This window comes from Notolabrus celidotus, chromosome 1 (genome assembly GCF_009762535.1).
Source record: "Notolabrus celidotus isolate fNotCel1 chromosome 1, fNotCel1.pri, whole genome shotgun sequence".
In the NCBI taxonomy this organism is placed as follows: domain Eukaryota; kingdom Metazoa; phylum Chordata; class Actinopteri; order Labriformes; family Labridae; genus Notolabrus; species Notolabrus celidotus.
The window spans coordinates 37,783,210-37,990,073 of record NC_048272.1 but is presented as its reverse complement, the minus strand read 5'-3'; the positions used below and the strand labels follow the sequence as shown (position 1 = coordinate 37,990,073).

The 206,864-nt window shown below is 40.1% G+C and overlaps 4 protein-coding genes, 1 long non-coding RNA gene and 1 other non-coding gene across 10 annotated transcripts; 4 read left to right on the top strand and 2 right to left on the bottom strand.

The window, feature by feature from the left end:
* The first annotated feature begins 4,055 nt into the window (after positions 1–4,055).
* On the top strand, positions 4,056–14,499 carry cstf1 (cleavage stimulation factor, 3' pre-RNA, subunit 1). The gene is made up of 6 exons (XM_034689271.1): positions 4,056–4,345; positions 4,471–4,680; positions 7,158–7,435; positions 7,519–7,716; positions 7,835–8,225; positions 13,839–14,499. The coding sequence occupies exons 2-6, from the start codon at positions 4,512–4,514 to the stop codon at positions 14,096–14,098; spliced, it is 1,296 nt and encodes a 431-aa protein (XP_034545162.1). The 5' UTR covers positions 4,056–4,345; positions 4,471–4,511; the 3' UTR covers positions 14,099–14,499.
* Positions 14,500–18,497: 3,998 nt separating this feature from the next.
* cass4 (Cas scaffold protein family member 4) lies at positions 18,498–40,982 on the top strand. The gene is made up of 6 exons (XM_034699241.1): positions 18,498–18,639; positions 35,031–35,432; positions 36,070–36,153; positions 36,277–36,393; positions 37,516–38,808; positions 39,979–40,982. The coding sequence occupies exons 1-6, from the start codon at positions 18,637–18,639 to the stop codon at positions 40,396–40,398; spliced, it is 2,319 nt and encodes a 772-aa protein (XP_034555132.1). The 5' UTR covers positions 18,498–18,636; the 3' UTR covers positions 40,399–40,982.
* Positions 40,983–47,333: 6,351 nt separating this feature from the next.
* On the top strand, positions 47,334–76,375 carry LOC117815868 (constitutive coactivator of PPAR-gamma-like protein 1 homolog). Of its 4 annotated transcripts, XM_034687859.1 has the most exons (17): positions 50,851–51,598; positions 54,532–54,778; positions 54,869–54,951; positions 57,578–57,706; positions 58,622–58,712; positions 60,635–60,723; positions 60,825–61,069; positions 63,732–63,825; positions 63,904–64,125; positions 64,311–64,482; positions 67,786–68,035; positions 68,201–68,315; positions 68,988–69,197; positions 72,728–72,926; positions 73,014–73,152; positions 73,243–73,339; positions 74,849–76,375. In XM_034687859.1, exons 1-17 carry the CDS (start codon positions 51,125–51,127, stop codon positions 75,167–75,169), a joined length of 3,177 nt encoding a protein of 1,058 aa, XP_034543750.1. In that variant the 5' UTR covers positions 50,851–51,124; the 3' UTR covers positions 75,170–76,375. The 4 variants fall into 4 exon arrangements, with proteins under 4 accessions (XP_034543769.1, XP_034543760.1, XP_034543741.1 ...); XM_034687878.1 differs by lacking the exon at positions 50,851–51,598 and adding an exon at positions 47,334–47,477 and having other exon boundaries at positions 72,728–73,152; XM_034687869.1 differs by lacking the exon at positions 50,851–51,598 and adding an exon at positions 47,334–47,492 and having other exon boundaries at positions 72,728–73,152.
* Positions 76,376–79,510: 3,135 nt separating this feature from the next.
* On the top strand, positions 79,511–130,364 carry phf2 (PHD finger protein 2). Of its 2 annotated transcripts, none has more exons than XM_034695412.1 (22): positions 79,511–80,000; positions 105,422–105,507; positions 105,812–105,926; positions 106,302–106,462; positions 109,173–109,314; positions 109,420–109,606; positions 109,740–109,902; positions 111,135–111,222; positions 111,484–111,590; positions 114,149–114,240; positions 114,333–114,422; positions 115,063–115,416; positions 116,935–117,051; positions 119,642–119,757; positions 119,976–120,154; positions 120,358–120,425; positions 122,037–122,215; positions 123,732–124,051; positions 124,885–124,980; positions 125,068–125,177; positions 125,262–125,580; positions 128,037–130,364. In XM_034695412.1, the coding sequence occupies exons 1-22, from the start codon at positions 79,903–79,905 to the stop codon at positions 128,123–128,125; spliced, it is 3,276 nt and encodes a 1,091-aa protein (XP_034551303.1). In that variant the 5' UTR covers positions 79,511–79,902; the 3' UTR covers positions 128,126–130,364. The 2 variants fall into 2 exon arrangements, with proteins under 2 accessions (XP_034551303.1, XP_034551305.1); XM_034695414.1 differs by having other exon boundaries at positions 79,613–80,000; positions 123,753–124,051.
* Positions 130,365–167,085: 36,721 nt separating this feature from the next.
* On the bottom strand, positions 167,086–168,264 carry LOC117816241. The gene is made up of 3 exons (XR_004631915.1): positions 168,154–168,264; positions 167,954–168,013; positions 167,086–167,831 (listed from the first exon to the last, which is right to left on the bottom strand). It is a non-coding gene; the product is annotated as an uncharacterized LOC117816241 (long non-coding RNA).
* A 9,505-nt stretch (positions 168,265–177,769) lies between these two features.
* Positions 177,770–177,841, bottom strand: trnae-uuc. The gene has a single exon. It is a non-coding gene; the product is annotated as a tRNA-Glu (tRNA).
* Between the last annotated feature and the right edge of the window lie 29,023 nt (positions 177,842–206,864).

Here is a 206,864-nt window from a genome sequence, read left to right as displayed (position 1 = left end):
TTTTAAAATATCTCTAAACAGATTTTCACAAAGCATGAGTGCAGTCAAGAATACATGAGTGTACATTCTGTTACAGGTTTATTTAAAAACAATTACTTGAAATCTCTAAATACTATACCATGGAATAAAAATAGAAACTAAGTTAATCCAAGCACAGAAAACCTAGTTTGAAATGTTCATCTGGAATGAAACAGTTATGTACAGGGTGTAAAATTAACACCTGCCAAGTGCCATTGGCAGGTAAAAAATTAGTTTGGCGTGTAAAACATAACACACACCTGCCAGTGGACTTTCGCCCATTTCTGTCAATTGTCAGGCTATTTTGACCCTTATGGTGCACTGTACTAATAAAGTGAAATCATAGTAAAAAAGTACGATTAACACAGGAAAACAAAATCTACCAACAGATAAAGTAACCTTTAACCTTGTTATTTGACTTTCAAATGGAGTAAAAGTAATAAGTTCCCCAAATAATAATAATACTCAAGTAAAGTACAGATACTGAAAAACTGTACTTAACTACATTTACTTTATTACTGTCCACCACTGAATTAAAGTAAGCGAAACACAGAAAAACACTCAACAGTAAGAGAGGGCTAACAAACACTTGTACAGATCCCAAAGTAGAAAGAAAGTAGTGTGAGCAGTGAGATGAAAAGAGGAGTTAAGGTTGTCATTGACTGTCTGATGTAGCAGCAGATAGATAAAGCTTTGAAAGTCATCGTCGTTTTGGGGGGGAACTTATTACTTTTACTCCATTTGAAAGACAAATATACTTTTGACTCCTCTACACTTATACCCCAGGAACTACACATTAACACTTTATTGCAATCCAATAAGGTCACACAGGTAAGAATCAATGAAGGCAGATACAGGTTTTCAAAAATAAAACAAAAGTTTAGCAAGTCAAAGGAAAAAAAAGGAAAAACTTGATAGTTTAGCTGAGAGGAAAGAAAAGGAATAGTTAAACAAGTCAATGAAAAATATTTAATGGAGGTTTAAAAGTGCTTTATTCTTACACCATTTAAAATAGGCCTACTACAAGAGTTAAGAGAAATATCTTCAAACACTACAATGAACCCCCAACATAAACAAACAAAATCTCTCTCTCTCTCACTCTCTCTCTCTCTCTCTCTCTCTCTCTCTCTCTCTCTCTCTCTTTCTCTCTCTCTCTCTCTCTCTCTCTCTCTCTCTCTCTCTCTCTCTCTCTCTCTCTCTCTCTCTTTCCCTCTCTCTCTCTGCCTGATTAGAGGAGGGAGCAGCATTCAAGAGCAGCACTAAACTACAGGTGCTGCCTGCCACATCTACTTACTCAGTACTTTATCTTTGAAGTCAGCTGGTGAATCTTCTTTTCTGAAATCAGATCCCAAAGACTGTAAACTGTTGGTGTACTTGTGTTTGGTTTGTCTCAGTGGTGTAGCCGTACCTCGGTTGAGCGTAGATCAAACGTTCTTCAGATCAGTCCGTTCATTAAGTCGTGGTGATGATGGTGATGGGGATGATGATTCTCTACCTGAGCACCACAGCCATATTTTTAACCCATGTTTGAGGTTTTGAAATAAAGAATGATTGTTTGTATTGTTGTAAATCTCTGATCTGTTTACCACACAAACTTCATCACAGCCTACAAAACATCAGCATCTAACCTGAGAAAGCATGTGGAGGTCTGGAGCTAACATACTGCTTTGATTCCAGATGAACATTTGAAACTTGTCTGTGCTTGTAGTAACTTAGTTTATATTTCATGGTGTACTTGATACATGGTATATATCAGGCCCCTCTCCTTTGGAATCATCTACCAGTCACGGTCCGGGAGGTGGACACCCTCTCTACTTTTAAGAGTAGGCTTCAAACTTTTATTTTGATAAAGCTTATAGTTAGAGCTTGCTCAGGCTTGGACCAGCTCTAAAGGTGTATTTCCAGCAAGTGTTCCGGGGTCTTTTGGCCCCCAGAACTACTTTACCCTGAACTAAAAGGTTCCTGTGCCCCCATTGTTGTCTGCGTTTCGACAGTGGGCTGATGTCCTGGGTAGATTGTACAAATCAGGTCAGTGATGTATGGAGGGGGAAACAAAGTAAATGCATTAAACCACCAGACCAGTAGAGGGCAGTAAACAAAGACGAATCCCATTCATCACAGATGACACCATAGAAGCAGACGGACAGGCAGGTATCATTATGAGCAACACAACAGTTAGCCTGTTAGCATGAAGAGACTCAGCTGTTTTAGATGGTGCTATATTTCATCACAGATGGATTCACTGAATCAACATGTGAGAGGAGATAAGCCCGAGTAGCAAAGACGTGTCAACACGGCTTTTAAATCCTTTTGAACTCAAAAAGCCATGGCAGAGATCGACCAGTGTTTTGGTTTAAACAGCGACCCTGTTAATTGGAGGCTTTCAGCCGGATGCATCCCTCATAAACGTCTTTAGAAGATCATTAAATATCTGATGAGGATATTTTGAAATCTTACTAAACTAGTTTGCATTCCCAGGAACTCCCTCTGTGTTTCAACAGCTGTGTAAACTCCACAAACACTGACACATTCAGCTGACGGTCTCCAGTTTACAGGGTCACTTTTAAAACCGTAACAGCAGGAGAGACGCATTCACGATGGGCTGAGAGAAGACTACTGTTACAAGCTGCTAAATCAAGAGAATCACAGCTTCTTCTTTTGAAAAGATAGAACAAATTAAAACTAATGAAAGAAAGAGAAATCAAGTGAATCACAGATGTGTGTGATGATACTGTGGATGGCGGATGGAATAAAAACCCTGCGGTTAATTTGCCAATCAGACACATTCAGCTTTGCAGGCCCTGCCCCCCGAAAGCGCTGGGACCTTTGAAAAGTACTACCCCCTAGCAGGGGCTTTTCAGAGGGGAGATTAACTACCCCTGAACTAAATTGAGACCCTGGGTCCTTTGGTCGAAATGCACGTAGTTCTGGGGTAAGGTTCCTCTGGTCAAAAAACGCCTTTAGATATGCTGCAATAAGCTAGACTGCCGGGGGAACTGACAAACTGGGATCCTATCTCACCCCCTTCCCCCAACCCAATCACTTACTTTAACTCCTCCTGTCCCATTAAAGTTACTAACCATAGACCTTTCTGGAGTCCCTGAGCTCCCTTGTCTTGTAGGTTCCTCTGAGCTGCCGTAACGTCCTCCTGTTTTGGACGTTCCAGACTCCAGCTGATATGGACGTGCTGGATTCCAGCGGCAACAGCTACTGCTACTCGTCTCATCACTATCACCGCTCCCTCTATCTCTTATTCTCCTCTATCCCTTTTTCCAGACCCAACTCGGTCGAGGAAGACGTGTGTCTAACATGAGTCTGGTTCTGCTCAAGGTTTCTGCCTGTTAAAGGAAGTTTGTCCTTGCCGCTGTAACTAGCTAAATACTACGAGGTGCAAAGCTCATGGTGGATTAAGAAGGGGTTAGAGTCTTACCTTGTCTTGGTGTTTGGTCTCTGTTCATAATTTGACATAGAGTGGTCTAGACCTGCTATATTTTCTAAAAGCGTCTTGAGATAATGTTTGTTGTGATTTGGTGCTATACAAATATTGATTGGTTGATTGATTGATTGATAGATAGATAGATTGATTGATTGATTGATTGATTGATTGATTGATTGATTGATTGATTGATTAATTGATTGATTGATTGATTAATTGATTGATTGATTGATTGATACTTTTTAGATATGAAATCATGTTTTCTAGATAAACAGAACGGAGCAGAATGTTCACCCATGCATTCTTGACTGCACTCATGCTTTGTTAAAATACGTTTAGAGATATTTTAAAAATTACTCTGAATACTTCGGTATTTTTTAAAGCAAGTACTCCAGGACTTTAACTTAAGTCATAATCTGACTGAACAACTTTCACTTGTAGTGGAGTAATATTTGACCAGGATGATCTATACTCTGACTTCAGTCATGAAGACGTGGACTTTGGATCTGTAAATATTGTGCATTTTGAACTGAATTGGTCCAGTAGGTGGCGGTAATGCGGCTGTTATGGCTGCAAGTCGCTGGTGGCTGAAAATCCCCGAAGAAGGCTGTGACGTCAGACGCAATTACGTGAAACGTCACGCACGCTTTGGTCAAGAAGCGCCATTGAAAGTTTACAGAGGGTTAACTTTGTATATTTGCACCATTTAAAAAGCCATAGTGAAGAATAATACGTCTCCGTTTCATCTGACGTGCATTGCTCGGTATGTTCTGCTTTCCGGTGATTTAATCAGCGTTTAATTACGGTTATATTTAACTCTTTATCAACCAGAGCAACCAAGCTAACGTTAGCAACCCGCTAGTTCCATTCATTCCCTGCAGAAGGTCTCAGGTAAGGTGAACACAAGTTATCACAGGTAACAGACTAGCTGTTTGCTGTAGTACTCATACAATAACCTTTGTCATCTTGTGAAAAGGACATTTCTTCACAATACTACATCGTGCCTTCCTTTACAGTGAAGTCAGGAGTCAGTGTTCACGGCTCAGCCTGACCCACCATGTTCCGTCCCAAACCGACCCTGAAGGACCGGCAGCACCTGTACCGGCTCATCATCAGCCAGCTCCTCTATGATGGGTACACCAGCATCGCCAACAGTCTCATCAGTGAGGTCAAACCCCCGACTGTAGTGTCCCCCTCTGAGCAGCTCATGCAGCTGGCAAAGATAGGTGAGTCCTGTTCCTGCTTTCAAAGCAATTCCTCAAGAATTTGACTTTCTGACAAAAAGTATAATGGCACATCAGACTATCCAACTGCAACTGGCTCCACTTTCAATCCAAGGCAATTTAATCTGGGATACAAAGTGTAATAATTCCTCTATAAGAAAATAATTCCCAGGACAGCCAAAGAAAAATGACATATTTCATACGTTTGATGAAAATTCTGTCGGGTAAGATCCTTGTATCTCAAAGAACTTCTTAGACTGTGTTTCAATATCGATGACAATGTTTGTTCATTTTGCAAAAACAACATAGAAACCACGGACCATGTATTTTTCTAAAGCGTTTTGGGTTGGAATCCACAAATGGATTACAAAGATAGTCTCATCCCTTCTATCTCCAGATATGATGTGACGTTTGGTATAACCTTAAACAACAAAAATGATGAACTCTGCATTAATGTGATTCTGTGTCTAGCAGAATTCTTTATACCCAAAAGTAGACTTTAAATGAATTTAAATTATACCTCAAGTCCTTAAAATTAGGAAAAATAGCACAAACAGTTCATGATGTTTTGAAGAAACATTCCCTATGAATTAGAAACTGAAAACTGATATGCCCTTATATTTTTTGATTCATTGTTTTTTTTTCTTTCATTCTTTCTTTCTTTATTTTTCCTATGTTAAGCCACAACCTAATTAACTGCACTTTAAAACATAGTCATTCATTTCAATATTTCAAAATGATGTACTGTTAATTATTGGCATGGCAGCTGTTTCCCTTGGCAATTCTATACTGAATGTAACCATATATATACAGTCGTATGAAAAAGTTTGGGCACCCCTCTGAGGCTGCATAATAATTTACTCTGTCTTCACAGAAAATGATCAAAGTGGCATGTCATTCATTTTCTAATCAAAACTGAGCACTGTGGTGTTTTCAAGACAAAAACTTTAAGTGTAGAAATATTAAATTGTATGAAAATAAATCAGATGTCAAAAGTAGGCTGTGCAAAAATTTGGGCACCCTTGTCATTGTATTGTTTTGAGTACCTGTAACTACCTAACCCTGATTTATTGGAACACAAAATTGCTTTGATGAGCTAATTTAGCATTGAACTTCATAGACAGGTGCATCCAATCATGAGAAAAGGTATTTAAGGTGGCTAATTTCAAGTTGTTCTTCTCTTTGACTCTCCTCTGAAGAGTCGCGACATGGGGGCCTCAAAACAACTCTCAAATGACCTGAAAACAAAGATTGTTGAGCATTATGGTTTAGGGCAAGGCTACAAAAAGCTATCTCAGAGATTTCAGCTGTCAGTTTCCACTGTGAGGAACATAGTGAGGAAATGGAAGGCTACAGGCACAGTTCTTGTTAAGGCCAGAAGAGGCAGGCCAAGAGAAATATTGGAGAGGCACAGGCGAAGGATGGTGAAAATGGTCAAAAACAACCCACAGACCACCTCCAAAGACCTACAGGATCATCTTGTAGCAGATGGTGTTAATGTTCATCCTTGAACAATTCAGCGCACTTTGCACAAGGAAAAGCTGTTTGGTAGAGTGATGCGTAAGAAGCCTTTTCTGAGCACACGCCAAAAACAGAGTCGCTTGAGGTATGCAAAAGCACATTTGGACAATCTGGCTTCATTTTGGAATAAGGTGCTGTGGACGGATGAAACAGAGATTGAGTTATTTGGGCATAACAAGCGCAGTTATGGATGGCGGTGAAAGAACACAGCATTCAAAGAAAAACACTTTCTACCCACAGTAAAATTTGGTGGAGGTTCCACAATGCTGTGGGGCTGGATATTTCAACAAGACAACGACCCAAAACACTGCTCAAAATGTTCTCAGGCATTAATGCAGAGGAACAAGTACAATGTTCTAGAATGGCCATCCCAGTCCCCAGACTGGAATATCATTGAAAATCTGTGAGATGACTTGAAGTGGGCTGTCCATGCTCGGAAACCATCAAGCCTAACTAAACTGGAGATGTTTTGTAAGAAAGAATGGTCCAAAATAACTTCAACCAGAATCCAGACACTCATTACAGGCCTGAGGAAGCGTCTAGTGGCTGCAAAAGGAGTCATTACTAAATATTGATGTGATTTTTCTGTTGGAGTGCCCAAATTCATGCACTTGTCTAATTTTGCTTTGATGTATATTGCACTTTCACCGTTAATCCAAAAAACATAATTTCACCACTGAAATATTACTGTACCCATTGGTTACTTGATAGATCAAAATGAAGTTGCTGATAAAAACACCCAATGATTTATAAATGAAATATAACAGAAATTGTCAGGGTTGCCCAAACCTTTTCATACAACTGTATATATATATATATATTTTTTTTTTTTCCTTACATTTGCAAGAAATGTTTAATAAAATAAGATAAAATAAAATAAATAGATGAAAGGTGTTGCTCCCGCTTCCTGCTCACCTGTGTGCAAGGTTTTAAATGACCCATGTCCCACCTTCTTCCAGGGATGGAGAATGATGACAGTGCAGTCCAGTACGCTATTGGGCGTTCAGACACAGTGGCCCCTGGTGTCGGTATAGATCTGGAATTTGACGCAGATGTCCAGACCATGTCCCCAGAGGCATCAGAGTATGAAACCTGCTATGTGACATCCCATAAGGGTCCGTGCCGCGTCGCCTCATACAGCCGTGATGGCCAGCTGATCGCCACCGGTTCTGCTGATGCTTCCATCAAGATCCTGGATACCGAGCGCATGCTGGCCAAGAGTGCCATGCCTATTGAGGTGAGGCCGGTTTGAGACCTGAGTGCTCTGTTGTTTAGTCCTGCAGGATTGTGAAGACTGTGTTTGTGCTTTGTAATCGTCAGGTGATGATGAACGAGACGGCACAGCAGAACATGGAGAACCACCCTGTGATTCGAACGCTGTATGACCACGTAGATGAAGTCACCTGCCTCGCCTTCCATCCAACTGAACAGATCCTAGCGTCTGGCTCCAGAGATTACACCCTCAAACTCTTTGACTACTCCAAGCCTTCAGCAAAGAGAGCTTTTAAATATGTACAGGTACGTGTATGTCCCTGCGCTGTTTATCACCTGTAATAGTGTACTTCAATCTGACCCTGTGTTAATAATGTTTATCTGTAAATCTGTAGCTCAATCCTCTCCATCTGTCTTCTTCCAGGAAGCAGAAATGCTGCGCTCCATCTCCTTTCATCCATCAGGTGACTTCTTGCTCGTAGGGACGCAGCACCCCACTCTCCGCCTCTACGACGTCAACACCTTCCAGTGCTTCGTGTCCTGCAACCCCCTGGACCAGCACACGGACACAATCAGCGGCGTCAGCTACAACCCCTCTGCTAACAGCTACGTCAGCTGCAGCAAAGACGGCAGCATCAAGCTATGGGATGGCGTCTCCAACCGCTGCGTGACCTCATTCGATAAGGCCCACGATGGGGCGGAGGTCTGCTCCGCCATCTTCTCCAAGAACTCCAAGTATATCCTCTCCAGTGGGAAGGACTCTGTGGTCAAGCTGTGGGAGATCTCAACGGGCCGGACGCTCGTCAAGTACACAGGTAAGGAGAGAACGACAAGAACCACAACACAGGTTCATGTGGGACTCCAACTGTCCCTGTACACCCTGCTGAGCTTGACTCTAGTCTGGCATTGTGACAAAACATGAGGGGTGTAGAATAAATCCTGGTTTTGTACGAGGGATGTCAATTTTAAGCAATCTCTGTGATCGATCTTTGGAAATGTTAACAAACAATTATTGATTAATCCTTTAAAAAATCATAGACGTTTTCCGTCAAAAGCAAAGCCGAATGCGTTTCTACTCCTAAATCAAATGTTCCTTATGGACACAATGTATATAACTGACAGTATTGAATAGCTACGGTTCCTATTGAGGCGTACAAAATGTTAAACACGCTGAATATCAACGTGTGGAGCAGGCTCATAATCTCTGTGGACATACAGTCATAAAAAAGAACTGAACAGAAACATATTTCAGACTCACAGGGTCCAGTTTTCTGTCTATTCGGTCATTTTGAGAAAAATAAGCATATGAACGCGGTCATGTGTCAGCCGGGAGCGCAACCGGGACATAATCAGTCCGGCGGCAGAGAGAAAAAGCGCTCGTGGAGACCTGTCACTCAGCCGCATCACCCAGATGATGGCAAAATTCCACCAGATCCGTGTCCGATCCGTCACGACACCAGATCTGATAGGTTTCTATTCAAGTCAATGTGTTAACTTCCACTGGATCCGCTCCGTTGCGTTCCAGCTGTGTCTCTGATCCGGCAGGTCAGAGCCCTCCGGATCAGATACACAAGACTTCTATTTTTGCCGTATGCCGGAGCACGACGCATCAATCTCAACAGAGCAGAAGGAGCGGGACAGGAAGTCAGGCACCAAAACAAAATGAAAACATCCAGTTAATTTTCAGAATAAAACACTCTGTGTGATCACCAGATCGTATTTCACTTAACTACAACAACAAACCGTCATGATGAGCGTAGCCAGGCCTGGAGTCAACAGGTCAGAGGTTTTCAGAGGACCAGAAAGACAACATGGATGAGGAGAGGAGGAGGAGAATCCTTGATTCAGTGACTACAGCGGGAAAACCTCGGTCACATGACTCCTGCTGTCCAGTGGTCCTGTTTCGTGCTGAGTTCTGAAAACACAACCTGTGGGTGTTGACGGAGGAGAGAGCTGTGCGCAACACCTTTAGTCAGCTGACTCACATCGAAACATGCTTTAATCTTAAAACACCTCCCTGATAGCTGAATGAAATATGAGACCACATGATGTTTGTTCCACATGATAGAAAACCAGAAACAAAAACAACGTGTCCGAGTTAAGATCCGTTAGATCCCTAGTTTGTACCCCTGCATTGAATCGTAGCCTACACTATATGTCCTCATAGCCCTGTTTCAACGCAGAAGCCTGTGCACTTAGCCTGACGTGCACCTCCTCCAAAATGTTTCTACGCGGCAAAACCCACACGGACTGCAAGCCCTGTGATTGGTCTGCTGAGCAGCATGGCATTTCTTGCATACATTGGCCTTACTCTCCATCTTCTCCTCTCTGCTCCTCTTTGTAATAATGACTGTATCATCAACAGCAACATGTATCAGCTCCAATATGACATAATCCACTCAGAGTCACCGAGTTCACTGTGGACAACATGAAGAAAACATAGTGGGTGAGAGAACAGGCGATCTGACTACCGTAGAAATCACACCTCCTACATGTGATCCTCTACTCGTCAAGAATTAAAGACACAGGTAGCACCAGGCTCCATCACCAAAGCGGAGGTATACAGACTGAAAGACAAAGTATTGTCGAGGACGACCACACTTGAATCACTTCTCCTTCTATTACTGCCTCATTATAACACATCGCAGAGAAAATCTCATACTAAGAAGAGGGGACGTGACCGGGCCTAGAGTAGCTTTCATAACATTAGAGTAACGTCTTCAAGGCTCACATTCCCCTAAATGATTGTGTCACATTCTGCAGCGTCTCCATGCAGACTGTGACGTGGAGGCTTTTCTTTGTCAATATTTAGGTAAGACGAAAATGATGCAATTAGTGTTGTAAACGGTCTTCTTACGAAAACACTCAGCAACAGTTCCCACACACTGGTTACGTGTTCAGAGAGATGGAGCGGTTAGCTTGTGATGAGCAGTGACGCTGAGGCACAGCTTTGTTGATCTAAGATAGAAACGGTCCCTAACAACTAAAATCCACATTGTGTAGTCCGGTTTTACAGACAGAGAGGCTGAAGAGACTTTATCAAAGCCAAATGAAGGCTTTAAACACTTTCTTCATTATGAACATGTGAGGCACACTGGACAAGCCAACATTAAACTGATCCTGATTAGTATGGATCAGAACTTTTGGATCCCATCCCTCCAAAGAATGTGCGATGTTATTCTCTGAGAGTGAGTGGAGTCTCGGTTTGCACAGCAGGTTTGCAGAATCTTACTCACCTCTGCAGCCTAACATGTGTAGTGACTATTCTGGCCTGATTTTAGTCCCTGTCTGGGTGCGGGTCGAGGGAGTGAGGTGTTTTTGACGCACGTCTAAAAGAGTCCAGTGTCCAATCCGAGGTTATCGTTGCGTTACTTCTTGCCATTTGTTGATCCAAATGAAAAACAGGTACAGACATCTTACTTTGAAGGTGATATGTGTGATGAGGGTAACAGTGATGTCTATAATTAGCAGTGAAAACATAGACTGCATAAAATATGGACGTAGTATCCGTGACGTCACCCATCTGTTTCTGAAGAACTGTTTTGAGACCAATCGGCGGCGGCAGCCATATTGCTTCTGTCGAGCCAGTGTGACGTAAAGAGGCGGAGTTTGAGCCTCCTAGCCAACAGCTACAGCGTTCCCCCAGTCAGCTGTGCCTCTCATTGGAAGACTTGTAATCTCAATATCTTTTGAAATTGCAGCGTTAGAAAAAACTCACCCCCCTCACAGTGAGAGGACATCAAGAAATGAGCTATCCAGACTCCACTCGTCTTTTGTCCCAGGCTGTAAACATGTTTATGTCTGCTGTAAAGATCATCTTTTTCCCATTCATGTGTATGCCACTTCTGGTACTTCCGGAGCCAGCCTCAAGCGGATCCTCGATGAACTGCAGCTTTTATTGGACTCATATTTTTAGACTGGAGGTCGCTGCTTGGATGAAAACCGTCTGCTCTTCCCGTTCCCAAGATCACAGCTTCACCTGTGCCCCTTCTGTAGAATGTACCTGCCCAATTACCTGAAGCGCCCCTTGTGGTGATTGTGCGAGTGACAAAAACAAAAAAAACAAAGCAGCATAGATAAAATGGCTCATACAATGTCTATTAAATTACTTGAAAAGTTACATTTCCTGACATCTAGTTAGTTATTCCTATTTTCTTACTCAGCTTCAGTTCTGCCTGATTCTTCATCTTGTTTTTCTATAAGGGGTGTGACGGTCCACAAAAGTGTTGGTACAGGTTGGAAAATATATATTCCTTTATAAGGAACTTAAAGAATTTTTACACACGGTCTAAAGTGCAGCATCAGTTCCCCGATGATCACAGGTAACCACTGTTTAAGTTCACTGCACAAGCTGAGCTCAGGTGATACAAACTCAGGATGTTTTGAGGTGATTTCTTCAGAGAGTCTCCGCCCTGAAACCAAAGTTTCATTAGCGTATGTGATGTGGGGCACAAGCTGTGTGGTACGTTTCTGTTTTCAGTCAGTGGTGGTACCTTGGATTTGCATTACCTTCAGGACTGCGTGAAGACGCTGTACCGAAACAGTTTGGGTACGAATACAAATACTTTTATACCCCAATTATCTATTACTCAAGGCTGATTTATACTTCTTGATGCGGACATGAGCACCACATACTTGTGTGTCGATGTGTCCGTGACCATAGACTGTAAATAAAAATGGACAGCGTTGCTCCGCCTCTTCCCGTTGTACAGTTCTGAAGCCAAAAAATCCCTCTCCTGGGCGCAGCCATTGTGCAGCCAGAGTCTGTGAAGCCACTGTAATAAGCTCCGCCCTGTAGCGTAACGTCACAAGACGCTGTGTGTCCTTTGAAGTTTCGTTCTACGGCGGCTGTCAATCAAAGGAAACCCGGAAGTAAAACCCCGTTTTTTAAACTCTGATAACTAACGAAAAAGAAACTTTTCAGAAAAAAGAGGCCTTGGACACAAAACAGTCAAATACTAACTACATATAACCACAGCATACGGATGTGAGAAACATTCGTACGACGTGTATTTATTTTTTAAAGTTTGACTGCTCCCCCATTCAAATGAATGGGGGAGACGGATTTTTGACCTATACTGCAGCCAGCCACCAGGGGGCAGTCACACTGCTGAAAGCTTCACCACCAGGGCCGTACCTGGCACGCTTGTCTGTGACGCGCAGCAATTCTCCAATATCTACACATGATACATGTTGCTGTTTATCATACAGACATGATTACATGAAGAATAGAGAGGAGGAGATGAAATACAATGCCAATCACACAATGGACCAATCACATGGCTTGCGTTCCGCGTCCATTCTACGTATAGTTACATTTTGGAGGGGGTGCACGTCAGCCATGTGTGTAGGCCTCTGCGTAGGTACGGGAGCTACATGGACCTCCGGTGTAGGCTACGCAGACGATTCAATGCATAGCTTTCTTCAGCTTCAGTTCTACCCATAGACTGTATAAAATATGGACGTAGTATCCGTGACGTCACCCATCTGTTCCTGAGAGCTGTTCTGAAGCAAATACATGGCGGCAGCCATATTGGAAATGCAGAACTCAACCAGGCAGAGTGTGACGTAGTGTGAGCCTCCTAGCCAACAGCTATGTGTTCCCGACCGGGAGTCATGTCAGTCATGTCCTTATTTGGGCAAAACTCGTAATCTTAATATCTTCTGAACCGTCACGTTAGAAAAAAATTCACCCCCCGTACAGTGTGTGCCATTAGAGAGATTAGCTTTGTAGGGCTGTTTTTTGAACCAGGCTGTAAACATGTTTATTAATGCTGCAAAGATCGTCTTTTTCCCATTCATGTCTATGTGGTTTCCGGTGTTTCTGCAGCCAGCCTCAAGCGGATTCTCGATGTATTGCAGTTTATATCACTTCAGCATGGGCTTCATCGTTTGAGACCGGAGGTTGCCGCTTGGTTCTACCTGATTCTTCATCTTGTTTATCTATTAGGGGTGTAACGGTACACAAAAACTTTGATACTGTTGCGCACACAATTTAAAGCACAGTTTGGGAAACACTGCTCTAAATGAACCATTAGCTCTTTAGGCTGCTGACCCTTCTATGTATCATGTAGCCACAAGTCTTGAGCCTGCTCTCGTGATTTTATCAAACCTGATCAGATGCATGTTTGAAATTTCTTCAGATGGCTTTAGTTTAAAAACGAGTAAAGCTTTAAACATTACAAATCAGCGAGAGAGGGAATATTGAAGCAGCTCATGGAGATTTAGTTGTTTTCATTCATCAATGATCTGTGATGATGCAAACTTTGAGAGGCTGCAGTTTTGCAATAACAGAAATCTTGATAGTGTAATGACAGAAATGTGGGCGGGGTTAGCGCACGGTCAGCTGAATAAAACTGAACATGTGTGCATTGCCTCTTGGTCCTGAACCCTCTGATTGGCTCGTTCTTCCTGTGTGTGTGTTACAGGCGCAGGGCTGAGCGGCCGACAGATGCACCGCACACAGGGCGTCTTCAACCACACGGAGGACTACGTTCTGCTGCCAGACGAGCGCACCATCAGCCTGTGCTGCTGGGACTCCCGCACGGCCGAGAGGAAAAACCTGCTGTCTCTGGGACACAACAACATCGTCCGCTGCATCGTCCACTCGCCCACGAACCCCGGTTTCATGACCTGCAGCGACGACTTCAGGGCCCGCTTTTGGTACCGCCGCACCACCACAGACTGAAACACACCACGCCCCCCCCATGATCCCACTCTCTCTTTGACAGGATGCTGGACTTTGCTGTCCCCATGTCTTCAGTCAACTTGCTGTTCATACTGAATGTTTTTCATCATCTGTGTGTGTGGAACTCATGTGATACTTCTTCTGTCCCCCCCTGCTTCATGTTCAGAGTCAAGAGTCAGGACGATACTTCTAAACACTTTGTGAAAGAGAAACTTTTGTCTTCTTCAGCCGATCGTCTGGCCTCTGAAACGTCTTTCACTGCTTAGAAACTTCATTTCTATCTTTCCTCATGTCTCACATTTCATAGATTTATGTTCTTAGTGACAGCAAAGTTCTCTTTTTCACTTTTATATTTGTGTTCTTTGATGTCATTCAGATTTTTATTAAACAATTAACAGGAACAAACTTTTCAAATGTGTTCTCTAAAGAAAGTCCTGTCATAACCACAACGACAATAACATGCTGCGGTTATTTTAAGACCACAGTTGGTGCTGCAAAAACTGAGCAACCTGCACACAAGCATGCACACACGCATGCACACACACATATATACACACACGTATATACACACATATACATACACATACATACATACAGTGCTGTGAAAAAGTATTTGACCCCTTCCTGATTTCTCACATTATTGCAAATTTTTCACACTTAAATGTTTCAGATCATCAAACTAATTTTAATATTAGACAAAGATAACCAGAGTAAAAATTGTATGCAGTTTTTAAATGATGATTTTATTTATTAAGGGAAAAAAGTGATCCAAACCCACCTGACCCTGTGTGAAAAAGTATTTGCCCTCCCCTTGTTAAATCACAAATGAACTGTGATAAACCTGAATCAAGAAATCACTTAAATACAACCTCTCTGACAAATCGAAGTGGGCTAAAAGATCTCAAAAAGCAACACATCATGCCATGATCCAAATAAATCCCAGAACAGATGAGAAACAAAGTCATTGACATCTATCAGTCTGGAAATGGTTACAAAGCCATTTCTAAGGCTTTGGGACTCCAGAGAACCACAGTGAGAGCCATTATCCACAAATGGAGAAGGCTTGGAACAGTGGTGAACCTTCCCAGGAGTGACCGGCCTACCATAATTACTCCAAGAGCACAGCCCAGACTCATCCAGGTCACAAAAGAACCCAGAACCACTTCTAAAGAACTGCAGGCCTCACTTGCCTCAGTTAAGGGTAAGTGTCCATGATTCCACCATAAGACAGAGATCGGGCAGAAACAGTATCCATGGGAGAGTTCCAAGGCAAAAACCCCTGCTGACCAAAGAGAACACAAAGGCTCATCTCACATTCACCAGAAAACATCCTGATGATCCCAGAGACTTCTGGGAAAACATTCTGTGGACTGACGAGGCAAAAGTTGAACTTTTTGGAAGGTGTGTGTCTTGTTACATCTGGTGTAAAACCAACACAGCGTTTGATAAAAGAACATCATACCAACAGTCAAACATGGTGGTGGTAGAGTGATATTCTGGGGCTGCTTTGCTGCTTCTGGACCTGGACGACTTGCTGTGATTGATAGAACCATGAATTCTGCTCTCTACCAGAAAATCCTGAAGGAGAATGTCCGGACATCAGTTAGAGACCTTAAGCTTAAGAGCACTTTGGTTATGGAGCAGGACAATGATCCAAAACACACCACGAAGTCCACCTCTGAATGGCTTAAAAAAAAACAAAATGAAGGTTTTGGAGTGGTCTGGTCAAAGTCCGGACTTGAATCCGATTGAGATGCTGTGGTATGACTTTAAACGGGCTGTTCATGCTCGAAAACCCTCCAGTGAGGCTGAATTAAAACAATCCTGTAAAGAAGAGTCGGCCAAAACTCCTCCAGAGAGATGTAAAAGACTCATTGCCAGTTATCACAAACACAGTTATTGCCTCCAAGGGTGGCCACCAGTTATAAGGTTTAGGGGGCAAACACTTTTTCACAAAGGGTCAGGCGGGTTTGGATAACTTTTTTCCTTATTTTTCCTTCCTCCAATAAATAAAATCATCATTTAAAAACTGCATTTAATGTTTACTCTAGTTATCTTTGTCTAATATTAAATGTTTCTTGATGATCTGAAACAATAAAGAGTGAAAAATGTATAAAAATATAAGAAATCAGGAAGGGGGCGAATACATTTTCACAACACTGTACACACACACACACACACACACACACATACACATTCACACTCATATATACATACACACACATACATACAAATACATACACATACATACACACATACACATACAAAGAAACAAATACACACAAAAACACATACATACAAACATACACATACATCAGACGAAAGCACATACACACACATATGCACATACACACACACACAAACATACATACACACATACAAACATAAACACACGTGCACACATACAAAGAAACACACACACATACAAACATACATACATACACACAAACATACACACCCATACACACACATACATACACAAATACAGAAACACGTACACATACATGCATAAGCACAAATACACACAAACATACACACTTACATACACAAATACAAACAAACACACAAATACATACACAAATACACATACATACACACATACATTCACACATACATACATCCAGACACATACATACATCCATACACACACATGCACATACACACGCACAAACACACACATACACACATACAGACACAAACATACACACACACATATATACACACACACATGCACATACATACACACACATACATACACACATGCACAAACACACATACATACACAAACATACACACACACACATATATACACACATACACGCACACACAATGCTTTATTCATTGCAGGACTGTTTACTCTTCCTGCTTTTTGTTTCTTTTTGTCACTTGAATATATCAGAAGAAAACTGATCCTGAGGTCTTAAAAACATCCTCATTTTGTAATAATAATAATAATAACTTTATTCATACAGCACCTTTAAAAAAATTAGCTTTAAAAAAGTGCTTTGACAAACAAAGCATGTTTCAAATAACAAAGTAAACCTTTTGAGAGACAGGAAGGAGGAATTTTAACAATGCAAAAAAGAATACACATAAATCAAACAGAATGAAGTAGTGTGACAGTAGACCAATAAATCATTGTTTGAGAGGTTTTTCAAAAATAAATAAATTAAACAAATAAATAAAATAGATAAGTAAATAAAAGCAGTAAAGGGGAAATAAAAGAGGTTTTCAAAATAAGAGGACGACTTCACATCAGGAAAATTAGAAAAAGTGAAAAGGATAAATTAGGACCATTAAAATAATACATAACAAAAATAAATAAATACAAATAAATTAAAAAAATAAATAATCAAAAATTAAAATGATAAATTTAAAGAAATTACAAATAAAATAAAACAATAAATAATCAAATCAAATTGTAACAATTAATTATTTGGATAAAAGCTAAAAAGAATAATAAAATAGAAGTAAAAGCAGTCAGAAGGGTAAAGTCACATAAAAGTAAGTCTGTAAAAACAGGTTTAAGAAGAGATTTAAAAGACGTCACAGACTCTGCAAGCCTTATCTCCTCAGGGAGGTAGTTCCAAAGTCGAGGGGCTTGATCCCCTTTGCATTTTAGCCCTGACTTTGGAATGACCAAAAATGTCCCACTTGAGGATCTAAGACCGCAAGATGGCTCATATGGTGTCAACATTTCTGCAATGTAGTTCGGGGTGAGACCCAGGCGAGCTTAAAAAGTGGTCAGTCAAATCTAAAAAACTAAAACCCAGAGGAAGCCAGAGGAGAGAAGAGAGGACAGGAGTGATGTGAGGTCGTCTGTCGAAACCAGGTAGAAGCAGAGCTGCTGATACAAGTTTAATTTGCTCAGCGACCTTTTGAAAAGTCAGAGAGGTCACAGAAAGAGAACAGAGAAACTTGGCTCTGGCGTGCACCCCCAGATCAGAAGGTCACCCTACCTCATCACCCCTGCATTCCCCAACCCCCAACACAGCTCTCCCAGACGCTGCTGTCTGTTGTCAAGACAGCAACAAGTAGAGCAGAAAGAATTTCTGCTTCAAAAACCCCCCAACTCACCCAACCTAGCATTCTTATAAACAGTGAAACGAAGAAAGCTTCAGATTTACATGAAAAGAGGAAGCAAAAAAAAATTCAATGACAAAAACACCCTCAGTTAGTTTGAAAAGTTAGCCAGCAAGAAGGTTTGTACTTCTGCTTTAGCAGGAAGATGAGTGCAAAGAGAGGAGCTGAAAGGATGCAGCGTTGGGGTTGGCAGCTGCAGAGAAGGGGGGTTGATTCTACAGCCAATGAGGCCGCAGTTCAGGAGCTCTGTCAGTGACATGGAGCTCCATGTCCCCGCCCAGGGTGTAGAACAGTCTGGCTCTCAGTGACAGCTCAGACAATATGCTGGTGAGACACAGAGGAGGAGTAAACCCCCAAGAGTTTTCACGCACACTCATTGTTGAGATGGTTCACTGAGAGTGGCGCTCTGTGGACGGACTTATTTCCCTGACACTGAACACAACTGTAGAACCAACATGGTGAGTACTGCAGCTGCTGCACTGCCTTTATTAAAGAATCTAGATATACATCTACATTTTAATCAGCATGGATTATAACACAGGCAACTTTCTTTAATGATATGTAATCTCACTTTTACTGTCACTGATTCTATTTGTGTTACCGCGGCCCATCCAGGAAAATGTCCCCATGGACAACCTGCTTATACTTCACATTAAGTTGCGGTGTCAGCTACCGCCTATTTCTACACACAGACCCTCTGACCTGCTCCACTGTGGGCTGTAACCTGAGAGGGCTGATCCTGAGCCAGACCTGAGAGTGAAACTTTATGAGCCTCATTAACACAAGCCTTTAGGAGTCAGATTATAAACTGTGTTTTTAAATATAAGGTTTAATCTGGATCATTTAACATTTATGTTTCATTAAGGAAAGCACATGTGAATAGACTCTGTGCATTCAAGTAGCTGACACATTTAGCAGAATGTGTGACCACTGAAACCTTTAAAAAGGTCTTGCTCTGATCTGTGTTGAGATTGTTTGAGGGATCTGCTGAGTGGACTTCTTGTGCTTGGTTTGGTTTCTGTATCTACCTCCATATCCTCTGTCCATCTTGAGCCTGATTTTGTGAATACTGTCTGCAGACTGACCATGAAATGATCAGGAGATGCATTTATCTGCACCACTGAAGGATCTCTGCATGGTAGTCAACAGTAGAGAGGAAAAAAACATGAACGTGTGCAAAAACAGAATCGGAGAGTTGCTGCATTTCCACCTCAAATGACGAGGAACCGTCTGTCTTCAGAGGAACTCTGTGCTGTTACTGTGAGGGTAGTGAGAGGCTTACATTTTAGAATATTTGTGATTTATCAAAAGCAACACCTTCATAGAAAACATGTTATACCTCTTTTTGACCAACCCGAACTGAGTTGCATTTCCGGGTCTGGTGCTCGCGCTGGTTTAGAGCTGGTTGAAATCGTGAACCAATACGGCACCCGTTTGTTTTTCCGCCCGCTTGAGCCTGTTGAAGAGGCACATCATGACGTCAGATTTACGTGACCACTTTTCCCAGCAGCGCTGGCAGAAACTTTCAATCGCAACAACATAGATGGCGGACAATGGCAGCTTGTCTTTTCGGCCGACCACTGCTTTGCCTTTGAATCCATTAGTCTCTTTTAGTTTTTCGCTGCAGGACAATGGCGGAAACATGTTTGGTTTGTGTTTTTGATCACGGCAACCCCGCCCCTCGCCCCTGATGTAAGAGGTTCGCAGTTCGTGGTTCCAGACCAGCAAAGAGTTGGAGCCGCTCTGTAACCTGTTTTACCGGCCGGGAGCCGGTTCACTCGCAGTCGAAACATGAAAAACGGTTCTCAATGGAGTGCTGGCTCAGAACCGGCCTTGAAACTGCCTCGGTCGTAAAGGATTATTAGTCCCTAAAAGAAGTAGTTCCAGGAACCGAAAAAGGTGCTTGGGGTGGAAACGTGTCTAATGTCTAATTCTTTGGTAGTTTCAAACCTTTGTTAGGACTCGCTGTAGTTGAATCTCTTACATTTGATTCAGTATTATTGATGGAAACGTGCAGAATAATCACAAAAAAGAAAGAGAAGTAGTTACAATCTGTTCATGTTTCTCTCATTCGGGGGTCAACCAGCCCAGTCCTTAGTTTGGGAGTCTTCAGCTTTAAGATGAGTAATGTGAATTGCAAAGCCCAATCTTCCCAGGTCCTATCAGTCGGTCACAGCGAAGAGAGGATATGAATCACCATGAAATTTTCCCATGCACCGCAAATATGCAGCTGAGCTCCTCTTTTTTATTGCTTCTTTAAAAACACTGACCAGTCCAGTGGATGACTGTCACTTTGACTTCCGTTCTGTGTCGTTGTTTCATAAACGAATATCTTCCTTTTATAGTTCCCAGAGAGCTATTTTGGGCGTCCTCCTCCTCGTGTGCTGTGTTGTTGTCAGTCTTTATCATCTAAGAGCAAGAGTCAGTGGACAGTCATGAGAGCTTACACAGCAGGAGGCCGGCAGGGAGAAGTCGCAGCATCCTCTTGGAGTCTCAGTCAAAGAAGTGGAAAGTATTTTTTGGGTCTCAGTCAGCATCTGCTTTTTATATCATCCAGCCATTAATGTGCTTACCTGCTCAGGATTATTCATTTACCCCGTCCTTTATCCTGTCAGGCAAAAATGTGAAGGATGTCTGCTCACTGAACCAAAATACTCCTCTGAGAATGTAAACAAAATAACTAACATGGTGGCCAAAGAATGTAGACTCAGGACCTGGATGGAGCGATCTGAAACATCATAATGAAAAGATGAACACATGTATTACACATGAAGCATTGCATCAACACTGGGACTTTCCACAAGCATTCTATGAATGACCATGTTGAAGAAGTGGGTTTCAGGTTTGGTTAACCTGAGAAGACGGGCTGAATTTCATGTGACAGCTTCCCTATTAATGTTAACTCTCATGTGTTAACCCTAAAAGGAAGTGATAGAACAGAAAACACTTGAAACATATTTGTTGTGTTCATAAGCACACAGAGAATAAACACTTAGATTTAGATGACATCCAAACTACAGCTTGATTTTCATTTATCCCATCACACAACAGAAACTGAATCTCTCTGAATACATGATGTTTAGATTTGTAAAGCCATCTCTAAGACACTCTGGGAGGTCCTCTTGTAAAGAGACTTACATTACATCGTGCTCACCCTTGTGACATATCTCAAGTTATTTCATTTCAGCAACATTCAAAGAGAAGAATGAAGAAGAGTGAACGATTATTCTCGACCTCACAGATCTTCGATCAAACTCAAGCTTAAGTCATTTGAACTTTGATTAATTTAAAGGCTGTTTGGAAGAAAACAGGCGATGAAGCCGGGTGAACTTTAAGGAGTGTTTTATTATCTTACTGATAGACGGTGGGCTGAGAAGTTAGTATTAATGTTGACTCACATCACAGTATTTGTTTACCCTTCTCCTTGTTGTCACTCACCTTACACCAGCTACATCCTCTAATATAAATATAATCTATATGGTGCTGTAAAAACACATCACGATGACGGCTAAAATGCCAAACTCAAGGCTTTAAGATCATGATGAAGAAAGTGAAGGGTGACATCACAGAGACTACGTCTTCCTCAGATTTAAAGCAGCGTTTAACAGGTTTGGTCGAGCCTGTGACATGTGTTTGATGATTTATTGTCAGCCTTGTAATATCTTGAAACCCTTTTCACAGCTTTGGCTGCTGGACACAATGTCACAGTTACATCCTGATTCTGTAGTTTTAGCTGAACGCAACATCTTAACTCAGGGTCTGACTTTTACTGCGTCTCCTTTTCATCATCAGAAAGTTGTTTCCATCTCTCTGCTCTGATTTCAGATCTGCAAACAAAAACAGTGCTTCGTGGCAGCAGTAGTTATAAGAACTTTAGACAGGGTGCATTGGAGGATAACAAACTTCATTTAGAAACATTTTAAGCCCAAAGTTACAATGTGCTTTGAATTAAGAACCGTGCAATACACTGTGTAACATCCCTGCAACTTTAACATCCTTGTATATATCTCCTTCATTCACAGCGCTTTTGTGAATTGGTCTTTCTAACTATTCTGCGCTTCTGTTTGTACTTCAGCATTATTTTTTTATTTTATTCTATTTTATTCTATTTGATCTTTGTTTTATGTTATTGTATTCATATTTATATCTTATTTCATTCCTTCTTTCTATTAATATTTCAACTTTCTTACATACTGTTCATAAGAGCTCTGTGATGACTGCATAAAGTGTTTCTGATTCTGAAAATATCAAGACAAAGATAAAAACTGAATGGATAAAAAAAAGCAGACACTCAGGAATTAAGTGACGGATTACATACAACACATCACACATCATCCAGTCAGGTTAACAGAGATTGTGTATGTCAAATTATCTGAAAGACATATTTTAAAGGTTGATCTTTAAGATTTTTTTAAAACAAACAGCAGATTCAGCAGATTGGGAATCCAGTCATTACGGTTGCTCTTTACACAATAAGTTATACAAATACAAAAATAAGCTCTATAGAAAATAAATATGGTTGAAGTCCCCGGAGATCAGGAAGAGGGCACTCTGGGGGTCTTTCTGGAGTCTGGCTATGGCAGCATTCAGAACGTTGGACACCGAAGTTGGGTTGGCAGAGGGGGGATGTAAACAGCTACCAGTATGACATGTGAGATCTCCCTGTGCAGATGATATGGAAAAGCAGTCAGCTTATCTTTAATATTTGTGGAGTGGTATCACGGGGAGATTCTGTTGGATGACCGGAGAGGTCATGCTGTGTGTAGGAGGTTTAAAGTTGAGTAATAAAAACAATGGCTAAGCAATGTAATGCTTTCAAAGAAATCAAAAGTATTCCAATATATAGAAGTTTGAAGTTTTTATTTTATTATTGTGTCATACATACATTCATATGCCCAGCCCACATGGGTTTACAAGACACCATGAATTCATACAGTCCAGGATCAGAGCGCAGCATGATCATTCCTTGTAAGGAAACTGAGGGAGAAAATTATAACAGAATAAAAGAAAATAATTCAAATAAAAATACACACTACTTAAAAAGATTATCTTGTCTTCTTTTCCAGGCTTCTAATACGAAATTATCAAGTTTAAACACGTCAGAATTAAACCACCAATTTAGTTTTTGCACATCTGTCCACCACAATATTTCAGGATTTTTACAGGCAATTTCTTGAAACAACATTTCTCTGAGGTCATCATAATTTGTACAATACAAAAGAAAATTTAAAAAATGGGACTTTGTTGAAATCACACATCTCACAGAGAGTGTTTTCTTCTGGGATATTTTTGAATCGACCAACCTCTATGGCCAGAGGAAGAATACCAGATCTTAACTGCGCAACCAAAGATCTTTGTCTTCTGGATAAACTAGACTTTACATATAACTTGGGGATGAAAATGTACCTTAATTTAATTGGCAGCCTGTATAATGAAGATTAGATTGCTGTATACTGTGGATTCTTTGATTTGAGCCAGTTTTAAGTCTGGCTTCTGCCTTTAATTCATGCTGCAGACTCTGCAGAGCAGATTGTATGAGGAAGGAGATGATGAACATGATCTGACTTTTGTCATATTTTTCAACTGGAAAAAAAAAGCAAGCTTTATACGTGAACAATTTTAGAGGAAGGTCAAACAAAATGCAAAGATGTCATGAAAAGGCTGCAACAAACATGGAGAGTGTAGAGAGCAGAGTGCACACTGCAGAACGTTTGGGTTGGTTTGGGTTCACAGAGACATCAAATTGAGAGCTGTCATTTAAGCATCAACATGTACTGCATGTCTGAGCATGTTGCACTTGAAAGCAGTTTATATGATGGCATGAAATGACATTTTTTAAGCATAATTCAAATAATACATTATGACACCATACAGAATGAAACTAGAGTATAGGAAGGTTGGCATGAGAGTATAATGTAGCACACTTTAGTCAAACACAACCTCAACACCAGTCACGCTCTTTAAATTGAAACCATCAGAGCTGCAAGTAAAGCCACAGTGACCACAGAGCATGAATGTGGAGTGTGAAAAAAAGACAGAGGATGAGATCTGAGGAAGTGTGAGTAAAAATAAAAGCAGAGTGTGAGGGGTGAGATAAGTTCCTGCCTCAGAGAAACCAGCCTGTTATCTGCTGCTGTTCACACAGTCCCGCTTGTCAGCCATAGTCACAGCTACACCTCTGGGAAATGACGACTGAAACAACTGCATCTGTACTCCTTCTTATTCTGAGGATTGTTAGGTTGAGCTCAACAATTTAAAACATTTGTTATTAAACAGTCTGACGCAGAATGAAGCTGAATCCTGGACTCATGTTCTTGTAGTGGAGATACAGCCGCCTCATTTGAGGTTGTCTGATGCAAAGTGGAGACTGTTAAAATGAAAAACAGACCCACTGGTCCACTGGTCGATTATTTGTTTGTACACTACCATCAAAAGTTTGGACACACCTTCTCATTCAAGGGTTTTATTTATTTTGATTATTTTCAACATTGTAGATTAATACTGAAGACATCAAAACTATGAAATAATCTGGTTTTGCCATAATCTTGATTAACACTGTAGTCAAATAGGTCTATCCATTGTGTACTAACCCTACCTCTGAACAACACAACTGATGGTCTCAAACACATTAAGAAGGCAAGTCATTCTACAAATGAACTCTTGACAAGGCTCATGTTAATTAGAAACCATTCCAGGAGACCACTTCATGAAGCAGACTGAGAGAATACCAAGAGTGTGCAAAGCTGTCATGAAGGAAAAAGGGGGCTACTTTACAGAATCTAAAATATAAAACATATTCTGCTTGTTTAACACTTTTTTGTTCATTCAATAATTCCATATATGTTCTTTCATCGTTTTGATGTCTTCAGTATTAATCTACAATGTTTCAAATAATTAAAATAAATACAAACCCTTGAATGAGAAGGTGTTTCCAAACTTTTGACTGGTACTGTATGTAAAAGAAGTTTTTAGTCCAGCTTTGTTTGACATAAAATTTAATAACTGTTCTTTATCTTTATTTTTTATTCAAAGTAAAATGTTTGGGACCATGTGCGGGTCCTTGAGAATATCATGTTTGAAAAAAACTGGAAGGGTGAAGGAGGACCCAAGCGCAGATTAAAAATAAAAAAAGGATTTAATAAACAAAAGCAATAAATCAAGTCACATTTATTCATAAAGCACATTTAGAAACACAGCAGAAACTGACCAAAGTGCTGTACAATGCATAGAAAACAAAGTGAGACCAAACCAAACAATTATTAAGAAAAAGGGACAAACAACAAGGAAAGCACAGCATTTGGAATGCAATCCTATTCAGGACTAGAGGACTCAAATGCTGAAATAAAAAAGAGGGTTTTTTGAGGCGAGTATTAAAAGAGTCAACAGAGGGGGCGGCCCTGATTGAGGAGGGGAGGCTGTTCCAAAGACGCGGGGCCTTTACACTAAAAGCGCGGTCGCCCTTCAGTTTATTTTTCAACCGGGGAACTGCCAGGAGACCCGTGTTAGAGGATCTCAGCAGCCTGGAGGTTTTGTAACGGCTCAGGAGGTCAGTCATATAGTGAGGGGCCTGAGCATTCAGAGCTTTAAAAACAAAAAGCAAAATCTTAAAATCAATTCTGACTTGAATTGGAAGCTTAGACTGTATAAATAATGAAGTCACCCATCTGTTTCTGAAGTGCTGTTTTAAAGCCAATCGGCGGCGGCAGCCATATTGGAAATGCTGAACTCATCCAAAAGAGTGTGACGTAAAGAGGCGGGCTTTGAGCCTCCTAGACAACAGCTATGTGTTCCTGCCTGTCAGTCAAGACAGTCATGTCCCTATTTGGGCAAAACTGGTAATCTCAGTATCTTCTGAACTATCACGTTAAAAAAAGATTCACCCCATGTACAGTGTGTGTAGAGAAATGAGCTATCCAGACAACACTCGTTTTTGCACATGTTTATTTCTTCTGTAAAGATCTTCTATGAATGGGTTTCTGGAGCCAGCCTCAAGCGGATCCTCGATGAACTGCAGTTTGTAGCACTTCCGCATTGGCCTCATATTTTTAGACCGGAGATTGCCGCTTGATTGGAAACCAAAACGTACTCAAAACAAAGTCCACAAAATCCTCAAAAGAATACACAAAGATATCACAAGGAAACAAACATTACATATCACACACAAGGATGACTAAGGAACACAAGGATGACAACACAAGATAAGGTATAAAGAGACACACAGAGGACTAAAGGACCTTACAAAATACAACACAAAAACAAAAGCAACTCATGGCAAAGAAGTGTTAAACTTCTGTCATGTTTGTCTAAAGACATTAAATTACTCATGTTATCATTAACATCACAAGCTCCTGTCATGACAGATATGAAAAGTGATGTTTTGTGATCTTAGTTTACTTTTTAATTGCAAAGGTAAAATTTAGTTTATCGCTCATTTAAAAAGTCCCAAATCTCACCTTAGAGATCACCTAACGCCTCCAAACAGACACATTTACAGATTTAAAAATTTATTGTGTGAAAGTTTCAACTCAAACTCCATGAACAACCTGCCTCATCTTTAGTCTCATCATGTCACTTCCTTTGTCACGCATTCATAAACAATGCCGACCCTTATTTTCTTCAGATCTACATTCAACAAGAACAAAACACTGTGATGGAGATAGCATGTTCAACTGTATTTCATGTTTCTTTCTCTGCTCTAGTTTTGAACTCTATCTGCTGTTTCTTCATTTCATATATTATGAGAACACTCTCTGTGAAATGTTGATTGTCCACTTAAAGGTCCTTGGAAGTCTTCATCAGGTTCGTGTCTGAGAATTTGACATAGTTCTCACCAGTTTCCTGTCCAGGAAATACCAGGGCAGCTGTGAGTCAGTGTCACTGCCACAGAGCCGGAGTCAGTCTCCATGCTTCTTGAGTCTGTTTTGGTTTAAGAGGCGATTTTCCATCGAGCACGTCTGAGGATCCGTTCAAATGATAAAACTCATCCAACAGAAACAAATTTGGAAAATGTCAGAAGATAATTTTCAAGGATGCCAAATCAGCGTGTTTCTCTGTGTTTGCCTGCTGCTGTCTGTCCTCCCTGTCTTCTCCCTGACCCCGTCTCGGTATCAAAGATACTGTGGGAAAGTCTAATATATCATCTGTACAGGCTGACTTCCTGTCTCAATTCAAGAACGCAGATTAACTCGGCTGTGGCCTCTGTCTCATCTTGAACGAAGCTCCCACCACTCTGTCTGGGAAAATAAACTGTTTTCTAATTTTGGTGACCTTTGAGTCCTGCTGCTCAAGGACTCTAACATACAGGCTCATTACAGCAAATCAGGAGGAGGAAATGTGGAACCCTTAGAGAACATGTATCCATACATTTATTGGCTGTTGTTTCTTTAAGATCTTGTATTTATGCCAAATGATCTCATACCCCCAAAGTTGCAAATGCACAAGACAAATTTAGAAATAAGCTTAACTTCAGTCGTTACTGTGGACAGTGTCAGCATGGCATGTCATGGTGTGGTCTATCACAGTGACCTGCTTACTGCTGTGTTTTCTAGATCGGCAGAAAATGACCCCGTTATCACGAGAAAACAAGCTTTGGGATCGGGGAACCAGCTTTATTATCCAGATACAGGGTGTAAAATTAACTCTTTACTTCATCTGCCATTGGCTAGTGACCTCCAAAAATGAAAATTACATAAGAAAATCATGCAAGGTTTTTAAGCAGTCACTGTGGCATTTAGACTTTTCATGGTCCCTAATACTGTCCAATTTCATGTTTGTTGTACCAACAATGAATGGGTTTTGCTTCTGTTTATCCCTCATGTGTTTGCGGCATAGGCTGCAGCTCGTGGTGTGGTTTGTCGGGTCGTAAATCAACCAGGACCACGGTTGGCCAGCCTCGTCAATGTTCCAGTTTTCTTTGATACGTCGTACAGTGACATTACTCCGTTTAGCTGTCTGTTCCTCTTCTTGATTGTCTCCTGCCTCTTTGTTTGTGGTGGCTTCACGCCGGGAATGTGTCGCCACATCTGCCTCGAAACGCTCTTCTAGCCGTGCTTCTTCAAGCAAAGAATAGAACTCCAGTAGCTGTTGTTCCCAACGTACCAAATCACAACACAAGTACAGCGCGCCGTGAGGGTCAAAATAGCCTGACAGTCAGCAGAATTAGGCGAAATTATGAAAACAAAGCAATGCAAAACACCCAAAAAATGTTTTACCTGCCATTGGCTCTTGGCGGGTATTCATTTTATGTCCTGTCCAGATACCTCGAAAATGAAGTCATAATCTCTATAAAACAACTGAAATGAACGAGGGCCGTATTGAAAATCAATAAACCCAGTGATCTCTGATGACCAGCTCCACCCTCCAAGACAACAACAGAAAGCGTCTGCCAGAGATCAAGCTTTAAAACGTGTGTCCACATACTGTTAGCTGACACCACAGTGGTTAGTACTTCTTTCATATGGTCAGTGGTTTTGTGTTAGAGATTTGTTCCCCAGCACTGTGGGTGTCTAGCTGGGTCCGGCATGTGTCTGAATGTATAATGGATGAGGGTCTGACCTGACCTGGAGGTCGTGGCCTGGCTGTCAAGGGTCAGAGGTCACGGTGGACTAAAGGTGTCATTCCCACACTCTTCCTGGCACTGGTTCCTGTGGCTCTCTGGGACTGGTTGCTCTTATTGTGATGATTCAGAAGTGTGTCCTGGAGCTTTTGATCACCCAGCACTAGAGACTGGGACCTACACTACCAATCACAAGTTTGGAAACAACTTCTAATTCAATGGTTTCTTTTTATTTTAATTATTTTCGACAATGTAGATTAATAACAAAGACATCAAAACTATGAAAGAACATATGGAATTATTTAATCTTGGTATTCTCTCAGTCTGCTTCATGAAGTGGTCTCCTGGAATGGTTTCTAATTAACATGAGCCTTGTCAAGAGTTCATTTGTTGAATGACTTGCCTTCTTAATGTGTTTGAGACCATGAGTTGTGTTGTTCAGAGGTAGGGTTAGTACACAATGGATAGCCCTATTTGACTACTGTTGTAATCCAGATTATGGAAAAATTGGATCATTTCATAGTTTTGATGTCTTCAGTATTAATCTACAATGTTGAAAATAATCAAAATAAATAAAAAACATTGAATGAGAAGGTGTGTCCAAACTTTTGACTGGTAGTTTAGTTTCCACTATTGTCTCCAGGTATTATACGAACAAATTTTTGTTAACACAACAAACATAAAGGGATCTATTTGTTGATTGTCATCATACCACATAGACGGCAAATTGTAACAATAAATGTCTGTAAAAAGACCAAAAACATCTCGAAGCTGGACAAAAAGCATAAGGATTTTGAAATGAGCAGAATCTTAAAAGTCTATTTGACTTGAGAAAGACTCAAAACAACAGAGATGAGGTAGAGATTTAGAAACTTTAAAAGGACAAATATGATACGCTTACTGTCATGTTTTGGGGTGAAAGTTTGACAAAGAAAGTGATTAAAAGATGTATTTTTGGGGACTCTGAAATAGCTCATTTTTCCTGTTTATTTAATGTTTTAAAGACTTGCTGTAACATTTTTCAGTAACAGAAGTTATGGGACACTTGAGCTCTACTTGAGTGTTTGGTTGGAGAATAAAAGTTTGGCATCATGTTGCATTTTTTAAAGTAAAGGTTTGTATTGATTTAAGACATCACAGTAAGCCTGAAGTAGCTTATTTTGGCTTGAGGTAGCTTATAGCCTGAGAGAAGTTCCTATCTAGGACTGCGTCTCATGGGCCGATGTTAATTTGTGAACAGGATGGAGCGGGGAGACGGGAGAGGCGAGGGAGAGGCAGAGACAGCTGTGTGGTTAAAGGGCTGAAGACCAGCTGTCAGTGGGGCTGATCTGCACAAGCAGGCGTGTGCAGGAATCCAAAAGAGTCGCAGCTGAATCCGACTTTGTTACTGTACTAAGTGATCCCCATGCAGGCTCTGAATTACCAGTAAACAGGAGGCGGCAGGACTCTGCTGAGAATAAGTGACCTGAAGTCTGAAAGGTTTGTTGAGCTGAGGTTTGGAAACAGAGGCAGATATTAACCCATGAGGTCGCACCGTGGTTGACCCATTTATTTAATTATAAGCACTAAAGTTCAGCAGAATTTTCACACACACAAGTTGTCATGATGCAGGAGAGTGACACAGGCAGAGTTTGAACATGTGAGTTCATGATATCATCCTAGGATCGGACACACAGACGAGTCCAGAGAGAAAGTACGACAGCATAAATCTTGGGACGGTGGCAGACTGTCATCTGACCCTATGTATATCACTCGCATGTCTGTAGCATGACCCACGGGATTAAGTAGGGAGTTTGCTGAGGCTTGGTCTGTGTGTGTGTGTGTGTGTGTGTGTGTGTGTGCGCTGAGGGGGATGCATAGTCTGCTGTGGCCAGAGTGCTCCGCAGGCCTGCATCCCAACAGGTGCTGAGCGTGTCAGGCTGTGTTGGTGAATGGGCTCTTTGTTGCAGAGGACTCACCCTTGGGGAGAGGGCAGAGCCTGCAGAAGCACCCTCCGACACACACACTTATCAGCTGAGGGTGGCGTGAGGGTGTGTTTGTTTTGCTGAAGTCTGTCTGAATCATCTCGTAGTGTCTCTGCACTCTCATAGATTTCAGGGCTATAACTCAGTGCCTTAACTCAGGAACTTTAATTGTGTCATTGTTACACTTTCTGTTTATCTTATAAATATAAAGCATTACTCCAGCTTAATAATTGACAATTACACCATTAAACTGTGAATAAAAAAGCTCTCTTTAGCTCAAATACAGCAAGAGCACTAAGTTCTGATCATTATGGGGCGCCGTTTGTAAAGTTGTGCACACCGAAAATAACAGCAACATTTCTCCACATTTAGCTCCAAAACGTCATAAAAATGTAGTGAATTTTTAAAAGTCACTTTTTTATCACATGTAGAGGAACATATGTGATCCTCTTCACATTTAATTTTTTTGTGAAAAATATATTAAGTTAAAATCACTGTTAAATCTAAATGCTTAATATATATCTAAATGTTAAATCTAAATGTTAAATCTAAATCTAAATGTTAAATGTTGCTCTGCGATCTTAAATATTTAGCTGATATGCATTTCACACTGCCGCCTAGCGGAAATACCAAAATAAAAGCTTCATAAAGCGATACAGACTTATCAGTAGCAACTTAGCTTGTCCGTTCCATTGACTGGGTCAGTTCTGTCTCTGAGTCTCTGAGTCCGGCTATAACCATAGACTGTAAATAAAAATGGACAGCGTTGCTCCGTCTCTTCCCGTTGTACAGTTCTGAAGCCAAAAAATCCCTCTCCTGGGCGCAGCCATTGTGCAGCCAGAGCCTGTGAAGCCTTTGTAATAAGCTCCGCCCTACAGCGTAACGTCACAAGACGCTGTGTGCCCTTTGAAGTTTCGTTCTACGGCGGCTGTGAATCAAAGGAAACCCGGAAGTAAAACCCTGTTTTTTAAACTCTAATAACTAACGAAAAATAAACTTTTCAGAAAAAAGAGGCCTTGGACACAAAACAGTCAAATACTAACTACATATCACCACAGCATACGGATGTGAGAAACATTCGTACCACGTGTATTTATTTTTTAAAGTTTGACTGCTCCCCCATTCAAATGAATGGGGGAGACGGATTTTTTGACCTATACTGCAGCCAGCCACCAGGGGGCAGACACACTGCTGAAAGCCTCACCACCAGGGCCGTATCCGGCACGCTTGGCTATAACCCGTAGGAGTCAGCTCTGACAGACTATGGCTAGGATATCTGTATCGCTTTATGAAGCTTTTATTTTGGTACTTCCGCTAGGCAGCAGTGTGAATTTGTATTGGGCGCCGTTACCAAAATAAAAGCATCATAAAGCGATACAGATATCCCAATCATAACCTACGAGACAGGGGAGCTCAGGGACTCCAAAAAGGCTATTGGTTAGTAACTTTAATGGAAACAGAAAAAAGTGCAACAAAAGTTTTCATTAACTCCACTCTGAATTAGTTTCGTGTGAAATAAAATCATTTCACACTTTAATGGTCTCCTGTTGGTTTTACTGCAACAGTTAGTGTGGGAAAAAATGATTTTACATACTAACTTGTGGGTCAAATCGTACTTTTCTAACCCGGTCCCCTCAAGTTAAAAGAAAGAACTCAGTCAGGACTTCAGGTACATTTTAAATGAAGTACTTTTTAATTTGATGTACTTGTTCCACTCTTGTGTATAAGGTTCAAGGCTCAAGGTTACTTTATTTGTACTCGTAGGTAGATTTTGTTTGCAGTGAGTCACCCTCCTTTTAACATCAACCAACAAACAGCACAGGACAAAACACAGCAAACAAAGTGACACGGTGCTCAATACTAAAAAGAAACCCTCAATAAAAAACAAGAAATAAGCAATCAATAAGAACAAAGTCAATAAAAACAAGATAGAAATAAAATCAACCATTAGTCAATAAATACATGAAAAATAAAAACAAGTTCCATCAGTAAAAAACAAGATAAAGGAAAACAAGATAAAAGGACCCGTAAATAATCCATGAATTGTCAAGAATTTGTTTGTACGATATAGATGTTTAACACTGATAAACTGGTCATCAGTGGGACCTTTGAAGCCAGCTTTTAAAGAAAAAATTGTTCCACTTGCGTCTTCTTAAGATAGATGGATGTGAATGTCTTAGGCCTGGTTTTTACTTCTGAGTTGAATCGACAGCGTAGCTCTTTTTTTCAACACAGAAGCCTACAAGCGTAGCCTGTCGTGCACCTCCTCTAAAACGAACACATCGACTTATAAGTATGTTGTGCTCACATCTGTGACGGCCAATGCTGCAGAGAGTCAAAGCAGAAGTATAAACCAGGCTTTACTTGGACTCAAACCTAAAATCTGGTGTCCCTTGAATGATTGTTGCATCTTCCCTCCGGAAAATCTGATTAACGGGACAAGACCAAATCAAAGACCAAAGCCATGATTTCTACACATTCCAAAGAGATAGTGTTTTTGTTTGTTAGGACCTCTGCTCCTGAGTTGTTTTATCTCTATATTCAGTGAAGCGGTGCCAACGTAGAACTTGTTTCCTGAATAAGAAGTTTCAAATAAAAACAGTTGGGCTGTGCTTGGTTGGAGCACAGGGTTTTAGTGGGTTTAATGGGTTGGTCAGTGAGCTGTTAGTCATGTAGTGTTCAGATGTGTGAATAAAGAGTAGATAGAAAAGAGGAAATCAAACCAGGGTAGTGTCCTTATATTGACAACGAAACGGTCATTGTGTGGCATTGCATTCTGTTGATATAGCTTTATGAGGTGCACAACATATTTGTAGACTGGAGATGTTTTGGTTCAAGCAATATGATTGGATTATAAACATATATTCTTCTGGGGAAGGTTAAAATAGATGAGATAAGTGTGAACAGTCATGTTTCGGTGCAGCAGGTCAAACCACAAGCTGCAGGCTGTAAATGAAGCCCTCTTTATGTGTTTTTTTTAGAGGTATTTTTCTCATAAAGACAGCCTTCAAAAGGAAGGCCACAAAAGTAAAAATCAAGTTTAAGCACATTAGTGTGTGTTCTCACTGCATGTAACCTGATCTGATTTGTCACATACAGCAAGAGCAGAGCAGCTGATCAGCTGTGCAGTATGATTCAAAACACCACAACATAAGGCAGGAACTTCACAGAGACGCATGCAAAGAGCAACCATGCATAGAAAAAAGTTACCATTCTTTGGTTGCAGAGTGAAAATTCAGAATACGTAGAGTGAAGTGTTGTTTCTTTTGTACTGCTCAATTTATTTATAGAATGATGACATATGAAGCCCACAGGAGGAAGCTTTGTCCACACTTGTTTTCCATTTATCTCTGTCAAAAGCACAAATAGGAAGTGAAACAGCAACATAAAGAAGTATGCCATCCAAAATGAAAAGGCTCGACTGTAGTATTGTATAGTTTTTCCACAATCACTGCATCAATAAGAGCAGATAACATTGAATCTGGGTCAGCCAGTTTAGATAGACATGACTTATAAACTGGCTTGTGCAATTTTCCTTGTGAACCTGAAGATGAGTCACACGACTGTTTGCAACATTTTGCAAGAGGAAATGTCGTCACCCTACAGCAGCAAGAACATCATCACTTTACACTGAGGACCTGCAGAAAGGATCTTATTCAATAATAGAACAAGTCCCAAGTATTTCTATACTGTGTGTAAAATACAACAGGTATCTGTTACACAGGATCAAGCGGCAACCTCCGGTCTAAAAATATGAGTTCAATGCGGCAGTGCTAAAAACTGCAGTTCATCCAGAATCCGCTTGACGCTGGCTCTGGAAGTACCGGAAACCACATACACACCAATTCAAAAAAGCTGATCTTTATAGCAGAAATAAACATGTTTACAGCCTGGTACAAAAGAGGAGTGTAGTCTGGATAGCTCATTTCTCGATCGGCACAAACTGTACAGGGGTTAATTTTTTCATAACGCAGTAATTTAAAAGATATTGAGATTACGAGTCTTCCAATGAGAGGCCGAGCTGACTAGATTGGCAGGTGGGAACACTGTAGCTCATAGTGAAGAGGCTCAAAGCCCGCTCCTTTACGTCACACTCGCTCAACAGCAGTTATGTTGAGTTCTGCATTTTCAATATGGCTGCCGCCGCTGATTGGCCTCAAAACAGCGCTTCAGAAACAGATGGGTGACGTCACAGATACTAGTCCATTATTTATACAGTCTATGCATAGGACATTCTTAGAGGTTGTCTTTTGTCATTCAACATGTGACACACACCACTTTAACCCCCTGATCTTGAATCTATGTCAATGTTATCTCTTCTTTACCACAGAAAAAGCTTGCAAAGGCTCTGTATGACAACACTGCAGAATGTGCAGATGAGCTGGCCTTCAGAAAGGGGGACATCGTCACAGTGATGGATCAAAATGTGGCTGGTACCAGTGGATGGTGGATGTGTTCCCTCTACGGACGGCAGGGCCTGGCCCCTGCAAATAGACTGCAGATTTTACCACAACAAACTGGAACTTGTGCAGGTCCACCGGGTCATGAGAAAACCAAGCTAACGGATGCTGAAGCCGATCAAAGGGCGCAAAATATCTACCAAATCCCAAGCGTTCCCCGGCCCTCCAGCAGCCCAGCTTATGAACGCATGGACATGATCTACAAGGTGCCTTCCACTCCTTTGTCTGCTTCGGTCCCATCAGCACTTAAACACAGCCCAGAAGGACCTGAGGTAAACACACACACATTTCACTTTTACTTAAGAATGACTGAAAGCACAAAACTTTAAATGTGGATGTTAGTCTGTCTAATTCTCTGAGGTCAACCTGGTCCTATTCTTTGGGAAGTGTTCACTCATGATTAGAGAGGCAGAAATGCAATGCTGCAAACCCCCTGCCGGCAAAAGAGCTTGCAGATGGGGACCAGGGGCCTCTCCATGGGGACAGGCATGCAGCACTGGGGTCTTTATGGGCCAGTAAAAGACAAACAGACACAGACTTCAGACACTTTTAACCACAAACAGCAGCCCATGCCGCCAGAAACTCCAGAAAGTCAGAGGTGTGTGTATAGGTGCCTATGCAGCAGAAGGTGGGGAGAAATATACCCACATGTTCACCATTTCCTCTCCTGCTGCAGGGGAGTCCTTTTCTCCTCTGCAGTAGCCACCTAATATTCAATGAGCAGCATGGTTTCTATTATGGAGCTGGGTTAATTGGCAGTGTGAATGCATAATGGGGTTCTCAGCAGTCTTCAGAGCAAACACTGTCCCCATAAACATGTTCACGTAGAGGTCAGTGAGGTAGATGTAGCTTTGATCAAAGTGTTGCAAGTCAAACTCCAATGTTACATCCTGTCTGTCTCGTCTGCAGGCTCCATTTTTCAGCATGGTGTCCAGTCCAAGAGGGGAGGTTTACGATGTCCCGAACCAAGCAAGACGCACTTCTCTTTTCTCTGTGAGTTCCCAAAAATCTACACAACTAAAATCCTCAAAAGTAGAGAGTGCTTGTAGAGATTCCTGCACTTGAGTGACTTGATACTTGTCTTATTGTCTTAACTGTTGATGTGTTCTTTTGCAGGCATCAACAACTCCAAGACACATGCCACGAACAAGCTCATTGCTCCCCATTTCAGAGCTGGAGAAAAGATTGGACTCTCTGGAGAGTTCAAGGTGCAGCAGTCCAGGAGACACTTATGTAAGCTTCACTCAACCTTGGTACAAATGACTTAACCCTAGGCTTGAAATGAACTCATTCATGTCCCATTCAATGAACCTTTGTTTAAACAGGCAAGTCTTGAAAATGTTACAAAGTTGCATCACACTGTCCCTGAAGCCTTGCATGATTTTTTGCATAGACAGAGATGACTATCTTTCATGATGTGGTATTCAGTCGTAGCCAATCAGAATCCTCAGTATTTAAAAAAACTGAAAGAAGTGCAAAACTGCAGTTCCTTGAGTGTCTACTTGGGGCTGGCTCCAACAGCTGAGGAAAACCCTGTTTGAGCTCAGATTAAAACAACCTTTTTTACACCAGAATTCAACATGTTTGTAGCCTGACACCAATAACCCTCTATACCTGATTTCATTATTCTTAACAACTTAACAGAGGTTGAGTTTTTTCTATAACTCACCCAGTTTGATTATGTGAGGAGTTCTGCATATTGGGGCAAAATTAGCAGTGTGCCTGGTAGCATTGCCAGAAGGCCTCTTTGCTGGTATCTCGATTAGCCTAAACTTGGTTCCAGTCAGGATTTCCAATACAGCAACCCAGATCTTTGGGCCTGTTAAAGCTTCTTCAGAAACCATTGGATGGCATCACTGAGACTACATCCATGTTGTGTTAAGCCTATGTTATATTTCTGCGTTGACCTGTACCTTTGCTGAAGCTTACACACATTATCTGACGTGCACCTCCTCAAAATGTAACTACCTGAACTGATGCAGACTGCAAGCCCTGTGATTGGTCCACTGGGTAGCATTCTGGATTTGCCATACAGTAATTGCAGCATGATCTACTGCTGCTCAACATTTATCAGCTCCAGTCACAGCGCTTGCAGTCTGCATTGTTTCAGCTTGTAGTTACATTCTTGGGGAGGTGCACGTCGGGGTATACGTGTAGGCTTCTGGGTCGGCGCAGGGCTATGACGACCTTCAGTGTAGCTATGGCGTACAGTCTACTCAGAGGGATAAACCAGGCTTAAATAATGAAAAGAGAGAGGCTGAGAGACATGTTAAAATGCCCTCATACTCAGCTTCATCTCTGAGAGTCCTTCTTTCTGCACAACAATGATATTCACATGTTTGTCCCTGCACACAGGTGTATGCAGTCCCACCACCTTTACATCAGGATCCAAACTATGACATCCCTGTTCCCTCTGCAACAGAAGCACAGAAAACGGTTGGTGGATACAGCACCCTTCCAAATCCCCGCAAGCCTGAGTGGATTTATGATGTGCCAGTGGGTCCTGAGAAACAGAGTCCACCTCGAAGCCCCTATGACACCATGCCATGCAGGCAGCTGTATGACACTCTCCCAGCACTTGCTTGGCCCATCCAAAGAGCCGGTCCAGCTCCGTTGCTTTATGACATACCAAAGCCCTGTACTCTTGACAGTCCTCCTAAAGTGCTGCCAAGGATTCGGGTTTACAACAAGCCTCCAGCTCAGAGGCTTACAGAGGACTTAGTATATGCAGTTCCCCCCCAGGTAGAACCTCACACCAGAGCTCTAAATGATCCCCCTCGGGATCATATACCCTTAGAGTGCAGGGGTGACTCAAGGAACGCTCATGAAGTCAAAAGAGTGCGTCTGCAGAGAATGAGGAACTTCCTTGCCTGCACATCTTTCCATGACCTTCCAGGAAGTGGGGACTCACTGGTGCAGGACGATGACGAGCAGGGAAGAACCCTACGTCTCTCTGCAGCAGAAAGTCAACGAATCAGCACGGCCTCCAGCTCCTCCACCAGCTCCTGTGACTCTCTGGCTCTGAGCTCGTCCTCTCCGGAGCCCCTGCGTGAAGTGACACTTAGCCAAGACGAGGCCTGCCTCAGACTTCGAGAGCTGCAAGACTGTGTTTGCAAGGCTGTGCCCTGTCTCATGGACTTTGTCAGCAGTCACTGGAGAAGCAGAGACCATCTGGAGAAACACTTGAAGGAGATCAAAGAAGCAGCAGAGGGGATTGCAACCTCTCTGGCATGCTTTCTGAACTTTGCCCTAGACGTTAAGGGCAATGCCCGACGTCTGACAGACTCAAACCTCCAGACGAGGCTCTACAAACAGCTATCAATCATAGACGACTCGGGTGTCATCCTACAGCAAACAGTGAGTGCTCTGAACATGGCTGGCTGGCCTCTCAACATGCTCTGTCAGGACCCGGGGCAGGTCCAGACACCAGACCAACTAGAGCGCTTTGTCATGGTGGCACGGACTGTTCCAGAAGATGTCAAGCGCCTGGTGTCCATCATCACTGCCAATGGCAAACTTTTGTTCAGACCCCCACAAAGAGACCCGGAGCATCTCAGCACTCAAATTCAGCCAGACACAAAGAAGAGTCCTGATGTGAGCGAGCAAGGACAGAACCTGGTGGATGATGATGACTATGTGGAGCTACAGGTAAAAGCTTTTCGTCTTCTGCATCATGATTTATGAAATATGTGTGGCCAAGCTAAAAAATGTTAAAGTTAAAAGCAGTGATTATCATAAAGTTTGCCAACAACGCCACCTAGGGTTTAAAATGGTGAGCCTAGGACTCGTTAAAATACACAGGTTATAAAATCAGGGGGAGCAGAGTTAAAAACCAGACAGGAAAGTAAAATGAACAATGATCTAATTCATTAACATAAAAAGTTAATAAAAAGAATTTAAAACAGGCGACATGTGTAAAAGCGACAATAAAATACTATTTAATAAAGGAAAATAAAAGTCCAAGTCTGAAGTGGAACGTTCCTTCCACGTCTCTGAACTCCTGATGCTCCTCAACATGGCCGCCTCACGTCGACTCTTCAAAAAGCCCTAAGGGGACAGAACAACCTGGACAGGTACTCTGTTCTATTTAATCTGGTAGAAATTGGTGTCTCTCCAGCTCTGTCATATGTCCCGGTGTCACCTACAATCTGATGAGGATACTCCCAGTCGGAGTTTGCCTACTACCGACCCAGGCTTGCGTGAAATGGCGTTGGCGGACACTCGCTGCTCTGTTGACACTCGCTGCTCTGTGACACTCCTTGATGCGGGATCCCTCGTCACAGTGCTGCGTCACAGTGCACCCGTTGCTTCTCGTCCTTCTTCCAGTCTACACTGTCTCTCATTATATAGCGTCCTGTTTCCCTGCCCTGCGGCTGAGTGGGGGCTCCAGCCTACTGATTAAAACAACATCGAAAACTAATGAAATCAGTCAATAGACAAACTACACAATACACAAAAACAAAGCAATCATTAAAACTATTAATAAAACATACATGCAAATAAAAAGTAAGTAAAAACACACACAAACAAAGAATTCCCTATTTCTGACTGTGTCACGTGTTACCTGAATAACTAAATTATAACCTTTCATTGTAGGAAAATCTAAAAAAGACAAACTGCATTGTAATCATTTTCAAATTAGAAACTACAACCTTACTACACCTACAGAATGTAACATTCCCATATGCCCATCATCAATCTAGTTATTTGGATTTAAGGCTTTAGGCATTGTTGTTAAAGGAAGCTAACATCCTAGAAAAGTTGGGAAGACACGTTGTGAGGCCATTTTCACATTCTGTTGTTCTATCTTCCACTCAGGCTGAAAACACTCACTCCTCTGAGTCCAGCAGTGAAGCAGAAGAACAGCAACCATCCCCTCTGTTGGACCACTGCCGTATACGGCTGTACTTTGGCGCCCTTCAAAAGGCCATCAAGGGATTTGTAAGCAGCCTTCAGGATGGCCAGCCTCCAGAGAGATTCATCTCACAGAGTAAGCTGGTCATCATGGTGGGCCAGAGATTGGTGGACAACCTGTGTAAGGAGGCCCATCGTGAAGGGCCCAACCAGAGACTGCTGAGTATGAGCAACCACCTGTGTGCTCTCCTGAAGCAGCTGGCTGTGGCCACCAAGAAGGCGGCGCTGCACTTTCCTGATACCGTAGCTCTGAATGAGGCTCAAGAGTTTGCGAAGGAACTCGCCCAGAGAGCACAGCACTTTAGGATATCACTCGACCTGTGAGAGCGTACGCAGCAGGCATTCTGTTTGTTCGTACTGCTTGAGACATTTGTTCTTTGGAATCAGTGATTTAGCTTTAGGTTTCATTTTTCTTTCATGTGATATTCAGGCTTCACCAGCCAAAAGGGACTGTGTGCTGACTGTTGTTATTATAATAAAATCAGGTGCTGGTTTAAATGTAAAGGAAATACGAAAACTTGCTGGGACAAGCAGAAGAATCGGAATATGGAGTTGTGTTTTTACTAAATAAAAAAATTCAACAAAGTGGAGTTTTATAAATAATTGCACATTCAGGATACTGTACTCAAGCTTAAAATGCAGTTTTAATATGTAACTTTTTTTTTTTACATTATTCTATACACTTTAAATGCTGTTTGTTATATAAGTGCTGTATGTATTTTATTAAAAAATATTGCATTAGAGTTTTTCTCCTTAGGGTAGCGGTTTGATCAGCTCCACTTTTTGTTGATATCTCTGTAAATATTCTTTAAATGTGTTATCATTCCTGAACTTTTCTTCACAAAGGTCTGAGTGTAAACATTGCTGTTATGACGCCCTAATATTAAAATAAAAAATGGGAAACTCTATTTGTTTTAGTATGTCTTCTGGCACTATGCAGTTTCTCAGTGTTGTACTTGGGGAGGTATCCTCATGTCTAAAGAAGACACGTCAGAAGGGCCCTCTTGGATGCCCCACGTTGTAGATAAAACATTATTAAGTGCCCACTCTGGTGCTCCTTCAGTAGGAAACACATGAAAGATGCTCTCAGAACTGCCCTTCCACTGGATAAAACATAATAAAAGTTCCCTCTGGATGGCCTTCCAATGGATGTGAGGAGATAAGGTGCCCTATTGGTAACTTAACCTTGTAATATATCTTAATCTTTATTTATAAAGCACCAAATCCCAACAAATGTTATCCTCAGACTCTTTCCAAACAGAGCCGGTCTAGACCACACTCTATGTTCTATTATTAACAAAGACCCAACATCAAGACCGGATAAGATCCAGTCCCATCTTACAGACAGGACTGAGTCTGATTTCATCTTAATCCACCATGAGCAGAGCACTTTGCAGCATTTAGCAAGTTACAGTGGCAAGGACAAACTTCCTTTAACAGGCAGAAACCTCCAGCAGGACCAGACTCATGTTAGACACACATCTACTGAGACCGTGTTGGAGAGAGGGATAGAGGGAGACGAAGACAGAGAGAGAGAGATGATGGCACGGATAGTAGTAATTGTAGTAGCTGTTGTCACTGGAGTCCGTCAAGTTCTTAGCAGCAGGCTGTCTACGGCAGCCACTCTGGTTAAATCCTCAGAAAACAGACTGAGGGAGAACTCTCATTTGCAATGGTGCCAAGATTCAGACAACAATAGAACACATACAATGTCAAGCAGATAAGAATAAGCAGGATTTCTAAAAAGAAAGCTGAGTTATTGTATCAGCTTTAGTAAAAGATTGCCTCTGTGCGTTTTAAATAAGTGCCCCCATATAGTAGTGGCATCTGTGACATCACCCATCTGTTCCTTAGCGCTGTTTTGAAGCCAATCGGCGGGAGCCATATTGGAAATGCTGAACACAACCAAACTTAGTGTGAGGTAAAGAGGTGGGGTTTGAGCCTCCTAGCCAACAGCTATGTGTTTCTGCCATAGACAGTATAAAGTATGGACGTAGTAGCCGTGACGTCACCCATCTGTTCCTGAGAGCTGTGTGCACCCAGCTGTTCCTGTGTGCTGATAGAGAGATTAGCTTCGTAGGGCCAAGCCGTTTTTTGAACCAGGCTGTAAACATGTTTATTAATGCTGCAAAGATTGTCTTTTTCCCATTCATGTCTATGTGGTTTCCGGTGTTTCTGCAGCCAGCCTCAAGCGGATTCTCAATGTATTGCAGTTTATAACACTTCAGCATGGGCTTGATCGTTTGAGACCGGAGGTTGCCGCTTGATCTCGACACACTGAAGCCTGTCTGAGAGGTAATTTTGAAACCACAAAAGAGCTGCGCAGTATTTTTAATTATCTAAAGCTAAGATCATTTCATTAACGAACAGAGGAGTGGCAGTGGATTGAAATGGAGTTAATATGGAATGAGTAAATTAAAATGAAATTGATTAAAATTAAATTGCTGTTTTAAAATGGTTGTGAAAAATAAAAGATCAGATCTTATTAGAACTTGAGCTTCATGCAGAAAGTAGACTTAATTGTGTTAACAATGTAATAACAGGTTTGTGTTTTCCTTTCACATATTTAAATTACTCAACATTTAGTCTCATAAATATTCAGCAGGATGCAGATAATTAAATGTTAGACAAGCATGTAACACTTCTTATTGTTCCTGAAATAGGTTAAGTGAACCCTATGTTTTGGGGTATTTGGGGTTTGAAAACTATTCACATGCATGAACGTCCAGGCTACCTATGGCTTAGTTGGCCCAGCTGAAATTTTTACCAGCCCTTGTTTCTGACAGACCACAACCGAGCCTGTTGTGCAACTATCTTATGATTACAAAATGCCCGGTGTAGACAGAGAAGTGAAGAGCTTACCAAATGTTTTTTCAAAATGCTGCCAAGGCCAAGTGGTAACCTCCGATCTAAAAATATGAGTCCAATGTAGAAGTGCTAAAAGCTGCAGCAGAGAATCCACTTGAGGCTGGCTCCGGAAGTACCGTAAGTCACAAACATATAAATGGGAAGAAGACGTTCTTTACATCAGAAATAAACATATTTACAGCCTGGTACAAAAGACGAGTGTAGTCTGGATAGCTCATTTCTTGATGTGCTCGATATTGCTGCTATCGATATCGATATTGCATGTCTTCCAATGAGAGGCACAGCTGCCTGCGGGAACACTGTAGCTGCTGGCTAGGAGGCTCACAGCCCGCCTCTTTACTTCACACTCACTCCACAGCAGCAATATGGCTGTAGCTAACAATTGGCCTCAAATCAACTCTTCAGAAACAGATGGGTGACGTCACGGATACTACGTCCATATTTTATACAGTCTATGGCTGAGGCAGATCTTTGTTATAAACAACTCTTTGTTCTGCCATGGTACACAGACAGTGCCCTTTATTTTGCCACTATGCACATATATGTTTGTAATTGTTGGATGTTATTATTAAGTGAAACAAATAAGTGATTGAGTGATTCAAATAAGATAAGATAATATAAGATAGTCCTTTATACGTCCCACATACGGGGAAATTTAAGTGTCACAGCAGCATTGTAGACAGTGCAAAAGACTATAAAGCAAACAAGAACCATAAAATATCAATTATTAAAAAAGTTATTAGTAATTAAAATTAAAGAGGTAAAAATAAGCATATCTTACAGCATATGGCAAGCCGTTCAGGAAATAATATATGGAATGAAGTCTGAATATATTGAATGAAAGCTAAAATAAGTACTCTGACTACTTCACTTATAATCGTATTGTGTCATTGTCATCAAAGAGACCTCATCCTTTATTTATTTCTCTCCGAAAATAACCTTTTGCACTTCTTTTTAGTGTTTCTGAGGGGACACATTTCCTCTACCTCTGTTATCTGTGGTTATTTGGTCGTACTTTTTCATTACACTCACTCACTGTCAAGTGATGCACACAGGTATGAGCTCCACATTGAACAGGATACTACAGTCATGGCCAAAAGTTTTGAGAATGACACAAATATTACGTTTTCACAAAGTCTTCTGCTTCAGGGTTTTTAGGTGTTTTTGTCAGATGTTTCTATGGTATAATGAAATACAATTAGAAGCATTTCATAAGAATCAAAAGCGTTTATTGAGAATTACACAGAATTCATGCAATAAGTCAATATTTGCAGTGTTGACCCTTCTTTTTCAAGACCTCTGCAATTCTCCCTGGCATGCTGTCAATAAACTTCGGGACCAAATCCTGACTGATGGCAGTCCATTCTTGCATAATCAATGCTTGCAGTTTGTCAGAATTTGTGGGTTTTTGATTGTCCACCTGCCTCTTGAGGATTGACCACAAGTTCTCAATGGGATTAAGATCTGGGGAGTTTCCTGGCAAAGGGCTTGCTGGACTTTCTTGGGCGCCCTGGAGCCTGTTTGGGAACAATTGAACCTCTCTCCTTGAAGTTCTTGATAATTGGATAGACGGTTGACTGAGGTGCAATCTTACTCGCTGCTATAAACTTCCCTGTTAGGCCCTTTTAGTGCAATGCAATGATGGCTGCACGTGTTTCCTTGCAGGTAACCATGGCTAACAGATGAGGAACAATGGTGTCATGCACCATCTTTTAAAGTGTCCAGTCACTCAATCATGACAGATTGATCGCCAGCCTTGTCCTCATCAACACCCACACCTGTGTTAATGTGTGTGACACCTGTGTGTCATTGAAATTATGTTAGCTGGTCCTTTTGTGGCAGGGCTGAAATGCAGTGGAAATGTGTTTTTGGTGATAAAGTTCATTTTCAAGGCAAAGAGGGACTTTGAAATTAATTGCAGTTGAGCTGATCACTCCTCATAACATTCTGGAGTATAATTGCCATATAATTATAATTGTAATTGCCATTATAAAAACTGAAACAGCAGACTTTGTGAAAATTAATAGTTGTGTCATTCTCAAAACTTTTGGCCATGACTGTACATTATCACAAGTCATAACAAAAGTTAGCTAGCGAGCTAGAGGACTGAACCACCTGAATAAAGAAGGGGCACATACTGTTTTCCGGTTAGACGTAGCTTTTAGTAATACAACCATGAGGGAGGCACGAGATGTTTTCGCTGTAATTTTATTTAAAGAAGGGGTTATCAACCCCTTGAGTAATGCATGTGCTGTTTAGTCAATCTGTTTAGGAAAATGAAACCCACCTCTCCTCTCTATTAAGTTGGTTTCATCCAAAAGTGAAAGGGACATACTTTATTTTTAAGAAGTCCTCTGTAACTGAACACATGTGAGGTCCTATTGTTTGTCGGTTTATGGGAAATGAAGGATCAAGGTTTTTTATAATGCTACCTCTCTAAGATCTTGACCCCGACCGCACCTTACAGTAAGGTCAGAGGTCAGTGCATAACAAAAAAGGAAGCCTTTTAAGTGTGTTGCTAAACTCTCCACACAATCTCTTACTGCCCACTTCTTCTTAACACGAGCAACCATCATGGGAACTTGTGCCAGCTTGTGCTATGCAGATCTCCACGTATACAAGTCTACAGTGGTACACAGTTGTAGCAAATATACACTGCGTATCAAGAATTCTCCTACCTTGATTCCCTGTGTCAGTCAAACCATAAAATAAAACTTTTATAGTTTTATGTTTGCTTTTTGGATTATAAGCAAAAAGAAAAATTTGTGTGCTTGTGGAGTGTGTTAAAATATGGGACAAAATGGGGGACAACTTTAGTCCAGTTTTTTTTATTATTATTTGGATTACAATTATTTTACATGCATGAGCATACCTTCATATTCATTCAAGCTTTTCTCTGATTGTGGTCCATGGGTTATCCAGTTTGGTGTGCTCACTGAGAGTTGAGGCTGCACTCTCAATCAATAACAATTCTAAAAAGTCTGCAAGCCAGTTCTGTATGTTGTAGCAGTCTGGTTTGTGAATTATCCAGTTCATTAGTACTGTTCTTTTTTTCAGACAGAAAAGCCAAAACAACAATGCGTTGGGCCGCTCTTGGCTGTATAGTGTCTATCATATTTCCTAGTATGCATACATGAGGGCGTCGAGGAATATGAACATTCATTATGTAAGGGATAATGTATGGGAAGCAGGTAGTTATGGGAAAAAGAACACAGACAGGGTGAGACAAGACCCTGACGCGAAGTGGAGGCTTATTACCCAGCTACTAACTTAAGATACAAACACGTTGGTAAGAAACATTGATTAAAGATTATTTTATTGATCTAAAATGATTTATGTTTACAGTTTTTAAAAATAGTCCCAGTGATTCCACGTCAGTTATTGTTCCATGGTGATGGATTCTTCTCTGCCTGTTGCGGTGGATTGAACATGAAACTGTCCTCATTCAGCTCTCCTTCTTCTCTGAGCTCTGCGGTTCACACACCTTTAAAAAGAAACTAATGTCACAACTTTGAACCCTGCTGCTATCATCACCACCGCTCATGGTTTAAGTTTCTTTGTAGAGGCCACTTACCTAAAGTTTCTCTCACCTGCTCTACTCCTTGATCATATTGATGGACAGGATCCAATATGTAAACATCCGTAGCCTGCTGATTAAGCATGCTAACCGAAGCTAACGTTTTAGCCACATTGTTTACCAATATGATGCTAACGGAGGATAACGGTTTCCCCTCACCTCACTGTCAACAAGCAGAAGCTAAATGTGTCTGAACTCTTTTCCGCGGATTGATTTGACATGACGTGAGATCAGTTTGTCTCTGGTGTTGCTCATGTTATTTAAAGTTAATAACCATTGTCAAGGGGTTTTGACCAATCAGAATCAAGCTTCTTACACAACTGGAAGGTCAGTAGGAAAGCCGGGTAATAAAAGCTGTATAATATTAATTACCTGGGTTCAGAAACTAAAATCCTTTAATAACAATAATAATAATAATAATAATTAATAATAATTATTAATAATTAATATTAATAATTAATATTAATAATTAATTAATAATAAATTAATAATAATAATTATTATTATAATAATCAATATTATTTATATAGCACCTTTCAAAACACAGTTACAAAGTGCTTTACACCAAGGGTACAAATACACACGCAGATTAAAATAACATTAAAAGCATGGAAAAACATTAGGTGTAGGACCTGAACTGTTAAAAGTGCGGGATCGATACAGTCAGGTTGCACTGAAATTACAGTGAGTAAAACAATTGAGCCAATAAAACAGTAAAACTGGATTCAAAATAAAACAAACTAAAAACAAATTAAAATCTAAACAAACATTAAAATTAAAACAGGCAATCAGCAAGTTTACTCTAAAAATGCCTTTCTATGAAAGTAGGTTTTGAGGAGTGATTTAAAGCATGGTACTGAGTGAGCCGACCTCACTTCTTCAGTTAGGGCGTTCCATAACTGCGAGGCCTGATCGAAAACGACTGATGGAACAGAGAGGAGAGATCGACCTGAAGAGTGTAAGCAGCGGCTGGGTTCGTAAAGTGTTAGTAGTTTCTGTGGGTCTATGTAGAGCTTTGAAAGTGATGAGTAGAAGTTTAAAATCAATCCTATACCTAACCGGTAGCACAGTGAAGGGATGTGAGAATGGGGTCTTGTCTTGGTCTTGTCTCTTGGTGTTGGTTAATAGTCTGGCTGCTGAGGTTTGGATGAGCTGTAGGTGAGAAATTGATTTTTGACTGAGACCAGAAAGCAAGTAATTGAAAGGTACATATTAAAGGTATGAGAATGTAAGATGATGTTAAAAAATACATCATTGGGGATTCATTTTATCATTTACCTTAGAAATACATTGTGTTATGTACTGATGTCCTGCACCTGTTTTAATGATTGATTCTCAAGTCCACAAAACATTTCTGAGTCATAAAGTCCCAAAAAGTCTTTAGTTGTTCATGAGCCAAGTATTGGCCGCAGACGGACAACAGGCCCCTTATTTCATGCTGCCCCCTAGCAGTCATGTGAGGTTATGACTTCATTTGTGTTCTTGCTGTTGAAGAGGTCTAGACATTTGGCAGAGGACATTTGGGAATGGTACATAAACAAGCTTTTTATTTTCTTCAACATAAAACTGTGACACATTATGAAAGTTATGAGGAAAAATGATAAAAAGCATTGATAGTGAAACCGGTGAATAAATAATGTCATGTGTTAAGTTCACAAACCTACACAGAGTTATTTATCCATCCTATTTAATAACCATCCAACGTTTTTGGCAATAACTGGTTTGATAACGTCAAATTAAAACTGACTTTTGGTTATAACACGGACACATATTGTATAATGTTAACCCCAGGGTTCTAAAGTGCTGAATGCATCACATGCCTCCAGTTGTTAGTGTTACTATCTTACAATCACATTATCTAGTATTCGTCAATCAATCAATCAGTCAGACTTTATTTGTACAGCACTTTTCATACAAAGTGCTGTATATGATATATAAAATAACAATAATAATAACAATAATAAGAATAAGAATAATAGTAATAATAATAACAATATTAAGAATAATGATAAACAAACAAATAAATTAATAAATAAGAAGTTGCTGACTAACTGTGGAAATGCTGTCATGATATCTTAATAAGGAAACATTGGGGGGAAAATAAAATGTTAAAAACAATACAGGAAATTAAACTCACCAAAATAAAATAAATTAATAAAATAATACAACACAAAAAGATTAAACTAGGAAAAGAAATTCAGATGCTACACTAAAAGTAAATACAGCAAAATAAAACAGAATAAAAAATGAATATGCTGAGTGGTAATCTGTAAGAAGAATTGTAAGACTATAAGATCTAATTAATAACTACATAAATAATTAAATAATCCACAATAAATTAAAAAATAAATACACATTAAGAAATTAATGTAATGCATAATATATATGTATCTATAATAATGTAAAATAAGACAGTATATACTTAAACATTTAATACAATTTGAACTAGATAATTAATAAAGTAAGATGAATTAAGACTCGTAATCAGATGGTGGAGTCACAATTATCACTAAAAGGTCTTAAACTTCTATAAAGTGTGATAGTTCCAGTATGATTTTTTTGCTTGATGAGAAAGAATATAGTGATGAGATAAAAACATTTTGAAACAGTGATCATAAAGAAGTAATGATTAAAATGAGCTTTATGTTTTTCAACAGGTTTAAACAAAACTTCAAGCTTCAAAGTTCAAGCACTTAATTTCACAACATTTAGGGAAATGAAAGTATCAGCACACAAGGAACAGAACATTTCCTCTTACAATACTTAAGAATGATCTATTTATAGTAATAACTTCATCCTAAATGGAAAAACATATTTCCATTCTGCAAAATATCTGGCTTCAAACATCCTTCTAATGTCTCTCTAGAATGTTTAAGCACATAAACCACAAAACTAACCAACTGTGGTTTATGTGCTTAACTATGTCATTCCAAGAAATGCATTAATGATGCTGGCAGTCAAAGTTGGGGGGCCAGTTAGTAAATCATCGTGCTGACCTGAGTCTCTGGTCGGACAGGTCTCCCAGCTGGGACTTCAGCATCTTGAGTAGGTCAGGACCACGAGGCTTCTTGGCTTTATATTGATGACTCTCTTCTGAACCTTCTGCAAACATAGGCCTGAGTACTTTGAGAGCTGCACTTCAATCTTAAAAGAAAAAAATATCAATGTCGTTAAAGAAGTATAGAGCTTTTGAAATTCTGATATTAACAGTAAAGCCCCAAAACATACCTACAGTACTTAATTTAGAGGTGAAATTAATGTCCAAGTGTCACCAACAACACATATCCATGTTGGACTTAAGTTAAATGTTAGGACATCTGCCTACTACATATAAAGGGTAGAAAAGAAAAGTTAACATGTTTCAGATTAAATGATGCACCAAAGGTTTCCCAAAAAAGATTCTCTTACAACTCAGACGCCTTCTCATTGAATTAATTACAGTTTGCTAATTTGCAGTACTTATTGTAAACTCTTTGGCAAACTCAGGGCCAGCCCATGGCATAGGCAGTATAGACAAATGCTAGGTGCGCCGTCCGTCCGTATGGTGGCTCTGCATGCACCCTAAATGAGTTAGGAAGAAAATTTGAAGAATATTGTTTTATCTAATATAATTTGGGGTTAAATGCGAAGTGATTCCAGTATACATTTAAAAGCTTGTGATTCACTTTTGGTTTTAATTTTAATTTAGATTTTTTCAAAGCAGTTTTTGAAGTCTATAAGTGTTCCTGATTTACTTGGTTTTGTTTTATTTTTTCTTTACACTTTGGAAGCGTTTAGCTTAATTAGAAAGAAAATGTATGCTAGACTTAAATAAGCATTTTGCCACTCTTTTTTAAGAACACATTATGTATTTATTGCCATCGGGACATAAAGATAATTTTATTCAGTATAACAAAAAGTGTATCTAAATCTGACTACCAACCCCAGCTTTAGTACATTACTTTGTTTAAAGTGATTGCACTGTGAAAATGGCTGCGTTATTTAATACCTAAATAAATACTACAACATTATGTATTTTGAAATTGCATAGTTGTTTTCCTGCTAAATATCAGTGTTATTATAATTGTATTAATGTTCTTTTATTGGTATTTTTTTTATTTTAAAATACAGAAAACCTGTAAAACATAAAGCTGTATGTCAGATTTATTTAATATATATGTGATGTGATTGTTGGTGGAGTTGGCACCAGTTGAAATCTCGCCTAGGGGACACCAGGTCGGTCAGGGCCGGCTCTGTCTTTGACTTTAGCTGGTAACAAAACAAACACGGAAGTAAGCAGCAGCGAACGCTCCTCTTTCCTGTGCGTCTCTGTACGTGCTGTACGTGATGACATCACGTGTCCCCCTCGCTCTCCCTCTCTCCAGTCTCACACACACTCCTCAGACATGGCTCCGTGAATCCACACATGGCAGCTTGAAGCCATGAACCAAAAAAACAACCCACCAAAAACACTCAAGATGTCAGACTAGCAGCATGAGTCGGTTCTTTTGAAAAACCTCAAGTCCTTTGATATCCTTTGATTCCAGCCGGCTGTCAGTCTCTGTCAGGGGGGCAGGCGGACTCAGACTCTTTCGGTTTTTCCTCCTGTGGTATTTCTCTGCGAACATGGGGATCCAAGGGTTCCTAGATTACATCGAGAAGCACTGCCCCAGCGCCGTGGTGCCGGTGGAGCTGCAGAAGCTAGCCAGGGGGAGTATGGTCGGAGGGGGCCGGCAGAGACCCCCTCAGAGTCCTCTGAGGCTCCTGGTGGATGCCGAGCACTGCCTCCACCGGCTCTACGGAGGCTTCTACACCGACTGGGTCAGCGGGGGCCAGTGGAACCACATGCTGGGGTACCTGGCCGCCCTCTCCAAGGCCTGCTTCAGCGGCAACATAGAGCTCCTGGTGTGCTTCAATGGCGCTCTGGAGAAAGGCCGTCTTCACGAGTGGGTCAAGCGACAGGTGAACGAGAGGCAGACCGCCCAGCAGATCATCAGCCACGTCCAGAACAAGGGCACCCCTCCGCCCAAAGTCTGGTTCCTCCCTCCCGTGTGCATGGCGCACTGCATCCGCCTGGCGCTCCTCAGGTTCCGCGTCGGGGTAAGTGAAAGTCGGCCTGGCGGAGCCTGTTGAGCCACTTTGGGCTCCTACCGGCAGACTAGCAGGCTCTCTGTGTAGCCTGCTAGCCTCCCAGCACCATGTCCCCACCAAGTCCCCACCATGTCCCCACCGTGGCACCACTGCAAACTTAACCCAGAATAAAACTCCAACTCAGACAAGTCCATCTGTGAGTCTGGAGGAGGGTCAGTCACAGGCCTGCGTCTTCATATCTGATTTATGACACATCTCTGTGAATGCTCTAAACATTATAATGAAGTCATGATCATTCAGTAAATGTCAGGTGTTTTTCTTTGCAGAGATATAAAGAAGTGTTTCACTGCAGTGTCTGAGTCTGAGCCAGATTGGGGAAGTAATATAAGAAAGAATTGTCCCAAAAGTAAAGATTTTATAATCCAAATGGACTAATAGTGAATGAAACAGGTGGATTAATCAATATTGTGAAAGATTAGTTCTAGCCTATAAAGATTACTCTCACAACAGCACTACAAAGTACAGAAACGTATACATATTTCAGCAGATTACCCAACATTCACTTCTCTATCAAGCTGTTACTGCACATACTCTCTCTCCATCTCCCTCTGTCCCTCTCTCCAACATGGTCTCAGCAGATGTGTGTCTAACATGAGTCTGGTCCTGCTGGAGGTTTCTGCCTGTTAAAGGAAGTTTGTCCTTGCCACTGTAACTTGCTAAATGCTGCAAAGTGCTCTGCTCATGGTGGATTAAGATGAGATCAGACTGAGTCCTGTCTGTAAGACGGGACTGGATCTTATCCTGTCTTGATGTTGGGTGTTAATATTTACTCGTGTTTCTGCTGTCTGAAACATTCCCTCTGTTAGGGTGAGTCACATACTGTATCTTGCAGGAAATGGTCCCTCACTGTGTGTGCAGTGTGCAATATATATATTAAAAGTCTGGGAAATAAGATTCTTGGATTATTTGGATTAATTCAAACCAAGTACACATTGTATTCAGGATCAATCATTGAGCTCTGCAGTTACAAAGAACACAGGGATGAGGAGTTTACACAGACATCCACCTGAGATAAACCTACACACACAACTCCACCAAGCACTCTGACACATTAAACGGGACAGGACATGAAGTCACAAGTTAATCTGAATCCAACTCCAGGCTAACACAATCTGCTTTACAAATTTGAAATGCTATAAAATGTAATATGTCCCAGATTATCTTTTGGATTGGTCTTTTCCATGTTTTGTTTTGTTTTGCATGCAGGACTTTCTCCCCTTTAATCCAACTTTCGCTACTACTACGTACAGGGGTCAAGGGCTGGGCGATAATTCCATAACAATCGTTATATCATTTTATTAACATAAAAAAATCTTTGCTAAAAATTTGAATAGATAAATATAAATAATGGGTCGCCGCTGGCCTAGTTGTCTAAGAGTGCCCCATATACAGAGGCTATAGCCCTCGTCGCAGCAGTCATGGGTTTGACTCCCGGCCTCAACCATTGCATGTTTTCCCCCACTCTCTACTCCCTACACTTCCTGTCTCTCTTCAGCTGTCCTGTTCATTTAAGACACGCCAAAAATACAACTTTAAAAAAATTCAATTAAAATTTTAAAAATCCATATATTTAAGCCTGTAATTACACCTCCCCAATGTGCACTGTTGGAAACAGTCCAATTGTAACTCTTAGTAATCTTAAATTGGAGAGCACAACTCAAAAACAATACTCTATAAACTGATACACAGGATGCAATTTGACATTTCTTTTTTGTAAATTTAAATCAAAGTATGGAAATTATCTGAAAAAAATAAGAATCTACAAACTGAAACTTCACATAAAGCTCCTCTTACACAAAAGTGATTCTGAGGTCAAAGTCAGAACATTGAGAAAAAAGCCAGAAATTTGTAAAAAAAAACAAAAAACAGTCAGAATTCCAAGATTGAAGTCAGACCTCTTAGGAAAAAAGTCAGAATTATCAGATTAAAGTCATAATACTGAGAAAAAAGTCATTATTCTCAGATTAAAGTCAGAATTCTGAAATTGAAACAAGAATTCTGAAAAAAAACAACTCAGAATTCTGAGATTAAATGCAGAATTCTGAGAAAAAATTCAGAATTCTGAGATTAAAGTCAGAATTTTGAAATCAAAATAATAATTCTGAAAAAAACCCTCAGAATTCTGAGATTAAAGTCAGAATTCTGAGATCAGTCAGAATTCTGAGATTAAATTCAGAACTTTGAGAAGAATTCTGAGATTAATCTTAGAATTCTAACTTTTTTCTCATAATAATAATAATAATTTAAAAAATGGACCTTAATTAATTAATTTATTTCAGTGGCCCTAATCCTCTTCTGTAAAAAAGTGATTTGATGTTTATCGTAATAATTTTCGATATCGACTGATATGAAAAATGTCTTTATCAATATCGCCCAGCTCTACAGGGTTCTATAGACACATTTATATTTATAGAGCACAGCCAATAGGAGCGTGTTTCCCTCTGAAAGGAGCTGGGATTGGTTCAAGTATTGCAATAAGAGCCGTGAGGAGTTTTTCCCTTTAGACACTCAACAGGTTTTTATTGTGTACTATCATCTGATGAAAACACCACCCCAGGTTTTAATGAGATAATTATCTAACCCTGCTGTGATGTGTCAGTAGGAAATGTAATGCATGATGTTGGTGTTCATAAAGGTAAAGTTTTTAAGATCAGTTTCTCTGGATGAGACTCAAAAATAGCCTGTTATTTAAATCCGTTCTTTGAGTATCCAATCAGCTGTGTCAGGCTTATTGACTCAGAGCTGCTCAAACAAACCTGCACCTGGTTGGTAATCCTGTTTCTCCAGCTTTCTCTCAAGTGCCTAATGCACCATGTCTGTTTAAGAGGTTTATTTGAGGCTTTGCCATCTAAAGCCTAATTCTTGTCTTGGCCACCCTTCAGGTCGTCCAGAGTGTTGAGGACCACCACCTGGAAGTGATAGCCTTATGCAGGGAGAGCGGCTTCCACGGCCTGATGGCCTTTGACTCGGACTACGCTCTGTGCAACATCCCATGCTACTTCAGCGCTCACGCCCTCAAACTGAGTCGCAACGGCAAAAGCCTGACCACCAGCCAGTACCTGATGCACGAAGTGGCTCTGCAGCTTGATCTCAAGCCAAACCGTTTCATCATTTTTGCATCGCTTTTAGGTTGGTGTGACCGTGCCGAGCAGAATAAAGACGGCGCTGAGAGTTCAGATGAGACTTATTAACACGTGTGTGCTTTTGTGTGTTTTACAGGAAACCACATCCTGCCTGATGAAGACTTGGCTGCCTTTCACTGGAGCTTACTTGGTCCAGAGCACCCGTTAGCATCTTTGAAGGTAAAGATTTCAGTGACTGACAGTATAACCTCAGGACTGGGCTCTATAATTTGCTCCTGAAACTATGAAACACACTCTCAGAAAACTATCACCGTCACTTATTCATTTAAAAGACTCTAAAAGACTTTAAAGGATTGATCCACTCATTTCAAATCAAATATCTCTTCACAAAGAGTTGTGCTGCCTCAACCTGTGTAAACTTTACTCTTAGGTTTTTCAGCTGTTTCATCAAGTCCAAGAAAGTAGTACCTTCTGAATCTACGATTGGCCATCGTGGGAAGAGGACGTTGGGCCATTTAAAGTTTTAGAGAATGAACGTCCGGCTTTGTCTCAGAATCCGAATCAGAAATACTTTATTTATCCCAGGGGGAAATTCTGATTGATCCTTCGTTGTTTCCTCATGTTTGTCTGATTCCAGTCTTTATTGAAATCCTATTTTTAAGAGTTAGGGGGATTTTTGAAACATTTCAATCACTCCTAGCTGTCATTAGATCATTATTCTCAAGTTGTAACTTGTGTACATTTTTTTCTCTGTCTTTCTTATTTCAGTCTGGCTGGTTTTCTTATGTGTTAGTTTGCCAGGACAGCTGTCTGTCCAGCAGCATAAAGGTGGAGTAATTCATATCAGCCACTTGTCAAAATAAAGTCACCTAAAAACTAAAGCAGCCACGATCAAGTTTCAAACCTGTGGAATGAAAGCCAGTGAGTAGTGTCATGGTGGCTACATCTGCTTCTAGTTTCTAGTCTAGTAGCCCTGTTATAATCAGCTGTGTGAACAAACTGCATTATCATAACAAATGAACCTGAAACTGTCCATGGGTCTGTTTGGGTGAGAGGAGAGTGGATCTCTGAGCTCTGAAACCCGAGCTGTCACTCTGCAGCGTGGAGTGATTTGGCTCTGCTGCATGTGGAGCGTACAGACACAGAGTATTCAGGGAGCAGCTCAGTCAAACAGTCGTACGACAGAAGTGCGAGGCCGTTATAGGGCGCTGTGTGTAAACGGTTCAGCTGTTGGGTTTGAAATGACGAGCTGTGATTAAACGCAAAGCCATCTGCTTCACATGTGCAGCTCCTCTGAGACAGAACATCACAGTCTACTGAAAGATGACAATCCAAAGGTCTCCACACACACACACACATGCACACTCATATCATATCACTGCTTTCTATTAATATCCTGCAAATGCTTTCTTCACTTCAACTCTCAACTCATTTTTATTTAGAAAGCACCTTTCATACATTCAAGCATGCAGCCCAAAGTGCTTAAGTAAAGAACTGAGAGACAGAAAACAACAGAAAGAAGTGGAAAGTGATATGAAATACTTGATCATGATGATCAAACCGATAAAATAAAACCAGACAAATTTCAGATAAATAAAATAAAATATGATCATTACAACAAAATCAAATCAGAGATATATCAGAAAAAAATAAAATAAAAGCATTACAATAAAAGCAAATCAGAGAAATATCAGAAAAAATCAAATCAAATCATTACAATAAAATCAAATCAGAGAAATATCAGAAAAAAATCAAATCAAATCATTAAAATAAAATTAATTAATTACAATCAAATCAAATCATTACAATAAAATCAAATCAGAGAAATATCAGAAAAAAATCAAATCAAATCATTAAAATAAAATTAATTAATTACAATCAAATCAAATCATTACAATAAAATCAAATCAGAGAAATATCAGAAAAAATCAAATCAAATCATTACAATAAAATAAAATAATTACAATGAAATAAAATCATTACAATAAAATAAAATAATAACAATAACATAAAATAAAATAAAATCATTACAATAAAATAAAATCAGAGAAATATCAGAAAAAATGAAATAAAATCATTACAATAAAATAAAATAATTACAATAAAATAAAATAAAATAAAATCATTACAAAAAAATAAAATCAGAGAAATATCAGAAAAAATAAAATAAAGTCATTACAATAAGATAAAATCATCACAATAAAATCAAATAAGAGAAATATCAGAAAAATAAAATAAAATCATTAAAATAAAATAAAATCATTACAATAAAATAAATAAAATAAAATCATTACAGTTGGATAAAATCAGAGAAATATCAGAACAAATTAAATAAAATCTGAGAAATATCAGAAAAATAAAGATGAACAAAAACATAATAAAATGAAATAAAATCATTACAATAAAATAAAGATAGAGATATATCAGAAAAATAAAATAAAAATAAATACATAAATAAAATACATAATTCAAGCAGCACCCAGTCACACTTTTATATTGTAAATAGATCAAATACTGTGTTTTCTGCACACAGTATCATTACTAAGATGTTGTAAAATCTCTGTTTAGAAAAGGCTGCAAATGAGTAAATAAAAGATGTGAATGGTTACTGTAATTTTAACAACCCTGAGATCGAGGCTACGAGCTTGAGCCTCAACACAATTGCGTAAAGGTTGGTACCCAAAGTCAGCCTTAATATTGAAAGATGAAAGATGTCCTTCCATGACCCTTCTCTCTCCCCGTGTGTACGTGTGTACGTGTGTACGTGTGTACGTGTGTACGTGTGTGTGTGTGTGTTTAAAAGAAGCTGCTGACCTGTAGTGACCTCTGTGTAACTGCTCTTCAGGTGCGTGCCCACCAGCTCGTGCTCCCACCCTGTGATGTCGTGATCAAGGCTGTGGCAGACTACGTCCGCAGCATCCCAGACATTACCGACCTGGAGGCCATCGCCAAGGACATCTTCAAGCATTCACAGGTTTGTAAAGTGGAGCCATACAGACGTGTCACTGACCTCCTGATTTAAAATCACTGATTCTCTATTTAAAGGTACAGTGTGTAGAATGATGCTGCGTCAAGTGGCAACCTTTGCTCTTAAAATGTGGAGCCCATGTGGAAGTGTTAAAAACTGCAGTTCATCGAGTGTCCACTTGAGTCACGATCGGCTTCAAAACAGTGCTTCCACTTTATAGAAAATCGAAACAAAAATTAGTTAGAGTAAGTTCTTAACGAGCAATTAATTGATACTTGATTAATTGATGACATCCCTAGTATGTAGCTGTTGTACATCAGTTCTGATGAAACAGAACTAGTTCATTTCAAAGATCAATAAATTCCTTTATTAGTCTGCGGTTAGAAGGCAACCTGATTTGCACTTGTTGAAAAACATTTCTAGAACTTCGGTTTCAAAGATTAAAAAAAATCACCTGTGATGAAAAGTTTCCAAAATACACCTTTACTCCTTGTGAGGTGAAATACTTATCACCACCTAGACTAGCACTTGTATAGTACGACCCCTCGATAGTTTGGCTTTATCACGATGTTCAGAATATAAGCACACATTGTATCAGAGATATAGACGGGGATTCATCCCTTCTCAGAGGACATAGCGTCCTAACAATAGTTTGAAACACGCCTCGTATTTGAAATAAGGATGCAAAGGAGAAAGTTTACAGGCTGTGTACTTCCATAAGTGACATTTTAACAAAGCCTGCATGCCTGAGGATGCAACTGGGTGCTGCATTTCGAGCAGAGAACACAAGTAGACACTGTCTAAAGGGTATGTCATTATTAACTTGGATATTTTTCCCTCCGTGGTCAGAAGGAAGACTTGTCCTCTGACTGTGCTCGGTTTCGATCTTTCTCATTTCATGTTTTCTTATTTTTCTTTCAGTCGTGCTCTGATGACAAAGTCGTCCGCTTTAAAAAGGCAGTGGAGTACTTCTCTGTGGCCAGCAAACCGCCTCACTTCCCTCCACAGCTCGGTGGGTTTCTCTGTTTGATGTAAGGTGTGATCATGAAGTCTGGAGTAGAAAATAAAAGGTGCTGTTTATCAGAAGGTTTGGATTGAATACAGAGTTTAGCTTTCACTGACTGACCAGACAGATCCAGAGGTATCCAAGTCTGCACCAGATGATCCACTCAAACATGGGACTTCTGTTTGTGTTAGGGAGGCTGCTCATGAAATAAAGACAAGAGAAAGAAAGTAATAGCAGCGCAGGAAAAAGCTTTATACAGACTGATGCAGCACCGTTGAGTTTGAGTGCTTGACTCAATCTTTATTTGTATAGCGCCAAATCACAACAAATGTTATCTCAAAACACTTTTACAAACAGAGCAGGCCTAGACCACTCTATGTCAAATTATGAACAGAGACCCAACACCAAGACAGGATAAGACTCAGTCTGACCCCACCTTAATCCGCCATGAGCATTGCACCTCGCAGTATTTAGCTAGTTACAGTGGTGAGGACAAACTTCCTTTAACAAGCAGGACCAGACTCATGTTAGACACATCTGCCTCGACTGAGTTGGGTCTGGAAAGAGGGATAGAGGAGAATAAGAGATAGAGGGAGCGGTGATAGTGATGAGACGAGTAGTAGTAGCTGTTGCCGCTGGAGTCCAGCACGTCCGTATCAGCTGGAGTCTGGAACGTCCACAGCAGGAGGACTTCTACAGCAGCTCAGAGGAACCTACAAGACAAGGGAGCTCAGGGACTCCAGAAAGGTCTGTGGTTAGTTACTTTCAATGGGACAGGTAGAGTTAAAGTAAGTGATGGGGGGGATGGGGGGAAGGGGGTGAGATAGGATACAAGTGTGTCAGTGTGTTAGTTCCCCTGGCAGTCTAAGCCTATAGCAGCATAACTAAGAGCTAGTCCAAGCCTGAGCCAGCTCTAACTATAAGCTTTATCAAAAAGGAAAGTTTGAAGCCTACTCTTAAAAGTAGAGAGGGTGTCTGCCTCCCAGACCCTGACTGGTAGATGATTCCAAAGGAGAGGGGCCTATTAACTGAAGGTTCTACCTCCCATACTACTTTTAGAGACTTTAGGTACGACCAGCAGGCCTGCATGTTGGGAGTGTAGTGTTCTAGAGGGGTAACAGGGCACTATGAGCTCTTTAAGATACGAAGGTGTCTAGATTTTATGAGGAGCCAGTGTAGAGAAGCTAACATGAGAGAGATGTGCTCTCTCTTCTCGAGCTGCAGCGTTTTAGACCAGCTGAAAGTCAAAAAGAATCTCAAACAAATGGATGACTGATCTGCACGTTTAGCTCTCATTATACTCATCTCTACCTGCTCATGATGCTACTTTTATTATTCAAATCAAATTTTTTTTTACAAAAGATAAATATAAAACATTATGAAGTGACATTGTAAACACTGCATTGCATTAGTGAGGAACATGATTAGTGGTCTCACAGTCAGAATTGAAATCTACAAATTAAAAAAATGTTACTCCCTCAGAATAACATAGGCTGAGCTATTAGTATTTAAAGGAGTCTAAATAAACCCAAATGCCCCTGAATGATTCAGCTTCAGTTCCTTAAACGAATCATTCTCTTTTAACCCTTCAAGAGCTAGACCATTTTTAGGAGCGCCAGACTCTTCTGAATTTATTTTAAATAATATGCTGAATGAGACAAATGTGGTTTCAATGAAAGGCTGAGAATGTCCGCTGTAACTGAGTTTTTAAAGCTTGTTAATAGGATTAGCAGTTCAAAAGTGATCAAACATTTAAGAACAAGTAGCTGGTGGCAGCTTTCTAGGTCTTTGAGGGCTGCAGAATTTAAATGCCTGTTAATAGATCCCAACTGTATGTTGTTGTTGTTTCTCTCTGGTGATGTCTGTGCAGCAAGTCCAGACTCTTGTGGGTCTACAAGCTGACAGTAGTTTTTGTGTTTTTGTTACAGTGAGACCAAAACCCATGGGAGTGCCTGCTGCAGTGCCACCTCCAAAGATGCTCAACATTCCACAGGTGCCGCTGCCCATCCAGCCTGAGGTGAGCCTGAGACATCACAGTGTACAGTACTCAACACTGATTTCAACAAGATATCAAGCTCAATCACAAAGTCATGATTCTGTTATTCTTCTTCACTCTAGGTCCATCTCCCGTTCCTAGAGCCTTTGGGGGAGCCCGGCCTGGCTCTGGACTCAGTTGAGAGAGGCCTTACGGAGCAGAACAGCTTCAGCAACATTCCTCCTGAAGGGAAGCACACGCCGCTGTACGAGAGGTCCTCTCCGATCAACCCGGGCAAGGCGGGCAGCCCCAACCACACCAGGGCGTCCCTCCTCAACGCCTCCTCTGCATCATCCTCCTCGGAGAACGAAGAGAGCTCAACTGCCAAGTAAGGTCAACACAACTCAAGACACTGTCCACTGCTAGCTGCCATCTCCTGTCATGGAGAAACTTTAATAATGATGATAATAATAACAATACTTTATTCATATAGCACTTTTCAATACAGGTAACAAAGTGCTTCACAGTGGGCAACAAAAAACAAAACAAAAAGAAGTGCAAAGCAAAATGAAGAGATAAAAATAAAATGAAATGAAAACTTAAAAACATACAAACGCATAAAACTACGGAAGAGGATAAGGGCCACTGGAAAAAATAAATAAATGAAGGTACATTTTTTTGTATTATTATTATTATGAGAAAAGGGTCAGAATTCTGAGATTAAAGTCAGAATTATGTCTACTTTTAGTCTGAACTGAAATTAGTGAGTGGAAACAGGGATTTTTAAAAGAATCTCACTTTGAAAATATCCAAAATCATCACTAATATGCTACATTTCCAATGGCTTTTATTTTAAAATTCCAAATCAGGTGTAGCTCTGAATGGCAGCATCACATTTTGAAGTTTTATCCTTTCAGTCTGAATCAAAACATATCAGTGGAAACTGAGATTTATTGTAATACCAAATATATAATTACCAGGCACATTTTTATATTTCAGATGACTTTTATTTTGAAAATCCACCTTAGATTTATCCCGATGTCGAGTCAGACAAAATTAATGTGGACACTTTTCTGTGTTTTTTTTTACACTTGTCTATTGATTCGGGTTGTTGTGTTGGAATATTAGTTTCAAATGAGCTGCAACCATTACAATGTTCTGTTCTTTCAAATTGCTTTTAGTTAGAAAATGTAGAATCCATGTTTCTGCGCTATTACGGTAATGCCTGTTCTAAACACGCACAACAGAATACAGTGGAGGCTGGCTTGACCGCAGTCCTGCCGTACTCCTCCTGCACGCAATAAAGTCAAACTGACACTCTCCCTGAATGTCAGAAAAAACGACGTCAGAATTCTGACTTTTATCTCAGAATTCTGACTTTAATCTCAGAATAATTAAAAATAATAATAATTTGACCTTCATTTTTTTTTTTTTTTCAGTGGCCCTAATCCTCTTCTGTATAAAACAGACCCTTAAAATCAGAGCTGAAGTATATAGTATATGAAGTATATATGAAGTGTATAGCTTAGTATATGAGGTGGAACATGGGGTCCAAAAACACATTCCCCTTTAAAATGAACACTCCACATTTTGTGGAATAAAAGTTCCTTCATGTTTCAAATAAATTGTTACATTGCAATCACTTTTCAGTTTCAAGTTGTTTTTTTTTGCACTATATTAAAGCTGGGGTTGGCAGTCTCGGAAAACTAGCATGAATTTGAATGTAGCATTTCCTCAGGACTCTGTCTAACCCCTCCCCTCCTCCCTCAGAGCTCCTCCAAAACAACGCGCCCCCCCCCCCCCCGCTCACATGCACGAGCGCCGCTGACTTGCGACCGTATGATCGTGACTGATTCAAAACCGGTCCTCACCAAAACATTATCATAGTGAAAGTTAAAAACACAAACAAACATGGCTGCTGTTAGTACTCACAACTGTCATTCTAGCATTATCCAGTTGTACTGGTGACACGATATCAGGAGAAAAGTTATAACACATATAATAGCATATAACAGCTCTACTGTTTGTTAAACCTGTTCAGTGTCGATGCTCTTAATTCCTACAGTGTTGACGGTCAGTGAAGGCATCAGGAGAGGTGTAGAGTGTGTAAGCGGGAGAGAGGAGAGACAAGAGGAGAAGTTCTTCATTCATTCAAACATTGATTGTTGCTTTGTTGGTTGGCGTGATCACGGCCGACAGTGACCGGTTATTAAAGATCAACATGTTCATGAATCGGCTCGTCATCCCTACAGCGTCCGGACGGACGCTACAATAAATATACATTTTCTGTAGGACTTAGTAAATGTCATTCATTCTTCTGCCTGTCAGAGCCCCCATGGTGAGAGCTTTTTAGACTCTGATCCGGACTACAGTCCTGAGCAAAGCACCTCATCGGGTCAGAGGGGATAGGCCTGAGGTCGAGCGAGAGGGGCAGTCAGTAGAGTCAGGGGAAGCAGCGGCAGGGGATGGGGACTCAGAGTACACGCCGGGGAAATGTACGCGCAGGAGGCGGGCAGAACAGCAGGACAGGATTTGAATGGTTTAAAATTTTGGCACCCAAAAAAGGCTGATTGGTTGGTGTTTTCCCAGGTTTACTCCGGCTGTAGATAGCAGCTTTTCTTCACTCTTTTTTAAGAACACATTATGTATTGATTGCCATCAGGACATAAAGATCATTTTAACCAGTATAACAAAAAGTGTATCTAAATCTGACTACCAACCCCAGCTTTAAGTGATTTTATGAACATTTTACATTGTGTCCGACAGTTTTGGAATTGGGGTTGAAAGTATTTTCAAAAGACAAAACCCTGACACACCTCCAGTATACTTTCATGTTGAGGGAAAAGACCATACATGATCAGCATAACTAAAATGTGTTGATTTAATATGTTACAAAAAAGGTGTCTTTTGTGGGTGTCCAGTTTTAGACTGACGGTTGGTTTCTCAGTCTGTAGTTATTCTAATAAAACAGAAAAAACAGAGCAGTTCAAACTTTGCTCAACTGGATCAGTGGTTCATCCTTAAAAACTGCCTCACTGCTGTTTCTTCAGTCATCTTAGTGACCATAAGGGAGCATGGGAGAAAAACGGGCATACTCCACATCCTGAAAACCCAGCAGAGGGAGACCTGGGGGACCAAACCAAAGTGAGTAACACCTCAGGAACCTGCTACACCTGATCAGCCTGCTAGCTGGCTCACCCCTCCTGTCCCTTTTGTTCCCAGTGTGACCTTGGGGTAACCTTTGCCGCTGGCCTGGGTTCACAGTCTGGAGGTGTCCACAGCCTGAATCCCCAGATCCCATCCCTGCTCTCCATGCCCACCAGGAACCACATGGACATCACCATCCCACCACTCCCTGTTGTTGCCCCCGAGGTCCTACGGGTGGCCGAGCACAGACACATGAAGGGCCTTATGTACCCCTACATTTACCACGTTGTCACCAAGGTTGGGCTTATCTGCTGTCTTTGTGTCTTTTTATTCTAATGTGTTCATCTGAAACAAATCAATCATTACCAAGAAATCCCATTCCATGTTTTACCAAGAGACGTACTCAGACAGCATATTTGTGGTCTGTATAGTGCGCTGTGTCTGGCCTCCTGTAGTATGTAGGTAACAGTGTGTCTTTGCAGGGAGAGATTAAGCTATCTGTCACCATTGAAGATGAAGCTAACAAAGACCTGCCTTCAGCAGTGCAGCTGTTTCGGCCCATCCGTCAATATGTTTACGGAGTCCTCTTCAGCCTGGCAGAGGCCAGAAAGAAGGCTGAGAGACTCGCCATGAGGAAGAACTGCCTCCCTGAATGTGAGTCCTGTGATCAGAACACACCTATGTCACTGTTTCACATCTAAGACTGAGGTTTCTGGACCTGTGCTCAATAAGAGTCTCGGGAGTCAGTGATTGGTTTAAAATGGTAGAATACTCCCAGGGATACATGGTTGAAATAAAGTTTTATCCAGTACATCAATGATCACCTCAGATATTTATCACTGCAGTGGAAATAAGACAGTAATGGCTTCCATGTGAGATTGAGGTACAGGCTAAATCTTATTACTGACAGACTTTTTAAACAGACCTCCATCAATCAGGTACCTGCAGTCCACGTCAACATGCCTCAGTTTGGGTTCAAAAGAATACAAGCACATGAAAAACGCAAAAAAAAAACAACAGCAACTTTTTAGCATGGATGAGTTTGGTCTCAAACAAGCAAAAATATTTGTAAAGAAAAAGAATAAAAAGGGTGCAGGCTTGGTCTAATGGTTAAGTCGCACGCCCATAAAAGCCAATGGCCTGCTGTTCATTCAATCACTAAATCAATCTCTATTTGTATAGCCCCAAATCCCAACAAATGTTATCCTCAGGTCTAGACTGTACCCTATGTTCTATTATTAACAAAGACCCACATCAAAACAGGATAAGATCCAGTCCCATCTTACAGACAGGACTCAGTCTGATCTAATCTTAATCCACCATGAGCAGAGCACTTTGCAGCATTTAGCAAGTTACAGTGGCAAGGACAAACTTCCTTTAACAGGCAGAAACCTCCAGCAGGACCAGACTCGTGTTAGACACACATCTGCTGAGTTGGGGTAAAAAGCAGGAGAGTGTTGACTGAACAGATCCTCAGCTATATGCTTTTCAACAATAGCTTTGGTATGTGGATTAGAATATTTCACCAGCACCCTCATTCAGGAGTTGGAGTAAACTGGCATTGCTGAGTTTTGCAAGCCTGCAAGATGCTTTATCACCTTCCTTGTTTGCACACAGCGTTACGCTCTGGCTGAATTTAAAAGAACTAATCTCTTAGAGGGGATATGAAAGAAAACATTTACACACATTAGCACTTTTGGAGATAAATTAACAACCTAGGAGACTTCATTACCTCCGTCCCAGCCCTTCTGCTTTAATAGTCCGAGGACTGGAAGAGTGTTATAATTATAATAAGAATAATAATTATTATAATAATTATGATAATCATTTTCTTTGTAGAGCACTTTTCAAAAACCAAGTTGCAAAGTGCTTCACATGGGCAGCAAAATAAAACAGGCGGTTCATAAAAACACACAAGTCAAGATAAAGAAATAAAACATATTTTAAAAGACACAAAATTCCCCGTAAAGAACTCTAAAGGAATACAATTATTTTAAATATATTTCTTAAGACGGTTAAAATAAAATAAAGTCAAATAAAATTCAGATCAAATCTGGGAAGGCTCTGTGATAAAAGTATGTTTTAAGAAGGGGATTTAAAGAGCTCACTGACTCAGCAGACCTGATCTCCTCAGGCAGATGGGTCCAGAGTGTCGGACCCCTCACTGCGAACGCCCTGTCCCCTTTCGTTTTCATTTTAGTGTTTGGAATGAACAGTAAACTTCTGCCCGAGGATCTCGTAGGGTATTCAAAGGTCTGCTATATAGCTCGGAGTAAGTCCATATAGAGCTTTAAAAGTAATCAGTAAAATCTTAAAATCAGTTCCAAAATATACAGGGAGGAATGCAAGGAATCTAAAACCGGAGAGATATGGTCGTATTTTTTGTTTTGGTTATAACTCTGACAGCTTAGTTCTGTACAGTTTGGAGACGATCAAGGGATTAGTTGTGCAGGCTGCTAAAAAGACTGTTACAGTAGTCCAGGCGTGGTGAGATAAAAGCATGTAAAATTGTCTATGTTTCTTATCGGTGTAATGTCCATACAAACAAATCTGAAGCCTTAATGAAAGACGACTGTCCCATTTGGTGACTTAGTCAGAAGATCAAAGCAGAAAGAGGGGTGCTGTGTTTACAACAAAGACTTGAGATCTCTGCAGTCCTTTTTATTGAAGCCTGATCTAGTGCTGGGCGATATTGAAAATTGTTATCACGATAAAATGTTTCATATCAGTCGATATCAATAATTATCAATCATTATTTCATTTAAATTTAAATGTAAATTTTTGGTCCTGAGTGAGAGTTGAAGAAACCAGACAGTTTGTTAGTTTGTATCTGGATTTAGTTTTCTGATAAACTCCTTGAATCCAACATTTCTGACGGTGCTAACAGGAAGCAGGTCTTTTGTGTAAGATGAGATTTTTGGGAAGTTTTAGTTTGTAGATTCTTATTTTTCTCAGATTATTATTATTTCCATAATTTGATTTACATTTACAATAAAAATATATCAAATTATAAACTGTGTATCAGTTTAGTAGAGTATTGTTTTGAGTTGTGCTCTCCCCTTTAAGATTACTAAGGGTCACAGGCAGAGTGGTGTTGTTTCCCACAGTGCAGTGAATGCATCACGATTATTCATTGTTCAGTTGTCCTACGGTGGCGGTGGACATTAAACGTGTTAGAAATGCACAGCAGAAGTTGTCTCTGTGCTCTTCCTTTACCCACATCCTGAAAGTATATTTAATGAAGTGTATTAAGTTAATGGTTAAAGCAGAATCGACTCAGTGTCAGACTAACGACTCTGCTTTGAGCTGCTAGGTTTTGAATTTTTTTTCCATGTCGCTGTCGCTCCTCTCAGCTGTGTTTACATTCCGCTCCAAACGTCTTTAAGCCCCGCCTACCTCTCACCCTGCAACATGATTGGCTGTTGAATGTCATCTTCTTCATCTGTCTAATGTTGGGTGGCAACTATCGTATAAGGCTCATTAGCGCCCCCTCCCTTTCCAGTGGTTGGGAGGTGTAATTACATGTTTAAATACATTTTTCACATTTTTATCGAACATTTGTTTTATTTATATTGAGAAAAATTATATCACAATAATTATCGTTATCAAATTATCGCCCAGCCCTAGCGTGACTTACAGAGTGGCGCATTGGAACCAGCACATTGTGCCGCTGTCACTGAATATTCTACCAATACCAACCTTTGTCTCCTGGTTCTTGAAGCACTGTTCATATTCAATTTAAATAAAGATGTAATTTATCTGTGAGGTACATCATCAGTACGATACAGCCTCATAAAACATTACATTTTTCAGCTTTGAAACTGTTTTGAATTCAATATAGAGACCAAATGATTTGCAAACCATCATATTTAGTTCAGTTAACTCCAGTTCTTTATCTAAAAGAGACCCTGACATGACGACTAGTGACGCTAACCTCTCCAAAACGCTGCTCCACAGACACACACGTTCTTGTCAAAGAGTGGGCCGCCTACAAAGGCAAGTCTCCTCACACTCCAGAGCTGGTGGAAGCTCTGCCCTTCAGGGAATGGACCTGCCCTAACCTGAGGAAGCTGTGGCTGGGGAAGGCCGTGGAGGACAAGAACCGCAGGATGAGAGCGTTCCTGGCCTGCATACGCTCTGACACGCCGGCCATGCTGAACCCCGCCAACGTCCCCACGCCCCTCATGGTGCTCTGCTGCGTGCTGCGGTGAGTAGACCGCTGAAATCCTTGACCGTGTGTCACTTTACATTCAGAACATGTCTCAGATTTCATTGTGTAGGTGAGCGTAGTGTGCATTAAATGGAGAGTGAGGGAGGAAGGATTTATTCAGACATAATTATAACGATGTTAACCTTCTTTGTTTTGCTTCAGGTTTATGTTACAATGGCCGGGAGTAAGAATTTTGCGTCGTAATGAACTTGACGCTTTCCTAGCCCAAGCACTTTCTCCTAAACTTTATGAGCCTGACCAGCTGCAGGACCTGAAGGTGATTTTGTAGTGTTAATTATATGAGGAGTGTCTGAGAAAGCACATGAAAGTCCACATTATGGTCTGCTTTTATGTCTTAGTCTGTAAGCATGTAACTGCTCTTAATTTCTCCTAAATTGATGAGCCAATCAGCTTGCTCCTGTCAGATTTCATGTTGCATTGTTTCTCTGGACACTCCTCATATTCTGCAGACAAAGCAACCGGCTCTGCAAAACCTGGTTTTGTGGGAGCCTGTTGTTCCTGAAGCTCTAGCTTTGCACTAAAAGATGTATTTATGTAGAGCTTTAAGTGACTCGCAGGGGTTCCCGTGTCATGTGTGGATGGTTTATCAAACCTCAGACAGAGGCGTTGAAGCGCCTGTGCTCTGTTCTCATTCGGCCTCTTGTTGATATGAACCATCCACACAAGCTGTGCGCTTTGGTCCTTGTGGTCTGTCTGTGTGTAGCCCTGTCAGCCTGTCTGCTCTCTGCTGTGCCAGAACATCTCGGTTGTGTCTGCTGGCTTTTTGTGTTGGCTGGATTAGGTTGTGTTTCTCTGTATTTGTGCAGCCAGGAGTGAATGAGCTGTTTACGCTTGCTCTGTGCTTTGCTCTGCACCTCTGGTAGATGATTGTTCTGTCTTTCACTTTCAGTCTGGATGCTTAATAAGTCCAGGTGTTTCTTTTTAACAGATCGACAACTTGGACCCTCGAGGAGTCCAGCTGGCCGCTCTGTTCATGAGCGGAGTTGACATGGCTCTGTTTGCCAACGATGCGTGCGGACAGCCGATTCCCTGGGAGCACTGCTGTCCCTGGATGTACTTTGATGGCAAGCTGCTTCAAAGTAAACTCAATAGAGCCAACAGGGAGAAGGCCCAGCTCATTGACCTCTGTGATGGTCAGGTAGCTTCACACACACCACACACAAGTCAGCAGAACTACAGTGTGTCCCATCACAGGGCTTTAGCTGTTCAGAATCCATAGGTGGCACACAGAACAAGTGGAAACCTCCAGTCTTAAAATATGAAGCACATACGGAAGTGTTATAAACTGCAGTTCATCGAGCGTCAACTAGAGGCAGGCTGTAAAAACACCAGAAACCACATACACACCCATTCAAAGAAGACGATCTTTACAGCATTAATAAACATGTTTATAGCCGGGTTCAAAAAACGGCTTCGGTCTACGTCGCTAATTTCTCTATCAGCACACACTGTACGGGTTGAATTTTTTTCTAATGTAACGGTTCAGAAGATATTAAGATTACGAATTTTTGCCCAAATAAGGACATGACTGACTTGACTGTCAGGTAGGAACACATAGCTGTTAGCTAGGAGGCTCAAACCTCGCCTCTTTACGTCACACTCTTTCAGCATTTCCATTATGGCGCCAATGTTTGGCCTCAGAACAGCACTTCAGGAACAGATGGGTGACTTCACGGATACTACGTCCATTATCAATACAGTCTATGACACAGACCCGCCATGAGACCCACTGACCCCTAAATCAGAGGATCCTGCCTTTCCAAGTTCCCCGTTGCCAGCTTTAGATCAGACAGGTTAAAAGTTGTAATCCTATTCAGCTCTTAGTCTGAAAAACATTTGTCTACATCTTTGAAGAGTTCATAAACTCTCCTGGAAGGCGTTCATGTCGTTGCTAAAGCACGATTCTGACGAGACACATTTCTGCAGATTGTCTGAAGTCTTTGACTGATGGACAAATTCCACCAGATCCGGTTGGAATGGAGCAAATGGAGCGGGACAGGAAGTCAGGCACCAAAACAAAATGAAAATCCGGTTCATTTTCAGAATAAAACACTCTGTGTTATCACCAGATCGTATTTCACTTAACTACAACAACAAACCGTCATGATGAGCGGAGCCAGACCTGGAGTCAACAGGTCAGAGGTTTTCAGAGGACCAGAAAGACAACATGGATGAGGAGAGGAGGAGGAGAATCCTTGATTCAGTGATTACCGCAGGAAAACCTCCGTCACATGACTCCTGCTGTCTGGTGGTCCTGCTCCCTGCTGGCAACCAGTGGGTGTTGACGGACGAGAAGAACAGGACACAGATCTGGTGGAATTCCCATGTGATTTTTTGAGGCAGTACTAAGTTAAGAAATGTAAAAACCTGCCAGTACACCATGAGAAAGAAAACTTTAAGACCCTAAAATGCACAACACATCAAGAGCAGAACAACGTAATGACACAGTTATAAAAGCTTTTTTTAAATAATGTTTTAAAAAGAGATTTAAAATGAGAGACCGATGTAGCACGCTGGATTTCAGCAGGTGCGTCATTCCCGAGTTTAGGAGCCCGGACTGCAAAAACCTGAAAGCCCTTACTTTCAATGACTTAATCAATGCAGGTTAACATTTATGAAATCAGCTCCACTGGACGTGAAGTAGACTCATTCTGTTTACATCTGAAGCAGCTCATGAGATGGGATTCCCTCTCCCATTTAAGCCTCCTACTTTCTTGCAGTGGACTCTTTGTTAATCTCCTGTTGTCCCAGAGCACATGAATCATCTTTACAAGGAAACTCGCCTCTAAATGTCAGAAAGCAGAACTGCAGGAGGTATATGATGCTCTCATAATCATTTGTTCAGCAGCTTATTGTTGCTCTAAAACACTTCCTGGTCCATCAGGGCCTCCACCACTGTACAAACAACGCAGCTGAGCCAACATCACAGGCTGTTTGATACGCAGAGAGCTTGATTAAGAATTACTCGTGCGTGTGTACAGGAAAAGAAAACACTCAGCATAAACTGTAAATTAGATCATGATGAGCTCAAGCAAACCTGCACAGTCTACCACGTCAACAACAAGTCGAGTTCAGCCTGTCAGGAAACACCAGATGAGAAACAAACATGAACTTTTTATTAAGTTGTGTTTTATTTGGAGAGGAGAGGACAGAGGACAGAGGATAGAGGAAACTAGGAGATATGCTATATGGTCACATGACTTCCCCATGAGGCCATCCCTGCGCCCAAACGTGAACATTTTAAAGGGTTCTCCAATTGTTTATGTTTTAGACTTAACAGTTCTGCTCAGTTATGATAAAGACTGATAACTGACAGAAACAAGAAACAACAATGCAGCATTGAGAACATCTTCAGTCAAATACAAAAAGAAATACAAAAATTAAATCCGGGATGCAAAAAAAACTACCTCTAACTAAAATGTGAAAAATCTGACCTCTTTAATCATCGGCCCCGAATCCCTCACCACAACAACCAACAACTTCAACCTCTCCATCCACAATGCTTCCCTCACTCCGTCCTCACATGTTCACAACCTCTGTATTATTTTTGACTCCCATCTCACTCTGGAACATCACATCAATCACATCACCAAAACCTCCTTCTATCACCTGAAACATATCGCCTGTCTCCGTCCATCTTTCTCCTTCTCCACCGCGAAAACCCTGATCCATGCCTTTATCACTTCCAGACTCGATTACTGCAACAGCATCCTCTACGGCCTTCCTTCCAAATTACTCAACAAACTACAATATATCCAGAACTCTGCCGCCCGCCTGCTCCCGTGACCACATCACCCCTGTCCTCCAAAACCTCCACTGGCTCCCTATCAAACAGCGAATACATTTTAAAATCCTGCTCCTTAACCAGGCCCACTCCTACCTCACCGACCTGCTCCACCACCACACCCCCTCCCGTAACCTCCGATCCTCCGATGCCCACCTCCTCTCCCTACCACCTGACACCAAGCACCAAACCTGGGGGGACAGAGCTTTCTCTGTCGCCGCCGCCCCCCCACCCTCTGGAATGCCTTACCACTAAAAATTTGAAACTACCCCAACCTGTCCACCTTAAAAACACTCACTAAAACCACCTATTTAGAGCTGCTTTTAATGTATGATTGCTTTTAAATGTATTTGAAGCTTTTCATTCATGTTTTTATTATTTTGTTGTTTTATATGATGTTTTATCCTCTGTGCAGCATCTTTGAGTATTCAGAAAAGTGCTTTATAAATACAATTCATTATTATTGTTATTATTATAGAATCAACAAGATAGAAAGCTGACTAAAGACTGAGCTTAAGACATGAATCACTGTTAATTCCGTGGGAGTGTAACCAGTAGTGTTAGTGGAGGATCAGACACAACATCCATTAGACAACTTTTATTCTCAGAGGAGTTTAAAATGCCTCGAGCTGCAGTGAAACATATGTAGTGAATGTGTCTGTCTTAATGTAAATACCAACGCTTCCATGCCCCTCTAAAGGAAGGCCGTGTAGTCCACAAACAAACTTCACTTTTTTAATTAGAGACATCAGAGGTTATAAAACTGTGCAAAACCTCTTTCAGAGAACAAAGGAAGCTGATACCTGCTCTGTGATCTTAAAGGTTAATGTTGTTAGAAAGTGTTAGACCTGATGAAAAGAGTGATCTCTTGTCTCTCTCTTTAGGCTGAACTGGTTTCCAAGGTGGAGAAGATGCGCCAAAGCATCCTCGAAGGTCTTAACTTCACCCGACCACCTCACCCTCCACCTTTCCCCCCACCGCCAATCCCTCCTCCTCACGGGATGCCTTTTTACCCGCCCAGTGGCCCCTTCTTTCCCCCGCCCCCTATGATGCCTCCTCAGGGGAGAGGCAGAGGGATGCCTGGTAAGGGTAAACTGTGTAAAACTTACTCATACATTCTACTAGTTTTGAATTTGATGTTTAACTTTCGTTTTTTCTTCTTCCTTCAAGGGATGCAAGGAATGTCTGCGCAGGGTGGGAAGCTGGAGATAGCCGGCACTGTGGTGGGTCAGTGGGCTGGAGCTCGACGCGGCCGAGGAAGAGGAGGCTTCCCAATCCAGGTGGTGTCGGTTGGTGCAGCAAACAGAGGGTGAGTAGAAGAAGAGCATAAGATATGTTATGAACTTTGTGGCATATCTTTTATTATTTGATATTAAGGAGCTTTCTCTGCCGCCTGCAGTCGTCCCCGAGGTGTGATCTCCACGCCTGTCATCAGGACGTTTGGTCGCGGAGCCAGGTACCACACCAGAGTCTTCAAGAGTCAGACCGCATACTTGGTAAGTCAGTGATAAATCATTCTTCACTTGGGAGACATATGCTTCCACAACGTGCTAATAACGATCATTACAGTTAATGACACCTTTGTAGGATAGGGATTGTTAATCTGCCCCGTGCTTTCATGCTAATAAAAGCGCCCATCTGTCCGTGTCGTCAGACGCTGCAGAGGCAGTAATCAGAGAGGATACAGACTTGGCTCACATTCGATGATCTCCGTTTATTTGGAATAATAATCAATGAGCACACAATCCCACACATACACTTCAGACAGGGGGCTTTTTATGCAACTTGACATGAAGGTTGATGTTATGAAATCATCCAATCATCAAAATATGAGTCCAATGCGGAAGTGTTAAAAACTGCAGTTTGAGGATCCGCTTGAGGCTGGCTCCGGAAGTACCAGAAACCACATACACACCAATTCAAAGAAGCCGATCTTTGCAGCAGAAATAAACATGTTTACAGTCTGGTACAAAAAACAAGTGTAGTCTGGATAGCTCATTTCTTGATCGGCACACACTGTACGGGGGGTGAATTTTTTCATAACGCGGCAATTTGGAAGATATTGAGATTACGGGTCTTCCAATGAGAGGCACAGCTGACTTGATTGACAGGTGGGAACACTGTAGCTGTTGGCTAGGAGGCTCAAAGCCCGCCTCTTTACGTCACATTCACTCGACAGCAGTTATGACAGCAGTTCAACATTTCCAATATGGCTTCCGCCGCTAATTGGCTTCAAAACAGCGCTTCAGAAACAGATGGGTGACGTCACAGAGACTACGTCCATTATTTACACAGTCTATGGTTAGGCCTTGCTGTCCTGGAGAGAGGTACAGTATGCTGATGACAACAACAGTGAACGTTTGGAGCATGTAAGCCTCAGTCTTCATCATCACAGACTCAGTTAGTGTTTTGCTGCAGGTCGTCCTCCTCTCACCACTACCTTAATGCTCATATTCAGCTGAACTTCACATAAAGACAAAAACAGCCCATACATTATCATCAACAAATAGTGCTATAAGCTTATAATGCAGGATTGCTCCAAAAATTAATTTTCAAAATAAATGGATTCTGCCACCGAACATTTAAGCCGTGATAGTTCATTACAGAGCTGGAAAAAAACAAACTATAGGATGTTTTTCTGTGGGATGTGGGATTATCATATCACTTTAGACTAAGGTCATGATACAGCTGTTGCTCTTTTCTCTGTTTAATTACAGTGCAGAAACAGAATCCAAAGCAATTGTTGGAGCTTTCAGCACAGGATGAGTGGGAACTAAACAACCCCTCAGCTGGTCTTTGTGCTCTTTAAAACCCTTTAATTTGACTGCTAATTAACTTCTAAATTGCTCTCCACTCATTTTGTTTGTAACAAAAACCTTAAGCCCACATCTGTACTTCCACCATGTCAAGCGTTGCTTTAAAGAAGAATCCTCAGAGTCACAGTCGCAGCGTTTCTGTCTTTGTCATCAGATAAATAAACCCTCTTCTTCTCTTTCTCTTTTCAGCCAAGTAAGCCTTCTCATAAGCCTGCTCATACACCCGGACAAGATGCAGTGAAAGATAGAAAGAGGTCCAAAGCGAAGGAGAGAGATTCCCCCGCTGCACAGTGCGATGGCTCAGCTACAGAGAATGGCATCGAGGACAAAGAGCCACACCAGCTGAACGGAGATAAAGAGGAATGCAGGGCTCCCATCCAACCTGAAAGTGCCTTTAGATGCGACTCCAAGATGTGCAATTCTAATCCTCACTTAAATGCACTAAACGCAGACAGCAGCTGCCATAGAGATGAAAGTCTGGAGGCCACTGTCTTAAGTAAAGAAGAGTAAGCCTATTTTTCTAGAGAGGTGAAGGATGAAAGATGGAACAGAGTTAGATATCTGGGAGTTTGAGAAACCTACAGTCAGTGTATTCTTCCTCACTCAAAGAAAGGAGTTTCACCCCCTCTCAGTAAACACGAGATTTATCACACTGCTAGTTTAAGGACTTGTTCACTTCTTAATGTAACACTATTATTCTTCTTCGCATTAGGACATTAAAGCTTCAGGAGCTTTAATGCTGAAATATTTTAGTTGTTATGGGTTGATACTTTTCGTTATACGTTTGCATTAGTTATCAAGGTAATTAAGAAAAGGACAGAGCAACACATCTGCCTTGGTGTCCACTTTCACTTTGGTTCATATATAAGCAGCTGTGTCCATCAGTTTCACGTAATTTCAGCCTTTTTTTCTGTAATTGCTCAAAAATTCAGACACGAGAGATTCTGTCAAACTCTCAACTTCTTGAATCAAATACAGCGCTGTAGTGTGAGCGCTTCGACGAAGAGACCTTCTCTGCATGGTTCACAGATAAGAAGTGTAGTTATTATGCATGTAGACCTTTTTCTTCTATCATTACTGTGCCCATTTGCAAATGAATGACCCGGCTAACATCACTGATAGCCCATAAACGTTTTTAACTGTTGTAACAGATTTGTTGAGACTTTTATTTGTTTGTGATAATGACCTATGTTGCATTTGATTATAAAAACGCTAAAGTTATCAGCCACTTTGAAATAGTGAATTTACACAAGATTGTTCTCTGTTGTTTTCTGCATCAGTCACATATAAGTCTCATATACCTGAAATAATCCTGTAAACAGCTGTGAGCAGCAGAATCACTCTACATGTATCTGAACGCAGCACGCTCCACCTGCTGATTAAGACTTTATCTGCAGTAATCAACTTAGTGCTTCGTTCCAGTGTTGTTTTACAGTTCTACTTCCTTTACACCAGAACTGTCATCGAACGTTTCCACCGAATTCTTCTGAATCGTCCTTCTCATCCGTCACTAGTGATCAGACACACAGTGTACTCCCCCTGTCCCCGCAGGAGCTGAATAGGTAACCTTTGTAAGTGGATCAGTTTCTTCCTAACTCATGGAACGTAAAAGAATGAACTACTGTTGGGATTGATTGGATGTTGATGACTTGTGGCGTGGTGTATTTGAAGAAACTTAGCTACAATGCTTAATAAAACTATATTCTTTTAGTAGAAGCTGTTGGTGTCTCATTTATTTATCAATCATTGCATTAATATTTCTCCCTTTTTCTTCCTGCATTTTTAAACTCCAAAACTCCAAACTTCAAAAGCAGCGATGTAAGAAAATCTGCTCAACATGTAAGGCAAGGCAACTTTATTTGTATAGCACATTTCATACACGAGGGCAACTCAATGTGCTTTACATTAAAACATTTAAAGCATTGGAAACATTCAGACAAGCACAAAAGAACACAATTAAAATGACAAATAAAATAAAACAGAAAAGAAAAGGAAAATTAGAAATATATTAAAAAATAAAATTAAAATTTGCATTTAAAGCTATGTGGTTCATAATGACTAAACGCTGCTTCACCATGTTTCACTCAAGGGACTGAAAGCAGACTAGTACCTGATGACCTCAGAGGTCGAGATGGTTCATACAGTAGCAGCAGATCAGCAATGTATTTTGGGCCTAAACCATTCAGTGCTTTATAAACCATCAGCAGGATTTTAAAGTCTATTCTCTGACAGACAGAATCTAAGAACTGGAGTAATGTGGTCTACTTTTTTGGTCCTTGTTAGGACTCGAGCAGCAGCATTCTGTATGAGCTGCAGTCGTCTGATGGACTTTTTAGGGAGTCCTTTAAAGCTGCTGTGAGGAACTTTTAGCTTGTATCGATTTTGGCGCCCCCTTGTGGACAAAGTGATACCTCTTATCTCTTGTCCTGTACATGCAAAATAAGTGTCTTCAGACAATAACCTCATCCTGTTTTTTAATATTTAGATTTATCGCACAATGTGATTATTTGCAATGAAAACAGCCCAAAAAGGGTGTTTCTAAAGCGAGATGTCAATCATCTGTTCTGACACCTACCCCCTCAGAGCAGTTTCAGGCATTAAAATGACAACAGAGAAGGTATCAGTGTTGTTGTAGATGGTCTTGTTTGCTTTTGAGCGTCATAAAGAGGCATCAGTACCAGTTTCAGTCTGTTTCTCAGCAAGTTAAAAACTCCTCATAGTGCCTTTAAAGACACCGTTACAGTAGTCTAGTCTGCTAAAGATAAATGCATGGACGAGTTTTTCTGCATCCTGCTGAGACATAAGTCCTTTAAACCTTGATGTATTCTTAAGGTGATAGTAGGCTGATAAAGGAAAGAAAAATTATCAAAATTATATTTAAAAGGTTTACGTTCCAGGAACATTCATTATATGTTAAGATAAAATGCAAGAAATAAAGATTTATATAAAAAATGTTAAGACTGATAAAAAAGGTTGCTCACCTAAAAGTCATTATTCATCTTTTTCCAGAGCTGTCTTTGACAGCACACTGATAGGACTGTGACACAGAGCTGCAGGTGCTGGGAAAAGCTTGTAACAGGACCTTGAGTTTGAATTTAATTGGCAATTTATTTTCTTAAAAGCACATGAATGATCTCATTAAAAGAAAAAGAAAAAACTCTGATTGTTCTACCAATGAAATTAAATATTCAACAATATCTGTCGAACTAGTCATCAGCTGATGATGTGTACAGTAATGTGCACATAAACACTCTATCAAAGCAAATAGCTTCTGCACAGATAAATACTGAGTCTGAATACTCCAACCAGAGCCACAACAATATTTGAATGTTTTAACTAATCACTCCCTAATTTAAAATGCCTTAAAACCAAACTATTACACTTAACATTACATTAAAAAATGTCCATATCTCCTGGATCAAAACAATAATGTTGTTTGAATGCTATTTTCCCACTAGCAGTACATATGTGTGCAATAAAGAATATTATTGATAAATATATCTTTATTAGCTTAAATGTTTCCTAAGATTCTGACTCCAAATTTATAATGAGTTATTATCTGTTATAATAAAAAGTGATAACATGTTTAAATTTAATTAACTTCCATCAAATCGTATTTAAATATTTTAATGCATTTTCAAAATTACACCATTTTCATCTATTATGTTTACATTTTTAAATATCATTTTATTTCGTCATTTTTAACACGTGTTACATAAAACAAATTTTTATTTCATTTGAAATCTGTCCTTAAATAATCACACAATCATGATATGTACAGTAAAGAATATTATTGATAAATATATCTTGATAGGCTAAATTTTTCCTAAGATTCTGACTCCAAATGTATGAGTTAGTATCTGTTATAATAAAATGTGCTAAAATGTTTTAATTTTAATAACTTCTATTGAAACGTGTTTAAATAATTAAATTCATTTTCATTTAATATATTCTATGTTTTAGTTTTCATTTATTATGTTTCACTTTTTAAGTATAATTTTATTTGTTGATTTTTACCACGTGTTATGTCAAATACATTTCTGTACTTTAATTTAAATCTGCCTTTTAATAATCACACAAACATAATATGTGCAATAAAGAATATTTTTGATAAATATATATTTATTGTTTCTTAAGATTCTAACTCCTAATTTCTAATGAGATAACCAAATATAAATTATTATGTTATAATATAATATGCCAAACATGTTTTCATTTAAATAACTTCAATCTTATCATGCTTATAATTAATAATTTAATAATTTTCATATAATATATCATGTATTCATTTTCATTTAGTATGTTTCACCTTTTTAAATGTCATTTTATTTCATCATTTTTAACACGTGTTACATAAATCATATTTTTTATTTCATTTGAAATCTGCCTTAAAAAATCACACAATCATGATATGCGCAATAAAGAATATTATTGATAAATATATATTGATTGGCTTAAAGGTTTCTTAAAATTCTGATTTCAAATGTATAATATAAGTTATTATCTGTTATAATATAATGTGCTAAAACGTTTTAATGGTAACTGATGACCACCATTGAATCGTGTTTAAATAATTAAATACATTTTCATAAAATGTACCATGTATTCATTTTCATTTTTTGTGTCACATTTTAAATACAATATAATTTGGTATTTTTTTTTACCACGTGTTACGTAATATATAATTGTATTTCATTCGACTTCATCAGCTAACATTATGCATTATTACACTAAGAATACAATGTTCAACTTGCATCAATGTTTCTGCTTTAAAACGTGCTGTGAGATAAAGAATATAAAATAACGTCACTTATATCTGCATTGTTGATTGATCCGGGCCTTCATTCATCTGATTTGAGCTGCTCGGATTTAAACCAGCTCCCCTGACGTAACATTCACAGTTATTTATTTATTTATTTATTTATTTATTTATTTCGCAGCGACATCGAGGCTACATTTTCCTCTGGCTCCTAATATGAGCGCCTCGGTGCCGTACAGTCACCAGGGGGCATGCACATAGTAATGATAATAATAATGCATTTGAGGAAAGTCTGCTACGAAGAGCCTCCATCGAGTCCACCACGCTCCGTGCTGTGATGGTTTAGGTCTAGGTTGATGTGTCCGTCCGGCGGGTCTGCCCCTGGCTTTCTTTCTGGGGAAGATCATATTGGATCATATTGTTTGCAGGACGTTGTTCCTCCTGCAGCCCCCCCAGTCTATCCCGACGTAGTTGTGAATTGAACATGGCGACTGTACCAGTATATTGCATCTGCAGATTACCTTACGACGTGACCCAGTTTATGATCGAGTGCGATGCTTGCAAGGACTGGTTCCACGGCAGGTAAGGAAACATTGCTCACTGTGGTGTTTTTGTGGCGGGTTGCATTTGTGTAAAACAAACAAAAATGGAGGTCTGGGTGTTTGACAGCTTTGTGGCTCTCATGCCCGTCTACATCTGAAGAGAGGCCGCTCGGAGAAGAAGGAGAAGAAGGCGGAGTTAAACAGAGCTGACCGGGGTTGGGACATTTTGTCGTGAATAACACTAAACAGACTATCATTATAAGAAGTTAACGTGGATTCTAGAGGGATTTCTGTGCGGGCTTCGTGTTTTTATGGCGCCTGATGGCTCTGAAACGTCCCCGCAGAGCCCCACAGAGAGCCGGACCCGCTGCAAGGAGAGGCAGCGGGGGAAGCCGAGCCTCGCTGCTCATGTCTCTCCTTCTTCTTCTTCCTCTTCCTCACCGCCTTCAGACACATATTCTGCTTACATTGTATCTAAGTGTTGTTACATTGTAACCGTGCTGCTGTTTTTACAAAGCACGGTTACAAATCACGACCGGAGTCTGAGCCCCGAGCAGCCTTCCTGCCAGGCGGCAGAATGGCTGACAATAGCCCGGCTGACTGGATCCCTTAAGCTCCAGCAGCTCATACAACAACAGTATATCATCCATACACTGAGCTTATTTATCTGTATCTGCTCCTCTTAGTGTGAGCTGCACGGGTTCATAGTGATTAAACGTGTATGTATGGCTCATCACTTTCCCCTCCGTACATATGCTGTTGTGGTCTGATCCGGATCCCTGTCCTCATCATGTTTCTGTCCCTCCTGTTGTTGGACTTGCTGCTCCACGAGTCTGCCTCGGCTCTGCGCTTTGTTTTGTGTGTTTCATGCTGCTCGGCGGCTCTCATGGTGTCTAATTGGTAATAGATGATTTGTTAATCGTGTTTCCTTTGGTGAACAAGCCCGTCAGAGCGATGAAGAGTATTTACGCGCCTGAACGTTAACCCTTTCATGCTCCCCCTAGCTGCCCAGACTTCACACTGTTATTACATTATGGTGAATGAGAGGCTGGAGATCTGTCATGACCTTCAGTCATAGTCAGCATAATGACTGAAACATTTACACTGATCATTACATGTAATGCCATATCATCATCATCATCATCATCATCATGCTTTCTGTGTCATATACAGTAGAATTAATAAATGCATGGGGATGAAAGGAAAGTATTCATGTGTAAATGTTAAACATAATTGTGTTGGCATAAAAAGTTTGTAGCTATGGGTTGCATCCTTTCTATTGCACAGAATCATATAGATAACAGATATAGTCCTCCATGATGACATATCTTAAAACTATTGTTCTGAAAAATAGCAGGACCAATTCAAGTTGATTTTGAAATAAGCTGTAAGTAGAGCTGATGTGTTCGCTGTGCTGTCTTTCTAAAATGATGCAATAACACATCCACCTTTAATGCTCTGAGGAACTGTTTTCACACATGAGATGCAGTCACTTCAGAGGATGTTGTTTCTTTGTCAGGAAGTAACTAAAAATGTATTTATATAGCACTTTTAAAAGGCAGAAAAAATGAAACCAAGCCAGACAGAATCAAAATAGCTATGCAGAAATAGTCAGACAAACAAAGAAATAGACAGACAACCATATAAATGATATACTGTAGGGCAGGGGTTCCCAACTATTTAAGCCTGCGACCCCCACTGTCCCTCAGAGTGATTTAATGTGGCTTCATTTAGCTGGTCTGCAGAAAATAAGCCTACCTGTATGAGCATGTGTCTGTGTTTCCTGTGCCGTTATGAATGAACCTACTGCTACTGATGCTTTTGATAATTAACTGTTCACTAACACTGAACTTAGGAGTCATCTGGCAAAAAGAAAGGCAGAAAACTCATTACATTTTATATTTTCAAGGTTTTATTTCAAGTTTAGCTACTATTTTTGTAGATATTTCTTACTATAAATGGGTAAAATGTATTATTTTTAGATAACTTTGTCATTTAACTTTTTTATTGCATTTGTTTAGTATTTCTTTGTTCACCACAAGTTAACAAATTATATTTAAGTAATACAAAACCAACAAAGAGAAGAAAAAATAAAAGTACAAAAAAATACAATAATAAACAAATACTAAACACAGAATAATAATTAACAGGAAGATGAACATAAGAAAACATGGTAAATAAACAAAAATAAATAATAATAAATATTTTTAAACAACTTAAAAAAAAAGGCATTCTTGAACCCCTGCTCTGAGGAACTGTTGTATTCACACATAAGATGCAGTCCCTTCAGAGTATGTTGTTTCTGTGTCAGTAAGAAAGTAAGTACACATGTATTTATAAAGCACTTTTAAAAGGCAGAAAAAAATTAAACTAAGCAAGACAGAATCAAAATACATGTGCAGAAATAGTCAGACAAACAAAGCAATAGACAGAGAACCATAGAAATGATATACTTTAGGAGGTTCTATGAAGGCTTGTGTGTTTGTGTTTTCAGTAATATCTGAAAGCTGTGAACAGATTCAGCAAACCTGATGACTCGAGGGAGCAAATTCCAAGTAGACTATTTATGATGTCTATTGTTATATGATAGAGGCAACAGTGTGCAAATAATTGAATATCATATATTGTATCTGAGCTCCGTTTTTCTCAGATGAGATAAGCTTTACTACACCAATCTATTACAGTCTGGTATTTGACATGTGATGCACATTTATGTGAAAGGAAGAGGAAACTGGGTAATCTCATTTTAAAGCTGTAAAATATCCTCGATGGGTTTGTGTGGTGTGTAAAAAGGATTTTCCTGGTTGCAAGAAAAATGTATGAATGCAAACAGGCCAGCAGGCATGCAGCAGTGAGCATGTATGTAAGTCTCGTGCTTAGATGTGGTGAAAGTGGAGCATTTTTTGAAACTGCCGTAGAGTCTGGTTTCAGTTTCTCTTCGTACTGGTCCAGCACAGTTTGAGGCCTGTTGAGCTTCTGCAAGCCACCTTCCATCAATATACTGCTTCAGCTTCAACACTGACTTAATGTTTATCCAGAAGTTTGATGTTTCACAAAAGTCAGCTTTTAATCTGCTTAATATTTTCACCATTAACTAAAAACTATACCTCCTCTAAGCTTTTAGCCTAGTTTAGGCCTTTATAATATCAACAAATTAATGGTATCCAATTTAATCCCTGTGTCTCATTAACCACACTTTTTTGATTCAGACAAGCTGTGATAAACCTACCCTGAGTAGTTAGCGACAAAGCAAGCTACTAAGGGATGTCAAATATCAGTCCCTAATTTAATTTCACTACTCAAGACCAAGCAGCAACCTCTGGCTTCGAGAATTGAAGCCCATGCAGAAGTGTTAAGAACTGCAATTCATCAAGCGTCCACTTGAGGCTGGCTTCGGAAGTACCGGAAACCACATGCACACCGATTCAAAAAAGACGATATTTACAGCAGAAATAAATATGTTTACAGCCTGGTACATAAAAACGAGATTAGTCTGGATAGCTCATTTCTCTATAGGCACACACTGTACGGGGGGTGAATTTATTCATAACGCAGCTATTTCGACAATATTTAGATTAAGAGTTTTCCATTATGAGAGGTACAGCTAACTTGATTGACAGGTGGGAACACTGTAACTGTTAGCAAGGAGGCTATAGGCCCGCCTCTTTACCTCACACTAACTCGATAGAATTTAGTTTGAATTCAGCATTTCCAATATGGCTCCCTCCAACAATTGGCTTCGAAACAGCGCTTCAGAAACAGATAGCTGACGTCATGGTTAAGACGTTGATTATTTATACAGGATATACTCAAGACACACCTTTTATAGTAAAGCTTTTATTTTGTGAATGTATTCTTATTTTTTAATATTTTTACCATAGACTGTATATATAATGGACGTAGTATCCAGGACGTCACCCATCTGTTTCTCAAGCACTGTTTTGAAGCCAATCGTTGGTGGAAGCCATATTGGAAATGCTGAACTCAACATAACTGAGTGTGACGTAAAGAGGCGGGGTTTGAGTATCCTAGCCAACAGCTACAGTGTTCCCACCAAGCGGCAACCTCCGGTCTAAAAATATGAGTCCAATGCGGAAGTGTTAGAAGCTGCAGTTCATCGAGGATCTGCTTGAGGCTGGCTCCGGAAGTACCGGAAGTGACATACACATGAATGGGGAAAAAACGATCTTTGCAGCGTTAATAAACATGTTTACAGCCTGGTACAAAAGATGAGTGTAGTCTGAATAGCTAATTTCTCGATGTCCTCTCACTGTGAGGGGGTTGAATTTTTTTCTAATTCGGTAATTTAGAAGATATTGAGATTACTAGTCTTCCAATGAGAGGCACAGCTGCCTGCAGGAACACTGCAGCTGTTGGCTAGGAGGCTCAAAGCCCGCCTCTTTACGTCACACTGGCTCCACAGAAGCAATATGGCTGCCGCAGCCGATTGGTCTCAAAACAGCTCTTCAGAAACAGATGGGTGACGTCACGGATCCTACGTCCATATTTTTTACAGTCTATGGTTCCCACCTGTCAATCAAGTCAGCTGTGCCTCTCATAATGGAAAACTCATAATCTTAATATCATTGAAATTGCTGCGTCATGAATAAATTTGTCCCCCGTACAGTGTGTGCTGATTGAGAAATGAGCTATCCAGGCTACACTCGTCTTTTGTACCAGGCTGTAAACATGTTTATTTCTGCTCTTAAGATCGGCTTCTTTGAATTGGTGTGTATGGGGTTTCCGATACTTCTGGAGCCAGCCTCAAGTGGACACTCGATGAACTGCAGTTTTTAACACTTTGGCATTGGCTTAAATTCTTGTGGCTGATTCTACCTCTCTACTTGTCTCTGTTTCTACTGTTTTTGTGAAGCTTTTTGTTACTTGTATTGAAAAGTGCTATACAAATAAAAGTATTATTTTTATTATTATTATTATTATTATTATTATCATTATTATTATTATTATTATTATTATTATTATTATTATTATTATTATTATCTTGCAGAGCAGAGATATGTAGTATAGGCTTACATAAGATATGATAATATGGTTACTTCAGCTGGCAAGATGGACGCACAGACAACATTTATACGATAGGTATGTTCATGAACTGTACATTGTTAACATACATGAACTCAAATATCAATATTAGTCAGCCCAGAAAATGAGAATCTATCCAGCCTTTCTGGCCGTACATTTACATGAGGACATTTTAAACATGAGTCCTCCTGCTTTTAAGGGTTCTGCTGTAACAACCCACTCACTATACATCATCCCTTACATAACAGCTAACACAGCTAACACCACAATCATATGTCAGAACCATGTGGCCATGTTTAGCAGAAGTTGAGCCCTCATGAGACTGCCAAAAACTGGAAGTGGCTCTGAGTGCCATACTTCTAGTCATCGCCTCAGTTTATTCAGATACTTGAAGTGTTGGCCGTGTTTGTGTTGTTGGTTCCTTTAGGGATTTATTTATGCAAACATCAGAGGAGTATTAGTCCCTGTGCAGTTTATTGTGCTAACAGACCGCTCAGGAAGCCTCTGCTCAGTGAGAGTCTAGCAGTGTTTTCGTCATGTTAGCACTTATGGATGACTGCGCTTAACTAACCTTGCTTGTTAGCTTGTAAAGTGTCACAGATACAGACTGTACACTTTGACAACTTGCTGTTTACCAACTCTGTGCACTTCTTTAGCTCCACCCCTCATCCAAATATAGCCATGGCTCTTGAAAACAAAGATTGCAGTGGACAAAATGCTTAACCCGAGGCTTAGGAATGCTAGCTTACAAACCACTTAATGGATGTGTCTGTTATTTATACAATGTGGTGAAGACTGTCTGCCTTTTTGTTTGTGTTGGGGTTCACCTGCCCTTAAAATGTTTGTAAAGTCAACAGTTCTTAGCTAGCTTCCAGTCTGAGTGCTAAGCTAGGCTAAAATGACAACAAACATGAGTCTACCACACACACTGTGAAGAGTCTCTCATCTGTTTCTTAAAGGGTTTCTTTCTTAGCATGTTGTGCTGTTCTTGACATCAGTAACAGGAAATATAACTGTGAAATGCAAAGTGTGACGTGCTTGTAGGTCAACAGTAACTTCACATGAGGACATCCATGGCCTCATGCTTCAGATAATGAAGAGAATAACAGTTTCAGTTTCAATAGTGGGACTTGAATCTTCATCAGTGCTGTATGGCAGGGGTTCCCAAAGTGTGGGTTAAGACCCCCTGGGGTCGCCAGACACCAGGGTCGCGAGTAGTGCTGGGTGATATTGAAAATGATGCTATCACGATAAAATATTTCATATCAGTCGATAAATACCAAATCATTATATCATTTAAATTTAAATTTAAAGGCAGGTTTTTGGCCCTAAAAGTTGAAGACAGTTTGTTAGTTTGTATCAGGATTTAGTTTTCTGATAAGCTTCTTGAATCCATCATTTCTGACGGTGCTAACAGGAAGCAGGTCTTCTGTGTAAGATGAGCTTTTTGTGAAGTTTTAGTTTGTAGATTCTTATTTTTCTCAGGTTGAGGTTATTTGCATAATTTGATCTAAATGTACAACAAAGATATATAAAACTGTATACTGTGTATCAGTTAAGTCTAGTATTTTTTTTTTGAGTTGTGCTCTCCCCTCTAAGGTTACTTAGGGTTATGGGCAGAGTGATAGTTTCCCACAGTGCAGTGAATGCATCACGGTTATTCAGTGTTCAGTTGTCCTACGGTCACGGTGGACATTAAACGTGTTAGAAATGCACAGCAGAAGTTGTCTCTTTGCTCTTCCTTTACCCACATCCTGAAAGTATATTTAATGAAGTGTATTAAAACGACTCTGCTTTGTAAACAAATTTTGAAGTATGAAGAAACATTTAACCACTTCGAGGGACAGTGGGGTTCACAAGTCTTTGGCACCTATATTTTGGGGGATGCGGGCTGAACGGTTTGCTGCTGTACAGTAGTCTTCTTTCTCAAATCCATTGTGTCACCATCATTTAAAATGAAGAATATTTTCAGGAGTGCTGTATTTGTATTAACTTTGATGTGTTAGCACAGAGATTCTCCCACATGGTGTGCATGTGAGCAGTAAAATAAAGAAGGTCTATAACATAAAGTCAGTCAGGTAGTTCTACAAGGGATGGGTGTTGTAAAGTTTTTCTAAAATCAGGTGATGAAACGTAAACTTCTAACTGATCATACATCCTAATTTAGAAATTCACATTATCGGAGCCGAGTAATACATCTCAATCACAATGGGTAAGGACCGCTCTTTACCATTACTATCATTTATTTATGACAGCTGCTTTTTCAATGGTATTATATCCTGATATAAAGTCCTAAAACAAATTATATCCTGAGTAAGCCCATTGATTGGGAAAACTTGTGTGTTATTGCTGTGTTGTTTACAGTGGAGTGAAGGAGAAACAGCACGGCAGGCTATTAACTTCACAAACCAAGTGTAATATGGTTATAAACCACAAGGACGAAGAGGAGGCAGTTAGAACCAGTTTGTTAGGCTGCTCCAGTGCTCTCATGCTCCACTGATGACTCTCAGTCAAGTTATGACAAATGTTGTATCAGACTCTGAGAGCTACAGCTTCCTGTGTTGGATCACTCCATAGCTTGCAGGAGCTCTGTAGTGTGCTGGATTTTTTTTTAAAGTGAGTTTGATGGTAACGTATGTCTACACATTACAAATAAGACCAGTAAAGTTTGTACCACTACACTCATCCAGGCTGATAAATAAGGTGCATGTTAAGAGGACTCTTGGGAACGTGGACACAGTTGCCTCTTTAGCACTCACGTATGCCCACTTGCTACTGATCTATCAAATATTATATTTGTAAATGTGTTTACTGATGTTGTGGGCATTACCCTCTTTAAATAAATTGAACATCTTGGCTTGTGAGGCATTACTAGAGAGCATGGACAGCAGCGTAAAGCAAGGGTTCCTAAAGAGTGGAGACCAAGCAGCAACCTCCGGTCCCAAAATATGAAGCCCATGCGGAAGTGTTATAAACTGCAGTTCATCGAGAATCCGCTTGAGGTTGGCTGTAGAAACACCAGAAACCACATACACACCCATTCAAAGAAGATGATCTTTACAGCAGAAATAAACATGTTTACAGCCTGGTTCAAAAACGGCTTGGCTCTACATAGCTAATTTCTCTATCAGCACACACTGCATGGGGTGAACGGTTCAGAAAATATTAAGATTATGAGTTTTTGCCCAAATAAGGACATGACTGATTTGACTGATAGGCGAGAACACATAGCTGTTTGCTTGGAGGCTCAAACCCCGCCTCTTTACGTCACACTCTTTTAGATGAGTTCAGCATTTCCAATATGGCTCCCGCTGACCATTGGCTTCAAAACAGCACTCAGGAACAGATGGATGACATCAAGGATACTACGTCCATTATTTATACAGTCTATGGTCAGGACCCTCTTGGGGGTCACAAGACACAAATGAGGGGTCATGAGATGTCTTCCAGAATGTTTTTTTTTTTTTAAGTTATCTAAAAATAGTACATTTTACCCATTATAGTAAAAAATATCGACAAAAATGGTACCTAAACTTTAAATAAAACCTTGAAAATATAAAATATAATGAGTTTTCTGCCTTTCTTTTTGCCAGATGACTTAGTTAGTTAACAGTTAATAATCAAAAGCATCAGTAGCAGTAGTTTAATTCATAACGGCACAGGAAACACAGACACATACAGGTAGGCTTATTTTCTGCAGACCAGCTAAATGAAGCCACATTAAATCAGTCTGAGGGACAGTTGGGGTCGCAAGGCTGAAAAGTTTGGGAACCCCCTGGCGTAAGGTACCATCAAACCATCCAAAGCCAGAAGCTTCTTCATTATCAGGGGGCTGTCGGGAATTCACCAGCAACATGAGGCCACCTTTGACAAATGATCCTTTTATAAAAAACAATTTATCTTCTCCAGGAGCTTGTCAATATCTGTAAACTGACCTGTCAAGAACCATTACATGTTCATCGCCTGGTTTTCTCTTTCCAGGACTAATGGTTCAGGTTGTTTTTGTAAAGAAATGCTCTTTCTTAACTTTATTTCACTATTATTTTTGCCACGAATCACTCAAATGTTAACACATTTTTGTGTCTCTATAGTGCAACTTGAAATATGACAGTATTGAAAGAAGTTTGATATCATCAGTATTTGGAAGCTTCTTAAATTTGAGTTTTCTCCCACACTGTCACACACCTGACTAGGGTTCATTTTGGCTGCTCTTTTAGACTTAGTCTCAGCCATAACACTCATCTGCCCCCATTTAAAGGAGGGATGTTTACGCCTCCTCTGCAATGTGTGATGCACGCAGGCGTAATGATGGGCCAAGTCACTCCACCTCTGATCCTCCCTCGGATAGCGCTGTGTGTATGTGCATGTCTGAGTGTGTGTGTGTGTGTGTGTGTGTGTGTGTGTGTGTGTGTGTGTGTGTGTATGTGTATATGGTGCTCCCGCTGTGTGTTAAAAATCCACGACTCGTTAACACACACACTCTTCCGCTTCCACAATGCCGTAGTGCGATGTGTGATCACACACTCGGACACACACATAGAGCCGTCTCTGGTGCAGTGAGTAAGTATAAAGGTGTAGTGATGGCGGCGCTGTTGTGGAGCTGCAGTGTGTAAGAGCCTTCAGTCCTTCGATGAAATTACTGATTAGTTTTAATCATATTTAGTCTTTTTTGCCCTCCATAGCTGTACACTGTGTTCCAAATTATTATTACAGTGATGGAAAGAAACACAGCTCAAAAGAGCCTCTTTGGGAAGCTATACAAGGTGCAGCACACAGAGTCAGCAGAGAAGTCATCAGAAACCTCACTAAATCTGTTTACCAGTGACCTCTGACCCTCACTGAAAGAAAAGGAGGTTATATTGGTCATTTGAGAAACACTTTAGATTTGAAATGTTTCAAAGACATTAACAGTTTTATTTTATATACAAATCTAAAGAAGTTTGAATACAGTTGTAGTAAATATTATTTTCAATCAATAGAACATTTAAAATGGTGCCTAGCTTTTATTTGTATAAGTTATATGCTCTTATCACCAACTTACATAATAACTTGGCACACTCATTTCTGCAGATTCTGCATTTATCTGAAAATGCAGCCAATGTACTTTAAAAATCATCATTTTAACCACGTAGGTTAAGGAAATATATTCACTATCTGACTTCTTGACTTCTTGATTTAAAAACAACTGTTAACATATTTTCAAAAATATTCACAAAAAATGCAACTTGCATAATAATTTGTAGTCTACTTTTAGTCGACGAAAATTCAAAACATGTCAGTCTAGGTTTAGTTGATAAAAAAAGAATTACATTACTTTTAGTCAAAATATTCTCTCTTTAATTCAATTAACTGATGACAGTGTTAAAGATGTAGCAAGTGTTTAGATCTGCAACATTTCACTCTCTAACATTTTACCTGCGTAAAATTCCACCGGACAGATCACACACACACACACACACATTGAGGGAGAATATAACAGGTTTTGAATGTCGTACGGTTCTTCACTAACATTTAATTTTCCTCTCATCTTGTTAATGAAAACAAAACTTAGGTTTATCAGATATTTTAATTGAGGATTTTTTTAGCTTCTCTTCTCGTTGTCAAAATTTTGTATATGAAAATAGTAGGGATAGGTCATGATTTTCCAATATTTGAATATTCGTTCTCTTTGAAAAAAACGAACAGTTACTTTGAATATTTTCTGATTTTAAAAGTACAATTTTTCATCGTTTTTACCGGTACCTGGTTGTATTACGGTGTTCCCACCAGACGGTGGCTATAGAAGGTCTTAAAGCTGTTTGCTAACCGCATTAGCAAACAGAAGAAGAAGAATGCTAACGGCATTAAATAGCAAAAAATGAAGAAAACATTAGTGACAGTCACAGTGATTTTCTCCATTTCTGAATCTCACACTACTACACATGTTTATCCAGAGACTGAGCATGGCTGTAAAATATAAACACACGCCACGCTGAGTCACAGAAACACAGACATAAAGATGGAGACAGACGCTGTCAGTGCCCGCTACTAGCAGCACCTCGTCCTGCTGCTGGTTAATGAGACTGCCACACTAACAAGCTGTAAATGGGACAGGCATGCGTGCGTGTGTGAGGGGAAGGGGGGGGATCATTCGAATAATCGTCGAATAGTTGCCAATACTTATCGAATAGTATTTTGAGATTTTTTTTCTGGTTCTGAAACAGACTGACATGAACACTGATGTCCTCCACAAACAACTACAGGATTGATAATTTCTATGACGTTATTTTTAAATCCTGTAACTGATGCTACGCTGCAGAAGATTTCAGGTGAAGTGAGTTACAGCGTGCTGAAAAACAGCCTGTGGGCATTATCTGCCACAAAGATTCATAGTGAGTGAACAAAGACAGCAGGACATACAGTATTTCATGAGGAAACATGACATGTAGATCATCTATCTCAGGGGAAGAGCAGGTCTGACCGCTGACTTTCAGCTTTGTCCCTCTCTCCTGAATATGTGAACGTGCCCCAAGCATTCTGCTGTCAAGCCTGCGAGTAGGTTATGTCACACCCTGGTTACTTTTGCTTGAATCGGTACATTATCAGTGTGCAATGTACAACCCATACAACAAATCTACTGTAGAGCGTGAATGTGGCAGCAGAGATGTGCAGCTTTAGTTAGACCTTAATGTTTTCCTTAGTGGCCAGAAAATGTAACTGCAGCTGAAGTTTTTTTCAATGATTGAAGATGAATCATTGTTTATTTCTTAAAAATAACAAAAACACAATGTCCTAAAATGTGAATGCATAAGGAATGTCATTCAGGAGAATCTGTATCATGTCCCAAATGAACTGGGGATGGCTAACTGCTTCCATATATGTGAAGCAGACAGAGTAAGAGCTCATTTAAGCTCATGATTAATACTCAGACAAATAAAAACTGCAGTTCCTCGAGTGTCCACTTGAGGCTGACCGGAAGTACCAGAAACCACATACACACCCATTGAAAAAGACGATCTTTACAGCAGAAATTAACATGTTTACAGCCTGGTACAAAAAAAGATTTTAGTCAGACTAGTTCATTTCTCTATGGTGGTAGGGGATAATAAGATTACAAGTTTTCCATTATGAGAGGCACAGCTGACTTGATTGACAGGCGGTAACACTGTAGCTGTTAGCAAGAAGGCTAAAGGCCCACCTCTTTACCTCACACAGCAATAAGGTTCAACATTTCCAATAGGGCAGCCACCAACGATTGGCTTCAAAACAGGGCTACAGAAACAGATGGGTGACGTCACGGATACTACGTCCATTTATTGTGCAGTCGATGGTTTTAACTAGTGTAAGAGAAAGCCAACACCTTAGAGAGGTGGTTACAAATATTAATGATTTGCAGCATGTTCCTTAAGGCTAAAAGATGTTCCTCCAGTAAGAGTGGTGATAAAATCCCCCATCCATCAGAGTGGACTCAATGCTGCCTCTTTGGGCAATACAGAAAAACACCCACTAACACGGGCTGGGTTTAACACCACCCAGTACTAATGGGTAATGTAGTCATTGTGTTTATGCCTGGTGTAATATCACTGCTATGATGTCAGTATGACTACATGGATCACTCATGCTGTATCACAGAGTGAAGACGGCAGTGTTCAGATAGCTGCTCTGCTCACACAGACTGCGTCGCTGCTGTAACCGGTTTTAAAGCCAAAGGTTCTGCTCGGCACACACTGCTGTGTTAACCACAATCCAGGCACGAGGGGCAGAGAAGCCTACAGGGGCTGGTCTGCCATCTTTGTTACTTTCTGCTGAAACCACACCACGTTCATGATGAGGGAAGCCTCCACAGCAGTGTTCATATAAAAACCACTCATGTGTTTGTCAAGCTAAGTATGACATGTTGGAAACAGTACTATAGGTCCCAGTCCCCAAGGCACCCTTCAAACCCTTACAGCGTTCTAGCTGGACTTATAAAAGTGAAATGTGGTCGGCATAGCTGTGACTCATGAAGGCATGCCCGACTCATGCATGCCTAGCAGGGAGACCCTCCCTTTGCCTGGTGTGAAGGAGTGAGAGACTGAGATAGGCTGAAAGGGAAGAGAGAGAGAGAAGAAATCTCTGAAGCCTTGTTTACTTTAAGAATGGGATGAATCCCTCCTCCAACCAAGAGCTACCATCACCACACAACCAACAACAAGAAAGTGAGAACAGTTTAAAAATCTGAGTCTGTGAAACTTTACCAGAGGAACAAATAGAGTTTGTCTTCCAGCTGCTCAGAGCTGCTCCTGCTTTTCAGCTATTAAACTTTTAAATGTCAGCAATCTACATTTAACCACTGCTCCAACTTTATACAACAGAAGGAGTTCATAGACCTAAGAACACGAGAGGTGTATACGTTCAAACAACTCCTAAACTGCAGTTCTCCACATGTAGTATAGCGCCTCACCTGTCCCTGCAAATGTTTTTACATAGGAAGCACCAGGAGGCATCTAAACTGTAAGGTAGTAGAATATAGATAACCCATAAAAACTATGGATGTTCTGATCCTGATTTCAACTATCAGTTCAGTGCTGATCTTGGCATTTTTTAACTGATCAGGGATCGTCCTTTTGAGCGAATCAGCACAACCGGATCATTAACGTCAGCATTGGAAAACTAAGCACGATTTGCAGCAGAACACAAACAAGCTAGTAACTTCAGATAAGAGATAAGATAAGATACTCCTTTATTTGTCCCACAATGGGGAAATTCATGGAGTTACAGCAGCAAACAAAAAGTAGTACAGTACTAAGACGACAGCTTGGCCATAATTCTCCTGTCAGCCACCACCTCCACAGGGTCCAGGACTGAGCTGGCCTTCTTCGCTAGTTCAGTCTTGCTCTCCTGTATCCTGTCCGCCCACAGCAGGTGAAATCCTTCCAATGTGCTGTTCATGTCCAGTGTTAGCTCTGTTAGCATGATGCTACTCTGCCAGTATTCCCTCTGGTGCTGGGTTAGCTCGTCCACCTTATCGTAGATAGATCTTACATTCCCCATAACAGTGGGTGGAAGGACAGGTCAATGTTGGCTGCAGCTATGACCGAAGCTGTAATGATCAAAGCCTGGTTGTATCTAACCAAGTGGTGTTAGCTGTATTTCTGGAGTTTTGATCTTGAGTATCGTCAAATGAAGCCAATGAAAAGGTGTAGTTCCTTGAGTGTCCACTAGAAGCTGGCTCGAAAAGACAAAACCTCCCAGACAGGCTTTATTTTAAGACTCTAAACTTTACAAGAGAAACATGTTTACAGCCTTCTTAAAAAACTGTTATGGTCTCTATGGCTCATTTTACTTTGTACCATATGCAAGATGATGCGTGATTTAGCTACCCATTTAAATTATATTAGACCTTGATTTATTCATAATTAGGGACATGGCCTCTTTAAATGACCCGGATGGTGCTGGCAGTCTAAGCTTAACTAACCCACGTCTTGTGTTGACCAGCTCTTTGGAAACCTTTTTTTGATCCAGAAATGGGACAGATTATATGTGGTTCATGGTACTATAGGTTCAATTCGACAAGAGTTCCGGGGTCTTTTAGCCCCAAGAACTACTTTACCCGGAACTAAAAGGTTCCTGGTCCCCCATTGTTGCCTGCGTTTTTGACTGCGGGCTGAAGTCCCGGGTAGATAGTGCAAATCAGGCCAGTGACGTATGGAGAAAAAAAAAGTAAATGCACTACACAGAATAAAAACACTGCGGTTAATCTACCAATCAGACATGTTCAGCATTGCAGGCCCTGCCCCCCAAAAGTCCCGGGATCTTTGAAAAGTACTACACCCCTAGCAGGGGCTTTTCAGGGGGGAGATTATCTACCCCTGAACTAAATTTAGACCCTGGGTCCACCGGTCGAAACGCCCATAGTTCAGGGGTAAAGTTCCTGCTGTCGATAAATGCCTTAACTGTAGCTGTCCAAGAAGCCTGTTTATTCATTTGTTTATTTTTATTCTTGAATTTCACACAGTTTCACATTCATGTCTTGCACTCAGCAGCAGGTATGCCTGCACCATTCCCGGCTTGTTAAGTCAATTAGTGTTTAATATACACTCATTTATTTCAGGGTCAGTAGAACAAATAATCTCAGTCTGTTGGAAACAAAGGAGCAAACTAGTTCATTCACTAGGTAACAAATTAGCCACGTGTACGTGTGTTGACTGTTTAGCTTTAATAACCAGGTGTTTGGCCACACCTTGCTCCACTCAAGCTCCGCCCTCTCATCCAAATATGGTCTCTTCTGGCTGCAGAGAACCAGCATGGCCCGGGCTGAGTGCCAGACTCAGGCTTCATACACACATGTTGGGAAACTAATGGGTGATGTCATAGTTACTAGTCTATTACTGTGACAGTCTGTGGTTTCCATTTAGCTGACTGTGAGATTTATAATGCCGCTCTGACACGACAGAACTGCATAACATTACAGCGTGTGCTCATGGCTCATTTAGATGATCATTTGAAATTACAAAACATGGTTGTCAGATAACAAAATATTTTAACAATACTTTTGACTGATTTCCATTTACCACAGTCTGATATAATGAAATAATAATAATAATAATAATAATAATAATAATAATACTAAAATAATAATAATACTAAAATAATAATAATAATATTAATAATAATAGTAATAATAACAATAATTAATACATATATAATTACATAAATAGTTATAATGATCACAAAAACAATAATAATAATAATAATAAAAATAATAATTTATTTGACAATATGTGATATCTATCATGAACTCTCTAACAGTGGTTTCTCTACATATCAAACCCTTCAGAAGAGACATTTTGGGTGATCCAGCCGTAATATCACAGGTCGATGCATCCACGGCTGAAACAGCTGAGTATGATGAACATCAGCTGTCTTTATGGTATTGATCCTACTGGCGTGACTAATGTATGTGTTGTTTTGATAAGTGACAAATCATTGTATGGACATGTCTGATTGATTTTCAGTTCCCAGTATAGAGCTGTACCATGTTAACAGCCTTTTTGTACAGCATGCATAATCCAGTAGATCACATTGTTGAGATGTATCATGAGACAGCTTATTACAGTAAAATGAAGAACATTTGCTTTCTGATAGTTTCACTGTGGAACAATATATGCACATAAGACAGTAAATCCGTAAGTTTTAATACAACAAAGTAAATTAATTATAAAAAACAGCCCCTCCTTAGGTTAAATGAATTAATCTGTACACAGGTGTGTACAATTAATTAATTGTATTTATATTTTAAATAACATGTTTTTTTATTTTTTTATTTTTAGTCTGTGCATCAACTCAACGACCAAAGAGTAAAAAACGATGGAGGCCTGTGGCATGAAATCCTTCTAAAAATCCTTCCTAATTATATTTATTATATAAAAATTATGCCTGAAAACATTTCAAGTATTTATTTGATTTAAATTACAATTTAACAGAAATCAAGTCACTGTCAGGGTGCGCAAAAAAAACAAAAGGAGGACGATCTGAAATGCAGACTGACTTAACAAAGGTTTAATTAAGAAAAAAAACAAGAGAAGATAAAACCAAAAAAGAAATAACAATGAACTGACACAAGGGCTGTTTTCAAACCTCCTACTATACTAGCAGCACATAATGATTTGGCCAAAATTCAGCATGTAGAATATGAACAAGAGCAAAATCTGCAGTATGCCAAAACTACCCAGATGTCGTATTGATTCAGGAACATGTCTCAGTCTGCAGCGGACCAGTCTCTCTCACTGTATCCCACAATGCACAACGCTAACGTTACACTTTTTCTTTTTACCGTATTTGATGGGGGCACTCAGTTTTTAGGTGCTGTGAAAATTAATAAATTCCAAATGAACCACTTCTTAACTTTTTAAATCAGAAGTGATGCTACAGAAGCAGTTTCTCTATCAGCTTGGTCGTTGTTTAAATCCAGTGACGCCTTACCCAGCTTCCTCCAGACCAGATCCAACAGAACAGTCATCATATAGACTACCTTCAAATGCAGCATACTTCATTCGTAGGTAGTATGGAGCAGGCGGTTTCGAAAACAGCCAATCAGGTGCAGACAATCAAAAAGGAGGGAAAAACACAGGAAGTAAAACTAAAATAGAATAAAACAGGAAGCGCTGGACTCTACTCAGAGAAGGAATACACAAGGTATTCAAAAAGGAAGGAGAACATAAAACACACTCAGGATAAAACTGAAATATAACACCAGGGAAAATCAACACATGAAACAAAAACACTAGAAACTGAATAAACCTGAACCGCAACAAGAATAACCAAAAATCACTAAAATGAAACTTAGAACAGACAGACCAAAACATGACAGTTACATTATAACGCCCCATAACTAATGGGGAGTTATCATTTTATACAAACTAACCTCTAAGATAGGGATACGTCAGGGCTGGTCAAGTCCCATCTCAAGACGAGCAATGTCAGTCAGTTGATCTGAGACACATCACGCTGTCACCGGTGAGCCCCCTCATGGTGTCTTCACTGTGATGTCCATACCTGTAGTGATGCAGTGTTGTGACAATCACAGGCCAAAGATGAGTCTTCATTTAATAAGTTACCTGAGGACACAGATTAAGTAGCCTGAAACCTGGCCAGAAATTGTTGATGACATCTGAGGAAGTCAGTTGTGTTTAAAGTTTATTAAGTAAAGTGACGTTCTGTCTGTCTCTCTACATCTCCACGCAGGTGTCAGAGCTGCTGTAAGAGGGCTGGACACAGTGTGGGAGGAGTAAGAGAGGGGTCTGAAATGAAAGCAGAGAATAGACTAAAACAGGAGTTCCTAAACTTTTCAGCCCGCGACCCCCAAAATATAGGTGCCAAAGACTCTCGACCCCCACTGTCCCTCAAAGGGATTTAATGTGGCTTCATGTAGCTGGTCTGTAGAAAATTAGTCTACCTATATGAGCATGTGTCTGTGTTTCCTGTGCCGTTATGAATTAACCTACTGCTACTGATGCTTTTGATAATTAACTGTTCACTAACCCTAAACTTAGGAGTCATCTGACAAAAAGAAAGGCAGAAAACTCATTCCATTTTCTATTTTCAAGGTTTTATTTGAAGTTTAGATACTATTTTTGTCATTGTTTTTTACTTTAATGGGTAAAATGTATTATTTTAAGATAACGTTTGTCATTCAACTTTATTTATTGTACTTTTTCAGTATTTCTTTGTTCACCACAAGTTAACAAATTATATATAAGTAATACAAAATCCACAAAGAGAAGAAAAAATAAATACAAAAATAATAATGATTAACAGTACAAACAAAAAGGAAGATAAACATAAGAAAACATGGTAAATAAACAAAAATAAATAATTATAAGAAATATTTTATATACATTTCCAAAAAAACATTCTGGAAGACATCTCATGACCCCCCATCTGTGTCTCACGACCCCCCAGGGGGTCCCGACCCACACTTTGGGAACCGCTGGACTAAAACATCCAAATAATAACAAAAATAACCATATTGAATTTGTTAATTGTTTATTATTACAAACACACAAACACAGTGCATTATCTGGTATAAACATGCTGTCTCTCCCTCATACTACTCAGTCACATCCAGCCTCCATGATTCTGCTGAGAGAACAGAGTCGTCTTTAACAGACATAACATCATCAGCACAACTATTTAGTGCACTTAATTATAGCCTCTGGTCAGCCAATGGGAGACTGTCATGCCACAACCAGCCTAATGACTTAAAATAACAGGTGACAACAAGGTGAGAGTGCACAGAGAGGTCCACTGATGATATATAAGATGAACAAGTTCTGACTTCAGTTAGTGAAACTTGTGATTTATTGAAGTCCTAGTGCTGCTAACCGTTTCTCTGCTGGTGAGATGATCAGAGGTAGACTGTGGTTAGCAGCAGCCCACAGAGCTCAGACACTTCCAGCTGACTGTCTGAACTTCTTAACTATGCTGAGTATCACCTGTAATTTGTACAGCAGCAGATGTTCTCTCTCAGTGCATGCCAGCCTTTACATTTAGTGGCAGTGTGTCAGGGATTTAGTCCACTATAGCTAAGGGAAAAGATAATCAGCCTGCATGCTGTGAATATAAAACATAAAGCGACAAAGGCACAAAATCTCTCTTGCAGTACACGTGAGCCATGGACGCACTGTTCATGTCCTTCAGTAATATGCTTTGTGACACTGGATCCATCAAAGCTTGTAGGACATGCTGTCGCCATGCTGAAGTTACAGTATCCTTGATGCAAAACTGTATTCAAATAATGTAAGAAATCAGCCACAACATTAAATAAATCTTGGAGAAAAGATAGTAAAATGTTTTCAGATCATTCTGTTTGTCTGGCAGTGAAATACAACTACAAATCTTTCTAACTGAGTTAAGCCAATGTGGATAGGCAGTAGGGGTGTAACGATTCTTATTAACAACAATTTGATTCGTATCATAGACTGTATATAAAATGGATGTCATGTGAAGCCGCCACAAAAACTGCTCCACCTAGTGGCTGGTTGCAGTATAGGTCAAAAACCCCCATTCCCCCATTCATTTGAATGGGGCTGCAGTCAAACTTTGACAGCTGCCGTAGAGAGAAACTCCATAGAACCTTGGGACTGTACGCTGCAGGTCGGAGCTTGATACCGTTGAAACACACAAATTCTCTACTGCAAAGACTCTGGCTGCAGAAAATTTACAAGATCACAGCGTTCTTGAACGGGATATTTTGGCTTCAAAACCGTACAATGGAAAAAGACGGAGCGATGCTGTCCATTATATATACAGTCTATGATCCGTACCATGATTCGTGGTTGCTGATACGATTAAAGGATGATATCGGTTCATTTAGAATGATACAATACGAAACGATTCAGTGACTTGAAATCGATTCAGTAACTTTTCAGCCAAAAATTCACCCAGTGTGATGTGACATAAATACCTTGATACTGGACAGTCCTGGATTCCTGTTGTGTCTTTTAAGGGAATCAGGTATAAATTAATTACAGCGAGCAACTCATTTAGAACATCTCTGTCTTTGCAAAAAAGCCAAAGTGTTTCCATACACTGGACCGTAATAGTGGTTTGATAATGTCTCACTCGCCGGCTTCTCCTCTGCCATCGGCCATGCTGTGTTTTGTTGTCTGCTGGTGCGTGGCGATGACGTCACAGACAGGCAGCCTGAGTTGATTAACGTTTAACGTCTTTATTATTAAAAGTGCAAAAAAACACATCCATATAAAGTCTGCTGTGCTTAAATCCAATGTGTTATTTTCTAGTATCGATACAATTGATTTATTACCTTTTAAAACGATGTTCGATATAAGTCGTCCGGAAGGCTAACTTGCCGAGCACAGATTGATGTAGTCGGATCATAGGAATATAAATCAATACATCCATGTAGTTGATGAATCGTTACACCCCTAATAGGCTTTATGTTTACCTCACAATGTCAATAAGATTAATGCATCCAGGATTGCGTTCTTTCTTTTGCAAAATAAATTGTGAAATGTTTTAATTCAAAAAGTCCAGATTGTGCAGTAAAATATCAACTCTATTCCTGATTTCTTTTACTGTTAGCTAGACCGGTACACAGCTTCATTGATTCATAGTAATAAAACATTACTGTGAGGGTCTCTATGGACTGATTGTTTCTGATCACATGTGGGACTGGGTACTGTCAAGAACCTCACCATTTGGATTCTTTGGGTCAATATTAATCAATATTATTTGATATTGATCATATGATATGCATAGATGACAGAAATACCCAGATCATTCATTAAAGTGTTTGTTAAATAATAATGTGACTGTGTATAGCTTTGGAACAGTGAATTATTTCATGTGTGAATTATTCTTGTATTGGTATGACCTAGTGTGGTGCCAGTGTTTCACCACGGGCTCAGTTATATTCTGAAAGTAATAAAACACATGTGTACACTTCTATTTTCAAGCTACACTGAGGGGTATACTACGTAGCCGGATTTGCGGTTATCGAGGTAACTTCAGGGTTAACTCTGGATTTTCTGTACTACGAAGGTGGTTCACTCCTTACCAGGGTATATAACCATGGTTACTCATGCTGAACTCCTAACCTGCTCCGGAGCAGGTTATGCTCAGGATCAGAGATCATTTTGGAGAAAACTCCACCCACTGACTAATCAGATCACTCGATCACAGAGCTCTGTGAGCTGATCGCGAGGGGAGGGGGAGAAGAGACGGGCAGGACACTTTGTCTGCCTGTAGGATTTTATATATAAAATACTGATGACAGTTATTGATTATCTTTCCTGACATCAAACTTAAACAGAGTCTGAAGTCAGATTATTCAGATGAAATCGTTTTAGGCTGCTGTTTTAATTATACAACTGCGCGTATTACTTTGAATCATGTTCTCATTTGTATTAGTCCTTTAACTACAGCGCTCAGTTTGATACCGTCAGGGCTGCAGCTGAAATAATACGTCTAAAACTTACACACACGAGACAAGATTCAATCAGAGAGAGAGAGATCACTGTCAGGGAATAAACAGAGTTATTATAGTCAGATATATCTAATGATGAATAAACAGAGTTATTATAGTCAGATATATCTAATGATGAATAAACAGAGTTATTATAGTCATATATATCTAATGATGAATAAACAGTTATTATAGTCAGATATATCTAATGATGAATAAACAGAGTTATTATAGTCATATATATCTAATGATGAATAAACAGTTATTATAGTCAGATATATCTAATGATGAATAAACAGTTATTATAGTCAGATATATCTAATGATGAATAAACAGTTATTATAGTCAGATATATCTAATGATGAATAAACAGAGTTATAGTCAGATATATCTAATGATGAATAAACAGAGTTATTATAGTCAGATATATCTAATGATCAATAAACAGAGTTATTATAGTCAGATATATCTAATGATCAATCAACAGAGTTATTATAGTCAGATATATCTAATGATCAATCAACAGAGTTATTATAGTCAGATCTGCACTAAGATGAGAAATAAGATGTCATTTGCGCATTCAAACAGTTTTTGTCTGATCTCTCAGTTCTTCCTTCATGTTTCAAACACAGCTGTGTTGAAGTTAATCTGGATTATGTGTTTAACTTCATATTTTTCTTATGTCAGTACAGTGTTTGAAATTCATTTCGATGTGCTGACGGCAGACTGTCCGTGTCTGTGATTGGTCACATGTTGCCTTCTCCACCCATTCATGTGAACGCGCTCAGGGTAATTCTGGATTGACTCAACATGTTGATAACCAGCTTCGTGTGACAGATTAGCGCGATCTCCTTTGTCAAGTTCAGTGAAACTGGATCAGGAGAAGATATCTAGGATATGCTGAACTCCCTTCGTAGTATACCCCTCTGTTCCTATCATGCACGCCGTGTGTCTGTGCTTCACCCTACACGCCATTCATTCTGCTTTCTGTCACACCTGTAGTCCTTGCAAAGCGCTGACACATCACCAAGTTCTCTGAATCACAGGTCGGCTGATACTGACGTTTTGTTAAGACTTTTTTGGTGCACATGATATGTTTACGTTTGCTGCAGACAGGCAGAGAGCAGAGCAGAGAGACAACAGTGTCAACTGGTCCCTACATGTTTTCTATTAGTCCCAGTCGCTGGTTGCTGCGAGCTTCATACCTCTGCATAATGGTTGCAGGATGAGGATATAAAATGTGTAGTGAAGAAGCTTTCTTTGCAGATACACACACACAACACTTCTTCTGGCTTATGAATGTTGATTCAGAGATGATAGGTAGATTTTAATAGAATCTATACATTATTATTCAAGGAAAATTATATTTATGATGCTTATGTTTACTCTTGACAGTGGGTCAAATGTTTTTCTGGATTTTCTTCTTGAGCACTGTTTGCAGTGTGGCATTAAAAAGGAACATTTCACAGTTTTTGGTGCCCACAAGTTCAATTTTTGTGACAGCAGTATAAAAACAGGGATTGATATCATTACATTTCTACTGGTATTGTATTAAAGTTAATAATTCTAGTAATGTGAACCCTACCTCAGTTTAATTCAAGACATTACCTCTTGTATCGGGCCTGTAGTGCATTATGATCACTTGCCGTTTAGTAATAGCTAAGCCATAGACATGTCAGTAAACCTTTTAAAGCTCTACTCATGTTATTTAGTGTTGCAATAAAAGTGGCAACAAAATAAACACAGCAGAGACGCCTGCTGCTTCCTGCACGTCCCATAATGCATCTCACTTGTGCCTCGTAAAATACCCCCCTCCGTGTTGTCACGAATACGGGTGTATTTCAAACGTGCTGCGCATTAGTTTATGACACAAACATTATGTGAAACAGAAGGAATGCTACAGCAGGACTCTATATAAGGTGAGCTGAGGTGACCAAACCGGCCTCCAGTGAACTCCAAAGATGGTCAGAAATATGCCTCATTCAAGAACATGTACTTTGAGATTGGATAGCAGAAATCCAGCAGATTACAAGTCTGCTCAACTCAGCGCTTTTAATCTGAAGAGTTCTGCTAAAAACTGCTCTTGACTCATTCTCATCAGATTCTTTATCACATGTTTGAAAGCACAAAAATCTGTCAGTGAAATTGTCACTGAAGTTGAAATTGGCTGCACATGCCTTGTTCAGTAAAACTTTATTAGTTTCCCTCCAAGTCTTAGAGTTATGGATGTCATGAACAGGCATTTCCACTATTCCCACAGACCCACCCACTCTTGTATTTATTTGCCTTCAGTGAAAGCGAGGAGGCGGTGTAGTAAAGCCGTGGAGTTCACAGAGGGAATAAAAGAAACATTCTGGGAAACTCCCAGTTCATTTGAGTTTGGGAGCAGCGGCTCCAAATGGGAGGAATTTGCTTGTGCAGAGAGCGTGACAGCTGTTGTTTGAAACAGCAGGAAGAGAAGACCATTCACTGCTGTCTTTATCTGCTATCCACAACGCTGCTGTCATTTTCTGCTCCACTGCTGAAGCTTTTCTGAGTATAAGCAACTTCATCACCTAGAGCGCTACACGGGTGTCACATTGGTCATGAATTTATGCCTTTGTTTGATCAAAGTTACTCTTGGATCAGAGGTTGAAACTGAATCACAGAAAGCTTTTTAAGAAAAAAGATGTTAGCACAACTTTTTTTTAAATCAAGTGTATTTGCAAAGTTTGAAACTTTCCAATAAGAATCATAGAGAGACAAAACCAACACAGCCGCCACGTCGTGAACCAAAGTGCCAAAGTAACAAACACATGTAAGCAGTGTTTAGAGGTGTATTTATAGCCTGCCGTCTGACTGAATATTGTGTTGTTTCTCCACGGTTTTGTCCCTGAAGTATGAACTTCCTGCCTTTTGTCTGTGTTGATACAGCAAGAAAAAAAACGTCTTTATATTTGATGTTTCAGAAAGAAAAAATATACATTTTGGGAACTTTTTTTGAACTTTCAAAATAAAGAAAATACATTAATCAATATTATTATTATTTAGATTTTTTATTTTTGATCATTTTTTGTATTCTTTTTATAATTATTCTTATTATTGTTGTTATGTTAATTATGGATTTAATATTGTATGTATTATTATGGTTATTATGATTAGAATTATTATTGCCAATTAAAATTAATAATTATTATTAACAATAATAATAATGCCCTGTATGGTGACCTTGAGTGCTAAGAAAGGCACCTTCAAATAAAATGCATTATTATAATAATTATAATATTTGTTAAAAATAAATAATTGTTATTATTAACAATAATAATAATAATAATGATATGACTAATACTAATAGTATTTAATTACAATAATAAAATAATAATAGTAATAATAATTAGAATATATTTACAATTGACTTTATTTTTCAGCTTCTAAAATATGAGATTATTGGACAGATAATAAGAGCAGATTATTTTTATAATTTTATTCAATTTTATTCTAATTTATTTGAACTTTATTTTATTTGTATTTATATCTTTTTTTGTTCCTCCTTCTATTCATATTTTGACTTTCTTACATACTGTTGAGCTCTGCAATGACCGAATTTCCCTCCCCGGGATGAATAAAGTATTTCTGATTCTGATTCTGATTCTGAGATTATTGACATGACTTAAGCTTGTTTTGTGTTTTCACTGTTTTCAATAATCTACATATTTAATCATCATTAAATGTTTGACAAAACACTTTTTACCTTAACTGGAAAAGAAAACAGTTATTCATTTCAGCCCAGTTGTAAATGAAGTGATAACTGTTTAACTTTGCCCAACATAAGTTGGTCATTGTAACTGAATATAGATGCTGATCAACATCTACACCACATGGAGTTAGAGTAACACAAATCAAAGCTCACAGACCTTTACACTCTTTGGAAAGGACAGTTCTTTGAAAGTTGCGTTCCTAACCATGAAATCGTTTTGTTTCTGTTGTTTCAGCTGCGTTGAGGTGGATGAAGATGACGCTCCAGATATCGACATATATCACTGTCCAAACTGTGAGAAGACTCACGGCAAATCCACCAGTAAGTCGCCCCCTCGGGGCAGATATATCGACGTTTACTGACTGAGACGTGACTTACTAAAGAAACCTGGTGATGTGATTGTGTCACTTCTGTTCACCTCTCTGTCTGAGAATATGAAGCCGTATGTTTGAAAATGTGTCGTTAAGTAGAACAGCTTTCTTTGTGTCTGACTGTGAAATTACTGTAAGTGTTTGCTGGAGTGAAGTGTTGCTCTGTGATAATGCTTCCCTGCTGCTGCTGCTGCTGATGATGATGCTGATGATGATGATGAGTGTTTCTTTATGTCATGTTTTATTTCCTTCAGTGAAAAAGAAAAAGAATTGGAGCAAACACGACACGGGGCAAAGCACAGATATCAAAGCTGTTCAGAATGGCAGTCAGGTTTTCATAAAGGAGCTGCGCAGTCGGACATTTCCAAGGTAAAGACTTTTTCATACTCTGATAACTGAACTGTACGACTGTCAACAACACAGAGGGGCTCACTAGAGGAGAAGAGGGGACAATGAGACCGTCTGTTATCTGAATATATTCTGTCATCATATTTCAAGACCTTGTGGTGTCAGAGAACTCTTTAATACTATCTGACTGTTCTATCATCGTTCACTTGATGTGTTGTCCAATAGGGGGCACTGTCTTCCTATTTATCAGACACTTCCCCTCAGATAGTTTTACATAATCACAGCTCATTTTATATCTTCAGTTGATGACATTTATTAGAAATAAATCATCACTTGTGACACATTCAACTTGATTTACATGGAGTTGAAGTTTGGCTTACTGTGTTACGGTTTCAGTGCTGACGATGTGGTGGTGAAGCTCAGTGGCAGTCAGGTGACCATGGATTACCTGGAGGAGAACGGCTTCAATGAGCCAATCATGGTTCAGAAGAAGGACGGCCTGGGGATGTCCATGCCCGCTCCCACTTTCTACATCAGTGATGTGGAGAACTATGTTGGTAAGACACTCCGTACAACTCTGACAACACTCCGTACAACTCTGACAACACTCCGTACAACTCTGACAACACTCCGTACAACTCTGACAACACTCCTGATGTTTACTCTAACTGCTGACACTGTCTATACATTTACAACTCCTGTCATTGCTATCACCACTCAAACACCACTGCAGAGCCATTGATTGTTCAGTTACTACAGTAATGCTGCTGCAACTATAGCTGTGTTCATTCCCTGAATCACAGTGGTGGACAAAGTACTCCTCTTCATGACTGGTCAAACATTACTCCAATACAAGTGAAAGTTGTTCAGTCAGATTCTGACTTGAGTTAAAGTCCTGGAGTACTTGTTTTTAAAAATACTGAAGTATTCAAAGTACTTTTTAAAATATCTCTAAACATATTTTCACAAAGCATGAGTGCAGTCAAGAATGCATGGGTGTACATTCTGCTCCGTTCTGTTTATCTAGAAAACATGATTTCATATCTAAAAAGTCTACCATGAAATATAAACTAAGTTACTACAAGCACAGACAAGTCTCAAATGTTCATCTGGAATCAAAGCAGTGTGTTAGCTATAGACCTCCACATGCTTTCTCAGGTTAGATGCTGATGTTTTGTAGGCTGTGATGAAGTTTGTGTGGTAAACAGATCAGAGATTTACAACAATACAAACAATCATTCTTTATTTCAAAACCTCAAACGTGGGTTTAAAATATGGCCGTGGTGCTCAGGTAGAGAATCATCATCCTTCTCAGTCATAGCCATCACCACCACGACTAAATGAACGCACTGATCTGAATAATGTTTGATGTGATCTACGCTCAACCGAGGTACAGCTACACCACTGAGACAAACCAAACACAAGGACACCAACAGTTTACAGTCTTTGGGATCTGATTTCAGAAAAGAAAATTCATCAGTTGACTTCAAAGATAAAGTAGTGAGTAACTAGAGCACTGATAGAAATGTAGAGGAGTCTAAAATATGATATTTGTCTTTTAAATGGAGTAAAAGTAATAAGTTCACCAAAAAATAATACTCAAGTAAAGTACAGATACTCAAAAACTGTAATTTGTTACTGTCCAACATTGCTGAATTATTACCTCTACTACTACTGTGAGTAGTACCGACGTCACTGGGACTGCAACTACTATTATTATTATTATTATTATTATTATTATTATTATTATTATTATTATTATTATTATTATCATTATTATCATTAGGACTGCTGTGATTCCACTACTAACATCCGCTTGTAGAAGAAGGCTGCAGTCAATCAGGACTAAAACCTCATGATATATATATATATATAAAGAGTTTATTTGTAAAGCACTTATCAGAACAGACATTACAAAGTGCTTTACATCATAAAAATCATCAATAAAGAACAAAGCATGGGGGGGGTTATATGAACTTGCAAGACAATTTAAGATGAACAGCTGAATAAAAGAGTAAAAGAGAAACTGCTAAAAGTAATTAAAACAATAAAACAATTAAAATCAGTAAAAAAAAAACAATGAGTGAATAAAAGAAAACCATGAATAAAAGTAGATTAAAAATAAATGTAACATCGTGGATAAAACAATCTCACAGGAAGGCCTTTCGATAAAAATGTGTTTTCCGCTGTGATTTAAAAGAAGATCCTGATGCAGCTCGCCTCAGATCCTCAGGCAGGTCGTTCCACAGTCGTGGAGCCTGCACAGCAAACGCTCGGTCATCCTTAGATTTTCACTTTGTTACGGGAACTTTAAGTAGGTTCCTGCCTGAGGATCTAAGTCTGTGCCCGGACTGGTAGGGTACAGTCGGCTTCATCTGCAAAGAGACACTGAGCCCAGTGCATGTTTCTTTGTTCTTTATATTTTTAGAGTTTGCTTGATAAATATGTTCAATGTCCTGTGTTTCAAGCAACAGATACAGTTATACATATGCATATGTTTTGGATATATTATTTATGTTTTACTGAATATTTTGCTCTTTTGAATTTATAATCATCAACTTTTTTCTCTCCATGTGTGTGAGAAAACCTTCTAGTTATTAATCCTGAGACTGATTCACTGTTGCTGCTTCGATCAGAACCATTAGCTGTGTCCTTTAATATCACTGCTGCTGTTATTGTATTTGTAGCACAGCTGATTTGTTGTTGTGCTGATTTTATTGATTTAACAATCACAACAGTCGTTGCTGTACTCACAACATCAGGTGCGCTAACAAAAGCATCCCTAATATTACTGCTCTACTTTACTACCCCGAGGGCCTTTACTGCTCTGAAGACATGACTAATGTTTAACACTACTATGAATATACAAAAGACTACTTTAATTTACAGAGCTAATCAAATGTTATTTGTATTACCATAAAAGCATGAGCAATAGATGTTATAACAACAAACATTAATGTATGCAGTCTGGTAATGCGTGAGCTGTTATCTATTAAATCTAACTTTATCTCATGTGTGTGTTTTAGCTGCTCCCCTGCAGTCCATGTAAACCTCCATTGTTCAAGAGTTCATTGATAAAAATGCACGGTGCTGTTTATCTCCAGTAGGGGGCGCATGTGTTCTTCATTTCCCCATGCACTGAATCAGTGATGACATCACTTTCCACATATCAGCAGTATACTCCTGCAGGCCGTTTCCTATTTAAGACAATGTTTATCCTGTAGGGGGTCAGTGTGTTTTAATGCATCTTCTCTGTTCTTGCCTCAGGTCCTGACGTGGGCGTGGACGTCATTGATGTCACCAGACAGAGCGACAGCAAGATGAAACTCAAAGAGTTTGTCGACTTTTACTACAGCACAAACAGAAAGAAAGTGTTAAACGTCATCAACCTGGAGTTCTCTGACACGAGGTACATGCTGAGCATCTGAAGTTTGAAGTTATGAAAGCATGTTTGGACTTTTAAGACTCTGGAAAAGTCCTGGTCTTCATTTTGCTCTGTGTTTTTCTGGGACAGGATGAACAGTATCGTGGAGAGTCCACAGATTGTGCGGCGGCTGTCTTGGGTAGAAAACTACTGGCCTGATGACGCTTTGCTCGGGAAGCCGAAAGTCACCAAATACTGTCTCATCTGTGTCAAAGACAGCTACACAGACTTCCACATCGAGTGCGGTGGCGCCTCCGTCTGGTACCACGTCCTGAAGGTTTGTCACACTCGTGTTTAGACCAGAACGTTGAGTCAGATGACACTGTAGTGATCCTCCTCTGATGAGATGAAAGTGGGTTTATTTTGTTTTAATACTTCATGATAAAATGTTTTTGTGTTTGTGTTTGCAGGGAGAGAAGATCTTTTTCCTTATCAAGCCCACCTCTGCAAACCTGTCGCTGTACGAGCGCTGGAGATCATCGTCCAATCACAGCGAGATGTTCTTTGCCGACCAGGTGGACAAGTGTTACAAATGCATCCTGAAGCAAGGCCAGACCCTGTTCATCCCATCAGGTCAGAGCTGCTCTCAGGGCCCACAGAGGAAAACACTTCATGAGATTAATAATACTCATTCATAGTTCAAGTTAATTCAAGTTGAATTAACTGAAACTTCTATTGGGGGAAAATCAAACTATAATAATATAAATTCTGGTACAGATCCATCAGACACAGAGAAAGACACTTTTGAACAAATGTCTCAAACAACAGATTTATTTTGATGAAATTCCTTAAATAGAATATTAAAACTGATTAATAATTAAAATCATTTTTAGGCAAAATGCTAAATTTGCAGTGATTTCAGCTTCTTTTTTTCAGCTTTTCTGTCATTTTCAATAGTTTTTTTAGACTGCTGGTTGGCCAAGGCATGTATAGCTTTTTTTGGCACAATAAAAAGAAAAATATTTTTAAAAAAGTGTTCAATCTAAATTAGGGTTGCAAAATTCCAGGAATTTTCAAAGTTGGAAACTTTCCATGGGAATTTACTAAATTGAAGGTTGGCTCTTAATAGAGAACTTAAATATAGCTGGGGAAAATATATTTTGGCATAATTCTGACTAAAACAACCAGATTTCATGCAAGTACAGTTGAATATCTATGCTATTCCTCAATCACATGCACATAGCACACTGCTTACTGCAGGGCTATTGAGACGACAACCCCTACATGCACTGTGCATTCATCCATCACATGAAGCACAGATGATTTTTATTTTGGATGGATGTCTGCTTATAACAAAACAAATATTTATATGATACCTGTCCATTGATTTACCCTTAATTCCCATAAATTACAATGGAAAGTTTCCAATTTGGAATACTTCCATAATTCCCCAGCTTAACTTACCATGGGAATTTACCGGAAATTTTCCACCCCTTGGCAACCCTAATCTAAATACAATTTACCTTATATGTTTACCTTTGTGAGGCTCTTTAGTACTTTAAAGATACTTTAATATCCAAATATGTTACTTTAGATTTACTGATGTGATGCAGGAAACCCGATGAACGGCTCAAACAATGCAAGAAAAAGAAACTTCAAAAAGTTTAAAGTTAAAAAAGTTTCAGTAAAAATAACTCATGGTAATAATACTGAAAATTTGAACACTAAACACTGTTACATGATAACGCCATGGATAATGGAAGGGGATTATGACTGAAATATAAACAGTATGGAGCAGAGTTCATGATTTCATCTGAAGAGTTAAATGAGTATCTTTATTATTCATCATGACCTTTCTCCTGCAGGTTGGATCAATGCAATACTGACTCCAGTTGACTGCCTGGCATTCTCTGGACACTTCGTCCACAACCTGAGTGTGGAGATGCAGATGAGGTAAGAACAGCTGTTCTGTTACACACACAGTGATCCACCGTGACGCCTGCTGTCAGTCAGTTCTTGTGACTTTCAGACGCTGCTTCTTAACTTCGACTGATACAGCAGTTTCCACTGAATGTTTGTGGGCTAAATGTCCCATTTATTACATTCAGAGTTCTCAACATTTGGAAATACTATGGGAATTGTGTAGTTCTGCAATAAACCTGTTGGTAATGTTTGACAGTGTTGAGCTGACACATGTTGGTTCATTCTCCTCAGAGCGTATGAAATCGAGAAGCGGCTAAAGGTCAGAACTCTCAACCCCTTCCCCAACTTTGAGACGGCGTGCTGGTATGTAGGACGACATCTCCTCGAGCGATTCAAAGGTAAACTCTCAAACTGGTTCTCTGTATTTATAGATTTTGCTTTAATATGCACTTTGTTTATGTGAACCCATTTGCTTTGGTTGATTCCATTTCTCCCGAAGAATGCACGAAAGCAGAGAACACAAACACTGTCAGAAATGTTTCTTTCCTCGCCGCACAGTCAGAGCATGGCCGCGTGTCTGCTGCACAGATGAGGAGCTGGATGCTCTAATATTATTTCAGTCATTAAATCGGTGAATCGCTGAGTTCACAGATGATTAGCTTCAAAAGGTTTGGCTCGGCTAGAATCACTTGCTCCATTACAAGCCTGTGTTTAAACTTCCCTCAGCTGGCTTGGGCCAACTGTTTATGTTTCCACCATTTTCTGTGTATGTGTGTATTGTGTGTGGTACACATTACTCCTTACCCAAAAGGCCTCGCCATTAATGCACCATTATTCTTTTTAACTTCAAGGTTAGCTCTTTCAGTGCAGGAAAAAGACGCACTTCACTGCTGCTGCTCTTTTTCCTTCATTTTATTAATAATTTCCTGTTTTGGTTGTAAATCCTCTCCGAACTCTGACGTTAAAGTTCTCTCCTCCTCCTGGTGAAAGAAGGAGAGAGCAGCAGGGATGGAAGGGCTTATGAGAGGGTAGATAATAATAATAATAATAATAATAATAATAATAATAATAATAATAATAATAATAATAATAATAATAATAATCATCATTATTTCTATAACACTTTTCTAAACAAAGTTACAAAGTGCTTCACAGAAAGACACAATAATAAACAAAGAAAAGAAAAAAAAAAATATATATAAACTATATAATATTGATAAATAAATTTGAAAAATAAATAAATAAATAAAGGAACTCCATAGTACTAGAATTCATAATAAGACATCAAGAGCAGAATAACATGTTTACATAGTTATGAAGGCTTTTTAAAAAATGTATTCATGTTTTAAGAATTGATCTAAAATTACAGAAAAGGGTAGCACGCCTTATTTCAGCTGGTAGGTCGTTCCACAGTTTAGGGGCCCGGACTGAAAAAGCCAGAAAGCCCTTGGACTTCAAACAGGCTCTGGGAACAACCAGCAAGCCCATAGCGGCTGATCTGAGAGGGCCGGCATGCTTATAGCTAGTGAGAAGGTCTGTGATGTACTGGGGAGCCAGATTGTGTAGAGCTTTGTAAGTCAGTGACAACATTTTGAAATCAATTCGGAATTCAACAGGAAGCCAGCATAAAGAAGCCAGAATTTGAGTCTGGTTTTCGTGATCCAGCGATTAATCGGGCGGCTGCATTTTGAGTTAATTGAAAGTGGTGAACAGAAGTATGAGATAAACCGGAATAAAGGGCGTTGCTAAAATCCAATCTTGACAAGATAAAGGCATGAACAACCTTGTGCAAGTCGTTAAATGATAAAAAAATTTTGAGTTTGGAAATTAGTTTGAAATGGAATAAAACATGTCTGCACTACCTTTTTAACCTGGGCATCAAAACAAAGCTCGGAGTCAAACAGCACACCTACGTTTCTTGCAGTAGGTGTGATATTAAGTGAAAGGGGTCCAAGATGGCTGAGTATGTTATTAGTAGAATTTGATCTGGAGAAAAGGATAACTTCAGTTTTGTCTTCATTGAGTTTTAGAAAGTTTTGGGATGTCCAGCTATTGATGTCAGAGAGGCAGGTGGTGAGTTGATTTAGATAGTTGTTATTAGGGGAACATAAGGGGACATATATCTTGGAGTCATCAATGTAACAGTGATACTGTACCTTTTTACATGATGAGATTGAGGAGCGTTAGCAAGAACAAAGCAGTGAACCAGAAGAGTGGAACCATATCTGTGATTAATGCTCTAAAGAATGAAACACACACAATCACACACACACACACACACACACGCACACACACAAACCCTGTGAACGCTGCCACTCTTCAGCCGACTTGCTGTGGCCTCTCTGATCTGTTTGCACCTTCACCAGATTATCACTGTGCACAGTCATCTCAGAGCAAAAGACTTCCTGTATTGCAGTTTTTTATGCCCTTCTTCAAACATTTCACCCATAAAAAGGAGCCCTGCCCCCCTACAGGGACACACCAACACACCATCGTAGACTCTGCTCACAAGCAGCTACAGTCAGTTTGGTGGTGACTGCAGGATTAGCAGCATCACAGCAGAGGAAGGAGAGCAGAGCGAGGGACATGTGGCCCACTTTTCATGATGTGCCCATTTTAGCAGAATCAAATTATCGCACATATTTCCATCGTACTCTTGAACAGTGTTATCATACAGTGCAGGTTTTCTTCTTATCATGCAGACCCCATGTGTAGCTCAGCCCTGCACAAGATTAAACAGACACACATATCTGAAAGCGGTTTTCTATGGGCCACATGGCAGTGCCCTAAAGTTTATTCCCATGAAACTTTAACTCGTATGAAGTTAGCTCCCATTAAACCCTCCTCACGCTCATCCTGTGAACTGTTGTTTGGTTTTTCTAAGCATGAGGCATTAACCTTTCAGGGTTCATATGTTATGTTTCGTTCCATGAAATTTGCATTTCTTTTTCTGCAGGTTTACATAAAGCAAATAAGCAGCCAGCCCCATACCTGGTACATGGTGCCAAAATCATCAACGGAGCCTTCAGAGCTTGGACTAAAAAACAGGTGTGGACAAATCAAGATATGTTCCACGATTGTCTATCTGAGATACCGTGAACTCTGGTGTAATTCTTCTGTTGTTTGTTTGTTTGTTACAGGCCCTCTTGGAACATGAAGATGAGCTTCCAGAAAACATGAAACCATCCCAGCTCATTAAGGATCTTGCCAAAGAGATCAGACTGTCAGAGGTATTTTTTTTTATTCTGACATAAACAGAATGCCAATTCATTTTGGATTTTGGTTTCTCCAAGTAGTGTTTGGAGAAGCTTCTTTCAGTTTTCAATGATGATGCTTGAGTGTTTTATCTTTGAGTCGATGCACAAACTTATCTCTGACGTCTGTTTGGACTACAGTCAAATCAATCTGGATATTCATGATCAATGATTGATAATAACTAATGGCTCTGATGGGGCCAGACATTTGTTGGCGGACAAGACGGGTCTGTATTAGGAATATAGTCGCCGGCCTTGCCCTGGTCAAGTGTACCCTCAGCACAACCTTGAGCTGTATCAGGTGGTGTCTAGCACAGGGGGAGGAGGTGTTTATTAGTTTAAGCACAGCCTCACATTGTTTAGCTGTCATTTCTTTACCAAAATCAGCTTGCAGAGTCCCCTGCAGAGGTCTTATGCTTCACCTGTGGGTGAAGCGCAATACAGGCATACCCACAGGTGAAGCATAAGACCTCTGCAGGGTTATGCAGCTTTTTGTTTCCTGCCTGAGGAGGGTCACTTCCTTTGATGTATCAACAGTACACAAGCAACTTCCCTTTGGTTAAATCGATGGTTGCACAATTAAAGCTCACTTTATAATTTCCTGCTTTATTCGTAGAATGCAACAAAAGCCATTAAGAGTGAGCCCAGCATAAAGGTACCAGTGGAGGAACCCCCATCCACCCACTCCGAGCCCGAAGAGCCCGTGTCCCCGGCTCACGTCCCCTCGCCAAGCAGAGACAAAGGCAGAAAGAAAACTTCCAAACCCCCGAAGCCTCCCAAGCCTCCGAAACCCCCGAAGATTCCCAAGGCCCCCAAACCTCCGAAGGTTCCGAAGGTGAAGGAAGGAGGAAAGAAGAAGGCCAAGAAAGCAAAAGAATCATCGCCTCCTCCCAAACCTTCCAGCTTCGCAGCTCTGGAGTCTCACGCAAAAGACATACTGAGCAAAATGGACCAGCCGAAGAAGACAAAGGTGGGGACATCATGAATATTTAAAAAGGTCTTATGTTGTGTGAAACTTAGTTGTGTCCATAATAACAAAAGCAACCAGAGAATCAGAAACATGTACAGTATGTACTGTTCATTAGTAAAAACAAACTACTGAGTGAAAACCAGCTTGGGTTTAGGGAAAGCAGGACCACTACTCATGCAGTGATGCAAATGGTGGAGGAAATTGTAAATGCTAATGAAAGTAATAAATATTCCACTGGGTTGTATATCTACCTGCAGAAAGCCTTTGATACAATAGATCACAAACAATTATTGAGAGAATTAGAGAAGTATGGGTTACGGGGTATCGCTTATTCATGGGTGGAAAGCGACTTAGGAAATAGACAACAGTGCGTACTAATTAATGATACTGAGTCAGGGTTTAGGAAGGTTACTTGTGGAGAACCCCAAGGATCAGTGATTGGTCCAAAACTGTTTATTCTCTACATCAATGATATTTGCAATGTTACCAATTACTTTAAACATGTTATTTTTTGCAGATGATACAAATTTGTTTTGTTCTGGTAAAAATCTAAAGGAAATTTTGTGTGGTGTTGCAAGAGAGCTTGAAATTCTCAAAACTTGGTTTGATGTGAATAAATTGTCTCTTAATATTAAGAAAACTAAATTCATGGTGTTTGGAAATCAAAAGGAAATAAGTGTGGATATTATGTTAAAAATATATAATGTTAATTTTTAAAAAGGGTTTTGAAAACACATTTCTGTGAGTTGTGATTGATCATAAGCTAACATGGAAACAACATATTGAACATATCAAGGGGAAAATGTCAAAGTCAAGAGCAATCCAGTTTAAATCTAGACACATATTATATTATAAGGCCTTACATATTATATATTGCTCACTGTTTGTTCCTTACATGTCTTATTGTGGAGAGGTGTGGGGATCCACCTATGCAACAATTATAAATTCAATAGTGATGCTGCAAAACGAGCCATACGGGTTATCAACAAGGCTGTTATTTCTAAACTCTCATGATCTGAAATTCAAGGACTTATTGTTTCACAAAATAATGCAAATAATGTTCAAAGTAAAATCAAGCTCGCTTCCACACACTGTACAGAAGTTATTTTCAATTCGGGAGAGTCGATATAATTTGAGATGTGTCTGTAAATTTACTGTACAAATAGCTAAAAAAGGTATGAAATGAAATGAAATATGTTTCTGTTGTTGGAGTTACAAATTTTGAATGATGCAAGTATAATTTTAAAAACTTGTGATTCACTTTTAGCTTTCAAAAAAATGTTTTGCATAGCAGTTTTTGAAGGTTATAAGTGCTCATGATTCACCTGTCTGGTTTCGTTTCTTTACACTTGGGAAGCAGGTAGCTTTATTTATCTGCCTAGGCCTTAACAGGCATCACTAGATGCACTACTGTTGCTTTATTGAAAGTGTCTGTACTGTATAAAATATTGTGGTGAAAAAGACCATCACTCTCTATTTGTTCAGGTATTAATTGTGTCTTAATCTGTCTGTTTCCAGGCTGTGAAGAACGTCCTGAGTATGACAGAGAAGGAGATCTCAAAGCAGAACAATGTGGAGAAGTTTGAAATCAGAGAGCAAAATAAAAACAAGACAGAAGCAAAGTGGAAATACAAGGTAAGCTTGTTTTTATCAGGGTTATAAACAATCTTTTGGACAGAGTTCATAACTTCACAATCAACTGAGGGCCTGATGTTCCTTACAAACAAACACCCTAGCAGTCCTGAAGGTTAAAAGCTGAGCTGGAAAAAAGAGGCTTTTCAATTTGGTTTTGGACACCTCACTTCAAAGCAATCAGCTGAAATAAGGATGTGGCTTTAGTCACACATATTTGCCTGTAGCTCATCAGAGCTTCTCTGGAAACATCCCCCCTCCCTCTGTTTGCTTATTGAAGAGAAGTCCACTGTGTTCCATTTAAGGCATTACACATGCCCCTCATCTTTTCAAAACTCCTCCTGCTGTATCATCAGTGCTGAACATCAGCAGAGGGAAAGTGTGATTTCATTGATCCGCAGGTATTTCAGGGTTTGATGGAAAACTTGACTCCAAACTGTCCAAGAATGTAGCAGTGACTCCAAGATCTCCATCCTGCTGCTCCTTTGTGTCAGGCCCAACATTAGCAGATGGAGCAGAGACTCACTGAGATGTTTACCGAGGTCACTGGAGACCACATCATCACTTTCTGTTGATTCATAAAATAGTTCACAGCTCCTCTGTGAAGCTCAAAGTGCACCGAGGGCCAAACTATTTGTTCCTGTCAATTAAAAAAACCTGCCTCAGATGATCAGAAGTGTCAGTTTCAGGTTGCACTCCGTCGTCACATGGGTTTAATTTACAGTGGAGGAGTTGAAGGGTGAATATTTGACAAAGTATATTCTTGGATTTCAGTTAATTACAGCGTCTGCTCAGTGGTGATTTACATGGCAGCTGTTTTGCATTCCTCTGAGGAGATTTGGTCTTTCTGAAATTGGGTCAGAAAAAGATGATAAGTGAAAGAGATGTGTGGAGAGCAACATTATCATACTTTTAATCCTTTCTCTGCAGCATTGTTTTTCATGATCCAACTTCATGTAAAAGTCTTCAACAGTACATCTCAGGAAAATAGTACTGTACAGTGTGGACAAGCTTTTATTAACAATAATAATAATAATAATAATAATAATAATAATAATAATAATAATAATGATAATAATAATAATACTTTATTTATATGGCACTTTTCAATACAGTTAACAAAGTGCTTCACAGTGGTCAATAAAAACAAAAAGAAGTGCAAAGCAAAATGAAGTGATAAAATAAAATGAAATAAAAACTTCAAAACATACAAACTTATAAAACAGACCCTTTAAAATCAGAGCTAAAATCAAATAACATCACACAATAAAAGCTTTCCTGTAAAAATGTGTCTTCAGTAATGACATAAAATACTGGACTGACTTTGCAGGTCTGATCTCCTCTGGCAGGCTGATCCAGAGTGTAGGAGCTCTGACTGAAATAGACCTGTCCCCTTTAGTTTTCAGTCGGGTCCTTGGAACAGCTAACAGAGCACTGCCAGAGGATCTTAGACTGCGTCCTGGTTCATAGGGGAATAAAAGTTCAGAGATATAGAGAGGGGCAAGTCCATGTTGTGTGCATTAAAAGTCAATAACATAATCTTAAAATCAATCCCAAAATCAACAGGCAGCCAGTGTAGATGAGCTGAAATGGGGGTGATGTGGAAACATTGTTTATTTCCTGTTAAAAGATGAGCTGCTGGGTTTTGAAATATTTGAAGATGGTGGATAGATTTCTTTTTTATATATATGTACATATAACTTAATTTATATTTTTTTCTTAATTTTGAACGATATGTAAACGTACAAACACAAGCATGTACATCCCCAGCATCCCCCAAACCACCAGACACCCAAAAGGTTATAAAACAGACAGGAAAATCACAAATAAAGGTAAAAAAAAAATTATCTGTTTGTTATAATAGTAATAATAATAACAAAACATAGAATAAAATATCTAAAAATAAATAAATAAATATAGCAGTGTATTGAAATGGAGAGCTTTCAATTCTTATTCCCACACATAGAGTAAAGAGCAAAAAGCTTCAGGAGACTCATCATTATGGTAATTGTGAAAAGGGAACAGTCAGAGTAAAATCTATAAATGGGGCCCAGATGGTGATGAATTTTTGACGGGACTTGGTTCTGTTGTATCTGAGTTTTTGAAGAGGAACTAATGACAACATTTCTTATGATTAAATGATGAGGGATTGTCTGATTTCCAGTTTCGAAAAAATGAGTCTCTGGGCTTGAAGTGTGGCGAATGCCATAAAATTAGCTTGGGGGGCAGAGATATTTGTGTTGTTGTTTGGAACTCCAAAAATAGCCAGGATTGGATCAGGTTCGATGGTCTTTTGGCAAATGGTGGATAGATTTCTGACTAAGACGTGTGTACAGAGAATCACAATAATCGAGACGGGAGGATATAAAAGCATGAATGGGTTTCTGAAGACTGATTGGTCAAAACCCCATAATGGTAATTGCTTTGTACATTTACCGTTATGGGGTTTTGACAAATCATATCAAGTATTTAACACAGCAGGATGATAAGTAAGAGAGCTGGGTAATAACTGTCAGTGTCAGCTCATTTGGTTTCTCTGTTTTCTCATGTACTTCTTTAACATAAACTTATTTCTGTTTCTTGAACTCTACAGAACAGTAAACCAGATTCCTTGCTGAAAATGGAGGAGGAGTGCAAGTTTGACCGGACACCGCTGTCAGGCAATAAAGACAGGTTCAGCTTCACGATGTCTCACAAGAAGATGCTCGGGTATGTAGGGAATGGCTCGTGATTGCAGTTTAAACGTTTCATGAAAAGTCTTTGGAGAGAGAGAGCATGTTAACCGTCTCATGTGGCGGTTTATGATGACTACAGAGCTACGTGGCTATCAGCAGTCTATCCATTAGAGATAATTCAAGGACTTCTCACTGTGAGTGTCTGACTGAGCCTCGTATCGCTTTCTTATTCTCCTGTGGTTTCCTCTCCAGCTCCAAGGCGCTGAAACCACAGACCAACTCGAGTGTTTTTGGATCATTACAAAACCTAAAAGAGGACAAAACCAAGCCAGTGAGAGACGAGTACGAGTACGTCTCAGACGAGGGGGAGCTGAAGATCGACGAATTTCCCATCAGGCGAAAAAAGAACACCGTGAAGAGAGATCAGTCCTGTGAGTATGAGGGGTTTATTTCATGCCGTGTCATGAAGACAACTTTAAAATCAACAAATATCAAACTGCTCCAATTAGCTAACAGAAAATCACCCCTTGAATGAGTTTGTCTTTTGAGTCATTCCATACCACACCATGACTCCTACTTCAATATACGACACATACAGAATTGTTATTGCTCATTCTTTATTTTTCTCTTTCAGTTTTGTCAGACATCAAAGAACCAATTCAGCCAGCCAAGAAACCAAAGCTCCAATCCATGACGACCAAGGTACATGTCCTATGACTTCACCTTTGACTGATAGCATCACTTAATGCTGAAGAACTTCAAGCTTTAGAGTCAGATTAGAATATAATTTAAAATAAACATCCACATCGAATCACTGGAAGAAGCTCACTCAGCTGTGGACCGCTGTACACTGATGAAGGGCAGAGCTGTGGCATAAACAAAGGAAGAGGAAGAATCAGACTTATACCAGATGTTTGTTCACTCATTAGAGGCCAATATCAAGATATAGTTTTATAGTCACCAAGATCCAAGACAGGATGATCAATCAAAAGAGAGCAGGTCTAGACTGTACTCCATGTTCTATTATAAACAAAGACCCAACATCAAGACAGGAGAAGATCTAGTCCCATCTTACAGTCAGGACTCAGTCTGATCTCATCTAAATCCACCATGAGCAGAGCACTTTGCAGCATTTAGCAAGTTACAGTGGCAAGGACAAACTTCCTTTAACAGGCAGAAACCTCCAGCAGGACCAGACTCATGTTAGACACACATCTGCTGAGACCGAGTTGGAGAGAGGGATAGAGGGAGATGAAGAGAGAGAGAGATGATAGTTAATTTTTTTTTTTTATTCTTAGATTGGCAGCAGCATGTTCCAGCAAAGTTACTGACAAACAGCACAGAATTCTAAAAGATGACAACATATCATGGATTTCTGAACAATAGTCATCAGTCAAAGCATCTGCAAGCTGATGCATCTTCCTCCAGTGCCTTCAGTCTGCTTTTAAAAAAATTCAAAGAGACAAGCCCCCTTAAACCCAGGCTCTCTTGCAGCAGGTTCCAGGCTGCAGAAGCAGCGTATCTAAAACCCTCTTTACCCATTTGAAGACGCACTCTGGGGACCGAAAGCAAAAACAAGTTTTGAGACTGGGTCACAGAGCGGAGACTGTAGCTTCCAGTATTTTTTAAATGACAAAATCACATAAATACGAGGGAAGCAAGTTAAGAATTGCCTTATAAACTGCTGTGACGTAGTCTATGGGTAGACAATGAAGACCAGCCAACTTGAGCATACAGGGTGCAGTGATGGGTTAGAGACTAAATAGTGGTAAGATGGATAGCAGTAGTTGTAGCAGCTGGAGTCTGGCACGTCCACAGCAGCAGAGATCCAGAGGAACCTACAAGACAAGGGAGCTCAGGGACTCCAGAAAGATCTATGGTTAGTAACTTTAATGGGACAGGGAGATTACTTTAGGGGTTTAGAGGTTCTCTAAAGCAGGCTGTTGTCCGCTGTGTAATTTAGGTCAAAAGAAAAAAAATCCTCGGGCCTCATTGTCCTCATGCGTCATTAAGTGCTCGTGTATCTGAATACCTTCATGTTAAACTGAACAGCCGTGAAGAGTTGGGCGGTCAGGATCCAGGTTTCATTGTTTTTCCTCGTGGCTCACCTCGGTTTAGAGTCGGTTATGTAACATGAAATCAAACTACAGGAAAAGGGTCATTAGAAGAAATAGTTCACATGTTGGGATGGAGGAGCTCGAATCCAAAGAAATCCCATTCAAAACATCTGAACTGGTTGCAAATGTGTCTCATGACTCTTCTGTTGCTGTGTCTCTCCCTTTTTCTATTCTGCCTACTTTTTTTCAACCAAAGAGTGCGGACTCCTCAGATGAAGAGACCCTTCACATAGACACAGAGGTCAAGCCTGAGGTCAAGCCTGAGGTCAAAGGTCGCAACTCCAAGGTCAAGAAAAAGGCTGGCAGTGCGGCGGGAATCCTGGACCTGCTGCAGGCCAGCAAGCAAGTGGGTGGGATCGACTACAGCACCAACAGGTAGACTGACCCCCCTGACGTCTTTGTTTTCTGCCTCTCCACTCCATTACCCTCAACACTAATTAAACTTCTTCTTCCAAACACGCCATAATACATGTACAGCATTACTTTCTAAATGGCTCCCACTGGGCCTCTTGTCTTCACGGTACATGAACCTCAGGACTTTCGCTCCCTAATGGGGCAGCTCACTGACAAACAAATGGCCGGCTCAACGACAACTTAATTGGATGAAAAAGATTAATTTGATAACTTTGCTCGGAGCTGAAAAATTAACCAGCAACTGAAGCAACAATTTACGTAGAGTCTGTCAGCAGTTTGTGTTAAGTCAATGTTTGTTTCATCTTGCCTTAATCTATCAAATATCGTGTGGCTCCAGGCTCTTCCCTTTGCCTCTCGCTGTTTGCTGTTTCGCTCAGCTCTTGATGGTCTGTTTCCACCACACTGAAAGCTACAAATGAGCAATGAAAGAAAGAAGGGAAACATTGGCAGGTAGAAGTGAGTCTCTCAAACAGTTTTTGGTGCTTTGAAGAGGAAACTCTGGGGGTGCAGGGAATGATGCAACTCAGAGTATGATAATCACTCTGCTCATTGTGAGGCAGTGTAGTTCTGGTGATAGGTGGAAGGACGTTTTGCAGCGAGTTCTTAAAAGGTGCATTTTGACCAAGAGTTCCGGGGTCTTTTAGAACTAGAACTACTTTACCCTGAACTAAAAGGTTCCTGTGCCCCCATTGTTGTCTGCGTTTCGACCGTGGGGCCGAAGACCTGGGTAGATTGTGCAAATCAGGCCAGTGACTTATGGAGAAAATCAGCTGAAGGTCTCCAGTTTACAGGGTCACTTTTAAAACCGTAACACCGGGAGAGACGCATTCACAGTGGGCTGAGAGAAGACTACTGTTACAAGCTGCTAAATCAAGAGAATCACAGCTTCTTCTTTTGAAAAGTACACACACATACAAAAAAGATAGAACAAATAAAAACTAATGAAAGAAAGAGAAATCAAGTGAATCACAGAAGTGTGTGATGTTATTTCTGGACGGTGGGCGGAATAAAAACACTGCGGTTAATCTACCAATCAGACACGTTCAGCATTGCAGGCCCTGCTCCCCGAAAGCACCGGGATCTTTGAAAAGTACTACCCCCCTAGCAGGGGCTTTTTAGGGGGGAGATTATCTACCCCTGAACTAAATTTAGACCCTAGGTCCACCAGTCGAAACACCCATAGTTCAGAGGTAAGTCTCTAGTTCCGGGGTAAAGCACCTCTGGTCGATAAACACCTTAAGTAAACTTGTCAATCAGGTACAGCTATTAAAGGATGACAGCTTTCCTCACTCTTCCAGAGTCAGTTTATGTTTTGTATTTAGCAGCTCTCTAATAATAACAATAGTTAGCAGCTGATGAAATGAACATTGACTCACAAACGTGTCTCATTGATTTCTTTCACTCTTCTCCTCTGGCAGCGTGTTGACTGCTGTGTAATGGCTGTGTTGTTGTGTATTTTTTATTGACGTACTTACAGTCAGCCACCTGCATCTCCCAGCACACAGGAGGCCATACAGGGCATGCTGTCCATGGCCAACCTGTCGTCTTCAGACAGCTTGCAGCAGCCTTGGAGCAACAGCCAGTCCAAAAACAATAGCCAGTCAAAGAGCAACTCCCACGGCACGCAAGGTAGCAAAAAGGCTGGCGGCGGAGGGGCTGCAGGCGGTGGCGGCAACAACAGCAAGCGACCTTCCAAACGGCTCCCGAAGAAACCCCGGAAGAGCAGCAGTATCGAGAGTCTGGACTACGATGATGAGCAGGATCACATGGACGCCTGTTTCAAGGACTCAGATTACGGTGAGCTGACTCATCCTTCCTGTTTTCGTTGGTTCGAATAACGCAGCAGATGACGGAGCAAGCCGAGGTCAGGCTGGTGTCACGGGGTTACTCTCTGAGCAGATGAGAAAATAATTATCCGCCACGGCTGTTTCCCAGTGCTGCTAACAGGTGCTGTTAAAAACTCATTGGCCTGCTGATGGATCAACATGTGGGTCTTTCATTTTACATTTGGCCTGGATCTTTTCATTAGCAGTAGATGATGTGCTTCATGTTTATTTTGCGTGCATTCAGTCCAGATCTGCTCTTTCTTTTTTCTCCAATTTGAAATGTTTTCTCCTGAAATATTTTCTTTGTGAAGGCTGTCCAAACACATCTGCGTGGCCCCTCCCTGCTTGTTAATAAGCCATTAACACAAGTTCCTGATTGTTATTTTACATGCTTTTTGAACTTCTAATTGGTGTCTAATTAGTTGTTCGTAGCACGAACATTTTCACTCTGAAGTCTTCATGCCTGCATGAAGCTTTTTCTTTCCACTGGCTCTCTTTTGTTCTTCTATAAACAGGCTATTTTTTATTTTGATCATTCAATTATTGGATATTTAAAGGTCTGGATTGGAATGGTTGTTCAGGCAGAGAAGACAGAGGCAGTCCACAGCTGTCTCACAGCTGTCCTGCACACTGTCACTGGAAACTTCTAACATTTTCACTGAACAGAGAGCAGCAACAAGAGCAAGCATTCAATGCTCAACATATGTGAAAATAATTACCCAGTAATGGTTGATTTTCCACATCCTCCCAGTGAACACTGGTCATGCAGAACATGTTAGTAATCTGTGACATCTTTAATTTCAGTTTATCCCTCATTGGAGTCCGAGGAGGATAATCCTGTGTTCAAGTCCAGATCGAAAAAACGGAAAAGCAGTGACGACACTCCGTACAGCCCCACAGGTAAGTACTGACACTACAGATTAAAGGTCCGTGCTTTTGATCAATGACCTGACTGGGTTGTAAACTCTTCCATTTATATTCTCACAGCGCGGGTCGGACCCTCGGTGCCTCGACAGGAGCGGCCTGCGAGGGATGGAGCCAGAGTGGCCTCCATTGAAACTGGGCTGGCAGCAGCTGCAGCAAAGCTTTCCCATCAGGTACAGTGTGCCAGTACAGTACATTCACATCAAATATAACTAGTCCTGTATGATCTGCTCAACAAAACACATCAACCTCCACAGGAGGAGCAGCAGAAAACCAAGAAAAAGAAGAAAAGCACCAAAAAGAAGGCAATAGTAATCGAGGAGCCCCAGAGAATCTCTCAGGACAGTAGCTCACCAGATCACAATATGGACTCCCACGACAGCAGCCCCATAGACCCCGAGTTCAACACCGGGACGGTGAAGTCACCGCCCGGGGGCCCGCAGCCCATGGCACCAGGAGTCTTTCTCAGCCAGAGGCGACCGTCCATGTCTTCTCCTAACAACAGCACCAACTCATCGAGCACCAACAGCAGCAGCATGGCAAAGGGAGACCGAGGGGCCTCAGCGGAGGCCAAAGGTGAGGAAACTTCTCTTTGAAAGAACGTTCAGACCGAACCTTCAAGTTGACAAATCAGGTTTACTCATTTATTTATTTAAAATAAATAAATAATGAAGATCCCATCTGCACAGCTACACGTGTGCTCAAATTTATGAGCAAATGTTAGCATGCTAAAGATGTTTGCATGCTGCTGTTAGGATTCATCTCGTAGCATCTCTTAGCAGCCTCAGCATGGCTGCCAATCCTCCGTCTCGTTATCTGAATAAAGATTTAAAAAATGTAAAGAAATGGAAACAGATTTTTTGTTTCCTTTAATGTTGGTGCTGGAAATAATTAAGTCCAATTAGTCTGCTTCCAGTGAATTGATTTGAAGTACCTGCTGAACAATCTGCAGGGAGTGAAATGGAGCAGAAGCCCAACGTTAGTTTAAAATGATTCAGTTCTTTGGAGGAAATATCTGTGCCATTATGTTCCACACAAAGCTACCAGACGAGAATGAGTACTTTGTTATTGTTGGCATGAAGCAGCTTAGTTTGGCAGCTGCTGCTTTAACGCATGCTAAGTATATACATTAATAAGAGAGCCATATGACCTGTAGATGTGTTATGTGTTGATGTCTGGTGCTGCAGATGGATGCAGACGAGGACACTTTGAAGATAAATGCAGGTCCTCTGTGAAAGCTTCTGATAGGGATTTTTAAACTGAAGTAAAAGTGCATCCACTGACCAGGATCCATGTACATCCAACCAAATCTAATTTGATAAGTACATTTTTACATTACATTTTAAGAATGGAGCAAAACTACTTTAAAAAAAACTCCAAGCTCCTTTTTTACGGTCTTATCTGTAACTTATCTGTTTATCTGTTTATCTGTTTATCTGTTTATCTGTGCTGTTGACCTCTACAGGAACAAAGAGGAGCTGTTACACTAATGACTTATTTTAGCTTCCAGGCACGCTTTGGAGCTTTTGACAAACGGTCGTATTCCACCAGACCCGTGTCCAGTCCGTCTCCCATCCGTCACGGCACTAGATCTGGTTTCTATTCTAGTCAATGTGTTAACTTCCACTGGATCCGCTCCTTTGCGTTCCGGTCGGTGTCTGATCCGGCGGGTCGGAGCCCTCCGGATCAGATACACAAGACTTCTAATTTTGCTGGATGCTGGAGCACGATGCATCAATCTCAACAGAGCAGATGGAGCGGGACAGGAAGTCAGGCACCAAAACAAAATGAAAACATCCAGTTAATTTTCAGATTAAAACACTCTGTGTTATCACCAGATTGCATTTCACTTAACTACAACAACAGACCGTCATGATGAGCGGAGCCAGACCTGGAGTCAACAGGTCAGAGGTTTTCAGAGGACCAGAAAGACAACATGGATGAGGAGAGGATAATCATTGATTCAGTGATTACAGCAGGAAAATCTGGGTCACATGACTCCAGCTGTCCTGCGGGCATGCACTGTGCTGTTCTGAAAACTCAACCGGTGGGTGTTGACAAACAAGAGAGCCTGGAACCGGACTGCAGCGGATCGGAGACGGACTGGACAGGGTTCTGGTGGAAGTCCTGTGTTACACTGATGCTGTTGGCCAGTGTTTCTGTAGGAACAGGCAGGAGTTGAAATACACATTAATGTCAGTAGCTTTATTAAAATCCTGCTTTTGTTAGCTGATGGCAGCAGTAGATCAAGAATTAAACAATGCTGCAACTTGATGGCAGAGAAGAAAGACAAGACTCAGCTTACCTATGTGAATAAGGCATGTTTTAGTGTATTGTGTGTATATACCTTTATTTTTATATATACACTACCAGTCAAAAGTTTGTACACACCTTCTCATTCAAAGGTTTGTATTTATTTTAATTATTGTAAACACTGTAGATTAATACTGAAGACATTACAACTATGAAAGAACATATATGGAATTATTGAATGAACAAAAAAGTGTTAAACAAAGCAGAATATATTTTATATTTTACATTCTGTAAAGTAGCCCCCTTTTTCCTTCATGACAGCTTTGCACACTCTTGGTATTCTCTCAGTCTGCTTCATGAAGTGGTCTCCTGGAATGGTTTCTAATTAACTTGAGCCTTGTCAAGAGTTCATTTGTAGAATGACTTGCCTTCTTAATGTGTTTGAGACCATCAGTTGTGTTGTTCAGAGGTAGGGTTAGTACACAATGGATAGCTCTATTTGACTACTGTTGTAATCCAGATTATGGCAGAACCAGATTATTTCATAGTTTTGATGTCTTCAGTATTAATCTACAATGTTGAAAATAATTAAAATAAATAAAAACCATTGAATGAGAAGGTGTGTCCAAACTTTTGACTGGTAGTGTATGCGTGTCTTTATTTTGGTTGGAGGTTAATCTGTGGAAATGAAGTGAAAGCAGTAATCAGCACAGTAGGAGCTGTGATGCTCCAGCTGGACACGCTATCTTATCTCCTGTCTTCTCTTGTTGTCTTCACAGCGAAGCGGCTAAAGAAAGGCATGGCAACGGCCAAACAGAGACTTGGAAAGATTTTAAAGATCCATCGAAACGGAAAGCTCCTCCTGTAGCACGCAGCAGATTGCTGTAGGACTGGGAATTCATGAGCTGGGTCCCATCCCAACCTCACCCCGTGTTCACTGAATAAAGCCAACAATGAGGAGAAAAAAATGAAAATCATGCATTTTTCAATTTCTAAGAAGAACATCACTCAAATAGGTTTTTGCCTCTACTTATACTTTATAACTTTCAGATATTGAAGTGTACAGAACCTACTATAAATATTTTTTAAGAGAACATGTCTCATTTTACTACAGCTGTCAGTTTATCAGGGGTTGCTAAAACATGAAGTAGAAGTACATTGCAGTCATTCCAAGATTTTTGAAAGTATCCCTTGCATGTATTCAGTTGCATGTGCGCTTGGGGGTCAGGGTTTGGGGATTTTACACTTTAATTCCTCCTGAATGGATGCAGCTTATCATTGACACGCTGAGGATCAATGGTGTGAAACGGTGAGATCGCCTCCCTTCTGCAGTTTAAATAATTCAACTCGAGCATTTATCTCTTAATGTTGCAGAGCACTATCAGTGGTCATATTTATTTATTAGGGTTGAGTCGTATATAGGACGAGGAACTTAACGCAACAACTGAAAAGCACAAAGTGTATCAAACAGCAGCAGCAGCAGTGTCGGGTGTCTCTGGTATAACGTAGGACTCAGAGTTAACGCAGGCCTGCTGAATAGGATTAGATGTATTTGGACTTCAAGCATAGGAACCTGTAGCTAATGATAAGCCTCATCCATGTCGGGTCTGCAGTTACATGGGGATACTTTCTCTCTTCTTTTGCTTTCACAGGCAGCACCGACACCCTGTAGACTCCTCTCTGCGTTGTTATTGCTTCACACAGAACAGTATATAGAATGTAGCTTGTACATAGCCTTTTAAATTACTACTTTTTGTATCCTTTTTCCTTCAGGCTTAATTCTACATTTTTACTGGTTTTGCTAATTATGAATAAATGAATACAAATATATATATATGGTTATACAGTATAGTCCTACTTTTTTTTATTTTTAATTTCTTTTTTTTTTAATTGCAGAGATTAATTTTGTATTATTTCCCCCCCCCCGCCCGATAGATTGAAAGGTGTTGCCTGGAAAACAAATGAAGATTTAATACATTTTATTGTCATATGGCCTTACATACACAAAGCTAATTGTATTGTGATTCTGTTTGAACAAGAGACGAAGCTTTGGGGTGAATTATATAAAAGGAAAAAAAAAAAACACTTAAAGTTTCTATGACCAGCCTCTTGTTCGAATTCTAGTATCCTGAAGGGTTTCGGAATTATTTTACTAGCACCTTGTGAAGTGTTTATGTGTCAGTGATGTAATTTATTAATGTTTGTAGCTTTTTTATACTTGTACAATTCTTAAGAGTTTTTGTTTTTGAATATTTCATCAACTTGTGAGATGACCCTTTGCGGACAGTTTTTGTTCTCCTGTTCTTTTGGGATTCGGTTTTTTGGATGTGTGTGTTTGGGGGGCATCATGAACATGTTACGCACTAGAATCTACTTTAGCAAACTTTTTTTTTAAATCTCCATTCTGTCTCCATTCAATGTCTATGGTATCATGATACACTTTTCCAATGTGATATGTTATTATTATTATTATTATTATTATTATTATTATTATTATTATTGTTAATATTATAATTATAAGCGACTGCGTCCACGCCTCCATCACACTGTTTTATTTGGTCAGGACATTTTGAACACAGTTAAATGTGCTATGCTCTATAGCCGCAGTGTTTTAGTCACAGATGTAAACCACGTGTCCACTTCTCAGATACAGTATGAGATGCGCTCCGATCAAACTCTGCCATTGGGACATACTGTATTATCAGGTTTTTATTTGTACAATATGTGTGTTGCTTTGTTGTGGTTTATTTTTGTATGTCTGACTTATTAAATGCATCCACTGTGCCAGGACAGTGAATGATACCTGTTGTAGCTGTCTTCCCTTACTGTTATTTACAGTACTAGTAAGTATTTACAATCCTTTTTGACCTGAATCTATATTTTTCTGTATTCAGACGATTCTGTTTGAGATCATGGCTCACTTTTTTAAGACATCCAGAAATGGCAGATTCTGAGGAACAAGCATATTGTTGTTAAATGATATGATTGTCAGCCTTGTTTACTTTTGCAATACAGTAACTGTGGAAAACCTTCTTTGTAATGTGTCCCTCCTCCACTTGCAATGTGAAGGCTTCTGTGGTAACAACTAAACATGTTTCTTCCTGCTCCACAGTGTCATGTGTGGTAGTTGCATCGGGAGCGTGCCTATGTTCCCACATTTCTAAGATTTATTTCAATCTGGTTTTGTTTGTCTGTCTTAAAGCTGGGGTTGGTAGTCAGATTTAGATACACTTTTTGTTATACTGGTTAAAATGATCTTTCTGTCCTGATGGCAAGCAATACATAATGTGTTCTTAAAAAAGAGCTGAAAAAAAGCCTCTATCTACATCCGGAATAAACCTGGGAAAACACCAACCAATCCCTGCCATCAGGAGCCAAATTATGAAACCAATCAAACCCTGTCCTGCCGTTCTGCCCGCCTCCTGCGCGTACATTTCATGCTTGTTTGTGTTTTTAACTTTCACTATGAGAATGTTTTGGTGTTTTCTTACCGCTGAGTGAGACATGAGTTGATGTAGTGCAAAACATAAACAATGTGCTGAGGACTGGTTTTGAATCAGTCACCATCATATGGTCGTGAATCAGCGGCGCTCGTGCATGTGAGCGGGGGCGTCGTTATGGAGGAGCTCCGAGGGGAGGGGGGAGGAGTTTGACGGAGACCTGAGGAAATGCTACATTCAAGTTCATGCTAGTTTTCTGTGACTACCAGCCAAGCGGCAACCTCCGGTCTAAAAATATGAGTCCAATGTAGAAGTGTTAAAAACTGTAGTTTATCGAGGATCCGCTTAAGGCTGGCACCAGAAGTACCAGAAACAACATTCACACCAATTCAAAGAAGCCGATCTTTAAAGCAGAAATAAACATGTTTACAGCCTGGTACAAAAGACGAGTGTAGTCTGAATAGCTCATTCTCTATCGGCACACACTGTACAGGGGGTGAATTTTTTTCTTATGCATTCATTTCAAAGATATTTAGATTACCAGTCTTCCAATGAGAGGCACAGCTGACTTGATTGACAGGCGGGAACACTGTAGCTGTTGGCTAGGAGACTCAAAGCCCGCCTCTTTACCTCACACTAGCTCAACAGCAGTTATGTTGAGTTCAACATTTCCAATATGGCTGCCGCCGCCGATTGGCCTCAAAACAGCACTTCAAAAACAGATGGGTGACGTCATGGGTACTACGTCCCTATTTTATACAGTCTATGCTACCAACCCTAGCTTTAAGGAAATTAAAACAAGGGTTCGGCATCTATAAGTTCTGCTTCAGCCGAAACCCTTTTCGCTCAGCCTGTTTTCTTTTTGCTTGTAATGATTTTGATTGTGACAATTTATGCTGCTGCTAATCAAAATAATATTACTCATTCATTCATTAATTCATTCATTCATTTACTATAAAGTGGTTCCAAAAAATCTTGTAGGAGGATAGGGCTTAAATTGAAGGGAAATGTAGGAACACAAGACCCAACTTTGAAAATGTCCCAGAAAAGGGGACTATTGGTCTGTGGGAATATAGGCATGAATCCGTTGCGTCAAATCCAGCATCACACTGATCACAAGCTGGTCTGGCTCTGTTTGCTTCTTTTTTTTTTTACAGCTAAAGCAGACCCAGCGTTCAGCTTCTGGACTCACTTTGGGATGTGGTCTCCCGGAGCTTCAGCAGCTGCCTTAGCCAAGTCATTAAATAAAACCACGCCAAAGTCATCTCCATTAAAAATGTATCAACATTAGAGCACTCTAAAGACGTTGGACTCTTTTTACTTCGATGATGCCCTTTCACCATCCTGAGCAGGTGTTGCATTGTTTAAACTTTTTACACAGCATTCAGATAAGATATACTTAAAAATCTACTGCCTCACAAATCAAAGTTAGGTCTCAGTCATCAGAAAATCTCCGTCCGTTTAAAGCTCTCAAGCAACAGCACGGCTAAGCCACTAGATGGAGTCCAAAAATACATGAATATAGAAATTGATGCATGTTCTGAGTCAGCCTGAAGCAGGCCACAGATGCTGGACTTCAATAAGCCTTTCATACACACTCAGATTCTTCTCAGGGTTGTGTCGATTACATCCAGACTGAATCCAAATTTACAGTAAAGAAACAAACTGTTTTTGATAAAATGTGGACATCAATGAGGAGATTTTCAGAAATTAGTCACAGCATTTATAGATTAAGATTTCCAAAACTATGAAAAGTCTTAATGTAAGCCTGATGATGTAAACAGAGACGTCTTGTGAAGCCTGCAGACGTAATAATCTTGTTTCTTGTTATATTAATCCTGGCCATAAAAATACATCTGGACGCCGCTCATTTAAAAAATAAAACTTGTGCAGTGCTCGTCATGGAGTTCTGCATCTCCCTACGCTTATGTTTGAGTTTAATTTCTCAGTCAGTGTGTGTGTGTGTGTACGTGTGTGTGTGTGTGTGTGTATGGGTAGAATCAAGTCTGAAGGGGTGCAGGGAAGCCACGCAGCTGTTAAAGGTCGTAACCCTGCTTCCACCCTGGTTAGCATCAAAGTGAGATGTTATTGTTGGCTAATTGTTAACACAAGAACATGAAGTGCTCCGACATCAGCAAATGAAACAATCACACAAGTCGTCCTCTCTGAAACATTTTCACACACAGACATAAAAGGGAGCTGAGGCTGGGATGAAAGTGGGACGAAACTAATGCAGACTGAGTTACATGATTTAATACTAGACAGGTTTGAGTGTGATAAGAGAATCTTTAACTTCAGGTGAAACAGGGTCTGAAATATTTTAGTTTTGTTTACAGATGTGGAAAAAATTTAAAAAGTTTGTTTGAAATTTAAATTTGCTCTTTTTTTAAAGGATTATCCTCAATTACCAGAGTGTTCTGTACTTTCATTTGTTCCCATATTTAAGCAGTTAATACAATTATGTAAGCAGATGAGACCGCAGTATTAATGACATTCAAAGCAAAAAATCACAGAACTAGAACTTTTTTTTCCAAACAAGTTCATCCTCTTCAGGATCAATTAATACGACCACATCATTTTCTAAAAGTGAGACAGGCAAAAGTGAAAAATTATTATTTGCACTTGCTGATTTTTGTATGTGTAGCTAAAATGGATCTATATGTTTTATGTGTTTATTCGGTTATGAATCACATGGAAACCCTGCAGGCTTCTTTTACTGCTGTGTTTTTATTGATACACTCTCAGCTATACATACACTACAAGTCAAAAGTTTGGACACACCTTCTCATTCAAGGGTTTGTGTTTATTTTAATTATTGTAAACACTGTAGATTAATACTGAAGACATTACAACTATGAAAGAACATATATGGAATTATTGAATGAACAAAAAAGTGTTAAACAAAGCAGAATATGTTTTTTTATTTTAGATTCTGTAAGGTAGCCCCCTTTTTCCTTCATGACAGCTTTGCACACTCTTGGTATTCTCTCAGTCTGCTTCATGAAGTGGTCTCCTGGAATGGTTTCTAATTAACATGAGCCTTGTCAAGAGTTCATTTGTAGAATGACTTGCCTTCTTAATGTGTTTGAGACCATCAGTTGTGTTGTTCAGAGGTAGGGTTAGTACACAATGGATAACCCTATTTGACTACTGTTGTAATCCAAATTATGGTAAAACCAGATTATTTCATCGTTTTGATGTCTTCAGTATTAATCTACCACTTTGAAAATAATTAAAATAAATGAAAACATTGAATGAGAAGGTGTGTCCAAACTTTTGACTGGTAGTGTATGTATTGATAGATCCATGTATGCACACACAGCTTTGAATGGGGAATGAGATGCAATAAAAAAAAGGAAAAAAAAGGAGTGAGACATTATTGTTTTTTTTTTTACAGTGTAGCTGCTTGAAAATAATCCACCGTGTGTTTAAAACATGTTGTTCCCTGAACAATTCTCCCTCTTCCTCCCTGTTTCTCTGTCAGTTCCTGCTGCGCCGTTGGTCCCCATGAAGGGGCAAGTGGGATCACAATTTAAATGTCAGAGCATTAAAAACAATGCCTGCAGAGTGTTACAGCCTAACTGCATTCATGGCCATGCTGCTCTCTAGTGATCACAGATGTGAATGGGTTGCCCTCCACTGCTTTGAAAACCCTCTGGTCCTGTGTGTGAGTCCCAAGTGGTCAAGAGAAACGTGCCATGTGAGAGATGTCTTAATTACAAAGGAATGTCAGGTTAAGCTTTGTGTCTGTGTGGCCAAGGAATGATACAAGTCGATGAAAGTCTTTTTTTTTTTTTTGTCCTCCCCCTCATTGCTCTGCCTTTTATTCATCTCATTCTTCCGAGTGCAGGCCTGTCATTAGTCATAATGCTCTGTGATTCCTCTGCCAACAGATTGGTAAAGCTATTGAGATCTGCAACCGCGTACCAGCCCCGGGGCGATCTCCTCACAAAGAGTCTTGGGCTGCAGGTTTTTGTGGCGGTGATGAAAAGTGGCAGACCTGAAGCTTGCGTTTCTCTGCGTTTGTTTGGAGCTGCTTCCCTCTGCGCGGATTAACTGCTCTGTCAGCCAACAGGAACTCCTTTAGCTGGTGTTTCACTGGGAACTCAAAAGTGCAGAGAGACGTTGGGCTTTTACCGACACACACAAATACACACACACACATGCTGTTTTTTCCTGTGTACTTTGGTGTGCTTCCTAAAACGTATCAAAGAAAATACTCCTGAAAAGATCTCTAAAATTTTCTGACTGGTTATTATCATGGTGCATATGTGAATTTGAGTCTGCAGGAAGGATTTCAGTGTTACCTTTGGACAGGTGACATTTTCTGACACTAGAGACAGGAGAGCTTGTTTAGCCTCCAAAGCATACTGCTGCTCCAATTAAGTACAAAAGCAAGTTTGAGGGCCTAAAGAAAATTTGGAAATGGAGTTAGAGACTTAAAAAGCGTTGTCAAACAGAACACAGTTTGCCTCAGAATAAAAATGAACGTCCGACAGCTCGAGAATTGCACGTAAACACCGCCCGCTCTCAAGACAAACACAGAGGCTCTGTTTTATGGTGGCGTGTTTCCTTAACCTTTGGCAGGCCTGAAATTGTGGAGCTGGAAAACAACACTTCATAGTTAAGTTTTGACGCCCATCAAGGAAACGACTGTCACGAGTGAGGTGAGAGCCCACCCAAATGAGAGTATTATTAATGTGAGCATGATCAAGGCCTCAGTGGAAAGGTGGTTTTATTCACTAACTGCTCACAGACAGCTGCTGCGGTAATGCCAGTTACAGCCCAGCAGACGTCTTCTTGGCTTAGTGTATACCTACAGAATACGACAGGCACCACAAAGAGTTAGTACTTTTAAAAAATTAGACAAAGGGCCTACATCAGGGTCAAGAATAAAAACTGTACCGCCTTGGAATACAGAGCCACCAGGGACTGCTTTGAAGTTCAAACCATAGACTGTATAAAATATGACGTCACCCATCTGTTTCTGAAGAGCTGTTTTGAGGCCAATCATCGGCAGGAGCCATATTGCTGCTGTCGAGCGAGTGTGACGTAAAGAGGTGGGCTTTGAGCCTCCTAGCCAACAGCTACAGTGACCGCCGGTCAATCAAGTCAGCTGTGCCTCTCATTGGAAGACTCATAATCTCAATATCTTCATAATTGCAACGCTCTGAAAAAAATCACCCACCGTACAGTGTGCCGATCGAGAAATGAGCTCTCCAGACTACACACTGTAAAAATGAAAGCTTAAAATTGTGCTGCAAACTCCATGAAATTATTTATCTCAACTGCCTGTATGAAGTTTGTTGTGTAAAGTTGGTCTCATTTCATAAGTTAGGTTGGCAAAACTTGAAATTATGGGTTTGAGGTTCGGCTAAATTATTTGAGTATTCTTCAGGCAAAGAACGGGGTCTCCAACTCAAATCTCCAGGGGTCTTCCACACTTTCAATTCCCCACATGTGGCTCCATCTCTCCTGTCCTGTGTGGATTTGATCGCCCTAAAGGTGAGTATTTTGTTTGAGTATTGTATTGAAACTCTAGCTTTACAGTTGCTCAATTGATGGTGAGTTGATTACCAGTTAATGTAACTTTAATTTGTTTAGTTAGTTTAATAAGGCATGGTCATTACCAATAGTTAGCCACCTTGAACATTAGCTAGCTACCTTGCAAGTGTGAAAACAGTGCAGTAACAAAGGTACATCTTCTGAACAAACAATAATAAGTTGGCACGACTTTCACTTCTTAGTATGTAGAACTCAAAACTTTAAGTTACATATGAATGATAAGTTATCTCAACAAAAATCAGTTAGCTCAAATGTAAGATTTGTAGTTAGCCTCAAAACTCAAGAATCTAGGGCAGACAAGTGCCTTGAAATTTTTAGTTTTCACAGCTTTTTCGTTTTAACAGTGCACTGGTCTTTTGTACCAGGCTGTAAACATGTTTATTTCAGCTGTAAAGATCAGCTTCTTTGAATTGGTGTGTATGTGGTTTCCGGTACTTCCGGAGCCAGCCTCAAGCGGATCCTTGATGAACTGCAGTTTTTAGCTCTTCCGCATTGGACTCATATTTTTAGACTGGAGGTTGCTGCTTGGTTCGAACGTAAGGTCATATATGTTGAAGTTAATTGTAATCTCAGCTCCTGATACTTGTTTCAATGCATGAACATATTAAACATCAATCATGTCATATCTACCAGAAGATCAGCAGGCTTTGTGCTTTAACGTGCAGCTGTGTGATATTCCAATTGAGGCAAGAGTTGTTTTCCCTTTTTATTAACCATTAACTAATAAACTCATAAAAGAGGTAGTCTATAGTTAACTGTTATTGTGTTAAATTCTTGTTCCAGGCTGTGTTTACCAGCCAGTAATACTGGATCGCCAGTTTCCACTTCTTTTCACAGAGCTGGACAGAAAGTTGTTGAACTTGTGAATTCAGTGATTATTAATGAATAACATAAAACCGAGGTGGAAGGCTTGAACCTCTTTTTTTACCCAGTTGGTTGCTATAACATGATTATAGCCTGGGCCCAGAGACAGGCAAGATAGACAAGAAGGATGCTAGCTAGCACTATTGCAATACCACCAATCAGCAGCCTAAGGTACTTTGTATGAGTACTCTTGAACTTGGTGTGTCACTTAAATTAGCTGGGAGCTAAATGCCGGAGCAATGAAGAAAAAAGAAACAAGTTAAGCTGTGTGTTAAACATGTGCTGGCAAAGGCTAGCTAGCATTACTGCAAGCTAGTCCTGCTAGCTTAGGAGACTGATGGTATGACATGTCATTCTTTAAAGTTGTGGACTTTAAAATGCACATTTTCTTTATTTTTGTGTATCCATCAGCAGATTGAAGATTGGACAGCAGAACAGATGCCACAAATTTAGAAAGGATATTTGAAAAGGAGAAATAATCAGACACATTTGAAGCATTCTCCAAAGATTGCCTTGTTCTTGTTTTATAAAACATGTGCTTCATGATACATATTTTTGTAGCTGGAGCACATTAACATCTTTCCACAGATCCTGTAAATAACATTAAATTAAAGACCTCCTGTATCTTTTTTGTTTCACTTTATTGTTAAAGTGTCTGACTGCTGGCTGGACTTCAGGACACGTGTAGCTGCACACTGCAAACAAATGTTATCATTTCAGAGTCGAACACGGAGCGTGTGTTACTCAGGGGAAAGAGAAAAAAGAAATAATTGAGTGAAGTGTTTTACAGTGTCCTTAATGCACCAAGGCCTCCTGACATAAACATCCATGATCCACGGTGTGTGATAGATCTCTGTAAACAGAGGAGCCAACAACAGATGCAGCATATTTAAACTGAAACACACAAATGCAAACATCTGCTGCTGTCGTTACATTATTCAGAGAGAAATTTAGTTTACATTTCATAAATCAGCTCAAGAAGAATGCAGATGGAAACAGAGGATCTGTAATTACACTGCATTAGATGGTTTAAGAGGCGTGCTAAAGAGGGAACGGTCTCTGGACTTCAATTTAAGATCTGTTAGTGTGCTGTGTAGTTTTAGTAGAGATGACAATTGAAGCCTTTCTAATAGGTGTGTTGAGCTAGTTTCAAACTGTCACATATACTACAAAGGATTTGCATATAGTTGTTGGAAGAAAAGGAGAGACGTGATTTAGTTGGGATTCTCTTTTAAGAATAAATAAATACATTACACACACACACACACACACACACACACACACACACACAATTATATATATTTGGGGTTTTTTCTTTACAGAGTGTTTATTACAGTGTTGCCATGTATACCTGATATACAGTATATATACCTCTGAACAAGCTAACAGACAAAAATAAGTGCCATAAACTCACATAATTACCTGGCTTTCTTCCTAATCTAGCCATTGCTGTGTTAAATACTTGATTCTGATTGGCCAAAACCTTTTGACATCCTAAATAACAAAGGAGATGACAAAGAGACAGCCTGATCACAATGTTACACATATCAAACCATGATGATTTCCTCCTGTTAACAATCTTACTAAAACGTTACTTTCCAATAGCATCGGTCGACAACATAGAGGTCATTATTAAAACTTTAAATCTATCAGGGGAGCACAAACTTTATATTGGTGCTGAGTCAGAGACACATCCATCATACTGAAGAAAACAGACACAAAGCCACCGTAGCAGTGTTACACTGGCTGAGTCACGAGGAAGAGGACCTGATGCAGGTGCTGCTGTTATTTTCTATATCTGTTAAGAATGCCAACGGAAAAACAATGTTTTTTTACTTTATCATGAATGGAAATGTTCAGTTTAATATGATCAATAACAGCAAAAAGAGAGATAATGTTAAGATTTAAATGTGAATAAAAATGTTAATTTGACTTGTAAGTTAGCTAGTAAAGGAAGTTCTACCAACCATCAAAACTGAGGGACTGGGGGAGAGTTACAAAGCCATCCCCAAGAGAAACTCACTGCAAACTAATCCTTGATAAATCTGCAACTAGGAAACAGGGACAGAAAAGTAATATGATATTTTTACAAGATATTCGTAGACATGAATTTCAATAATACACTACATATAAATGAGAGGTGGGAAACCAAGATTAATATAGACATACAACAGGAGAAGAAATATACTCAGAGGCACATCTAGTCACCGTTTCAAATGTATAGAGGGAATTTAAGTGGAAGATTAGATCAAGAAATTGTGGTGCACAGTTGGGCAACCACACGCACATATCCTGGACATGCCCCAGAATAAGGACATTATGGGATGGCGTTTTCAAGACTCTTAAAGAAGTGTTCAGCCAAGATTTTCCAAAGGATCTGAGGGTGGCATTGTTGGGTGTAAAACCACAGGGAATTGAAGGAAGAGTCAAAAAGTATCTTTTACAAATACTGTTGATATCAGCGGTCAAATGTTTCACTATTAAGTTGTTCAAACCTGAACCTCCATCACTTAGTCTGTAGTCTGAGAAGGTTTCTAACATATTCTGAGAGACTGCAGAGGAATGTGTTTGTTTGAAGGTGTGGTGCCCTTTTTATTTATTAATTATTATTATTATTATTATTATTATTATTATTATTATTATTATTATTATTATTATTATTTTATTTTATTTTATTTTTTTCCTCTTCCCTCCTTCTATTTTTTTATTCATTATTTTTTTTACCCTAATTTGTTAATTTGTCTTTTATGTTGTTTATTACTATTTAATGAAACTATGTAACAACAGATACAGTAAAGACCCATAAATGACTGTTTGAGTTGCCTAGACCAAAATAATAAATAAATAAAAAACAAAAAACTGAGGGTCTATTTTTTTAGCCTTATAAATATATTATTTGTAAATCAATAAAATCATCTTTAGAAACTTAGTGTCCAGACCCTACTGCCTGGGTTATATTTGGCATAACCACCAGTTAACTAACATTATCCCACTTAATTGTCTAACAGCTACACAAATGTATAAGATAAAACAACTTTTAGATTAGGTGATAACTAAAGTCTGTATCCTAAATCTACAGCTAGTGTCAACAACAGTGACATCACAGTTATGGTATGACGTTATCTCTGCTCAGGGAAAACAAAGCAGGGGAACAAATCAAAGTCATTCTACATTTCAAAGAGAAGAGAGCAGAGGACACACTGCAGACGCCGTACTGTCAGTAAAATCATCTGCTTCTCCTCATCTGCCAAGTTACTCCACCTCTCAGAACTTTGCACCAAGACAGCCAGTGATCCATAGAGGACTGTAGACCTGCTCTGATTGAGGTGTGAGATGTAACTTATGATTAAGTTGGAATAATCTGAGCCGGTGTAACCTCTGAAGACTAAATCTGCTCTAATCTAGAGGTTACATTCAAACATATTTATAGCTTTAATAACCAAACATTAAGGGGGAAAAGCATCCCATTTTTCTAAACTACATTTAGCATTTTTATATATCACTTAAAAGGAATAACTGTTATTAGCCAAGCTGTAAAATACACAGCATGAGCAGTGTTTTTTATTAGTGATAATGAAGTGTTTTATTGAGAAAGGTTATTGCTGTCATAACAGTTATCATAGCTGCTCTGATTTCATTGTGGATGACGTGGAAATAAATCACTCTCAGCTGGCACTGGGAGTCTCCCAAGTACAATTACTCTGTTTACATGCAGTAGTAGGGGAGGGAAATTGCTTTTGAAAGTGCTCTTTAAGGTCATGGTTTTGTTGCTGTGCATAAGCCCAATGTTTACCCGAGTATTTTAGGGAAACTCAAAGCTGCTCCACGCATCAGCAAGTGTCTTAAGCGGCTGCACAAAGGGCCCTGTTTTTAACCTGAACTCAAGCAAACGCTCACCTAATCCTCTGGAGAGGATCCTGTGACGGGCGCTGCATTTAAAGGCCCTTTTTTGACAAGGTGCTGAAGTCACTTAAGCACCGAGTAAACAAACAAACAACTCCAATCATTCGCTGCATTTCCTGGACTCAAGTCCCTCAACAACTGCATGCAAAATGCATCTCCAGGCAGAACATCTGAAGCTGCTGCGTGCTCATCTGTGTGTGATTATTCATCATTCTACATGGGATTCCAATGGCGCGCTGTGCTGGAGAGGCAGCATTACCCCTCTGTGAAAGGGTTTAGTTTGGAACCTCTGCTTTTTCTCCACGGACAGATTGCCCGGAGAGATTGGCTTTCTCCGGGCTGTGTAACAGATACCATCTAAATCATTAGGGCTCATTCATTGCCATGTGCCACTCTGCGGCTCAGGTTCCTCTGACCCCGAGGTCAAGCGGCAGAGAGCTCCCTGACCTCCAGCACTTCCTCTGAATATTAACTGGGTAGTTATGTAGTCAAAAGCCCTGATATAGAACATTGGTTCATTTAGATAATAGCCAATCAGGCAGAGCGGTGAGGAGTGCAGTGATCTCCACAGGATGGCTGGGCCTTTATGTGGCTTACTGAGGGCATAATGACAGCAAACAGAGGAAGCGTAGGCCTCTCTGGCTGAAATTATGTGGTCACATGCCTGCTGGCTGTAATGCTTTCCTTTAACCCAGCTAAGTTGGGCTCCTTAGAGGGGACAAATCCAGCCTTGCTCTTCCAGGAGATGAATGCTGGGATGTTATATCGCAGACTTTGGCCTTTAATACATAGCAGAGAGGAGTTTTAAGGCCACCATGATGACAGAGGTTTTTACCATGCAATCCCTGCACATGACTGTAATCCAGATCCACTGTGATAAAAAATTCAAATGATGAGAGTTTACTTGAACCAGCTGACTTGGAGCTGGAAATTATTAGATTGTGGTGTGAGACTTTTTCTCTCTTCAAATCTGCGTCTCTGTGCTTTATCAGGCTCTCTGCAGCAGCTGTGCACCGTATGAGTCCTGAGCAGACGATGCAGGAGTTCATGCCAAAATGACTCATGACAAATTACAACTAACTGGTGTCAAATCTCCCCGACACGCCTGTCCTTTAAGAGATAATTGCGACTTTGAAATCGCAGCGGAGTACAATCAGTGAAGTTTTGATTGGGACAATTAAACTGGGAGTTATCTAGTCAAAGCAATCTTGGCCTCATCCTGCCTCATGACTGCCGCTCTATCAGTGACACTTTAATCAGGGAAACATCTCTGTGTGTTTGTGGAGCTGAAATGGAGCGTGGCAGCAGCTGGCAGCTATGAGGAGATGGACAGCAGCCACATTGTCACCTCTTTGAGCGTAATCGTCTGTGTGCTGGAGGAGTGGAGATGAGAGGATGCAGTAATCTTTGTTGGTGGACTAATGCTCCATGACAAGAGTTGGACTGCAGACACAGAGAGAAGTTGTTTTATGTGTTAACTAACAGTTGGTCGGTCCTCAATTTGTTTTGCAAAACAAATTAGTTTCTGTTGTAAAGACTCTTTCTTCAAAACTGCAGCAGTTTTTAACCACTAGGGGGCAACTGAACCAAAACACTAACATTTAACGCTGCAAACATCCTGCAGAGACAACTTTTATTTTCCTGAGGGGTTTGTTTCTGGACAATTTACCTATTTTATTTCCATGTTACTTTTACAAGTTCATTGATTTGATCTTTTCTATCTGTTGAGGAAAACTTTTGCAGCCTGTTGCACCAGCTGTGCGTAAGTTGTGTCCTAAGTTAGGGTGTAAAGTCACACTAAACCATACAGTGAAACTAGTTAGTTTGTAACTTAAGTTGTGTCGTTATTTGGTTTCACCACAGAGATGTAAAGTTCATCTTAACTAGTAGACCGTAACGTCCAAACTAACCAAAACATTGTTGCAGATATGAAGTTTATACTTCCAGCAGCCAATCAGAGGAAAGCACCAATTCTGATGCAGGAGTCACATTGTTATTTTTCATGCCTGATCGTTTCTGAACTGACCAACAGCTGAAACAAACTTCCACCAACTGCCTTGATAATCTTGATAAAGTGTCACAGTAAGGCAGGGGTGTCAAACATGCGGCCCGCGGGCCAAAACCGGCCCGCCAGAGGTTCCAATCCGGCCCGCGGAATGACTTTGCAAAGTGAAAAAACTACAGAGAAGACATTAACTGCCATTTTTCAATAAAAGTAATACTATTTCAAATTTGTCCTCTGGGGTTTGCATAAAATCATTGTGCTGCGGGGGGTCCATAATAGTCATCTTTACCTTCTTCATTATTATAATCTCTCTGTTCTTTTGCAGTAAACATTACACACTCTGTGTCAGGTGAATGGGTAACCTGTGTTTGGTGTGTTCGCAGCAGGTTTCAGGGCTTTAAGAGTAAAATATTTGGCCCCACTATGAGACTCATCATGGCAATAAATACAACAGCTGTTTTTGTAGAAAGATAGTTCATTAAATGTGAACATTTTCAGAATTTACTTCTACTTTTTTGCACTAAAACAAAGGGAAACGTTAAGAGTTGTTGTTACTTATAGGTCATTATGTTATGATTTTACTGGTCCGGCCCACTTCAGATCAACTTGGGCTGTATGTGGCCCCTGAACTGAAATGAGTTTGACGCCCCTTCAGTAAGGTGATAACTATAGTCTAAATCTTTAATCTACGATGTGTGTAATAACAGTGACATTGAGTAGTAAAATGATGGAATCTCTCCGATAATGGGTTGCTTACATCATATAGCTGGGAGAACCCTCTGTATCCCCTCATCCTCCAAATCATGCCACCTTTCAAAACGACGCTCCTAGCAACCGTTACTCTCCGGAGGACTTTACACCTACTAGGAGCTAAGTGTAAGAAATGAGTTGTAACTTAGGCTTACGTTGGAACTATCTCAGGTGGTGCAAAGCCCAAAATGTTAGTAGAGTGTAAACTCCATCCTAAATGAGAAATTATGTTCAAACTAGGCTGCATTTGAACTTATGCTTAGCTGGTTGCAACAGGCTGCTGGACTTTAAGCACTAAATGCTACATTTAGTTGCTAACACTGGCCTGACACCGTGCTAACGCTATGTATGGAGCACAGTGGCTTCATTTCTTCAGAAACAGATGCCAGCTGCAGCTTGATGGGAGGTTAATGAAAGTTTTAAAAGTGAAAACAGAAAGGTTGACTTTGTGGGCCGTAAAAATCAAAACAATGAAGTAAAAAAAAAGCTTTGAAGCGACAGAGAGCCGAGGGGAAAATGTGGTGTGGGGTGTAATTTAGCTGTGGATTCATGACTACAAATGTCCTCTTTCATATTACAAATTAGATCCATCGTTATTATATGTCATAAAAATACAGTTTGGAGCAGCTGTAGCTGAACTGTCCATGACTCATTGTATCTGTGACAAATGTTTGCAAGTATTGCTTTGTATGGAGGGCTCAATAGAAGAAGAAGTGATCAAAACAAATGGACTTAATGAGCTGTTAGCGCTGGAGTACTTCTACAGCCTGGAGTTGGTGAGGCTCCAAAGGTGGCAAGAAACTCTCCATGCAGCAAAACCTTCATGCTGTAACTACAAACTTTTCATTTCTTTTAACAAACTGAGTTTTAATGAAATACTTTAACTCATTTTACTTTATTTCTTGATCTTAGATTTTAAAATATTTATTTTCGGACAAGGTATGGCGTTATGGAACTGATATTGGATCTACAATTAGATGTTGGGCATATGGGCATCCTGCAGGGATGTCAAGAGGGCTAAGCCAGCTTTGGGCTGCAACTCGACACAGGAAAGATTCAATGTGTGAGTCTTAATCCTTGGGAAGAAGTTCTGAAATGAATTGAATGATTAAAGGGTTAATTTCGGTTAAGAAGAGATCAGTTGTGATTCTGTGTCCGGCAGGATAGTAAGACTCTGCAAAGTTACGGACTTCAGAGCAGCGAAGGGGGCTGATTATCTAGAATAATCCCTCCTAATTAAATAAATAATAAGACCCAACACTATTTACTAGGGTTGCAAAGGGGTGGAACATTTCCGGTAAATTCCCATGGGAAGTTAAGCTGGCGAATTTTGGAAATATTCTAAATGGGAAACTTTCCATAGGAATTCTGGAAAATTATGGGAATTAACTGGGAATTGAGGGTAATTTAAATGAAGGTATTATATCCAAGCATAAATATTTGTTTTGTTATGAGCAGACATCCATCCAAAATAATACAATAAAAACAGATTTATTTGTGAGTAGAACTTTATCAAGTGTTAAATATTTTATTGAACAATCAATTATTTCATTGAAGAACAAAAACATGAATGTTGAGTTAAATATTACTCATCCCCCTGACCCAAACCATTCAAAAATGAACAAAAATACAATCCCAACAAAGTTCCATTCAAAATGTTAAATGAAAAGAGCCCCTCTCCCTCCAAAAGAGTCCCATTCAACCATGCACATGAAAAAGCATCTTCCCTCAAGCTCCTCAAGCCTAGCCTCTGATTCTAGAATTCATCTGTGCTTCATGTGCATGTAGGGGGCGTGGTCTCAATAGCCCTGCAGTAAGCAGTGTGCTATGTGCATGTGATTGAGGAATAGCATAGATATTCAACTGTACTTGCATGAAATCTGGTTGTTTTAGTCAGGATTATGCTAAAATATATTTTCCCCAGCTATATTTAAGTTCCCTATTAAGAGGTAACCTTCAATTTAGTACATTTTTGGTCTATTCCAGTTTATTCCTATAAATTCCTGTTAATTCCCATGAAAGGTTCCAACTTTGAAAATTCCCAGAATTTTGCAAACCCACAATTTACTATTTATGTTAAGTTACATAAGAGTACAGAGAGAGAGAGAGAGAGAGAGAGAGAGAGAGAGAGAGAGAGAGAGAGAGAGAGAGAGAGAGAGAGAGAGAGTAGATCAAACATTAAATTGTTTGAAATGTTTGCTGTATGTTTTTGTTGATCATCACTGTTCTGGTTTTGTTTTTAACTCTGTAAAGCACTTTGAATTGCTCTTGTATAAATGTTGCTTTATAAATAAACTTTCCTTGCCTATTTGTCACTGCAGAGCAGTTAACACCTTCGCTGGATCTGAAATGTTCCACTGTTTTTGTTTTCTTTGCACCAGCATGCAGAAACCTGCTCACGTAAGACATAAACTTCTGCAGAAAATGATGGGAAGTAATCATTTTGCAAGGAAATAAGGTTCCTGAGGTAATAAGCTCTGCTGCTGTCAGACACTCCCATGCAAAGCTGGAGGATTGACATTCTACACTTTAATGCACGTCAATTACAGCCACATTCTCCTCGACCTCAGTGAGTAAATAAACACCCTGAAAATAGTGGGTAATCATCAGAACCACTTTTGTATTACTGCAGCATCTAGACGACACGCAGAATCCGTTTGCAGGCAGCCCTCCTCTATAAATACTCGGCAGCAATCACACAAAATAAATGAACTGTCAGTGCACAAGTGTTTACAAGCACGGCAGATTTTTAAGTAATTATAAGTGAATTTGTTGCATGTCAGAGTAAGTGGTAGCAGATAGGTCTCTGACAGGGAGCCGCTGGTGTGTGACGGACTGATTTAGAACGGGGAGGCTACCCTGCTGTGTAAACCCCGAACCCAGGCAATGACAAAAAGAAAACGTCACATCCCACACTGACCACATCTCAATGAAGAGGAACGCTAAAGACATCTGCAGGACCATTAAGCACAGTTAGCCACACATCAAGGAACACTTGGACACTGAACCACTTCTGCCCCCAAAACGTCTCCATGTTGGTCTGTTCTTCATCTCTTCCCCTTCAAGTCATTTTAGACATCATCTTTACTCTCCCCTCCTCTTCTTCACATGCTCTAAAACTGTTTACGGAAACAACCAAATACTGACTGACGTGAAAATAAGATGCGTAATGGAAAACTGATAAGTCTAACATTATCCCATGCTCATTTAAGTTGTCTGAAGAAAATTACAGCATTTGGGTGACTCAAGGTATTTACCACATTACCATATTTGTGCACCATATGACATGATTTATAGACAATCATGAGATAATTTACATCTTCAAGGCCTCACTCATGTGGCTCACTGAGGAGGATTTACAGAGTCCGCCTCACTGATTACAGAGGGAGCTGAGTTGCTTAAACAATGTGTGCTGCAGTCAGCGTGGACAAAGAGAAACTGGTTGTAATCAGAGTCTATTTTTAGACGTTTTAAATCTTTCATTTAGAATAAGTGTGGATAAGGGAGGCCTAGCATTCTCCTGCCTAAAAACTGACTAACAAACAGCCCAGATCAAACCCCTCGTAAATATTTGCAATCCAGACAATTCAGCAATATGGAAGTCTATTGAATGCCAGAGCGTGGCCAGGGTCCCACTACAGGCCGTCATTGGAGATGGTGAATTGAAACACTGTTCAGGGGAGATTCCTAATCCATGGCTGAGTCTTTCACTTAAAATCTGGTTCAAAGTGGTGAACTCTTTTGGACTCACAGAGCCTTCTTTGCTGATTTGCTGGATAGCTCATGATACCCGGTTCACTCCAAACAGGCTGGATGCAAGTTTTAAATCATGGCAGGGAAAACGTCTGAATATTTATTTGGACTTATTTGGAGATTCTTCACTCAAAAGTTTCCAAGACTTAAAAGAGCAGTATGGCCTGGTCAATAAAGATCTTTTTAGATTTTTACAGTTGAGAGATTATACTGACAAATTTATCAGCAAAGAAACTTTGGAAAAATCTAGATCTGAGTCTAGTATATTAAGAATTTTCATTTCAGCTTACAAATCCCAGCCAAGTTTCAAAACTATCTCTAAGCTGTACAAAGACCTTCAAGAGTTAAGAGGAGTGAGTTCATCCTACATAAAGGGAATGTGAGGGTACCTTTCAGTCGTGGACAAAGTACATAGCTTCATTACTTAAGTCAAAGTATAGATACTCCTGGTCAAATATTACTCCAATACAAGTGAAAGTTGCTCTGTCAGATTATGACTTGAGTTAAAGTCCTGGAGTACTTGCTTTCAAAAATACTGAAGTATTCAAAGTACTTCTTAAAATATCTCAAAACTTTTATTTTCACAAAGCATGAGTGCAGTCAAGAATACATAGGAGTACATTCTGTTACATCATGTTTATCTAGAAACCATTACTTGAAATCTCTTAAAAACTACCATGGAATAAAAACAGACACTAAGTTACTGCAAGCACAGACACCTTAGTTTGAAATGTTCATCTGGAATGAAACCAATGTTACGTAGCTAATGTTTGTATGTTTAGGCAGAGTGGGAAACAGGGAGAACATTTAAAATGATACATATCATTCTTCATTTCAAAAACCTCTAACACAGGCTGAAGATATGGACATGGGTGCTCAGGTGGAGAATTATAGACATCATTACCACCTCTAAATGAACTGCCTGATCTGAGTGGTGCTCTGTGTTTGCTTCACGTTCAACCGTGGAGACGCACGATACACAGGTACGACTAAACCACTGAGACAAACAGGACTACACAAACACAGTTTACTGTCTTAGGATCAGATTTCAGAAAAAGAGAAGGACTTTCATCAGCTGACTTCAAAGATAAAGTAGTGAGTAACTAGAGTATTGATAGAAATGTAGTGGAGTCAAAAGTACAATAATTGTCGTCTGAATATAGTGGAGTAAAAGTACAATAAGTTCCCCAAAAAATAATACTCATGGAAAGTACAGATACTCAAAAAATGTACTTAAGTAGAGTACTCAAGTACATTTACTTTGTTACTGTCTATCACTGGTAACTTTGCAACTCCCCGTCAGGTAGAGAGTATAACTGGAAGAACATGGTTGGGTTCTTTATAACACCTGCACAAAAACATTCAGAGGGGCAGACAGCATGCTGGAGAGGGTGTGAGACGCAGAGAGCAAACCACTTTCATGTGTTTTGGGATTGTTGAGAGATACAAAATTACTGGAAGTCAATCAGAGATAGCATTGAACAAGTTTTAAAAATCAAAATTGATTTATGTTTTCAAGTGTTGTATTGGGCAACATGCCACGTCAACGTCTTGGCTTTTCCAGAGTTTACATGTTATGGTAATAATAATAATAATAATAATAATAATAATAATAATAATAATAATAATAATAATAATAATAACAATAATAATTATAATTATAATGATAATAATAATAATACTTTTATTTGTAGAGCACTTTTCCAAACCGGGTTTCAAAGTGCTTTACATGGGCAGCAAAATAAAACAGGCAGTTCATAAAAACTAGATAAAGAAATAAGACATATTTTAAAAGACATAACATTCCCCTAAAAGAACTTAAAAGGAATACAAATTATTATGAAATTTATGTCTTAAGACAGTTAAAATAAAATAAAATAAAATTCAGATAAAATCAGGACAGGCTCTGCGATAAAAGTATGTTTTAAGAAGAGATTTAAAAGAGCACACTGACTCAGCAGACCTCATCTCCTCGGGCAGATGGTTCCAGAGTGTCGGGTAATGCTGGTGGCCAGCAAAAAAAGCCATAACAAAGAAGTGGTTATGTCAGGGTTCACCTGATTTAGTAGATTGGTTTAATGTGATGCATGACATTTTTGTAATGTAAAAACTAACATTTACTCTGATAAATGTTGGAAAGGATGGATTGAGTTCATTAACCCACATAGAATGGATTTCGGGTAAAGTTCTACAGCTATACTGTAACCCCCTTCGTTCTCTGGTACACGTGGACTGTTATGTTGTCTTTGCTTGTTGTATGTTTGTTTGTCATCTTTGTTTTCTTTTGTAAATTGTATAAATCTATCTTAAACTCAAGTAATAATATTAAAAAGAATAAGTGTGGCGTTTTCTCTCTTTGTTGGAATCTTTACACGTCAGATAAACAAGGGGCCAAAATGAGTGAGGTAGAAAACACACCACACAGGCACAGGGATGAATGTGTTACCTGCACACAGTTGGACTGTTTGACTAAAGAGTGTAAAGGTGGGAGTTTCCAGGGCCATGTGTTGTGCACCCCCCTTCTTCCTACCCCCCTCCTTTAGACTCAATGGGACAATAAGCAAATGACAGATAAGCAATGATTTGCTAAAAGCAAAAAACCTCAAAAATAAACAAACCATTAGGCTGTGCCACAGGAGAGCTGGGTTAGCGCTTCTAATTCAGGTGAATTGCAGACAAATTTCCCCCGGCTGGCACACTTACAGCTGTAATAATAGAGAGAGGGCTGCAGAGGGACCGGGCTGCAGACTGGCCTGCACAGTGTCCACACAGGGCCTGAGTCTCACAGTAACACCTCACATGGCAGACATGACTGCAAAGGGAAACCAGGGCATACATGTAATTATTCATGCACACTTTGATTCACATGTTTTTTAACCTTCTTTTATATTTGTAAAGGACGTCTGAGTACATGCGACGTACCTGATCCGTATATGTGGGTGTGTGAGTGGTTTGCTGCTGCTGGGGGAAAACACGGGACAAACCCAGACAGAGAAACCAAGCGGGGTGAGTCCGTCCATGTTTTCTTTACCAGGAGCACTCTGTTTATTTTTTGTTTCTTTGGTTTCAAAGCGTGGGCACCAAACTGCAAAGGAAACATGAATGATTAAAACTAAAGTGCTTTGATTGAACGCTGTTTTTCCAGCTTGTGGCACAAACATTTGCAGTTATGTCCTTTTATAGGGATTTTAATGACCTGTTGGGAACACTTGGCCATAAATGATGTGTTACAGGAAATAAACTTCAGAGAGATACGCCTCACCGTTGCCCTGAGTCAGATTATGTAAAACAGACTTAATGGGTTTGATGTTTACCATAGTAAGGATTTGAAGCTTTGAACACTCTAAAGAGCAATATCCAGCAGCTCTCAGTTGTGATTAAGCAAAACCTGAGCGCAATTCAAAGTGGGAGTTCTGCAGAGAGGACAAACAGCGTTTAGGAGCAGTGTGAGGATATGTTCAGTTTGATTCAGTGAGGCCACACACTCGTGTATTTTCATCGTGGCACAGTCTGAGGAAACCTCGCTCATCAGCGTGCTGGAACAGACGTGTGTGTGAGCGTGAAGGGCACAGCAATGACACGGTCCTGAGCGCCTGATTGCAGGCATCTTGAAAAGATCTGGCTGGTTCTGGCCTGCCACAGGTCCCCTTTCAGTGGGCTGTCATTACAGCCGAGGTGAGCTCTCACACGCCGACCCACACACACTGACCCACACACATGTACGGGGGGCCGCGGGATGAATGAGCGCACTGAGGCCTGGGCCTGATCAAGCGAGTGGCGGCCGGGAGTTGGTGTAAGGAAATCCTCTAGTGGGACTATCAGAGCACATTAGACTGAGCAGGCCCCGGCTCTGGAACTCACAGCTGCAGGGAGAGCACACTGAGCCAGTATTTCAGCGGCCGCTAAACGCCGCGCTTTAATCCTAATATAAATATGTTAGCCAAATTGGAAAAAGAGGCCTCATTTACCTATTCCACAAATATTCTATGCAACAAGGATTAATTACTTATGCAGACGTTAATCATCAAACAGCAACGTGAGGCCAGAGCAAATACGGTGTGGAAAAGACTTAGCGCCTTCATTCAGGGGCTGACGGAGCGGATAAAGCTGCCTTATTAGGAGCTCCTTCACACAACTGGATATTCTGTCAATTATATGATACAGAGAATTTACTGAAGTCTGAATCATTTCACATCAGTGTGTGTGTGTGTGTGTGTGTGTGTGTGTGTGTGTGTGTGTGTGTGTGTGTGTGTGTGTGTGTGTGTGTGTGTGTGTGTGTGTGTGTGAGAGTGTGTGAGGTACAGGTCTGACAGGTGTGCTGCTCGTCTCACATTCTCACACATGCAATCAGAGACTGTTGGTAAACAGTCTGTCCTTTCTCAAAGTCCCTCTGAGATTTGCAGAAGGAAGTCAAATTGCTGCAAAACGACCTCATTTGGCACCCGGCTTCAACATGTATGCTTGAGTGAGAGTAATTGTTTGCAGTGGAGGGAGGGGGGGGGGGGGGGGGGGGGGGGGGGGACTCAGTTTAGGTTTGCTATCTCTGGGCATACCTTCCCTTAATAACAACTTCTACTGAAATCAAACCCACTCTGTATTTGCTCCAAGAGGTGATTAGCTGGAGAAGTTAGGATTTCAAACAGTCCCAATTGGTCTGCTCTGTGTATGTTAGCTTAAGATTTATCATTGAATTTGTGATTCATTTTAAATGGATTAGCCCCACGCATTCTGTTTCAGAGTAATTGTGCGTAAGTGGAGCGTGCACGGCAACAGATTGGTCTGTAAATTGGTTTCATTATTGGAATTATTTGCTGTTTGCACAACAAGCAAGAGCGTAATCTCTGTGCTCTTGTTGTCTGTGGAGAAAATGAGGATGTTAGGGTTGGCTCCCTGTCAAGTATGATGCATGTGCTGCAGCTAACACAACGGAAGGCTGAGCTTTTGGAGAAGAGCTTGTGAAGAGGCGACCTGTTGAGTTGTCCCCCACTCGTATCGCTCATGTCAGTAAAGTTGTTTGATCTGTGTGGTCTGAATGTGTGTGTGTGTGTGTGTGTGTGTGTGTGTGTGTGTGTGTGTGTGTGTTAGCAGACATGACCCGGCCAGGCGCGATGCTTCATGTCGGGTGTTAGACAGACCGAGCTGTAGCTGTCAACAGCGATGCTTTTTGGGGGCATTTCCTCCGCTGCTCTGACATGTGCTGTCACTTCGGTGTGGTAGGCACTTCCATCTGCCAGCTAACAGCCACTGCTGTCAGTACACACACACACACACGCACACACACCTACACACACACACACACACACACACACACACACACACACACACACACACACACACACACACACACACACACACACACACACACACACCTACTATCAGATATCTCCAACACACCCTCTGGTTGTCTCGCTGCCAAAAAAACAATCATCATGGACCGGGTTAGAAGTATTTGAGTCACTGACAGCTTTTCACCGGAATAACTTAACGACTTGGCACCGAAGTCAGAGACGTTTTTCATCATATATCACTTTATGTGGTAAGAGTGTGTTGTCTCTGCTGCTATGAACAATCCATCTGGCTTTAACAGATACGGGGGTTTGAAGGCCAATGCTAACAGACTGAAGTTGCCATGAAATCTTGTGCTCTCAAAGACTTGACACTAGAACACTTTCATGTGAAATAAAATCTGGCTTTGTCCTTTTAATGTCATGTAGGACGGCCAGTCCAGTCACCTGTTGGGTTTTAAATTGAAACACAGTGTAATAAGAACTATTAGCCGTGTTAGCTGTGATGCTTTAAGTTTCTCTGTTTGGTTTCTGAATCAGCCGCTTTGTACCAAAAACATCAGTTTGCATCATTGAGAGAATTAGCACAGATTATTTTTTATGACACGATCATACCCTGACTTTTCTCTTTGCACAACAAACTCAAGTGGGGCAGCAGTAGCTCAGTCCATAGGGACTTGGCTTGGGAAGCAGAGGGTCGCCGGCTCAAGCCCCAGAGTGGACAAAACTTGGCAAATGGACTGGTGGCTGGAGAGGTGCTGGTCCATTTGCCTGGGCACTGCCAAGGTGCCCTTGAGCAAGGCATCAATCCTCCAACTGCTCGGGTAGCGATGGTTGATGGCAGCCTCCTCACTCTGAAAATCTCTCCTAAATGCATGTTTGTGCATGATCGTATGTATATCAAACTATGTGTGTATGTAGCATGATCAAAAAATAAAAAAAAAACACAAGTGAAAAATGAATTTCCCTCATGTGGATAATGAAGTATGTTTAAGTGAACAAATTTGAATGAGTACTAGCTTTAGGCATTACAAAATTATGGACTCTTCATCATGCTAACAATGAGCAGAATTAAATTCCAGGTAATTTAACAATATTTTAAAAATAAATCTGGTTACTTCAGGAGAGTAGAAGCTGAAATGGGTGGCTATGCAATCTGGACAGGGTGAGGAGGACACCAATGTGAACGCAACAAAATATTGATTTAAAGATAATAATAATTTGAATAATGTATTTATACAGCAAACAAATAGTCCCACAGTGGGTAATGGTTCTATGGCAACAAATGTTGTCTTGTTGTGTCTGCTTGTGTCTTCCTTAACATGTCCTTATTGCTGCTTCCTGATAGTCTTGCTCCGTGTATTTTATGTCCATGGCCACTTTCTCAAAGACTGTCATGTCATCTCCTTATGTAGTTTTTAGTCATTTTTAATAGTATGGTCTTATTTGTACTCTAATGTGTTTTACACAAATGTTAATTAACATGCATTGTCCTTTTAAATGAAAAATATATAAATAAACAAGTATCCTTGTCAGCCTCCTCACAGGAAAAATGAATGTTAAACTGAAAGTTTAAATTCACGGTCATGTTAAATCATAATCCTGCTTTTTTGGTTTATTTCACATTAAAGTGAACATTTCAACTGAAGGTAACATTAGATGAGGTGAACAGGACCTTTCTGTCCTCACGTCTCTTTTTTCTCTGAATTTTGCAGTTGTCACATCATTAAACATAAATAAGGCAAATATTTCAACTTTTAACGTTGCTGTTTTCACTGCAGCTTATGGTTTAAGTTACTATGCAGGGATCTGAATCTTAGAGACAAGTTCATCCTCTTTTCCCTACCAGGGATGATGGGGCCAGAAGTTCCTTGTTTAAAATTGTTCTGTCTATAAATAAATCAATAATATTAAAAACAAAAAAATCCTCTCTGTTGTTAAGCCTTCTGATTGAGAATGAAAACGGACACTTATGGTTTTGCCTCCTCCTCCCATATTTATTTGAGAATTAATCAGTATTGTTATGTTTTGACCAATCAGGATTGAGCATTTACCATAGCCAGGTAATAGACATGCTTATTGATATCGACTAAGTTTTTTGTTTTCACTTGATAAAGAGAGAAAAACAGAGACAAATACCACACATATGTATTAGCATCATAGGTCTGGGTATGTTTACATGTAAATTGATAGACTAAATGTTTCGTGGAAACATTTAAACATGTTGCTTAAAAACATGTCTAGCATTAGCATAACACAACATATAGCTTACTTATTAGCATGGCAACTGCTAATAGGAACACCAGTCTCAACGACTTCCTGTAAAAAGGCTCGTCTCCATATTTGCAAACCCCATGCTGCAGCTGAACAAAGGCCGCAGACGGTTCATGCGGTGGGCGGTGGCGTTGGATAGATGGTGTGAGCGGGCGGCTGGACCACCCCTCAGCAGAGCAGCAGAGTACGCTGTTTGTTCGAAGTGATGAATTGGCTGCATGCTTGAACCCAAAGGTTGGCAAATTAACAGTTAATTAGAGGTTGATAAATGACAGATCGACACAAGCCCTCCACAGCTACAGCTATCTCACCGAGGCAAGTGTTTATGTGCTGGTAACAAGTGTCGGAGGAGACTGTTATGTCTGCATTTTGTCACACAGTGGGATTGTTCTCAGATGTGCAACCCCCAACACCCTCCGCTACAAACAACCCACCCACCAAACTTCCACCACTACCCCACCCTCAGTCAGTCCTGCCCCCCAAAACTCCTCTTTTCCCTCTCTGCACACTTATTAATCTGTCTAGTAGTCAGGATATTATATAAGTAAAACAAAAGCATCAACTTTCAATTCCTGTAAAGTTAAAATATCCTGTCAGCATCCTGTGACAGACACCAAACATCCACCTTTTTCCTCCTGCAAGATCGTGCTTCCATCATGACTGAAGGAAGTCATAATTTCAGGCCTAATGATGTAAATTGGCGTGTTTGACATGTGTGTAACAAGTGCAGAGGAAGACATATTTAACCCAACAGTACTGTCTGTCAGTGTCATGGGCAATGGGCTGAAAATGGCTTCATATTTAACAGAGTTGTGGCAGAAGTAAAAGGCCTATTAATGGAGCTCCAAACACCCAGCCCCCCTTTTTAACTTCTCATTGTGTATTTTTCCTTTCATACAGACTGTATGTGAACAAGAAGGCTTTTCTTACTTGACCTTCTGACAGACAGAAAAAGAAATAATGAACATTTTGTTATTAGGTGCAAATTAGTGTCAGCTCTGCAGCATAAAATCTGTTTCCTCCCCTGACATTTTCTTAACTGAAGGAGGTGAAGGTAATTTCCAAATAAAAGTGAGCAAAATTACACAATAACACTCTCATTCACCTCGCCACATGTTACCCTTCTACATAAACGCTGTTTGATTGAGTGCTTCTGAGGGGAGAGGACAGTTTGGAGAAAAATGTCCTGAACTGCTTTTGAGTCATTCATGTTTCAACAGCAGCGGGGCGAGGCAGAGGAAACAGCAGCATGTATGTACATTCATTACGGCGGACTTGGCATGGGAGAAATAATGTGCTTCAGCTCGGTGAGTGACTGCCAGAACAAAGTACGTACAGTACTGGAGCTCCACAGCTACACCGCCGATTCTCCAGGGCTGTGGCTATTTGCTGAAACATCGGAGCTGGCGTTTTGTGTGACAAAATCATCACAGAATATGAAATCATGTGTCCCTGAAAAGATTAAGAAAACAGTCAGCTGGAAACTGACGCAGCTGCACCTGAATTCAGCTCGATCTGATTCATTTCACCCTCCGTTCTCTCCCTCCTTGGATCGTTTCTTTTGAAAGGGCTTATCGTGGATGTAGCATTCATCACCTACGAATTAGCCGCAGTGAAAAGCTGAAAAACAAGCCTTCCAGTGAGCAGAAACCCTGCAGATCTGGAGGGTGATCATAATCAGTAACCCTGACCGATATCACTCAACCACGCTGGCACACAGGCTGCAGAGTCCTGAGTGGAAAAAGCAGCTTTGTGAGGGTCAGCGCTGTATTCGTTCCAGCTGCTCTGGCTGCAGGCAGCTGGTTGTGCTGCAGCTCGGCATAGACGGCTCAATACTGTCCAGGAGAGAGCACAAAGACTGAGAAGCCTGCAGACAATGCCAGAGTCTTTAGCCAAGGATCCAAATGTTTGTATCCTCATTCCAGTCTGAAACGGAAATAATTTGGTTTCAAGCTAACACAACGATACACTTCAGCTCCATAAGTTTCTGGGTGCCATTTTAGCTGCTGAGCTCTCTGAGCCAGCATGAGTCACATCCTTAATGTCAGGAGCATTACTCTCATTATTTCATGGTTAGTTTGACATACCGCTAATATTCAGATGGCAGGAGTTGAGATGAGCGGGCCGAGGAATATGGAGTGAAAATATGCAAGTGGGAGGTCTGCAAGTAGTGTGTGCCTACTTGTGTGTGTGTGTGTGTGTGTGTGTGTGTGTGTGTGTGTGTGTGTGTGTGTGTGTGTGTGTGTGTGAGTGTGTGTGGGACAGAAGAGAGAAAGATCAGGGGAGGGGCATCTGGAGTCTGCCAAACAGTTCCTGACAGAACAGTGCCTCTCTCGGCCATTTCCTTCAAACAGCAATCAGCCCGAATCAAAGCAGCTGCTCTGTTCTTGAATTCTCCAATTGCGCTAATCAACTCCATTTAGCAGCTCTTCAAGCGGCCAGGGGCTGCGCCATGCACACTGCCTTACACACACACACACACACACACACACACACACACACACACACACACACACACACACACACACACACACACACACACACACACACACACACACACACGCTCACTCAAGCTGGGTGCTGTGGGCTCAGGCCACCAGTCTCAGGTCCAGTCAGATATAATAACACTTATTTTATTAGGCCTGTTGGAGCTGAGCCAGAACTATTTAACAGTCTTACACATGTTAAAATGAATGCAGGCGAGGAAATGGTGAGCTGGCTGACTGTTACACATTCATACAAATCATGTGCACATTTCTGGCTTTGAGCTGCAAGGAAGAGAAACATGGAAACTAAGCAAAATGCGATAATGCAGCAGTTGAGGGAAAAGCCACTTTACTCTCCTGGATCTGTTAGTCTGCAGCAGCTGTTGTGTCTATTGTATATGACAATTGCTGTATAAACACCATGGCACTAATCCGCCAATTTCCATTCATTCAGATGACAACAAATCAGGTTAATCTTGTATGTTGAAAGCTACTCAGCAGTGATCCAAAAAAATGTCCAGAGCAGGCTTTGCCTTGCCTTTCCCTTGGATGCTACGCTAAAGAAAACAATGCTAATTGTTCGGACTTGCCTGGTGATTTCAGCTCCGAGTAAAGCTGCTGCAAATTCATTTTTGTGATTTCAGCCCCGCTCGCTGCTCGCTGTGATCACTGTAACATAAATCCTAACGTTTAACAACACAAAGCGGAGGAAGTAAAAGCACACAGAAAGTGTTTCAATGTGGTCTGGCTGCGTAGCCTTGGCCCTGGGAGAGACTTCCTCTGTGAAGTATTTAATGTTGGAAGCCTTCGCTCTCCAAACACAGAGCACCTGGGACAACAGCCTCCGTTCCAGAGCCTGTGTTAATCAGCAGCAATGCAGCCTGGCAATCAGCAGTACCCACAAGAATACAATTAATATGGTATGCTGGCTTTCTACAGCCATGCCGCCTCATTTATGAAAATAAAAAATTATGGTGTTAAACTGCTCTAAACATTTGGGAGAAGCTATGTGGTACATCCAAGGAAAATCATCCTGATTGCTAAAAGGATTGCATGGAAGTGAGATGAAAGAGGAACAAAAAAGCAAACAGCTTTAAAAGCATTCTTTGCTCCCCTGCAGTCAATTATTTTCTTCTGCTTCAGTCAGACACAACATGTCCTCTGAAATCCGTTCAGTGTGACATTGTTCAGAGGGATTTCAGGCCGAGGGATCTCTGACTGATCAAGTCCATCACTAATGAGACAGCTGACAGGTTTTTAGAAGTCTGATCTAACACTGAGAAACTAGAAAACTAGAAGAACTCATTTCACTGTTCTCTGAGAATTATCAACAACTTACAACAAAACCCTGTCTCTGCTCAGACAAGCATTGTAGCACAGTTATCTCAGCTAGAAACAAGCGGCAACTTCCATGTGGAAGTGTTAAAAACTGGTTGGCTCTGGAAGTACCGGAAACCGCATACACACCAATAAAGTTACTGTGAAGACGCACTTTCATTCAGCTTTTCTGGTTTTCTGATTTAACTTCTGAAAACTGAAGAAAGTTGTTAAAACAGGGACAACCAGTGGAGCAGATAACTCAGAGTGATGAGTTAAGCCCACCAGGTAACTTGGGATCTCTCCTGCTCTCCAGTTTGCACAGAAGTTTCTCCCCTACCTCTCTCCCTGTTTTGTTAATCTAATTGTGTCCACATGCCATCGTCGCCATCAGAGTCACTCATTTCTTTAGCCTGTTTGTCTGGTTACAGCTGATCCATGCACTGCAGGTGGAGGAAGACGTAATCTTCAAATAGAGCAAAAACAAATGAGCTGAGGGCATCATAAAGCGTTGAAGATGTTTGTATCCTCACACCCACACTTACATCAACAGCAGTGTTTGGTTCAGAGCTTTTTTAAATAAGCCATATTAGGTGGTAGAGTTGATCCGTCTGTTGATAGCCTGCTCTCTGGCTGGTTTCCCAACAAAGTTGGCTATTACACTGACTATTGACAAGTATCTCATACAACCCCACTTAAAAAAAAACATACTGTGTCTTTAACTCCCTGACTTCTTTAACGACAATGACCAAGTTACTGAGGCGCAACAATTTTGGTAAGGACATATTGTGAATGCTAAATATCTGTTGAAGAGGCTCTATAGAACAAAAACACAACTTTGTTTTCAGCATCAGAAGCTGACTTTTATCTCTTTTCACTGTTTAAGAAACACAAAACTTGTTCATCACATCGTGCACCACCTGAAACTCCAACATCAGACAGCAACGTGGTGGTAGCATGATGGAGCATCAAGCATCCTACAGACCTGAAACTGTTTGGTGGAGAAAAAAACATGTATTTAGATAACTGGTAACATAAAAATGACTTCAAATAAAGCTCTTGTTGCTATGTGTTTACTGGATGCTAAAATAAGGAGACTGCTTTTAAGTAACTTATGAAGAAAAACATATTTTCCATCTTTTGGGGGAGGTTTTTAACTATTTGACCTCACTGTAAACCTGAACAAGATGAAATGACTCAAAATGTTTGTGGTAACTGATTACATAAGAGTTTTTAAGTAGCAGAAATAAAATTTTTGAGGATAACTGAAATTATAAAATACGAATTTAGTTTCCTGAACTCAAATGTATTAGTTACATTTTTTATATGTGTGAGTCATACATACTAGATGAAACTGTTCCCCCTGTCTCTTGTTGGATCATTGTTGGTCTTCCCTGTACCGGTACAGCGGTTTGGCGTTGTCTTTCCTCGTTACTTGCCGCTTCGTGAAGCACAGCCATTGTGGTTTTTCATGTGTGAGAAGACTTACGTGGTGACGTTGATGACATCATACGCAGCGTCCCTCTGTACACTCAAAAGTTGTTATTTGGACATGAATATTAACTAAATCAAATTGATCCACATATAATTAGAACAACATTAATCGTTCAGATAACAATAATTAATTGTTGGTTCAACTAAATATCTGGTTTTGAGTTCTGTACCCTTAATGGCTATGAGTTAGAAGTACTGTTCGGGTTTACAGTGTACTTGTAAGTCTGTGAAATGATCAATCCCACAATCACACTGTAGCTTCAGTTATACTTTTCAAGTTACACATATTAATTAGAGAATCTAGATGAATGCAGTCTTAAAGAATTACGTCTGAGTGGAGCAGCAGTTCAAATATGTCCATCACTTCAACAGGATTCTGACATTAAATATTTTCACTGTTGACCTAAACATCATTATAGTGTGAAATCAACATAATGACCATTTCATTATGGAGAGAAATGAAGCGTAACATGACCCCACAAACAGCTTTACTGAAGGCGAGAGCTGCAATATGCAAAAGGCTGTAGACTAATAGTCTGCTTGAAAAAAAGAGAGGCAGTGTCTGAGAGTGGTCAGTCATGTCATTAAGTTAATGCTCGTCCGCAGTTTGGTCCAAACACAGAGACTTTTATGGAATTATCCTAATTAGTGCGACCATTAGCCTTAATGGGGAGTAATGGCCAGTTAGATGTTATTTGGTAAAACAACACGCCAGAGGCGGGAGGTGTTTTATTACAGAGCTATATTAGGCTCATTTCTGGAAGGTAAAGAATGTTTCCAGATCGCAGACGAAATTGTCCGGGCGCTAATTCAGTTTCCACATCTAGCAGAGCGAGGACCACCCACCTGGAAAATAACACGCTGCAAGATGCTCTTAGCTGTATGCTAATAACTGGCCTGCAGTGACAGCTTCATTCAGCTTTATGTTTGACAGACCTGATTCAGAAACCTGACTGTGACCTCTGCAGATGTGTAAGAAGACGATGCTTTAAAAGGCTTCTGTTTTCCACTGCAGTTCTACAATTTGATGATTTGAGGAAATAACAAAAAGTCTGTGTTAGTAACCAAAGAGAGCTTCAGGGGAAGAGCCAGAGCTGCATTGTTTTCACATTACAGCACTCAGCTCTGCAGGAGTTTCTGTAAGAGGACAAAGCAAACACCAGAGGCAAACATCATGCTTCTACTTCACCGAGACATTGTAGATTTAAATTGTTATCTTGGTGACAAAATCTCTTCTAGCTTCATCAAGCAGCAGTTTGGATAATTAAGCCTGGGAACATAATAACCTCTGGCATTGCTCACATGGTGGGGATTACAGGCTGCTCTTTTTGTAATGTTGATTCTCCAGAGCACTTCTAATTGCTGTGTTTGTGCTGCTCTCCCTGTGGGATGCTACACAGGCTGAGGCCATGTATGAAACGCTTTGCAGGTCCGCAGAGCTGCTGAAATCACAAAAATGCAACCTAGGCATGAAAACGGACATTACGAGACAACTTAACACGGTTTGTTCCTCTTCAAATGCTCTCCAGATCAGGCAGTAATCACCATTTCCAGGAGAATTCCTTCACACCAGTGCTTCTGTAAACACAGCCAATAATGAGTTAATTGCTTTGCAGGGTGAATGATAACCAGCTATTTAGCGGCGGTGAACTCTAAGTGTGAAATGTGGATACAGTGTCACCGCATACGGTGCCGCTGAGATTTATGACACATTTACAAACTGGTTGAATTCAAGCGTCAGTGTTTGAACTTCACTACGGGCCATTTGCTCCACACAAGCACCATCATTCTTCAGCCGACTGCGTATTGTCTGTCTCTATGAATCATAGCCCATGAATGGGACTTTTTCAAAAGACGTATCCTCCCCCTGGATAAACCTTTCACTTCAGTGATGAATGGAGATATAATCACATTTCAATGACAAATCTGTTTCTGAAATTCTTCACTGACTTTGTCATTGAGGTCAGAGTGTAAAATAATCTGATTTCAGCTCATTTAATATACAGACAACTGCATCTATGTTGTAGTTTACAATTATAGCCTGGAATGAAGCTTTCAATGTAGAGTATATATTTTGTTTTTGTGACTAGCCTTTATCAACAAGTTCAATATAAAATATCTCTTGTTAAATACTGTATGTATATGGGACGCCATTTGTGAAGTTGTGCACACTGTAAATAACAGCTACAATTCTCCACATTTAGCTCCAAAACGTCATAAAAATGAAGTGAATTTTTAAAAGTATCACATTTAGAGGAATATTTGTGATCTTCTTTACATTTAATTTTGTTGGGAAAAATAAGCTTGTGTTAAATCCAAATGCTAAATACAAATCTAAATGTGAAAAAATAAATCTAAATGTTAAACGTAATATCTAAATGTTAAATATAAACCTAACTGTGAAAAAAAACCATAAATATTAAATTTAAATGTTAAATATAAATCTAAATGTTAAATATAAACCTAACTGTGAAAAAAAATACATGAATGTTAAATATAAATCTAAATGTTAAATGTTGCTCCGCGATCCTAGATATTTAGCTGCAAATTCACACTGTTTACTAGTGAAAACACCAAAATAAAAGCTTCATAAAGCGATACAGACATAACAATTACAACTTAGCTTGTCCGTTCCATAGACTAGCTCAGTTCTGTCTCTGAGCGATGTGAAATCTCTTTGTGGCCTCCAAAACTGCCTTTAAAATATTTACGGTGGGCAGTCCGGCTATAACCCGTAGGAGTCAGTACTAACAGACTATGTCCGAGATATCTGTATCACTTTATGAAGCTTTTATTTCGGTACCAACGGTGCTCAATACAAATTCACAATGCCACCTAGCGGAAGTAATCAAAATAAAAGCTTCATTAAGTGATACAGATATCCCAATCATAGTCTGTCAGTACTGACTCCAGGTTAATAGCCGGACTGCCCGCCGTAAAAATTGCTGGATAGGCTTTCTCAACGCTCAGAGTCAGAACTGACCCAGTCTATGGAACAGACAAGCTAAGTTTATATTGCTAAGTCTGTATCTCTTTATGAAGCTTTTATTTTGGTATTTAAGCTAGGCAGCAGTGTGAATTTATATATCAGCACAATATTTAGGATCGCGGAGCAACATTTAACATTTAGATTTAACATTTAGATTGATAAGTTATATTTAGATTTATATCTAACATTTACGTTTAACATTTGCAATTTAAATTTATATTCAACATTTATATTTAGCATTTAGATTTATATTAACATTTTGATTTATATTTAACATTTTGATTTATATCTAACATTTTGAATTAACGTTGAACATTTTAAAGTTGCACTTTTAACATACAAGGCCCTAAATGGATTGGCACCATCCTACTTGGCTGATCTTCTCCATGTTCACAACCCAACCCGAGCACTGAGGTCAACAAACCAGCTGCTCCTGGATGTGCCTAAAAGTCGCCTTAAAACCCGGGGAGACCGAGCCTTTGCAGCAGCGGCCCCCAAGCTCTGGAATGGCTTGCCACTCCAATTAAGATCGGCCCCAACTGTTGAATGTTTTAAATCTTTGTTGAAGACCCATCTCTTCTCTTTGGCCTTCTACTCGTGAAGAGGACATTAATATCCTGTTATGTTGTGTTGTTTATTGTTGTCTTCATGTAATTTTTACTTTTTACCTTGTAAAGCACTTTGGCCAACAATGGTTGTTTTAAATGTGCTATATAAATAAAGTTGACTTGACTTGACTTGACTTGACTTGACTTGAACATTTAGATTTAACAGTATTATTATCTTAAATATATTTGTGGTGAGAGAAATAAATGTTATAAGGTTACAAATATTGCTCTAAATGTGCTAATAACGTAACTTAAAAATCTGTTGTGATATTTTCAAAGAGGTTTTGGAGCTAAATGTGGAGAAATGTTGCTGTTATTATCGGTGTGCACAACTTTACAAACGGCGCCCCATATATGCAGAACTGAGAGCACAAATAACATTTAATGCCCCCAAGAGCTCTCAGTGTTCCTCTTCTGCAGCTTTACTTTCGATAACATACGACCACTAATGATTGCTTGATCTTGTTGATGTGTAGCTGACTAGATTCAAATACTATTAAATCAGCAGTTCACACGTACTTGAATGTAGCAGTATACTTATACCAGACTCTAACAGCACTTCAATGCAGATGGGAACAAAGCATGGTGCTATGACTGCTAAATTAGCCAAATGGATCCAAACTCTGAAATTGAGCTGATATCCGTTTTCTACAAAGTGCTGTTAAAGTTGGTTCCAGCTGTGGCGCTAAACATAACGGTGATTTCCTTTCTTCTAACAAGAGAAGCACCTTCAGAGTCGTACTTGCCTTCCCCAGAGTTGTTGTGCTTGAGTTTAGGACTCTGACTTGTGTGTTGATTTTCAGAACTCGTGACTCCACTAGGGCTCAGACTTCAGCATTGACTGCATTGAGGAGGACGTATTAATAAAGGCTGTTGTATTGCTTTGTTAGGTTTTAAGTATAGGGCCGTAAAAACAATGAGTGCAGGTTGTAGCAGCATACATGTTCATGTGCCGCCTTGTTTAGCAACTGTAATTGTCAGTATGTCTGAAAAGATGCCAAAATTTGCAACATGTAAAAGAAGTATCAAGGAGGAGACATCAGGGACAAGGTCAAACTTTAACAGACGTATGTCCAGGATGCACTCAGACAAGTAAGTGTGACAGCTTCATCATCTGCTGCCACCTCCTGTTTGTCTTCTCTTTGTCTTTGGTCAAATATCAACACTTAGTTAAGTCTCCTCTTTAAAAAAATCACAGTTCACTATTTGTGTGGGTGTGTATGATTCTTTAATCAGATCACACACATTAATCATAAGTCACATTATTTAATTTGATATGTTGACTCAAATGGTCACATTTCAAAGTAATACTCACTGTTGTTCCTCCTCTTTTTGTCCAAAAGACCAGCTCTCAGTCAAACATGGCATTATAAGCCCCGCCCACAAGACATGGGGGAGACCATCAGGGGAATGGAAGAAGGGGACACTTGCACTTTTGACTTACTACAAAACCCTTCTTTGTTTACTTTTGCCATTTTTATGTGAATTCTTTATTTTGATGGCTTGTTCTGCTTTGTTTAGTTTGCAGTCACTTTAGTTTATATAATCCACCACATATCTCAATGTGATGTTTGTTTGTTTGATTGTGTTTAGTTATGTTGTACTTTAAGTTCATTCTGCTTAGATGACCTCTTTTAGATTTGGGCCCTGTTAAATCTCATATGTTATATGAAGTTTGTTGATTTCTCAAACCGTAATGAAAGAAAATTTCATTTTTTTTCACACCTTTGTCATTTGCCTTTACAGCATGTGAGCTACTGAAGTTAGTCGGACTGTTGATAAGGTTACTGTTTGCCAGCTAACGGTAATAGGGTCTAAAGTAACTCAACCATAGGTCAGAGGTATTTTTTCAGTCCAAGTTTGGGTTGCAGGAATTTTTGGGTTTATTGAACACCTTCAGGGGTGTCTCGCCATTAAGAGAGGTCATGTGTGTATTTACCAAGCAGCAACCTCTGATCTCAAAATATGAAGCCCATGCAGAAGAGTTATGAACTGCAATTCATTGAGAGTCCTCTAGACGCTGGCTGTAGAAACACGGGAAACTACATACACACCAATTCAAAGAGACGATCTTTACAGCAGAAATAAACATGTTTACAGCCTGGTACAAAAACACGGCTTAGCTCTACGTAGCTGATTTCTCTATCAGCACACTCCTTTACGGGGGGAATATTTTTCTAACGTGACGGTTCAGAAGATATTAAGATTACAAGTTTTACAAATCTAATTTCTACAAATAAGGTCATGACTGACTTGGCTGACAGGCGGGAACACATAGCTGTTGGCTAGGAAGATCAAACCCTGCCTCTTTACCTCACACTCTTTTGGATGAGTTCAGCATTTCCAATATGGCTGACGCCACCGATTGGCTTCAAAACAGTGCTCAGGAACAGATGGATGACGTCACGGATACCACGTCCATTATTTATACAGTCTCTGGTATTTACTCAATGCACAGCGCTTTAACTTCACTGATAATTTAAATCCCCAGACACTCCAACAGGATCAGTCAGAACCTAATGTCCAGGTTCATACAGTGAATAATTTGGAGTCAAAGAGCGTCCCTCCCTGGAATAAATCAGATTAGAAATAAAGACTTGGATCGGACTTGGACTCTCTCTCTTCATCTCCCTCTGTCCCTCTCTCCAACACGGTCTCAGCAGATGTGTGTCTAACATGAGTCTGGTCCTGCTGGAGGTTTCTGCCTGTTAAAGGAAGTTTGTCCTTGCCACTGTAACTTGCTAAATGCTGCAAAGTGCTCTGCTCATGGTGGATTAAGATGAGATCAGACTGAGTCCTGTCTGTAAGATGGGACTGGATCTTATCCGGCTTGATGTTGGGTCTTTGTTAATAATAGAACATAGAGTACGGTCTAGACCTGCTCTGTTTGGAAAGAGTCTGAGGATAACGTTTGTTTGGATTCGGTACTATATAGATAAAGATTTAAGGATCAAGTAATAATATATTGACATGGACTCAGATGACTCAAGTCAGGCTTGAGTACAGAGGACAGCCTCGACTGCGGCCCCAGTTTTGATGACATCGATTACACTGACTTCATTATTTACTGTTCTGCACCCATAACACATCAAAACTTCTTTCAAAAAAAGTATTTTATTTAATGTTGGTTTACCTAAGAATACAAAACTATGACTCTTTATTAAGTATGATATATATGTGAGCCGTGGTGGTGCTTCTTTTTATCAGTCCAGCAGATCTTAGAACAAAGGAGAACAAGTGGAGCATCCATAAACTGACATCATATTCAACCTTGGTTTAAAGGGCAAAGTCTGCAAATTGGGACTCAAACTGTCAATCACTATAAGACTTGAGGAATGATATCACTTGAGAAGTATTTTGAGTCTAACCAGTATGTCATCGTTTCGTGGAGTCACAGAATGCTGAAGCTCAAACTCCCCCCAGCTCCACTCAACAAACCCTCAGATACAATGATTTCAGTCCTCGGATGTACGGCTTCAGACAAGCTGCTGCCCATCTGACATGTGCTGGCTTATCACTCCCAATCTTTCTGCCTCTTTAAACATATGACTGATAGCCAACTACAGAGTCACATGAATGCTTTGAGCCTGACATGAAGCTGTGTGATTGTCAGCCTGGTTAATTTAGCGTGACTAGAGTTTCTTTCTTTGCAAAATTTGGTCTTCCCACTCTGATTCAACAGGTGCACTTTGGAGCCTGTGTGGGTTGTTTGGCTTGTTCCTGAAGGGAAAATCTTCATCATCATGAGGAAGATTTTTTTGAGTAATCTCCTTTCTGGCGCTCAACTCTGAACTTTTTACGGGAACTCATAATATACTGCAAGGACTGCATGACATCACACCTGCAACAGAGTGAAGGAAAAGGACATCAAACCCTACATGCGAGTTAGATGCAAAATTAGCAGCTACAGTGGGGGAAATAAGTATTTGATACACCGCTGATTTAGCAAGTTTTCCCACTTACAAAGAATGGAGGGGTCTGTCATTTTGATCGTAGGTACACTTCAACTGTGAGAGACAGAATCTAAAAAGAAAATCCAGAAAATCACATTGTATGATTTTTGAATAATTAATTTGCATTTTATTGCATGAAATGAGTATTTAATACAATTGAAAAATAGAAATGAATATTTGGTACTGCGCCAACAGTTGTTGTCTTCTCACCAAGCTGCTTGTCTATTGTCCTGTAGCCCATCCAAGCCTTGTGCAGGTCTACAATTTTGTCCTTGGTGTCCGTAGACAGCTCTTGGGTCTTGCCCATGGTGGAGAGGCTGGAGTCTGATTGATTGAGTGTGTGGCAGGTGTCTTTTATACAGGTAACGAGTTAAAACAGGTGACATTAATGCAGGTAATGAGGGGAGAATAGGAGGGCTTCTCTTAAAGACAAACTAAGAGGTCTGTGAGAGCCAGAATTCTTGCTGGTTGGTAGGTGATCAAATACTTATTTCATGCAAATTAATGATTTAAAAATCATACATTGTGACTTTCTGGAAGTGCTAATAATAATGGTAAAAGTATATTTACCGTTTAGAGGAACTGCAAATTAATGATAAAAGATTGATCTTAATATTTACAGGAGTTAAAGTCAACAGATTTAATATTATCTTTTAAAATAATGATGATGATAACAGAAGTAGAAAAGTTAATGGGGGTCAGGGTTTACAGGTCAGGTAGTTTAATGTTAAGACTATAGCGATACCCAACTTTGGTATTTTCCACAAAGCTAGCATCATTCAATCAATCTTTATTTGTATAGCGCCAAATCACAACAAACGTTATCTCAAGACGCTTTTAAAAACAGAGCAGGTCTAGACCACTCTATGTCAAATTATGAACAGAGACCCAACACCAAGACAGGATAAGACTCAGTCTGACCCCACCTTAATCCACCATGAGCATTGCACCTCACAGTATTTAGCTAGTTACAGCGGCGAGGAAAAACTTCCTTTAACAGGCAGAAACCTTGAGCAGAACCAGACTCATGTTAGACAGACATCTGCCTCGACTGAGCATAGCCTTAGCATTCGCATGCTGAGAGTAAATGCACAACTACCTGTCATAGTCAGAGCATTACTTGAAGAAGTAAATAACAGTAACTTCAGCTGAAACAGACAGCAGGGCAGAGAGCGAGATTTGAGGGGTTGAGTTACTACAGATGATTCAGCGCTCATGTCAGACCTCATTCCACCTGAAGGACATCACAGGCCCCCTGCTGGACCCCTGCAGTTTGCCTACCGGGCAAACAGGTCGGTGGAGGATGCAGTCAACATGGGTCTGAACTACATCCTGCATCACCTGGACTCCCCAAGGGCCTACGCTAGGATCCTGTTTGTGGACTTCAGCTCTGCGTTCAACACCATCATACCAGACATCCTGCACCAGAAACTCACCCAGCTCACAGTGCCGGCCTCCATCTGTCAGTGGATCACCAACTTCCTGACGGACAGGAGACAGCAGGTGAGGCTGGGGAGCATCAAATCCAGCACCCGGACCATCAGCACTGGCGCTCCACAGGGATGTGTTTTCTCCCCACTTCTCTTCTCCCTCTACACCAATGACTGCACCTCAGGAGACCCCTCGGTCAAACTCCTGAAGTTCGCAGACAACACCACCGTCATCGGTCTCATCCAGGATGGAGACGAGTCTGCTTACAGACAGGAGGTGGAACAGCTGGCACTCTGGTGTAGTCAGAACCATCTGGAGCTGAACCCGCTCAAGACGGTAGAGATGACAGTGGACTTCAGGAGAAGCCCCCCCCCCCCTCACCATCCTGAACAGCACTGTGTCTACTGTGGACTCTTTCAGGTTCCTGGGATCCACTATTTCCCGGGACCTGAGGTGGACCTCCCACATAGACACAATCAGGAAAAAGGCCCAGCAGAGGATGTACTTCTTGCGTCAGCTCAGGAAGTTCAACCTGCCCCAGGAGCTGCTGATCATGTTCTACACCTCCATCATCCAGTCTGTTCTGTGTACCTCCATCACTGTCTGGTTTGGATCTGCAACCAAACTAGACAAACACAGACTGCAGCGGACTATAAGGACTGCAGAAAAAATCATCGGTGTCGACCTGCCCCCCATCCAGGACTTGTACCGGTTCCGGGCCAGGAAACGGGCAGGTAGCATCACTGCTGACCCCTCACACCCTGGACACAAATTCTTCAAACTCCTCCCCTCCGGCAGGCGCTACAGATCACTGTGCGCCAAAACAACCCGTCATAAGAACAGTTTCTTCCCCCAGGCTGTCACTCTGATGAACACTAAACCATAACAGTGTCATACCTGTCAGATAAATACTCTCTGTAAACATACATGTAGATACACAATGCAACAATTCTCCAAGCAGAATTACATATTTCTATTTTTTGTATTATTTAACTTCTATTTCTTATAATGTAAAAACTACCTCTGCTACTCACCACTGCACTTTATCATATTATTTTAGCCTGTACATATTAGTCAAGCCTATTTTTTGTTTCTTGTATTTATAGCTAAGGTTATTGTTATTATATATATATATATATTTTTTATTGTAGTTCTTATTCTTTTTCTTATTCTTATGCCTTGTACAAAGAGAGCACAGTTTACCAAAGTCAAATTCCTTGTGTGTTCAAGCATACCTGGCGAATAAAGCTGATTCTGATTCTGATTCTGATTCTGATTCATCTATTCAAGCTTTACGCCAGCAGTATAGCTGTGAAGAACGATGTCTGTCTACATGTGGTCAATGGGATTAAGTTTGTGGGGCTCACATTTAAAAACATTGTGGCTTTAGATTATCTTGTCCCATATTACCTGTTTAAAAACTGAGCCGCAAAAGCTCCAGCAGGAACATCTGTCCATCTTAAACTGTCAGTTTAAAAAGATTCACAGCACACTTTGTGGATAATTATGAGTGACATTTCTCAAGAGAGTGCTATTAAATTTATTAACACACTCAGTTATTATTTAATTATCTGTTCCACGTTTACTGCATGAAATAGCAATACAATGTTTTCATATTAGGATTTGAAGCAGTCAGGTGAAAGTAACCGCAGAAGTGCCGCTTCATTTCACTTTATTATCGTCGTACTGTGGCTGGATCAAACAGCTAATTAGATTCCTCTTTGTAAGAGCAGTGTTTCCCCGTGTCAGACCTCATCTTCAGATGTTGATCACTCATTATCTCCTCTTCTGCCTGTCAGTTCCACTTGAGTCAATTTAGCCTTCAGCTCCATCACCAGGCTTATTAAGCTTGTCTTTCAAAAGGCAGCAGCTCGGTGATTAGAGCTGCAGCCTGAGCCAAAACTCTACATTTTCATTTCAAGTTAACAAGATCATTTATTTGTGTTTGTGCAGTGACAGCAAGAAACGTCATGCAAACTGGATCTGCCAACTGAAACTGAACTTTGTTAACAGTCAACATGCTTTTAAAGGAGCTCCATCCTGAGGGTGCATGACTTTACTTTGGCTTGGCACGCAAACTGCATCCAACAGAGCCATGGTCTCTCTCCTGACCAATGATTCTAGGTTATAAGGAGGACAGAAAGCTGACACATTTTGACAAACTGAAGTGAAGAAGAGACCGGATTGGTAAACTTAAGAGAAGGTGTTTCATCTCAGGACCTCTTTTTGGTCAGGGATTCAGATATAATTGGAAGTGTAGTTCTTCTTTGGTGATATATTCTTTGTTTAATAAATAAAAATAATTGATAGGACTAATATAGCGCTTTTCTGGGTACTCAAAGTCCATACTATACCATACCATCTTCCTCCGCTTATCTGGGTCCGGGTCGTGGGGGCAGCAGTCTCAGCAGGGAAGTCCAGACACTCCTCTCCCCGGCCACCCCGGATACCGAGGCACTCCCAGGCGAGCTAACAGATATAATCTCGCCAGCGTGTTGTGGGTCTTCCCTGTGGCCGGGAGGCGTCCGGGAGGCATCCTGACCAGATGCCCAAACCACCTAATCTGGCTCCTCTTGATGCGAAGGAGCAGCGGCTCTACTTTAGAACATAGAACATAGATTGACCGGTAAATCAAGAGCTTTGCCTTCTGGCTCAGCTCTCTCTTTACCACGACAGACCGGTACTAGCTGTTCCAAATCGTCTGTCAATCTCATGCTTCCTCTTCACTCGTGAACAAGACCCAGGGCTCTCAGGGTCTTGTTCACGAGTGAGGGTACTCAAAGTCGCTTTACAGAAAGTGTGAAATAAAATAAATCAATCAAACAGATCAAAGACAGAAGTTGGGCGGTTTGGAGGAGAGTCAGAGTTGTGGATGTTTAGATGGACTGAGTTCCAGAGAGTCGGGGCAGGGATGGCAAAGGCTCTGTCCCCCAAGGTGCCGTGCTCAGTCTTGATGATAGGGTCGGCATCTGATGATCTAAGCAGCGAGATGGGGAATGGCGTTTGAGGTTGGGGGGGCGGGGCTATTGAGGGCTTGAGCAGAATCTTGAAGTGGATTCGGTGCTGTATGGGAAGACAGTGGAGGTGCTGCTCATAGATAGTTTAGTGTGGTGTTAAAAACAAGATGAATACTACCGCTTTATTGTGAAAACAAGAAGCTCCATGACATCCTGTTCTACTTTGTACTTATTGAAAAAGCCTCAGATTCTTCTTTTAAACTATGGTCATAAATTCCACAGATTTATCGTTTTTTTGTGTTGTTTTAAGAACCAAAGAAAACAAAGGCTTGCAGAAAAAACTCTGATATCTGATAAATCAACTTAACCCAGAGGAGGTTGTACATTTTGAATGAATGTTGCTATAATGATTTATGGACTGTTTAGCCTTTGCTGATTTGTTTTGCAGCAATTGCTAAACATAACTTACCTCACAGTTAACGTTGTGCTGCCATGTTATAAATCAATGGTTCTTAAAACTGGTGCAGAAAGCATCCGTGTCCATCAGTGTGACTTCATGTTGTTTAGGCGAGAGCTGTGTTTGCACCCTGACACTGACCTCCTGAATGTCAGCTCATTTTTACACCGTGCTGACGTGGATTGTGAGTTTACATTCACATCACAAGGAGCACTCATATATCATGTTGTAGCTGGCATCGGGGCATTTGTTTTCAATTTCCAGGCCAAGACAGAAAGAAGGACTGTTACACAGTATTTTACTGGCACTCAAAATATTTGGGACCGATACTACAAATGATGTTGTTAATCTTAAATGACATGAGAACTGCAATCCAAAGTATATTGTTATAGATTTAATTTATGGTTAGACAGGTGGGGGCTACACTGTAAAAATAGCCCTAGGTTTAATCAAGTTTTGTGTAAAATGACAGGAAGGGTAAAGGGTGTTTTTTTCCCCTTAAGTCAGCAGCAAAAGTTAAATCTTTAGAGTTTGTGCACTAAAAGGGTCCAATAATGATCTTTATGAAGAAGAGAAATATAACCGGCCACATCATACAGCTCTACTGAAACACTGTGAGCAGCATGAATGAATGCAGAGGAGGAGATAAGAGCTTGGTGTATTCAGTTCTCTGTCTGAGCCTATAGCAGAGTAAAGTTGTACGTAAAGTCTCTTAAAGTAGTATGGGAGGTAGAGCCTTCAATTATCAGGCCCCTCTCCTTTGGAATCATCTACCAGTCAGGGTCCGGGAGGCAGACACCCTCTCTACTTTTAAGAGTAAGCTTCAAACTTTCCTTTTTGATAAAGCTTATAGTTAGAGCCAGATCAGGCTTGGATCAGCTCTTAGTTATGCTGCTATAGGCTTAGACTGCCGGGGGAACTGACACACTAGGATCCTATCTCATCCCCTTCCCCCAAACCCCCTCATCACTTACTTTAACTCTCCCTGTCCCATTGAAAGTTACTAACCAAAGACCTGTCCGGAGTCCCTGAGCTCCCTTGTCTCGTAGGTTCCTCTGAGCTGCCGTAGACGTCCTCCTGCTGTGGACGTTCCAGACTCCAGCTGATACAGACGTGCTGGACTCCAGCGGCAATAGCTACTACTACTCGTCTCATCACTATCACCGCTCCCTCTATCTCTTATTCTCCTCTATCCCTCTTTCCAGACCTAACTCGGTCGAGGCAAATGTTTTTCCAACATGAGTCTGGTTCTGCTCGAGGTTTCTGCCTGTTAAAGGAAGTTTGTCCTCCCAGCTGTAGCTAGCTAAATATTGGGAGGTGCAATGACTGAGTAAGACTGAGTCTTACCCTGTCTTGGTGTTGGGTCTCTGTTCATAATATGACATAGAGTGGTCTAGACCTGCTCTGTTTGTAATGGCGTCTTGAGATAACGTTTGTTGTAATTTGGTGCTATACAAATAAAGATTGATTGATTGATTGAATAAGGGGCAGGCTGAAAGTATGAGTGAGCCCTAATTTTAAACTTGATCTAAACGTTTTAAGCCCACTTGCTCTGAGAGGGTGAATGCAACTAAACCAAGCTGGCAGATGGTTCCAAAAGAGAAGGGCCTGATATTGAAGGCTCTACCTCCCATGCTACTTTTAGAGACCACAAGAAGGCCTGCATTCTCTGCAAATTCTTCTGGGGCACTTTATGAAATAATGGTGCCTGACCATTAAGAGCTTTGAAGATGAGAGAAGGATATCAAATTCTTCTTTAGATTGCACATGCACCCACAGAGACGTGTTTCAGGAGAAGTTTGATCTATTCTTTGTTCTTGTCAGTGAACATACAGAAGCAGCTGAAGAGTCTTTAGGAGCTGTTGGTCAGCCTGATAAGGAATTTCAAGATTCTGATTAAATTGTAAACGGGTGTTCATGTTATGGACTGCACTTCTACCGCTTTCTAATGCTTGTAAGTGCTGTCTCTACATACCATTCATTCATAAATATCAACACATGCACTCTGGGATAGACGGACGCTCTGCTCTAATATTGTCTCATGTTAAAAAAACAAAAGGAGGAGGACCCAAATGCAGATTCAAATAAAGAGTTTTAATAAACAAAACAAAAACTTTCTTCAAACAAAAAACAATGGGAACACAGGAATCTCAGGAATACACACCACAGACAAAGCATCACACACAATGAACCAATACAGATGGGAGGAAACACAGAGGCTGTTTCCGAAACAGCCTTCTACATTCTACCTATGAATGTAGTATGACGTATGTACTGTATGCTGCGTTTGAAGGTAGTCTGTAGTCTGACTGTTCTGTTGGATCTGTTCTGCAGGATGCTGGGTCAGGCGTCGCTGGATTTCTGGTTTCAGAAAGCGGAAGTAAACAACGACCAAGCTGATAGATAAACTGCTTCTTCAGCATCACTTATGATTTAAAAAGTTTAGAAGTGGTTTATGTGGAATTTAACAATTTTCACAGCACTTAAAAGTGCCCAAGTGCCCACGTCAAAAAAGAAGAAAAAAGAAAAAGCAGAACATTAGCCCTGTGCATTGTGGGAAATGTATTTGAGGGAGACTGGTCCGCTGCAGACTGAGATGTGTTCTTGAATCAGTACGACATCCGGGTAGTTTTGGCATACTGCAGATTTTTCTCTTGTTCACATACTACATACTAAATTTTGGCCAAATCAGTACATACTGCTAGTATAGGTGGTTTGAAAACAGCCATAGACTATGCACACACACTTGGAAACAAGTAACGAGGCACAGGTGAGACCAAAAAGAGACAGGTGTAGACAATCACAAAGGAGGGAAAACACAGGAAGTTAAAGTAAACCCGACACACAGGGAGCAATCACTACAAAATAAAACAGGCAACAAGATAGACAAGAAACACACGTAAGGAACATCCAAAAACGCAAGGAAAATCTAGAAAATAAATTAGGTAATCAATGAAAAATACAAAAACAAGGAAAAGACAAACGAAACGAAAGCAACTCATGACAAATATTCAAGAAAATATGATCTCTGTGCATGTTGTATACAATAAGATAAAAGAAAGACTATAAAACTAACGTAAAATGCGTGCATGTGCAAAAAGAAATCAATCCTCTGTTACACAGAATTCCAGTCCTCAGCACAAATGCAGCCATCCCGCTGGAGTGTGTAGAGTATCAATGTGTGTTTATGATTATCAGGTGGCACAGTTTCTTATTGCATTAGCTTTCTAATGCTTTGTAAAATGACTACATTTATATGCTTCAAGCTTTAAAATAACACTTATTGTTAGGCCCACACTTGCTGCTTGAATACATGTAAACACAGGAATCATATTTAAGTCTGGATTCAAATGATAACATTTACAGAAACATCACACAGCTACAAAGTTCATTAAAGTGCCTGTGCTCTGAATGAGAAACGTGTGAGGGAGCTTTAATTCACTTTGTCTTTTTATTTGAAAGGTACTCCTTTACTTTTTTCACATCTTCAGACCCAAGTTTGTACACACATATTCTGAAACTCTCCTGAAGTGTCACACAGATATCTGTCAGGTGATGGTGAAGATTTAGTTCATCATGGTTTCCAGACTAACAGAACTGACTAATTACTGTAAAAGTTCAACCTCTGTCATATTGTTTTTTATATAACTCACTATGTTATTGGAGTTTTTAAGGATATGGGCATATTTTCAAGAAGAAGAAGAAGAAGAAAGCACTTTATTAATTCCCATGGGGGAATTCAAGTTTAACACTCTGAGGTTCATTTGATCATGCTACTCCTGCTGGGGCGATAATTCAATAACGATAGTTATCGTGATACAATTGTTCTCATAAATATGACAAATGTTTAATAACAATTCAATACAAATACACCTGTAATTACACCCCCAAACCACTAGAAAGGGGGGCACTAATTCCCATGAAACGCTAGTTACCACTCAACATTTGACAGAAGAAGAAGATAGCATTGAACAGCCAATCAAGTCGTAGGGTGAGAGGTAGGCGGGGCATAAAGACGTTCGGAGCAGAATGTAAAAACAGCTGAAACAAAGGACGCTGAAGAAAAATCTAAACCTAGCAGCTCAAAGCAGAGTCGTTAGTCTGACACTGAGTCGACTCTGAGTTAACTATTAACTTAATACACTTCATTAAATAAACTTTCAGGATGTGGGTAAAGGAAGAGAACAGAGACAACTTCTGCTGTGCATTTCTAACACATTTAATGTCCACGGCCACCGTAGGACAACTGGACACTGAATAACCTTGATGCATTCACTGCACTGTGGGAAACAACATCACTCTGGCCGTAACTATTAGTAATCTTACACTAAAGACCTGCTTCCTGTTAGCACCATCAGAAATGATGGATTCAGGGTGCTGGTGGCCTAGCGGTCTGAGCGCCCAACATACAGAGGCTGCAGTCCTCGTCGCAGGGGTCGCGGGTTTAATTCCCGGCCGCGACCATTTCCTGCATGTCTTCCCCCGCTCTCTACTCCCCACATGTCCTTCAGCTGTCCTATCAAATAAAAAGGAGACAAGCCCCCCCCCAAAGTATAACTTTAAGAAATGATGGATTCAAGAGGCTTATCAGAAAACTAAACCCAGATACAAGCTAACAAACTGTCTTCAACTTTCAATCGGGAGAAAAAATCTGACTTTACATTTAAATGAAGTATGATTTGATATTTATCGTGATAATAATCAATATCGACTGATATGAAATATTTTATCATGATAACATCATTTTCAATATCACCCAGCTTTCCTTGCTACACACATAGGTTTTTATTTATACACTCATGCACAAACATGCTATGGACATGCACTTCTGGAGAGATGTCAGAGTGAGAAGGATGCCATCAACCACCCCACCCAAGCAGTTGGGGGGTTGGTGCCTTGCTCAAGGGCACTTCGGCAGTGCTAAGGCAAATGAACCAGCACCTCTCTGAGTCCCAATTGACTGAGCCACTGCCATATATTGTTCCCATACCGGGAGTCGAACCAGGGCCACCTGGGTGAAAACCAGGAATCCTAACCGGTAGACCATGTGGGACACTTTTATGAACTTCTTCAAAAATTATTCATGTCATTTGAAATGGATGTAAAGGCAAAATCCTGTTGTTAAATTGTGAAAAAAAAAAAAAAAAATCTCTCATTTCTTTTTCTTTCCTCTTCCTTTAAACTCTTTGACGAGACCTCTTCATATTTACAGATTCACATCCTTCACTTTGGTGGTTTTGATTTCTTTTTCAGCGATTTTTCTTCAAGACCATCCTCAAGGAATAGGTCAAATTACGACAGCAGGAGCAATAACAGGACAGAGTAAAGGAAAACTGAAGTGGAGAGGAAAATATTATGAATGTAAACGGAGCAGCACGATTCACCACTTAAAAAAATAATAACCAGGAGGATACTTAGCACAAACATGAAGATATATGAAAACAACTGGTAGTGTATGGAAGATGTGATGTTTGCATATTATTAGCAAGCTGGAATCTGGTTAGACTTTCTTTTTTGGAGTATGCTTCCTCTTTAATTGAAGTCTCGATCTCAACTCTGAGACCAGTCAGGAAAAGCCTGATAGTCTGATCTGAAACATAACAGCTTACAGTTTTTGTTAAAGGCAGTTTAAAGCTTTGCAGAGTATTTATTACCTCCACTGTTCCTCGCATGTTTCTATGAGCAGCTGAGGTAATACCTGACGTCCATGTGCCACAGTGAAGGAAAGTCCACCCCATCTGGGTTTGTTAAATCTCTCCATTTCCCCTGGAGACGTTCTGATCATCCCTGATTACACGTGGCAGCCTCTGACCTGCACTGAAGACCCCGTCCTGACATGGAGGATTGACGTTTATCGATGCAGAAACCTTTGTTAATGCGGCGTACGAGCGAGTGCGCTCTCTGCAGCTGGATAACAGTTTTAATCTCATCTCTGAGCTCAATCTGAAGTTCATTTTAGTCCAAGAATGAATAATGATCATATTGAGGTATGATTTTTTGATTTGCTGTGATGCTGCATGTAATTCCAGATTTAGTCGTGGGTCTGTGGAAACTGGAGCTCGCTCTTTGATTGAGTGAATCACCTGCTGTGGAAATTATAAACACTGAGCAGGAATTTACATTAGGCATGGAGTGGAAAAGTGCACTGTGCTGATGGCTCTGTCTGAACCATGGAGTAATAAAATCTCTTTTGTATACAAGGCATATTTCATCAAGGTATCTGCACTTCTTCACTCTTTAAAGCCATTTCATCAATCTTCAAAAAGAGCAGCGAGAGGGCAAGTGTGGGGATTTCAAAACATTTTAGCTGTGAGGAAACAGAGCTTCTGAGGCGAACTTTTCTGGAGTGATAGTTGCCCTTAAATCTCATTTGGGTCCTAATGGAAAGCTGTCATGCTGCGCAGGAAATCGCACAGACAAGTTGAAACAGCTTCAGTTAAACTATGAATGATTGTAGTCAAAAGTTAACTACAATGAGGCACTGAGGAGAACAGAGGCAGTGGGACAGAGGGGTAGAGTTACCTGTTTTTGCTGCGTAGTCATGGAGGTCTGACAAAAACTTCTCCCTGATGCCAAAGTGACTTTGCATGTTAAAGCACTTAAAAAACAGCAGAATCATCAGTTCCTCTCAAATCATGTGAGCATCAGTCAAGCACAATAGCACAATAAGTGCAAAGTCGAGCTATTTTTCTGCATCACAAAAGGAGGAGATTCCACTGGAGATTTTTCACATTATGAGTTTGACACCGGAGTCCACAGGCAGCTCTCTGGCGACTGACTGTTTCAGCCCTGACCATGTGTGCCAATCAGAGGCCTCTACCCTCCCACCTCTGTGTCTCAACACATCGCAGCTCAGAGCACCAGGGGGAATTCCAGGTTTATTTTGCTGGTTGAGTTAGCCTGAACAAATCTGCTCCTAAAAAAGCCCCGGGAGCTCACGGGGCAGAAGTGTTGCAAGCTTTGTGGTGAAGTGAGTGTTGGGAGTTCTTCCTTCGCAGCTATCAGAGATTCTTACACTGATTATGTGGGATTGCTACAAAAACAAAAACAAGCAGCGTTTGACAAAGCTTCTGGACATGTCTCATTTATTATTTAGCACAACTATTCATGCACAGCAAAAAAAACAACAAGGATTTAAAAGAATAAAATAATTTAATCAGTTCCACTCTGAACAAAGTCACATTGTAGTACTATTTATTTAGCCAACTGTTACTTTTATCTCCACTTATTCACATGAAATTAGTTTCCAATATAATGTATTTTCACTTTATTTAATAAAGGTGAATCATATTATCTTTTTTCTACAATGGAGACTGTCAACAACTAGTAGTAGTCCCTCCAGAGGAATTCAAACATCTTATAACTCTGAACGAATCCATCTGATTCTCTTCTTCAACTTTACCGAGGACTTTCTAGAAAGCTAAGAAAAGTTACACAAAGTAAGACAAGTTTGGAGCCACTGACATTTTTAATTTCCTTTCTAAATAAACAGACAAAAACCATCCCATGACACAACAGAGCCAAATCATTCAATCATTCAATCAATCAATCAATCTTTATTTATATAGCGCCAAATCACAACAAATGTTATCCTCAGACTCTTTCCAAACACCAAGACAGGATAAGATCCAGTCCCGTCTAAAAGACAGGACTCAGTCGGATCTCATCTTAATCCACCATGAGCAGAGCACTTTGCAGCATTTAGCAAGTTACAGTGGCAAGGACAAACTTCCTTTAACAAGCAGAAACCTCCAGCAGGACCAGACTCATGTTAGACACACATCTGCTGAGACCGTGTTGGAGAGAGGGATAGAGGAGAATAAGAGACAGAGGAAGCAGTGATAGTGATGAGACAATTAGTAGTGGTAGTAGTAGCTGTTGCCCCTGGAGTCTGGAACGTCCACAGCAGGAGGACGTCTACGGCAGCTCAGAGGAATCTAAGAGACAAGGGAGCCCAGGGACTCCAGAAAGGTCTATGGTTAGTAACTTTTTTGTGCTCAATCATTCAATTGCGTTACAGTGCAATTAACAGTCCTGTTCAGCGCCAATATCCCACAACATACTTCACCTTAGAGTCTTTGCTTTGGGTTTTGATAATATTGTTAACTCGCCTCAACTCCTGTTAAAGCTGTTAGTGCAAGCCTGAAATAAAGAGGTGGAATAACAGTGTTGTACCTCAACAAGAGTATATCTGCTGGATCGACAATAAACATTTGAGACCGCCAATAACTGCTGTAGTAAGACCTGAAAAACATCCCAAGAGCAGTCACTCACTCTCAAAGGAACATAAATGTAGTCTTTCAGCCGGGACCAGGAGCACCTGACAGCAACAGTGAACCTGATCAGCTTTGATTATCACACATAGACACACAGGTGCTGCTTTCCTTACAATCTGCTCTTAAATATAAAACCTAATATCATCATGGTGCTGTATTATTCAGTAATACTGTGAACATGCCGCCCCCTCAATGACCTCAGTGGTCCGTGTATTTCAAACATAGGCCCGGTAACATTTTTCCCAAACCAGCTTTTCCAGTATCATTTGATTTTTTTATAATCAGATAACATTTAAATCAAAGACGTGTGTTGATACTGGTAAGATTGAGGATTTGGCACTATCGTGAAGCCTCAGTCTGAGTTCTTCAGCAGCACAAAGTAGCCCAGACGTTTAAATCCACTCTTGCTGTCACTTTAAGTGCACTTGAGGCCTCATTCATTGCGGAGCACTTGTAAACGTTCCAATTTCTAAAAGAAGAGGGGGAGAAAAAGGAGTGCATCTATTGAGGATGTTAAGTGTAGTTTTCCATTTATCAGTGGCTGGTGAGCAGCCACGCAGATATACACAGAGCAGACTTTCTCTGAAGACATTAAGTCCCCGCAGTGAGAGAGCCCTCATGTTCTGAGAAGTTCAGTGATAAAGTTAACTGCTGATATGCTCACCATGCTAACCAACCTTTGCATTTGGATTGTCTTGCCTAACAAATCTGCAAACAGTGAACATCTCCCTGTACAGTTCAACAAATACAGGTATACAAAAGGGTAAACATATCATACTTATAAACCCTCTTAGCAGACATAGAAAGGAGGTTATTTGAGTCATGTTTCCTAAACTACAACAGCACAGGGATGCAGAGTGTTACATAGCACACACCTCATTGTAATGACAGTTATGCTACATTGTGAACCCAAACAAGTTGAAATGACTCAAAATGTTTGTGGTAACTGATAACATTAGAGATTTTAAGTAGCTGAAATACAATTTTTGAGTATAACTGAAATTATAAAATAGGATTTCAGTTTACTCAACAGTTTTCTTTTTTTTTTTTTTTCAAGTTTCCCCAACTCAAATGTATGAGTTACATTTTTTACATGTTTAATTCACACATACTAGATGAAACTGAGTCCATGTCATGGTTTGGTAGTTTAGTTCTTGTGTTTCATGCCTTGGTTCCTCCCCGTGTTTATTCTGTGTTAGTTCTCCTTTGTCTCTCTTGAGTGTTTAGTGATCCATGTCTCTTGTTGTGTTTTCTTAGTCTAGTCTTGTGTTTCCTGTTTTATTTTGTAGTTCTGAATCCTTGTGTCTCCAGTTTAGTTTTACGTCATGTCCTTGTGTGTTTCCCTCCTCTTGTGATTCCCCTCATTAGTCTCACCTGTGTCCTGTGTTCACACCTGTTTTGATTACTCTGTGTATTTAGTTCTTCTGGTTCCCCTGTCCCTTGTTGGATCATTGATCATCTCCTCTGTACCGGTACAGCGGTTTGGCATGAAGTGATTTAATATGATTTTATTATATGAACCTTGTCCATGGGGAGGGCGGGCTCATGACCTTTCCTGTATATGCTTACAATGGAGATGTTTTTTCTTCACCTTTAAGGGACTTTAGTCTCTGTTTCTACACACCTTCCCATGCCATACCTGATGACAATAAGAACCCCACCTACAGCTTTACACTTCCACTGAATAATCAACTAAAAGATACTCAACTCTATGAGCGCTGATTCATCACTCACTTTCTCTGAATGTTACAGAAACTCTCTTGAAGATCTTTTACTGTCAGCACAGTTGAGTTTATCTGTCTAGAACAAGCGGCAACCTTCAGACGCGAGAATTGAAGCCATTGCGGAAGTGTTAAAAACTGCAGTTCATCGAGCGTCCACTAGAGGCTGGCTGCAGAAACACCAGAAACCACATACACACAAATTCAAAAAAAGCTGATCTTTACAGCAGAAATAAACATATTTGCAGCCTGGTGAAAAAATGAGTGTAGTTTGGTTAGTTTATTTCTCTGCACACACTGTACAGGGGAGATTTTTTTCATAGCAAGACAATTTCAAAGATATTAAGATTGCAAGTCTTCCAATGAGAGTTATGTTAAGTTCAACATTTCCGATATGGCTGCCGCCGACAATTGGCCTCAAAACAGTGCTTCAGAAACAGATGGGTGACGTCACGGATACTACGTCCATTATTTATACAGTCTATGGTCTAGAATCAACAACTGACTGAAAAAATGTGGAGAAATAACCATGAAAACTATGAACTACCATGTACTGTATTTGCAGCAATAACGTCATGGACTTAAGGAAAGCTAAGCTACTTATTGAGGTATGACTCAAGCAATTTATCTCAGGCTCTCAGATCAAGACTACTTTTCAGATCACAGATCATTATTTCTTCTATTTAAATTTGACACAAAATTAAGGGAATAATAAAAGATCAACTTTTTTCTTACAATGAAACCATTTTGAAGCAGGCAACAGTTTTTGACACGTTTTTATTTCATTCTGTCTGCTTTGATTCACCTCAAAACAAATTCTAACATCACCGTAGACTTTGAATTTATCATGATTTTTAGCAGATATTGTGTTTATCTGTGAACTAGTCACACGGAGAGGAAGATAGGAGTGTAGAAACAAGCGGGAAGGATAGTCATGGTGGAGGAGGCAGAGGCAGCATGTGGTACCTTACTTCACGGAGGGAACACATGGATTTGGGTCTGTTAAACGTCAACATGAGTAAGGCATGTATCACTTTGTTTCCATGATTTCTACACAATTAAATCATTAAGTGTCATTAAGGGACTTGTGTAATAGCCCCTCTGGTGCTGGAGGAGGACTGGAGAGAAATCCAGCTCAGTCTGCACTGGACTGGAAATATCAGACTACACTATACTTTACTTGTTAATCGGCAGGTTATTACAACATAATAATTCTATATGCAGCTGCATTAAAGCCCCAAAATGACTTCCAAAACGGAGTGAAAAGCTGAACTCTGAGAAATCACTGGGGAAGTATGAAGTTTTACTGTAAATGTTGTGACGGCGGGAAGAAGAAAAAAAGAAGGAGGAAAAAGAGGTTTAATGTTCTGCATCCACTTTGGCAAAAAAGTTAAGCGCTGTAGAGCCAGGTCAACATGCTGGAAAATGAAAGAGTCATTATGAGTGGAAACACTTGTATTTAGATCATTACTTCACACAGTAATTATTACATACTGAGTGTAATGAGTCATTGCAAGAAGATTAGTTTGTTAATCTCCAGGAAACAAAGGGCCCAGAGGACACCGAGCGTGCAGAAAAACATCCAGGACTATCAAATAATGTTACTTGCATGCAAGTGTAAACACAAAGTAATTGATACTTTCTTTTTTCTATAGAAAACAAAGCATTGAGGAGGTAAAGGCCTTGGCTGTGACAGAGCCAAACGCTCTTTGTAGAGGAACTGTAAGCTATGTTCCGACTTAGCTCATTTGGACGTTAAAGACACTAACTGGAACCATTAGGACCCGAGCAGCACATGGAGTGTTATTCCTCGTACTTCTCCAAAGAATAGACGTCCAAACACTCCAGCAGGCACTTCTCCATTACTTCCCTTAAGAAACAAATGGCTTTTATTCTCAACACAGCGTTCTACATGTCCATGCAAATAGCTTGTGTACTTGCTGCTTGGGTAACAAATTGCCATATCATGTGTTACAATTACCTCCTCAGTTTGGCCAGCCAATACATCTTCCCAATGAAACTGGTTGAAAGCTATGAATTATGGCCATATTTCAGTCTAAAAGAAACAAACCACTAATTGCGAAGTGGCCTCTCGGTAATTTCGACAGAGAGCCCAGAAAGGCACTCCAGCATTGGGGAAATCATTTACTGCTGCTCCTGCTTTATTTTGGTTTCAAATAACAGACACTACTAATTTGGTGTGGGCTTGACCCCTGCCCCACCACCCCGGCCCCCCTCTTTCTCCCCCTCATGCCCCGTGGGGAGAACTCCAATCAGCCCACATATCCACCAACTTTTCTCCCCTCCCTCTTCTTCAGTAAACTCTCTCTCCGCTACCAGTGAACTGAGGACCGCCTCTCTGAAATGTTTCTGCTAATTCCCATTTCCTTTATAATCACAAGCTTTCATGTGAGTGGCCGACCGGGGCTGGCCAGGGAGGGGGGCGGTAATTACTCTGGGGTCCCGGGCATTAACCCGACCAGGTGTCACTGGATGGCCTGTTTACCTCAGTGATTAATGAATGGACTGCTAGTCTCTCACTCCCCCCACCCACTGCTCTTTTATTCAGCGCAGAGCGTGCCACTGAATCAATTTGCTGAGCAGTGACAGGTCTGATCCACATCAGGCCTCTGAGGCCATCCGGTCCACCCCAGCCCTTCTCCTCTTAGTGGGGCTGACTCATCTGTTAGCAGTACTAAGCTAATTAGGACAGAGTTTTAATGAATGGCAGTGTGGGCAGCGTGTGCCCTGAGATAACATTTATAGACTGAGTTTGTTACAGCAGTGATAAATAAGCTGCTGAGTCTCTGCAGGAACTAAACGGAGAAAACAAGGGCGGACAAAGACAAAGTTAAGAAGTGACGTTTGTATGTAACGTTTTCTAAACTAAACTAGTGATTTTTGTAATTCTGTCATTCAGCTGCAAGTAGAAGGTCATAAAACACTTCGGGTTCAGGACTCAGAGCTGAGCCGGTAATAAGCCTCTGCCTGGCTTGCATTAAAAGATTAACTTTTCATCGTTTCCTTTATTCTCCTGTCCATACAAAGGCCCGGCCAGACCTCACCTGGTGACTCTGTTGAAACTGTAAATATGTTTTACCATCTCGCAGGCTGCAGCAAAGCTGTTATCCACGTTGTGATGAAAAGGGGTGTGAAAGCAGAACTGTGTCGTCCCCTCATGTCTGTCAGAGAGGATATGGAGGGAGAGGAGCGCACAGGCTTTGTGTACACAGGTGATTACCTAATCAGCATGTCCTCTTTAAGAGGGGCCAATGAGGGTTCACGTCACTCAGCCGCCACAACTGAGCCTCCCAAAGTCAAATACAGCCTCATTGCTATGATACTGACACCATAACACAAGAGAGGGAGGAGCGCAGACACAAAGAGACTTTATTCCAACAAAAGTGCATCTTTCTTTTCAGAGGTGGAGGCAACAAACCGTCTCTCTTTCGAAATGAAGCTGCATAATGGAGCACGCTACACCCCAGAGTTAAACAAGATAAACATCTCTACATTCTCATAACCAACATACACTAATGTTATACATAATGATAACTTCAGACATGCATTTATGTGTTAGCAGTACCTCAGGTTCAATCCAGTGTCAATAAGAAAATAAAATCTGTGTGGCTGACTGACTTCTCGTGCTTCAGATTATCAGCGTTTTACAGAGCACTGTGAGCATGATGGAGACTTTTCAGACAGCAGTGATGTTCTTCTTCCTCACAGACACAGGGTATGGGTAACTTTCTGTATGGGTAACAGTCATGCAACATCTTGAAGACTGTCATAATTAAAGCATTGCATTTACAAACTATTTAAACCAAAGTATAGCAGAACGCTGGATAGCTTTTTTCCTTTCTGACGCATGAACAGGTGAGCTTTTTTTTAAAATTGATGCAAATGTGTTGGTTTTAGACCCCTGGAGCTGGTATGAAGGATAAATTGACCACTACTGGGCTCCATTTAGAGGACACAGACTAAAATGTTTTACTTTGCAGAGTTAGGATGATACAACAAGGTGCATTTTAAGTAGTTAGTGGCTGAAATAAAGCACATAACACAAATACATACAGTTATCAGCCTAATAATGTCAGGAGTATTTAAGCAACTTAAATATGCATACCTCCGAGGTAAACATTGAAAATAAACTAACATAAATTCACATCATTCAGCACTACACTCAATATAACACAGACAAGCTAGCCTGAGGTATAGCATGATGAATAGCTAGGCTAATTACCAAACACATCTGTTCTGATGTTAAAAGATACAAAAGAAAATATGGTGAACACATACATTACACAACATAAATAGAATTATGTTAACATATTAATCAAACACAATTTACTTCATTAATGACTTCTGCACAGTCACAACTGAATAGAGACCGATCACAATAAATGTGAGGTAAAGAGGAAGTGAAAACAACACTCACCTCCATAGTAACATTTCAAAATAAAAGACTGAGTATGAAAGTCTTTGAACGTGAAGAAATACAACAAAATGGAAGTGGAACGTAGGGAATGCTAGTTTAGATATAGCTAGTCAATACTGTAGTATCAGTATTGGCTGGTACATAGCCTGGAGCATAGCTACAAGTAGTTTAGTTTCAAGACTAATTAAGCTCTATGGAAATAAGATCACTTCAGCTTGGGATAACTAGTCTGCTACTGTGAGGGCAAATATAGTCTCTGATGTAGTCACTGAACTTACAATGTCATTGTAAATGAGGGCTTTGCTCTCAATGATTTTCGAGTTAAAATAAATATAATTAAAATGAACTTGAGCAACATTTTCTCCTTTTTGACAATTTACAATAATCAGCATCACAGCAATAATCATGAATTTCAATATACCAGAACTAGCACAATGAGACAGTGAGTCATCACTTACATGAGACTGAAAACTATCTTTACAATAACAGGACATCTCACAGGACAGTTTTCAAGACAGCAGACATAAAGAAAACTCAGGAGTCATACTATGTTTGAGTGAATTGTTTTTAACCATGTTTGAGGTGTTTAAGGTGAAGCTTTTGTCACAGCTCTTGATATGTACTATGATATGAATAAACCAAACTCTGCACTGTAATACATTACAGTCTCTACTAGCTTGTGCGCTGGTATTTATTTATTTATTAATTAATTAATTAATTCATGAATTAAGTTACTGGTGGTGGGGTTGCCAAGCCAAAATAATAAACTGTCACTATTTTAAATATTACACTTACTTATAATATTACAATCATAGAATTAAAATCTTATTTAATTGAATCTTCTTGAAGAGAGACTTGTTTGGTTTCAGCACCGAGCTCACCAGGTTGTAAAACAAAATGTTACCTAATAATATTATTGCGTACATTTTATTGTGTCCTTCTCAACATCACAGCATTATTGTGGTTTTAAATATATATTTTAGACCCCTTTAAATATTTTTCATTTGGTATTTGTGTAGTTTTTTCTTAGTACGATCTGTGATTTATTTTCTGTGCTCTCAGTAGTGATTGCTTCTTTATATCCTTACACGTTAATACTAAAACTAAGGTGCTATTTGTTTCAGAGTTTGAGGTAGAAACAGTAACAGCCTGTCTATTCATCCGAGCTGTCACTTCTCACTTCAACCCTGATGAGACACATTTAAGTGAGTCATTGAGACGTGATAATAAAATGATCCTGTTTGCCGTGATGGCTGCGTGTCACGACAGAACACATTCCTACTTATGCATTCAGACTCAACTGGCGTGCCATGACATCAGCTAACAGTGAACATTAAGACAGGCCATTAACAGAGCTGATGAGTTACAAACTGCTGCTGCTATTATCCCAGAGCTCTTAATGGATTGCATTTTGATTGTGTCAGCCAACACTCCAGCGACCTCGTACACGACGGTTGTAGTTTGGCTGTGCACTTCCAGCAGCTGTTTTTTCCACACTGTCAAAACAACACGGTGGACTCAGGCGGAGGTGGCTGTTCAGATGGAGAGTGGTGGTGGGGAGGGTTGAATTGTTGTGACTACCACAGGTGGGGACTTGGAGAAGGAGAAGCGTGACATGTCGGACTGTCACTCAGGAATGCTGCAGAATAGAAAGACGCATGTGTGTTCACAGCACAGGTGTACTGGACGCTCAGATGGATTAATACAGTGTTAATGAAACAAAAACATGTCAAAATTACCCAGCACGCCTTGTAGTGCTTTAACACCTGCGGTTTTCTCCGCTATTTGCACTTGTATGTCAGTTTACGCTGCATTTCACAGGCCGAGGGCAGACCAGGGGAATTAGGCTATCAAAACATCTCTGTGAAATATTACATTTGGTTCCTGATGGCTGCAAAGAGCAGAATTACTATCACAAAGGGATCAGAGCCATAGTGATTAGTATGGAAGACAAAACATATTGTTTCAGACCAAATCTCTGCACATGATCTGTGTGTGGTCTCTTGCTTTCTTGTTGTATAAACTGTGGTGTGATTTATATATTCCATACTAAATGCTGCTGAGACTCACAATGTGAAGGTCTACAGAAGGCAAGAGAGTGTGAAGTGCCTGGATTATATTTGACTCAACGAAGGCTCTTGAAACACATGGAAATTGTTATTCTTTTCTTTCACAGTCCACTAATTTTCCTTTTTTAAAACTATTTTCAGATTTTAAAAAGCTGTGTCTCAATTATACTTGAGCAGTGGTGCAAAGAGCATCCACATCACCCTCTTGACAAATGTGCAAAACCCAATGACGGAAATTTGATGTTGCAACTTCTCATGGAAGAGTGGATTTGAGCATAAAAGCAACACTTTTATCCACTCTGTCAGATGGTTTCAGTAGAATATCAGCACCGTCCAAACTGTTATGAAATATAAATTAAAGAAAGCTTATTACCCGGCTCTTTTGCTGATCTTCCGGTTGTGTAAGATGCTTGATTCTGATTGGTCCAAATCCCTTGACAACCCCTTAACAACGGTTATTCAGAGTTCAGAAACATTTAGTTTCTGCTTGTTGACACCAGTGTTACTTTCGGTAACGAAACTCTGACGATAAATGTTCGTCAACGACTAATTTTTTCATGATGAAAACGAGACTATGACAACTAAAGTGAATCACTGAAAATAAAAACTCTGACGAACATGTTTTGATTTTGTTGAAGAGACGATGACGAGATGAAAACATTAGTGGCGGACTGTCGGACATTCAAAATCCATGATTCCTCCGCTGTGCGTCTGATCTTTAGAAATAAAAGTGATGCATTCCTGTGACAGGCTGAGTTATTATCTGAGGGGCACGGTGTTAGCTTGGTCTCTACCTGCAGCAGGTGTGCTTTGTGAACCAGCTCTCCCCGCCTCCATGCATCTGTTTCATCTTCATTGATGATTTTTACCCCCGGTGTGCGTTAGTGACAAAGACACAACCGGGGGACGTCTGTTTAATAATTGATGTTTGATGTTTTTGCCTCCTAACTGTAAAAAGCGCAGTTCTACAGCTTGATTTAATCCAGTTTGGTGATACATCAGACACATTTAGTAAGTTTTGATCAACTCCTTGTCATCAAAGATGCAGTTGCATTTCAGAGTGCCGTGAACTGACTGTCTGTCCAGTACGCCTGTCACTGCAGGTGCATTCAAGGACCATCATTAATGTGCAATCCAGCAGCATTTTTCTGTGAATCAAGAGAATCAAAACACAGTCACAGTGGTCACATCAAGAATGTTTTCTTTTTACTTTTTAGCAGGGACAGGCTGAATTATTTCAATGAAGATATTACAAAAACAAAAATGTTAAAGGAGTGAAATGTTGATGATTTTAACACTTAGTACAACCCTGATACCAATATCTGATCGACTACATGAATTATTTAGAGTGAAGATTTTTCAGCTAAAATCAAAGACTAAAATCTGACTAAACTAACAGGCCTTTTCATCTAAAGACTAAGACTAAATCTAAAATAGTCGCCAAAATTAACACTGGTTGACACCATAGACTGTAAGATGAGGTGAAACCGTTAGCTTTCGTTAGTGACATATTGGTAAACAATGTGGCTAAAACGTTAGCTTCAATTAGCATGCTAAATCGGCAGGCTGCGGACGTTTACATCTTGGATCCTGTCCATCAATATGATCAACAAGCAGAGCAGGTGAAAGAAACTTTAGGTTAGCGATCTCTACAAAGAAACTTAAACCATGAGCGGTGGTGATGATAGCAGCAGGGTTCAAAGTTGTGACATTAGTTTCTTTTTAAAGGTGTGTGAACCGCAGAGCTCAGAGAAGAAGGAGAGCTGAATGAGGACAGTTTCATGTTCAATCCACCGCAACAGGCAGAGAAGAATCCATCACCATGGAAAGCTAACTGACGAGGAATCACTGGGACTATTTTTAAAAACTGTAAACATAAATCATCATTTAAATCAATAAAATAATATTTAATCAATGTTTTGTATTTTAAGTTAGTAGCCGAGTAATAAGCGGGATAATGTATGGTTAGCAGGTTGTTATGCTTTACATCAGGGTCTTGTCTCACCCTGTCAGGATTCTTTTTACAACCTGCTAAACATACATTATCCCATACATAAAATGATAAACCCTCAGTAAACTATGAAATCTCAATCACAGTATTGAGTAAAACCTTATTTCATTCCATCACTGACGTTAATGACACATTGTTGAATATCTTGCTTGTTCGAGAGCTCTGGCTGTGATGTGAATCCACCAGGTGTTGGAGGCAAAGGTGTGGAAAATGTGTCAGCTGATGACTCTGACAGATGGCGACAAATGTCTCATTGAAAGCTTTTAATTTTCTGATGTATTATACCTCGTTCCATTGAGTGAAATTTCATCAAACAGAGCCAACTCGCCTGGATTTATGTGAAATGCCACTTTGCTGCATCTTGAATGAACATTAACAAATTTGATTTCAGCAGGAACGGCCTTGTCCCGGTGGTGGAAATATAAGAGGGTCAATGAAAAGTTCTTAATGAATAATTCTTCTCTCTGGTGTCCCATTTTCCTTTCTCAGATGGTTCAATAATTTTCCTTAATAAGAGGCAATCCGTCACACTTGCAGGACGTTTGCATGCCATTTGGTGATGTAAACTTCAACTGTATCAGCAGGCCATTACTCATGAAAGTGAGCCTTAACTGCTCCGTCTGCAGCAATTGAGAAGCAACAGAGCGTCACATACAAATCAGCAGTTATTAATTCCATTACGATATGAGGAGGTGGTTGATTTTAGACTAATCTGTCTCTGTCAGGAACGTCCTGTTTTCAAACAACAAATATCTTTAAAACACGAACATGTCCAGGTTTTGAATACTCTCCGTCTTGGTTTTAACCAGTTGAATAAACAGAATATTGCATCATACTTGCAACACTGACTTGCCTGTGTCAATCAAAGTCATTGCCAAAGCTGTTGCTGTTTCAACCAACAGAAAAACACCCCTAATGCACTGCGAGTCAAAGTTCAATACTCCAATACTTAATCTGCACACGTGTCACTCAATCTTGCGTGCGGCTGTTGCTTATCACACTGACAGGACCTGCTGCGCAACCACAGGTAGGCTAGCTGCCATGGCATAAAGGACGTTTGAGTTTTCTGAGTAGCTCCTTCGAAAAGTACCAGAAAATGAATTTGAAGCATCTTGCACACACTTGAAGTGCCTATTTTCAGTTGTACATGGTGGAAATGTTGAAATACAAATCTATCTTAAAACAAGTGGTGGGTACAGGCTGGAAGGAGCACTGTAGTGACCTACTACACTGAGGCCAACCCCGTGGTTACAAACTTAAACGGGCTGCTGTGGGCCTTGTTCTTAAATTTAAGAAGAGTGTTTTAGTGTGCTTGCAATGAAGCCAATGTGACCACACTGTAAAAATGAAAACTTAAAATTGTTGGTCTGAAAATGATTTTTTTGTTAAGTAAACAAAAAACGTTCCATTTTGTTTCAAACTCCATCAAAGTAGTTATCTCAACTACCTGTATGAAGTTTGTTGTGTAAAGTTGGTCTCATTTCATAAGTTAGGTTGGCAAAACTTGAAATTATAGGTTTGAGGTTCGGCTAAATTATTTGAGTATTCTTCAGGCAAAGAACGGGGTCTCCAACTCAAATCTACAGGGGTCTTCCACACTTTCAATTCCACACGTGGTGCCATCTCTCCTGTGTGGATTTTATTGTCCTAAAGGTGAGTATTTTGTTTGAGTATTGTATTGAAACTCTAGCTTTACAGTTGATCAATTGATGGTGAGTTGATTACCAGTTAATGTAACTTTAATTTGTTTAGTTAGTTAGTTAGTTTAATAAGGCATGGTCATTACCAATAGTTAGCTGCCTTGCACATCAGCTAGCTACCTTGCAAGTGTAAAAACGGTGCAGTAACGTGCAGTAACAAAGGGATATTTTCTGAACATAAAATAATAAGTTGGCACAACTTTCACTTCTAAGTATGTAGAACTCAAACTTTAAGTGACACTACATATGAATGATAAGTTATACAATGTTACAATGTTACAATGTCATTTAGCAGACGCTTTTATCCAAAGCGACGTACATACGAGAACAAGAACAACACAAGCAAAGATTTAGACAAGAGGAAACAAGATCAGTAAGAGTAACAAAGTGCTTCAAGTCCATTTGGGTGCAGGTACTGCCAAGCAGTGTAAAGGCAATGCACAAAAGTAAGTAAGGATTTTTTTTTTTTTTTCTCAAAATAAGGAACATCTACAATGTAGCAACCAAACAATTTAAGACCTTCCATTATCATCATCAACAATTAACATCACCACAATAATGACCAAAGTACCAAGTGCTGGGTCACTCAAGAGCTGAACACAGATTCCCAGAGTAGAGCAGGACAGTGCGAGTCAATTGTAGCTGGACGACATGGTCTGCCACTGGGGACAACAGTGGAGAACAGTCTAGCTAAGTGCATAGTGCTTCTTAAAGAGCTGGGTCTTTAGCTGTCTTTTGAAAGTAGAGAGGGACTCTGCAGATCGTATGGAGTTGGCCAATTCATTCCACCATTTAGGGGCAACAGAAGAGAAGAGTCGAGCTAGTGAATTTGATTTTGAGGCCTTGTGTGCTGGAAGCACGAGGCGCTTTTCAGAGGCTGAGCGTAGCGGGCGAGAAGGGCAGTAGACCTGGATGAGGGGTTCCAGGTAAACTGGAGCGGTTTTGGTTACTGCTTTGTAAGTCATGATTAGAGTTTTGTATCTGATGCGAGCTGCAACTGGAAGCCAGTGTAGTGAAATGAGCAGGGGAGTGACATGAGCTGTCTTAGGCTGGTTGAAGACCAGACGTGCTGCTGCGTTCTGGATCATTTGCAGAGGTTTAACTGTGAATGCAGGGAGGCCTGTCAGTAGAGAGTTGCAGTAGTCAATGCGTGACATTACAAGAGCTTGAACCAGGAGCTGTGTTGCGTGTTCAGTCAGGTAGGGTCTGATCCTCTTGATGTTATAGAGGGAAAAACGTCAGGACCGAGCAATCAAGGCAACATGAACCTTGAAGGTTAGCTGGTCATCGATCATGACACCCAGATTTCGGGCAGACTTAGTGGGCATGAGGTTTTGTGATCCAAACTGGATATTGATCTGTGGGTCCATAGTGAGACTGGCTGGAATGATTATAAACTCAGTCTTGGACAGGTTGAGCTGTAGGTGACGTTCCCTCATCCATTTAGAAATGTCAGCAAGACAGGATGAGATCCGAGCTGAGACAGTTGTGTCGTCAGGTGGGAAAGACAGGAAAAGCTGTGTATCATCTGCATAGCAGTGATAAGAAAAGCCATGGGAGCGCCTTAATCTCAACAAAAACTAATCAGTTGGCTCAAATGTAAGATTTCTAGTTCACTTTGAATGAGACTCCATCTAACCTCTCCCCTCCTCCCCTCGGAGCTCCTCCAAAACGACGCCCCCGCTCACATGCACGAGTGCCGCTGATTCATGACCATATGATGGTGACTGATTCAAAACCGGTCGTCAGCACATCATTTGTGTTTTGCACTACATCAACTCATGTCTCACTCAGTGGTAAGAAAACACCAAAACATTCTCATAGTGAAAGTTAAAAACACAAACAAACATGAAATGTACGCTTTGCAGGAGGCGGGCAGAATGGCAGGACAGGATTTGATTGGTTTCATCATTTGGCTCCTGATGGCAGGGATTGGTTGGTGTTTTCCCAGGTTTACTCCGGCTGTAGATAGAGGCTTTTTTCACTCTTTTTTAAGAACACATTATGTATTGATTGCCATCGGGACAGAAAGATAATTTTAACCAGTATAACAAAAAGTGTATCTAAATCTGACTGCAAACCCCAGCTTTAAGACAGATACAATCATTTATAGCACTAAATGTATTTCAAAATAGATCATTTTAAAATGTAGAATCGCCATGAAGTAGTTGCTAAACCTGTACAACACTGCGTCTGTCTTTGGAAAACATGTACACTACCAGTCAAAAGTTTGGACACCTTTTCATTCAATGTTTTTTATTTATTTTAATTATTTTCAACATTGTAGATTAATACTGAAGACATCAAAACTATGAAATAATCTGGTTTTGCCATAATCTGGATTACAACAGTAGTCAAATAGAGCTATCCATTGTGTACTAACCCTTCCTCTGAACAACACAACTGATGGTCTCAAACACATTAAGAAGGCAAGTCATTCTACAAATGAACTCTTGACAAGGCTCGTGTTAATTAGAAACCATTCCAGAAGACCACTTCATGAAGCAGACTGAGAGAATACCAAGAGTGTGCAAAGCTGTCATGAAGGAAAAAGGGGGCAACTTTACTACTCCACTTCTTGATGTGTTTGGTATTAATCTAGTGTTTCAAATAATTAAAATAAACACAAACCCTTAAATGAGAAGGTGTCCAAACTTTTGACTGGTAGTGTAGCTCCTTCAGATTATGAATAAAAGGATTATTTCAGGATTTCTGTAATTGTTTGGTCAAACTTTTCAACACTTCATCATAAAGAAATTACTTTTAATAGTAGGATATATTACACACATGTTGGGGCCAAGCTGGTGGTAGTCTAGGATGTGCCAGCCAACAAAGGTCCAGCTGATGATTTATAAATGAGCTACAATAAAACACAGAGCTCAATAATTTTAACCATCACTGTATGGAGGAGAGGTGAACGTAGAAGTCAAGAAGTGAAATGAAATCTTTCACCTGGAGTCACATGTAATGTTCTTACTTTGCAAAGCTGCAGACAATGAAATGGTTTATTACAATTTATTAAACAAGCATATTTCAGTAATAAAAAGCTAGATATATCTCAGTTAAAATTCCTGAAATGTGTAAAACTCTTTTGTCAGCTCTGATAAAAGACATAAATGAAGCAGGGCGTGTTTATCTGAAGTTCTTTAGTGTCGTCATGTAAAAGCATACAGCTCTAAACTGTGAGGGAGCAGTTTGAACAGATGTAAGGTAGAGTGAGTCAGGAATCTGTTTTGAACAATCATCCAAAGATTTGAGACGTTAAAAGGGATTCAGGCTTTTGTTTTGACAAGTTCAAAATGTTCCTCAGACCTAATATTTACAGCGTACAAGCATCTTCGCACTAGACCACACTAGACCCGAGGATGGACTCCGTAAGTGCTTTCATCAGTTCAGCCAGCTCATGTCTGGGTTGGCTTGTGAGCTCTCCTCTTGTCATCAAAAGCCATAAATAAGGTGAAATCTAATGTGTTTCTGTGTTGACTTCTCTTCTGTTATTGTAAGCGTTGTTGGATCTGATGATAGAGAAGCCCAGCTGGCCCTATCAGCGTCAGCTCCCAATCTAAACACAGTGACAGAGTGCAGGTGTCCGCCGCCGCCTCGCCCGGCACCTCAGTGGAAAACATTAGATTGGAGCAGAGCTTCCTTTATAGCTTTTAAATGGAGGTGCAGGTCAAGGGCTCCCATCCAAGGCCTGGATCAATACCATGACCCCCCTCGCTCAGAGCACTCCAGACCGGAGCAGAGAGGGAGAGGTGTAAACCAGACGCTGACCAATGACCCTCCTGACAAACTACCTGCGCCTACAAAGGATCCGGTCTGATGGATGGCGGCTGATGACTGCTCTCAGTGTGTGTTTACAAGAGTCATCATCTCCCAGCTGCCTTTCGTTGTCTCTGTACACAGCAGCTTTCTTCTGACGGTTAAAGGCTAACAGTTTTTACGAAAAAACATGTTGCAACAAATTAGAAACAAGATGTATTAAAATGATTGAATTTAGCATATGAAGCAGAACCTCTGCAGCCTCTGTGAATGACAAGCTAATGATGTTAGCTTCAACATTTGACTGTACCTGAATACATTCAAATTCATGCCAGTTTTCCATGACTACCAACCCTAGCTTTAAGCTTCTGCATTTTAAAATGTTTTTTTTTTTTTTTTTTTGCAAGGGAATGTTTTACAGGCTCTTCATTTTTGATGAATGGATGAGAGTAGTCTGGAAACTCTGATTGTCTCTGACTTTTCTGCAGCAGGTGTGCAGAAACCTTCTTCAATAAGACAAACACATTGATGCTTGTTCCAGCCTTGAGATGGGGACATGAAGACGCACAGCATGTTTGAGCTTTTCATGTGCTCACAGACATATTAATGTGTGCTGGAGAGATTCTTCAAACAAGGTTAGATCAAGTGTTTAGTCATCTCTCTCTCCTATTCTCCTCTATCCCTCTCTCCAACACAGTCTCAGCAGATGTGTGTCTAACATGAGTCTGGTCCTGCTGGAGGTTTCTGCCTGTTAAAGGAAGTTTGTCCTTGCCACTGTAACTTGCTAAATGCAGCAAAGTGCTCTGCTCATGGTGGATTAAGATGAGATCGGACTGAGTCCTGTCTGTGAGATGGGACTGGATCTTATCCTGTCTTGATGTTGGGTCTTTGTTGATAACAGAAAATAGAGTATGGTCTAGACCTGCTCTGTTTGGAAAGAGTCTGAGGATAACATTTGTTGGGATTTGGCGCTATATGAATAAAGATTGATTGATTGATTTAGTGCTGATCATCATATCAGACAGAGAAGCATAGATAGATGCAGTATTTGAGATGAGCACTGCAGCTAAACATAACCTCTGTCATGATCTGTGATGTTGTTACAACTCTCTTTTATTCATATGTTCTCATTTCAAAGATGTTTCTACACTCTGGAGTTTCCATAGAATATTTGTTTCATCATTTTTAAACTATTCATGAGAGAAAAAGAAAGAGAGAGGGAGAGAGGGAGATAAATGGGATGCTTTTATGAACCAGTGAGATTTAGAGACCGCGCAACTATGAACATAAAAGAATACAAGAAAAGACAAAAAGTGATCATTTGTTCAGCTGCCCGGTCGTGCTCAGTTTACCCGTGAAGTGTTTGAACTGTGCAGCACACTGAACTTGTTGAGTGACGAGTGTTGTCGTTTTGTCAAATGTTCTAAAATGAATGTGAAATGCTGTTAATACTCTATTTATATGAATTATCTTTAAAAATCATACAAAGAAAAATATGAGTTTGCTCAACAGAGAGAATGACGTAATTATACAGACTTACTTTTACTCAGCGTCCCCAACTACGGCTGACTTTCAGCATCCTGCTCCTCTGCTGTGACTGTGCTGTCATTGGACTGCTGGTTACTCCTGAAGACTATTAAGTCAAAAATTAGAGTAGACGAGTCAGTGGCAGCAATGTAGTGTTGTCTCTCTGTAATTTGATGAAATAAAGACAATATAGAATATTGTATATTCTCCAAATATATTAAAACAAAGTGTGCAACATCCAAAACAAGCTATACATAAACTGCAGTACTAAACAACTATAAAGCAGCTTTGTCCAGAATAGAGATGTATATGTTGCAGTTATTGTCAGAAGTCCTCCGTTACATTTCATAGAAGCAAACGGAAAACTGGCTGCTTGGAAATGTAAAAAAATACAATCTGAACACTGTAAACCAAATGAATGAAACCTGAAGAGAAATTTGTATATCTTGCTAAAGGCCCACCTCTTTACCTCACACTAGCTCAATAGAAGTTAAGTTGTGCTTAGCATTTCCAATACGGTACCCGCTGACGATTGCACTAATTTGTTGGGTGAACGTAATACAATTATGAAAAGAATTTCCACCTAATTAAAATGCTTTCATTTAGCGAGACACAATTTTGTTTGAACCAACTAATTGTAAATATGTTGAGTGAACATAAAGTATTGATGTTACCATACTTATATGCAATGTTTGGGTCCAACTTCATTTTTAAAGGTTGTTTCAACATATTTACTAAGCTAGGATCTGACTTGATTGTTTTGGGTCACAATAACTTGTATCATATGATCATGGATAGCTTATTTATTACTTTTTTTTTTTAAGTTGTGCTTTTGGGCTTTTTCGCCTTTATTGACAGGACAGCTGAAGAGAGACAGGAAACATGGGGAGTAGAGAGCGGGGGAAGACATACAGCAGATAGTCGACCGGCTGGGAGTCGAACCGGCGACCTCTGTGATGAAAATAGCCTCTGTACATGGGGCGCTTAGACCACGAGGCCACCAGCGCCCCAATTGCAGTCAGTCACAGGCGATTTCTCCCAACTCCATGTAATGGCTCTTCTTTGCCAGAAGCATGCTACCTTGGCTGATGAATAGGGCCTGTCGCACGTTACTGCCATCTTCTGCTCTGGAGAGGTATTTCAGATGTAATTCAGAATCAGAATCAGAATCATGATCAAAAATAATAACAATAACATCAGCTATAAATACAAAAGAACAACAAATAGGCATGACTAGTATGTACAGGCCAAAATAATATGATAAACTTGCAGTGGTTTCCTACCTAAACCCATTAGGTTGTGTTGACATAAAGCAATCTTGTAGTTTTAAGGATTTTGCATGTCATGTTAAAACATCTCAATTTAAAAATGTTTTAAAACCAGTAAACATGAATTAATATAATAGAAGCTACATGTTATACTTATGTTGATAAAACAGACACCCATGTTGCTTTTTTTGAGTGTGGGTTCAAAACAGCGCTCAGGAACAGATGGGTGACGTCACAGATACTAAGACTATTTTTTACACAGTCTATGGGTGAGTCCCATCACTAAATCTAAACTGTAGCTGATTACTGGCTTTTTTTGTCAAATCTCACCCTCACTGTTTCCATAAACACATACAGGTTTATACTACAATATCAAGGCTGCTCGTGCCACAGAACTTTGAAAAGCTTTGCTGCCTCTGGTCTGTAAAGAAGGAGGGAATACATTTCGATAGCAATCCGTTTTTTTCATGTCAACAGAAATCAGAATCCTGGATGTCAGTTTTTGACATGGTTGGCAGAGTTTTGGTTGTAATAGAGAAACAGGAAAAAGAGCAGAATAGAAAGAGAAAAAGAAGGAGAGAGAGAAGAAATCTTCTGTGGCTGAGCAGCCCTGGGCAAGGTTAGCCCAAAGGCTCCCATCTGGCAGTGTGAGTTTTGACTGGCACATAGTTAAACAGTGATGCAGTTTGACAAATTTCAAACAGAGCTTATGAAAGGATAACATAAACACAACAGCCACTCCTGGCTCACCGTCCACCTGTGTGAGTGTGTGTGTGTGTGTGTGTGTGTGTTGGTGTGTGTGTGTGTGTGTGTGTGTGTGTGTGTGTGTGTGTGTGTGTGTGTGTGTGTGTGTGTGTGTGTGTGTGTGAGACCCAGGAGTGTGAGTTAAAGGCCACAGCTAATGAGCAGAGCTTGCCCGTGCTCTTGGATTAGAGTCTTTGTAAAGTAAATCACTGTCAGATAAAGACGCAGTGTTTAGATCGTACCATTAATGTTTTGATGGGTCTGTTTCAGAGAGTCGGCTCCTTAATGTACGCTGTCCCAGACTTCAATGGGATGAACTGTGAGATCAGAGTCTGCCCCGGTGTGTTAGCAGGTCATGAATCTCCTGCCAGTTAAAGCACCACAGTGTTAGACAGCCTTTTCCCTTTACAGAGAAGAGATACGGTTTACGGCTCAGTGAGATACTCTTGGCATCCGTTGTGTTACCTGTTTACCTTGGGTGCAGAAGGTTAAGATTTGAGAAATTTTGATTTCATACACATCTTTAATTTGTCTGGGAAAAGATACCAGAATAAAAAACATCTGGATGGTCTTGAGAAAACACTTCAATGTCATTTTTCAACTTTTGACTTGCCATCTGCGTCTCTGTTATAATACCCAGTCATGTAACTCACCTGTTGACCTTTTGACATGTTCAGAAGCTACTTTTATTTTACCATTCCTGCAGAAGAAAGCTTGAAATTTCACCTTCTCTGATAAAAGAGCGGCGAGCATCATCCGTGTACCAAACTAAAGTGGGGAACATGACATGGAATATTTAAAATTCATATTGAATATCAACATTTAACGTCTAATCAAGCTTCAACAAAAATCTGAGTGAAAACAAACATCCATAACTGGGAAAAAACTCAAAACAGCTTATTTTACAGGTCAGAGCATTTCTCAGGACTGTGTGGGCGTGGCCTAACTCTTTGATTGACACGTCAATCACACATGATCACAGCGTTTTTTAAACACTTGACTGAGAATATTTTAAATAATGGATTCAAGTTCAGTTCTAATATTTTTGGCTATATTAAAGTATGTAAATATGACTAAACATATTATAGTTAAAACATTTTTGCTCATTTGAGTTCCACAGGCTGTAAACTTCCCATTTAGCTCAGCCCTTAAACAGCCATCCCTTTTCCAGTCTAATGAAAATATCTATGTAGCTATCATAGGCCATTGATCATTTGAGACCAGGTCAAGATCAAAGGTGCTTTCACTCCTGGATTGTTTGGAGAAGCTGTTCCTTCTTGGCCCAGGTCATTAGGACATAATATGTGAACACAGCAATCGCAGAGAGCCAAGATTGTCTAGAAGACGTGGTCCTGGCTCTCTACCAATCGAACCCTGGTTGCATTTTCAGAACGCAACACGGAGCAAGATCGCCGGACAGCTAGAATCCTGTTCTGGAGGGGGAGTCAATAAACCGGATGTTTTGATGCGTCGTCGGCATCCGGCAAAAATAGAAGTGTTGTGTATCTGATTCGGAGGGCTTGGACCTGCCGGATCAGATACACAAGACTTCAGAGACACAGCCGGAACGCAACGGAGCGGATCCAGTGGAAGTTAACAGATTGAATACAATAGAAACCTATCAGATCTGATGCTGTGACAGATCGGAGATGGACCGGACGCGGATCTGGTGGAATTTGGCTGTCAGAAATCGAACACACAGCTGCTTGACTCCAGCAGTGTGAGTTAGTTAGCACACAAAAACTGCTAGGCTAACGTTACTCACAGTCTCCATTCAATCCAACATCCCAGAAGAGCTGGTGCTCGGTGAAGCAGCATCACAGGATGTCATATAGATCACTTTTACAGCTTTGTCCATTATTTCTGTCAGACATGACAGTGAAGTCAGAGAGTTTATTGCTGAGGCCTGGAAACATGTTGATATTGACCCAACAGGTACTACAGAAGTTAAAAGAACAACAATTACACACAAAAAAAACATTTTGATAGAAATGATTGTAAAAGCCACAAAGTCAGATCCAAGTTTTGTATTAATTTCCCCTAAAATACTAGATGCTGTTATTGTAAGAAATTAGAATTAAATTAACTGTATTCTACAGAAGCCTTAAGTGGACATAATTTGTATTATTATTTCCTGTGATAAAAAAATGCATTTCAATTGCAGTCTCAAGATCTTAACTTCTTTCCTCTTCATCTCATGATAAAAACATTTTTATTTCTATTTCTAACAATAGCAGCAGCCTAATATGCTGTTGGTTCATGTCCTGCAAAATGGCTCTATGAATCTGTTGCCACATTGAAAGATGAAAACTTAGAGAGAGATCATGGTTTCTAAATATAATGCATTTAATTCAACGAGACAAGGGAAGCTGAGTTCTGATGGTTACAACATCCTAAAGTTGGAGTCGGTGTTGACTTTTGGGAAAAGGTGACTCAACAAGCAGTCATGCAAAGACCGGCATCACCTGACTTCCTGCTTTGGTGCTGTCCTAACTTATGCCGCTAGAGGGCTTCATCACGTGAGCGTGTATGTGATCTGAAAGCATTTGCTGAAACATGTGTTTCTGTTGCTTTCTTTGGAGGACAGCGAGGATAAAACGATGTACCGCATAGATCCAAGAGTGGAGTGGTATTTACTCCAGTTCAGTCCAAGTCATGTCCAACATGTTTTCCAGGCACATCTTTTACATCCATGTTAAGGAATCTCTTCCACAAATCTTGCCACCAGTCATGGCTATACAACGGTGATTATAACTGTCACCTCTTGTTACCGTCTCCAAGGCCATCGTAGAATTACCTACGGTTCCTGTGCCAGGAGTTTGTGATTGTTTTTACTGAAATCCACGTAAGACATGAGAGGAAACTTCTCGGATGATTCCAGAGCCATGTGAGGCACATCTGGGAGATTACTACGCCTGTGTCCTCCAGTCCACAAGCACCAAGGCCTCAGCTATTTTAATCCAGGCTGAATATTCCAACAGGCTGCAATCAAAGCAGAATGAGAGAGGATTGGACGTACAACAGAAGGTTGTACAATTAAAAACAATCGCTGGGGATGGTTGAGTATGATTGTTTTGTGCATGTCTTGTTAAAATAAATATCCAGACAACATGTGTGCTAAAACTTTAACACTGCACATTTTTTAAAGATGTCACTGGAAAGACTTTATAATCCATTTAATACCCATGAACGTGTTGTTGTGACATACTGTAACACTTCAGCTAAAACAAAACTATGACTGTGAATTTGGACGAGCTTTGATCTGTAATGTCGGTTTAATCAACGGAGAATGACTCAGATTCAGAATAATATGATGCAGCTGCAGTCAAGCTGTCCTAATATCACAAATGGTGAAAACATTCCTTCTTTGTAATAGGTGTAAGGGGACTAATTTGTCTATTCACTCACATTTTTCAAACAGCTTATCAATCATCACGCTCTTATTTTGCAAGAGAATAAAACATAAAAGGGAAAACTCACCATGTCAAAAGATGGATGTGTACTTTTGGAATGCCTGAAATCATTCACTGTTACATATTGTGCACTCTTTATTTATGTTTTTAATGATCTAAGTGTAAAACCCAGAATGTTTCCTTTCTATAGCACAGAAATTACAATGTGTGTTTACAACATTCAGGTAGAAAACATCAATTAAATACAACGCTGTGAACAAATAGGAACGCTAGAAACAAAGAAACAGTTCTCATGACTTGAGTATGTAGATATGTGTTTAGAATTAAAGGGATAGTTCCTTTTTTAGGGAGGGTTGTCACAGTTTAAAGGCAAAAAACACTAGGCAGAATCACCACAGGCTAATATATGCTCCCCTTCCATACGAAAATAGATCAATATGGTTTAAACCATAGACTGTATAATAAATGGACGTAGTATCCATGATGTCACCTGTCTGTGTCTGAAGCGCTGTTTTGAAGCCGGTCGTCAGTGGGAGCCATATTGGAAATGCTGAACTCAACCTAACTTCTGTCGAGCCAGTGTGAGGTAAAGAGGCAGGCCTTTAGCCTCCTCGCTAACAGCTACAGTGTTCCCGCCTGTCAATCAAGTTGACCATGCCCTTATTTGGGCAAAACTTGTAAGTTTAATATCTTCAAAAAATATATGAGTTATAAAAATATAACAAAGGTACAGTGTGTGCCGATAGAGAAATGAGCTACTCAGACCTAAACTGTTTTTTGAACCAGGCTGTAAACATGTTTATTTCTGCTGTAAAGATCGTCTTCTTTGAATGGGTGTGTATGTGGTTTCTGGTGTTTCTGCAGCCAGCTTCCAGTGGACGCTCGATGAATTGCAGTTTATATCACTTCCGCATGTGCTTCATATTTTAAGACCAGAGGTTGACGCTTGGTTTAAACTGTGTTATTTTTACCACCCTCATATGTCCTTTATGTTGGAGTGGAGGTTACATACTACATCCTCTAGGGGGCACCGCTCAGAGAATAGCCCAAAGTAGAAGAAGAGTCAAAAGTCTATGACAACAGCAACAATGGAGATGATAATGTATAACTGTTAAGAAAGCGTTGCAGATGGTGGCGTGAGGCCATTAGATAATTCTCAAAATATGGTAGGAAAATTCATTATTATAAAGTATAGCATTATGTTTCATATTCTATACAGACTATAGTTTGAACTCGTGGCTTCACTGCCCAACACTGACCTCACGATTTTTAGTGGTACTGCAACATTCGGTTCGTATTCACAAGCCTGCAGAAAACATGCAGAAAATAGGACGAAAAATCGGAATGTCAATAATTTATGACTGTTTTCCCAGAATAACTTAACTTAGATTCACACTGTATTAAAACTAAATAAACAAGTTATTTTTAATCATACCAACCCACTCGACAGTCAACATGGGCAACAGAAATGAAGAAGCCTGTTAGCTTAAGAGCCTGTTAGCTAGCACACTGTCATAAGGTCTCTTTGAATTCCAAAAGTACAGTCTGGGTGAAAGAACTAGATAACTAGAGAGAGAGAGCTACATCTAAACATATAAACATGAAGACAGTCTGTCAGAGGACTGGTGTGAGTGGAATATTTGAATGTACAGAGAGATGATCAGGCAATGGGGAACAGGTGAGTGAGGGTGAAGGATAGGTGAGTCATTTCTAATGTGGAGGTCAGACTACATGTTTAAGGCACCATTACAGCCGATCTGGCAGACGTGCAGTTTCAGGATCCGTCGGCCCTGGAAAGTCTAAAGTTTTATCCCGTTTAGTGTGTCATAGTGAACGACAATCAAGGTCATATCTGGGACAGTTCACAACCTCCAAACAGGAAGTCGAGCATGTTTGAGTTTTCTTTCTTCATGATCTCTTACTTGAGTCATGTGTAAGGTTTGAAGGCTAACTTTGTTGTATGAGAACGGTCACATCTACCTGGTAGTGTAGAGTCAGCATGACATGATGGGGATTTAACAAGTCCTATGTTCATGCTATGTGGTTGTTTTTTATTTCCCACAATGCAATGCTCTTTATCTCATAGATTAAACAACCAGCATGACACACGGTAACCATCATAATTAAGTGTCTGACATCTCACTGTCTACATGTACATTACAAGAAAGGAGTGACAGACACAGCAGTGGATGTTTTGCAGCCTGCAAAAAAAATTCCAGGACAAATCCAATAATCTCTTTCGCCTAATTTTTCTTTCTTTCTTTTGTTTTTTTATTTTTCTTTGATCTATATTCAATTTTAATTTTGTTTGATTGTTGCAGGAGAATGAATTACTTCTGTCATAAGTGCTCAGCAATAATGTCTGTGGTGTTTTCCCAGGCATCACCTGTCAGTCATTAGCTGTTTTTCTTAGATGTGTGTTGATAAGGCGGAGCTCGCCCTGCATTGTCTGTTCATCCATAAATGATCTGTCTGCTCATGTGAACTATAGTGCTGCAGGTTATTATGAAAAATATGAAAAAATTATACGTAAAATTTAAACTCAAGGAATGAAAATGATCAACATTTTAATATAATATCATCTCACTAAATATTTAGCATTAATGCTATTTGTTTAATATCAAGGAGGAGGAAAGTATTGACTGTTTTTACTTCTAAAAAACAGTCTTCTCTTCTAATGTTGTTTTAACTATATGTGGATCAATTTTATTGAGTTGATATCCATGTCCAAATAACAACTTTTGAGTGTACAGAGGGACGCTGTGTATGACGTCATCAACGTCACCACATAAGTCTTCACACACTTGAAAAACCACAATGGCTGTGCTTCACGAAGGGGCAAAACTAAACTGGAGACACAAGGATTCAGAACTACAAAATAAAACAGGAAACACAAGACTAGACTAAGAAAACACAACAAGAGACATTTATCACTAAACACTCAAGAGAGTCAAAGGATAACTAAAACAGAATAAACATGGGGAGGAACCAAGGCAGGCTGCACGGTCGTGCGGTGGGTAGCACTGTTGCCTCACAGTAAGAAGGTTCCTTGTTTGAATCCCCGGTCGGGCAGGTGCCGTTCATTGTGGAGTTTGCATGCTCTCTCCGGGTACTGCGGCTTCTTCCCAAAAACATTCTCACTCTAAA

Coding starts and splice junctions, on each gene's coding strand:
- phf2 (XM_034695412.1), top strand. CDS start 79,903: ATGGCGACTGTACCAGTATATTGCATCTGCAGATTACCTTACGACGTG. Junction 109,315..109,419: donor CTGGAGTTCTCTGACACGAG/GTACATGCTGAG, acceptor TTTCTGGGACAG/GATGAACAGTATCGTGGAGA. Junction 124,981..125,067: donor CACTCCGTACAGCCCCACAG/GTAAGTACTGAC, acceptor ATATTCTCACAG/CGCGGGTCGGACCCTCGGTG.
- LOC117815868 (XM_034687850.1), top strand. CDS start 51,125: ATGGGGATCCAAGGGTTCCTAGATTACATCGAGAAGCACTGCCCCAGC. Junction 51,599..54,531: donor TCCTCAGGTTCCGCGTCGGG/GTAAGTGAAAGT, acceptor GCCACCCTTCAG/GTCGTCCAGAGTGTTGAGGA. Junction 64,126..64,310: donor TTTACCACGTTGTCACCAAG/GTTGGGCTTATC, acceptor GTGTCTTTGCAG/GGAGAGATTAAGCTATCTGT.
- cass4 (XM_034699241.1), top strand. Junction 35,433..36,069: donor ACAGCCCAGAAGGACCTGAG/GTAAACACACAC, acceptor TCTCGTCTGCAG/GCTCCATTTTTCAGCATGGT. Junction 36,154..36,276: donor GACGCACTTCTCTTTTCTCT/GTGAGTTCCCAA, acceptor GTTCTTTTGCAG/GCATCAACAACTCCAAGACA.
- cstf1 (XM_034689271.1), top strand. CDS start 4,512: ATGTTCCGTCCCAAACCGACCCTGAAGGACCGGCAGCACCTGTACCGG. Junction 4,681..7,157: donor CATGCAGCTGGCAAAGATAG/GTGAGTCCTGTT, acceptor ACCTTCTTCCAG/GGATGGAGAATGATGACAGT. Junction 7,436..7,518: donor AGAGTGCCATGCCTATTGAG/GTGAGGCCGGTT, acceptor TGTAATCGTCAG/GTGATGATGAACGAGACGGC.